General features: G+C 41.6%; 4 protein-coding genes across 8 annotated transcripts; all 4 read left to right on the top strand.

Annotated features, from left to right (window-relative positions):
* Positions 1-14,671: 14,671 nt before the first annotated feature.
* On the top strand, positions 14,672-18,554 carry LOC148054534 (uncharacterized). The gene is made up of 4 exons (XM_087764243.1): positions 14,672-15,429; positions 16,073-16,146; positions 16,877-16,950; positions 18,418-18,554. The coding sequence occupies exons 1-4, from the start codon at positions 15,340-15,342 to the stop codon at positions 18,552-18,554; spliced, it is 375 nt and encodes a 124-aa protein (XP_087620369.1). The 5' UTR covers positions 14,672-15,339.
* Positions 18,555-89,919: 71,365 nt separating this feature from the next.
* Positions 89,920-99,185, top strand: CAV2 (caveolin 2). The gene is made up of 3 exons (XM_087767119.1): positions 89,920-90,152; positions 90,357-90,544; positions 97,650-99,185. Exons 1-3 carry the CDS (start codon positions 90,003-90,005, stop codon positions 97,798-97,800), a joined length of 489 nt encoding a protein of 162 aa, XP_087623245.1. The 5' UTR covers positions 89,920-90,002; the 3' UTR covers positions 97,801-99,185.
* A 7,212-nt stretch (positions 99,186-106,397) lies between these two features.
* Positions 106,398-125,675, top strand: CAV1 (caveolin 1). Its single transcript, XM_087766714.1, has 3 exons — positions 106,398-106,552; positions 107,416-107,580; positions 123,321-125,675. Exons 1-3 carry the CDS (start codon positions 106,523-106,525, stop codon positions 123,660-123,662), a joined length of 537 nt encoding a protein of 178 aa, XP_087622840.1. The 5' UTR covers positions 106,398-106,522; the 3' UTR covers positions 123,663-125,675.
* Positions 125,676-134,876: 9,201 nt separating this feature from the next.
* MET (MET proto-oncogene, receptor tyrosine kinase) lies at positions 134,877-272,227 on the top strand. 5 transcript variants are annotated; one of them, XM_087764060.1, is made up of 25 exons: positions 134,877-135,688; positions 138,953-139,014; positions 145,179-145,268; positions 163,967-164,108; positions 174,072-174,197; positions 200,124-201,338; positions 215,720-215,911; positions 227,557-227,691; positions 229,091-229,264; positions 234,734-234,894; positions 236,089-236,191; positions 236,405-236,541; positions 238,938-239,102; positions 239,975-240,074; positions 248,765-248,983; positions 254,870-255,016; positions 257,323-257,479; positions 258,287-258,427; positions 260,840-261,070; positions 263,489-263,569; positions 264,177-264,358; positions 265,951-266,060; positions 268,489-268,654; positions 269,559-269,695; positions 269,842-272,227. In XM_087764060.1, exons 6-25 carry the CDS (start codon positions 200,139-200,141, stop codon positions 270,050-270,052), a joined length of 4,149 nt encoding a protein of 1,382 aa, XP_087620186.1. In that variant the 5' UTR covers positions 134,877-135,688; positions 138,953-139,014; positions 145,179-145,268; positions 163,967-164,108; positions 174,072-174,197; positions 200,124-200,138; the 3' UTR covers positions 270,053-272,227. The 5 variants fall into 5 exon arrangements, with proteins under 5 accessions (XP_087620186.1, XP_087620187.1, XP_087620188.1 ...); XM_087764061.1 differs by lacking the exons at positions 134,877-135,688; positions 138,953-139,014 and adding an exon at positions 140,005-140,041; XM_087764062.1 differs by lacking the exons at positions 134,877-135,688; positions 138,953-139,014; positions 145,179-145,268 and adding an exon at positions 153,107-154,204.
* Positions 272,228-286,652: the final 14,425 nt, after the last annotated feature.

Below are 286,652 nucleotides of genomic sequence, written 5' to 3'. Positions count from 1 at the left end.
GGGGGGGGGGGGGGGGGGAAATCACAGCTGTGTATTAGCTTTGCTAGATAAACCAAATGTGTGGTTCTTTCTTTTTCTTAAGAATTACGGATCTACAGTGAAACTTGATAGCTAACTTTGTGCCAAACCGTGAATGGAGAGTCTTTGGCCTAAAAAAAAAAAATTAAAAAATCTATGCAAGTCTTATGTTCAGCTCTTTTTTTTAAGTTTTATGGTGTCTGTATTGTAAGACTTACAAATAAAAATTAGTGTTGTTCACTTGAGTTGTCTACTAATTCTGTTCTTGTTGCATCCCCTTTAGGGGAGGTGAAGAGGAGAAGAAATGTTTCCATACTTAGCTTTGGCATTATTTCCCAAAAAACTTAAGGTGTGTACTACTGTAAAGTGCTTACTGTCTTGTGTAATATTGTTGATGACCTTATAGCTGCAAACCAAATGGTCTTGTTCGAACAAATACACCACTTCAAAACTTATACTAAGTTTACTTCTTGTTCACAAACTATGGCCTTAATTATATTTTAAGGCATAACACAGGAAGCTTTGAATTCACAGGTGAGCTAATATGCTGAGAAAATAAAGTGCATTGTGGTCCTTTCAGTACTGCAAAAATAAGACACTGGTGTGAGATACATACTTTGTAGTCTAAATTGAGATGTACAGTTTAGGTCTGTGTTCTGGAAGCCTGTACAGCTTTTCTCGGGGATCCTCAGGATGTATAAAAAGTGTATGTCTTTCAGCTCATACCAATGAGGCTGTATTCTTGCCAGATTTGCAGTTTTTTTAAAAAAAAGAGGAAAACCAGGATGCCTGGGTAAGAGAAGGTATTTCCATTTTTCCATTTAAGTGCTCCTTAATCTGTAGTGGGACATTCTGTGAGAATGCCATTTGAGGGGTGGGATAAGGTCTTATTTAATGATTATCTATAAGGATGGCTTAATAGTGTCTGGCTTTTACTTGTCTTGAGTGCATCTGTCCTCACCCACTTGCTAATGTCCATTCTAAAAGATGCAGCTGATCTTTATAAAGAACTCTTTGTGAAAAGCTGTTGTGCAACTTTCCCTGCCCCTCTCTTGCCACCCCATGTAACAGCTCTGTTTCTCCTTGATGTGATGCCTTGCACTGACGGCAGTCTTACTTTTCACTTTAAATCTTGTTCTATGCAGTTTTATTTATTAAACTTTATTATCACATAACCTTCATTTAAAAGGATGAGCAGGCACTACCTCAGGACTTACTCATTCCATCAAGACAGAATTGCGAAGGAAATTCATGTCAAACCAAACATCTCGATAGTCCATCGTCTTCTGGGACTGGCTTTTTCCATGCCTCTTCTGAAGCATGCTGGCTTGCTGTCTTTAGCCTAGCTCTCTTCTCAAGAAGCTTAATCTTCCGTTGCCTGCTTGCTCCCTTCTGGCTGTCTTCCCTGGAACCTGATGCATCTACGTATTTCTGCTATGGGGTAGCCAAAGTTTAATCTCTGTCCATGCGGTAACTGGAAAGGATCATGTCACAGGAAGGTCAAGTGTAATGTGTAGATGATACAGAGGGGAGAGAAAGATACTGCTCTGTGACTACACAATAGATCAGGAGATGATTAGAAGTGCTAAACAACTCTTGTAATGAGGTAGGAAGGAATTTATGTCCCTGAAGATAATGCTTTTAGTGTTAGCTGAAAGGTATGTCAACATACTGCAGCTTGAATACAAGCATTAAGGAGATTTCGCTCTGTCATTGCCATAATAAAAATATTAGCAGTTAAGTGGGGTTTTTTGTTCTCTTGTATTTTTTGGCTATTTTATCATGGAGGTCCCTTTCGGATCTATTTATCTTAGTAAGCTAAGAATAGAAGCTGGAAGTACATACTTTGCAGATGAAATTTTGAACTCAAAGTATGAAAGTTGAAGTTCTACCCTTAAGCCTTATAAGCGCTTGTTATACCAACATACTCTTCAGAAATAGTTAATTGGCTGCAAGACACAGCCTGAAGAGGCACTTAGCCAACTCTATTTATCATGCCACTGCCAGAGTGACATATTTGATTTTAACTCTTCACGTGTTGAGCACCACATGAAGACAGATTCACAGCAGAAGACATGTTTGGCCTTGTCACTATCGGCATGTGTGAGAAGCAAAAGCCCAAATTTACCTTCAGGATGTAACTTTCTGCTTGTCTTAGCTTTATGTTCTGTGTTTTTGATGTTATGTGGCTACTTGTGACAATGTAGATTGTTAGACTCCAAGTATGAGTTTTTAGAGTAGAGTTGTGTCTTTAGCAACTAGCTATGGAGAGCAAGTACAACTGTGCAGTAGAACAACAACTTTTAAAATAGAGATTAAACAAAAGTGGGGTGTAGCTTAAGCCATTGCAGCGTGGTGAAGAGGAGACTGGCAGTCCAGGAAAGGGTCAACAATTCAACTAGCAGCAGACTGTCCGAGACAGCAGGGGCACAGTGGCTGTCCTGTAAGAACAGGACGAAGGGAGCTAGTATGAGGATGCAGCAGTTCAAGGGCAGGACTTGCTCCAGAAATTTGAGAATTCCTGTATGATATCCTCAGGTCCTGGGTGTGCTGTCCTACCACCTGTGGCGTCTCAGTGGAAAGCCGTCATAAAAATGATCTCCACAAGAGCAGTCCACTGGGTCACTGGGGCAAATGTAGTCTTCTCCTTTCCCAGCCCGAGCAACGCACTGTCGGAGAAGATTCCGGTCTGATTCGCATCAATATATATGAATGGTTTTGTGTGTGGAAAAAGATGTGACAGGCCAACAGAAAATCTTCTGCTAGGCCTCCACACCTCTTCATGTGTCAGGACCATAGAGTCCCCTGTTTTATTCTAGAACTGTCAGGAACCCAGTCCAGCTGCTGGTGTAAGGCTTGCTGCCCACATACCTGCCATACTCCATTGAGCACAAACATCGTGTTCATTATATTTCATATACAAACACAGGGAGGGTGTGTTCACCTTCTGTTGTAACTCTGGATGAGTGACGCATTTGCTTCCAGAAGTGGGAAGTCTGGATGTGAGGTTGCCCTCAAGCATTTCAGCTCCAAATTCTGCCTCACACCTTTTGGGAGAACATCACAACCATTGAGCTGTGGTGTGTCACCTCTGGGCAGGCGCTCTTCACACCAGCTGTTGGAGGTAGGCCACAGCAATTAAGAATGTCGTAGTCAACCTAAGCCACACGAGGCAGCCAATATCTGGTTTTGAATGTTAGCTGAAATTCTCTTACACTATTGAAATTGTATCACTCTGTCATTAGCAGTCCTAGTGAGTAGGATCATGCAGAGCTAGGTTCAGTGATTTTCAGTCTTGCAAATAGCTACTTCCTAATGGTATAAAATAGCTGGAGGCTCTCCACGCTTACAAAGGCTGTAACTGATCATCCACTTTCATGTATCACATTTATTACCCTATTGCTTCCAAGTGCTGAGCCCAAATAAAGCCTATAGCCTAGGACATTCTGAGTCTGTCTTTACTCACTCCTTCAGTAAACAGGTAAATTGCATTTATTAATTAAGTATAAGGCTTAAGAATGGTACTTAATAAAATTAATTGTACTGCCAAAGACGTTCCCAGAAGTAGGTGTTAAATGGAAAACAGATCATCTAAAGATCATTAACAATCCACTAGAAGTGGAGAGAAAAAAATTTAACCAAAGTACTGAAGTGACCATGTTAATTTTTTCCATGTCTTTATTAACAAAACGACGGATAAAGGAACCTCAGGAAACAAAAATCCAAAACCACCTGAGACAGGACTAGGCTCAGATCGTAGATTGCCACCCTGTGTTCACTGCTTAAATCACCAAAAATGAGCCAGGTACTTTTTACCTTGCACTCTGGTGAGAACCTAGGCAGTACCTGCTTCGCTGTGCCCCCACCCGAGCAGCAATGCTCAGTTTTGTGGTTGCTATGAGCAATCACAGCAGAATGCAACAGATCAGAGTTTCCCCCACTGCCTCCCCGCTAAACAAGTGAAAAATGACCCAAATAAGAGGATGTTTCTGCTACAGATTAAGCCCAGCGTTGTTCAGATTTGGCTTCAAGCCTAGCATTGTTGTAGAAAACTTTTGCACCCAGTTGACGAGAAACTAGTCAAGCTTCATATATTCACATAACTTTTCATTTGTTAAAAAAACATAGCGTCACAATAAAATATTAAGAATATTTATCGGTTGCCCAGGATGAGTCGTTTACACTAATCAAGACTTGGTTTTTACGTTCGCAGCAACTGAAACATTCACAGCAGCCACATGACGTTCTTCGGTTACCCAGCAGATGCCGTCTGTGCTACACTGAGCGCATGTCCTGCACCCACAGGGCAAGACCCTGGGAAATACTCGGCAGAAAAAAAGGAGTTTTGAGCTGAAAGAGATGTTCTGAAGGTTTTAAGAAAGGAATAAGCTGAGGAGGGGGCTGTAAGTCCAGGAGGCTGTGCGGGAGCGGAAAACAGCGTGATCATGATTTTGGATAGGAGGAGGAGGCACAGGGGAGGTATTTTAGGATGAACGTGAGTAGAGTGGGAAAAGGGGGGGGCGAGAGTGAAATAAGCCAGAGGACATAATGCTGAATCATGGAGGCACTCTGGAATACTTTTGGCTTACTATGAAAAGGTAGAAAACTTAAGGTGGCGAAGAGCAATTTCTCTAAACAAGGAAAGTTGATGATGCTGTTTAATTGCTATGGGTAGAAAATGGACCATGAGCTTAGGGAACAGCCTGCAATAATCAAGGTTGTGAAATAAGGAGAAGAGGACATCAAGAGGACAGATGGTGAGGAAAAGTTGTTCTTCAGCGGTAATCCGTGCTCCTCATGCCACATGCTTATGATATATTTAAAATCTAATCAGTTACGCCTGTACATTGATTAATAGACATGCCCCATTTACATAAAAAAGCAGAACATTTTTTGTGTGATAATGGGCCGATGTTCTATGCTGAAATCTGGTGTCTGAGGTTAACTTTATGCCACTTCCTAGGAAGTGGATCTGATTCTGAGGAATCAGATCAGGAGTGAAACACAGGGATTGTGATAGAAGGCATTTAAGAAAGTCTGAGTCGATCCCTGTGTTCCCAAACAAGCAGGACACGAATGTCTGTTTAAATTTTCCAAAAGCTAAAGGCATCCAAGCCAAATGTTCATGCAGTGGTAACACTTTATTCCAGCAAAATAATGGCAAGACAATTAAATTTATTTTAACTGCAAATTCAGGGTTTGAGGGCTCTTAACATCACAGAAAAATGTAAATTGAAGAGGCCTCTGGGGGTCGTCTAGTCCAGCCCCCTGCGGGGCAACTTCACGGGCATATCAGGTTGCTCAGGGCCTTGTCCAGCCAAGTTATAGTCACCAACCTGCCTATTCCAACAATGGGTGCAACTTAGTTGTTTGCATCTCATGGCCTGCTCTGGTTCTCACCATCGCACATCACAAAAAGGTACCCAGCAGGTGCTGTTTCTCCCTCTAGCTGAGATCATTGGCTTGTTGTGTCTTCCCTAATTAAGCCCAAAGCCCCCAGTAAAGAGGTGCAGCTTCATCCTGGGACTCAGAACAAGCATTCCCAAGTATTTGAACCAAAGCAGCTTAGCTCCCAGTGGTTTTGTGATTAATTGACAATCTAACTGTATTATATTAAGCTGCAGCAGGAGTTTATCCCTTACAGACTTCAGAGGATCTAATTGGGAAACCATACTTATAAATGTATTTATGACTTCTATCCTTGTCTGAATTTTATTAGGCAGCAGAGACTCCATACAGGCGAGAACTCCAGTCTGAGGTTTTTCTGCTGTTTAATACATAAACTCTGACTAAAGCATTTCCCATGGTTAGAGAATTCATTAGATCTCATTTGCTCATGTGAACGTTCTCTCATCTTTTAGAGGCTGAGCCTCAGCAGAGGCTCAGCATTACCAGACAAAACTTGTTTTGCAAGTTTCCCAAAACTTGTAGGAACTTAATACATGTTAGACCTCCATCCCTCTGCCAAGTCTGGCTGAGGTTACAGGAGAAGAGACTCCCCTGTCTCCCTGTCTTGCTGTCTCTCTCTCTCTCTCACACCACCCCCCCAGAAAATGCATCCACAGATGACTCAGTCTGAAGAGCACTTTAGTGTGGTCTGCACCCATTTCTATCTGACACTAATAAGCTTCAGAAGAGGCTGAAAAATCCATGTTCAGCATTTTCAGCATTTCCTGCTGGTGTGTTTTGGTGGGCTGACTCTCCATTCAGCACCCTGGTTATTTTGGCACCAAGCTTTTCCACATTTCAAATTCCAGGCCTAAAAATGACACGTTCTGACAGCTAAGTTTTAGGTACCTACACCTTTATGTGGTCTCCGGGTGCAAAGAAAAGAGTTAGATTGTGTAGGAGTTTGACTCAATGGAAGCTATTGGGGCTTAACTTGTCTCAGTTGGACACAGATCTTCGTCAAAGAAAACATGGAAAAAACCAACAACATAGCCTTAAAGTTCCAGCTGAAACAAGCTAGGAGGCATTTTTAATGAATAACTTTGAAAGTGTATTCAGGACAGGAATCAGGAATAGTCAGTAAGAATAAAATCAGTAAACAGTTCGTCAGTTCTTAGAAAACATTTTAATGACCTTCCAGAATAAGAAGCCAGAACATTGTGGGCAGAATACAAACAGCATCTCTCTCATTCCAGGAATTCAGTGCACGTTTGTCAGTTTGAAAACTCTCTATAGATATGCATTCAGAAGCTTTTCAGACTGTTTTTGTGGGCTTGCATCTATTCCATCGCGTTTTTCTTTTTTTTTCTTTTCTTTTTTTTTTTAATATGCTGGGGAAATATCTCTAAAACTGAATATTCCTCTACAAATTTCCTATTTACAGCAAATAAATGGACTCTTGGCCCCTTCTAATTTAGCCATAATGCATTGGGAGTATTAATATAAGCTGTTTGGAATCCTTTTTATGTAATACTTTCTTCCTGTCTAAAGGCATACGGAGTCGCCATAGTTTAGTAGCCTGCAGACTATGACTGCAAAGCAGAAACATCTGACATCTAATTCCAGTCCTCTGCTGAATGCACCGGGACATTGTCTGAATTCCTTGGGCATTCTGTTCCTCAGCTAACATCCTATGTAAGATGGGTGTAATAGCAACATCACAGTGATATTTTGAGGCTTGGGTCACTCTAACTCGTGAAGTTTATTGAAACTGTAAACTGTACAACTGGAGGCGTTACCAGGCAAAAGGTCTTAATAGTCTTTTCTGAAATACTTTTCATTTTCTTCATTTTGGCATTCCGATACAAAACTGCCAAACAGAATCTGAGGTTTATATTTATGAAGCCTGTAATCATTCCATGAAGTTCAAGAAATCTGGCAGTGATCTGGACAACTTAGGAGGTAAGAAAAGGTTATCAGCAGGAATGCAGAGCTGCCTTGTATGGTAGTGGAGAGTGGAATCAGTACATATTTTGGTAATACAGCGCAGCTCTTGTCTTTGGGGTGGGCCTTGATTGTGTAGCTCTGCTTGCATCTGAAATGTATGGCAGTGTAAACATTCTTCTAATAACACAGAGGTTCTTTTTAACGTTTGTAAACAGTTCAGCAATTTTGAGAAACGGGGTGGAGCCTGGAGATGGCTAAAGAGAGACGCATTATTCTCATGTGTGTTGAACCCACTGTCCCAAGCCCAGTTCTGCTCTTAATGTAAACCGCTGCCACTTGCCTTCAGGCACATTTGTACAACGTGCATCTGACCAGACTTGGAAGGCACACACTGTTCCAGAGCAGGATGGGGCTGTGCTGCATCCAAACCTGACCCAAATTTTAATACCCTAAACTGAGGATTTGTTTCTGCTTAGCAAGAAAAGGTGCAGTATCGGCTGTATTGTGAGTGGTTTGGAGGGAAGACTGTTTTTTTACTGGAAACTACTTATGGTGGAAGATGTAGAGGGAAAAACAAAATTGTAGGATCAAATTCAGTAACATTTTTGCCAGCTTTGATTATGTCAGAAAAGCAATTTTGTAGTCTGAAGTGTGAAGCCCACAGAGGATAGCAAATTCTGAATTTCAAGCATGCTTATGTTAGTTAATCAGTTCATTAATTAATTAGTTTCATTAGAATTACAGTAATGCGCTGCTGGGGAAAGATAATATTACCACGCTTACTTTCACTGGTAGTTACAAAATTAATGGTTTTCATGCAGGACAAGAACTCCTGAAGTATCATTTGGGGCCTGGCTTTTCTTCCTTTCACTGCTAACCACTTACAGAAAGCCATTACCTTTTCTAATTCTGTGGTCTCATTTTTTTAAATGAGGATGGCAGCACTAATGCTTCTGGAATCTTCTGGAGCCAATTAATCACTTTAAAATAATTTGAAGGTGGAACGTGGTCAATGTTCTACTCCAGGTGGTTGCCTGCATTCTCAACATTCCAGTTTCACTGAACTCAGTATGGAGGTTTTCTTGGCCAGCATTACTCGGCCATTGCACATGGGCCTTGAGGCTCTCATTGTATCCTGCCTCTCAGCTCCTGTGCTCTGAATCTTGGCTCAAGGTGCAGTTTCTTGTATTTCCGAAATAACCTGATGCTGTCACTGCAGGTAACTTTCACTACTTGGTTCAGCCAATTGAACTTGTACACTGAGTTAACTCCAGCTATTCATTTACTTACCATAAGACAACATTTTAAATAAATAAAAAATAAAATAAAATTTTAAAACTCCCAACATCCTTTAATCCAAAATAATCCAAAATGTTCTCATTAAGATTGCCTGATTCTAAGTATTGCTTGCTATTGCAGCACTATTACTGCTAATCATTCAGAGAACATCTATGGGGTGGGAGATCTCATTAGTGCAGGAAGAAGTTGTATCTGCAAGTTCTTCATCTTTCGAATTGATAAGAACAGGTTCCCACTGACAGAAGTCTGTGGGAACGGAATAGGATGTGGAATTTAAGACTCCCATCTCAAAGGAGCCTGCCAGCATTCGTCATACGTGGTGGTACACAGGTCTCGGTCCCATTGGCGGAGGTAATACGAAGAGGGAAGTCTTCGGGAAGGGTACCCTAGAGACTCCTGTAACAGGACAGGAATGAGAAGCCTCTGAGGAATGTCGAAGCATCTCAGGAATGTCAAAGCCCCACCCCATTAGCTACGCCATATCCTTCACTTTTATATTCACAAGGATAGAGCTGTCATCCATAAATGAATCAACAGTAGATCTGAGTAATCTAATCTAGCAAATTATTTTCACAGGATTCTCCACTTCACATAAAGTGGACAAGAAATAGGAAGGTATAATTTTTGTTTAAGCACAGCTCTTTTACACCAAGTCAATGCCATCACCTCTGCTACTGCTAACACTGAGCCCTACAAGAGCAACTGTCAGAAGGGGAGACACAGAAATGAGACCTGGCCAGCTGCACACACCTACCAGTCTGCAGCCAACTTAACTGCCTGACAATTCTCAGGTTTAGGAGGGACTTCCTTCTTCTGGGCTTAAATCAGAAAATGTCTTGGGGGAAGAATTTGCTTTACTAAGGACAAAAGGCCAAAAAGCCCATTTTCCAGGATGTTTGCGTGCAGCTGACAGTTTCTCTCATGTTAAAACAAAGCTTGCTAGATGCTCTTACTATCAGGACTGTGCAGCAGCTTACTTAGAGCATGACATTGAGGCTGTATGCACTGTATGCCTGGAAAAGTAGCATGAGACCATTTGGAGATAAGTGATGATGTAAAGTCTGGCAAATAATAGTAGAGAACTGTGTTCGGAAGAAGCCAAAAGTGGTTTCCTTTGGAAAATGTTGCTTTTGGGTGCCCAAAATGAACTGTCTCTTAGTCCACCAGACTACACTTAGGTGTTGGCTTAGAAGGAGCTATTAGAAGATGGTCAAAACAGAGCAAGGAAAAAACTGTTGAACAGTGTGGATGATGAGGAGACAAGTGCTTTACTTCTGCCTCTGGTCTTTTTTATTTAGCAGCCTAGACATGATCTGACATTAGATTGACTTTATAGCCCCTCAGCAATGTCAGCACAATCACATACAGATGATGGCCTAGTGAAGAGGAAATCTCTGAACTTTTCTGCAAGTTTCTGACGTCATACTTTATATCATCTGTTCTGATATGTAGGCATGGAAGCAAACATCTAAAGATCCGTGTTTCACTCTGATTCAAAGGCACAGATTTATGGCATGCTGTAGTCTGATGGCTCTGGCATCAGAAGGGATGTGAAAATCCAAACCATTGAATTCAGTTTTGAGACTGGACTGTAACCCTCCTACCACAGCAAGAACTTCTTTCTCTCTTGTGCACCATCTTGTGCTCCTCTGCAAGGCCAGAGCTGTATGCAGGGCTCGTTGAGAACAGTATATCACAAACGGGTCCTCTTTGACATGTCCTTTATTACACTTTTGCTACTAATGCCATACCTGAGGTGGTGGAAGGGTCCTGCAGATAACTGCAGCAAGTCTCCTTTGCTCCCACACTTTCATTCAGAACAGTGGTGGTGGCTGTTTGTTAGATATCTGTTTGATTTCAGAGTTCAGCTCTCAGTACCAAAGTGGTCTGTAAAACTGGCAAGTCTGAGAGTTATTAGAAATACTGACACATTTTACCTTAATAAGCATGTCAGGATAAGGTCTCTTCTTTAAACTAATACACAATGCTTTACATCGACAAATAGATCAAGGTGGTAATTTCCCTTCCCCTTTGTGCAAGGAAGTGATACAAGTGTAGAAATTGGTCCATCCCACCTGAAATTTCTTTTCTGCTGGTGCACTTCTCTAGCACACTGACCAGTCAACATCTGCCAACTTAAGCAGATATTTCACTTCCCATCATAGGTGGAAGAGTAAAGATTTAGGCCACTATCTTGGAGAAGACTTTTCTCAGAATAAAGCTATTTGCAGTGGAGCCTCACAAAAAATGTGAGTCACCTTGGATGAGCAGCACTGCCAAACACCTATTGTGGCAACTGGAGTCAGAGAAGCAAATGCAAAGTCCTATTTTATATAGGCTGTAAATAAGTCAGTATGTAGACTTCAAAATCTGAAATGTTTTCTTTCCTTTGTTTTGACTAGATTTGTAATAAGTCAAACAGTATAATGAAAGTCAGAGCAGAGCTGCTTAAGCCAATCTTCTCCTTGGCCTAAAACAACAGTAATGTAGGCAGAAGTATTTTACTCATTCAGGTCATTTTAGAAACTAAACTGGGTGGCTAAGTGAGTCAAAATCTGTTTTTCTGGAAATTTGTCACAAATTCAATGTGTTTGTATTGGCAGGATGATAACGTATTATACTCACCAGGTTCAAAGCCAAGACATAACATTGTTAAGTCACTTCTATTTTATCTTTGTGATATGTACACAAATAGAGCTTAGCCTCTCATACTCAAACTTCAACACAGTTTATGCAGGACACTTATCTAGATTGCTGTGAAATAGTACTGTAAAATATGGTAAATACCATGTGAAAAACACTTTTGTGCTGCTTAGACACAAGACTTCAGTGAAAGCAGGGTTTGCTTGCCAATTTACAGGGGAGTTAAATGGGCTCAAAAAGGTGCTCTGTGTTCTTGCAATATCTTTTTTTTCCATGTGTACTTTATACCTTGCCAGGAAACTACCAGGCATTAATGTTGCAATTAAATAGAAAACTGGGTAACACCAGAGATTACAGGCAGCTAACTCTGATGTTCCCACTAGCGCTCTGAGTGTCTCTTCCCATGGACTGTAAAAGAAATCCGGATTCCTAAACTTGTGTGCCTTGAATTGCATCCACGGTAGATGCTTAAAGTAAGCTCAGTAGATCATTAAGTAAATTTAATAATTGTATGTGAAACCTATTCCCACTTCAGTGTCTGTGCTCTAAACATTCCTGCCTTTTTAAGAAGATCCCCAATGAAAATAACTTTTAAATGCTCAGTATTGAGCCAGATGTGAGATGTGCAAGCTCTTTTTCTACACCTTCACTTCCCTCTGGTAAAGACAGCAGCATAGATGAGTGATAAACAAATCCTTTCAAGTCTGGCCTTCACATTTTGAAGCTGTTACTGCACATTAGAGCAATGATATCGATAGGAAATTCAAGTGCTAAACACCATTAAAGATACAGTGTTTGGTCCTGCAAACTGATGAGCACTCTGGACATGCTCCAGCAAAACGCTTAGAAAGATTTATGGCACTGGTTTTACATTTAAGTATAAGCTTGCTATTAAATGCTTTGCTGTATTGAGTGGAAATAGATAATGGCAAGATAAGGTTTATGTCAACTAATTTCAGCCATTTAAAAGTAAGGTGTCAGACTGAAGCTAATCATCAAAGTGCAGCCTGTTACTAATGAGAGGAGGCAAGCATCTCCAGAGGGTGATTCTATTTCAGACATTTATTTCTGAATGGATTGAATCGTACCCACATGTTCCTCTTCTCACTCTCTCTTGATGGTAGCTCTTTAGCTTAGGCTAGACACCTGACTTACAGAGAGTCAAAGTAATTCAGGTTAATTATTAATTTGTGCAGAATTTGTACTGATTTCACATTTAAGCCACATATTTTACAGATTACATTTAAGACATTAAACCTTATCAGTTCAAAATATTTATATAATTTACATGCAAAGTTAAGGCCTGCATCTCTGTTATCACATGTAAGCAGAAAGAGAAAATAAACGCTATCAGCCTCTTAAACACTTTTTTTTTGTTTATATTACGCAAGGGGTGAAATCACTTGGCCACCAATTGTCAGAGAGGAATAATTTCTTTTCTTCCTATCTATTACTGAATCTGCAGATTGCTGTCACACCCACAGTAATAAAAAAGAAGGTGAAGTTCTCTGATGGAAAGAATTCAGGCAGGGAGAGGTAGCTGCATGTTAGGAGTGGAGCTCTTACCTAGACGTGGAGTCTCAGCTAAAAATGCATTAATGACTTGTTGAGACAGAAAAGCACAGCACTTCAGTTCTAACATAAAAGTATTTCCGCAACCAGTTGATCATAACTGAAGCTCAAGATTCTCAAAAAGGCAGCCACCCAGCATTGTGGAAAACTCTGTATTTGACATTTGCCAAAGATCTCCTTGTGTGGTCCTGAGATCCTCTGAATGCTAGTAAAAATCCTAAAAAAAGTATTAATATCTAGTGTCTTTTTCTCTGGAAGTACACTTGGTACTGGAAGGAAGACACAGAAAGCTCAATCATAAGAAACTAGGATGAGTAAAATGTGGATAGAAGATGTAAAATTTCACTTGGTACATGGCTACGTTTTTAATTTGCATGTAGTATCAATAAAATAAAACTTCTATCATGACCTTGACACAATATATTTTTTAATGTGGTGAAGTACTGAATAAGACACTTTAACAATATGTTCCCACAAGCACAAGTTAGCACATCTTAATTGCCTATCAATCAAATCACAGCGACTGGTAGAGCACATGGTCCTAGCCCATTGCAAACATGCAGTCAAACAGGCAGCTTAACCAATCTTCATGGGTGACTTTTTACAAACCCATTTTACTTTGCATTTGCAACAGGCTAGGAGTGTGCTTGGAGCAGTCAGTCACTACCAGTTAATTGAAAGCCAGTAACATCTTGCAGTCAAGACGGCAAAGGGAATTAGAAATGGGAACCTGAAGAACTGCTGACTCTTTCACCAGTGGATTTTTTGGGGGAAAAAAAGGTAAGATATTCCCATTTATTACATTTCTCTTTTTTAGCTGGCAAATAATTTTATTACAGTGTAAGTATGAGCCACAGTTTGATTAAATTGTGTGAATCCACAAGTCAGTCTGCTGAAGGAATAATTCACACAGTTAGTGAATTAGTTAGTGGTTAGTTACTAGGAAGAGTAACTCCTACCTGAGTAAAAAGGCTCCAGGAAAGCAATTGATTTGCATCCTCCAGCTTTTTTTTAACCATAGACTTCCCTTTGTTGAATCAAGACTGAAAATTGAAGTGCCACCTACCTTTTCTTTCTTGTATTTTCCCTAAACATGGCGATATTTAAGTTTTCATTTGTGGTAAAATTGTGATGATTTTTTTTCACAAATTCGGACTATATTTCTACAAATCATTGAGACTCACACATATTTCTTCTTAATATATGATTACAGTGTGGTTTATTTTGCTTCCAAACTATTTACATTAGCTCCAGATCTTTCTTTTAATCACACAGAAATGTATTTTTTTGAAATAAATCTACTGCTGCACCTTTGTTTTCAAGAGCTCCATTTCTCATCTGATAATTTAGATATCTGATTTGAGCTTGCATGGATACTTAATACTTTCTCATTCAAGACCCTTTGTACATTTTAATTCATTGCTGGATGTCAATTTAAATTGAATTTTTTCATTAGGAAGAAGTGACAAAATTGAAGCATACCCATCAAAAAACCATACTGTACTAATTATAAAAGGTAATGCACTGTCCTGCAGTACAGTTAGCCTGTATAGACACAGAGAGGTCACTGGGATTCCTTGTGACTGCAGGAGTCAGTGTGGGATGTAGGGCTGGGGCATAAGTAACTGTTTGCTTTACCTAGGAAATGGATGTGAAATATTCCTGGGAGGGCTTTCAGGCTCTACCCAGATGAATGTGTTCCATCCTGAAGATGGATAATACTGATAACACACAGATGTTGTTTATTTGTAGAAACCCATTTCTTAGATTTTAGAACTATCAAGGGTATACTGAGGAAAAAAGATTTTCCAGTGTGGTGCAGCCTACCCTTATTAACAAAGCATTTGACCCCTTCCATAAGCTGCAATCCCAACAAGTGACTCACAGACAGTCTAAAGTGGCTAGAACCATGCAGAATTGCTTTATTCAGAGGGCCAAGAGATTCTGAGAAAAGGCATCTCTGGAAACTACTTGGTGTCACAAAAACCACATAGCATCTAAGAGAACTTCCAACAGCTGATGGGTTAGATCTTCAGCTGCGGTCAGTAAGTGTCCCTCATTATGTTATAGCCTTAGGACAGTTGTAGTAGGTTGCATCAAAAACCCATTTAGACCAACATCCTGTCTCCAGCAGCCACCACAAGTCAATGTCTAAGGAAGAGCGTGAGAACAAGGAAAACAGAAGATATTTCACTGAAATCAATCTCACCCTGGAGTCATTTTCAGATAAAATTAAACTAATATTCCTGAGATCAGTACTGGTGGGTTGTTGGGTTTGATTTGGTTTTGATTTGGTAATATTAACTGATTTCTTACCCATGGGCTTGTCCAGTTCCCCCGTAATGCTGTGTAAACTTTCAGCACTCATAGCACCCTGTGGCAAGCAGTTCCCAAGCCAAAGTATTTTGTGAAGAACAATAGTTGTGCTCTTCTTCGTTTCACACCTACCTCTCTTAACCTAGAGACAAGAATATGGACACATATGGCAGTTCATTAAGATTTTTCACAGTGACACTCATTAAGAAAGTACTAAGCTTTGCAGCTGATTCAACTTTTGCACTGGTGAGTGCTGCTTCATTTACACCTGGTGCTGCTTATCTGCCTTCCCAAGGAGCAGCCAGGGTCAATTCCCAGTTCTGCCGTAGGCTGCCTCTGCACTCTCTTGGGCTCTGACCTTATCTGCATAACCAACTGTTGAAAGTGCTGGTAGTTTAATCTCCTTCTGCTGAATTTCTGCATTCTTAATAATAGTTAACTTCCCCCGCTCTTTGCTTATCTTGTATACATGTAGACAGAATGGTTTGTCTGGCAGAGGGTCTGCTTTTTTCTTAGTATTGGTAGTCCCCCAACTACAGAGCAAGCACAAATAAACTTTGAGATTGACTTTAAAATTGTGATGCTTAAAAAATTAAAAAGAAAAAAAAAAAATTTGTCTTCTTTCCATTCTGTGTCTGGTTCTGAACTCTTAAGGTTTTCCTGCACAGTTATGTGAATTAGATTTTCTTTTTTTTTATTAAGCAATACTTGAGACTCTTACATAGCACAAGAAAATGGGGAAAAAAGACTTGAAGAACACCACTAAAAATCTTGACAGCCATAATATAATCATGAATATTACTGACTTCAATTACTGTATCTTTACACAGTGCCTAGCACAACAGGCAACTAATACTGTGTATTATTTTTACTCTCATATTGTTGACAGCTCGTGATCTCAGGAGCATTCTGCTTTCGAGGAAAAGAAAGTGGAAGAACAAAGCGTGCTTGTGTGTCTTGCAGGTAATTTCCTCCTTGGTCTAGTTGTATTCATGGTCATTTTACTTGCAGGAGGTTATCTCATAGCTCACATTATAAAATTCAAGAACACTTGCTTTGGGAGTATTTCAGGTGAAGCCACACTAAAATTGTGATCACAGTGGTGTGTCACGGCATTATTAGGGTCAGAGTAAAGAATTTGGGAACGTGCTTTAAGTACCTTCTTCAAGATACGCACTTCTTTAAGTCTTCTTTTAAGTCAAAAACACTATAGCTTTGAGCATGAATTGGGCTCTATTCAGAGACCCACTGTCTTCAACACAAATGGAATCGATCTTCTTTCAGGTCAAATTATGCATCTCTGAATTCACATCAACAGACGTGGTTTCCATCATTTTATCTTTCCCTTAATAGATAAAGATAGAGGGGTGAAAGATATCTCAGGATATCACTAACTCGCCTTGCACTGAAACCATTCCCCACAGATCATTGTTTATCCTGTCCTTATAGGTCCCAATGAAGAATAACCTGCAGTATCCCTTCATGATTTGATGTAACTCATTGACCATACACTGCTAAGCGTAGCATACTATTTGCTGGAAAACACTCTCAATTTGGTAATTTAATCTTAGTAAGATCTGCTTAATAAAGAAATTGTTCATGGGAGCTTTCATTGTAATGCCTCCATCTCTGCTTAACTGTTTAGGCAGTCATGCTGTATTTATACGTAACACAGACTTTTCCTCATCTCAAGGGTGAAGCCTTTTAATATCCTAGAAAGTGCTGATTTTAAAGACGTGTGGATTACTCTGCAGTGTACCCTTTCAAGTACGTAGCTTGATGGATTAGAGTTTTTCTAATTTTTCTTCCAAACATACTCTTCCTCAACTGAGGCTCCTAGCAAAACAGCACATTTATGACCTTCACAGTGTGGCAGCACAGAAGTGCAGCAAGGAGGACAAGAACCCTTTCCCTCAGGGGTGCAATGTTCAGAGCCCTCAAACCACAACCAGGGAGGCCCGTGGCCTCCCCATGGCAGCTGCACCCCGCATGCAGCCAGCCCACCCTGCTGGGACACGGAGCCCCACTGCAGCTTACCACAGGGGACACTAATGAAAATTTATTGAAAAAAAGCCCTTTTCTTTACGTCACTGTTGGTGATGCTTCAATTCCACATAGCTCAATCTAGCTTAGCTTCGTTGATCACCAAGGTTTTTCACTGCATTTGAAACCTTTTGCTAGCTAAACGCAGAAGGGAAAAACATTTAGAAATAACCAGCTTCGAAAACTATGCAACAAATGCAGCTGTAGCAATGAATAACATTTGTTGGCATTCCCTGAACATATTGCAGATCATTTACAGGTCTCAGCAAAATGCCTACAGAGTGCCAGGACCAGGGAGTGAATTAGTGTGCTTCACGCTGCTGAAGCCATTTTCTTTAAACAAAATACAAAGTTTAGGAACTGCATGAACTTTCCAAATGGCATTTTCCCCTTATCTGGATAAGAAGCAGTAACCAATTAATTATTTCTGGTTAGTTATTCTTAGCTTTTTATAATTTCTCTCAGCTCCACTGTCATTGAGCAATCTCTGCGTGTATTTTAGGTCTGTTACCCAGATTGCTGTCCTTGAGCTCCCTACCACAGTCCCTGCCATCTGATTTTTTTTTTTTCCATAATTTGCATGAGATATGTCTGTAGGCAGGATGTACTCTGTCCAACAGCCAGGCATGTTGCAAAACTCTCTTATTATTTTTGTCCAGCTTAGCAAAATTATTCGAGGAGCTTTTCGTGCCTTACACAGTAAATAGTTATCTAGTATCTGCTGGAAGGGAGCAATTTTTCCCGACTGATTCTAAACAGTATGGACTCTACTTTATTTGTAATAAAATGGTTATTTCTGCTCATGTAAAAGAGTTCTTCAGACCAACTGGAATAACAATGCGACATGCAGCTACAGTCCAAGCAGCCAGCTAACCAGAGTATGAACCTTTATTATAGTTTTGCATTGTTCTGCTAACTGCATGATGCCAAAAAATAATAATAATAAAGAGAAATCCTTTGTTCCCTTTCACTAACCTAGAAGGTCACAAAACAGACAGTTCCTTCTTGATTACACTAAATAAATAAAAGTCTGATTCACAGAGGGGAAACAATCATCTGCCAACTGCCAAACCCTATAAAGGGTAAATCTGCTTTTACTTCGTGAGCCAGATTGATGAGTCACCGAGGCTATGACTAATATCAGCAAGAATTAAAATGTACCCAGTAATATAACCTCCCTTTGTACTACAGGAGGGTTACTCAACGGCAGACCCCGGTCCAACAGGTGCTGCTGGGGAGCAGGGAGCACCCCAGCGTCTGCTCTCCAGAACCACGAGCCCTCTCTATCGCAGCTACTCACATACATTTACTGTATTCACAGGCATTAACTCAGTGTGGGACTTCAATAATTAGGTTCTTCGTTCGGGAAATTAGCCACAATGGAAATAAACACCCCCTCTCCTCCCTCCCCGCTGCTCTGGGTGAGCTGCCTTCAGAACATGCCGTAACCAGAGGTTCCTCCCGGAGCCCTGGTGATGCGCGCTTCAACGATGACGGGAGGCTTTTCAACAGGAAAACCCGGGGAGGCCGGTTCAGAGAAAGCCAGGGGTTTTGAGATAAAGATTAGGGTTTGAATTTGGGTCTTCTTGGGAAATGTACACTCCAAGAGGCTCATGAAAGCTGCATGAAATGAAATGGTCACTTAGTATTTTGAAAACTATGTGAAAAAAATGTGTTACAACAATAAAAAAAAAGGGGGTTGTTTGTTCATTTCCTTTCTTTAAATGTGTGCATTTGCTAGTCCATTACAGTCACTGAGAAAATTCCTGGTGATGGTTCTGGACCAGGTTTTCACCAAATGTACTCATCCCCTAACTGCATATTTTAGTAACTCATCAAAACTATCTAATGCTCTAAGACATTAGTTTTTAAGTACAGTTCTTACCACCACAACCCAACAGAAATTGTCTTTAGAGAGATAAGGAGGATCTTTGTCATTCCTTAATTCAGCAATGCTGTGTTTAATTCCTAGAATTAACTCTCCTGCATCCTCAGCCATGCATGCTCAGGGTCCCTGGATAATACTCAGAAATTACACAGAAGAAGAGTCATCTAAAGTGAACTAAAATGAAATGAGGAAAAAATAACCGTTGCCTATGGATGAAAGTAGTTGTCGATCCACAGATAAGCGTCCATGTTGTCAGCCTGGCAGGTACCTCGCTGCATCTGGGACCCTCTGCAGCATAACTGAGCATGGAGCTGAGCCCTTAATTTTAGGGTTTATTTATTAAAAATAAAAACTAGAACATCACCATATCTCCAGTTACCTGATTAGAAATAATTTTGGTGAGGATGTCCCAGTCAGAAAAAGAAAAAAAGAGAATGACTTTGTACACAAACACTTAATAATGAACAGGGAAGAATGTGAATACCTGCAGACCTTTTTAGATCCTACACGGATCGAAAAAGCAAAACAGCTTCGACTTGTTTCACACTGAAACAGTTGCAGCTGCTACTTAAAACTGGTTAGAGAAGGTACTTCTCTGTTCTCTGCTGCACTGTAATTGAATGCTGTAACCTTTGGAGGCCAAGGCTGCCGGTGCTGAACTGGAAAATAGTATCCTGTGTTTTATGGAATTTTATTTGGTTTTATTTAAAATGCTATAAATTATTCATTTTTCTGATCAAGCAAAGTGTTTACTTTGATTCAAATATTTTAAATTAATTTTATTTTTATTTCCATTTTAAAAATGAATATGTTAAGGATAGCAGGTTTTTTTCATTAAATTTTGTAATTCAGCCTTTGAACAAAAAAAATGTACACAGCTTCATACATTTGCTAAGTTTGGCTTGAGTCATCTTTCTAGAGAACGCAGAAACTCCATATTAAAACTACTTTATATGTTTTTAATGTTTTGGTCTGTAGTGGAATGGAAAACCACAGGGTTACAAAGTAGGTCATTCAGCTTTTTTATTAGAATTGCAACCTTTCACATTCGTTTATTGTCACAACAATGACAATTGGATATGTAATGAAATAGAAAGAAATATGCAGAGAAGTGTAGTAAGATATTTGGCCTATATAGTCACAAAAAGGTAGAGGAAGTTCAGATACCAAAACCACCTGTCTTCCCAGCATTAGTTCGGATATAAATACCTACTTTTTTTCCCTGGTGATTCCATCAGAACAAATTAGTGTATGTCCCTTGGGAAAGCAGGGTTATAAACTGCAGTCATAATGCTGTCTATGAAACCTCTGAATAATACATGTAATTTGTGACTCATATGTCAAGAATCTCAATTCAGTGTGTCTGTCAGCAGTGCTAAATGTTCTAATTTTTTTTAATAAATTAATGAAATGCTATTAATCAGTCATTTAACAGTTATAAAACTCTCAAAAGCACAAAAGCATATATATATATATATATATATATACATAAACCTGCACAAATGGGGGAGGGAAGCCAGTGAACTGGGACTGAGTCTCTGTTTGAAACTCCTTACCTGACCTTGAGCAAGTAGCTAATTTTTCTGCACCTCAATTTTCCAGTTACAATAAGCTCATAATAATTCTCTACCTTGGAGAATTGTTGTGATGATAACCCCATAATTATTTGAGAGGTTTACATATACAATGGTGAAGGGAGCCATAAAAATAAGTAGGCAGATAAAAGTGATTCACTGGCTGAAATAAAACGATGCTAGTTAAATTAATTTCAAATTTCATCTTCTTGGCTGTATATATAGACCTTTGGCATGGGAAATAAACCATGGCTTTATGGCTGAGGAGCTGACCTACAAAGAAATAACTGAAATCTTCTTCTGGTTTCCACTATTTTGTTCTTCTTTCTTTCTATATTTCAACCTCTTGCGCTCAATTTTTCCATGTCTCTTTGGAAATTTCAAAATTGTTTCCACCCCATCCACCCCTCCCAAACTAAATGTCTGGACACAAGTGTGGGCTTGGGTTGCTCAGGGGAGCTCGTTGACAGAGCAGGCTGGAGCATGACAAGGCTGTGAGCCTTTGAAGGAGTAGGGCCGTGCCCCAAACTCAATCAACGGAGACAGGTCTGTGAGAGACAGAGAGACCCAGGGCCTGGCAGAGGGATACGTTTGCAGAGGAAAGATGATCGACACATAGAGGAATCTGACTTGAACTTAGAAAAGACCTAGGAGTGTGAAGAGACAGAACCCAAAATGCCAGTAACAGAGAAAGTTGTGTCCAGTCTTATAACTTTGTGTGAATGGTGGCATACTTTTATGTTATCTAGAGTGAGGAATAAAGTACAGGGTTTAGAAATTTTTAGGCTACTATTTGTTTCAGCTGTTGTAAGCCTCTAAAGAGGTGCACTGTAAACCCAGGTAACACACAAGGCCAGAGGGCTTCAAGCCATATGCATGAATTTGGCACCTGATTACTATTGGGTTTCTGTGGTTGAAAGGCCTCCAGCTTCCACCAAGAAGAAGCAAACTCAAAGCAATGCACACAACCAGTCTCTAAATGAAAAGAGCAGGAGAGCACTGTGGTTCAAGGGAAACCGAAGAGTGAGCTCAGTTTATGAGGCCCAAAGACAAGCAGCGTAAAGGTTAATACAAGCAGCCTGATGGTTTCTTTCCAGCAAGCTTAAGAAGGTTACTGCAAAAGATATAAAAGCAAAAAAAAAAAAAAAAAAAAGGAGCTCTAATTCTGCCAAACAAAATTTAGCAGTCTTCTTTCTGCAGAACTGTAAATTGCATCTCTGTGTATGAGACGTAGCAAAGCCCCAGAAACCTTAATAAAACAGATTGATCAGAGAGGAGAGTTTGGAGTATTGTTCACAATGGAAGTGGTAACAGTATAAAATCTACTGCTAGCAGTGAAATGATTGCTTGATGGTGCATGGTTTTCTCCAAGCCAAGAGAGGTTGTAAAGGTGACAAGCTTTTATGTTCTTCAAGCTTTATGCAGTGCTGGTGGAGAGACCTTGAGAACTACCTTCAAGATGTGCTCTTTGAGAGAGGGCAAGGTGCACAGAGGCAGCAACAGTACTGCTATTGTGGATGTAACAGCCTAAGTCGATGAGCAAAGTGCTGTTTTAGTGTTGCATGATTATCTCCCACAAAGTTACCAGCTCTTCCTACGGTCTGGCCTCACTTAGGAGAAGGATAAAGCCAGCATAAAGCCTTGAAGTTTCTTACTCTTGGTGCTTTTGTTTCTCACTTGCTTTTGAGCAGTATGTTGAGACAAGCTGGTTTAACCCCTTTGGGATGCTTGGCAAATGAAAATAGGACAGAAAGGGAAAAATACAGCGTGGCATATCAGATTCCTGGCTTGAGCAAATGAAATGGAAACAGGGTAACATTAGCTTCCTGAATATGCTCTAGATCACAAAAATGTGACATTGCAATGGAATTGAAAAGAAAGGTAACAAAATAAAGTGTTGTCATATCTTCACTGCAGGCTCCAGCAGCAAAGACGTATGTCCTTAAGGTGTTCTTAAAAAAATTAACTACAAAGAATGTTTTATCAGAAAAGCAGGTTTTTACAAATGTTGCAAAGAACCTAGAGATCAGCATGATGCCAAACTGAATCAAACTACTGATTTATGCAACCATCATATGTGATTAATTTTGTTGTACCATAACAGTAGTGGGATCAGAGTTGAAGTACATTTGGAGTAATAGAACTGTAAATTTAGACAAAGCCAGTGGAAAGGAATACGAAGAATTCAAAGGACAGTCTACATGTGAGGAAACAGGAAAACAAGAAATGTATCTCAGGGGTTTGTTTGAAAGGACACTACCAAAGACCTAACGCTGAAAAAGCAAAGGAGAGAACTGACCACACTGAAAAAAGCAGCAGAGGTTTATGAGCTGAATTTTCCAAGTTCAATACTGTTGTATTATATGGCAGGAAAAAAAAAAATTATTAATAAAGTTCAGATTAGGGCCTGGCACAAAGAGAAGGCAGTGGCACAGAAAGAAAAAGGAAATCATAAGGCAAACAGAAGGAGCAGCAACAGCAGATATGAAATACTACCAATTTGCCTTGAGCAATATGCAAGAGAAGAGAAAGTGCAGCCAATTAAAGCCAACTTTGAATAATATGATGACAATGTCAATTACTAATAGAATAAGATAAGGTTATTTATTACTGTTGTTATTGCTGTTTATTGTTGGGCTGACTCGTGCCAAATGATTTTTCTACTTGATATTGTTTTCCTGCAGATTTGATCCTTAATATAATTTTCAAGCATATGTATCCATCTACAGATTATAACAGCATGGATAAAAAAGCTACTTTACTTATCCAACAATATTTTTTTTTACTATCTGATGGCATCGATCAGATCCTGAGCATATTTCTGCTTTTCACTTTAAGAAGCACCTGTCAGAATGAAAACAAGCTCACAACAAGTGCAAACTACTGCTGGGGGAAGCAGCTTGCTTATAGGCTTCTGCAGGGCAAGCATTAGCATCAGCTGCTGGAGCTGTGTATGTTCAAACACCACGTCTATACAGTAGAAATAGCCAGGATCAGAACGGCAGACAAGGAATGAGAGTGTGGCATGGAGGAAAAGGCCAGAAGAGGCTTCTTTTAGAGCAGCTGTTCTCTGTAAAGAGACAAAGCTGGCCCCTCTTGTTCCTTACTGGCTTCAGGATAACAGGATTTTTCACACATTCTTTGCAACCAAACCAGATTGCCATTGGGAAGTACCTGACTTTCCAAAGGCAGTAACCCAGCAAGATCTCTAAATACTTGTGTCAGCTTTGGAGCAATATAATTTATCGGCCCAAATGCTCCATATGCAAAACATTGTATAAACACATGAGAAGACCATCTACATGTAGTTTATACTCTGCAAGGTCAAGGAACATCTTTTGGCTGTACTATGTGTTTAGTTTTAACAGCATCATGCCAGTCTTGAAGACTAATGTACAGTTTATAAATTCTGTTATGAGTACTCAGCCTCTGCCCACTAGAAACCATGCTCCTATACCAAAATCAGGGAAATGATCTAGAATTTCTGATGAACAGGAATCATGGTTCAACAATTTTGTTTCATTTGTGTAAGCCACTAGTATATGTGCGTGTACCTGCTCCCAAAGAACAGAGGATGTGAGCCTGGAAAAATTATGAATTCATCAGCTCTTCAGCATAAGGGATAAAGACTTCTGTGTTTTAGCTGAAAAAGCCATGGGTTTATTTGCTGATGCTAACCAAGATAAGATTCATATAGGCCTGTCTGACAGAAGTGTTCTCTTTGCAGAGGAGAAAGACTAATCACTGGAGCTGGATTATATATGAAATGCCAGAGCCCTCACCCTCTTATGAAGAGTATTCTGAGGAATGAGCCTTGTCACAAGTGCTTCATAGAAATCCCGCCCAGCTGAAAAATGACACTGGCAATCTTTTGCCACTCTTTGAACAACTTTTCTCTTTATGTGCTTTATTTCAATAACATCTAAATGGGAATAAAACCACAGACAGGCAGTCTGAGGCATACAGTCCCATCCTCATCCCTGCATATTGTGTGGGGAAGAGCAGAATGAGGTGCTGATCAAAAGGAGGCAACATGGACAGTGGAAGAAAATATTCTGCCAGGAAAGGACACTACAATCCCAGCAATAGTTTTTCTTCTTTCCCTTCACCCTCAAGTTATTATTTGATTTTTGGTGAAGGGAGACTTTCACCAGTCTACTGTGTGCTTGCCCAAGTCAGTTCTGTTTCAAAACAACAGCGACTCAAACCCCGACGAATATACATACAAAAGGAAAGTGCAGCAGCTGAGACTACAATTAAAACTTTTATTCGAGGACAAGAAATAAACCAGGCCATCTGAGCTCAACTGCTTTGCCATTTGTTGTAAAACTCAAGCCCAAGTATTTTTCCTACTAGTCCAGCTGGCAGCCTTCACTAACCGTTCCTACACCTTAACTCAGCTGGTGAGTGTGAGGCAGCGACCCAACAAGCAGGAATGCGAGCCCAGCTGAGAAGCTGAGCACTTACCAGAGTACACTGGTAGCCAGGGCTGAACTGAAACCAGGCAGAAAAGGAAAGCTCTTCACCCAACATCATCTTCTAATTTCACCTGATTTACACACCCCTGTGGGAAAAGCTCAACCTGTGAGCCAGCAGAACACCTTAACCACAGTCAACTGGAGAAGCTCTATTTATGTAATAACTGAAAAACACACACAGATATTAGAAAAACCATCAGATCCCTTCATGTATATAATAAGAATGACGGTGGGAATTATGTGGTTGGGGACCACAAGAAGGACTGGAAGAGGAAGAACGGTTGTGTTCTCCTAATCAATGTATGGGTTACAAGCCAGCAGCTGGCAGAGCCAGCCGTGGGATTTGTCAGGGCCTGAGCTGCCGGCAGTGGGACTGCATCATGAGCTGGACCCTTCTGCTCTCTGGCCAGTGGTGGGACGGTGAGAAAGAAAATTCCTTCCAGCTCTGTCTCAGCTGTCAGAAAGAGAGCTCAGAGCCGGTGACCTTCATTCCGGGCACTCATCTCTGACCATGGTTATTTGGCAAATTGTATATTAGTCAGATCAGATCCTCAGCGAGAACCAGCTGCTGCAGTTTCACTGCTGCCACTTGCACCAGCTCGGGATACAGCACTCATTTGCAAAGTACCAGTACATTCAGGATTTTTAATTATCTCCCCAGAAGGAGTTTCAATAGAGTTATAAAAATTCCATGAAATGATGGAAATTAATCTCAAGACCCAGGTGTTATTAGATACTTTTTAGGGAGAGATGTATTGTTTCTCTTCAGGTGCCATAGCATACTATGCCCTCTACTAGATTGCAATATATGTATTAAAATTATAGGGTAGTTCATGGTAGAGAAAAACAATTAAAAGGGACAAGTAGTAACAGCAGCAACTGAATTAGTAAAACCCTAATTGCAGATACCAGGAAAATTTTTAAGAGCTGAAACATCCTAACAGTTAGTGATAGATATCCTGTGTACTCTGGCAACTAAACAGTTTGATTTATTTCCATTTTTCCTTTCTCCACTGGTCTAGCTTTCCCTGATCAATTCAGTTTCATCTTCCCAACTTTTCTCAGCCCTACGCAGCAATTCATTCTGTCAGCACTAATGTATGTTGTTAAACACACATAATGCTATATCTTTTCTGTGAAAACAATCACAAGAAGAGACTATCACATTACCTTTCAATCTTTTTGAGTTGCTTTCATTTGGTGGAGAAACGGAATTACTTTTTCATATTATTTCCCTGTACTCTTAAAATACATGAAATTGCAACTGTTGATTTTCCCTGTGCTCTCTTCTCATTTTCTGTTCCACCACCCCTCCCCATCGCATGAGAGTGAATGATTTCAGGGTCTCATTTTTGCATTCTGCACATCCTTACTCTCTTGCCTGACTTATCCCAACCATATTACAGTTGCACTGCAAGCCCCGTATCAGTTTCCCGGGTGGGTTTCCCTGGAGCTCATACACAGCAGAGTATTTACAAGCAGTGTTCCTTCCCCATAGGGTCTCCGAGTTGCAAACACCTTTCATTTCCTGATACTTCAGTCCTTAGCAGTTTTGACTCCCAGCACTTTCTAAGCACTTCTGGCCTGTTAGAAAGACATCTCACACGTCTCCTATTTGCCTCAGTGCCATCATCGCCTTCCTCAGTCCATCTTGGATATGGGTACACGGCCCTGCTGGCTGAGACTTTGCTTAAACAGAAGGAAGCTTCTTTAGTCCTCCCACACCCAGATTCCTCCCATAGTAAGTCATAGGCATCTCTGGAAAGTCTTTCCACTTCCTGGGCCCAGTCCCTGAGGTCAGGCCCCTTTCTTCCTCAGAAAACGGCTTACAGGGCTCCAGGACACCTCAGGTTTCCATCAGCCCCTTCAGCTCGCTGTGATCAGGACAAAAGACCTGACCGCCTCCTGACTGAGCCTTCCCTGAGCACCTCCTGCCCAAGCCCCACCTTGAGCATGCTGGATGGAGGTGGGAAGGCCAAAGGGACTGCCTCTGGCCTAAGCGGGGCTATAAATCCTGATCACACCAGGGTGACACTATGTTTCTGCTTTGCTTCCAAAAGGAATTGGCTTTTTGAGTGATAAATATTTTCTAAACCTGCGAAAGGGCAAACCCTGCAACATTTCCATGTTCCCATTTTTCATTACAACTCCTCCCCTTTCTGACCACACCCCAGGTGGAGGGAAACAAGAAGGATATTAACAAACAATTTTTCTTAAGCAAAATGCAATTTCTCCTCTTGTCAAAATGAAAGATAATCTGTGTAACTTCAGGGGTTTTAAAGCTTTTCTATCAAAAAAGGTCTTTTTCTTGCATTAGCTAATTCGAGAGATCCTTTAAATAGTCCTCTAGAGACTCTAGTTCCTTTTTATTACAGTTCATCTGTCTTTTATGGCTTTGCTCTCATGAAAGATTAATAGCTGCAAAGGTCAAGGGCTGTTGTGATCATTTAATCTGACCTGCATAGCACAGGCCATCCAATTTTACCCAGTAATTCTTGCACCGAATCCCATAAATTGAAGACAAAAGATCATATATCTTTTAGCAAGAAATGTTTTCTTGATTTAAAGGCAACAAATGATGATAAGCCTGCCCCAGAAATTTCTTCTATGGTTTATTTATCCTGACCTTTTGTGAATTTTCACTAGGGCTGATTAGGATTTTTTCAATGAAATATTTTGCACTGAAGAAATGTGGGTATTATCAAAGGAGTGCAGTCCTTGAGCTTTATCTCACTGTTTCACTTTCAGAAAAGAAAAAAAGTAACAGAAAGTAGCATAGCCCTCAAAGCATTAGACTTTTTTTTCTGGTTTGCTCTGTGGATGTTCCTGTTACTTTGAATATCAGAACAACTGGAGAACTAGCTTCCTAATGGTAAATATGTAAAGCTAGGCAGTGGCAATGCCTCTCATGATGCCTTAGCAGACCAGATATTTTCACACTCACTGAGCTGGGAACCCCATCCTCATCAGGCACATGAGCCCAAATACTGTCAAAACCTTACGATTTCTCTCAGGCCTGTGGTCCTACTTACAAGTGTCACCAAGCCCATTTGTGCCTCCTGGGTTTGGAAATATGGCTTTGGCCCCAGGAAACACATCCGTTGCTTTCAAATAAACCACCCAAAATAAACTAATCTGGCAGAAGGTTATAGGCTCGTAGAGGCAATCTCTCAACTTTCTGGAGAAGTGTTTGATATCCTTCTGTCAACAGATAGAAGGCAAGCCAGAGAGGCCCTGGTGATACACAGTCCGAGCTACACCGATTAGTTTGACCTAGCAAAACAGTGTAACATACAGACACTGAAGTGTTGATATTAGAGTTGTGGTTTTGGATTCCTTTACATCCTTTCCCAACAGATTATCTTTCCCATGGATTGAAATTTAGGTACAGTAGCATGGATTTATCAGAGTGGCTCTGACATGGTTTTCTTCTCTGCTTATAGCATAAACCATAATCTTCTAGATGGAACAGGCTGTCATGGTTTAACCCTAGCCGGCAACTAAGTACCACACAGCTGCTTGCTCACTTCCCCCACCCCAGTCGGATCGGGGAGAGAATTGGAAGGGTGAAATCAGAAAAACTCGTGGGTTGACATAATAACAATTTAATAATTGAAGTAAAATGAAATAGAATAGTAGTAGTAATAATAATATAATACAATAATAATATACAAAGCAAGTGATACACAATATAATTGCTCACCACCCGCCGATCAATGCCCAGCACATCCCCGAGCAGTGATCGCTGCCCCCTGGCCAACTCCCCACAGTGTGTATACTGAGCATGACTCCATATGATATGGAATAGCCCTTTGGCCAGTCTGGGTCAGCTGTCCTGGCTGTGTCCCCTCCCAGCTTGTTGTGCACTGGGCAGAGCATGGGAAGCTGCTAGTTCTTGACTAGTGTAAGCACTACTTAGCAATAACCAAAACATCAGTGTGTTATCAACATTATTCTTATTCTAAATCCAAAACACAGCACTATACCAGCTACTAGGAATAAAAAATCAACTCTACCCCAGCTGAAACCAGGACAGTATCCACCCCTTATTCCATACCATATACGTCATGCCCAGGTCTTACACTTTCCAATACATTCCAATTAATCACTACCACTTTTCCAGTCTTTTGATATATATACACACACACACACACATAGATATAATTTCCTTAGTCTATAGGCTATCCCTCTAAAATGTTTGTTGAGTTCATTTAGTCCATGACTTGAGACAGGCATGAGATCTCTTCGCCCCTCATGAAAACACGGTAAGTGAAAGTACCATAGCAAAAGCATGCACAGCTTAAACACACAGAAAGCAAGCAGATTACAAATTATGACAGTGAGACTGTAAGAGTTCATATAAGCCAATAAATACATTCTTGTTACAGCCACAAACATACCAGGCTTGTTTGTCCTTTTTTGATACTGGTCTCTCTCAAATGACTTCGAGTGGGCATATTCCTATACAACACAGGTGTGAGCAACAAGAAAACTATGTTACTTGGTTTTTAGGCTGGAAGATAGGAGGTGATTTTTGCAGATGGTGATCAAAACTGAACACTAAAATAAATTCTCTGACATGTTGAAAATTATTAGGATAGATCTCTCATTCAGCAGCGGATTTTCCTTTCTGTATCTGATACTCCTAATAACTATTATACTGGGCACGTCTTTCTCACAGAGTGTATTGTTAAATTTGAATAGTAGCTACAAATTCAAGCATTTTCAAGAACTTCCTGTTTTTTGGCAGTTCAGTTTTTTCCCTTTGTAAAATATGTTTTGTGAATTTTTTTATGGTGCTCATTGTCTGAACACTTTAACATCCTATGTGAAAGCAGCAAATGGTTAGAGTTCATGCCCCATTCTAAAAACTTGCAGTTCATGTATGTGTGCTGTGCACCTTGAATCTGTGATACTCTGCTGACAGAGCAAAAGCCTGCTTAGTTGCAAATATGTTCATTGGGAAGTCAGTGTTTGGCTGATGCAAATTCTGAATTCTGAATTCTCAAAGTATCAGTTACAAGGCTACTTCACTCCAGAAGTGCAGTGCCTCAGCACAGGGTCCTGGAGCTGGTTTAGTGATGGTCCTCACGTTGTTGTATGACTCCAGCACCTTCTCTGAACATCGCATCTTACGGACGCATGGTGTTTTGCACAAATACTGACAGAGTAGCCCTGGCACAGAGCTGCAAGACAGCTAGAACAGGGACATAGCCGCAAAGCCTGCTGCTGCCACCACTCTCATTTATTCAGTTTGACTTTGGGGGCTTCTCACATCATTTCCCACAAGCCCGGCACCCTGGCTTTCTGACGTAATCCAAGCACTTGAAGTTGGGAGGTGAAAGTGCTGTTGAAACGTACGTGTTGAAATCACTGCTGTAGTCCATAACACTACAATTACAATTGACTTTCACAAAAAAACTCTAACCATTTGACATATGTATCTTACACATAGATTAGCACAATTTTTTGGCTGATAAGTATTCCTTTGTTGGAATCAGTTTCTAACCTCTGGATCTGTATTACACTTGTCTTGTGTCAGATGATAGCATTTTTGTAAGTGCAAGGGCAAGAGGATATAATCAAATCACCATTTTCTCAGCCTTTCTTCTACAATACTTAAACTTAACCTATACGTAAGGTTTGTACTTGTACTGCTGCATCTTGTGGTGCTAAGCAGCAGGTCTGTCTTAAAGCTCACTGATGCTTCTCTGTGCTGTGACATGGACTGTTTCTCTTTAAGTTCACGTGACATCCTCATTGCAATTGCTGGTACAAAGAAACACTGTTTGAACATTATTTCACTCATTTTAGCTGACTTCTAACACCTTTTCAGATCTGCAGGACTACTTGACACTGGGTTGTTAAACACCTACACACAGAATAACAAGGGTCCATGCAACATTCAATTTGAGAACCTTGGTTGAATCACAGAAACAGTATGAAAAACCTTTCTACTTAAACACAACAGATTTTGTAAAATTATAATTCACCAGAATAATGACCTAAGCCTTTTCAAATATTGAATAAAGACATCCATAAGGAGAAAGGTCATGCTTCTCCTTAAGCCTCTCTGGGTATCCCCTTACATTTTTTCAGTGACTAATTGCATTTATTTGTGAGGGCCTTGCATTTTGGTAACACCACTGAGCATAGCCTGTGTAAGAGCAGCCCGATGTAGCCGCTTGCTATCTGCCTCACGTGCTTCTTCAGTGGGGCTGAATACCTTCAAGGGGCCTGGCCAAACCCAAACTGGCATCCCTCAAACTCCTTCTCTGCCCTGAAAAGGAGGAGGCTGCAGGGAGCCTGCCCAGGAGCTGCTGGAGCAGGACCTCCTCAGCCTGCCTGGGGAGGGACCCTGGAGATCCCTTCCACTGCCATGCCATGCTTCTGCTCTCCGTATATCTGACAACCAGGCAGTTTGGTCAACTGATCTCTGTATCCTCAAGAAGGCATTTAATCTGTTTTGCCCTATTCCTAAATTTTCACTCCATGGTGACACAGGTTATGAATGATACAGCCACTGACTTAAATGATAACCAATCACATCTTCTGTGACATATTGATTTAGGGCTTAGGTTTTCTAGAACTGAAACCAGCAGGAAGATGTGGGTCCCATGGATAATTCATACCCATGACACAGAAGGCTCCTCATAGCAGGTGAGTTCAATCTAATACAAAATTACTTATTTTCTATTTTTTTCCCCGAGAAAAACACTAGCCTTTAAAAATCACTGTGTGTTTTTGCCACATACGAGCATAAACATCTTACTGAAAGACATTCCCAGGTATTAAGATGCCAAACATAACAAGAACCAGCAGAAGAAGGACAGACAAATTCAAACAAAAATATAACTTTAAAGAAAAATCAGGATACATAATTATTTAAACAAATTGTCACAGAAACTGGTGGATTATCAATCTGCTCAGATGCCTTTCTGGAATACGTACTTCAACCAAAGGCAAGTTGTTAGATCAGTTACAAAATAACCAGATGAAACATTTTGGCTTGTGTTATAGAGGAGAAGTAGGGTAATCTGAGGGTCTCTTCTGTCCCAAAAAAACATGTGGGTATATTTTTTTAAAATCTATTTACTCTTTTATTTTCATATTTTGAATTTTTAAACAAAAAGGTGCTTATCCAAAACTTCAGGTACCAGCCATCACTTATAAACAATATTGCACAAGAAATAAATAGAACACCCCACTTAAATGTAACCAAGTAAAAATATAAACTAACATCTCACCTTTTTTGACTTTATGAATAGAGTAATTTATTTGCTTCATGCTTGTGATTCTTAGGATTGGTAATATGGCAGATATATGTGACAAAAAAACATTTTTCTTATCCCCTAACTTTCACACAGTTTTTCCTTTATCGACTGACTTTTGCTTGTTGTAGTAAGTGGCAATTATCTCTTTCCACTTGATTTCTGCAGGTTGCAACTTCAAATAGAAAGGATTCTATCCCCTTGCTGCAGCAGTGGCAGTACAGAAGTAGTAATTTGTTCTCCATCATAGCTTGCCACTGGGAAAGTCAGTCCAAACTGAGTCCTAACAAACTGGAAATGGGTGATTGCTCCTGACATCAGTGCTTCAGTGTTGGCATTTTTTTCTTTAATGTTTGTTTATATCTGGGGAGCCTTAGCTTCCAGAATTACACAGTTTGTCCAGAAAACTCTGAATTCACTTTAAGAGAGTTCCCAGCCACCAGAGAGGTTGGCAACTTGACCTAAAGCCTGAAAATGCCAGGCAGCAAATAAAAAAAACATTGCTTCATTTTTAAGCCGGTCTGATGCTTTTTGCTGCATAACTCACATTTTTCTAACCCCAAGCATGGACAATACCATACATTGTGCTTTCTCATAGGGTCCTGGTTTACGACAATTGCTGATTTTGCATTGGGCTCTTCTCCTCAGTGTCATTTTGACTGCAGAGAGTATGAGTGCTCTTTGAGTGGGGAAAAACATAACGGTTCTGCTCTCTACAGGCAAAAGGTAGATTAAAGAAGCAATAACGAGCAAAGGGTAAATTCTTGCCCTTATATGTCCAGGCTGTTTATGGAGAAGCAAATAGAAAGGCTGAGGCATGTGGCAGGAACCAAGCCCATCCTGGCTTGGAGGAGTGCGTGCCGGAGCCTGCAGCTGGCTCCTCTGCAAAGAGCGTGGTGTGCATCGCTCCCTCTGCAGAGGTGGCTGCGTCGCGGGGGCTGAAGCAGCCCGGTGCCACCCCTTCCAGGACAAGCCTGGCAGAAGCAGGCAGCCGCAGGCACGCTGCCCCTGCTCCTGCTGCACAGCTCCTTGCTGGACACCAGCACAGCAGGGCGGCCACAGAAACAACCTCCCGAAACGTACTTCCTAGAGGTGATTGCCAGGCAGGGGCAGGGGCATGTTTGCCCAGCTGATAATTGCCTTTGCAGGCACAATGTGATTTTATAAACAAGGCACATATCCGTTAGGCTGCTCATGGCAGTGACACATTTCCTATTCCACCCTTCACTGAGCAGAGGGTTTGGGGTTTTTTTTGTATCTGTTACTAATTGGACAGAGATACAGTAAATAAATACCAGCTTGCGACTCAAGCAGTCCTAGCCCTCCTCAATATGCAACAGGAGCCCTGAGCACCTAAATGTCTATCACTCCTCCAACAGTCAGGACAGCCTCTTAGTCATAATGACTAATGGTATCTTTGACCATGGGATTATTTTTTTTCTAATGCATCTGAGCTGTTTATCCCAGGCTAAAACCACCCTGAAGCTGATGAGTGCTACAGTCCGGCTACACGCTGCTAATCCCCCAAGGGGAAGCAGCTCCACGAGTATTTAAGATGATTCCTCTCGCTAACATCTAACACCAGCAACTGAGGTGATTTTAGGGAGCTTTACAATTCTCTCCCCCCGGGACACAGCAGGGACAGCCTGTGCAGGATGAATCAACGCCATACGTCAAGCACTGTTTGTATATGTTTTAGTGTATCCAGGCAAAGTCTTTTAACTTTCCATCCTAGAGCCCGAGCAGTACTTTCCTGAATGTCAGCCAGGAAAATTTTGTAGATTTGGCAGCAGGACTGTGGGAAGCCTGGTTGAAGACCAGCCCAGAGTGCCGGAGCAGAGGCTTTATATAAAGAGAGAGAATCCAAACACCTTCCTTTGTTTCGCGCTACAAACGAATACAAACGGAGCCCTGAGATTGCAATCAGGCCCTATTGTATAAGCACAGGCCTTTCCATTACTCCATTACAGTTTTTTGGCATGTAGAACTTCATTATTTTTCAGCTGGAAAACTAATTAAAATGAATTCTTTCTTATTTATCAGAGTGTTAATGCTTCAGTTCTCGAGTCCTCCGCTGGCTTCCAGCCATTTAATTTTGGTCCCTAGGGCAAAGCCTGCCAAATTAAGATAAAGCCATTACTTAATGTTCTCCTCCTGAGAGAAAACAAGAAGTATTTCCTGTTCTTATTAATTGCATGAAGTCAATTTCCATGGTAAAATTTCGGTATGATCACAGCCTCTGCACCCAACATCCCTCTCTGCCTGTACTCCCTGCTCAGCTGCAGCAGCAGAGGCAGGGAGAGCTGCCGGGCTTCAGCTGGGCTTTCCGCAATGTCCAGAAAATCACAGGGTAAACAGAGGCTTTGCTCAGGTGCTTGGTCTTTGCCATTCGGGAGTCACCCTCTTCAGTACCTCTAAGGTATTTTTGCTTTGAGAGGTGTAATATGTAGTGCTGTGCTTTACCTTCAAGGAGAAGCCCAGGGATCCCGGCCACGCCAGGCAGGTTAGTCAGAGCTGTGGTATGGGCACTGCCCAGTTCAAGCGCATTCAAAGCAGCCAAAATCCGCCTTTTAATTTTTTTTTTTCCCCATCGTGTAGATCACAAAAGTTCATGCACTTGTCAAGCACTGTGTTGATTTAACTGATATCGTTTCTCTGTCCTCCCCAGCTGCGGAGCCTGGTGCAATAGGTAAAAACAGTCCTTCCCATGGCAACACGATTTAATGCCCTTCCATTAAGGGGAATGGGAGGACTCCAGTGAGCAAACCAGCCCACTGAGCCGCAGGTTGGGAAAGCAGCCAGGATGATGCAAAAAGTTTAGAGGGGAAGCAGCAAAACAAACAGAAAGAAAACACAGCGACGTGCCTGCAGTTGTGAGGGGACAAACTGATGGCAGCAGTACCGTGTTTCCCTCCCCGTTTGGTGTCCCTGATAGAAACCTCGCGCCCCTTGGCCACCAGAGCTCTGCCCAGCATTGCTTTGCTCTTCAATGGTCTCTTTATAACATTCTTGCATTTAAACAAAGCTGACTACATTGAAATGCAGCTCAATAGTAGAAGTTCCCCCAAATATTTTCCTAAAGCCAGCTTGTTTAGGGAAAGATCGGGCTAAAGAAGGAGACAGCATGTGGAGTGCTGTTGAACTCTGTTATCTAAGATTTGTTGCCATGTTTAGGACTGAGAGCAAATATTGCAAAATGCCTGTTGACTCCCTGGCAGCGGCACACTGGCCTGGCTGTGCCAGTGCCCGGGGGGGATGAATTTGCTCTGTGACCCCCTCCAGGCTTGGGTTACCCTGCTTCATGGGCCACGCTGGTGTAACCCCTCGCTAGGAGCCAGCAGCAGCTTGCACAAGCGCCAGCACCCCTCTGCTGTGCTGACATGTGCCAGGGCCAGCGCCTTTGTCCCCTGCAGCTCCGGGCTGTGCCGTACAGCCTCCTCCTCCTCCGCTCTGCGACTGAGTCAGAGCGAGCTCCTGCTTCCTGGCAGGGACTGAGCCCTGTCCCACCACTGGTGCCTGGAGAGAGCAGGAAAACACAGCCTCCAGGTGCCCCCAGCCAGGGCCACCCCACACCTGTCCATGCCACCACCCCGGCCACCAGGTCCCCTGATGCTGCAGAAAGGAGAGGAAGCTGGGGAGGAGACAGCCGTTCCCCAGCAGCCCGGACTAGGGCGAGGAGGGAGCTAGAAGCACCCCACTCCTGCGTTACTGGGGCAGGCACAAACAAAAACATCCTTGAGGTCAGATGTTTGGGAAGGAAGCAAAGCACACGGCTCCGCTTCTGCTAGGCTACGCCAGCCAAGGAAGCAGCCGAGCAAGGCGTATGGAGAACAAAACCGATTCGCCAAAGACCTTCACACTGCCCAAGTGAACAGCAATATACCCCTTGTTTACCTTACCTCCCCAAAATCAGTTGTTCTTTGCTGATATTCTTTTGAAGACTGTTGTTCATTAAAAAATAGACATAGGATTTGAAGATGCCCTTTCAACTATTTTAAAACTCCAGAATTTTAGGGGGGAATTACTCTTCTGTATTTCTAGCCTTGTACAGACATTTATTGCACATCCTCAGTTTTTCTAATCTCAGCACAAATCTGCGATGGGTCATCTTGTCCTGCCAAGTATCGCTGAATTCCATATGGCCAAACTGTACTGGGCACATGCATTGTTAAAACAGCAGACAAGGTTATGAAAACTGCAGAAATGCATCCTGATACTAATTGGGATGATTCAATGGATTAAAATGCAGAAGTGAGCAACAGGGAGAGGCTGGAACACATTTTCTGCTAAAGCACTTCAGATAGATAGATTTTTACCATTATGGAAAAAGTTATAATGGCCGGTGCTATGTGACAAACATTACCTAAATCTACATGATTCAAGCACTCCTTTCACTATCCATCCTAGGAACTACTTTAAAAAGTGTTATCTTCTTGAAATGTTTTTCAGGAAGATGTGAATGGCCAGTTTTGCCAATAGCTTAAGCAGATGCACTTTCTGTGCATTTTTAGGCCAATAGGGAGTTTGCTCCCTTTTTATTTTTTCACATGCAAGCTTTAAAAACCCAGCTGTGGCTGTTGCCCCAGATAAGGTCAAGGGAAAATACATGTTCTCCCTATGTTAAAAAAAAATTTTAAAAGACATTTGTTTGGGGAAATTCTTCTGCTTGCTTAGTATGAAGGAGGGACTTGAATTTGGTAGAAGGGTAAGATGTAGGATGTACTTTTTGCAGTCCCTAAGAAAATCGCTAATTCATTGTGTTACAAAGCCCTAAGAAATCCCATTTCCCATGGACAACAGAATTTTATTGGAACTTGGTCTGTAGTTTCTCCACTGACTCTTCACCCTCTCAAGGTTCTCCATGCAACTGTGCTATAAAGGAACCACTCTCACGGGTCTGGATGTGAAAGCTGTGTGCTTTCTGAGATCCCATGGCTTAAATGCTTGGGATGTGAAGACAAGGTAGAAGCAGTGACCTGACCATGGAGAGCTGATAAGTGAAAGAGAAGTAATAAGATAGTTGCACTGCAGCAGGCAGTAGCCAGGAAGAGCACGGGAAAAGAAATGAGGAAAGAGAGAAATGAGGGGGCTGGAGTAGATGACCTTTAAATGTGCCTTCCAACCCAAACTATTCTATGATTCTATGAGCTGTAAGCAAGATGACGCATGAGCCTATTGACCAGGGAAATCATCTGGAGTGGAGAAAATAGGGAAGACCTGATTTCTGGCCCTTACAGTTTGTCACACACTGTTTTGCACAGATTCTTACTTCTTCCCCCACTCCTCACTGTGCAGTAACACAGTTTCAAGAAGAAAGGTAGAAGTGCACTCCTGCCTTCTCTCTTCATGCCCTCATCTCGCATAACAGATGGATTGGCAGTAAGGATGCTCCCCTGGGAGTACTCAGCACAGATATACCGTTAGGTATTTCTCTATACGTAATTACTAATTACTCAGTCGTGAGACAGATGCCAAGCTGTTTTGCATTTGCATAGAAAGCCCATGGGGAACTTTGGAGTAAAATAAATCTTCACTCAGTGATGTTTGGGCATCCAGAGTTTAGGCAGCTGAGCAGGAGAATTTAAAATCCGGTTTCCAATTTACACATATACAGTCAATGTTAGAGCTTTCCTGTAACCCCTCCAAACTTCAGAGTCCTTTAGTTTGTGCTGCTAGCTAATATTTCATTAACTAACTGAGCTGTTTATATGTCATTTCTAGGAAATCATGTCATTTTAAGCCAAGTTGATTAAAGATGTGTATTGCTAACACTGACATTATTTTGCTTCTATTTACAGTTTCGATAAGAGGCAAGCCCTGTTGAACTGCTAAAAAGATGACAGCTTTTCTACCATCAAAATGGCACCTATAGCCACTGTTAAATATATTTCCATAGGTTTTCTACTCTACATGAAGACTAGTGAAAGAAAGGATTGGCAATTTTGCTGAGTATGTCCAAAGTCACTGGGGAATGGGAAAAAAGAGACAGCACCTCTGTTTTGCAGTCTTGGGAAACCTTATAGCCCTGAGACACACAATCTTCAACAGGATCCAGCATTTTATCTTAGGATCAGATTTTCAAATGAATCACTTTTTGTCTGAATTGCTGCTGGCCATAAGGATTAGGAGAATAAAATAAGCTAAGGATATGTCTACACTGCAGGAAGAAGAAATGATGGAAACATGTGCCAGCTTGATCCAGTTTTCATGGACAACCATTCCAGGGATGACATAGCAACCTGGGACGCTGGAAAGTTGTTTAAACATGTTGACATCCGTGTGGCCTTGTATTCTCTGCTGTGGTTAACTGGATTTGGGTTTTCTGTGGAAAGCACAGCTAAAAGCTTTTACACCCAACCTCTATTTCCTCCCTGGTGGGGAAAGGTAAGCTCCTAACATGAACACATGTGGTGTTAAAAGTGGACAACCACACTGTAAATTGTACTACAGGTAAAAAAAAAAAAAACAAACAGATAAAATTAATAGGCAGGTCTGAAGTGCAATATTTATCCAAAGAGGTTAACTTACAGGAAAAGACATCTAAGGTCAAGATGTATGATTTATTGCTGAATAGTTTGTGGCCTACAGAAAAATGCACAGATGAAAAGATAAAGACATAAAATATGGCACTGTCAGGTTCACTTTCTGAATTCATTTTATTCTAGTACTTATTCCCCACAGGTTACAAGTGAGTGGTTTAGAAAATTTAGAAATTATCTGACCACACAAACTCAAGTTTCAAAGAATTTTCTCAAATACGCAGTGTTTTCCCTCATGACACTTCTTTCTTTATATATATCAGATGCGTATTTCTTTTTACTTTATTGTGGGGCACTTGGCGCTCAGCAGGATCTGCACCGGTGGCCCTGCAGTATAATGGCTCCTCTTCACCCACAGAACAACAGCACTGTGAGAGGAAGGTGGGTTTAATGCCCTGCTGGACCTGCCAGTTTGCTCTGTGAGCAGCACAGAGTGGTTCACAGAACGCATGTACTCGGGTGATTGTAATGCTATATGTGTCCCCTTTATAAAACCATGCAGTGCCTGCTTCTTGAATGGTGTGCACAGTTCTAATTTCCTAATCTTAAAAAGGTATAGAAGATTTGGAAAACATGCAGAGAAATGCTACCTGTATGCTCCCAGCTGTAGGGAACAGCTTCTGTATCAGGAATAAGGACAGTTAAATGGACAAGCACTATTCAGCCTGAGAACAGAGAATATTGGTGGAGATTTGATAATAGTCCCTAAAGTCACCAGTGATGGAGAAGATGAATGGAGAAATGCCTCCCTCAGCTCTGAAAATGTTACTGCAGCTACAAGCTTACAGGGGTTTAGGAAGCAACTAGGCAGATCACTGGAAGAAAAGACCACTGCAAGAAAAGGCCACCAAGGGCTGTGGCATACAAAGATGCTGCCTACAGCTATGGAAACCCCTTGGTTGTGATAAGCTGGAAACAGGGAAAACATGCTGGGCAAGTACTGTCACACATTTACCTTGCCCTTACATGCTTCCCTTGGCATCCACTTTGAGCCAGTGGCAGGATACTGGGCTAGGCAGATCTTTCATCAGGCCCGGCAGAACATGTCTTGCGTTCTTACATCCACTTTCTGGAATGGACCAAGTGAATCATGTGCCTTCTGTGTACCACCTGAATAGATTACAACATTCAACAGCCAGCATAATGATCTGAGCTATATTTTAACCAACAGAAGCTGTTGGAAGGTTGGGATGAGCTGTCCTTCTTGGCATCTTCTGTACCTCTCCTGTGTCCTTTGTGCCACTCCTGTAGTTCCTCGGGACAGAGCGTCCTTCCCTGCCCCAGGCCCCTGCTGCAGGCTGGGGGTGCTGGCCAGTTTGAAGGCCAGAAAGACCTATGCCAGATAGAGTGCTGCCATCCGAATGTTTTGGACACCACTGGTGTGTGTACCAGATGGATGGCTGGAGCACAAGATCCAGAAACTCTGCTTCCTAGTGCCCAGGGTAAAATACAACAGAAAGACTGGCTTGCTATCACATAGCTGAACCATTCTTTTTTTTTTTTTTTTTTTTTTTTTAAATTGGAAACAAGTGGTTAAATTCCCACTTACTCCAAGCTGAAAAAAGAGAAGGGGGACAAAAATGTTGTTAGTATTATGTCCAGCTTAACAATCATCTCATAAATATCCCTAATGTCAAAAGGAAGTAAACAAAGTTGGGGCTACTTTAAATAATTTTCAGCAAGAGCCTGCAATGATCTCTTGGTATGCTGGAAAGTTAAGTATGCAGAAATAAGTTGCCCCTTTGAAAGAGCATTTACTTACTAATCCTATGGATTTCAGATCTTTCTGATAAAAGACTTCCAACAGCACATACAGAATATTCAAAAAACATGAAACTAAGATGAAAAGAGACATGTGGGTACTTAATATCTTTAGAAACAAACCCTTTACAAATATCTGAGTAACTGAATGCTTCAAACTGGGGGAGAAACTGGAGAAAATATGGCTTAAAGCATTTTAGTGCCAGAGCTGTCAAAACGCACAACCAATACACTCTGACTTCACATGAAATTCTCCATATTGAGCCCCCAATCGGAAGACTGAGATTACAGACTGAATCAAACCAATGCATTCAAAGGACCCCAAACGTCCAAGCTATCAGAAGAATTCAGATGTGATGCATCTATGAGCTATTGTAGACATAACTACTTGGTCTGGATATACAAATCCAGCAGAAATACTTACCAGACAGGAACTCCTGACCAACAAAATAATTACTTCTTAACAATCCTTTGTTATGAGAAACAATCATAATTTTAGGGCTAAATTCAGTTCCACTTAAAGCCATACAGCCACCTCCCAGGAAATGTTTGTTTTCCCTACATTTAATAAAATGGAGATCCATAAAGTTATTTAAGTCATTCTTCTGAACAGTTTCTTTGGTTATTTTTCAGCCCGGTGTTGAAGAACTTATTTGTGAGCAAGCCTTTTTTCTCTTTGACTTTGACTCATAAGCAATCAAATGTAGACATGCATAATACTTCTCCAATAAATTATTTACAAGCCTTTTTTTTGCCTTGTCAGTCAGTGACTAATGTAATTAGAAAGAACTCCACAGTGTATGCTCACTATCATTCAGGAGTGGCACCATCTTTCATTAGAGTGTATTTGGGTGCTTTTAGTAATTAACCCAGGACTAGATTACGATTGTGCGTGGCACTGGTGAGACGAATGGACACCTGAGATGGGCAGGGAGGTTGGGTAGGATCCATAATGCTATTACAGATAATACTCCAGCGAGCTTGGAAGATACATTGCGTGCAATGTCTCAGTAAAGCAATGTCATTTTAATCACCCTGCCCTGAAGTTGTTTCTTCATCTACAGAGAGTCTGTCAGCATAACCTCCAAATCTCAGCCAGGGGTGACTCTGGTGGGTGCTCGCATTGCCCACAGCCTTAGGGCAGACCCTCCACAACGACATCTGCATTTCAGAGTCCAGCCTGTCCCCACAGTTACTTTGTGCATTTCAAGCACTCCAGAGTATCCTTTCCCTATATAAGGGCATACGAAGCCATATGTGCCATATTTTTTCAACATGCAAGACACATTTTTTTCCTGCTCATTGTATCTTCCAAAGCAAGCCAAGCAGAAAAGTGTGCAGATGATACCCTTTTACTTTACTACCTGGAAGAATGGCAATGTGTTGGCTGTAGGAGCTGGAGCAAGCGTCCAAAGCAATTCAGAGAGCAGGAACTGACAAAAGCTGCAAGCATCTGGGCTCTCTCCAGCTTCTAAACCCAAAGCTGTACCTGCAGCCGCAAGATCTAAATACTTCAGTGGTGAATACATCCTTCTGGAAAATCCCCATTACATAAATGGAAACTAGTACGTAGACACATGCGGAGGTACATACCAGTAGAGGAATGATAAGTATTCATACCTGTATTTGAAAATATTCCTTCTTACATTTTTTCTGGATGCACAGAGCATCAGGGAGCCACAGCTATCACTTTCCCCAGAACAAACCATTTGACAGCTTCTACTGTACATTGCAGTGGTGTGCGTGCAGCTGTTATCGTTGAACCCCGGGTGTTTCCTCAAGACTGATGTTTACCGTAATGTTCGTAGCAAGTATTTCTGCTTATCAAGAATCCTGGAAAAATCCCAGGAGAAAGTGAGCAGTCTTTTTCTGTGTGTGCTCTACATGTTGTTGTGCATTTAAGCTAAATCAGGCAGTTAATAAAAGCATGGAGTGCTGATGAGAAGAAAACCAGACTCTTATAATTTGAATATTATGAATAAAATGAATGACCGTAGAAAACCAAGACATTTAAAAGGGGTCTTTAACCTTAATTGAAATGCCAGGAAGTAGCAGAGAATAGCTGTAGTAACTCTGTTCCTCAGGTTCACCCTGGTGCTGTTTTCTGAATGGTTGATTTAGATATCTACATAGGCAAACAGTGCTGTATGGTTGTTGAATTAAGTATGAGCACACCAAACAAGAGCTTACCATCCCCAAATATGACAAATTAGGCTGCATTATTTTTCTTTAAACACATAATAGTGGACCCTCTGTTAAGCTTATAATTAATGAGTTATATTCATGGATCACCCAGGTGCTATAAAATCGCTCAAAGCTAGTCTCTGTTTGTAAAGCGTAAACACATGATGTTCTGGCACAAGCCATTTTCTCTCCAAACCAACCCAATATTTGCTTGAAAGCCTCCACCAAGGAAAACCTCCTCTCCCTCAGGGCTCCCTGAACAGCTGTGTGCAGGCAGGGGCTGCCCAGGACACTGACTTTCTAGGGAAAGCTCCAGCTGAAAGCTTTCTGTGAAACTAAGGCAGCTTTAAAAGGAAAACTGGGAGGTCCCTTGAAGGGTGATTCCTACCAGCAGCTGCTCCAAACACACCAACGTGGCTTCAGTGAAACTCAGCCGCTGTCCTCACCCCCACAACAGCCCTGGGAGTCCTGACAGCACCCCCACCACCAAGCAGCAGAAACCTGAGCAGCAAAATATAATTACAAATAACCATATGTACTTAAAAGGTAGAGAAAGTATAAAATATAAGAAAAAGCACCTTGAAAATGAATATTTCCCAGTGATGGGCAAAATGATTGCAATGTATGAAGCCCATGAATCATTTTGAGATCTTCAGTCAGATGGATAAAATATTATTATTAGTCCATGTACGTTATTACTACGTTGCATTTGAAATGGCTTTGTAATTTCCTGTCTAATGTTACCCTTAGGTCTCTTCTATATTACTGCTTTCCAATTATCTTTTCTTTTTCTTCTTGAATATATATGTTTTGAATTATTTTTTCATCTGATGTATCAGCCCACAGTTCTCCAGATTGAATCTTGTTATTTTATTTTGTTATTTCCTGTCCACATTTCTACAATTAGGAGTTTATTGCTTTGTAAAGCTGAAAAAAAAGAAAAAATAAAAACAAGAAAAAATACAAAATATCATGTAAGGATGTTTATGTCATGTGTTTGTAGTTATGTCTGAAAACACGTAGTCCTTGCTACAAGCACTTTCTAAAACATCTTAGGGAGATGTCCCAAATTCACTATCATGCACATAGTTTGTCCACTTGGTTTTTTTTTTAAAAAAAAAAAACAAACACATTTTATAATCATATATTGTTGTCTAATCACCCTTTGAATTGCAAGGCATACTCATGCCAAAAGGCAATTGGTAAAATCCAGGTCTGCCAGGCTGAGAGATGGAGAATTCCAAGGTCAATGGTGCTCCAGGAAAATTCTCCAGCTTTGCTGTTTACTCCTTGAAAAATGAAATCACGCCACCTCAGAGCACCACCATAAAGCTATAGAGAGATGAACCCCTCCAAAACCCAGCAGGCAAGGGTGAGAACCCCTCAGGAGGAAGATCAGACAGAGCATCCAGATGTGGAACAGGCAAACATCCCAGGCAGCACCAGCAAGGGGACTGAGGGAGCCCCTTGGCCACCACCTCTCCACATCACCACAAGCAAAACTGCCCCTGAGTGACCACAGAGCTTGACCTGTACTGAAGACTGCAGATTCAGAGCACTGGAGATTTCACTCATTGAGCTTCCCTTAGATGGGGAATATGTGACATTTATTGCATAGAAAAAACAGAAACTTCCTTACTTCTATATGCAGCACCTTTACTCAGACTTCAATGAGGTTATACACAACCAAACCTGATAACAACTCTTATGGGAACTTCTTCACTGCTTGACACATTTAGCATTATCATCATCCTGTGCTCCTTTCCTTCAGTCGTTCTGCAGTCTGAGTTACACTGCTCATCTCAGCAGAAATTTAAATTAGTCTTCCAAAAAATCTTTTCCATTTAACTGGTAGTGACTGAGGGTACAGTCCTAACCTGAACTTTTTTTAATATTTCTATTAGTGAAGAAGAGAAAGCAAACAAACAAAAAAAAGAAAATACCAAAGTCCCCATAAATAAGATTTTTGCTATTTTCTCTGCAGGGTGTATTTTCAGTTGGTTGTTTTTTAAAAATTAAAAAAAAACAACTGTTATAACTTTTATAGGGCTTTAAAAATCTATAATTAGCTTTTCTAAAATGGATGCCATTTGCAGGCAGATGGGTAAATAGTATTTAAAAGCAGAAATTGGATTAAAACTCTTCAGGGGTTATTAAACTGATTCACACTCTGCTGTCTGTGCAAGAGATGACAGGAGCTATATAGTGAATTGCTTTCATGCCTGCTTCTCAGTCATTGTAAGTGAACTGAGGGTGGGATGGGTTATTTACCTTTCTCAGGTTTCTGTTTGCTTTGTTTTCATCAATCCAACAACTTCTGTGTATTCTTTCATTTTCAAAGCCACAGGTTCCCTAATGAAGTGTACTAATTTAGTAGCATCAGAAAGAAGAAGATGTTCTAAAATCTCCAGCTGGCTGTCCTGGGAATCACTGCAGCAGTTTAATAAGCCTCAGTTTTCTCTTATTAATCTAAAATAAGACTTGGCACATGATATTTGCCAGCTGTTGTACATTTACTGGCTTAACTACATTTTTTAATGTCGATGAAGCACCATGAAGGACCCACTTGTAGCCTTATTTGGATTAAACTTTACACCATGCCATATCAGGTATCCTTTTTATTTTCATGTCTATTTGCTTTGTTCACTTATTTTTATTGGACCCAGATATCAGCAGTCCTGTGTTCCTTTAATTAGTACAAATTGTTATATGCCCGGAAATATAAAACTTAGTTCTCCCATGGTGGGAGACATTTTAGAATATTTGCAAGCCAGAATGCTGATGTGAGACTCTCTCTCCACCCTAAAGGAATTGCAAATCCTGTTTGTAATTAATTGTCATATCTCACAAACTATAAAGCCTGCCACACACCGCAGCTCCAGGATTTCTAAGGTGGACATTATTTGGCTTGGCATGGGAAACTTGCAGCTGCACACCAGTCGCATTTTAGCTGCAAACAATTCAACTGCTCAGCTTTACACTAGGTTAAATCTTCACCCCTTTCAGTGAGCTTATATAATGAGACTGCACATTTTCTCTCCCTCAAGTCCCTCACTGAAGAATGACAGTGGCCATCAATCCGCAGCAGCGGTGGCACAGAGAGAAGCTTCTTCCCTGTGCCAGGGCTGGGTGCCTGCTCGCTCCCGGGCTGCAGCGTCTCCGGGCCACAGCCATCGGTTGATGCCGACGTCCTGCTTCTGCCAGGAGAAGCGAGACTTCAGGCCTCGGTCATGTCACTTGCCCTGGCGCTCATCTCCAGAGCGATCCGCAAGAGGAGCTCAGGGCTACGGCATGGTGCTGGCTGCGTCCCTGCCATGTCCCCCAGGGGTGGGTCCTTCCCTGCCAGCAGCTCCCGGGTGCCACACAGCTCCTGCTGGCGCGGTGCAAGGGGAGCCCAGAGTCCCCTTGCCTCACTTCTGCTGGTTCCTCAGAGACAAAGCCACTGCATTTGTGTCCTTCATCATGTTAGAAATGCGTAAGACAGTGAACCCTCAGTGCCCTATAACTGGGAACATATTGATTTCATGCTGTAGAGCAGGAGGAAGAGGCTGATGTTATAGTGTGTGTAGACTCATAAACGCAACAGTCACACAGGTCTAACCAGAAGTACCAAAGCCCACCAAAACTGCAGGTTTTGAGATTCCAGGTTTAGCACTTTAAATGAGACTGTCTCCATTGCTAATGACATGAGCAGAAAAATAAATGCGTTGTTTTAGCTCAGTTCAGATCCCAAACCATCATACCTGTTCACAGAGCAAAGGACTCAGGAGAAGTACAGGATTCAGAGAACATCCTCCAACGTAGCTGTGTCTACAAAAATAAAGTTTAACCAAAACAGACAAGAAAGTAATTGAAATGGTGCTTGGGAAACTTCACCATTCCATATTCTTCTTTTTCACCCTAGGAACTTAAAATTTCATACACAAGACTGTCTTGTGTGAATGCAACTGCAAATATGTTGGTGAAAGTAGTTGTCTTCTCCAGGTCACTGATGAATATTCATTCACAGTGAAAGATCTGCTAAGAAGAACATTGTGCCTTTTTCAGGAAGGTCACACTAGTCAAGGTAAGTGTAACAGCATGTTAGCGTCAAAAAAACCCCATCTTTTTGTCTTGTGGCTGTTACAGAAAATGAACTGTGTCCATATTTATTCCATACTTTTATTGCTGCTCTCAGAGCACAGCAGGAAGAAAATCCATGAGCTGCTGTACCGGTGTGGCCTGGAGGCAAAACCAAGATGATCTGGTCAAAGAGAGGCTCCTTTTCATTCCCATCTAGTAGGTGGGCCTGGCAGAATACAGACAGAAGCTATTCATCTGCTGGTGATCAAGACAAGCCTTGAACAAAATCCTAAGCTTGCTTGCCACTGGCTTTGTGGTAACAATCACAGGGGAAATTCCCAGTTGCTTGCCATCTGAGGGCATCACGATGAAAAAAAATTCCTTTTCACCAGAGATCACTTCTGGTCCCCTCTTCAGATCTTCCCAAGATATTAATTATAGCAATTTAGAATAAGGAATTGTAAATTCTCATCTTCCCTCCTCTGCTGACCAGTAATAGTAGTTCTGTGCCTTTGGTAACCTTTATGAACAAGCAGATAACTTATCTGTGAGAGATTACACTGGTTTGAAGTAGAAACTGCATCTCTAATATGGCAAACCCAAATCTCAGACACTACTTCCCCCTGTGCAAAAAGATTTGCCACTTACATCTGTACCATCGGTATGATAGAATCGATCCAGCCAAACTTTCTTTCAAAGTATTATCCAGCTTTCCCAAGTTACTTCTTTGCATAGTATCCTCCACTTCCAATTAACATAGCCTAAAGGTTTAGGAAATAAGCATTTGTTCTGTATTTGAAAAATTATCATCTCAGTCAAAAAACTCTAATTATTGCCTGTAAACTGATCACAAATTCCCTAACCTTAACTTGCTCGCTTCCCATTCAGACTCTCATTTCTGCTTGCTGGTTTGATGTCCTTGACCTCACAACAAAATTTAAGATAAGGTTTTGAAAAAGAGTAAGAAAATATGAGAAATGCAACCCCCATCTCTGTTCAAACTGGACTGTAAAGCCCTACAAGAAATGTATCGCATGCATTTACTTTTGAAGTTTTGATAGATACCTGCTATAGCTCACCTGAATTGTGCTGTTCTCTATCTGCACTCTGTGAACGAGAAGGTATATATGGTGTGTTCAGGTGACATTTTAGATTATTTGGCACAAACATCTGGCACATCTGCCAACACAGAGAGTGCTGCTGACCACAAAGTCAAGTGTCAGACTTACGCACTATTGATGTAGTAATAGGAAAAAATTTTTCTTCCATGGAAATTGCCATTAAATTTTTTCTTTTGTTTTAACCTTGTTAGAATGTTTTCTTTCCAAGATAATTTTGAATTCTTGCATTATAAATCCAGAGTCTTCTAGTGTTTATAGGAGATGTGGAAGCCATACTCTATAGCATTATAATTAGTGCAAGAATAGCTCAGTATTGGTCATCTGTATGAATATTGATAGATAATAATAATATTCTCAAGTTATTTTATATTGACTTATTTCTAAGGTGAAGGAAGGGATCTAAATCAGTGAAGGAATTTGGGAATGTCTACTGTATTTCCTTGTAGACTGGATTATATAATATCTATACAAAAAACAAAATGGCTGAAAATCTCCATAGATATAGACTGCAATGGCAATAGGAGCCAGCTGTTAGTTTTAAAAGTCCAGACTTCAATATCTCAGTCATTTTGTTTATGCGGCCTGGGAACTGGAGTGCAAAGGAAGATTAAAAGAGTTTTAAAAGCTCTTGGAATTGAAGATGGGCTTGAGAGATGCCTCCTAAACAGAGAGACTGACACAGACAAGCTGTGTGGAGGGAATTCAGTCCTCTGGATGAGGGAAAGGTAAGTGCAGATGAGGAGATATGTGGGCCATCTACTTTTTTAAGGTAAACTTTTACTGAAATGTTTTTGTTCTAAATAGGGCAGAGTTTATGGGTAGAGAGAAGCTATTTAATAAGTAATTTGTTGATTAAGTGCTTTTATATATTCTACTAAAAGATATTCACATGTTTCTTCTACCCTTAGAACATCATGGTCATAGCAACTCTGCAATAAATACTTTCTTTTAAGAAAAGGCAAAACAGTTTTGCAGGGTAGTTGGTCACGCACCTGTGTGATCCCATACCCTGGAGGAGCTGGCACCCTCTGCGCACGGGAGGCACCTTCAAAGGGACAAGGAGGCCTCTGAGCCACACTCAGCTCTCAGACCGCAGGGATCAGGTTGTTCTTTCATTTTAATTAACACCAGATGCTGTTTAAGTAAAGAGAGCATGGCCTCTGTGATTGAAAAGTAATTGTTTTGGAAACTCTTTTCGATTAAAAATGCTACTTTCTTCACTACAGCTAAAGTATATGTTATGGATATATAACTTAAAACAGCACTTAGTAAGTTGCAGTTCATTACAAAAAGCCATTAAAAATAAAACCTATGTCAACCAGAAGCTTTGCATACAGATGAAACGGCAGAGGCTGCGTCTGGGGTTGACTCACAGGCTGGGTCAAACACAAGCGTGTTCGTGTTTACATCTGTCCCACGACACTCGGTCCCACTGCCATGATCAGGACCTGCCTGCTGTCACAGCAGGAGGGATTTTTTGACAAGCAAGCGCTCAGGCAGGGCTCTCCAACTGTCGCTAAAAAGAGCATCGTTAGCAGCCCTGCTAGCAGTTGTTTTACCCGATCCCCTTGCTATCGAGTCCCGTGACATCTGAAAAGGCTGATGAGTGAGCAGGTGGGAATTCCATACGGCAGCCCACCAGTCAGTTGTTATTACTATTGCCAAATCTTATCTCCTTGAAGTTTCCTCTAGGTAATTTAAATGGGAGGCTGCAGAATCTGAAAAACCTCTAAATGACAATTTTCTGAATCAAGGCCTGGAAAAGCATTGACCTTTATCATTGCTTATTCTTGGAAGTGTTTTCCTCCTTGTGTGATCTAAATGTGAAAAATGTAGAACAGAAACTTTGTCATGTTGTCGAAGGCTGGCTGAGAGCTAGGATTTTAAAAGTCCACCAGTGTCTCCTCCTTAAAATGCTCTAGCCTGTGATCCAAGCCCAAGGGCCCAATCTGGTCCACTTCTGGAGAGCTGTACTGGGCAAACACTTCAAACTGACCGCGTTCCTGAAACTGAGGAAGAGTAATCACAGATGGTTTAGGCAGTCTATAAACTAGTCGTCAGATAGCTCACCCTTTATCAGCTGACAAAATGTCCCCTGACAGAGCATTGCTTTGTCCTTGTCTCTCTCCTCTTCCCTTATGTAGCAGTGACAGAATTCAAAGTGCAATCCACAGTCCTTACAGGCAGGACTGCTCTGGGCTGGGTCTCATCTGCCTGTAGAAACAAGTAGGTGGAGGTGCTTTCCTGGATTTACTGGGGCAGAAAAAGAGCAATGAGGAAATCGGTAGATCTGTACTCATTTAGTATTTACAGCACTCACCAGTTGTAAGGAGATGACCTCCTAACCATTTCAGAGGCTGCTCAGTCCACCCTGGACACCTGCCCTGACCTTCCTCCTCCAGCAGAGCTTTTGCCCCATGCTAACCATCATCCAGGTGATTATAAGTCATGGTCTGACACTTGACACAAGCCAGGGCCAGAGATCACCAGAGAAGGCAAAACAAGTTGGGGTAAGGGGAGGAAGAGGATGATGATTTTTTAAAGCAGAACACCTGCCAATGTATTAGAAACATTTTCAGTTTTAGGAGGTTTTCCCTGCCCCCAACTGCTTCTTCCTCCCCTACCCTTCAGTGTCCCCTTTAAGAGTATCAAATGCCAAAGCATTTGGTGTAACCGGGTTCTCATGAGGGGAGAATATTTCTACTGGGTTTTCAAGTCTGTTAGCTGCTCTGCTCACAAGGAAGAGTTAACAGCCTTGGTTTGCACTGCCTCTGCAATTCAAGCAGAACAAACATGAGTTAACAGCTTACAAAAGTCTGGTTTTAGTCTTCTCCTGAACCAGTAGGATTTTGTGATTTGGCTTGGCTGCCTTCCTTTGAAGGACGTGTTACAATGTCTACCTCATCTTCATGCCACCCAAACAAGCCAAATTCCGAGGGGTTCATATTAATTTCTACCATATTTGTGTTAGTATTCTCTTCAACGGATTCCTCCAGATCTTGATAACACTTACTGTACTGTCCCTTGGCCAACTTCAAGAGCATGTCTCCACCTCTCTGTTGGGAAAAGCTTTTCATTCATACACAGGAGCCTCTTTACAATCTATTTCAATGAGCCAGAGAAACAACTGTAAAGGGATGAAAATAGGGGAAAGATTTAGCTTTATATGGCAAGCAAGTGAAAGATAGGGAAGAGGCCAGTGAAAATGCACAGGAACACTGACCTGGCAGTCACATCATGCCACCATGAAGAGACCAAAGCTGAATCTTGAGTCTGGTACCACGATTGTCAAAAAACTCTGAGATCCTGTACTGTGTTTAACTGTTAGTTCTCCTATGTTAGTTAGAAGTTATTTATTTCTTTTTCATGATATTTAGTATTAAAGTAAAAAAACACTGATACTGGTCAAAGTTCAGCAAAAGTGTTGGAGAGAAAAGGGCTGAAATATTTCTTGATAGTGCTGAAACATTTCTATCTGGCTACCAGAGTGAGTATAAGTAGTTACACACTGCAGGGTCTGCCTAGCTCCCTCATTCTCCCCAATACGAAATAGAATCAGGAGATGAAGCTCTGCAGTTTTAGAAAGTGATTTGGATTCTTTTTCAGATAAGGCAAATTCTTCTCTAAACACCTCTGAATATTGTCTCCAATATTCAGCAAACCTAAGCCTGGAGTACTGATGACAACAAATGTTGCAGATTGGGGAATTCTTCAATTCCTGTGTTTTATAAAATGTTTTCTCAGTTTATAAAGAGGATTGTGAAAACTGGTGCTGAACAGTGAGTGTGGGGCAATGGAGGGATGGCGCATGTCTGGCTGTGTCAGCGCTGTGCATGGCAGCACGGGCATTTCAATGCCACCAGCTCACGTGGAACTGTTCCAGTCACCAGGGTACACTGAAAGTACAGGGGTGTAGCCCACTTCAGTTCCTGTTTCCTCTATAAGAGGAAAGAAGTATTGAAGTAAAAGGAGGGCAAAACAGCAAATGATAGACCATATTTGCCAGATCTGAAGAATTTTCTTAATTTACTGTACACATGTGTTTATAATCCACGATTTGGCTGACTTAATGCGCCTTTACTAATAACAGAAATTTTTGTATCCTTAAAACAGTACTTGTTTAACAAAATGCGTGTTCTCATATGCTATTCCTGTTTGCAAAACAAATGAGCAAAGATTAAAAATGTATGAAAAATATAATACACCACTAAAGGGCATCTGCTGTACGTTCTGCCTCTCTTTGTGGTATATTTTTTCAGAAAGCAGGTTTAAAGATGGACAATTTAAGATATTTAATAGCATTCTCTCAGCCACTGAGTTGTGCTTGATACATGTAGTGTAGTATATGCAAATGCACATGAAACCAACACATGAGGCTTTCCACCATCTGCAGTCTGGCTCTGATTTTTTCCATGCTTCCTCAGTTCTGAGAAGGAAACTGGAAAATCTCTGATCTGCTCCATCTGTTTGCTTCATATGGTGCCACATGCCGATCCCTGAAGAGCACAGGCTACAGCACATCAATAAAACTGGCTCAAATTAACTTGAGTGATTTTTGTTAAAAAAAACAAGATAAGCCCTTTTAATTTTTCATTTATCTTCCAGCCCTCTAATAAAACTGGATAGGCTTTTTGTGGTTCCAGCAACCTCGAAAGAAAATGCAGCACAAAGAGAACTTTCATTTACTTGCAACTCATTTTGGCAGCTAACAGTCTTGAAAACCCAGACCGACATGAAGCTCAGACAGCAAAGTAGCCTTCCTTTTTATTCATTCACATGGCAGTTTACAGCCCTAAGGACTGCTTATGATTTGTAGTGTACCCCAAAGAAATCAGAATTTCAGTTGGAGCGGTATCTTCCTAGCACTAAACAAGCACAATATTTTCACCCGTGCTGAGTGAAGGGAGTTAAAGCAAAACCCAACTGTGCTGCTGGTCCCAAGTTGTTCCTGTAGCATCCTGGAAAATGCCTGGGGCCAGCGGCTTGGGGAGGTAGCCTGCCATCAGACCTCAGCCCGCCTGGGAAGGCTTTCTCCAAACCCCTCTGCTTACCTCAGCTGCATCTTACCTGTGCCAGGATCACTCTCACTCAACCAGTCAGCCAGAGACAGTGCTTGGGAGAAGTATTTCAGCGTTACTAAGAGTGCAAGCAAACCAAAGTAATGCAGGAAACTTTCTGGGAGCTTTAAATAGAAAAATATATATTAGACTTGCTCTGATGCTAGAGATTAAAGATTTTGGGGTTTATTTGTTTTTCCTCTCCTACCGTGGCAGGTTTGAAGGAGTGAGGTACATCGCTCTCTGTACTTTGAAGTAGACAGATGTTGCAATTTCTGATAACACCACTTGGAGTCTTTGATATCTCTATTTTTTTATATAACTAAACAGAACGAAAAACAAGTAATTCTGAGCTCTTTAAGGGAAAGAAAATCATCACATTCCCATCTGCTGTCATGGGAGTGTTTACAAGTGTGTGGTTAAAGTGAAGAGTGGTGTTCAGGCGCATTGCTCCTACCGACGGAGCCTCCAGCTACTACAAATGGTACCAGTCATGGTGTAAACACATGCATATGCATTTAGCAAAGGCAAAGACATTACTCTTGAGTAATACTGTGCTTTGAAAAGAAGTGTGTCACAGGCATCACTAATTTTAAAGGAGGAAGGAATTCCAGCCATGTATTTCTTAAAATTACAAGAAAGGATCTATGTTCACAGGTACACATAGACACAGGTACACACGCAAGTGATGAAATGCGGTTGATTCTTCCCTTACTCATTAGTGAACTAAATAACACTGATATACTTGTTCCACAGTCAGAAAGTTCTCATACATTATCTTAACTTATTAATAATCACTTATTAAACCTATTTAATACTTCAAATGAAATGCAACATTGCTTCTTCCTTATTTGACAGACACTTAGGAAGAGCTGGTAGAGAGCAAACAGCCATATATAATAGCTTTTTACTTTATTTTGAGAGAAAACTGTAATTTTACAACAATCAATGCTTAAAATGCCAATAAGTCAAAATATTAAGATGTAATGTGTGATCAGCACTCAGTGCATTAAGGCTCTCAGTAAAGTTTATGCTTTTTATTTCAGTCTACTTCACAGTAATGTTAACCGCACTGTTCCGCTGTCTCATCTAACAGAACTCAGCATCATGCTATTGAGTCTGGATCACTGATTCTGCCAGCATGACTTCTGATTAACACTGGTGTAAAATGAAATCATATTACCTTTTTTTCACTGGTTAGTACGCAAGAGTATATTTTGCTTTCTGGTAAATATTTACTCCTTCTGGAAGCTCATTGTGAAATCTGGCAGCTAACAGCCATTCTTCAGCTGAAAATTTCTTTTTTCTCAGCTCCAAATTCTTTGTGTGATACTATTTCTACTGATTACTTTGCATTTTAAGTTTATCGATGGCAAAGCACCTGAAATGAACTTCCCAAGAAGTCCATTGAGAGAAATCCCGAGAATCTGGTGTGGTGCAGAGAGCGGCAGCTGGAGACGTGCGCAGCAGCTGTGCATTTTGCGTGGGCTCTGCAGTGACACTGGAGGAGCCAGCTGCTGTCGCCACCTTCCCAGTGGAATTTTCTGAGGAAGTCTCCTTTTCAAATAGTTTTGCTAGTCATTGCTGCTAAGGAAAAAAAGCTGGAAGTCAGCACTTATAGATAGACTCTCTCTACCAGAAGAGAGGTTTCAAAGCTATGGACTGAACAGAGAGTTTCCCATCTGGAAAGTAACAAGTTAGAGGAACTAACAGTTGAAATGGCTTATTTAGTCTACTCTAATAAGGGCAAAATACCCCGTTATCTAAAACCCTAAAGAGTTTAGGGAATATTTTACCATTGCTTTTTACTATGAAGTAGGAAGGAAGTAAATTCAGCAGCAGAATCCATGGGCAATATTCTCAAACAAGCACCCTGAAGCAAAAAGCGTATGACTCACCTCTTCTGCTAAAAAAATTTGTCCATCCCTCCTGGGACACCACTACTGATGTTGTTACAGCTGCTTCCGTGTGGCATTGTCTGGACCATTGCTTCTCCTTTTCCTTTATGACTATTGGAATGGTTCTGCTGCATTTGTGGCCAGGCTGAAGTACACGCAAGGAAAAACGTTAGAGCAGTGGAGAGGAGGCATTGCAAACTGTGTCACCCAGCCTGGGGCACCAAGAGGAATCCAGCCAGAGCACTTGGAAAGGCCCCATTCATGTATCTGGGCTGGCAGTGCAAGTGTAGGAAGCCTTCTCTCCAGGAGGAGGCTCCTAGCTCTTTTTGTCCTAACACAGATTTTACCTACACACTAGTTTTGAATCAAGCTCAGCAGGCTCAAAAGAATTTTTCCCAGCCTCTCATGGAGAGATGCTTAAACTACTACATTTACTACCACTTTTCTAGGTAGCAGAGAGTGGAGAAAAAAAGTGGAGAACTTTGCAGCTGGGTTGGAAGGCTACGGGTTGGGAATCAGCAAACTCTCTTGACTTAAACAATACAAGGGAAGAAAGAAATCCACCTTTCTAAGACTTGAAATATTAGTGGGAATTGAATATTAGTGGAAATATTGACAACTTTAGCAACTGTATAAATTGATTTTTTAGATCTTTTTCCACTTTTTTCTTGGGGACATTAGCTGAAGGATTGGTTTCCTGAAATGCAAAGGGATCAGCAGAAGTAAGAACAGGAAGAAGCTTCACTCTCACAGAAAGAAAAAGGTTATTTGATTATTCGTTCAGTATGATTTTGTTTGAAGTAGATAGGAATTAGAAGTATGGGAAATACTCTAAAAATACTATTGAATTATTTTTCCATTATGTTTCCACACGCATTCCAATGATTTCACTGAGTACCTATAAAAACTGCCTGGCAATTTGCAAACTAATTGAAGAGGCTTTGGAACCATGGGGCTACAGATATTTTTTGTCCAGTTGAAGAAGACACACATCAAGTGCTGACTGTTACCAGTGTGAAAGTGATCAAAATAAATATACTGAAATTACGATTATAAAAACCCTTTTCCAGTGTTTTTTCCCTTGGGTTGGCTATGAAAGAAATATACTTTTAGCATGCATAACCAATGATCACAGAAGTGTCTGAAATTGCTTTTTACTTCTGTTCTTTTGACCACCACTTTATTGTGCAGAATCGTACCAAGCCAGCAAATTTAGAAGATGGTTTATTTCATTTAGTTCCTACCAGGAATATTTGTAATACTACAAGTAACCAGTCAGCTCCAGTGGTATAGAAGTAATTCCCTGTTTGCCCACTGCCTGGACATAGAGCATAACTCTTAAGTGGCTATAAACTCCATTAACAAAAAAAGAAAAAAGAAAGGGAAAAAAAAAAAAAGACTTTTTTGGAACAGTTGTATTTGGGACACTGCTAAAAAGAAAAGCTTCAAAGCTCTTAATCATATGTTCAAAAAGACCTTTAGCTCTACGTGGAATACTAATGTTTACTGTTCTTTATGGATTTTCTTGAAGCTGGAAAGAAACGTTGCAGTTGCCTGATCTGGCTCCTGCATAATATGAGCCATAAGATTTAATTTAGCCAGCTCCATAGTGGAGCTGGAAACTATTGTCTGAACTATAACAAATAATTGTGAGATGCAGGTTTAGACTTAAAGCCTTCAAGTGTGGAGAACATATTAGCTAGCACCTTTAGCAAAATCCAGTAGTTCATTAACTGTATGACTTTTTATTTCTGTGGTTGTTTCTTACCTAAATGCAGATTTACAACTGTATACATTGGCATTTCAGTCCATAAAATGAACAGGGTAAAAATGATCAAGATGATATTGAATTTGTTCGTTTTTAGGAAGATAATCGGCACCTTGCGGTACTTGGCGTTGCTCTTCGGTTAGACAGGAATACAGTTCCCATGAACATTTATCAGAATTAAGGCAATAACGCCAAGATCCTCCAGCTGGTGCAAGCCAGCATAGCTCTAGGGGTTTCCTTGGCTTTGCAACCATCAAAAATCCAACGTCTTTTTTCTGGAATTTTCTTATATTCTGAAAGGTAAAACCCTGCTACAATGGCAAAGAAAAACAAAAGATTTTGGAGAAGCAAAGAATGTTAACATTTTTCTTCCTATCTTGTCAAAATGCCTGGATGAAAGGATGTTTCGCAGCTTTAGCTGCAGTTCTTACAAGTTTTACTGCAGTACCAGGAAGGCATACTACAACAAGCTATTAGTGCTTCTGTTCCTACAGCTAGTGCATGCTTTTTGATACTCTTTTCTGAAGTCATTAGTGCATATTGTCTTTCTGCTATTAAAAATATACAGGCTTTCATGAAGGGCAAATGATCAGCCATCTCACTTGGATTTGGATCCAATGTTATGTACTTTCCAGGTACCCTATCATACAGCATGAGAAAACAATGCATTTAGTGGACATACCGCTTTATACATGACAGCATTGATTTGATATAGTCTACAAGATAATAGATCTAATTAAAAGTTTCTGTCCTGTGAGATCAATTGCCACTGCAGGAGAGTGGATAGGACAATCTGAACACAGCCAAGACTTCTTCATTCTGACAGAGCACTTCTGCTCGGATGATCTGGCCTATGACGCTGAGTGCTCGCTCTCTGCAAATCTGAAGCATTAGACCCACAAGTGACCAGCTTGCTAGCTATCTCTTTCTTCTCCTTGGGTGATAGCTGCTGTTATACCCCATCAGCCACAGAATGAGTGACAAAGGGTCATTTCAGACCACCTACGGCAGAGTACCAAACCAATGCAGAAATGATGACCAAATGAAAGATTTAGGAATAGACAGTCTGAACATAGTCCATATATCGAGGTCCAGTACAGACAACATTTAGCAAACTGCTGTTAGATGAGACCCTAAAGCAATCTTTAACGTCACAGCAGAAAAACTAAGAGAAAAAAATATTTCAACTATTAGCAAGGATGAGCAGCATACTAACTAAGAAGTTAGTATTAGATCAAAAATGTCAAGTGCCACAAACTTCTTTGGTTCCTGACACAACTCCACTGACTTCAGCCTAAGACAATAGCTACTCCAAGGACCTAAACTTCATTCCATGGCTTCTTTGAATGACTTGAAAGTATTAGAAGTCATAAATATTTTAGAGGATTGCTTCTAAATTGGGCCTCTGAAAAATAAACAGAGATCAAACTAACAATACTGCTATGCAAGGAGGAGGAGTGCAAAGGGGAAGGTTTCCAATGAGGGCACAAGGCTTTCAAATCACACCTCTGAGTTTGCAAGGGCATGTTAATTGTCACTGTGAGGTTGGATTCCTCACCTTCGGGGTTTGCTTTCTGGCCACTTCAGATTAAAGTAAATTTTTAGCCAAAATCCTGAGTTTGCCTCCTCTTGCAGCTGTGATTCAAATGGAAAGTAGAGAAAAACTGCTAGATTTACTTAGCCTTTGTCCACTAAGATGCTGCACAGCAGTTATTAATACTTTTTAAGATATGCCTTCTGTGAAACGTTGCCAAGGCAAACATATATGGCACACAAATGCAGGTAAATAACTCCATATTTTATCTTGCTGATAATCAAATTAGGAAGGATGTTTAAATAGCAGGTGTACCTAGATCAAATGAAAATTACAGTGGCACTGATGCACAGAAAATTTAGGTTAGATTTACCACTTTTTTATTTGGTCCTTTATTTTCTGTTGTCCTCTAGCTAGAGTGGTGCTGCTTCAGGTTATATGGAGGTCAAGAGATTATAAACCAAATAAATGATCAAATGACTGACCTATTAATTAAACTGAAAAAATCAAGATTAGATATCTTGGGATTTTGTTCATTTTTGATGGTGCTGCTAAGTGATGATTAATTTCTTCCACATTAATTTGTGGAACTCAGGTGACATTAATTGAATGACTGGAAAGGCATTACAATTCCTCCTGCAAAACTGCTTTTTTCTCCTATTTACTGCATAAAAATCTAGGGATACCATAAGAAGTCCCCTGAAGAGAACTGGACAACTTCAATTTAAAAAAATAAAACAGCAGAAGCAAACGTTTACAAATTTAGGAAACAGGTACATAATGTCTGCACGAGTCACTAAAATCCCAGGCAGAGGTTTGGTGGCTTTACTTCGGTTTCAGTCTCCTGCATGGAGAAGGAGATGCTGCTGGTGCAGATTGCCCCCCATGAGCCGCACAGCTTCATGCAGCCTGCTGGTCACTTCCTTGTGGCTGAGAGTGAAAGAACAGATTGCTATAACCAAAACCTCGCTGTTAGCTTCCCATTATTTCCCCTGCTAATTTTTACGTTTGGTTGTAAGCTGAATTTACAGTGTTCTCTGCAGTTCGTGCATTGCTCAAGGTCAGGCGATGGTCTGCTAAAATAAAAAATGTATAACAGCTATAGTTTACTGCAGACAGATTGTTGTCCCCTACCCTTGTCTAGTGTTTGGAAAAGCTTCCAGGCTGATGAGACAAACAAACAAATAGAAACTCAAGTCACATAAGCCCAGTATACAGAAACCTGTGGGTGGAGGCATCTGGAGCATTCAGCTACAAAACAGAGGGAAGGAGGATGGAAAACCATAGCAAGACTGCTTGAAATGGAATGGTGTGAGGAACCCTGGAGAGAAAGGGAGAGACGGAGTGGACAAAGAGCTAGCACCAGGATTTGGCAGTATTAATTCTGGTGTTTCAGACAGCAGCAGTGTTCCAGTGGAGCAGACCAAAGAATATTTTAGATATTTTATACATATATCTATATTTCCTATATTGATAGAGATAATATTTTCTATATTCACAGCATGGATGCACTTTCAGAAAACTATTTGCACTTCACACTTCCAGATGACCAGAGAATCCAGGCAATATCTACCTACTCCAGGATCCCTTCCTAATGGATCCACCTGAGAGTATCATCTAGGGTGCAGACAAATACTGCTGCATTTTCATACTTCCAGCACTGGATCTGAAGAACACAGGCACCTGAGGCAGGAGTTAGGTGGGATTTCACTACCTCAGCCTGCTCAGGTTGTGCTCAGATGGCACTTTGCTTTCTAGACACCCCTGAAGCTCCCTCTTTTACAGCAGAGTGCCTTAGGAGTCACATCCTCCACCGTTCCTACAACAGCTGCAGCCTTCGCATGGCTGAGCATCTCCGTGTGCATTGCAAACACCTGTTTAACTGGTACCCAACCCAGGGAGGGCCTTGGGTTCAACCTGGGGGAGATGTCAAAGCTTCCTATCTCATTCTGACAGCCTTTGAAAACATAAAGGGAAAATGGCTATAGACAGCAATTGGCTGTCTGTACGGAGAGATAGATCACATCTCCAGATGCCATTCAAGATAGCTGACACTCGCCAGTGAAGGTGTTCGTTGCTACAGAGAGGTGAATGATACATGCAATTAGTAATGTTTACTAGTCTGACTGACTCGAGCTTTTTCTGATTTACCATGGTTCTTCTCGTTGGAAAGAGAAAAAAACAAATGAAGAATGAGTGTAAGCAAAAATAGGCTCAGAAAAGAGAAGTTCTGTAAGGCGATCATAGAATAGTTGGGGTTGGAAGGGACCTTTAAAGGTCATCTAGTCCAGCTTCCTTGCAATGAGCAGGAACACCTTCAACTAGATCAGGTTGCTCAGAGCCCTGTCCAACCTGACCTTGATGTGTGATGCGGCACAGTGAGCTCCCACAAGGAGCACGCACAAGGGATAGGCACTCATGCCAAGCCTCAGCCTCGCACACAGGCTTTCCATCCACCGAGCCTGAAACTCAGCCTTTGGCCCTGAGGGAGAGTTTGAGAATGAGGGAGTGCTCCTGCTACCAGCCCTGACGCAGGGAGCAGGAGCTGCTTCCCTTCCCTGGACGGTGGGTGGAAGCACCCAGCTTGGCGGCTGGCTCTCCATGCCACAGACAGAGGGTCTTCTGGGATCAGGGAGAAGAGCAGATATTGCAACTCCTTGGCCTTGCAGCATTCATTTCTATTTATCTCCCTCCTCAGCACGCATGGTGGGGATCCTCCATGAGGACGTGAGGCCTCCAGGTGCCCTACAGAGCTTTGCCAGTCAAACCAGGCTCCCAGAGGCAGCTCAGCAGGCTGGACACCCGAAAGCCAGCCACCACTCAGCAGGACCAGCATGCCAGCTGCAAACAGGAGACAAGATACAATACCCCACTGACAAAAAAAAGGGCAGAAGAGAGAAAAACAGGTGCGGTGAGCTCCGCTTTTGGCCGTGCTCATGCTCAGAGCTAGCTGCTGGCTCCTCGTGATGGCCCAGAGGTGAGGGCACCTGGCACTGCTGTCCCTGGAGGGGAACACCACGATAGTCGGGCCCTTCTGGTAGTGACATCAAAAAGTAGAAAAAAGGAAAAAAAAGGAAAATATCCTGACAGACAAGGGTGAGGAACCCAAGAAGAGGAGAATAGCTTGAGTCTGTAAATAGAATTTTCTGTGGGGAGAGCTTAGAAGTGTAAATAGCTAAAAGGCACTGAGAATTTTAGTTGGGCTTTTTTTTGTGTAAGAGTTGGCATCTCAATAAAGCCATAAACTTCACAGGAGCTCTGTAATGCCCCTGTTTTGCTTATCACTTCTGTTCTGCAGTGTTCGTTCATGCCACTGATCCTCTGAGGGAGCAACACATGAAAGCTTCACTCATCTCTGCATTGCCATTAAGCTTCAAAGGGTTGGCTCTGTGTACAATTTAAAATGACTTTCTGTAGTAAAGTACTGTTATTAGCTCAAGCAAAGGGAACGAACATTCAGAAAAAAAGCAGCCCTATAATGTGTGCTTAGAATCAGCAGGTTAATTTTCCTTTGCATGGATTTTTTTCCCCCAAAATATTTTAGGGATGTTGATGTTTTTACTAAGCTTTTCATTTGAAGTGACTCATAGCTGTGTCTTCCTACAAGAGAAGGGATTCCTATTTGGACTCCCTACAAGGCACTTCTTTTCTATTTACATGTAAACCAGATGCAGGAAGAAATTAGCAGCTTCATTCCAGTAACTGCAAGCAATCCCGGTCCTCTGACATTCACGTTTAGCTGATTTGCAAAGAATTATGCTATGAGCTGTACAAAAGACTTGGGGAAGGGGAAAGCAGTTTGCTTTCCTTCTCCAGAAAAAAAAAAAAAAAAAACCAAACAAAAAAAACCCTGTTGCTTGAGCAAGGGATTATGACTGGAAAACCCAGTGGAAATCCCAGAAACAAAAGCAAACCTGTACTGACTTGTAATGCAACTATGCTAGAGGTATGAGGTATTTCTGATTTTTCTGCTTTGGATACAAAGGAAAAAAAGATGAAGTCAGTCTCCCAGACTTTGATGGGAATGAGCAGCCCTATTAAAGGACCAATTTAAACCTAATAAAAGCCACTGAACTCCATGCACCAGGGTTATACTGTTAACAATCTGGACTAGGAGGTAAACAGAGCATTAATTCAGCATGGAGCTGATTGGCATGCTGTGAGAACAGGGAAATAACCTACAGGGACCAAGAGAGGAAAATGGATGGGAAATCAGACTGAATTTGGAGTAACATGAACTAATACATCCGGGCTAAAATAGCAGAGATGTTTGAAAAGCAACCATGGCGAGCTCCCCCAGCCTGGCTGCAATGGATTTGGCTCAAGGGCAGAAAAACGGGTTAATTCTTTACTAGTCCGGGCCTGGCAGAGGCAGCTACCCCCTCCGAGAGAAGGGCAACTAGGAGTCAGTGGGAGCTCTGGGTGCACAAATCATGTGGAATAATGTAATTCTGCCAAGAGCAGAGGGGGCCATGTGACCGCAGGGCCAGCAGGAGCGAGTCTGCCATACAGAAGCGGGAAGAGCCATCCTTAGCCCACTGCTCCCCTGTCCTGCTAATCTTAGCCTGGAGTCAAGCTTATCTTAAGTTAGTAACTCTGACAGAAGTGAGCTTCTGCACCAGGTAAATGTGCGCATCAGTGTTTCACCCATATGGATATATGGTCTCTCTGCATAAATTATAAATACTGCATACACACACATACAGAGTATTATATAAATACCTAATTAAAAATATACACTGAGTATTATATTGCCATTTCTTGACCATTTTTTCCTCCTTATTCCAACTCCTGAGGGATTGATCGTGATCTCAGTTCCACTGATGCTCATCTGGAGCCAGCAGTTACACCAGTGCAAAATTGGTGTAAATTTACATTAGAATGAAGCTATTATAAACTATTCCCACTGAAATTTGTGTTTATATCTGACAGCCTGCAAGTTTTGCTCAGGAAAACAGTGAAAAGGAAAAAACTCTTCCAAAACAATTTCATTTGAAAAGCCTCCAAGTCATACACTCTAGCACTGTAAACAAGGTTCTCTTATGAAAGTGGATTTAAATGTCTTTCCATGAGATCAACGTCTAATAAATGTGAATTTGCCATTCCGTCTTTCCTTTATGGATGTTATTGTCAGTATAAACATTTATAAGGCAGATATTAAGATCATTTGTTCTGTTTAGGAGCTGAGCCCGAAAGAATGCTGCTTTTAATCTGCAAACCTTTTTACAAGCTCTTAGCCACAAAGATGTTTGCCACAGAGTTTTCCAAATATCCTGGTATAACCAAAACTTGACAGAGACTGTGTCTATATTATGGTGCTTTTTCTTAGATCATTTTCTTAGAAAGCGGTAGGAAAGATAAAGGGACACAAAAGTCCAGCTTGTGTTTATAGTAGTTGACCCGGTATCTGGGAGTGCTTTAGACTTCTTGTATGGCTCCCAAATACCACCTCTGGGTATTTCCCTTCTTTGAAATCAGGATACTACTACTCCCCATTTACCAGGTAAGCTGATGCATGATATGCATTTCTTCCCAGCGGCCTGTCCCATGCAGCAGTAGTACTTCACATGCAGGGGCTTCAGGAGCTGAGCAGACACTGCAGAAGCGATGGAGATGCTCCACAGAAAAAAAATAATGGAAACATGGGGGGGGAAAAAGCAAGAGACTCACGGGACAGAAAAGCAAAACGTTGCTGAGCTGCTGCTGGGAAAAAGTGACCACCAATTTCAAAAATCTCACTGAATTTTTTTAAAAAATATTCTTTCTTGAAAAAATCAAGTTGAACAGCATCTCTATAAAATGCATAATCCTTCAATCTTAAATCTTTACAATACACTTTCTCTTCATTTTGCTAAAGCAAAGCCACACATCAAATCACTCTATCGGGATGATGATATTATCTAATAATACTGTAATTTTCCAGCATTTGGTTATCTCTGGTTTTGGCATTTTAAAATCACACTTTATAAGAAGTGATTTAGATTTTTGGCATTGTTTGGTAAGATCACAAGTGTTCACACCAACAGTGGTCCAGAATAGATCACAGAAAATCAAACAGCAGCAGTTTAAATGTATTTATATGCAAATCATTGATTCGCAGGAGGCAGATGTCAAAAGCAGAGAGAACTGAAGATTCAGTCATGATTTACTTCTCTGTTCTGCCTGTTGTTCCATTCACAGCATTTCAGATAAAAATTAATTTATTAGGTTATTAATAATTAAATTCATGATAATCAATGACAAACAACTGAAAAAAATAGAAGACTACATAAACTAAAGACAAAAATACACTGAGCTGCCAAAGCATGATGCTACCCTGCTGGTAAAAACCCAGATACGACATTTGTTTCATTTTCTGCCACAAATCAGGAAAACAGAAAACTGCATAAAGTTAAGCCATGGAGAAGGAAATGTTTTTAATTACAATAGCACATAGCATTTCATTAGTAAAGAACAGAAAACCAACCACACTTTTTTATGCAAACCATACACAGTCAATCTGCATATTTTTTTGTTTTCGTAATATGAAAAGGAAATGGTAACAAATATCCAAGCTAATACCCTTCCTGTAGCCAAACTATGCCTATTCAGGAACTATGTAATCGGATACAATATAATATCATCATTCATCATCTAAGACATTCAATACCACTTCACCCGTATCACAAGGTCATTTCTTCCAATGGTCATTTAAGAAAACATAGCTTTGTACTCCAAAAATATTTATGCTGGCTTCATCAAAAAAAGTGACTGATTGGAACAGTCCAAAGAGGTCATGGTATCTTGAGGATGCTCAAGTTCCTGACATTTCTCACTGCTGTCCCATGTGAATGTAAGGACTTCACGAAGAATCTTCAGACAGTTATATTTACAATTTCTTCTTCCTCTTCATCAAGGTCAAAGAGATTTGAAGGTGCTCAGGAACTCACAAAAGCAGGATCCTTATTCATAATCTTCTCAGTGCCAGAACAAGTGTCAGCTGGTCTTTGGTCCTGTAAATAGAAAGATCTCCTCATGCTCTCATTAATAAGGGCTGGGAACTACCATTTTTCCTGGCCCTGTGCCTTTCTGAGTCAGAAGGAGCCCCAGGCTCAGCACCTACCTCTGTGGGCCCTGGAGACATATGCTCAAAAGATAACAGACAATATAGACTGACATTGCAAAACACCACCAAATTCTCTGAGTTAAGTTTTCATTATTTATTAAACATAATTTTAAAGTTACAGATGTTTTTCCCCCCTAACCATCTTGAGGTTCCATCCAGGTTTTAAGAGGTACCCTGTTTTTTCAAGATTAACAGTTGACTGTGGGTGATATACAGGGTATACACAATGGATGCAGGACCAATTTATCCCCTCTCTTTGGCTACATGGAGGCAGAGCGAAGTAAAGACTGTACTTGTAGAGACAAGCCCTAAAACCTAAAGCTTGCAGTCCCCAGAGGAGAAAAGTAGGATGCAATCCTCATTTGGGTGGGACAGCACATTTTGAAAGTGATTGCATCAGGAACAGGGGAGCACTTGTCTGCAGAAAAAAATGCCTTACCCTCCTCAAGAACAAAAGGAGGAAATGCCATCAGTCCTTCCTTTGGATGTATTTTGTCAGCATCAAATGGAATTTTGTACAAGTGCATGAATATACCCACATGCATACATGCATAAACACATACAGGCATTTAAGATTAAAGTTGCTGCGTGCTCTGGACTAATCACAATATCACAATACCTCCTGTCCTGCTCCACTCTGATGAGGAAGATGGAACAGAAAGGAAGCAGGACAAGGATGAAGGAAAGAATAGTGATCCCAGCAAAAGACAATCTTTTTCTACTTTATTGCCTCTTCTTTTCTTCAACAGAAGTTTCTGTTGCCTCACTAACTTATGAGAAGTGTGAACCCTTCAGCCCCCTCTGTTTTGGCAGAAGTGTACAAGTGTTTTCTTTCTTGCTTGCCTTAGCACTGCCTTTTAATGGCAGTCCAGAGGCTTATTACATTTCTTATCTCTGAAAAATATTTAATGTTTTTTGACATTCTTGCCAAAAAAAAAACTTAACTCATTAGTCATCTCCTGTTTTCTTATCATGGCTATTATTCGTAACTTTTGCTAATTTGTTAAATGGGCCAAAATGGACATATTCCTTCCACTGACAGTGGTGATGTATTCAGAAGAGCAGGGCCACTGCAGACTTCATTAGTGACACCAAGTCATCCATGTAAATCCAAAATCACAGGTTGTGGTATTGCCCAGAAAAGACATTACTCATTTAGAGCTAACTCTTAGACTCTGATGCCCACTTTCCAAGCTCTTTACATATTCACTCTTCATCAGAGAACAGAAGCCAAGATTCCCTACTCCTAACACAGCACAAGCCACACAGGACCCCTCTTGTCTACCTTTTCTCTGGGTTCATGATTTCTTCATCTGGGCTATCAGTAGTCTATCTGCAATAGGAAGGATGGAGTGTGACCCCTTCCCAGCCTAGCTTAGAGACTGGGAAATGGGAGGGGGCTGGGACTTCCTCAGGATGTGGAGGAAACTGAATCAGATCTTCCACTTCCCAGGCAAGAGCTTTCCCCCCAGGTCATCAGGACAACATGGACACTGCCTTTCCCTCTTCCCTAGGTAGTTTATTGCTATCCCTTGCTGAACCAGGAGTGCTCAGACCACTCCTAGCAAATCAAGCCCTTCCAGAGAGAAGCACTGAACTTATTCATTTAGCCAAAAACTGTGGCCCCATCATGCGTAGCAATGCCATTAAAGGTACCCAAGTAAGCTTTTTGGTCTAAGACAAGCGTCTGTGCACCTACACTGCCCAGGCAGGCATTACGTTAATTGCTCAGGGAAGTCTAGTTCCTTAAATTGGGCTTATAAAGAAACATAGCTGCCTGAATTGTGAGTCTGGCCATTAATCTCTCTGACTTTGTCTATACGGCGTGCAAAAATATGAGCCTGAACACATACTGAAGTCCTGGCTCAGACATGGCTTTAAGGAAACCTTTGGAGAATTCTAGAGGAGAAGATGGGAAACCATGAGCAAGATGCATCTGTAATGTGAATATTAACACATGACCTTTTGCTTTCACTGATCACATCTAGGGTAAGAGCCTCTGCCATGCTCCAGCCTTGCTGCGAGGGTCAGTGAAGAGGCAGTGCCTCCACCATTAATACCAGTAGCTGGTTCACCTTTCACAGAAAGCTAAAAGCAGCCATAAAGTCAGCTCTCTTGTGATCATTTTCTAGAATTTATGTCATTTGGCACTTGCCACAAAGTAAATGCTAATACAGCTTTCTGCGCTTATATGTCTTCTTAATTTCTAATGGTGCATGATAATAGTTTTTCTAAGAAAACAACATTTGTATCAGGAAGTTACACAGTTACATCACTTTGTACATAGGATAATATCATTGCACCGATGTCAAATCTCAGAGAAAGGAGTCAAGAATAAGGTGTTTTATTTATTGACACTAGCTTTTCATTCTTACCTCCTTGCAGGTTTTTATTTGAGATTAAAAGCCAAGATTGGGTGGAAGTTCAGAATGCCCTGGCTCTTCTTAACCTGGGTCTTCTTAACATTCTGGATTAGTAAATATTTTGGGGTGGTACCTGCACTTTTCTTTCTGTCAAATAAAAATAAAACCCCTAAAAACTAAATATCAAATATCCACTTTTTCTTCTCTGAATTTGATGAAACAATGGAAAATATAAAATTTTCCTTGATGGCAAAGATTTTTTTTTTATTCTAGCTCAATACAGCTGCTGAAGAGGTAGTGAATAGGATAAAGTCAATGGGACAACAAGCAGGATGAAAATCTGGAAGCCAGTTTGGCTTCCATTAGCAGTTTCAACTGAATATAAATCTTCTCAGATATTTTTCGATATCATTAGATCATATTTTCTCATGGAAAACTGTTCTTCCAGAAAATTTCAGTCCATTCCTAATCAGAAGAAAATAGACCATAAGTAACTTTTCAATTGTTCCTTAAACAAGACCTGGAAATCTAATTGATAATAAATTTACAATTCCATTAAAAATTAAATAGCAGCTTCTTTGACTGTTTAGCAAAAATCCTGCTGGGGATCCTTGTTATTTTTTAATGACTCAGGGCTTGCAGGACATTATATTTCATAACAAGAAGATGACTTAGTGTAGAGAACATTGACTCATGGTGTTTTATCCTCTTCTGCAGGGTAATAAAACATGTCTTACTGTCTTAGACACAGAGACTTTTCCAAGATAACGTGATAAAGCAAAGGATTTTGCCTATATACCACTGAAGTCACTAGTTTTGTCACTGACTTCACTAAGAGAAGGACTTGAAACAGAATGAGAATGCTTAAATGTAATTCTGTGAAGAACATATATTTAGAAGCCATTTAATTTCCATCAAGTCTTTCCATCCTTATTTCCTTGCCATGCATAGTGCTGTTTAGGCCAACCACCTTTAGAAATCCAGTGAATAGGTGTGAACTATGTGCTATATGCTGAATTTTTAATATCTAAACCAGAATGCACTGTTCCCAAAGAGCAATAAAAATGTCTGCATCCTAAGGGCATTTTTATATTTGCGTTTGGAAAATATTCCTGTCTTTACAGCTGTTACCCAGCCAAAAAACAATGCGTGAGCACAGCCAACAACTTGGAGTGGAAAGGAGCTATTTATTTCCTTGCTATGGCCCAAGGTGTTTTCAGGATTGCTGAATATAGTTTCCTGTTTTTTAGACAGTTCTTAAAAGCGGACCTTTGGGGAAGCAAATTATTCTGAAAGTTGCACTAACTTCAGAGTAATGTCATTGATTTCCCTAAATTAGTCTTGGTTTATGTCACCGTGGCTCGGTTTCTTTTGTATTTTATGAAACACCACAAAGTAACTCAATGCATGTTCAAGTATGGACATATCCATACTGCTGATATCCAACACTGGAAGCAGCTTCAGTTTTATGAAGTCTTTGGAGTGATCATTTGAGATAGAACCAGGTGTCCAAACATATGTCTTTATCTCTTGCATTGCTCTGTTTCATGACAAGAAAGCAGTATTTACTGCCAGGTGTGTGTGCCCCTTTTGCCTTATTGCAGCACAACTTTCAGTAGGCTATTGGCAAGCTCTTGGAAGCCAAGCAATTTATGATAGACTCTTTATTGATAGCCCATTAATTTACTGATAGTCTGTTAGGCACTTCTACGGAGCAGCTTTCTCAAAATATATCTCAACAAATTTAAGGTGTTCTGACACCATGCAGAGCACAAGTCCCTTTGAGCTGAATCAGAGAGAAATTTGAATGTGTTGCCATATCGCAGTGTTTTAAGTAAATTTTTTTCTGCAGGTAAGTACACTGTTTGAAATAATCCGAAATTATTAAGTGATATTTATACTCATAATTGATATTCTGTTCTCTTCAAATGTAACACAGAGTTATTGCATCCCTTTCCCTCTTGTTTGCACGATCATTTTATTACCCTGCAACATGGAAGTGCCCTATTCTGAGGTTTCTGGTGGTGGGGAAAAATAAAATTTGATTTCCATACTAAAGCAGCCCACACACTTACAGGACTACAAACAGACGTTAGATTTTTCAGGTTCTATGCAATTCAGGGCTCAGTATAGCTCCAGCTGGGCACTGGTAAGCCTCTTCTTGATATTTTTCCACACAGCTGGTTCATTTGTGGTATCACATACCTACTGTCAGGCTTGGCTGGTCACAAAGGAAAGATGACATTCTTGCAGACTTGGCACTGTAACTGCAACTTGTATCTAAATTGGATTTTTAATTCTTATGGCATCAATACTGCCCCAAATTCACGTAACTTCAGCAGTAGCATGCCTAATCATTAATAATGACAGTTACAGTAAACACAATCTAAGTATAGTTCAGTAGATTAAATTAAACAAATGATGTTTAATAATGATCAGGTTTAAATCTCACTAGACCCAGGGGAATCCCTGTCCTGTAAGCTTTACCAGTGAATTAGTTTGATTCCTGTGCTTGGGACACTCACTCATGTCTTTTTATCTAGAAAACCATTCACAGAAGTTTGTTTATTCACTGGGTCAACATTTATCTTGGAATGTAAATATTTTAAGACCAAACAGGGACCGCTAATAAGATGTAGTATTTTTAAAAATATGATCCAATGAAAGATGTTCTTGAAAGATGTTGGCTTGCCTCTTTGACTCTTCAGGTTGTGTGAATTCATGCATAATTCAAGTTTTACCTTTCCTGGAGGATTTCCTAGCATTTACAGAATCAGCAAAATTATCAGATTGTAAAGAACTACAGAGTAAAAACTCATCAAATGACAGTGTTTTTAACTATTTTTAATACTCTGTTGCTTCCTTCTGTTAATACTCATTACCCTGTGGACATCTGAGGACAGTGCTGTCCCTTCCACAGGTTCGCTTGTCCTGCTTTCTCAGCTAACTTGTGCAAGCTGAGCATCCACAGCCCTGAGGACCTGAGACTGTCCTTCTAGTGACAGAACCAGAGTCAGAGTGCAAAATGGGACTGATCAAAAGACGATGTTCAGCATTTCTCATGTTCACTGCTTTTCTTAAGAAAAATACAGAAAACTTACATGCATAAACATGGAAATATATATGGGTGGGGAAAGAGTTTACTGTAGTAATTTCCGTATTTAAGAAAAGTGCACAGCGCTGAGGAGCTGAGTGTATAGAACAAGAAAAACTTGAAAAATTCACCATTAAAATGAATTAATAAGGAAATTACTGATTGAACAGCTACTCTGCTTTAGGTGCTAACAGACTGGAAACAATTTTACAGTTATCTATATAAATTTTAACTATTTTCTTTTTCCTTTCAAGCACAGATTTTCTAATCACACAAACTGATGGAGAAATCTGTCTAATCAAGGATGCCACACAACATTTCACAGTACCTGTAGTGAAAAATACATTTCCTCATATGTACTAATAATTGTCATTAATACCCAACATAGATCCCATTGTTTTAGTAATACTGTTTTATTATTATTAACACGCTTAATATGCTGTAATTATATTCTCAAAATATCATCCTAATGATTTCTCATTCCTCTTGCAGTAAAAATGGGTCTCTATTGCTGGACTGATTCTTATGATGTAGAAAACAATTATGTTACTGAAGAAAAAGTAAAAAATCATAAAAAGTGGTGTCATGAATAATAGTAATACCATAACATATTTGTATAAGGGAATGACTGGTTTATTTTTCTTATTATTTTACCAATCTGCAGTTAAAAAAAAAAAATAGTCTACACAATACATATTCTGAGGAAATGATAGAACTTCCTGTTCTCTCACATCTGGAACATTAGCAAGCTCAACCTCCAAAAAAATAGAGGCTAAATAATTTACCACGCTGTTTATTTCAAAGACCTCCTTCCAGAATTAAAGGAAATCTATTTGCATGTTTCTAAAGGCATTGTTCCTTCAGTCTGTGATGTTCATCAGTCAGGTTTGCTGCTTTTGTTTTTGTAATCTAAATAAATATAGTTCAATGGTTTGGAACTCCACGGTTATCCCAGTGGATTCCTCTATATCTATTGTGTAAGGCAGAACTAGGGGAAGCAAAGGATGACTAAGTTTATGAACGTGAGATGATGGAAGCAAGTGGAAATCTCTACATTCTGCTACAATCTGCCACTTTTTAAGACTTGTAAAGCCTAATGATCCAATAGCTTCTGAACCTCTCACAGTTAAGTTCATATTTTCCATTTTCACTGATTATTTCGACAATTTTTTTTTGACTGATTAATTCATTAGATATTGCTAGAAATTTGGTAAAACACCTCTTATTTACTTCTGGTAGGTATGCGTACACAGGCACCTACCAAATAATAACTACTGGGTGTAAATCAACACCTAACTTGCAATAATACATTCAGAAAATCATGGCCTAAGTGAGAAATAAGTGTTGAGGTAAGGGAGAAACAACCACTGAGAAACAGCGGTTGGAGAGTGAAAGCCAAAGGAAATGCAACACAATATGCTGACAGGAGTAAAAATGCAAATGGATTTCATTTTTTTTTCTGATATACTCTACTTTTTAAAAATATTTTTAAGATTGGAAAAGTTCTGCAAAGCAATTACAGCTTAACTAAAGTAAGCTGTACCAAATTCTGTGTAGTCCTTACTTGTCAATGGTTTTCACAATAAAGCAAATATCTGAGAAGATTTGCACCTTGAGCAGAGCTTTACAGGAATTAGATTTTCCATCTTGTGGAAAACTATACAAAATCTGTTTAAAACTGTAAACACAGAATTTTAAAATTTCCTATTATTTCCTATGAATCAGGATGTTTCTATATTTCTTACCAAAATAGCACTAAAATTGATTTATACTTGCTGAATGTCTCCATTTCAGCAAAATATAGAAAAAAGATAATTTGATTGATGTAACCTGGACTGTGGCTCAAAACCACCACCTGTTCTTCTATTGAAATCAAGGCGACTCTGGGCAGGATCACACAATGCACAATGCACTAAGTGCACAATGCAGGACTGAGCCCAAGACTATACAGACAAAACCATGGAAGACAATGCATAACTGAAACCAGCTATAAAACAGCTGGATTTTATTCTAAGCCTGTCCCTTACACTGTCTACAGTCAAGGGAGGGAAATTGGCTCCTAAGGAAGAGAAATTGGCTCCTAAGGGCATTTTAGCCTAACTATAAAACACACATCTAAAATAACTAGCCAAATCACCTTCTGAAGAGCCTCTCCATCTGCTAACTGTAGAAGAACTAGCTTAGGCTAAATGTCTAATAATAATTACAGAATTTCCACTTCTAAGACAGTTAAATTTGGAACAGAGAAATATTTAATTATTATATGTTTTATTATTGACTTGAGATGGTCACAATTTCACCCAATCTTTTTGTATACAATGGCTGTTGATGTTTAAATATGTAGCTGCTGCCACCGGGAGAACCTCAGAGTTTCATAATGCCACTGAAGACCAAATTGTTCCAGGGATCTCCAGAAGATACCTAGAGTTCATTGCCATCCCCACACTATCTCCTGAAAAACATGTCCAGAAGACAAAGTTCATAGATATCTTGGGGAACTCCTTCTCACAATGTTGCCTAACACAACGTTTGTAGTTCATGAGAAGTTTTATTCCCAATTAAAAATATGAAATGTGGTAGCATTTGGCCCCTTTGAACATCATGAATAGCTCAATTAAAATTTGGTCAAAGTCATCATCACAGAGTAGACATTGTATTTCAGCTTATAGAGGAAAGGTTTGGAAGACAAAGGGCAAAGTTCGAATTGTCCTTAAAGCTGTGTAGAAGGCCAGTGCAAAGGGACTGAGGAGAAGGGTGGGACATTTCCATTTCCTTGAGTAAGTCCATGATTTAGCCACTGAACTTTGGACGCTGAGAAGCTATGAGACTTAAAAGCACAAAAGTGGCAGCAGGAATAGTTAAGATGGGAAGTGATTAAGGCATGAACAATGTGAGGCTGGAAAGTAGTGCAACAGGCCATTGGGAAATAACGATTACAGTGTCAGCACTGAACTGCCAAATGTGTTTTCTACTGACTGAAGTGGGACACAGGATTTCTTTGTGGCAAAGTACAGCATTGCTAAAAAATGAAATATTTGTCTCAATCAGTGAATAAAATCTAAATAAAGTGGTGTTGCCTCCCACCTTCTTGATGGACACATTTGTGCTACAGGTGGTCGTGGACAGCAGCTCATCAGTGCTGGCTTAGTCAGCAGCCCATGTTCCTTAAAGTGATTTTCCTAGTGCATGGTGAAGTGTTGCCCAAATGGTGAATACAAAACAAGACAGTGTGTCTTAGCCACATGTTTCAAGAAGAAGAAACATACTGAAAAGTCACTGGCAAATCAACAGAATATTTTTTATAAAAAGGGAATCACTCAAGGGGACCTTTCTCAACACCAAAGTTTGTGCAATCTAAAACTTGGAAAGATATTTTGACTAGACTGAGCAATCTGTTGGCCTTTCAGAGACACGCTCTTGATAAACTCATGTGTACCAAAGGTACTGGAGCTGATTTACTATGAAGCAAGGCAATGTCTGCTCAAGGAATGCCCCAATTTCATGAAGAATGTAAATTCGCTAGTTTTACAGGACCCTGAGAAAGTTATGCAGCCGTCTCACATTGTACAACCCTAAAGCTCTTTCCTATCAAACTATTAAAAACATCTCCATAGATACAAATTAGCATCACAGATGCTAAAATATTGTCAGCATTCAGTCAGTGAAAATGTTCTAGGCAAAATGTTAAGTTAAACATATGCTTATAGGGAATGCTGGAGCTGGGGGAGTCTCCATGTCATAGCTCTCCAGCAGCTCCAAAAGTTGTTTCATGGAGACAGACACACACTCTACAATAAAGGCATTCAGAGAAAGCTTTCTATTTTCTTCTGTAAATGGAACTTATCTTTCATTTTCTCACTAGATCATTTTTAAGCCACCATTCACACTCTGGCATTCACCAGTTCAATATTTTACTTTAATGTTGTCGTCTCAATAAAAATATTCTCAGATGTGGCTACATGCATTCATAGAGAATCTACCACCACTTGAAAATGCTTTCCCATTATTCAGTTGTCTCTAAATAAAAACTTGGCCTGGTAAAAGCAGGTTCTTTAGAATAGATAGCACCACTTAAGCATGGCCATGTCTCTCACGGTAAATCCAGATACTCCATCATAGGATATTTCATGAAGCCATGTACTTTTTCTTCTGACTTCTCACATCACTTTATTACATCAAAATAATAGACAGGGAGCAGTCCCTGGGTTCACTTCAATGCAAAAATCGCAATTCAAGTCACCGCTGTTGTTGCAGCCTATGCAGGAAGGAAACATTTTCACTGTCTGCACCAGCACTGCCTCCCACATAAAGTCCTGTCGCATCCAGCTCACGAGCGTTGTGTCTCACCGGTGGGAGCTGGAAGGGCTTCTGAGCTGCAGGACCCACCAGCCCAGTCCACGCTCGGGAGGGCGCTGGGGCTGCCCTGTCTCCCTCCCCATCACGATCTGGCTCCCATGGGAAAGCAGCCTAGCTAAGCTGGCTGGACAGGGGCTGCAGCACATTCCTGACAGATCCGAGAAATAAGACACATAAACAGGCAGTATAGCCCTTATTCTGTTCTCAGTTACTCAGACATTAAACAACCCCCAGACTTCTATTGTGTAGGGATTGTATCTTGATGGGTAGAAGAACAAAGAAATGTGTCAAAACATACAGGAATATTTCTCCCCACATGTTTGCATTTTTCTGAATGTTAATTAAATAAGCTCAGGTGGCCTTCCCTGCTTGTTTACACTTGAACTTTTCATCAGCTTAATATTCCATAAACCTGACTACACATGCTTTTCATTCACGGATTTTTAAAAATGGGTGCATTTTGTTTCAAGATGCAGATGTTAGTATAATACAGTATTAACAGATCTCTCAGTATGAATAAACAGGAATCTGTGTTTATGCATGATACAGAGAATTGTGTAGGGAGTTCTCCTCATTAAAATGGTAAACTAAGCCCAACTTAATTACAGTCTGAAAGCCAAAGGGAAGCATGTTACTATCTTATCCTGCAGGACACAAGGTAATTTATAAAAAAAGTGGCATGTTAGTGATAACATAAAAAGAAATACAAAATCAAACTAGGCAGTAATATTTGGCATGCTTCATACGTATAGAGATCCTTTTTCATTGCCAGTGATGATTTTCTGGCTTGGCTACTTATAAGAAAAAAAGATAAGTCACTTTTTAAAAGCTATCCTAAAGCACACGCTATTTATCTCCACCATATAATATTGGAAAACAAAATGAAATGTGTACAATATGCTTTTTTACTCTGAGACAGTTTATACAGGTTCCAGATTAATGTTCTGCAATGAAACAGAGAGAAAGCACTGGTAAAGACAATTACATTTTCTTTCTTCTAACAAGGAATTAGGAGCAATAAGCTTTCTCTCTTTCCTTACCTTATGACAAATGGCCGTAGACCAAGATATTAAGAAATTGGGCCAAAAAGAAATCTGGGCACCAGGATGTAAAAGTCATAGCACTGAAGACTCTGCTGATGCTGTGAAAGGCAGCATTTTGGACACATAGTTTGTTTGCTTCATTTTTTTAAATTATTTTTTTTGGAAGGTGGTTCCAAAAGGAGCCGAGCACAGTTTTGTCTCCCTTGTTGTTTAGCAAGACAAATTCACAGCCTCAACAAATCTCCCTGTTAAATTTTTAAGCTAGAAGTACAGTAAGCCGTCCCTGTAAGTGGAAATAATGCATTATATTATTAGACTACGTTTGGCATCTAGCTTCTCCTGCTCCTTTATTCTCACCCAAAAGAAAAATTCTCTGGTTGAGTTAAGCTGATATATCTCCAGCTAAAATATCTGCAATTTGCAAAGTAGATATCCTTGCAGTCAGCATATATTAATAGCTTTGAGACCAGCAGTCTGTGGTGCTGTCTACCTTTGCACAATATCATTGTGGTTAGCAGAACCACTCTATAAATAAGCTTTTTCAGCCTCAGGAGGCTGGAAATTAAAGCCTGCAAATCACAGGGAAGTGCCCTAACCAGCCAACATGGGGGAAGAAGTAGGATATTGCGGTTTTTACTGGCACACAATACAAATAATCTAACTGTTCCCACCTCGATGAGAATTTTTAAAAGACCTAGTTTTATCAAAAGCGTATAAGATGCCAATTTTTCAGCAAAAATGGCTCAGCCAAAGAAAAGCGCCCAGCGTTAACACCGAACCAACACCCAAGAAGCCTATGAAGACCGCAGCGATCAAACCTCACATAAAACAAACTGTAGATGTGGATGGTGTCACACAACCACATGAAAAAAATTACAAACATTTTTACATTCCACAAGATGAAACCGTAACCCCACAGTTAAAAATAAGGATTCCCTTTAAATGAGTGCAGGGAAACCAGGAACCACAACAGCCACCCCTGAGGCTGCCACTCTTTGTTCTGCTGGCAGTGGCTGAACCTTTCTGTTAAGTCCCTGGAGTTAACTCTGATTAATAATAGTGCTGCAGGTTGGCACTTGGCCAGCTCCCATCAAATAATATTCATGTCTCTTTATCTGGTCATAAATTGTTAAACTTGATCTTTTGGCATACCCAAAACAATTACCTGCCTGCCATAAAAGCGTGCAGTGCATTGCTAGACGCATAGAAGAGCTTCTATTATGTTTTCAAACTTGTGCTAGTAGATGGAGTCAGTAGATGGAGAGGCCGCCTTTCCTGAATGAATAGACTGAGTCCTCAATCTTTAATTCTGATCTGGTGAATGGAATTAAAATGCCTAACCAACCACCTGGACAGATGTTAGCATAGTTGTTATCAAACCTGACCTGCTCCCAGAGCTCTTCAAAGACCACCAGTATCCCTTAGCGGTGAGAATGGTTAGTAGCAAGGGAACTGGACTTTGACAGATCACTAATTCCAAAGTTCATCAGCTAAACTATTAACATAGATGGGTACACTTAAGCACATTTTAATGCAAAAATGCTTAGTGTTATTTCTCCTTTCTCTTACTGTCCAAAATCAGAATTCAGGGATCGGTGTTTCTCCTGCACACCAGACCTCGCCCAGCAAGCAACTCGGCTCCAGTTTCTGCTCTAGTTACTGTATGTGTGCCCCTGGTTCTGCTCAGTTCAGATTGCAGAGGGGTGCTGTACAGGAACAGGTCTTCAGTGATGCTAACTGATGTGCTGGCAGAGCTGACATCCTGCTTTGAAAGTTAGTGTGAATATAAGAAACTTTAAACAATTATCTTAACAGCTTATTTTCACCATCAAACTCTTTGACCATTAATAGAGCAACAAATACTGTTTCTGTAGTTAACCTCAATTACTGCATTATACAACTAATAAACCACAAATTTCTTCTTTCACAGGGATTCTTTACGATATGAATTTCTACTTCAGTATCTTTCAAATCCTCCTCACAGAGAAATCAGATCAAATAAGTCTGTCTCAAAAGAACAGGGGTAGGTGCTCTCAGCCTTTCAACCTCTCCATTCCTCAGGCTTTCGAAAGACAGAACCACCCTGATTTCCACCTGCAAAAGGGCAGCCCCAGAATGTAAACAATTTCTTTGTGCTCATTCTCTCTTTGCTTTCCCTGAACTTGGGTTGACATGAAGTATTTGGCTGAGCCATGCACATACTCCAAAGGCCAAGCCCCCTTCCCTCTGCCAGGCATGCTGAGATAAAAACACAGATAAGATTCGTTGTTCCTGTAACTTCTGTACCTGGGAAACATAAAACCTGCGCAGCACTCAGCTTCTTCTAGACACTGTGTGTAAAAGCCACTAGAGCCAGAGCACACAAGAGGCAAAATTCCTCTCCATCCAGATCGTGTTCTATAAATTCCTGCTATACAGGTTATCAGTGGAGATTTGTATCATGTCCAAAGGGAAAAGACAGTGCTGCTTTGGTATCATGCTTTTTGCCTTGCCTGCCTTTCATTTTTACCCCTTCTCTACCACTTCAGCTTGAGTTGTGCCGCTTACCTGCTTTTGCCACAGCATCTGCTTTCTTGCAGTGGCATTTAGCAGCCGTCAGGACATGGATGCCCAGAGCACACATGCTGCCAGGGCTGACAGGGGACAGCAAGTTTATCAGTGGGAAGGATGGCATAGCCAGTACTGTATTCTTCTGATTCTTTATTTGTTAGTCATAGTTTGCAGATGTTACAGGAAAAATAACTTTGCAGCATCTTCAAACATTGCACGCAGTGGAGGTATGTGGCACTTCTCTGCAAACACAGGAATGTTTGGCTAGCTTTCCCCACTGCCCAGCTGACTTGTACAGAGCACTTAGCAAGCAGCAAAAGATTCGGGCTGTTGAGAACATACTAATTGCAAAAACATGCTTCTGTTAATCATGTCAGGCTTCAGCTCTGTTCCTGAATTTTCTTTAGATTTTTGCTCTCCACCCACTCCTTGGTGAGCTCTGGGTAAATGCTCACATTGTCTGTTGTTAATATTTCTTGCCTACATGATGATAGTTGGTTTTTGAACAGTGTCTGAACAAAACCACCTTTGCTGGATGGGTCATGAGATAGGGTGGAATTTATGAGGCATCTTTCACCAGACTATATTGCCTTCAGCTATGTTCTTTCAGAGACACTCTGTAATACTCTGTAAATACATGCTCTTTCATGTCACAGTGATCTGGAAATAATGTCTCTGAATGGAACAAAACAGAAAGAAAAGACATTTTGTCACAGGCCTGTCTTAAAATGGTATCTTTAAAAATATCAGAATAATCTGTATTCTATGTATGACAGGCAAAGGTGAGCCTTTTTTTTTTTCTGACACCTATTAGAGGGACAGTTAGACTGCACGGCCCTTGTGTTGCAATTGCATTCTCATTTGTTTTTAAAGATCCCTCCTGGCCAGCCTCTCAAAGGAGGTCTTCCCAGGCAGACTGAGCATTTGGAGTCAAATACCTCCTGGTCAATCTGCAGAATGCCCGGTGCTAAAGGTTGTGCTGCTGTTTCTAACAGTTCTGGGCAGGTTTATGCTTCTTCCTACACATTCATTGCGAGTAGCAATGGAGTCTTCTGTGTCCCTTTGAGCCTCAGCTTTCCTCTAAGCATTAGGAAAGATCATCACAGGCAACAACACAATGGGGAAACCAGTCATCTCCTTCCTAACAATGGGATGGGCAGGCAGCGAGCTGGGAAAGGAGTGGTGGCTTTTTGACCCTCCCCATACCATTGACCTGATCTATTGCAAATCAAGGACTGGGCAAAATATGTGTCCACTGGAGCAAGAGAAGAACCAGGAAACAACCCAATATGTTGCTCTTTTGTCAGGCTTTGTGGTGATCCCAGAGTTGAGTCCTTACTGTATTTTCAAACTCACTGTGAAGATCCAGGTTGCATCCATCTTATCACACACAACAGGCAGAGTCTATTTAAAACAGCTTTCACATTCCTCATAGCTTTCCCTACCAAGCATGATGAACAGTACTTTTCCTTATTATAAATCAGTTCAAGAAGCAAAAGCTATGCCAATGAGGCAAACTAGGTGACTAAAAAGATTTAATATATTGTTTCTGAGAATTTGGGTACTCATACAGCGTCACCAGGATGTGGACTATAAAATTAATCCAAGAGAAAAGGAGTTTGCCAGAATGTTTTGAATTTTCATGATACAGCTGGAAGTTATGTAAACAGTATTGTGCAGCACACACTAACAGGTTTTTAAATGGCACACTGGGCACGCATAAAGGCAAATGGGTTCCCTGATATGCTTCACAGGATTAATAAACATGAGCCTGACAAAACTGCATCATTTCATTCCCACACAATGAAATAGGAATGACTCACACAAATAATGACAATATAGCACAAAAAGCACAGATGTCTTGCCAGAAGTTATATATAGAGAAAAACAAAGCCCGGGTCTATCAGCTCTCAGTGTTCAGATGATCATACTGGTACTTCCATATTCATGTCAGACGCTCCTCAAAAGCTGTGTTCTCCTGTCTTTTGCTTCTCTTTTACTAACAAATTTGAGGTAAACTAGACAGCCTACAATGAAAAGAGTTAAACAAATCTAAAATACTTGGTTAAGGCACCAAAATAAACCTGGAGCTGCTGAAATGGAAAACAGAATGAGTCATAACCCAAGAAATGCCTCAGGCTTGCCACGCTTTCAGTATAATATGTCAATATTATCTAATAAACTTGATATTCAAAAGTTCAGAGTGCCCAGCATATGTTTTAGATAGTCACCAAAACAAAGTGTAGCTATATATGCACCTTCATTGCCCTTGTACTTTGGGGATGAGAGAGATGCTTCCCAGGTGCTTCCTTAGAAGGGCCCCAGGAACTTTGTCGGAGCATTGCCTGGCCCAGCGTGAGCAGGATTTTTAAGGAACCATAGCTCAGGTCGAGGGAAAACTGCCTCAAAGGGCAGGATGGGGCTAAGTCTCAGGAGTGGCCTAGAATTCCGAGTATTGCCTGGGTTGTTTTACCATATATAGCCTGGATACAGTCATCGAGTACTTTGACATTCAAGTCTCTGATTCTGCCCTTATTCCCAGAGGTTCAGCTGGAAAAACTGGAACTCTGACTTATTTCAGCTGTGGGACTAACAGGTTTCTCACTGGAGGATGGGGGTCTTTACATAGAATTCTTTGTCAAAGAGGAAAAGAAGCAAGCCGTGGAAAAGTGATAAATAGCATCAATGAATGCACATGAACACACACACATAAAAAAATAAACAAAAATTCAGCTATAAATTGAAGCAGCCTACAGAAGATAAAAAGGGCAGACCTTCAGCTGTCATAAACAGAAGCAGTGGAGGCCAAGCATTTATTCTGATTAATCTTAAAGCTATAATGCCTGAGAGAGCCCATACTAAAAAACTAAGTGCATTGTTTGCAATACAAACAAAACAGTTTTGAGCTGTTTTCACAAACACAACAAGACAAAAAGAAGGGAGGTGAAAATCTATCTGTAGATGACCTTACTCTCTGTGTGCCTGCCAGGAATTTTACATGCAGTTATAGCCGTCTAACTATCAGAAAGACCTAGGGAGAAAATGGAAAGAGTCCAGAAAACAGCAAAAATGATCAGAGAGCTGGAGAGACTGATACATACTGAGTGACTAAAATAGAACTGAATTTTTAAGACCTTGGCTCTATGACAATTAAAGAGATACAGCAATCTACAGTTTGAAAGGCATGAATACAAAAAGATAGGGACATTTATGGCAAAAGAGGAAGGGCAACTAAATAAAAAAAGAAAATTCCATGCTGGATTTCCAAAACAGACTGAGTAGTCTCCCAAGCATGGAATGTGTAAAAGATCTGCTAGTCTAGGACTAACTATGTTTTCTTCTCCCAGACCTGTCCACAGTAGGTCTCTGAAAAATTTCTTATTCCTGTTCTTACTAGTTCAGCTCCACAATTCAATGTTCCTTGCTACTAAGACCGCATAGCTGGCATTTTATTCAAAGATCATCTCGCTCTGGTCAAAACAGTTTTGGAGAGCAAACCAATCCCTAACCTAGCCACTGTTCTCTGCGATGTATCCTACCACTGCTGCCACAAGCACAAACATTGAAGGAAATTTTAAGATGCAAGCATCACATACACATAATTTCTTCCAGCATTTGTTGAACTCACTTGGTGCTGCTGACTCATTTAGGCAAGAGTTTCCTTATTCCATCTGGATTTAATAGAAAGCTATGTGACAGAAAGAGAACGTAGCCATGGGAGTGAGTGGCCTGGAGGGAAAAACCCCAGAAGTAGCCAACTGAAGGTTAATCACAGTTTGCTAGACTTTGACTATTGATCGTGTACATCCTGTCTGGAAAGTAACTTTGCACTCTATCTGCTCTGATCTCCTTTCTTTGGGTAAGCTGGACAGAGCAAAACACTGTCATAGATACACATTTGTACTTATAATGTATATATATGTATAAATATTATATATATATGTGTGTCATAATACGTGAACTAGTTGCATGGACACTGCAGTGGCATACTAGAGAAGTCTTACAGAGAGAAGGAATGTAATCCAAGTGCACCTTCAAGAATGGGAACAACTACACTTATTTGACTCAAAATAGTTAGCAAAAATATTAATTGTTCACATGGGCATTTTTCTTCCGTTCTCTCCTGGTCTCTCTTCTCAGTGGAGTTTTCAAAGGAGATATTTTTAAATTGTATGCCTTTTGAAAAAGTATTCTGCAAATTCTACTTTTCGCAAAGCAGCATCCATTTTCATAAAGGAAGGGTTTTACCTCAAAAATTACTGAATTTACCTAAAGATGTCAAGATTCAACCAAGCTATCAGACTACAAAAAGTTAAATAAAGTATACATTAAGAAAAAAACCCCAATAGTGTTTGTGAAGTAAAAGTCAGACCCTTATGAACCCTAAGTGTAGGAATGGACAATGCCTTGGAAAGGAAAAACTCATCACTCTCTATGCAGCTGACCTATATATATTTCTGCCTTTCCAATAAGCCATTCTAAAACTATATGGTGAATAAGAATGGAAAATATTTTTTTCTATATTTTAGCAAAAAAAAAAAGTTATGTTTTTTTCTCCAAAGTTGGATTAATTTATTGCTGAGAATGTCCTAAATTCCTTGGAGACTTCCTGGCTCATCAACATATTGCAAACAGACCAAAAACACATTCTTAGGATAAGTAGTTTATCAGATCGTAAGTATTTTTGTAAAGGAACTGCACAAGAGAATGACCTAATTCAAGCATAACGTGCTCAGTATTCCCCTTCCATATCCAAAGCATGAAAAGAGCAGAAATCTGTGAGAAGATTGAAGAGATTTCAACATAGAAAGTTGTTAAATAGCAAGTTGCAGAAATCATCTGGAAAACTTAGTGGTAGTAAACCCCTGAAGTGTGGTTTAGAAATGCAAACTGAACCATGCTAGTCTAAATCAAGTGATTGTCACATTTCAAGTCAGATTCCAGATGGACAGCTTTCATAAACAAATCTGAGATGTATTTGATCCAGCTGCTGAATGGATAGGAATCTGCATCTTCAGAAAAAACTATCAGGGTTTTTTTTAAATGTCCAAAACACCTAAGCTTGTGGCAGCTATTGAAGAGTTGAAGGGTTTGATTTTCTTTTTTTTTAAAAGTAGTCCATCAATGACAGCACCCTGCTTCACACCCCCAGTCACCACCTGCTTCCCACTGGACATTGGCATCCTGCAAAGCGACACTCCATCAATAGAAATATAAAACAACCATTAGCAGAGTCCTAATTAAACCAGAGCATTTAGCAATCTCCAGAAAACATGGTGTGATCCAAGCTAAAGAGCAGGACCCTCCATCACTGACAGCTAATCACAGAATGTTTGCAACAGAGACCGGCCGAGCACAGTTACTGCTTTTATAATGATTTTCCATCAGAATCTGGTTTAACTGTTGGATGCTCATGGAGAAATCATCTGGTCCTTCCTGCAGATCCCACCAGCACCAGAGCTGTTTGCATATCTCCTCCACAATATCCCTTTTCCTTGTTCATTTCAGTGGGCGAACAGCACAAGCTCTGAAGTTGTGATCAGCATTCAGGTTCTGGTTTCACGCTACACCAGAATTTAATGCCTTTCTTTGCTCTGCTTATATGAAGAAACAGTCATAAACACCTGGGTCACCAGATTTTAACGAGCTACCACCGGTCAGCTGAACAGTAGCAGCTGGCTGTTGGACCATCGTGCTGAGAGGTTAAAGCAGATGGTTTTCTTCCCCAGCTCTGGAAGGCCCAGAGCACAAACAGGCTCAGAGTTGCCATCCAGAGCTGAGCAGCACTCCATACCCTACATCCCTTCCCCAACCTTTTACAACGTGCATCTGGCCCACTCAGCAGGAACCTGTCTTAAATACTTTCTCAAACTCCATTAGGGTTCCTTATAATCTTTAACATGCTCAAGCACACAGGAAATATTGATTATAACAGTCTCTGTACTGCTGTAAACATTGAAGTACATATCACAGGAGCAGTCAGCCCCCAAATCCCAACCTGAGACTTTTTTCACTAGATCATCACTTATTTCAGCACTCAAATCTCGGTCCCATTGACTCATTGTGAGTTTTACCCTGTAACATATGCTGAGACATTAATAACAGCTCTGCTGATACATCCTATAAATTGCAGTGAGAAGCAAAAATTGGAAAAAAAATGAAAACAGATGAAAATGAATTATGAAAACACACTGAAAACATTTCCAGACTTCTACTGATTGAAGAAAAGAAAAAACAAGTATCTAAAAATGTCTGAGCCCAGTCCCTTTGCTATTCCCCACACGCTCCATCTGTTCACAAGGAGCTGTGTTCCCATTGTCAGTATTAAACAGCAAACTCTCTCATCCCCTCACTGGAGACCATTTGAGCACTACCTGGTAAATCATCAAAACAGTAACTCAGGAGACCTCATGGGAGTACTTTCTTTCTTCGTTTCTCATATTAGAAATGAGAGGCTATGCTGAAAGCTACTACAAACATCTCTATTGCCACTAACCTAGCTTGACTAAAAGAGATCCAGAAAATCCAAATATCATTTCTGCAACCAGTTTTTGACCTGAACACATTTATCATGTCATGTCTACTCTGACTCTCTAAGCAGCTTTCACCTTGCCACGTATAAAACCAGTCTTCATAGAAGATTTTGGCTTAAATCCAGCAGCATTGGATATAATTTGGCAAAATAAATATACATGTTTAGCTGTGGCTTACATTTGTTTACATTGATTGATCACTAAAAACAGTGAATTTTACACTCCACAGGGCAGAAAACTACAAGAAAAGCAACTGAGAGCAAGGGAGTTTCCATACACAGAGACAGGACCTAATTATCCTTTTTCACGGAACAAGTCAAGACTCACTCTTTCAGTGGTGACAAATTAGATGCGATGCACCTACTTTTCCCAAAGTTTTTCTTATGCACACTCTTCAAACAAGTAAGTGTATTTAATTTTTTTTTGCTTATACAGATATGGCTACATCAATGCATTGGAGTTTGCAGCTTAAACCTCTCTATATGTGTCAAATCTGAATATTTAATCTGCCCACTGTGAAAATAAGAAAATCTAGGTTCTAATCCATATCTTTAATCTCCAATATGCTTCAGGTTTTGCCTCATTTTAATGCATCTTGCATATCCCTGAATGCCACCCAAATTTCTCAGTTCACTACACCTGCTTCCTTCATATGGATTTACACCCAAGCACGCATTTATCAGAAGGAAAACTGGGAAAAGGGGCTGTAACCTCTCCACTAACGCTGCCTGGTTCACTTCTTGAATTCTCAGCTGTGCTGCGGCCTTGGCCTTCCATGCTTACCGTATGGCCAGGTGAGAACTGCAACCACCATTTCTACACCTCACTCCTAATGTACACAAATATTTAGAGTCTGAGATTTTGTATCCCAGTAGTCCATCTGTGAAATGGTAGTAACAAAAATTCCCCATATACCTCACAGAGATATGAGGATAAAATAAAAGACTCTTCTCACAGCTCCTCTGAAATCATTAAGATTTTCGATACTGATCTTGAAAAGAAAATAACATATTTGAAGTACACATCTGTTAAAATTCCAATAAAATTACAAGAGAAATTAATAGGATTGCTTGTCCTTTATCTCTTTGAAAATGTAAATTGCTATGTATACGATAATCATGATATGATAACTTTAGATCAGGTTAGAAATAATTTATAATAGGGAGAGGGGAATGAGGAAAAGAGCACCCTGAGAATCGAACTCATCCAACAAGCAAAACAGAATAGATGAGGCCCAACTGGCCATTACACATGGTCTTGTTTTGGGGAGCTTTCTCAAATGCAAAGTACAATTGTGAAAGCTTTTGCTAAAAGACATGTAACTGACATCCTTGCCATGGTCATGAAAGACAGTTTCTATCTGTATATAAAGCACTACAATAATCACAGTAATGCTCAAAGCTTAAACAGGAACATCCTTATAAAACAAATGTTGAATTCACTCCGCATTTCTCAATAAAATTACACATTGGTTAGACTCTGAATGTAACCCATTCTTTGCCACTGAGAAACATGAAAGCTTTTTCACTGAGAGCTCTCTTCCAAAAAATCTGAGCTGAGCTGTTTCCCCTTATGCTGCACTTCATGCCTCAGAGGAATTGCGCTGAACATGTAAGACGCATCTTCACAATCCTTCTCCAAATGAGTTCTTAAAACTCCCTTTCCAATAATGTGTATGAAAACACGGTAACAAAACTGAGCTTACTACAGCCTTGTTTGTTTCCTGGAATGCCGCATCTATGTCTGTATCCATTGCTCATCCCAGGGCCTATAATTTTGATTACAAACTCTTTGAGACACTACTTGTTGTTCAATGTTTGTGCGCTCTATACCGCAATCAGCTCTGAGAGGCTATTCTAATTGAAAGAAGTTGTAATAATGAACAATTTCACCCTTCCATTTGTTAAAAATACAGCAGCAAAATGCGTAATGCTTAGAAAATGGAGATACATTATAGCTCCTCGAAAGCTGATGAGAACTTCAAGCACAAGTTTAGCACCAAAGAGAACTACCCCTGGGCCAAAGTGTGGAAACACACACACATACACACACATTTCATGTCACATGATATAATTCTTCGGCTGTTACCTACACAGAGATTTTTAAAAAATATCTGTCCAAAGGATGTTACAGAACTTTAGATAAGACTGGAGAAGATTTCCACCCTGTTTGTGGTCATGGCTATCTACTCTTACTTTTGTCTTTCAAACTGTTCTGTCCAGCCATGCTGTCAGAAAGCTGAGCCTGGCAGCCCTGGGGAGGGAAACTGGAAAAATCTCCCCTGCTGAACACTGTATGTGCCTCCTTGTTTTCTGTACATTTGCCAGAAAAGCCAGGGATCAGAGCTTGACACTGCTCAGGCTTTGCCATCAACCTCACTTGATAATTCATATACAAATCATGTCCAAAATAACTACCAGAGTTATTGAAAACAACATGTTTTAAGCATTTCTTAGCAAACAACTTCCCAAGTCATCTACAGCCTTGAGTTTTTATTGCTTTTAAACAGGCTTTTCATGAAAAATATTATTCTTTCAGGAGCAATTGCATCACCACTTTATTTCAAATCCTCAAATCCTCAGAGATTACAAAGGAAAACTCTTCATTTTCCACAGTGCTGTCTTGACAGACATCAACATTTATCAGCTATTACATTAGCAGACTTCAAAAAAACAGATGGACATTAACAAAAAGTGTTATTTGTTTTTTTATAAAGGGGGCTGATACTGCAAGACCACTCTCCAGTAGCAGACTGTGATTTGGGCGACCTTGCAAGAAGAACCACCCCCTAGCTTTTAGCAAAGCTGGAGCTCAGCAAGCGGAGCTATGGACTCACTGCTCCAGCTGGTTGGTAGAATAAGATGTAGCAGGAGCGGTTGGGAAATGGGTAGAGCTGTTCAAAAGCACCTCCCTGGTTGTGCACATGCGCCCAATCCATGCCTCTAGTGAGGGGGAAGGTTGAAAGTAGCTGACATAAACCAGTGTGCTCTGACTTCAGTAGCCACCGGCTTAGTTTGGGATCCTCTGCTGGTTGCTCCTACCTTGCTTTTCAGCAACACCAAACCCAAATTTCTCTGCCTGACCCAAGCAGCTGCCAGAAGCCATCTGAATGCCTTTGGGCTGCACTCAGCTCCCCATATCTATAGGCTACAAAATAATAGTTGCTGGACAGAAGCACCCTGAAGGGTGGGTCTGAACCTCAAGTCTGTCAATTGGCCTTTTTATTCCTCCCACTCACGGAACAAAGAGGAATTGGGGAGGGTGGAAATGCAGCTCATAAGTATGTCTTGAGTCATCACGCTCGTTCTTTGCTTGCATTTGAACCTGTTGTAAATTCGTATTTGCAGGCTTTTATACTTAATAAGCCACAGCTATGTTGCTGGATCCAAACCATTTACGTGACACCAGTACCACTAAACTCATCAGCGTGGGACAGAAAAGAATCAACACGAGTTACACATAGATGCGAAGCTTTTCTGCAGAAGTTATCCGGTCAAGAACAATGCGATATGGTCCAGAGCATTGTATTAGGTGATTTCCTACCCAAACCTTGCACAGTTATTTTTATATCACTTTCCTGTGAGCTTCTCAAAGATTAAAGTTATTCTTGATTTAAGGCAGTGGTGAAAATTAAAGAAATTTACCAGTACCAGCTTCCTTCTAATTTAACAAGCCTGGATCATTGATTAGTAATGTCACTTCTCTTTCTGACTGTGGTTATTGAATGGAGCAAGAATGTACTCCTGACAGCTCATGAGTTCACGCTGCCTGTCAATATTATCAAATACTTTTAGCAGTCATTATAGCAATTTGCTCACTTTTATACAGATCACTCTTAGGCTTAAAACATGTTCTCAAAAAACCCAGAGGAAATAAGTTGTATGCACTGCAGCTAATATCCAAGGAGGGCACAATAATAGCTCGTAATGATGGATGCATTATTTTACTGCAGCAACAATTAGGCAGTTTAGGGAGTATGAGCCAAGTAAGTAATGTTGAAGCGTAACAGACCGATTGGACATGGGAACCCGGGTGGGCAGTGGCAGAATACCTTTCTTCCCCCCTTCTTTCCCACTTACTCCCTACGGCTGGAAAGAGTGCAGCCGATGTGACCCAACACGGCCTAATGCACAATCGCCTCAACTTTTTTCCTGCTGCCTGTTGTTGCAATGGCACAAACGCTTGCTCCTACAAATTGCAGTCACGCGTGAGGCCGCAGCGAAAGCAGCGCGGGGCCCGCTGGCCGGGGATTTCGGATGAATGGGGAAACCGAACACGGCCGGTGCCGGCAGGCCGCTGGAGGGGAGCCCGGCTGGAAGTCCCGACCCATAGAGCGGCCGCCCAGCCGCGGGGCGGGCGGGCTGCCCGCAGGCGCTCCGGGTCCCTCGCTGCCGCCGGCACCCAGCCCGACGCCCGATGCGGGCAGCTCCCGCCTGCTCCCGGCCCCGGCGGCGGCCCCGGCGGCGGCGCGGCCCGCGGGGCGTGTCCCGGGAAGCCCCGCTCCGCCCCAGCCCGGCGGGGCCGCGGGCGCCGCGGCAGCGGACGGGGCAGGGCAGGGCCGGGCCGGGCCGGGAGCCGGGGAGCGGCGGGCAGCGCCATGGGGCTGGAGAGGGAGAAGGCGGACACCCGCATCTTCATGGACGACGACAACTTCCCGCGGGGCGGCGGCCCCGCGCTCTCGGAGGCGGAGAAGTGCGCGGAGGACGACCTGGACCGCGACCCCCACGGGCTGAACGCCCACCTCCAGGTGCGAGCCGGCCCGCGGCCGTGGGGACCCGGCCCGGCGGGAGCTGCGGCGGGGCGGGCGGGGCCAGGGCCGGGGCCGGGGCTCGGCGGCCGGGCCGGGCCGGGCCGGGCCGGGCCGGGGCCCTCGGCGGGGCGGCGGGCGCGGGGAGCGGCGGCCTCCCCTCGTCCCAGCTCCGGGTAACGGCGGAGCCGCTTCTCGTTCCAGTTGGGGTTCGAGGACGTGATCGCGGAGCCCGAGCTAACCCACTCCTTCGACAAGGTCTGGATCTGCAGCCACGCTCTCTTTGAGCTCAGCAAGTACCTGCTCTACAAGCTGCTGACGCTGGTCCTTGCCATACCGCTGGCCCTGGTCGTGGGGATCGTCTTCGCCGTGCTTAGCTGTCTGCACATCTGGTAAGTGCCTTTTGGTGCTGGTCGGTGTGTGGGCTCTGCAGACAGCTCAGCAGAACTCCGCTGGTAGCGTTAGTGCCTGTCGGTCACACTCTTTACAACCGGTAGTCAGATCACCTTGCATTATCTGCTTTAATTTTAAAGGGAGAGAAATGAAAACAATGTTTTGTCTGTGATTCAGTTCCCTGCCTTGCTTTTACCAGCAGTCTGTCATGTCTGTGTAAGCTCCTTGGGGCAGATAGTCTGTTTTACCATTTGCATGGCACCTACCACAATGCATTCCAGCCTTGGCTGGCTTCTGGAGTAATAACAATGATTGCTTGGGTTTTTTTAAACTGATTGTTAAGTTGTTAAAACCTGTGTATTTGCAAAGAAAGGCCTGGGCAGAAGTATTGCTTATACCTGACACCTTCCAGTATGGTTACCTCTTTCATTTTTTTCCTCACAGACTGAAGAAAGCTTTTGAGGGCCCAGCTCGCTCTTTCTTTGCTACTTGCCACAAAATCTACTGTCACTGTCTTGCATCTGGTACTTGGCCATCTCTAGGTGCAGTGCCCCAAAGCACTTCCACCTGAGCAAAGAACCCCTGCTGAGCTCAGGAAAGCTGCTTCTGGCCGTGGCCCAGGTTCACAGGCAAATACAGTAGCCCTCCATGTCACAGCAAACCTGGTGTGCTTGAAACAGAATACATTGGCAAAATATCGGGGAAGAGTACCTTGAGACCAGAAAGGGAGATGATTGTGGAAAAGGAAGACAGGCAGGGAAAAGAATGAGGCTGAGGAAAGAACTGAGAATCCAGCACGCTGCAGAGGAAGGATGAATGCAGATTATCAACATTATTCCTGCAAACCAGGATTTTCTGTATACATGGGTTTTGGGCAGTCTCATTTGACTTGGGTAGCACTGGAATCATGAAGAAGTTGTTAAGGAAAACAAACTATAAGCCAGAAATTGGGAAACAAACTGAAAGCAATAGGAATACATTGGTTGTCTGAACCTGTGGTTGCAATGTTTTGGGCACAGATTTCAGTTTTCAGAAGTGGAGTGGAAGTTTGGGTTGACAACATTGTCATGAGACTTCAAAAACTGATTAACTTGAATTTTGGAGCATAAAGTTTGCATCATATCTAAAGGAGTTGCAATGTAGTTTAAAGCTGCCCACCTGCTACTCCCCAAATTATGATGAATGTTGTATAGTGTGCCCAGACTTTTACGTCTGTCAGCTGTCACTGCACTGTACTGTAGCATGTTACCACAAAAGGGTTTGGTGGGCATATAGACTTCCAGTCATGGATTAGCTATTGAAGAATTCATTGATGCTCAATTTATTAAGACTCTAATAAGTTTTTGTGCTTCAGAATGATCTTGTATCTGGATTTCACAGCCTGGATATGTAGGCATGAGTTTCACTGAACCAGGACTCAGAGGTCAGTTTCTATTTATCGAAGTAGTCCCTCGTGACTCTCTCAGGAACTTAGGGTTCTCAGTACATCTGAAATAGGACTGTCTGAATGTGGCACTTGATTTTGAAAAGTTTCCCTTGACTTTCTGTGAACACATGTGCTTCCCCAACAACTAATTTTCCTTCCCTGTGTTCATTGTCAATACAGAAGTGATCGTTCATTTTTATCGTCCTTGCACCTGGGGTGGATGTGAAAGAATCACCTAACTTGGTAGCACTATCTGCACCCTCTTGGACCCCATCCAGTGCTTCAGTACAAAGCCAGCACTGTCTCATCTTCCCACAGCCACAAGCTGGATTTGTCCCAACACAAAGGTGGAACACACTGAGACTAATTTAACTTCTCTGCAACTCTCCATGTTCCAGATTTCTTGGGAGTAAGGAGTTCAATGTTTCTGCATTTGAGAGGGTAGCGTAGGAGCAACAGATATCAGAGGCATTAGTCAGTGGAGGCATAGGGACCCTCAACACATGGTACTGGCTCCCATATAGCCCCATTGGGTCTGAAAAAATGGTAACTCCTTGTTTTGTGGGTGAGAGGAGGGGGATTCCATAATAACTCTCTCTTTAGCTGTTGAAACTGCATGGGAAAACCCTGAGCACACCCTCCCACATGGCTGCCTGCAGGAGGGCTGATGAGTCTCTGTGCCTCACTTTCATCATCCATCATGATGATGTTGATCTGTCAACATCAGAGGATCCTGTCAACAACAGGAGCCTTTCCTGAGGCTAAATTTGAAGGTGTTTCAACAACTTTTGGAAGTGCTCAGGCACAAAGCTCTATTGATTGTCACACAGGTTGTTGCAGTTTTGTCCACAAAAGTCTGACTCAGCATCAAGGGCACCTCATGAGTTGCACCCCTCATACCTGATAGTAGGTGTTGTCTTTCACCGGCAAAAAGATTACTAAAGAAGGAAGCAAACACGTGAGACTTCATGGAAAGCAAAAAGAAAGCTGAGTAAGAAGTATGTAATAATACACTTCAATTTTCATTTTTGCCTATAAAGAAGGAATGTATTCTGGTTCTGTTCTCAAACTAGCTGCTTGAGCTAGAGTCCAGTTTTACACTACCTGGTAAAAGATACTGATGGGCTGAAACTGTGCCAGCTGGCAAGTTGATGACCTACATGCAAGCTAGTTCAAGGAAGGCTACTCCGTCACATTTCTTCTCCTTTACTGATGGCTGTCATTCTCACCACAGGTTGCGGAAGTTGTCAAGACTGAGTTTAAACATCTTTCTGTGAATTATCTGAACAAGCTTTTAAACATGTCCTTAGATTAAGGCTGTTAAGGTTATTGATTTTTGAACATGAGCCGCTGGTTTTCCAGGCAGCACATGCAAAATCCTAATCTTTATTTTATATCAGGGACTGATTCTTGTTCCAAGCTGCATCTATGCCACCTCTTGGAAATTAATGCTTGAATCTCATATATGCTTTGTTGTAGTCTTGTCTGAATAGTGTTCTGGTATGTTGTGTATTTATGCTGAGAATCAGTGCTTCGTTTGAGGATCCATAACTTGGGTCTTGGGTCTGAGATGGGCTCTAAAGCACAAGGACTCAGCCAGCTTTATGCTCTTGTCATCAGTAGGTACTTAGAGCTCCTCTTGGCTTCAACTTCCATTCACAGTGCTAAGATGCAGCCAGGGACTTATACACAGAGAAGTAAATTTGGACATGCATCATCTCTTACCTCTTTCTTCACAACTCCATTTACACAACTTACTGCTATCATACTCAACCCCCAAACCATCTCCCAACTGGCTGTCTGAAATGAACAGAAATTACGGTAGAGCTATGCCATGAAGACCCACCTTATAATCTGGTGTTGCCTTGATGCCTCTTCATTCATGTCCAGTATATATCCATTGGTTTCTGAAGAGGAAGTAGGTGGATGTTGTCTTGCTTCCTTTTTGATTTTATCTTTTCCAGTCTATCCAGGTCCTGGGATATATAATGTTTGGTGGTAATGCACTTCATATACTATGTATGGGTCCTGGAAGACTTGGGTGGTTATCTCTTGGCTCACTCATAAATATCCCGAGGGTTAATGGGACTCAACATGAAGCTCTGCAACTGCTAGCTAATATTTAGCCATCCATTCATGATGCTTGCTTGTATTGTAGAGCCACACAAGACTTCTAATTCAAAGTCATGATGTAGTGCATGTGCAAACCTGGAATTAGGTAATTTAACCACTGAGTGGTATAGTATTTGAAAAATAGCATTAAGACATGTCTGAGGTTCCATTTTGAATAACTTCACAGGAGAAGATGTGATTCTTCACTTTGAAGCAGGAATCTGAATTAATAGTGAATCATTCCTCCAAACACATTGCTCAAGTCTGTGAAGTTGAGCTGCTTCCTGAGAAACTGAAAGTGCCCTTATGAGTGAGAATTAAATTGTGCTCTGCCATTTCCAAGAGGCATTTTGTTCTTGACAATGTTCCCTCAGGGATTAGCAGAAAAAAGGTAATGTGCGAAAGGTTGATGGGTATAACTTTGTAGATGTCATGCCTTGAACAGACAGAAGAGAATATAGGATAGGATGGAACAAGCAGGGTAATTTGCTCTTTCCAGTTCAACAGTTCCCAAATGAGGTGATTCCTTCTACTTAGGGAAAGGATGGGTATTTTATGATATATATGCATAGCAATATTCAGTGAGAGGTCATATAGGTAGGTGAAATACCTTGGCTATGCTTCAGCTTAGATACCAAATTCAGCATAGCTTTGATTTTCTTCCCGGTGCTGTACCAAGTGGTAACACTACTAGTATCACTATTGCAGTAAATGTGGATACACTGACTTTACTTCTACTGTTAGACATTACTCAAGCAAGCAGTTACCATCTCTATGAATAGAAGTGCAGACTGGGGTAAGCCCACAGTATAATGAGTAAAGGATGTATATGTTAATGTTTATTTGATAGGTCACAAAAACAAATACATAGCTTCTAACGGCACTTGGTTATTTATTTTTTAAGTGTGCCTGGTCGCTCTGCGGAAGGCACATCACACCCTCTGATGATTTGGAAATGCCGCACAGTAGGATAACATATCCTATACAGAACAGGATGCATACTTATATACATGTAGATACCTATATAGACACACTTACATAATTTAAAAGTTAGAAAATAATTTTTAGTGCTCTCTTGGGTGTAAAGGATTTTCTTCTCTGAGGAAAGGTATTTGAGTAATTGTTGTCTAAGTAGACTGACTTTTATTTTAAAATTGAAAGTTACTTACATTACTTAGCTTTGGTTGCCAGCATGTTTCACATATCCTCCTATGGAGATACCTTACATTGTTTTTCACATGTATTTACCATAAAATTGTATAGCAAATGTTAAAAGATTATAAAACATTGCCAAAACATTTTTTTTTATTTATTGTATTTAAAATTATCAAAAGAGGTTGAGTTCTGGTACTGTGTGAATGACCTCTGCGGCAGTTGCAAGTAGTATGACCACTGCTTTTCCAGCCTTCCCTAATGACATCCTGGTGTTTCACTACATCTTCCCATGAAACTTTTGCATAGTGTGATATTTGTTTAGTTTGTATGTTGCAAGATCCTATCGACAGAGGGTCCAATAGAAATGTAGGCTTTTCTGCTTCTCTGCAATTCAGTTAGATTTAAAAAAAAAAAATGCAGGCCAAATTAATTTTAGTTGACAGCAGAGGAGCAGTGACATAGCCTTTATAAATGAACTGAAATGGAAAAGAGGTGAAGTCAACACAAGCTGAGTAGCCATTTCTGGTGTTTTCCCTGTGTTGCTTGGAGAAAAACCTTTTTTTTTTTTTTTTTTCTTTTTTCTTTGCATTACTGATGTTTATCAGCTGTATTCTAACAGGTGAAGCCCTAATTTTATTCTGTAGAAATTATCTGTTCTATATGCAGTGATACTATAGGTGGTTATAAAACACAGTTTACAGGATTCACTTTAAAACTAGAGACACATTATTCCGGTAACGCTCACAGTTCTATATGGTGTGTATATTACTAGCTGTTTCGGCAGAGACAAAAGAAGAGAAGGTTTTAGAAAAACTATTCTTGTTTAAATCCATCTGGGTTAGCTTAGAGTGCAGCACAGACATACTAGTATATGGCTTGCATCATATGATAAAAGCTGAGAATCCAGTTAGATGAACACTGAAAATAATTCATTTTGACTCTTTACATTTCTAAGCTTTGACTTTTTTTAAATGTGCCAGGGTTTTTTTCTACTTTGTTATTCTGAGCAGTACTCACTGGAAATACACAATATCAATGATGAAATAGTAAATTAAATACTTCCTGTCATTCCAACCAAAGTCAGTGAGAGTTCTGCAGTGGAATTATGTGGATGCAAGACTGTGATCTTAAATTTTGAATGCAACAGCAAACTAGAACAGAGTTTATTATCTTTACCAAGAGAATCTATAGCTTCTTCTCCCTAGTTTAGGAAATAAATGTGTTGTATATGGCACAGAGATTTTTTTAAAACCTTTCTCTAGTGCCATTTCCGTATTACATAAATTATTTATACATTTAATTTGTCTGCACCCAAGTAAGAACATCCAGCTTAGTGAAATGACCAGGGGTTTTGGCCAGTAAACGATTAAGAAAGGAGAATAACTTAAAATAGTGTGGTCAGTTATCATGTATCCACTGGCCCTTGTGAGCTGCCCATATGTGCACTTCTGGCTCGCCTCTGTTCTTAGTATGCTTGCTTAAGCCACCACTAATGACATTGCTTTGGAATTGGGACATATGGAGAGCATCCCCAGATGCTTAGCAGTGCTCAGGAGATGAAAGCACAATACTTTTAAGTATGCACCCTGAGTGAAAGATCTTTCCCATGGCCAGGAGTTTTGACCTCATTCTACATTAGTTTCTCACCCACAAATGAAAAACTTTACAGGATCAGCAAGATCCCATTTTTCTGAGGTTCGGCATGTCTCTGTACAAGAGTAATCCAATGTAGCCAGATATTCCTTTACTGTTTCTGTTTTATTGTAGCAACATGTAACAGCGACGTCAGATTGGTAGGAATGAGACACGAACGGCGATGTGCATGTGTGCCTGTGCGTTTGTGTGTGTGAGAGAGAGATGGGTAAAAGAAACACCCGAAGAGACAGCAGAGCAAGAAGAGATCATAAAGAGCACTGTTCCCAGTCAGTCAAACTGGGGAAGATGGTGTTTCTGTCAAGCCCCAAAGACCCACATTCAGATATGACCACAGCGCAAATGAGGTGGCAGCAGGGTTGCAGCATATCACGTACACCAGCCCTGCCAGCAGCAGGGAGAGAGCAGCAAAAGTTCGCCCCTGTAGAAGGCATCTCCAAAAATTAGCTCAGTATTGCCAATTAGGAAGCAGAGACACAATGAAAAGAAAGCTGGCGTCTCCTGTCCCGTGTTGCCCACAAGTGATGTTGGCCAGAGGACCACATGCATCATGGTGCTTCTGCCTGTGCAGGTGTGAGGCTGTGAGCACCCAAAATTGATGGAGAATGAGTGTAAGAGTGTAAAATCAACTTGTTTAGAGATTTAGAGTTATAAAATCACTTCCTCTTCCATAAGATCTCACACTTGTGTTTGCTTATCCTGATTTCCCCGTGCTATAGCAGCAGCAATCTTCAAATCTTCCATTTTCTCTTTTATAGGATTGTGGTGCCATTCGTGAAAACCTGTCTCATGGTCTTGCCTTCAGTGCAAACCATATGGAAGAGCCTGACAGATGTTTTCGTCGTACCGTTCTTTCAGAGCATAGGCCGATGCTTTGCCATGGTTAATATACGCCTGGACCAAGAGTAAACATCAGGGATGCAACACTGCTGTAATTGTAGCTGGTGTTATATCTCTTTGCTAACCTAACATACAAGCACTTACCATTCATTCCAAACTGTTAAATTAAAATGGCTGGTTTAAGTGGGAACATGCTACTTTTTCTAAAACTCATTTATTATCAGGGAGATCAGTTTAAGAATAAGTAGGCAGTTTTCATAGCTCACTATTTTAACAGCAGAGCGAACACGGAGTATGTTGGCAACACTTTATTTTAATGGTACGTCGATTGCTAGATTACAGGAGAATTCTCGTGAAGGTTTAACAGCCACCACAGTGATAATGATTGGCATTATTACTATAAATATTTAAATAGGCTGTGATACCTTAGGTGAAATGGATCTTTAGGGTTTCCCATTGACTTTACTGCAGTTCTACCAGGGATCATTTTTGGCCCTCACTATGCAGAATGATCAACTCAGACCTTTATTATCAACAGTTAAAATGAATGTGACTCATTGCATAAGCATACAGAGAAAGGAACTGTTGTGTAATTCTCCTATACTGGGGAGGAAAAGCTCCCTGGAAGTTTATCCCTTAAAATAAGGTGTTAGCTAACGACTTGGAACATCAGCTAATCTGTATATTTTATTTAATGAGAGGTTAACTTTGCTGTATATTTTGTACCTTTGTAAATGGCACTTGATCGGTTTTCTTTGAAGCATTATTTCTATAGTATTTGAATTCTAACCAACTTACTAGGCAGCAAGAGTGAGACTGCAAAAAATGACTTCAGATAACTAAAATTTCAGTTTCTAAATTATGTAGATTTTTAAGTGTTGCCGTGCAATTCTAGTATATTCATTATATATGGTTGTGTGTAAAAGCAACTATTATGAGTGTTTTCATAAAAGACTATGCAAGAGTTAGAAATATCTGTTTATGAGAAATGTTTTTATTAAAGATGGGATGTAGTAAACGCAACCCTGCCTATTTCTGTGTATTATCTGTGTGAACATTGTGATATTTAAAACAATAGACACTATGCTGGCACTTTAACTAGGTAGCAAGCTCTTAGAGAAGGCAAGTGAGTGTAATTGGTATCCTTGTCTAATTCTCCTCACCTATTGACTTGACTCTCCATGTTGCTTATTTACTACTTTAAAGCCTAACCTATAAAAAAGCCCTTCTTCCTTCTGTGCCTAATGTGGCTTTGTAAACCAGAATAACAGAACATATGCAGAGGTACATTAAAATTACATTAGCCTTCTGATGGGCTTATGCTGCTCTTTTCTTTAAATACAGGTGATAAGTTGCAATTGTAAAATGTTTGTATGATTTAGAATGTTATTTTCTAAAATGATATCACAGATTTCTTATCAAACAAGAGATATATAATAAAACAATAAAACATCCGCTTTTTCCTATTTTCAACCTAATTTTTTAAGATTTTTCAACTTTTTAAAAAGCTCTTAAAATGCTGAACAGCATAGAATACTATGCAGTTCTTCCAAAATATGGGAGAGGGAAAAGAAATGGATGAGCATCAATACCGTTCCACTATTATCAACTGCATTTAACTTATTTATAGCAGAAAATGATGTATCTCTGTGTGTAATTAAGCCCATACAGAATGATTGCTTTCTCTGAAGCAGGTCTCTCAGTGCAGAATTTTGGCTACATTAAAAAAAAAGCTTAATTCTTTTTACAGGCGCGTGCTTTATTTACAGGTGAGCTGCCGAATTTTCCTTTTCTTGCTTATTGGCCTACAGAAACTAGCTGACACTGTATGTTCTTTGTACATTGAGAACATCTTTGTACGTTAAAAGTAATTTTACCATTTGTGCCATTTAGAGAGGGATTCATGTGGCTTTTCAAAACTGGATCTTAATGATTAGTGCCCATGGAAACTTCTCTGGAGTTTTTTTCTTCTTCCAGAAGTTAGCTCGCTGTTCAGATGTGATCTTCAAGATACCTTTCTTATGTTAAAAATGGGAATATCTCTTTTAAAAATAAAAACTAGTCAGGCTAGGCTTGAATACTTTTGAGAGTTATTTTTCTTTTACAACATCCAAGGATTTGCACAAAGATATTTTCCACAGAAAAACATCCCCTTGATGAATTAATTAAAAAAAAAAAAAAAATCAATCAGTACTAGTCCTTGTGTCTAAAAGGAGCCCTATAAAAGCCTAAGATTTGAGGGAACTCAGGTCTAGATCCCAACTTTGAGAATGAGGCCATTCCCTAAAGAAAAAGGTATCATTTTAGGTCATGCACTCCAGGATATATGCATTCTTAAATAGCTTAATGAAGTCATCCAGCTCTAGCTACCACAGACAATCAAGTAGCATGGTTTGGTTTGTTCTTATTTTGATTTAGTCTTGTCATTAATTAGTTCTTTTCACCATTTCTCTAGCTGTTACAAGATTCAAGTGAGCTTGTAATTAAGTAATTAAAGCTGTTAGTTTCTTAGGTATTTTACAGCAGTATCTTTCTCTGGAACAGCTCTGCTTTTACTATAAGAAAATAGCAAATGGACTGTTAGGCTTAGGGTAAAATATTAGACGCTTGGCAAATACGCTTGCTTCATCCATGAAAGTAGTGGAAGGAAGCATGAATATACACAGACTCTTCAATACTTAGGTGTGAATCTGCCCCGGGCAACTCTGGCTGGCAAGTATTCTCCGGATTTTATGAATTTGACAGTTCTGACAGATATCCCAAAGCTCTGTCACAGCTGATACTGTCAACAGCTTAGAGCGTTGTTGGACAACAGGGACGGAATGGGCACTGGCACTGAACTGTGATCTTCAATGTAGGGGTAGGTTCCTTAAGTTCGTCTCCAATTTGTTTGACACGTGGACAAACGATCCCAGCTGATCCCTTAACAGCAACTTACAAATGAGAATTTAGGCAAGAAGGGAGTCCAGAAACTTAGTCTCATTGTCTGCAACAAATGTAGGAAAATTTACACCTGATTCAGGTCATCTACTTTGATGCATCTTCTTCCCCTCTATGGAATGGGGAAAATGTTATTGCTCTTAACAAGAGTAGACTTTCTATCAGCATGGTAGAGTTATGAGGATAAATAAATTAAAAGTGTGAGATGTTCTGATTCCAACCTGCATTTTGTTACTGCAGACCCTAGATTTATAATCATGAGCTGGAGAGTCAATTCCATCATGCAAAATATTTCAGCATCTTGTTTTTCATGAAGATCACAACTACCATACAGAACTAACCCTGGATTTGTGTTTATGGACTTTTTTCTTTTAATTCACAAAGAAATTTAACCTGCTTCCTTATGAGAGCTATTTGATAAAATCCTTCTAAACTGACACAAGAACTTTTATATTTGTATCTTATCTTTCCCCAACCTACTTGTTGACCATATAAATTGGAATAAATTCTTAACAGAAACTTTGACATATTACTAAATGAGGAGTCTTTTCGCACCTATCCAAAAAACTCACTTAGGCATACACTGACTGAAAAGTTCAGAACATCCCTGCAGCTCTGGGACCTCAGACCACACACTCATATTTAGTGGAAGCCAAAGAATGGTAAGTCCATTATTTTTGCAGGGTGTGATCTTTCCCCCACCTGCAGAGATAAAACTATTGCTGTTAATCTGTATTAACTCTAGTTTAAAAATAAATGGAAAAATAACGTGGGATTTTTTTTTTTTTTTAAAGAAAATGCAAATGGAACAAGGTCAAACACCAGACATGCTACCAGTGTTGTCTGTTAGTACACTGTGCTCGTGAAAATTAGAGCTGAAGACCTCCAGTGAGTATACTGAACCTGCAGTTGTGTTAAAAACTGAGGTACTTTCTTGATGCAGGGATTTACAACTGAGGGGAGAATTAATGAAAGCTAATTTTAGCCTGGTGACACTAATCTTCCTAAGTTTATTGCAACAAAAAGAATATGTCTTCTGTAGAGGCAATTCAGAGGAGCTAAAATAGGTTCTTGCTCTGAATCATCCTCCAGAGAAGACTCTCTGCACTGATTAGTGCAAAATGTTTGGCTTGGCTTGGCTTGGCTTAGCTCCTTTCCTCTGCAACATAAAAAGTTATATTTGCTGCAGAAATTGGGCAGGCCTATGGAAGCAACTAGAGCTTCATGTAAGCAGTGGGGCAGGTTCTTCCCTACACGCTTCTCTCACAACTTGAGGCCAGGCGTGACTGTCACCTGTGTTAGATGTTCAGTTTTGTCTGTTGTCTGGCTTCCCCCTCCAACTGCAAGCAGGAGAAAGAAGGACCCCTTCACAAGGCACTGAATCAGATCCTACTTTAGACACTTAAATGGAGATGAATGTAGAGATTCACAGTTTTATTTCAAACTTCAAGGAAAGCTTTTCTATTTTTCCTACTGCCTCAGTTTAATATGAGCTGCTTTTTCACCCCATGTATGTACCTCACCTTACTTTTTACTTTACACTATCACAGCTATCACAATGCTACAACTATAAGCTAGGATTGGCCATAAAATGCTTAGCAAAGCTTGGTGACAAGAAGTCCCATCCTACATAAGCTTCAAGGAGTGGGTGTTTGAGTCCCATTAATGAGACGTTCTCACAGTCTGATATTTCTATAAGACACCTGAACAGTTAAAATAATATGCTAGAACTGGCAGAATGGTACAGAACAATGTTGACATTGATCGGCATTCATGGTCCAGCTCGGTATTTGTCAAGGAATTTGATATTGAAAAGGGTTGAGAAAAGAATGACTTGATTTGCGCAAGGTCTGGCAGAATTAAAGCTTTCAATCTGTTTGCCTCTCCAGCCAAGATGGTTACAAGCTATCTTGATTGAGACCTACAGGGACTAGCTCTGATAAAAGATGTACACACCTACCGCAGGATTGAGAGTTAGGCATTTAAATCCAAAATTGTAATCCCTGCCCAGATGCCACCCAACCAGGAACATGTCTAAACTCAGAAGGCACCTCCCTTTCGCATAACCTCCCCTCAGTACCTACAGTCCTACTTTGGTCATGCCCAGAACTGCCCTTGTCTGAGCAACTTGGCACCTTACTCGCATCTAAGCCCAGTCAGAATCGCAAAAGAAGGGAAGAGGTTGCCTTGGACCCCTCAAAATACACTTACTGCACATCAGCAGAATAGAGCACTTCCCAAAATACACTTTCCCAGGAGTGAGTCCAAATGCATTAGTGCACCTCAGACAGGCAAAAATTGATTTTGGGTCTCTCAGGTGTTGGATTACTTCTTCTAGCCCTCAGGCTATTGTGAAATGTGTTATGGCAGCAGTGCTTCCATACAAATGGAAATCACTCCTAGCTAGAGGTCGTGACAAAGAAGGAATGCGAGGGGATCTCACCGTCTCTCCTGGTATGACTACTCCTTTGACACAAGGAGCAGGCCAAATAACAAACACATACATGAAAGTGTGGTCCTACATACTGGTGGTGAGGGGCACCCATCTCAGCAGAAAAGTTCTGATCCAGTGACTTATAATTTAAAATACAGAAGTTCTCCAGAGACTGAGGACAGGATGACTACCATGAATCCTCCAGGACTACAAGTCTGTAAATCATGGAATGAGCAAAACATTGGCCTGCATGCTAAACCCATCCCAATGCTTGTTATCACACAGCAAGGTGAGGACAGTAGCATGGCTGATAAAAGCTCACTACCAACAGTTCTGGCAGCTCAGGCTTTCATCCAGCAAAACATCAAAAAATGCACATAAAAGGATGCGCTTAAGCTGTTGAACAGAAGACACTAACAAAAGCAATGATCTGCCTCTCCTAAACCTCAGGTTTTTAAGTGCTCTGCATAAGGGAGGCTGCTTGCGGACAGCCTCTGTTATCTGAAAGCCTCGCTGCTGTTGAAACCATACATAAAGAATACAGTTTCCCAGGGCTGATTCTGATCTTGCTGACATTGGCATATATCAAGAGTATTGCTAATACCATAACTGGAATAATTACACAAGTTTAAAAAAAAAAGGGGAGGGAAGAGAGGAGGAGTGGAGGGAGAGGGAGTGTTTGATACCAGACAAAGACACTCAGTGAGCAGTCATGCACATTCAGTTCAGTTTAATGACTCATTTTCTGACACTTTTTTGAGGAATTTTGTCCAATCCATTTTTTTTTTTTTTGTACTGGCTTCTGGGAAGAAATGTTTTCTACTCATACCAAAACCTTTCCTCTTCTCCAAACGGGAAGAACAGCTCATACCTTGCACAAACTTTGCTCCATGTTTAGAACAAGTTCTCAATTAAGGTAATCCTGAGGTTTGAAAGTTCAGTTAAAGCAAGACTTTGGAGCACAAAAATCTTTTTATAATTATGCATGAAATACCTACAGCTGATATGATGAAGAAGAAAGGCAGTGAGGTCACCAGCCAAAGTAGCATATATTCCTGTTCAACAGCTGGCCTGGGCTACTAAAGACACAGCAAAGCTCAATGAGAAGACAGTTTGGGTGGCATTTCCAAGGCCAGCTTGGGTGTCTACAACCCCTGGCAATTTTAGGCTACCTCTGGAAAATCTATTCACAGTAAAGGAGAGGGGACCATAACCTTTGCACTTTCAGAAGATTCCTGCAAGCCTTTACCGGGGCCTTTCCAGTGGAGCTATACTATTCTTCTGTAGGTAATGGGAGCTCCTTGCAGAACTCCTGCACTCATCCATGCCAGGTATCCGAGTGTTAAGGTCGTGGGCATTTCTCAGACAGCAGTGCTAGAGGCAATGGGCCATGGCTCTATCCCTATCCCTCTCTGCAGATGTAACTTCCTCACTCTTACGACTTGGTAGCACCCATGCCATTTTCTCTGTAGGCTGTCTTCTTGGTATTTAAGCACAAGTGAGCACTTCTGAAGTTCATCAGATGTGATGGTTCATTTCAGCTATATAAGCAGCCTATTCTGGGATTCATCTCATAAAGTTTATAAATTCCGCCAGCTTCCAACATTCTTCTAGCTGCAGTAGTGTTGCATGATTCAGAAATTTCTTTTCAAGGGGACAGTGGTTCCGCAGAAACCACTCCAGGACCAATTCAGCATTTCAAATTAACAAGTATCTCTCTTTTTTTTTTTTTAGTCATCCTTCAGATATGCAGTGATAGTGAAGGATGGGTCAAAATCTTCTGATTGATGTGCAGGACACTGACTAATTGAAAAACTTTCCTAAGTATGAAAACAAAGAACTGTCTTGTGGGTTTTTTTTTTCAGATGGGTTGAAAAATTGCAGAGACTATGTCCTTCAATTCTCCCGTTTGACCCTATGCACACACTGAAGTGCTTGGACAGCCGAAGATATTTTACTGATGGCCTAAGTGAATTATTGCATCAATAAAAAAGTTACTTTTAAAAATTACAACTAACTTGGAAAGTTGGAAAACATCCACCCAAAGCATTTGTTCTAAAGTTTATGAGCAATATAAACTCCTAAAGAAAGTCCACTGCTAACTGATGACCGTATCGGTAATATGTGTCCATATGGACTGCATTTTCAACAGGTGCAGTTATTTACATCTGTGGAGTCTACATCCATCATAGCCAGTGGCTTTTTCGAGGTCATTTGTCTGTTGAATTGCCAAAGCCAAATATACTGCACTTAAGAATTTTCTACTTTTGCTGCTGCAACTCTGTGCTAAATGGCATAACACTAAGGTCACTATTTTTCTGTTCTTATAAATCTTTCACCATGGTCTGATTTCCTAACGGAAAACTGATGTCTGCAAACACAAAAAAAAAAAAAAATAGGGCAAAATATAGCTCATGAAACATGGTGCAGGTTAGGGTTGCAATGGCACTATGCATCTATGTTTATAAACATATCTATAAAGATATCTATAAACATAGATGCACAGTGCCATTGCAACCCTAACCTGAAGCATTTTGAATACAGTGATGAATCCTTACAGCTTTTACACCAACATATGCCCCTGAGCTTACAAAAGACCCTGAGAACAGAGGATGGCAAAACGTCAGTATCCCACCATGCCTCTTGAAAAGTCAGTCTCAGTGGTTAACATGCATGGCAGACATGCATGGGTCAGTCTCCTCCCGGGAAAAATATAGCACAGTTAAAGTGCAGGACTGTTAAATATTTGCATAGTTTTGAAATGAACCAGTTGAGAAAATGTCTTTTTCTTCATCCCAAGGATGTCCAAGTTTCCACAATTGTTCCTGGGGCAGCGATGACTATGTGTAAACTACTGTCAATGCCGGGGGGGGAGGGAGCCCTACAAACGCCTCGCTCGCTCTGGACGTGAAACACAACTAAAGTTTTCCATCTCCTCATTGCTGCCTTGCCCCCCCTTGCCCTCCCTCTTCCTCGCCCCCCCCCCCCCCCCCCCCCGCCCGGGCGGCTCTGCCGCACGCAGGCACCGTGGACCCCGCAGCGCAGCGGCGGGGAGCTGCTGCCGGGGCAGGGAGGGCAGCGCGGAGGGGACCCTGTCCCTGTCGCTGTCCCGGCCCTGTCCTCGCGCGTTGTGGCCCAAGCATCCGGGACCGGGTCCGCCCGCTTCCAGGTTGCCGGGGCAGGGCTGCGTCTCCCTCCCACCCCCGGCGGCTCCCAGCCGCGTTGCGATGTGCCGGGCCCTACCGCGGCTTGTCATCCCAAAGGCAGGGAGCAGCCCCTGGCCGGCGGCCAGCCGTCTCCCTCGCAGCTACCTCCCCCTGGCCGGCCGCTCGGCAGAGCGGGATCCTCCTGCCTCCGGTCCCACAAGTTATAGCGCAGAGAAACCCGCGGCAGAGCCGCCAGCCAGCCCGGGGCAGCATGTCCGGTACCAAATACGTAGACTCGGAGGTAGGACCGCCGAGAACACGGAGCCGGGACGCTGCCCCGCCGCCGAGTACCTGCCGCAGCTCGGCCCCCCGCAGCGCCCCGGCCCGGCAGAGGAGCGGGCAGCGGGGGCGGCTCGGCGGCGGACCCGGCGGCCGGCGGGGAGGGCGGGCAACCGGGCACCTGCGGGCAGGGACAGCGGGGCAGGGGGACGCGGGGTGCGCGTCCGCTGCGGCCGGGACGGGGCCGCGGTGAGGGCGCTGTGGTGGCGGCCGTAGGGTGAGGGAGGGCTACGGAGGGCGCTACGGCGAGGGCGCCGGGGCGAAGGGGGCACGGTGGTGGCGGTGTAGCGAGGGTAGTGTAAGTGAGGACAGTGCGGTGAGGGCGGCGTGCTCCGGTCCGGCGGCGAGGGCAGCGTGGGGAGGGCGGTGTGGGGAGAGCGCAGCGTGGGGAGCCCCGGCCGCTCCCGGCGCTGCCCGCGGGGGCCGCGGCTGCGCCCTCCCCGCGTAGGGGCGGCTGCGCTCCGCCCTGGGGCAACGCGGCGGGGAGCGGGGCCGGGCGCGGGCGGTGCGGTGCGGGGTGTGTGGGGCGCGGGGCCGGGGACGCCTGGCGGCGGGAGCGGGAGCCGGAGGCAGCGCCCTGCCCGGTACCGCGGGGGTGTGGTGTGCGCCCCGCGGCCGCGGTTAAATAGCCGGGGCGAGAGCCGCCCCGCAGCGAGGCTCCCGCCGCTCCGCGCTCCCCGCGGGACCCGGGGCCGCCTCCCCCAGCCCGCCCTCCTGCGCGGCGCTGCCCTGCCCTGCCCTGCCCTGCCTTGCCCTGCCCTGCCCTGCCCTGCCCTCCCCTCCTCGGCTCGGCTCTCCCCTCCCGCCCGCTCTCCCTCTCCGCAGGGCTTTCTGTACACGGCGCCCATCAGGGAGCAGGGTAACATCTACAAGCCCAACAACAAGATAATGGCAGATGAGCTGAGCGAAAAGGCGGTGCACGACGTGCACACCAAAGAGATCGACCTGGTCAACCGGGACCCCAAGCACCTCAACGACGACGTGGTCAAGGTGAGGGGGCCAAGGCGGGATGGGGCGAGGGGTGATGCCAGTCGAGGGCAGCTGCCTGTCCCGCCGCGGCGGGGTACACGGGCACTGCCAGGGCGACAGCAGCCCGCGAACCGCTTCCCTCCATGTGCTGCAAGAGGGGAAGGGCCGGGGCGGGCGGGGGTCGCGATTTATTTATTTATTTATTTTAAAGAAAAGGGAGAGGGTACAGGAGAGAGGCGGGCAGCGGGCCAGGGCAGCCCGCTGGAGCTCCTTGCAGAGGCGGGTCGCGCTGCAGCGCGGCGGGGCTGCATCCCCCCTCGGGCTGCCCGTGCTCTCCCGGGGGCCAGGGCTCTGCGGGGCTCCGTCCCGCCGGGGCGGGGGCTTGCGGCAGCCCTCCGGGGCAAGGGCCGCCCCAGCGCCGGGCTCCTGCAGCTGTGTGCCGGCAGGTCAGCCCTGCAGCCGGGATGTCCCGCCCGGGACCGGGGGAAAATGTTACGTGACCTTATGTTACACCCGCAGAGGGATTTTCCTTCCCTCGGGCACGTATAGAGGCAGGGCGGGGAGGTGGCACCAAAGCAGTGCAGTCTGAGCTAGCTGCGCTGCTGGGCACGGCCTGCGGGACAGATCAGCCTCCCCAAGCCAAGTTGGTGCAAAATCAGAGGTCCTGGTGCTCGTTTTGATTTGTGTCCTTGGTTTGGTTTGTTTTCCTTGGTGGTTTTCCATCCCTCAAGAAATGATAAATGGAAACAAGCTAAGCAAAATCTGACTGTGCCCTTGTCTAGATTTTTTTTTCTTTGGGTTTTTAATTCAGAGTTTGACTGTTTCGACAAATCAGATTTTTGCTTGAAGTCACTTTGGCCAGAAATATCATAGAGATTATATTTGTCTTAGCAGAAAAGTTTTATACTATGCATGTGAAAATTGAGGATGCTGTCATCTGGGCTTGTCAGAACCTAGGAAAAACGGGAGTTGCCCAACTGTAGTGGGTGACTAAGCCACTAACTGGCTTATTTAGTGTCCAGCAGAGTCCAAGTGTGTGCAGTTCACTATGTTTGTTGGTCAGGAAGACCCGTTATTGAAAAAGAGATTGCTTCCAGAGAATCAAAAGGTTAGACTCCGGGTCCTGAATGTATGTCAGTAAAATGCTATGTGCAGACAATATAGCAAGGTCCCAAGTAGCCTCAAATTCCACTGATTTCAACACAATTAGAAGGTGCTGAATAGGACTAGCCATCGTGCTGGATCAACGCTAAGAAGTATCCTTCAGAGCAGGCTATATCTTTAAGGAGCCATTGTCAGCTTTGCGATCTAGAAAGAAAAGGCATAAAGTTTTTATTTGTTTAGAAAAAATCATCTGTATATCTAATGGCACCAGACTTCCATTAAAATGGTTGATGTTATAAAGGAGAGAGCAATTCTTTTTATTTTTCCTACCCATGGAAGAGCAGCTGAGTAGACAGGGAATGCAAGAACTGAAGAATGAGAGTGCATCATGGCTTACTGCGTACATCAACAGAAGAAGTCCCCAAAGCAACCAAACCTTCTGAGGATGAGTCATAGCCCCCAAGCAAGTCGGAATCCGGGTGTCCACAAACTTAGCTAGGGAAAGAAAGATCCTGCTGGGAAAAGAGGGAGACCACTGACGGAAAAAACTCCTAACAGACTTAAAAGAAGCTGAAGCGTACAAAGCCTATCCTGCCCTCTCTGCCTCCCACAGGGGCAATGATTAAGAAAATTTGTTACGTCCAATCATCCAAAAGAAAGTTGAAAAGTAAGAATTATAGGAATGGAAAAACCAAGCTTTTCAGTTTGTTCTTTCGAAATAATTGTGGACCAACACATTCATTGAAAACCAGCAAACAGCCAGAATAGCAGTTCCGCCTCTGTGTCAGCAAGGGAGCTGGTAGTGCACGTAGTCACATCAAGACAGAGGAATGTATCAAAATGAATTTGATGTTAACCAGGCAGGATCCATTTTGCATCATAAAACCAGCAGCATTTGTAAAAACTGTGGGCATAGTAAAGCAACATTTTTCTGTCTTGTAACAAGGATAAATAAGAATTGCTTTGATTTTTGTAAGTATTTCATGGATAGGTCCAACCTGAAAAGTAGAGAGAGGAATTTTGCAACAATTTGAGTTTATTTGGACACTGCTTTCAGGTTCAGCTTGTTAGAAGTAGCCATAAAGTTCAGACCCAGTACCTAAGGGACAGGCTCGAATTGGGGTAAAGATATACAGATTCAGTTACTGCCTTAGCTGTCAGTCTGTAGTCCCCTTATGTTGTGTATCTGCCTTTACTTCAGATGTAAATCATCCAGGCAGAGTGTAAAATACACGCTTGTATTACAGAAGGAGTCCCCAGCCTCAATCAGGTACTGAAAGAGAAAAAAAAATTTTCTGTGGTATTGTAAGCCAGAAGTATGATTCAGGCTTAGCTCAATTTTGTTTAGAGCAGTTGCATTTTTCTAGATTCAGAACCTTCTGCTTTTTACCCAGCGTTTAATGCATTTCTTGCCACTTGACTATGAGGCACAATAGCATGGAAACTGGGGACAAATCAGTCAGCCATGAAATAGAAATGATTAGACAGAGAATGAGGAATCTGCTCTGTAAGCAGCTCTCTAAAAGGCCTCAGTGTTGTGTGCATTCAAATACTTCCCATAGCACATTTTAAAAATAACCCTTGCTTGTGAGAAGCAGGAGACAAGTTCCCTTGACGTGCAACACAAAGCATCTGCACAGCTTCCTCTGCAGCAGATGGATGGTGCAGGCAGCAATAGGGTAGGGATCCAGGCAAGAGGGAGAGACCCAGTCAAGATGCTTTTATAAAAGCTAGACACATGCAGCAGCTTTATACCAAAGTTATCGGTAACCTCGGCTTTGCTTATGGTTTATCTTCACATTAGCTATCAAGTGGAAGCTAAGTGCTGTGAAGTTTCCAGAAAATTGGGGTGAACGACTGGATTTCTGTTTAGAGAGGGATGGAAATGAGGCCTTACCGAACCTGAGGTCCGCAGGCAACGGAGTTGGCAGCTCCGTGCTGGAGGAAGCATGATCTAGTGAAATCACCAGAATTTCCTTCCTGTTCCAATTCCTTCAGCGGGGAGCGGAAAGGAAGGAGTTTCTTCCTCATACGACTGCCCTCGTGTGTCACCTCGGCAGGGGGAGAACATGCAACGGTGGTCCCAAGCCTTGAGACATGGGCTTGTGAAGTTGGCTAGTCACGCAGGAGGCAAGGAGGGAATCTAGCGAGGGAGAAACAGCCTCTGTGCACTTGGGAGCTCTCCGGGAGTCAGTCTGGTGATTATACAGCTATTTTGCCTCACAGTTGTATCTATTTCATACATCCTTCACTGGACAATTCTACTCTTGGACATGCGTCCCACAGTTTTTATTTATATGTGATGAGATGCAACAAACAAGATAGAAAGCCGATCGTTTTTTTTCTCTCATTCATTCCCCAATGATGCAGGATTCACGTGAAGGCGCCTGAAGTTCAGCCTTTGCTCTTCCTGTTTCCCAACACAATATTTGTGTTTTCCAGAGTATGGCTAAATTACAGCCTTCCAACTCTTTGGAGTTCAAAGTTTTTCAAAGTATCTGTGGTCAAGTCTCCACAAAGTTTACTGAATTTGGAAGAAGCAGAGGTGGGAAACAGCGTTCCTGCAGCTTGCACTTCTCAGTACTTCCTTGCCCAGGATGGGCAGCCAACCCTACAAAGTCTACTCCTTTGGGACTAACGAGGACCAAACGCGCAGTCACATCTGCAGCCAGATTACAGTTTTTTCCTATGGTGGTGTGCCAGGAAGAAAGGCTTGTGCCTGGTCTACCATCCAGAACATAATTATTTTTTTGTTTTAAACAAGTGGTGTCTATCTGCTGTTGCGTAAGAGTCCTTTTCTCTCTGGAAAAAAATTCCAGTACTTGGCTACAGATGTAAGGATGCAGAGTTTTTGTACCAAGTTTTAAACAGTTATGTGTTCGTGCCTTCCACTTGAAGCTAATGCAGTTAAAGGCAATTCAGCTCACGGCAAGGAAAAGTCTGGGATTTTTAGTCAGATGTTGACAAATACCGTAACACCCTTACGCAGGCATTAGGGAGGAAAGTATTACTCAGCCATTTTAAAGCCATTTACAGTTTCTGATGCTTTCTAATAAAAAGAGAGATTTTTTTAAAAAGCAGTTTGCCATTTTATTTAAATTTTCACAATTACAGTTCCTCCCTGTTCCGCTGAGCACGGTGTAAGATGCACAGAGATGCACCTCCCATCTCCACACCTGAGAAGCTCCTTGAAGGAAAGCAGGCATCGTCCCCTGCTCTTTCTGGATGGGAGGGCTAAGGCGTTGAGGGCTGTCACTCCGATGTGACAGGAGGAGTCAACCTGGGAGGAACAGGGTTCTGCCCTTGAACACGGTAAAATGAGAGAAAAGCAGAGCTCAGTCAGGTGCTTTTTCTGAAACAAGGAATTAAATGAAATTTAATGCCAATCACCTTTCTTTGTTTTCAGGTATTGTTAAAAGTCCCATGAAAATAGATATATACATTCAAATACGTCAATATAAATATATAAATATATAAATATATAAAATATATAAATATATAAATGTGTGTGTGTTTATGTTCTAATCTAAGCTCGTCATCTGGGCTCTTGCTGTTGGCAGTGATGGAAGTTAGATGCCTCTGGAGGCAGATTCCCATCACGGAGTTTAGGCCTAACCATAGCATGGGACAAGCGGTGCTCTCAAAGTGCGTATTTCTCTCCATTAATGATACACGTAGCTTAGACATGGCACCTTACTTTTACACATCTTCATTTAAAGGAATGAAACTTTCTGTCATATTAATGTCCAGTTGTGGGATTTAGATTTAAAATTCAAGAATATTCAAATGTTTGACTTTGGCTATCCTCATGATACAATTCTGTTTCAAATATTTCTTCCAAGGCTAGTCTAGGAGTGAGAGATTAAAAACTCGAGTCATTGTGAATGCCAGCTTATACAGGGACTGAGCGAGGTCTTAGAGTTCTGAAAAACGGGTTTCTTGCACATTAATTAGGAGTTCCCAGACATGGTATTTCTGAATGTCCATAAGATTACAGATAATGGCATTTGTTCTAATGAAAGCTTCTTTCTCAAAAAAATGTGTTTGCATTTAAGGTCATAGTGTTATTAAAGCCTTATGCACTACCTTTTTGCTTAGCATGATGAACATGACTTATAACTCCATAGGAAAATGTTAATTTGGTGGCCATGGGGACAGAGCCAACGATTCAGCATGGATATTCCTTTTGTTAGAATTTATTGGACATTATCTCAGATTCAGAGGAGACAAATACTTTTTGTTTCTGATAAATGCAACAGAATTCAGATTATACATTAGAAAATTTTGAGAAGAATTTGAATTAATTCTAGAATTTTTAGCCCACTGTATGCATAGAAATACCATCTTCTGTTGCAGAGAGTATGAATGTCTAAAACAAAAAAAAATATTGAAATCCAAAACTTTCTGGAGGGAAGAGGGAAAATGTGTCTAATAGAGTGGTCTGCTCATGAGGTCCCCAGTGAGAATTTGATCTTTGCTGTACTTCAGGCAACAGAGAGAAGAAAATACAAATGAACTTGGATGATTCTGTAAAACTTGTGATCTGTGGAAAACCAAAGAGAGAGATAGTTCTAAACTAAGATAAGTTTATATTTCCCACAGCTCTGAAATACCCTTGTAATAAACAGACAGCCGGATGAAATCTACATTGGCAATTGATTTTTTGAGCTTTTTGATCCAGAACTACCATCTCTCTTTTCTTTTCCAGACAAACAACAGTAATAAAAATCATCTTAGACTAAAAACGATTTGTTATTTTGAAGATGAAAAAGAAGTTATGCCATTTACTTTAATTTGATTTATTGGGAGGCAGGTTTAACTCTGCTAGTCCCTTTATATTTTTCTAGCAGATTTCTTATGAAAATGTCTTTTGATAATTTCAAAACAAACTTTGAATTTCATGCAATATCATTCTCATCAGAAATTATGTCATCAGATTAGCATTCAAAAGGACAAATAGTTTCAGTACCACTATCCCCACTCTAATGAGCACATTAATTGATAAAACTTGCACCCGATTTTATTCAAGGGAGTCAAGGAGCTGTGCTATAGATGTTAGTGGGGCTGTACACGGATGGGGTTTGTCCGTAGTCTTCTATTTATCTGACCCATGTACTTTATTTTCAAATAAATGGGAACTGATAAATTCAGCTTCCTAGATAAGAAGTGAGAAGATACTCTCACAGCTGAAGGTGAAAGCATCACATTCCCTGTCCAGATTCCCATTGTGCTGAATTTATACTCACAGTTTCAGAAAAGCCTGAGAGAGTCTCACAGACGGATTGCAACACTTCCTCTGCCAGCTTTGAAATCCCTTCTAAGAATTCAAACAAATACTATAAAAACAGATTCAGTTCTCCTTCAAGATCAGGTTAATATCTCCTGTAGACCTCAGCCGTAAAGTCTCCTGTCGTTTTATGCAGTCCATGTTCATATATCTCTGTTCGAGTGGAGTTTAAGACAAGACCATAACTGTAGATTAATATCTTAATTTTTATGAAATACTAAAGAAATAGTTACCTCATATTTAAGGATCAGTAACTTAAGATCTTCCATAAGAAAGACAACCTTCCAACAGAAGAAATGCAGAGGCAATTTTTTTTAAAGGAACAGAGAGGCAGCTGGGCATCACTGCACACTCACTGTCAGCAATAAGCATAGTCAGGTAGAAATGAGGGAAAAGGTGAGAACAAGTTATACAGATTTGCTAAAAAGTATGGCAGCAGTTAACAGGAATGTATTTGTGGGTAGTATACCTAGTTAAGAGTCTCCTCTCCTTAGACTCCCTTTACAAATGATAGAAAAAAAGCAGAATTCCAGATCTAACGCACCCTCCAAAGGTGCCTGTCTCTCTCCACGTACTACTAAAGAGTCCAAGGTCACTGTATTTCCATTTCCCATTAGTGCCTAAATTTAGGAGGGATGAAGCTAGAGCAAGTTCTAAAAAGTTATACTTAATAGCAGTTTATTACCTTAATAACAGGTCTGTAAACCTGCATTGAAGGCAATGTAATAATATAACATAAATATAATATATTTATATATATAAAATATAATATAAAAATATAATATAAAAAATGCTTACAGTCTATCTTTACTTTTATTAATGTTTCCGGATTCTGGTTAACTCCAGACCCCACTGGAATCATTAAAAGAATTTCCATTATCTCTAGCGTAGTCAAAACTTCACTCTGGTGTTCATGTTGATGAATCTGCCTCTTTAAACAGACAGACAGACAGACATATGTGGGTGCACATACACACAGACGTATCGGAGTTCTTTGCTAAAATAGCTGTGTCAAACAAGAAACTGTCGAACATGAAACAAATAATAAAATGAAGAAAGCTTCTTAAGAGTTTCTCTTTGGGAAAACTGCAATAATCTCCCATCAGCCCAGTTTCCAAGGAGGAAAACAGCCACTTTATTTTCTGCCTGCTTATTCTGACAGCATCAATGTCTTTTGCAAGGAACTGGCTGACATGATATCCCCACCTGCACAGGAAGTTTAGCTGTGTTTCAGAGGAGTGCAGATGTCTCCTTGAAGCTGCTAGTCTTTCCTTCTGCTGGGCTGTATTGAGACAGGACTGGCAAGTGCTTCAGGAAGAGATGTCTGGAGAATGGCTGGTTGCTACAGTGCTGACCCATTGGCATCAGTCGCATTTTTCTCACGAGTACTTCCGCAGATTTTGATGAGCCTACCCATCTGATAAAGCAAAGCCCATCACCAGGGCTTTTCTGGTACGTAATCAGTAATTCGGTATGGGTAGGCAGTAGGAGGTTGTTCTCTCAGTAATTAGTAGCGATTTTTTTTTTTTTGCTATTTGCATTGATTTTCAGTTTGTGAAATGGTGATCTGCGTTCACAACCTTTTTTCTAATTCATGACAATATTTAAAATTGTTCACAATCCATTTGAATATTTGTTCCTTGTGTGGTAGGGGTCACTCCTGACTGGACTAGTTTTCTTCTCTGGCTAGAAGAGTGTAGTCCTTCAACTCTATTCTCCAACATGAATATCCTTGTTTGTTAAAGCATTGTTTGGTTTTCTGGCATACTTTGTAGTATTCAGGAAAGAGTCACTATTTCCATCAAGAGATATGCCAGCAGAACTCTCTTTTCTTGCCATGTTATGGAAAGCAGGCACAGGGGGACAGGGAATGTAAGGCAAATTCATTGATCAGTTTGAACAAGTAACTGGAGTGGAACAGTTCTCCTTGCTTGTTTAGGATTTTATTCACCTTGGAATTATTTGTTTGTCATTTTTCTGCATTTAGCCAACTTTACACAAAAACTATGCTCCTAGCCATCTGCACTCATGGCATCTCTGGTGTTGTACAAAGGAATGAGTGTTGTGCCTGCTGATCTGGCCAGTCCCCACAACAGCAGGGTGCTCTGAAGACAGAGCAGGTTGACAGGCAGAGCCTAATCTTGCTGTGAGGCAGCCTGAGGAGCCCCTCTATGTGGAGAGACTCTTGGGGTTCCCTTGTTAGATGCTTGCCACCATATCAAGAGTTAAGGTGATTTCTTTTCTTGTGCTGGAACTTACCTCATCTCCGGACACTGCTGGATATTCGTGTTTTGTAGTCACCCACGCTGTAGCCTGAGGCTCATATAAATACTCTGGAATAGAATGAGGTTTGCCTTTATAACACACCTGACAGCACCTAACATTTGCTGTTGAAAACAATGACTAGTGAGGAAGTAGAGTATCTAGGCATCATGAAGCTGTATGTTTTCAGAAACAAAGTACCAGCTTCTCTACATAACTGCAGGTAAATGTTTGCCAGGTGCAGATTACACAGTGCTCATAAAAGGGGGAATGATTTTTTAGAGTAGAAACAAATGAAGACACTGTTCAAGTTCCTGTAATCCCATGCAACTAAGGCGTGGATGTACATCCTCAGGGAGAGCGTTGGACTGCTTTGCAAAGCTGGCAGCCAAGCATCCTCCTGTTCCTCTTTCATGTAGCCTTGCAGCCATGAAGTGCTACCATGTGCTACACCCTACACCTTCAAAACAGTGAAGTCTCCTGGTATCTGGGAGGTGAGGGAAAGCAGGAGAGCAGCTTTACCCCTATGAGTCCCAACCCCTCCCATGTTCTTTCCCTTGGATTCAGTAGAAACAACCTAATATGCTTTTTCATCATTTTCTGATAAACTGTGGTATTGGTCAGGAAGACAAGCACCAGCGGATGTGGAAACGTGATATTTCAATGGGTCGAGGAAACATTTAGATGTTCAGCTGATATCACTGATCTAACAGAATGGTGGTGAGCTTATTGCTTAGGGTTTTTTTGCTTCTGTTGTGATGTCTTTGTTTCCCAAGCACTGTAGCTGTCAATTTTTTAAGTTTCAAATAGTATGTGGAAGTACAAAAACTAATAATGATCTCATATGCTCATGCATTTTCTCATTTTTAATAACATACACCACAGCCTTTCTTGAAGTTAGTTAGTGCTGCACTTGTCCCGAACGTCACCTCCCAAATGTGACTTGTGATCTTTTGTACATTTTCTTCTGATGAATGTTTCTTAAATGACATTGAATGCATTGGGAAATTTTACAAATTGCACTTATCACAACAGAAAAAAAGATCATATCTGCTTTTTTCTATACGTCTGTTTCAGGTCTTGTAGGGATGCAATATAATCTGGTGAAACAATACTCCACTTACAGTCTTGGTATCAGGGAAAAACCTTTTTAAAAACAGCACCGGGTAAGCAATAAAGACAGTTCCCATACTCTGTGCTAAAAATGTAAAGAAAACTAGCTTGTGACTCCTTCATGTATAAATACATAGTCAGACTTGACTATAGCCTGGTCTGGCAGAGCACGTAAGCATATTGACGTCAGTGGAACAGTTCACGTTTTTCAGGTTGTGTGCATATTTAAGTGGTTTGCTTGATTGGAGATATTACTGATCGATCAGGAGAGATCCAGTAAGGATCTGAGCATCTTTTCACTGACTCCAAAAGGTATTGATGGCACTCAGAAATGTAGGCATCCTTAGTGCTTGTTTGGGTTCCTCCTCAGCAGAGTAGCGGTGGTGCCTGTCTATGCGAACTGCATGCTGTGAGCACAGGAGCAGCACACAGCTGCCACACATGAAGATTTGAATAATTATAGTTACAATCATAGAAATGTAGATTAGGTCAAAGCCCCCATAAAATGCTGATGGCCTTAATAATTTTTTCCTGATAGACCCAGCACAGTAATTTTTTCTATGTAATGGATATTACATACCCCAAAGAACAAACTTTTGAGGAGAAGCATGCTGGTAAGTAAGCAATTTGGGGTTGGCATTTAACACACCTTTCCAGCCTGCCAGGTTTTGATACATAGGGACTGAACTTGCAAGGTCAACAGGTCAACTATTTTCATATATAAAGCTTATATTCTTGAGTCAGCTGGGTGGGTTTTTTTTTTAGAAAAAACAGTAACTTCACACTGCTAAGCTTTTTTAATTAATAGGTTTTTTTATTTAAACAGACTTCGAAAAAAGAAGACAAATTCCCCATACCATTTCCTTTTCTTGTAAATAAATCTCTCTTAGAATCAAAGCAGGTTCCTTAATTTCCTGATAAAAGTTTAATAAACATATGGAGAGCAAAAGAAGCTGCAGTAATTCTCATAGCAGAATCAGACAAAAGCTTCAAGCAATGTAAAAACTGGCTTTACCAAACTGAATAGTAGGAAACAAAGAATAGCTGAAGTCAGGAAGTGTATTGTAGGCATGGAACAGGAGTTGATAGTGTTTAATAGCTTTGGCTGAAACAGAAGGCTGTAGTGAGTTATTAGCATCCTTTAGAGGGTCAAAGCAAATTTCCTTTGCTTCTCTCCTTGTCACAAGTGGACGTGCCTGTATTTTTATTAGCTTGGCAAATAACTCGCCGTGACTTCACAGGACACCCTGACAACTCTAGAGGAACAAACTACACACTGAACATGCAATCTACTGAACATGCAATCTACTGAACAAGACCTGTGCCTAACCTAAGCATGCCTTTATGTAGATAAAACAGAGTTCTTCACAGCTCTACGTGCATGTGATGCTTTGGCAAAAGCGGCCTTGAGAACAATACCCTAAAAAAGGTATCTTATCCTTGTAAGCCAGTTAGGTTCATTCCCAGAAATTAAGAGTGTCTTTCTTCCCTAAGGTCATATTTCTGGCCACTTCTCTTTCTCCTGTCAGTCCTATTTTTACTTAGTTCAGTTGGACTCCCATTATCAGTCTGATGACACTCACCGTCACTGAGTGCTGCTGAACTGAAAGCCAGAGGAGAGTAACAGGAGAGACTGACGAGTGAGTAATCCAAGGGATGTAAATGTAACCCATAGCAAGGCAAAATGCATCCAGTCACCTATTCCTCCTGCTGCCTGTGGAGGACTGATCCCCGTGAGTGAAAAACAGGATCTTTCATGGGAGTGGTTCAGTGCAGGAAGAATCTGGGTGATATCTCAGTTCCTGCAGCGTAAGGACTTATCTCTACTGCCTGAACAGTGAAATAAATAGAGCGTTTCCCAGCCAGTGGATCTGTACGTGATCTGTTAGCAGCTGAGAAGCAGAAGAGCCCAGATTACCTCAACTCTTTGCCCATCTTTATTTAGACTGCACACTGCTGCGGGTTAAGTCTGGTTTTGGACAGCACGGCAGATGTTCACGTTCCAGTCGTAGCTGGACTCTCTTGACATGTACATAATTTCATAACATTCTTATGACTTTTAGGGAGATAACATCTTCATTTTAACTCTGTATTCATCTGAGAGTTTTTAGAGTTGCCAGGCTGTTTTTCTGTCTTTTCACTCTCAAGTTCCGTTTGGTATCTCCCTTATTCAAAGTGGAGCAATGTGGAACATGGGACGTGAGGAATAACGAAATGGGAAAGATGTGGTAGTGAGACATCGGCTATGGTTCCTATAGCACAATCTATTCAGCTTCTGTGCATTGGTAGAAACATTCTGAGAGCTGTTAAGATTACGCCAAGAAAGTAACCTCTTTGCAATTGTTGGTGGCATGAATACACCGCTATTATCGTCTCACAGACAGATTGATTCCTGAGTACTTTTAGGACAATTGTGTATGACTTGAGCTGGGAAATCCTGGCCAAAGATATATCATAAATGTTCTAATATTAGCATAATCTCCTGGAATGAGGACAGGGCTGTCCATCTGGAAATGTTATATGGCATGATTCTTCTGTCAGCTCCCCATGGACATCTTGGAGCACACAACAGGCTAAACAATTTAGTTACTGAGAGTCACGATTACAGAAAGTTTACTATTTGACTTGAAAACCAGTGAGTTTACTGGCTTCCATTTTTTCAGTAAAGCATTCATTATAATGAATTATTTTGAAAATAATTAAATTATGGGCCAGTCTTACTATTTATTTTAAAAGTTCTAGAAAATTCACGTTAACCTATGGTTTCTTTTTCCATGCCAAAAATATGTTTTGCTGACAAAAATAGGTCCCACTTAGCTAAATTAAAGATGTAACCATGAAAAGGCTGATGGAGCTCAAAGCAAACTTGCTTTCCTGCTGAGATTTAACATTTCCCTTATCAGCCAGTTGAAAAAAATACCAGATAGACTCCTCCACAACTGAACTGAATAAAAAGACTTTAGGCATGACCCTGAACAGTCCTCAATGCATTGAACTGCTGTATGGTGCCTGTATGCACAGACTGGCTCTGCCAAGGATGACAACATCAGCTGGTGGGAAGCACACAATAAATTGCCAGAAGTTCTAGAATAAGAGGGCTATGCTCAACCATGTAGTCTTTGTATAGTATCATTTTTTGAGAAGCAGCTTTTTTTTTTTTTTCCTGTAATCATTTTGGGTTTTGCCATCATCTGCATATCTTTATGATCTGATTTCAAAGCAAGTGTTAATAATAAGCCAAGAATACCCATTCACTTTGAAAATGAGCTACCATGGGATATGGGCTACAAGGAAAAGCTTGCTTTTGAGTAGCTGCAGAAACAGATAATATAAGCATGCTTGCTTCTGTATTCCAAAAAGAAAATATACTTGCCCCATAGACTCAGGCGTATATTTTTCCAACACATTAGTCAGTTGAATAAGATTGATTTCAGTGAACAATATGCAGATCTTGAAATCTTCTTAATATTTTTTGTGTGCATAGATATAAGTCAATTAGATGTCGTCATCAGGAGATATTATTGACTTCCCAATGTATACATCTACAACCTTTTCTTCTTTCTTTCCTCATCCAGTCCTAAAATCCCATGATTGATACAAGGACATCTGATTGCTTCATTTGGTAAAAAGATCATAATACATCCAGGAAAGTTTCTTGTTCTGTCTTACTAGATTGCAGCTAGCTTTTAATGACTGATTCGTGTAATTATTTTGTGGCCAAGGTACTTCATAAAGCTAATTTTTCGTCAGTTGTTTAGTCCCCAGACATGAACTTTTATATCTAATAACCCCAGAATGAACATAGAGAGCATATTGTTGCCTGTGGTGCCTTTCCTAGAATTAGAGTTATTTCCACCAGAGCTTCAATGTTGTACCCACCAAAATTACAGAGCCCAAATAATTTCCAATTTCCTGTGAACTCAGCAGTGAATGTAGTGTAGTTTCTATGCTGTCTTTAGACACTGATTTCAAGGAAACTGTTTTCTAAGATTTGTACCAAAAATTCATGTGCATGACCTACAAAAGCAGAGGTTCATACCCATAGAACTATTGCAGAAGAGAGCCATGACTCAAACTTTTTTCATTTTCTCTTTTTGTAGCTATTATTTAAAATTATGCTGTTCAGTTTCAGAAAGTCTAAACAGACTTTCAGCTCTGCACATCATTACGGACAAGTGCACAGTGCTGAGGTGTGTTCCTTGGTTTCTGCGGAGACAGAACTTCAACCCAAATGCTACCTTTAGATGTGACGGTGATGATGATGATGATGAATTCCCATCCCAAAGAATCATAGATCACTTTCAGATCACTAGAGCCTAGTTCAGAGTAGCAGATAAAGAGAAGGTTTATAGTTTGTATTATATGATGTCTAGAGAGAAGCAGTGGCAGAGAGTGGTGGTGGCATGGCACAGAGCAGTCAGCGTGATGTTTAGGCCCAGCAATATTTTGAATTAAGCCAGCTAGATGTTAGGCATTCAAGATATTTGATGTCGCAGCTGATTCAGAAATTTCAGAATTATCTTTTTTTCTTGAAGAAACTGGGAAGTCCAGTGGTTTTATACTATTTTTCCCTTTGTAGTCAGCTGGTAACTTCTGTTTGGAGGTGACTGAAGACTGAACAGGAGAGAGGGAGGACTTCTTTCCAATTTCTATGTATATTTTAGATTAAAAGAGGTGATTGTAAGCATTTTCCTACAGTATAAGCAATACTTACACTGAATGTATGTATATTCACCTCCTTCCAGCATGCTAAGGTACTGTTGCCTGAGTTTCTGAGGCTGGCCCATATCATACTTACCCTGCTCCTGTAAATCTTCACTTAGGGCAGCAGCATCATCTCACTTTGGGATCCAGTCCTAGGAATGCAATTTCTTTTTTCCTTTCATCTGATTTAAACAGTCATTTAGTTTCTTGCAGAGGAATAGTGTTGTGATGTTCTTCTTCCTGTTGAATGCAGTTCCTATACAATTGGTTGTGCTAACTAAATTAAATATCCTGTATTGTGGGTTATATCAAACACATGTTTGTGTGACATGGAGCTGAACCATCATCATAATTCTGTTAATTTTCTAATAGAAATGTTATGACAATTAAGCTTCCTGAATAGCTCAGTATTTCAACAGAGAGTGGTAAAATATGCCTGTTGGAACGCACTGCTTCCTTAGGTGACTTTTTGAACGATTTATGAATAGTCAAAACCATGAAGTATGTGGAAGAGTGTGTTGCTTCTAAATATTAATATGTTAGCCTGGCCATGTCTTGCATGAACAGAGTATTATCACATAAACAGGATAGGCTCTCTAATGTGAAGAGCCTCCTTATGTTTAGTAAGATGGAAGAGCTCCCTAACCCTTTCAAACTAAGGAGGAGCTCCACCTGATGCAGATCTAAATCCAGCATTTTATTTTTCAGTCTACTAACAACTACCTATGCCTGTTTCAAAGTATATCTTTAAATAGCTAGCCTCACCATTTATTCACTGTCAAAATTCAGCAATGCTATACAAGGAAAGATGGGATAATTCAGACAAATAAAACACATTTTATTGATGCATGCTTGAGGTGTGTAAAAAGTCAAAGTAGTGACTGCATTTATTGCATTTGTAAAGATGTGAAATGGTTAAGTTAGGCAATGAAAGTGTGACGATTCTGTTCACCTGGTTCGTCCCTTAAGTAGACTTCAAGGGCACTCCAAACCCTTAGGACTGTGGGAGATGAGGAAAATATATTGTGGATGATTCATCTCCATCTAGAAGTTAGATGTCTCATTTTGAGCTAATCACCAAAGCTCCATGACAGTTACTAGAAAAAGATAGTCCCTGAAATGATTCATGGCTTAAATGATGTGTTAAAATGGGTCGCATCATGTTGGGATGTAGGAAGTATGTGCTTCGGTATTTTGTTGCAGGGGACCATTGCTCTCCAGGAAAGCAGTTTCTGGAATCCGCCCTTGATGTGAACGTCTGACTGACCTGACTTTGTGTTCTTTGCTGCAGATCGATTTTGAAGATGTGATTGCTGAGCCAGAGGGAACACACAGCTTTGATGGGATTTGGAAGGCCAGTTTTACCACCTTCACTGTAACGAAATACTGGTTTTATCGTTTACTGTCAGCTATCTTTGGCATCCCTATGGCTCTCATCTGGGGTATCTACTTTGCCATTTTGTCATTCCTGCACATCTGGGCGGTGGTGCCGTGCATAAGGAGCTACCTGATTGAGATCCAGTGCATTAGCCGTGTCTATTCGATCTGCATCCACACGTTCTGCGACCCACTGTTTGAGGCCATAGGCAAAATGTTCAGCAGCATCCGAGCCACAGTACGGAAAGAGATTTGAGGGACATTTCAAGGAGAGCCATCAGCCTAGGAAGGGGGTGGGGGTTTTGTGTTGTTTGGAGTGTTTTGGTGCCAGTTTTGTGTTTCCCAAAGCAACATAGAGCAACTGATGGTGGATATACTGGCCCAAAACAAAGAATCACTTGCTCAGTTTCTTTTTCTACTGTTTATTCTTACTGGACTACTTGCTGCTTTTTTTTTTTTTTTCCCCTTCATTCTGCATTTCAAACTAACCTTAAATGGCTATTCTACCATGCCAGCTGTATATCATTTTGCTGGCTGTTCAATTCAGAGACTGAAGTGTTGTTGGATGCCTTTTTAGCTCACCCTTCATTCCTTGTGAGATAAATCCACAGTGATACTGAAGAACGTCAAAAATGCTTTCCAACACTACAAAGTCATTCATTTTATTGTGGCCAAAGAGCGCAGTGCTATTGCAGCAGAATGAACGTGACCAGCTGGCAGGTTTTAGCAGAATGTTCTTTTCAATTGGATTGTCAGTTGACTGCAGCTATTTACAGTCATGGTCAGATATGGTGCACTACGAATAAATTAGTTAAGTAAACAAATTACTGAACTAATATATGTCCCAAAAATCTAACCCTTTACCAGGTTGGAGACATTGACACGTGAAAGCTTTTCATGTGTATAAAAAGCTTCGGTCAGTGCCTTTCTGTCTCATTCTCTCTTGGAAGTTTGCATCCAGTCGTTTCTCAACCTTTGCTAGGATTGCAGAAGCAACCTGCAGTTGAGAACTAAAACTGGTCATTACGGAAACGTTTTCCTGACTGTGACTTATGACACATCCCTTAGAGAGCATTTAGGTGCTTATCTCATAGGCTTCTTTTTTGCAAAGTATCCATATAAATATGTATCGCAGGTATGCCAGAGATAGCCCTGAGTTACAAGAAAAATGAAGGTGTGCCAAATGCAAGCCACATGAGGCCAAGGACGAGCTGCCCCTGAGAGAACCTTTTCTATCAGCTTTCAAAGCTTCCCTAGCAGCAGAAGTCGGCACGCCACTAGCACGCAGATTATTTTCAGGAGAATTGATGCTTTGCTGAGTCTAAACTAACCCATCATGAGAGATGGTTTAGAAACTTCACATTTGTGGGTTGGTTTGTTCGTTTTTAGCTGAGCTGCAACATCAGGAAGTCTTAAACAGAGGGTGTTGTGTGAAACTACCGTGTTGCAAAGTGCAAGGCTTAGAAAGCAAAGCCTTTGCAACATGTTCTGATGCTGTGACCTGCAGGAGCTTTTTGCCCTCGTGACAGTACTGTGTTCAGAGATGCTCTCTGCATCCTCATACAGTTTGCGTGAAGCATTTGTAAAAATAGTTGTAAGGCTAATCAGCTTTATTGTAAACCAGCCTGGGGCCGGGGCCTGAGCCTGCTCCAGTTGGGATCTCCAGCAAACCAGTTCTTGACCTCAGAGAGTGCAAGATTTGGCCCTTGGGATGAGCATGGAGCTGTCTGGTACACCTACAGCTTTTTTTATTTAGCGCTGATATTTCACATATTGCTTTACTTAACACGGGAGTGCCTTCGGTTCAATTTCTGCCAAAGCATTGAAAACTTTAGGAAATGCTGCATTTTTTAATGGGGGTGGGGGGAGGAGGGAAGAGGGGAGAGGGTGCACAAAGAAATTACAAAGCTATTAACTACTATTGTTTGCATTTAAAACAGACACTGGTATGGATATAGTTTTATGTTTTTCTATGTACATAATGAAGAGTGTACTATTATAGTTTTTTTCAGTATTAAAAACAAATGAGATTGTAAACAAGAAATATTTTATCTTTTTATGAGGAAAATCACTCTGAAGAAAACCTTCTTGATTTACCGTATAAACTGTATCTGAAAGATGTCTGTTCACTTAGAGTTATTAGTCCCTAATCCAAATACATTGCTGATCCAAGACATTTACATTGTTATACGCTTACAGATATAACTGACACTTTTTTTTTAATTCTGCATGTACATTAAAGACTACAATAAAAAGATGCTTAATGGTAGCTCCTGTCTGACTTCTTTTTCCTTGAAAGTCATGTGAACAAATCTCATGTTATTAGGAAGAAAAGCCCAATATTTCTTGATAAATAAACAGAAAACGATGTCATTTGTTTCTCAAGAAAGAACATGGAAAACCATCTCAATTTGTGGTTCAGGATCTGACTCAGGAAAGTTCTTCTCAACAAAAAAATGACATTTTTTCCCCAAGTAAATATTTTCTGCTGCTAAATAAGTAGGCAGTAGGACTAGTGAATACAGCATTGAATAGAGAGCCTAAGCTTGTTTAAATGCTTGGTGTTCCTCAGTTTCCCTACATTTCAAATTAGGATAATGATGTTTACTTGTAGACAGTTTTAATATCCAATAAACAGAATGATATCATAATATCATGAGTAATTTATAGTTCATTTTATGTAAAAGATTTTGGCCATCCAAAATTCAGTCCTGGATTGTCCTGATGATAGCTCTTCAGTTAAAATTGTTTAAAGCTTTCTTTTTCAGTCCAGTGGAAACAGGATTGTTCCTAATAAAAGCTCATTAGCCTAAGCATTTAACGTATGGAAGTAGGGGAATGACAGCTTTTATGCAGCCGTGTATAGACCTAACTTGTGACAGGACGGGTCTTTTCTATGGGGCTGTTGCACAATACCTGTCACACTGTTAAACTAGTACACAAAAGTCCAACAAAACAGGCTGTTACATTTTGGCCAAATCTATTAACCATATTTTAATGTTCAAATGGCAGATACCAGCTTAAGGTAGTCTGTCATATGTTTTCCAATAGCAGAATGGTGTATTTAATGGTAGTTAATAGTCTAATGGTAGAAAACAGTATGTTGAATTGGACTATGTGAGAAAATTTAACATGTTTTAAAAGGTAAAAGGAAGGTTGTAATGTGAAAGTAAAGCAAATGAGCCTTCTGGTATTCAAAAACATCTTGCTTTTGCAAAGAAAGAGCCTGATAGATTCAGACACATCTCTTCATCCTAACCATTTATAATGTCACGTCTCCAAGACTCTTCGTGGAAGAGATGTGCAGATTCCCCCTACGATTGCACTGTCCCTGGCGCTTTGCTGGGCAGTGGTCGCAGGGCTGTGCTGTGGGTGAACCTCATACCCAGGCTCCTGACAGGCTCTCAAAGCAATAACACTCATAATCAATACCACAGTCACGATACACCCTGTAGCAAGATCCAGGTTTGTCTACTAGTCGACTAGACACTAGCTGTTAGACAATGGCATCAGGCAGTCTCCTGTCATGGCTGTAAATGTGGTGTAGACAGTCTTACACTACTAGATACGAAAGTCAGTGTCAAGCTGCCTCAGGACCTGTGGGTTCAGGTGGGCTCAACACCACTTTTTCCTCCTACCAGAAAACTTCCTTGGCTGTCGTTGGTCACTCTTCTCATCCTCTGAGTCACCAGTTCGTAAATTGTGCCATGTAGCTTGAACTGTTTTCCTTTGAATACCCTGAAACAATGTATGGGGGAGCTGGACGCTCCAGTTAGAACCAGCTGGAGCACCCAAGTTTTGAGAAATGAGAGAGTGTGAACTGCTTGGTTGTGTGGTTGATCCCTCTGACTTTGATTGTTTAAGAACAAACTAAATATACAGAATATTTTTTTGAAATATATTAATTGGAATGAAGTTGCAACAAGATATAATGACAAACCATAGGCTTTTATTAGTGATGGAGCATTTCTGTAGTTGCACTCAAGCTACCTTTTGACCCTCTCTTAGGTTAAACTAGAACTGTTCTCTGTTCACTTGTTTGCTTTCATTGCCTTGTCCATCTGCTGCATCCTCCTCCTTTTTTTCCTCATCTCCTGACTAGGGAGAAAGAGGCACAGAATAGAAGTCTTTGCTGAGCTAGCCACTTTTGCTATCTTCATCTGTGTCTTAAAAAACCTTAACTCTTTCACTTTGTGTTATCTGACACTAGGACACCATGTGATACAGGTTATGTTATTTCTATCTTGCTTTCTTCTGTGTAATTTTTCATTAAAATTTCAATTGTATAGTACAACTAGCACATCCTGTCTTCAAGATGCTTTTCTCTATTAAGGCCTTCTGGAGGCACAGTGGTAAAATGCTGTACATTTGATAACTATGACAATATATAAATGCACGCTATTCTCACTAGATTTGTAACTGCTTTTACTAAGAATGGCAAAAGTGGGAAGAGAGAGATTAGACCCAACACAAGCCTGTGTCCTCCCTCACAGTCAAGGCACATTTTAGTGTTATTGAAGACACAATCCACAAAAGGCCCTAGGCTCAATGCCAGTAGGTAATTTGCTTTTGTTCTGAGAACTTGAATTTACATAACTCTGCAGACACCTGAACTTCCTTAGCACATAATTGTCAGTAAAACTCACTCTAAGGGTGCCCAGGTCACACCTACGCGCTGCTGGGACGTACAAATGAAATGTTCCTCTGGCTGCCACCTTCTCCTGCAGGAACTGGAGATGATCATTCAGGGATTGCTAACAAGAGCTAGGAAATGATGCCTCTCTGATTCTTGTAGTCTAGCATCTCACTCCTTGAGATGGAGGAGACTTAAAGTCATCTCACTGCACTCCCAGGTGTAAACTTCAGCTGTTCACTGCTCAGTGTTCTGACTACTAGGGATACAATTTTTATAAGCCCAGTTCTCTTTGTGTGCTGTGCAGGAACTAACCATAGACCCCTAATGTGGCATGATGACTTCCAGGACGTGCCAGGTTGCCTTAAAGGCACTACCTGAGCTTTGTGACACTATTATTGATCTGAAGTCTTCAGAACTCAGATTTTCTCTTCCATCAGGCAGTCATCGGTGCAGAAGGGAATAAAGGCATTATGGTCTCCAGTTCTAGCACTTCTAGAGATAATTCTGTTTTACATCTTGAGAGACTAGGGACCTAGGCTAAAGGTTGTTCTGTTTTCTGCAGAATGACAGGAGCTGTCAGGGGTTGTTTTGGCACCCAGGGTTTAATTTAAATCTAAGGCTGTCATAGCTGCGACCTTCTCGGTTGATCACATCTCTGAACCTTTATCCACGATAGGAGTACCTCTACAGCACATCTAGGCACTGACGATCTTTTGCTGGCTAGCTATTCTGAGCTACAAAATGCTTTACACCAGAGGATCAGCTCAGAGGAACCTTAAAGGACCAAGGGATCTGTAGTTGTGTAACTTTCTGGCAACTATGAGAATATAGGCATTCATCTGTGACTTACTCATCAAAACATTCAGCCTGCCCATCTCCAGCAACTGGAGCTCCAGATGTAGCTTGCCAGATGTACATGTTGCCAGAAATTCTACTGGCAGAAAATCCAAAGTGAAAAAAGTGACATGCAAATAGCTGGTGCTAAGAGAAAAAAAAAAAAAAAAAGTAGTAGTACATCAAAAGGAGCAGCTATATTCTATAGTGAGAACAACGGGATGAGAGAATCTCAGGGGTCTGCCTTGCATACTCAAGGAATGAGGAGAAGCTGTGCACAGCAGGCGCATTTCCATCTAGCAGTGATAGATGGAGACTTTTGGAAGGAAAAAAGGAGAGGGATGACTGTTCATAGCTTTCTTCAGTTCCTACCTGTAACATTTTGCAGGTAAATTCTGAACTGACAGAGAATCCTACAGGAGAGCAAATATGAACAGTGCAGTGACAGGCACCAACAGAGACAGCAGTAAGCAAGGCATTAAAGTACCATCAAGATGGGCAAAGTCCTACTTAAGTGTGGCTTGCCTTGAAGGGAAATGACCATAGGTACGGTCAGATAGAGCTAGCTTTAAATGCACTGACAAGCCACCTCAGAACTTACCTTAGACATGGTATGTAAGACCAGATTTGCACAACAGGAGCTTGGCTGGGCAGAAAACCGGGCCTGGAAGCTGCTTCCCATCCTGGAGCAGCACACTGAGAAGCGGGCTGGGGAATCACCCCGTGCTGCAAGCAGCAGCCAGACTCACACAGGGAAATGCTCTGCATGCAATCCCAAAGCCCAACCCAAATCTGTTGGTGGGCAATACAACACAGCCTGTGTTCCCTGCGATAAGCATATGATGCCTTGCCAGACTACTCATTTTATAGATATGATCTATCTCACTGACAGAAATCCTCCGTTGTAGTCTAGATCCCTTGCAGGACAGTAACTATCCCAATAATAGGAACTGACAACTGAACAGAGCATATGAGTTCTTGTAGGTTTAGGCAAGTGCCTTTGACATTTGTTCATACTTTGTCATCTCCTGACTTTTAATCTTCTGGCTTGTACAGTATTTTATCTCTTTATTTCATGATGTGTAGACTCCGATTCAACTGTTACAGACACCTGTCAATTCAGCTGTCTTCTCTTAGCAAGAGCAGGTGTTGTTACTCCCTATTAGACAATGATTCAACTACATTTGGAAGCAGCTAAAATTCTGCCTGTTTCATCTGTGCTGAGTTTCTGAAATGGTCCGAAGAACCCTGTGAAACAAAGATGCTTAGGGACAGAACCCTGGTGCTGTTTCTGTCAGATTTTAGCAGGACTGGATCTTTGGGTCTGAATTTGAGTGTCTTTGGACCATCATAGTTCAAAAAAAATCCTTTGTGTATCTCTAACAAGCGTCCTTTGAGGAAGTCCACTGAAAATACAGATTTACTCCTCTAGGTTGCAGAATTATCTGTCCAAATACCAGTATTCAGCACAGAGAGGTTAAAGCCAGCACTTCCCAGCTCCTCAGTGGGGTAGGGAAAGCCTTTCTTTTACAGTTCTCCAAAAAACTTGGGCCTCTCCATGTATCAGTTTACTCCTTCCTGGCTGAGAGACTAAAAACTGTCTTGGTTTCAGCTGGGATAGAGTCAATTTTCTTCCTAGTAGCTGGTATAGTGCTGGGTTTTGGATTCAGGATGAGAGTAATGTTGATGACACACTGATGTTTTAGTTGTTGCTAAGTAGTGCTTACACTAGTCAAGGACTTTCCAGCTTCCTCTGCTCTGCCAGGTGCACAAGAAGCTGGGAGGGAGCGCAGCCAGGACAGCTGACCCAGACTGGCCAAAGGGCTATTCCATACCGTATGGCGTCATGGCCAGTATATAAACTGGGGGGAGTTGGCCGGGGCCGTGATTGCTGCTCAGGGACGGGCTGTGCATTGGTCAGCAGGTGGTGAGCAACTGCATTGTGCATCACTTGTTTTGTATTCTTTTCTTTTTTTTTTTTTTTTTTTATCTTCCTCTGCTACCTATTAAACTGTCTTTCTCTAAACCCACAGGTTTTACTTTTTTTTTTCCAGTTCTCTCCCCCATCCCACTGAGGGGGGAGAGGGTGAGCAAGCAGCTGTGTGGTGCTTAGTGGCCAACTGGGGTTAAACCACAACACAGTTGAAATAATCCTGTTGGTGGTTAGTCATCCAAAATAAGAAAAAAAAAATCTCAATTGTCTATGATCTGTTGAATCACAGATTATTGAGGATTGAAACTCAAAGCAACCCTGTTGCTGATGGCAACAAGAACTGGTCTTAAATGCAGAGGGATTCCTCTCAGCACTAGCTAAAGCCTCCAGTTTTAACCCTCACCTTGAGTCCTGGGGACATTGACCCTTGACTCTCTTGACAAGCAATATTTCTCATTTAGAAGATTAAGCCTGTATAGAGACAAGAGAAAGTAAAATAAACTTGGGAAGAATTAACAATGCTGAATGAATCATATATTTACGTTAGCAATGATTAAAGGTGCATGCTGTACCTCTTTGCACTAAATATTTTACTCAGTTTCACAGCCACAACCATGATACTTGCCTCAGCTATTGCCCTTTTGTGGTCACTGCTGTTATTTCAGCTAGCCCTTCTCCCTATTTCACCATCAGTGCTTGCATCACCATGATATCCAGGAATTCCTTCATTCAGACAGACATGTTGCTAGCTCATAGGGATGCTCAGACATACCTCACATGTTTCAAGAGACTTACAGGGAATTCACAGAGCCGTGCTGCTCTGCTCAGCACCTTCAGCTCAAGGTATTTCTTCTCCTTTAAAGCCACCTCTGTATTAGCTCATCACAATGTCTGCAGAAGGTCTACAGCTTGCAGAAGTCTTAATCATAGAATCATACAATCGTTTAGGTTGGAAAAGACCTTTAAGATCATCAGGTCCAACCATTAACCTAGCACTGCCAAGTCCACCACTAAACCATGTCCCCAAGCACCACATCTACAAGTCTTTTAAATACCTCCAGGGATGGGGACTCAACCACTTCCCTGGGCAGCCTCTTCCAGTGCCTGACTTTCAGTGAAGAAATTTTTCCTAATATCCAACCTAAACTTCCCCTGGCACAGCTTGAGGCCATTTCCTCTTGTCCTATCGCTTGTTACTTAAGAGAAGAGACCGACCCCCACCTCGCTACAACCTCCTTTCAGGTAGTTGTAGAGAGCGATAAGGTCTCCCCTCAGCCTCCTTTTCTCCAGGCTAAACAACCCCAGCTCCCTCAGCCACTCCTCATAACACTTGTGCTCCAGACCCTTCACCAGCTTTGTTGCCCTCCTCTGGACACGCTCCAGCACCTCAGTGTCTTTCTTGTAGTGAGGGGCCCAAAACTGAACACAGTACTCGAGGTGCGGCCTCACCAGTGCTGAGTACAGGGGGACTATCACCTCCCTGGTCCTGCTGGCCACACTATTTCTGATACAAGCCAGGATGCCATTGGCCCTCTTGGCCACCTGGGCACACTACTGGCTCAAGTTCAGCTGGCTGTCGACCAGCACCCCCAGGTCCTTTTCCACTGGGCAGCTCTCCAGCCCCTCTTCCCCAAGCCTGTAGCATTGCATGGGGTTGTTGTGACCCAAGTGCAGGATCCGGCACTCATCCTTGTTGAACCTCATACAGTTGGCCTTGGCCCATTGATCCAGCCTGTCCAGATCCCTCTGTAGGGCCTTCGTACCCTCCAGCAGATCAATGCTCTGGCCCAATTTGGTGTCATCTGCAAACTTACTGAGGGTGCACTCAATCCCCTCAAACAGATCATTGATAAAGATATTGAACAGGACTGGCTCCAATACTGAGCCCTGGGGAGCACCACTTGTGACCAGCTGCCAACTGGGTTTAACTCCATTCACCACAACTCTTTGGGCCTGGCCATTCAGCCAATTTTTTACTCAGCGAAGCATACACCCATCCAAGCTATGAGCAGCCAGTTTCTCCAGGAGAATACTGTGGGAAACAGTGTCAAAGGCTTTACTGAAGTCCAGGTAGACAACATCCACAGCCTTTCCCTCATCCACCAAGTGGGTCACCTTGTCATAGAAGGAGACCAGGTTAGTGAAGCAGGACCTTCCATTCATGAACCCATGCTGGCTGGGCCTGATCCCCTGATTGTCCCACACATGCCACATGATGACATTCAAGATGATCTGCTCCATGACCTTCCCCGGCACCGAGGTCAGGCTGACAGGCCTGTAGTTCCCTGGATCCTCCTTTCAACCCTTCTCGTAGATGAGTGTCATGTTAGCTAACTTCCAGTCAGCTGGGACATCCCTGGTTGAACAGGACTTCTGGTAGATGATGGAAAGTGTCTTGGCAAGCTCCTCCGCCAGCTCCCTCAGTATCCTCAGGTGGATCCCTTCTGGACCCATAGACTTGTGGGCATCTAGGTGGAGTAGCAGGTCACTAACTGTTACCTCTTGGATTATCGGGGCTTTATTCTGCTTCCCATCCCCATCTCCATCTCCCAGCTCAGGGGGCTGAATACCCTGAGGATAACTAGTCTGACTATTAAAGACTGAGGCAAAAGAGGCACTAAATGAAAGTCTTTGCCCTGTTTCTGTTCTGATCTCTGTTCTACTCTGCCTCCATTTCAGCATGAGCTTCCAGCAGTTATGTAGATGATTCTGGGTAGAAAGCTTATGCAAATAAAATCACTCTGCCCTTCTCCCTGTTCAATAGTATTTCATAACCTTCTCCTAAGTGGAACTTATATTCTTTTTTGTCTGTTTACAAACACCAGCTAGAAGCAAAAAGCCTTTATTCCTATAAGAAAACCACATGGAAAGTGGCTAAAAACTACTAGCTAACCATTTTGTTGCTCTCTGTTGAGCCCTAGTACTACGTTTCCAAATGCCCATCAGATAACGACCAAAGTCATCAGATAATACCAATGTATGAGATCCAGTTCTTTCAGTATAGGATGGTACTTGCCATGAACACTGAGTATATCAAATGCAAATTTTAAATTGTTCCCCAAAACTAAGCTGTCCTGCTGGGTTACCAAACACTGCTATTGATGAAAGTCCAGTAAGAAATTACACTTTTATCTTAAGAGGTAACAGTTTATCTGTCAACCAAAGATATGTGGGTAGCTGCAGTCCAGATGAGCAGCCATGCTGATCCCTTTTCATGGCACATGCTATCAAATTTCAGTATGTATAAACACCAAATGATTTTCTGAGGCAGAACATAAGTCCCTCAGGAGCTTTACAGTCAGTGACTTAATTCTGCATAAAGAATGTAACAGGTGCAAATAGTTGGCATAAGGCATGCTTGAATATTTCTAAAGACAGTTCAATAGTCTTGGAAAAGGGCATGAAATTGAATAGTTCTCACAAAACAAGTTGTCTGTTTCCAGAATAAATATTGGTACGCACAACAGAAGTAAAAATGCTTTCATATTGCCCTGCAGAAATGTCTATCCCACATCTCCTCAAAAGACTGGTTCTCATACTAAAGAAATGAGCTGGAGGATTTTTTAGTTCTTACCTCTTCCAACAGTGATACCATTGTTCCAGTAATTTCTGTGTTGTGTGGACCTAGGACTGAAACTGGAACCACTGCTGCCATACAAACACTTCCATAGCCAGAAAGTAGTGATGCGATCACGGTGAATCCAACGTGAATTTAAACTCTGTACTCTGTGGTTCTCTAGTGTGTGGCATTTCTCAGGGCAATAAGCTCCGTTTATCTAAATAAAGTTAGGCTGATGTATTTTGCATCTTTTACTGGCAACTTATTTGCAGTTACACATGGAAAAATGCAGAAAAGAATAAGTGTAATCTAAAAAGTTTGACTGAAAAATTTGTGTAAGATATTTCTAGTTCAAGGCTGCTAATTCACAGCTATTGTATAAAAATCTTGGATTTGGTTTCTAACAGAAATATTGCAGCAAGCCACAAAGTCACATGGAGGTTGTACAGTGCAAGAGTAAATTATCAGCTAACAAAATATCTCCTGACCAAAGTGATAATCCAGCCTGACCATAAGTCTGTCTTAATCAAGTATGGTCTCATACAATTTGCTGGGAATACTTATGCATTTGACACTACGTAAAAGCCTTGCTGAAAATGGGCCTGATTCATAGAAATCTTTGATCACGGTGCCATTACCATTCTGTAATGAATTCTGCATGGAGGTTGAAGGTGGAAACTAGGACCAGAGCAAATGTCACCTCTCTGCTGGTGGATGCCTTGAGGTTTGTGTCTCCAGGCAGCACGGAATACCTTTGAGATGAATGGAGAACACACAGCCCCAAGTATGAGATCAGGCCCCTTACTACTCCCACACAGCTCTATAACGTGCCTGAGGAGGAGACGAGGGCTCCCCAGGAGAGCTGATGGGAAGGGAGCCAGCGCCTCGCCGAGAGCTGTGCCGCTGTGTCAGAGCAGTGCACGGCTGATAGACCCCGGTAATTTGCACTCACCACTGCTCTTCCACAGCCACATGTGTTGACCGGTTCCAAGCAGGGGCTGAACACCCTCACAGGATCCTAAAAATGCCTCTGGCTCACTGATTAACCTCCATGGTGAAATGTAGTATAATTTAGGATGTATTTTTCTGGCTCCCATGACATCAGAACCCTTTTACTGTTGTATATAATTATAAAAATGTCCCTCTGACTTCTTGTTGCTGAAAATACATGAGCGGTTTTGTTTTCAAAAAAACAACATGTTCTCTCCCTCTTGTTTTTCTATTTTTGGCAGGTTCTACCACGAAAACTGTGGCGATTACTACAGCTGAAAGATGGAGTAAGGCTTAAGATGACATCCTCTAGCATGGAGCTTTATAAAGGTATCTAGACTTTAGCTTCCCTCCTGGGATTAATCCTGTGTCTTTTTTACTTATATAGTACTCCCAAGCAGAAGATGAAACATACTACTTGTTTGTAACTGGTGCTGTCTAAGATCTTACTAGCTTTAACCACAGAGTAAACTGTCACTGTAGAGAGAGATGTACAGCAGCAGAAGGGGAGTAGGCACTGAAATACACCATGCAGGAGCCTGAGTAATGGGCAAAAAATGGGAGTGTAACCCTATGACCATATTTAGTTTCCACATGTGAATCTTGGCTGGCTGAAACCTACCCCGAATGCCAGCAAAGCCTGAGAAGCTGGAAATCTTTCGCTCTGTGCATACAAGCGGAGTCATGACTCACGCAGAAAAGAAACAGTTTTCTTTTGCAAGAGGAACATTTTTCCTTATTGACCAGGGAGACATCCCAAAATAGCTTTGCTCTCTGAGTGATTCTGTCAATTCACGGCAACGCTGTGGAGGTATGAAAACCAAAGAAGCATTTACAGCTCCAGGAATTTGCTAATAAGAAGTAGAAATCTCTGTTTAAAGACAGCCAGTCAAATTCACTATATATGTCAACTCCTTGAAGACAATGAATTAAACCCAGGGTAACTCGGACTATTCAATAAATTCCAAATGTCAGCCAAAGAAATGAAATGAAGGACCAAATAAATATTAATGCAAGATATTTAAAATGTCTTGCAATTTAATCTCTTTGAGTGGGGAGCTCAGTGTATAATCTCATTTGCTCTGGGCTTTATTTCTGATGCGATGCATTTTCAGAATCAAAAGTGAAGAAGCATTAAACTTCTGTGAACGATAGAGCTCCCTCCATCGCAAAAGGGTGATGTTTCTTGGAAAGGAAGGACACTTCAGAGAACCCCAGATTGTTGGAGTTTGTTTCCACCAAAGCTGTTGGAATTTTCCGAGTTACTTCAATGGAAACTGAAGTAAGCCAAGGAAAATCCCACCCCATAGTGAGGGAGAACATCGTTAAAAGGTATTAGTAATCAAAGCAAGGCAAACAGGACTTATTTTAATGGTTGCTTTTTTTCTTCCCCTGATTTGCTCCAGTGACCCTTTTCGTCTAACATTTATGAATGACACTGATCTAAACCAGGTGAAAATGAGGCCCTCATCAACCAGAACGAGCCCACCAAGCCTAACACATCCCCCAGCGTGTTCACCTCGCTGCCATCTCCTTTCCCTACGGCACTGCGGTTTGCCCAGGAAAGCGGCAGCAGCAGCACCCCGGGGGCAGCGGTTCTCCTGAAAACACCCCTTTGTTTTTCCTTTAAATCCACGGCAACACACGATACGCAACATTTTATTTTTATGCTTAACGAGGGGGGAATTTCCACTCGGAAAACGCCCTAAAGCCCGAGCCTTGCAAAGCCCCCGCCGTGCGCGGAGCCGGCGCGGGGCTGGGGCGGCGGCGGCATCCCCGTGCCGAGGCTGCCACCTCCTGGCTGCTCCTGCCGCCGCCTCCACCGCCGCCTCTCGCTAATAACGGCGAGAAAACGCCCCTTTGGAGCTCAAAAAGGGAAATTAGCTTGGTCTTGCTTAAGCCCATCATTTATTTATCAAAACACCCCGATGCACATCTAGCAACAAGACTCTACTATGCTCCCCCTGACTTACAGGAGGGTTAAGGATGCATTTAAAATTATGCACCAGCTTACGTGATGTCTGGGATAAAAATGCTTCAGTGACTAGAGGCAATATTCTAATATGAGAAAACAAGTCCCAATATGAGAAATCAAAACAAACAGACTGTAACTCACCGGCTCCAGGAACCAACTTTGTAAAAGCACGTTAGTGAAGTTACTTCTACCTACATTTCATCTGGTGAAACAAGTGTTTGTCGACCACTTTATCAGTGGAAATGTACCCTCTGCTTTCATTCTAATAGAAGTGTTTCAAAAAGTCATCTATTACTGTAAGTGTGGAGGGGAGAGTAATTGAATAAAACCCTCCCTTGAGGACAGCAAAGATGGATCCAGAAGAAGTCTGCTTTGACTGAAATCAGCACCAGGCTTTTCACACCAGGACAGTGCAGTCAAAAAGAAAACAGGGAAAGCACAAAATGAGAGAAGCAGACCTCCCACCTGCTAATCATTGACAGCAGAGGGATCAAGCCAGAGCAAGCTTGAAAAGAGATTTTTTTCTTTTTTTCTGCCTGTCTTCCCTGGAAATTTTGGCTGGGATTGAGCTGAGCCAGAGGCTCCAGAAGTGCCAGGTAGTGCCGTGGTAATGGCAATGCACCAGGTGAACACACGTTAGTCCTGTGCTGTGCTTACCAGTGCAGCACAAAGCAGCCACCCTTGTGAGTCCGATGGAGTAGATAAAATACATTCCCCAAGGGAGATGATAGTTTTGCCTGTAACCGCTATTTTTTGAAAGAATATGTGATCCTCTAAGGGAACCAGAGTGTTCTGAGAAGCCCCGTCCTCTGTCTCAGAAGCAGTGGTGCTGCCAGCGGGCAAGCTTAGGCAGCACCACGGTTACTCGAGTTTTAGAAGAGTAACAGGCAGGATAACACCAAGCTTGAGTTGCTGCTGGTTAACATCTGGCTGTTTCGTGCTGCTTCCAATATCACGAAGCAGCCCTAGGCCTCAACTCGCCGGCTGGGTTAAATCAAGCAGGCAGATTCTCTGTTTTCAGAGCCACACTAGGCATCAGGAACAGATTGGTGACTCTGGCACAATGTCTATTAATAAATAAAAGCATCAGGCTTTGCATTTGAATAGGCCCTTTTCTTTGGCAGATCTCAAAGTAATTTCTGAAGAAGGGCAAACATTATTATCTCCATTATGGGGCTAGGTTATATGACAAGCTCACAGTCGGGGACTGGGCGAGATCTTGGCTCTACAATAAGCAACAGCTGCTCTTCTTGGTTAAATGCCACACACCAGCAGTCCCGAAAGTTGTCAGGTCCTGGCCAAGCACACAAAGCCCCTTAGCCAGATGGGCAAGAGCAAGCTCTGGAAAACTGGTCCCATTATGCAGTCGGTTCTTGAAGTAACTAAAACTTCACAGAAGACTTGTCCAGAATCACAAATAAGCAGCAATAGTTTCTAACACGACCTGCCTTTTATTAAGTTCCTCTTGCTTCCTCATACTCAGTTTTGAAATAGTCTTCACTTTTCCTTAGGCAGGGATCCAAACTTACCTGCTGCAGGGAAGAAATACTCTTTTTTATTTGAAAATGTCCTGTTGGGGAAAGTTTTGAACCTGTTTCCATTTTGTGGGTTTGCTACAGGCTTTTGGATACTTCGACAGCTCTTGAAAACATGGCATCCTTGCAGAAAGACTACCCTGCAGGTACCGTGCTTCACATGCATGCTTCGTATGTAAATACCATATATAAACATCATAGCTGATGTTTTAGGTATTGGGTCACATTATATGTTAAACGAAGGACTTCTATCACAGTAATTTCTGATTCTTAGTCCAGATGTCAAGCCGGCATCTCTGCGAGAACCCTTTGCAAAATATAAATAAAATGTATTTCTAGTTAATAGTTCATTAAATTACTTTGACACGTACACATTAACTTGGCCTTTTAGCTAGTGAGCCAGAGCAATGCAAACTATGGTTTGCAAACCACAGCACAGGATAATTATGTACCTTTACGTAAGCTGTTCTGCGCATTCGTTAGCAAAGAGAAGAAAGCTGCTTCCCGGCACAGGGGCAGTTCAGAAGTTAGGCGCACACGACACAAACACGTACACACAATGAAAACAGGCTCCTGCCGTTGGACACTGGCATTCGTTACCATCTGACAGCTGCTCTGAACCAGATGGGAAACAGCCTTTCCAGCTCTGTTCTAAGCCACATCCCAACACCAGCATCACCGCAGACTCCCAGGCTGGCATCTCAACCGAAAGGCAGTGGAGCAAGTGGGCAAAGGAGCCAAATCCTCCCCCGCTGCCAGTGCCATCCCTCCAGGAAAGGACTGAGGCATATTTGGTGTGGAGGGGAGAAACAGGGAGCAGTGGGCTTTCAGATGCTGCACTTGGAAAGCTATGACCACATTCATTCTGTACACAGGGAACGTCTGGGTCCAGTGTTGACAATTTGGCAGCAACTGAAAGCTGTCGAGTTAGCTCAGACGTGATAAATGGAAGAAAATAAAAGTAACATGCCATCACCAAAAGCAGTAGTTCCCAACCCATGAGTCAAGCCTTCTTAGTGAGACATGACAGCATTAAAGATATAGAAGAGAGAGCAGAGGTACTGCTGAAACTGAAGAACAGAAGAGAGAGAATTGTTAAGTTCATTATATTTCTTCATTCTCTTTTGCACTCCCAGGTTCAAATCCCAGAGAAAAAGAACATGCTGTTTGGTGGTAAGGAAATATAGTGCTATAGATCTCCAAAGGCAGGGACCCAGAGGAGTCATGGGTCGTGGGGTGATGGAAGAGAGGAGGAATAGAGAGGATAATGAAAAGCTACAGATATGAGGCATGCCTAAGACAGATTGGCTATTGCTGCCCTAAAAAAAAAAGTATTAATCCAAAGCATTTCCATATTTAGAATAGTAAAATCAACCAAATCCAAAGCATTCTTATCAAAACACGGAGCTGGATTCAGCTCCACCCAAAGTCCAGTGAAATTCTCACAAACAAACAAACAAAAAAATTCACAGCCCTTAAAAATAAACATTGGCAGTTATTTCCCCCAAATTGTATCATTCTGGTACCCTACACAAGGATAAACTGTAAGTTCATCATATGTAAAAAATCCAGCTTAAACAGAGAAGTTTAGAACTTAGTAAGAGTTCACTTCCATAAATTTTTATGTATATCAGCAACTTGATACTCATAAAAAACCTTTCTGTTCTATAAATGTGTGCTTCCCCAGATTCATCAAGTTACTGATTGTCTCAAGCGTATCAAAGCCAAACAAGGGAAAGCTCATCTCATTCCCTTTTGTTCAAATTTGAGTATCCTATTCGACTTCCAAGACTTTTTTGGTGAGGGTAAAACCTGTTCCACTGGATAATAAACATCTTGTAGTTTTGCTTAGTCCAAATCTGTGTCTGGTTTATGTCTCAATAGCTACAAAATGGCCAAAAGGCACCAGGTTTTGCCTTGGATTTCTATCTTTCCTTACAAAAATACTGTGGGGGAAATCATCAAAAATGGGGTATTAACTGTTCATTGCCTGGACCCTATTGTTTTTACTCAGCATCTTCATACTCCTTTGGGGATAGCTGCTTTAAATTCCATGTCCGGCTTACCAGTGCTGTAGCACTGGTGTCCTGTTCATCTGCTCAGCAGTTCCAGCACAATACAAATGTTAGCTGTTGGCCTTGCCCCTGAAATCAGATGATTTTGTCATTTGCAAGATAATCATCATTCACCTGTAAGATCAGACGCAAGCCCATAAATTCAAGGGGATTGTATTTCATTGGCTTTGGGGTTAGTCTTGTGTCCACAGTTCCTCTATTGAACCTTCCCTCCAGGATCTGTGCTATTAAATGCCTGTGCTGTTTATAGTCCACGTATTCTAGTCCACTCCCTTTAATGCGTTTCATCCAGTGTGGGCCATGTCTAGACTTGAAAAACCTGCTTGCAAGGAAAACTGTGGTCATGGAACATATAAAGAGAAAGACTGCTTGGTTCAGTTCAGCTATTTTTGCTTTTCTGGAGTCCCAGGACTCACCTCCTCAAATAAAGAGGTGAGTAAAGCTCTCCTCCTATGTTAGCAAAGCAAAAGCCAGCAAGCTTCAGTGGCCTACTACAAACCTTAGACAGCTGTCCTCCCAACTGCTTTAGGCATCTATCGTAGGATGGGATTTCTACAGAGGGAGTCTCTAGACCTGTATTTTTTTCACTGACTACAGAAAGAGCTCAGATGATGAGCTTGGACTAGCCTGACTTTACAATGGCCAACAACAGGTGAGATGGATCCCACTCACTGGATCCAGAGATGTTCTTCAGTGCACTGGGAGCATGACATTGCTCCCAATCCGAGTAGAGAGTTCAGTCAGGCAAAACACTTTTTTTTTCTTTCATAATGGTGGAGCATCATCTCGAATTCATTTCAGAAAATAGACACCTAAAATAAATGTTCTCCACTGGGAAGCAGTGCTGCCTTCCTTACATAATGTATGATTCAAATGGCAGGCTGCTGAGAAGTATTAGCATGCAGATAGGGACATACTGCATGCAGAAGAACAAACCACAACATTAGCTCATCTTCATGTAACACAGACAGGAACATACTGCACATATATGAAGAGATGAATATGTTAACCTGCTTGCATGCACACAGACATACACACATCTTGTTTGTACAAAGACAAATTATATTACCCTCAATATGCAAACAAATACACACAAACTTGACATGCAGCCCAGACAGGAATGAACAATTAATATAAATGGCCTGAATGCATACTCATACACACAGAACACACATATAAAAATAATAATCTATAATTTTTTTAAATGCTAATAATTAAAAAAAACTGTACTCAGACACAGAAAATAGCCAGTGCAATTTTCTGTTCCCTGGTGACCGATGTGGCGACAGTTTGGGTCCCAGCAGGTGGAATTAGAAAGGGGAAATCAGCAAATGGCATAGGAAAATGCACTTGTCGAAGGTATCCCTTTGATGTGTATCAGGCAAAATGAGACATGACAGCCATGCACTGACCGAAAACCTTGGGAGGCTTCTTCTGCCTCAGAAGTCGTAAGAGCAAAAAGGGTGCTGGAATGGCAGCCCTGGCAGGGTGGAGGCACCAAGCAAGCCTCCCTGGGCCGCAGCCGGGTCACGGAGCTTGCGACAAGTATGAAAATTATTACTTACACCACGGGAACTGTCAGGTACAGGGACTAGAGACATCAAGTATCAGGCAGAAAAACAAAATCAAAAAATCATTAGCCATCATAATACTCCCACAACCTCTGGAGCAGGTGCAGGTGTTGGGTCCCTCCGCACCGTTCCCCACTGCTTGGGGGAGCTCGGATCTCACAGCCCAGGCAGGGCAGGGGCGGAGGTGATAAAATCAGAAAGCGAAGCTGTGCACAACAATCTCTGCTGCCAATTGACTTTCCCCTGGAAAATACGCATGCGCGGGGAGGTGCAGACAGCAGAGCTGCCGTGCTCTCCAGAAGGATGCTCGCCCTGGGGCGATACTGCTGCAGGGAACGCAGTGGGGTCCCTGAGGGGGGGTTGTCGCCAAAGCTGCAGGAAAAGACCACGTTGGTCTGAGAAGATGAGTGACCACAGTAAGCTGTATTTGTGCAAAATGATTGTATTCAAAAGTTAGATGTGGAGAAAGTGCTGCGAGCCAGCATTAATTGAACTATTTGAGGGTGGTGAAACACTGGAATGGGTTGCCCAGAGAGGTGGCAGATGCCCCATCCCTGGAAACATTCAAGGTCAGGTTGGACAGGGCTCTGAGCAACCTGATCTAGTTGTAGATGTCCCTGCTCATTGCAGGGTGGTTGGACTAGATGACCTTTAAAGGTCCCTTCCAACCCATACCATTCTATGATTCTATATGAAAAAACACCTGGATCCCACAAAATAACTGTGAATGGAATTTCTAGGCCCAGAACAAGGAAGACTTAAGGGGATTTATCAAGGAAAAGTGGCAGATGTTTGTGGACTGAAAAGCAATGGAGAGGTAATATTTTCCACATCAATAATAAAGACCTTTTACTCTGTGCTTTTACCTGAGCAGATCAATAAAGGTTACTAATGTTCGGGATAAAGCAATATATTCTAGCCTAAGTTCACTGTTCAAAATGCCAAGAGTTTAGGCAGAGAGCCAGGTTTAATAAAAATGAAATAGAAGCCATGGTTTGACTAAATCATTCTTTTGGATTTCTAGACAACATTATAAAGTGTTAGTGGCTACAGTAAAGAGCACGTCGAGGGCATGATTCACGGCTGTTTTACTCCAGTTGTACACTGGCTGAACATCCCTGGACTCAATAAACACCACAGTGAATCAGACATGAAAGCTGTCGAGAGAAAGGAAACACAAAATGCAATTATCTTTATCATTAATCTGACTATTATCATAGTACACAGATCCTGAAATCGCGATGAAGGATCTTTGTGTCAGGCACTGCTACCAGTCTTGAGATTTGATTGTGATTTTTGTTTTCCTTGCCGTTCTTCCTTAAGCTCCCTGGTCCTCCAGTCATATGATTAAATAAAAACTGGTGGTTTTGTGGTGGTGGCGTTTTTTGAAAGGGACTCTCTGGCCCTCATAGGGCTGCTGGCAAAACTTGAACAATAAAGTGCAGAACTGCAAGAGACAAACAAAAGAAACCATGGGTTTATTGTCACTGTTTTCAAATGCTTCTAATTTTAAGCTACTGTAATTCTGGAAGGCCTTGATACATCATTTTGTAGAGCCTGGAGTGCTCACTGACCTGGCATGTATGTGGTCAAGATTTAATATTTCAGAGTTAGGTCTCGCCTGTTAGGCTCCGAAACAGTTAAAGTTAAGGGAGCATGACCTAAATAAAGGTAACAGAGGTCAACATGGAAAATAACACGACAAACCAGTGGCACAGACCTACCTTGATAATTTAAAACCTCACTTTGCCGGATTTATTGCTGAGGCCATTAACTGCTATGCCCAACTACAAAAACTAATGAGACCATTAAGGGGAAAACTAAGGAAAGACAGAGACAACTTCACTTCTTTTGTAACTTACTGCTTGTAACTAGATTGTTAAATTGTTAACATTGCCATTTAGCACACATTTACTGGATTTAGGTAATCTCCTTGCCTGGACTTTGGAGCTATTAATACAATGTAATGGGGGGATCTCCTAGTGAACACAGCAGATAGCTCAGTCTACTGGGAAGAAATAAGAGCCTGATTCTCTTGATAAGAATCATGCTAAAGGCCATGACTCCCTTATTGAAAGACATTCCAGGAAACGTTTGGCTAATTAAATTCAGATCAGTGAGCTATCAACAGACAGTTTTGGAAGTTGCTTGTTGTTAAGCATAAAAGACATTTGACAAATAGTTGTCATCAGCACTGATTCATGATGCAGTCCGCAGCTTGCAACCAGCCCTTTTGCTCATATCATCCTCATCTTCCCAAGGTATAAGACATTCTGTAGTATCCTGAAACAGTTCAATTGTAGTTTCCAGGATGGGTTCATGCTTAGAGGCTTTTCACTGATGCTGTCTATAAGAGGTCTGCTTGGGACACCAGCAGCCCGGGGCCCTGAAGACTGAACGGAGATGCTGCAGGTGCTTTAAGAGCCTGGTGATCCTAAAAAGACTTGCAAAATGAGTGCCACAGAGGGTAAACCCTGACCTAATGTTGATTCTGATCTTGAAGTTTTTCTTCTAATCGTTACGTTCAGTTACACCACCAGAGATCTGTTCAGTGCAAACACTGTACACTCAGCGCACACATTTTTAGGTGTGCGTGAATCAGGGCATCGGTATTCTCACACGAGGCTAGATATCAGTTTAAATGTCTTCTTATATATTTTTCAGATTAATTTTAAAGCCAATCTTCAGTCCAAAGCTGTGCCTGTATGCTTCAGATGAGATTCATTTTGGACTCACTGGCAGCAAAAAGTGACAGTAAGTAGTTCTGCACTGGGTTTGCTCTTTTGTTAATTAGTTAGCAGTGAGGTTTGGAAATGTTACAGTGGAGCTTCCAAATCATCAGGTATGTAATGACTCTTTTCAACTAAGCAAAAATGGGGGCTTGTGCTATGAAGATATAATCATCACAGAAGAACTTAAAAATGTGGATGTTGAAGGGTGAAGGAGCAGGCATGGACCTGTGGTAAGCCTTCTCTAGCATATCCAAGTGTGCATGCTTGTTCAGAAGACTGCAATTTAGATGGCTCACCAGTGTAACCAGCAGCGTATGATAGCACTGGGTGATGCTGGAAGCTGCACAGCTCTGTGTTCCTCCATGCAGCTAAATCCATCAGTGCTATTCTGGTTATACAATGTGTCTAATAAAAACAAAATCTTACCTGTACGATTTTAACGCCACATGGAACAGGCCTGTTCCTTCAGCAAGGCGGTCCTGAGCTTGCTGGCAGGACCAGCCAGGAAAACTTCCTCCATGAGCTTATGGATTGCCAACAGGAAAGCTATTAGAATAGAAGTAATATCACTTGGTGGCTTTCCATGTTTGAGACGAGCAAAGATCCCTGACCTTTTTGAGTATACCAGTGAGAAAGATCTAGCATCTTCTAGCAGTGAATGCATCTACCAGACACATTCACACCACGGCTCCAACTTTTTGAAGAAGTGAGTCCCAAATCCCTGTATCCTCTATAGCGTATAGGGACAATAACAATGAAAAGGCCAGGCTCTGTCAGACACTCAGAAGACATCTTCCCCAGATCTTCTCTACAGTGAGCTTTTTATTTTTGGTCCTTGAGCTGCAGAAAAGATAAGAGGTGACAGGAGCGGCTGTCACTTTCGGTTGACAGTGCTTTGCCAGGTCAGCGCCTTGCAGCTCACGGGGGAGCGCTTAGGCTCTGCGGTGCCGTGGGCAAAGTCGAGGCCCTTCGCTGTCTCATTCCATCTCTTCAGTAGAGCAGGGTTCAGCTGCTCTGGTGGAGATTTTGCTGCATCTGGATCACCATTCACATACTTTTAAGGGTACTTCCACCTCCAGGTGCCAGTGGGAACTGTAGACCTCCTGTAGCCAAAAGGAGTATGTTTCATTACAATTGGGCCATGGCTGTGTTACAAGGGTCAACGTGATCATAGTTTCTGGGACATGCACATCATATTTTTAACTTCTCTTATACACAACCCAGTGTTGTTTTGCTGTTGATACAGTTGGCAGACCTTCAAAAAGTGTTGTGCAAAATGGAAAGCTTGCAAGAAAAATTTCTTTCCATGTTCACGGGGCTTGCAAAGGAACAGTGTGCTTCTGTGTTTCATTAAAAGTCAAAGGTCCCAAAAGTCATCCATGTAGCTGGGAGAAGCCTCATGTACTTTAGAGACAAGAGCAGGAGAACTTTTGAAAAGGGCTACTCTGTGAGTTACTTGCCAGCTGTATCCCCATGGCTGACTGAGGAGGAGCGGGCTGTTTGATCGTTAACGCTCCACAGTTTGTAAGTTTGTAGATGTTCCTTACAGTCAGTTACCTTCTCCTGGTCATTGTAGTAGAGATTCGCAGCCTTCAATCTCTCCAGAAAAAAGGTATTTCTAGGCCAGCTCTGGCCCACATTTTTAAATTTCATAGCATTCAATAGGTCAATAGCAAAGAAAGTGGCCTCTTTAGGATCTCAATACTTCTCATAAGGCAACAACGTCAATGTTACTTATTACCTTCAGAATTCTTGAAAGCTATTTCAGAGTAACAGGTAATGGACTTGAACATTAAGTTATAAAAACTATAGTTTTTCAGCAGTGCTCCACATATGGACTCCTGGCAAATGTAGTCTTCATTCTGGACAGGGTAAGCTCACTTCCAGTGGATATCAAGTACCTATGTTTAAAACCTATTTTTTATCTGTCAAGCATGTATACCTTGTGGCTGTACGGTAACCCTGTAAATCTGGGCCTGCTTGCCTTCTTAAAGAGCCAAATATTTTTTTTTTCCCGAGCAATTAATAAAGCAAAGATCACTCAGCAGTCAAGATGTTCTTTCTGCTACACAATATCCTCTGCTACCTTGCTGATCATCTCCTTCCTACTGCAAAAACTGATTATGTGGAGTTGAGGAAAATCCATAGTGAAACGTTACATCTAAACAGGAGCCTTGGAGCTCCTAAATTAGGTGCCTGTGATCGCAGGCTGTCTTTCCGAGGCACCCTGCCAGGGGGAGAAAGGCTCCACTGGAGGACAATGCAATACACCCAAGCTGACCTTTCCTTCTGAACCGCTGGGTACATTACCTGCACCCAACACAGCCTCCTCAAAAAAAGTGTTTTTAAGAAAGGGGGTTCAAAGTCAAATAGCCTCAAGAATCACCAGCAGGATTCAGTATTCCAGTTGCTATTGTATTTTTTTCCATTGGAAGCAGAGTTTCAGATAACTCAAAATATTCTGCTGCAACTTTTTAATTGCATTGGAATTGTAAATTAAAAAGCTAGCTGCAAATTAATTTCTGCAGCATTGAAACAATTCACTGTTATCATTTTAGCTTTTCTGCTTCATATAACATTCATTCCCAAATGTTTCACTATGATCAGTTAACTAAAAATATAGGAATTCCTACAGAGCAGGACTTCCCTTTTCCAGCCTGTTTTAGAGCAGGCTCCAAAAATGTGTAGGATAGAGAGGAAACCTTTGCACAGATCCCTCTCTCCAGAAGGCACTTCTTCAGGGAACCTTGTGTAAACAAAGCTAACATCTATTAGGCAGTCCCAGGACTGAAAATGGAGAAAAAAGACCTGGACGCCAGTATGTATTAGTATGATTTATGTATTTATGAAATCCTGGTTGCCATAATTCCACCAACTTTGGCTGGAGCAGGTTTAAACTTTATCTGAGCGTATGCAGTCTGAACCTCATGCCCAGCTTTGGAGAACTGAGCATCCTCCACGAGGCGCCAAGCACTGCCCTCAGGGATCCTTTTCAAGAGAAGTTGAGGGTATTCTGGAAAAAACACTTGGATCTGTCTGGAAGAAACTTCACCTTTCAAAATGCAGGTATTTCTTTGGAAAACTTAAGTAATGCAGCAAATCTTTTAAATCTCCATGATTCAGAAGAGAACAAACTCTAGCTCCTCTCTGTGTCTGTGCATTTTCACTGCCTTTTGTAGGAGTTATTGTGTATTACGGCGCATTTGCCACGCTGCACCGTGCCCTCACGTCTTCGCTGGAGACACACCGCTGTCTGGTGTCCCATGCTCCCCCCGTCCCAGTCGAGCCACCCGGAGATGCTATGGGAGGTGGGAATAAGGCCTGATGCTAAATGCTTCTGGTCAACACCTGGCTCATGCAGATGCATCTGACCCATTTCAGGAGTCGCTGGAAATAGGCAATAACCCTCTTAACTGAGGCTGAAAAGAGAAGAAAATCCAGGTTTTTTTGTTAGGAAAGGTTTATATCACGGGGGTGGGGAGGGTGGCTTACAAATGAATGGCTGCTCTCTCAGAAATTATTAAATTATTGTGGAAAGCTGCTGGCAGCGCTGTGTACTGAGATGGATAAAAATCAGAGTCAGAGCTGGGATGTGTCATAAAGAATTTAATTACAAAATCGCTGACTATCAGTGTCAGAATTTTGATTGGCTTGTCAATGTAAAAATTGATGTTATTGCTGTAGAATTAATGCTGTTTTAATTAGAAATAATGCTTTAATTAAAAATTATGATAAATTTCTCATTGTAAAGCTGCCATGATTGTTATACTCCATCAAAATATTTGTATTTGAAAGTGAATAATATTATAATAATACCAGGTTTTTACCTTTTATCAGTAAATCTCATTAGTGTGACCCACTATGAATAGGATTATCTTACAAAAGCATTTGAAAGTGTTTATGGAACATTAATGAGTTCTGTCCATAGCCCTCAGGGGGGAGAAACGTGCTTTTACAACAATTTAACAGTTGGATAAACTAAGGCAGGTGGTTTATGCAAATTATTAGAGGTCAACAGAGAAAAACAGCACCTCTTGCATCCCGAATGGTCTTGTGCTCAACGAACAGCTTCCGCACTCTTTCTGCGTATATTTATTTTATTTAATTACAGTTTAAAATACTCTTCTAAAAGGCTGCTGCCATAGCTGCAGGCAAGGTAGGATCTGGAAAAATATGCAATAATACCCCAATTAAATATTAATACATTAAAACAGGCAAAATACGAGGCAGGCATCAGGTTGCTGTAGAAGTCCATCTTCGGAACCACTGAAGCTGGGACATAGGTTGTAAAGTGGAAAGATGAATTAGCTGGTGATAAAAGAAACTTCAGTTCCACATCCACCTCCTTATTTCATCCCATAGTCCTCCTTTTGTTGTTGTATAAAAAAAAAAATCACCATATTAATGGAAAAGAATAGTCTGTCACCTGAGCTTAAATGGGAGTGGGTTAGCGATAATCTGCTGCCCAATCTATTGCATCTGGAATCTGATTATACATCAGAGCCACAGGCAGTTATCCCATTTCGCTGTTGTACAACAATATGGGTAGAAAGGCTTTTCAGATTATTATTTTTTTAATAAATAGGAAGAGGCAGAGTGTGTGAATGCCTATGTATTTATCTAACTGGAAGAAACCCTCCCCGAGGAGCAGCTCATCAGAGCACTGTCACTCATGGCAGGGATGTGAAGGGGCTGCGGTGGGGGAATCGCACGGGGTCCTCTGCTGAGCGGCACCACTGATCCTCCTGTTTTTTCTGAGAGCATCCCTGTGCCTGGCAGCTTGTTTAATGGTTTGTAAAACCACCCTGACAGAAATGTAAAGTCTCTTCTGATCTGTAAATGAAGTTATATCTCCGGAGCCACTATTTAAGCTGAGCTAACAAGCCACGTTGCTATCGGCCGGTTTGTAAAACTGTTGAAGAGCCGTTTGACAAGCAGGAGTGATGACATTTCTGAAAGATTGTCACAACATTAGTTATTTAATACTGTACTGAAGTCAAAGACACTTGCCTGCGCGGGGACATGTTTCTATCACAGATCCAGCATACTAAATACTGAGTACTGGCTGGATTACTAGCAGCTGAAAGTAAGAATTAATTTATACTTTGGGCACTTAAGTAGGAGTCTAGTAAGAAAATCTTGCTGATATTTTGTTGAATATTCAATTGTAGATGTTAAGCCTAGAACATAACCAGCAAGCGATTAAAAAGACAAATACTGTTCAATTATAGTCTCAGTAGTTATGTTTTCTGGTTATTTTTAAGTCTACCTTAGGAGTAAAGATACATGTCATGATTTTTAAAACACAGTTCAATTAAGAATAAATTGATTACTTTTAATCTTCAAGAAGCTTTAGGTAATTGTTTGGAGAAGATGAAATAAACATGTAAAATACCTAGAGGTTTGCAATCACTGCAGTCGTCTTCTCTGGGAAGCAAGAATCAACATTCATATCTGTTGGACAGAACAGACTAATAAATGAAAACCATATGAAAGGTGCATTTGTTCTCCAAACTGTGTCTGCACAGCAGATATGTTTTTTATTCGGAAGGTGCCGTGGTCCATTTAGTATATGGATTCCTGCTTATTTTCTAATCACAATACACTTTTACTACTCTTCACTCCATGTGGTGCTGCAGAACCATTATAGGCACCTATGGGGTCACCCAGCTGCATCTGCTCCTGGTCATGCAGGAGCTGCAGCATTGCCAGACAGGTTACACAGTCAGAATCCATGAGTCAGGGAGAAGCAAACTTCACTTGCCCATGCAGGCGAAACACCGCTAGGTCTTTAAAAACATAGCATCTTTGAACTTGAGATTGGTCACGTCCCAAAGAGTTAGCAAACATGGGAGCTTGTGGTGGTGCATTCCCCCCGCCCCTTTTCTTCATCCGAAAGCTGCAGTTCGGATACTCACATTTGAGAGTAGGACTGCCAGTTTGGTTATCTCCCCTCAGTCAATTTGAGCTCTTTGAATCAAAGGTAGATCTTACACGATACAGTCATGTATAACAAAGGAAGCCAGACTGACTGCGTGATAGGTAAACTAACAGGTTTACCTATCAAATTAGCAATCAAAATTAATATTGTAGAAGAGCAGCCTCCAGAAATACCCTGAAGGCATGGCAGGATTATTTTTTTCCTGGGCACAATACAATTACATAATACCACTATAAGACAGACAATTGTTGTATTAAAATTATCCTCGCAGCTGTAGATTTGCTACAGTAGCTTTATTAAGGCAATCAGAAAATAATACACCAAGTCATCTTGAAAGCCCATAGCCCAATTTCGCCATGGCTTTCATCCCATTGACATCAAAGGAGTCAGTCAGTGAATCGTGTTTGCTCCATCAGTCTCACAGGAGAAGGAGAAGGGAGAGACAAAAGACATAAGGTATCTTGCAAGACACAATAGTTTGTTTTCAGGATAAAATCAACTAACATGCCTAAATCCCATCAATTTTCTGTGAATTCGCTGTTCCTCAGCGCTTGTTACTTTTAAAGTAATACAAAAGTCCTTAATTGGCCTGAAACTCTGAAAATTTCATGCTTGACTTCCGCTAACCAAAGAACACCTTTTTTGCTGCTGTGTGGTTAAAAGGTGTGGGGGTAATGGACGTAGAAAGAAATGAACACAGAGAAGCTAGGAAATGAGAATACCTCACCAAGCAGTTCAGCTGACATGAAAAACACAAGTTTAACAGAGATCATAAATGCATAAAGCATTTTAGACAAAGCCATAAGGCCCAGCAAATCATTTTATTATAGGTGGAAAATCTTTGATTCCCACAAAGAAAGCAAAGATAGTAGTGAGCATACCATAAACCAATGGATTTTAAATCCACATTTTGGGTAGAAGAAACTTCTCCCCAACTTGTTCTTTTTAGCATCGCAAAACCTGGCTGAGGTAGACCATTGCAATAAAAAGAGGAGAAAAATCCTCAGAGGTGAACTCAGGCAATTCAGAGACCTGTGACAAAGTGCACAAAAGCGTGAGAAAGCCCCACTTGTGCAAAGAGCAATGTGAGGGACCTGAAGAGCTGGCTGAAACGGGGAGAGGAAGGTGTCTGGGAATGTAGCATCAGGACCTGCTGCTGCAATAAGGCAGCCAAAACAGCCCTGCAGGTTCCGAGTTAAAAAGGCAATATATTTATTTTTAAAAAACCTAAGACCATATAGCAAGAATGAGAACAGAGATGGGAAAACAGATGACATTCAAGAGGCAGTCATGCCAAGCCTTAACAAAATAGTACCCAAGCAAGTTAAAAAAAATTTCCCATGCAAGACCTTCTGGTCCAAATACATTGAAAATGAGCCTGAAATTGTTTGAAAGCAGTTGTGGGTAATGTAAAATGCTCAGTATTTTCAGGCAGTAAAGTGCTTATCCTACAGGTTCATTACATAGCAGAAGAGTTCGAACACCCAAGTGGAGGTGGTCAGTTTGTGTTTCCCAGTTTCCATTGTGTTCAGTACTCTGTGTGCATATCTCAGGTGCAGCCATTTGTAATTTCATCAAGCGTAAATCTTACAAACCTTCTTCTGGTGTGGCACAGACCAGCTCTCTGACAGAATTAGCATTATCCCTTAAGAAAGGAAACTACTTAATGATATGCAAACTCTTTATCACACTGTTTTCTGACAAGTTTTCAGCTAAATTAACTTCTTGGTGAGAACTAGACCTTTACTGGACAAAATTTCAGGTTTTTCAAAAAACGGATTACCAGAAATCTAAATTAGCTTTTTTCTTCTTTTTTCCTTAAATCAGATTACCAGAAATCTAAATCATCTTTTTCTTTTTTTTTTTTTTTTTCTCCTCAAAAAACCCAAAACATTTCAGGATTGTCCCTGTGGTGGTTCATGAAAGCTGTAGCTGTCTTCAGTCCCCTCTGTTGCCCATGTTTTGTAGCTGGACTAGATATCATGTAACGAGTCCTCCAGCCAGGAACTCATACAGCAGGTCAAGGGAGGAGCAGTTTGTTTAAGAAGCCCACACAGCTGAAGGCTTTGGAGTATGAAGCATGCAGACTACTGCTCCCAAGAGATGCTTGAGGTATCAAAACAAAACCATTTTCAACTGAAAACATGAGCTTCATTTTTCATCATAAGGCATAATTTTCATTAAGAAAAATAATTTCTGAGCAGCTCCAAAAACAACAGTCCAGTGGCATACACAGTTCAAAGGCTTATTAAAACTGAAGTGGGGAGTTTGCATGTTATGAAATTGGGGCACGGCCAAGATATTCTCGGAAAAAAAGAACCAGGGGACTTTTGCTAATCATTAACAGTCACGGATGCCAGTAATAACACCTCATCCAAAACCTGTTACCTCCAAAGTCCTGCACCTCCCCAAGACCCTGTGAAGGAGGCAATCAGGAAAGATTCAGGAAAATGTAGCAACTAATAAACACCTATTTTTGCCAAAGGTGAGCAAAACTCCTTTCTTTTGCCAACAAGCAAATAATGCAACATGCGTATGTCTTTCTCCGTCTTTATTAAGATGGAACGCTCTTTCCTACATTTGATTGCTGATCTTATTAGAAATACTGAATCAACAGACAAGATGCATATCAGCAAGAAAAGCATCTTACATTTTCAGTACAAACTGAATCAACTTCCCCAAGTGCATGTTTCAAAACCCAACCGAGTGTGGCACAGCAAGTCAAAGTACTTTAAGATTACTAAAAAGCTCTTGTTCCCTCAACATCAGGCAGCTGGGGTTGTTTACCACTCTGGGATTTACTGGCAGCTGTGAACTTGTAAAGGCTCTCAGAAAGTGGGCACTATCTTAAGGTCATATTGCGGCATCTTAAAGTTTTTCCATAAAAATATTTGCTGCCCAATGGCTCTAACAGTCAGGACCTTTCTTTTCTCTCAATGATTTTTCAGCACTCTCAGAGACTATGTGAGAGGCACGATAAAAGGAAACGGCACGGCCCTGAAGAGCATCACCAGAAGGTGGGTGACGGTCTTGAGAGCAAATACACTGAGCTAGCTCCAGCCCCACAGGCTGGCACCCTGCCTGAGTGCTGCCTTCGGCAGAGGGGTGCGAAGGACAGGCGACCGGGACGGACAGGCAGCCACGAAGCAGCTGTGGAGTCTGTCTGTAATTGCTACAACAGTCCTAATGTTTCAGCAGCCCTGGGATGGAGAAAGGTTGACTGAGGTACATTAAGGAAGGGTTAGATAACAAAGAGACTGGCTTGCCAAGAGTAGAAGCCCAATCTGAAAAGGGAAGCCTATAATAGCTGGTCAAATCTATATAATAGGTCAAAAATCTGCAGGGAAAATCCTCCATTAAAGGATTATATAGTTGCAGAGCTGTCTAAAACAGGGGAATATTTGAGCCTTCCTACATAGGTATTCACTACAAACTTCCTATTACTTTTTCTAGGCCCATTCAAACTTTCAAGACAGATTCTTTACAGAAGTATTGTACTTACAAAAAAACAGAAAAGTAAAAATCAAATGAGAAAAAGTGCGAAAAAAAAGGTTAGAATGATCAATGGTTCATTTCCAAGCTGTCTAGTGTTGGCTGACTAGCATTTTTTTAAGCAGAATTTATAAAGAGATTAATATATTTATAGTTCATACTGCTTAGCTCTATCTTTCTATATTCGTTCTGCCTTGGACTGTAAAAGATCTATTGGAGTTAGACTCCTTTCCTAAAAATTTTATATCTTCACTGATTTACATTTCCAGTGTTCCTTCAGGTAAGAGAAAGTACTAAAATACAACCCTCTCTTCCCCAAAAGCTACATTTGAAAGTATATCTGCACACTATTCCCTAAATCCCTCTTGTAAATGTTCAGCCCTTTAATTTAATTATTTGCTGATAGATGAGAAAAACATCAAACCTCGCACTGTTTTTGAATTCATAAACTAGTGTTTGGCCTCTGCTTACGCTGTGAGATTAAGAGGCTTGCAGACAAGCATAAGGACATTGAGCCTCATGTCATGCTTTCCATCCACGGATGGATGCTTTCCATACATATCCCTGCCTATTAGTTTCACTCAAAGCACCTGTGCTTAGGGCAACCCATGAATAAGCTCTGGCCATAGACTTGCCCAGGGAGCCCGACCTCCCCCATGCTCATCTGTTCAGGTCACCCAAAAGGGCACCAGTACCAAGGCGGTGACCAGACCCAAGCTTTCGTCCCCAGGTGTATGCTGAATATCCATCTGAGCCCACAGCAAAGCACATACCTGCTCATAAACAATGCAGAGGCTGGGCTTGAGCAAGAGCTTGAAACTAAAATAGCAGATTAGACACATCAATGGTGCTTCTTCTACACACGGCTGCAGCAGTGTATTGCATGTCACTTGTCCACGCCCATAATTATTTCCTCAGGGAAGAGCAGGACTCTGTAAAATTCACTTTATTTGCAAATGTATACAAAGAAGATCAGTCAGGCACAGTAGAGAAAAGTATTACTTGGATGCAAACTGTGCTGCTTGTATCTGCCTATGACAACAATAAAAAATACACCACTTAGGTGAAACTGCTGACTCCCTAGTCTTTTGGTATTAAAATATAATATTGATATTGACTTTAGATCTTGCCTGATTTACTTTAATTTGAGCCAGGCCTCTACAGAAACCTGTTGCCTGGGTAACAAATGCTGCGTACCATAATAAGGCAAATTGCTGTTGAAATAAATAGTAATTATGGCCCTGGTTTCAAAAGTATTATCTTTCTCTTTAACTATCCTTGGGTAAGGCTATAAGCACTGGCTTTGTTCATTCGTATCATCTCATTGTGCGGCAGCTGGGGGAAAGAGGCACACACTCTCGCCTCCCCGTCCTCCCTCTGCTCCCCTAGAAGCTCTGATTGTGTACGTATAGATATTTTCAAACAGCATTTATTTCCTCAAGGGTGCATCAATACAAAGTGTAAAATTCCCATCAGGAAAGAGCAGGGGTTGACATTATTCCTGTTCAGCATCTGTTACAAGAATTGCTTACAGATGAGCACCGTAAGTGAGCCTTGGCTTACCTGAGGGCTCACAGCCTTTGCCATGCACCCTGCAGAGTCCTGCCCTGACCCGGGGCCTTGCGTACCCGTTCACATCCATCAGGCACAGGATTTGTTCAGCATATATGGCTCTTCTTCTAATAGTTCGGTGATTCGCAGACAAGTATGAGCTTGAAGGAATGAATAACAATGTCATGCCTAACATTCATACGTTTGTATTCATAAAGTATTTGCACTGAAAAAACAAATGTGGAAGGGAATTTTCATGGCTGCTTTCACTTTTTCCCTTCTTCATCAGTTTTTGGTTGAGTGTGGTGGTCTCGGCTCTCATAGTGTACCATGACCAGCCAAAGTCTGGCTGCCCCGTGGGTGCCCTGGGTGGGGCCACGAGGGAGCACCGACTGTGGGGAGCACTTGTTCACATGCCACCTGGGGCTCTTGCCGCACGCAGCCCCACTGCAGCATACAGCCCAGCCAAAGTCCCACATCCCCCCTTTCTCCATAGCAATCAGGCCCCACAGCAAGAAAAAATACTGCCAAGCAGATATGTAAGGAGTAAACTGCAGTGAGACCACACAAGAGACTTTGTAACTCCATCACACGTGGGAGCCATCAGCCAACATATCGGCGGGAAAAGGGTATACAACCTCCCTGCTTGGACCTGTTGCCCACACCGTGGAAGAAGGATACTCAGGTTGTCACTCCACACAGCAGTTCCTCTGCAATCCACAGATGGGAACAGATGCCCCCCATGTTTCCCTCTGCAGGGAGTGGGGTGCAGAAGACAAACTTATTCGGCTGTAGAAGATATGTAGAGTGACAGCAAGTCGATCCCTAGGTATACTTTCTACTGACACCAGATTTAATGGGTTGTAATGAACTAAAAAAGCTAAGCTGCAGCCCTCCCAAGCTGGTAGACCTCCACCTGGAGTGGTGGCACTGTCTTTAAAACATTCTTTACTGTAATGATTTTCTTGTGATTTCCCTGATGTTTCTACCTCTGTCATATGTTTGCTTCCCAGAGCTTTCAGGCATTCTGCCTGATAAGCTACCATAGATCCCAGTTTAATAATATTGGTGTGACAGCAGCCAGGGAAGTGAGAGGATATGAATAAAATAAGTGTTCAAAATGCCACTTTGCTCGGGAAGATGTCTTCTTTCCATTAGGAGAAGCTAAGTGCTGGGGTGAGGGCGGAGTTGGCTTCGGGCAGAAGGGGTAAGGCCAGTCCTCCTCTTCACTTCTCCTCCAGTCTTGGAAGGAGCTGCAGCCCATGGGGACATCCCTGCATAATCGCATCCTCTCATCAGGTTTTTCCAACATGGCTCAGATTTGGTCACGGCTCCTTTCAAATGGGGCCTGGAGTCCGTTGTGGGTATCCTTATATGCCTGTTCCTGGTAAGCTTTGAACACCTCTTTGGAAATTCAATAGGAGTTTTGAAAGTAAACTGAGCTGAAGCAGAGGCAGTCGTTGTGGTGTAAGCTCTGGGACACTGCCCAGGCAATGGGTGCTTAGTCAGGCTTTAAAAGCTCCATGCTGAGAATAAAAGGATCAGCCATGGAAAGTGAATTTTCACCTACTTTGGCTACTTTTTGAGACTTCCAAAAATGTGCAGAGCATGGATTCATTGCCCTGTTGAGAAAGAATGACATTTTCTGGAGCCATCAGCCCAGCTTATTTAATGAGCCCTGAAACCACTTTAAAAGTGCCTGTGTGTTCATGCATGCCTGTATGTACTGGAGGGCAGGGAGGCAGAGGGAATCAGAGACACTATCAGAAAACATGATCTGTTCTTTACAGAGTTTGACACACACAATCTTATCTAATTATTCAGAACATTTAACATCACCTAACTCCAGATAAAAATCTCTTTCCTCCTCCCCTGCCCCCTCTTTTCTGAAACTTAATACACAGAAACTAATATGGAACAAAACCGTCTCATTGAGCTTTAAGATGTAAGACGACAACTCGTGACCTTTGCCATTGATTGCCAGCCAAGTTACATATGTCTCAGAGTCTCAGCGGGCCACCATTTGTCACCGCGCTGACAGTGAAATACGGCTCAGCCTATTGTTCTGCAGTAGTAACCTCAGCCCCGGGCCGGTGGCGATGGGGGCAGTTTGCAGGACGTTGCGCTGTGTTCCCCAGGAGACCTTGTTGTGCTGTGTACCCGTGGGGTTTGGGAGAGGCCACAGCCATCGGGGCGATGAGAGAGCTATTCCTTGGAAGAGCTTTGGAAACCAGGAGTGCCAGCATTGCCAGCCCAGAAAGGGTAAACAAACGTCATGTTTCGGGAAAAATCATTATAGCTTGGACAAAAAAAAAAAAAAAAAAAAGAAAAAAAAAGCCTTCCTCACCAGCACAGTGTATTTCTGCAGTAAGCTGCTGTTTGTGAATCCTGTGCTCTCCAAACTGGGGGTTGCCGAGTCCCTTCTATGCACACTTCATTTAGCCAAAGGAAAGAAATTCTGAATCAGACTGTTTGCTTGAGTGTAGCTGCTCTCCCACTGTGCTGGCCAAATTTCCCTTGTAGGCTTAGAAAAATAGCTAAAGGCCAAGCAGGCTGTCAGACAGCTATTTTTTATCATTTGGTGCCCACAATTGAACAGGTACAATTGCGAGGACGCTTTGCGTTTTGTGAAACAGGCATGCACACAGTCCAAGCAACTGGGTGCTTAATCTGACTTCTGCTGCGTGGGAAAGCTCTTTGCCTCCAATTACTATCTTCACAACAGGGACTGAGTTTCCTAACTGACTCCTGAAGTCCCAAATTAACATCCTTCAAACCTCCATTTAACATTAGATATACACATAGAAAACCTCCCGCCTTTCTACATTTCTGCAGATGAGTATACCAGAAGCACCCACATTTTGGCAACACTGAACTGTTTGAGCACACTTCTTTCATTTAAATCCTAGTAGCACTGCTCCATACCTAGCACTACAATACTGTGGTCTTTGCCCATCCTTTGAGAACTGACTTGATAACTAGAAATGCATTTAATCCTGTAGAAACCATGCTGTGATGAAGATGCTGGTATCCTAGGTAATGTTCTGATTAAGTACCTACTTGCACCTATTTGGGATGGCAGAGGTGCTTTCCTGTCAACAGAAGTAAAACTGCAGGAAAGCCATATGCAGACAGCTCAATGGTCCAGTGCCACCAGTATTCTCCCCAGCAGTGGCAGCCTCTGGCCTTCCAACTCTATCAACTGGACTGCTGGGTCATCTAAATAAAGGCGCTCTCAGTTCTTCCCATCTGAGGATGCTTCTGATCACATGCATAAAATATCCAGAGGAGGCAGAGACTCCCTCTCCTACAGCATATATGAAAGCTCTAACTGCTGATCTTACAATGCTAAATATTTATGGGGTGCCAAACAGAAGCAAAAGCACAAGAGAGAACAGCCAGAAACACCTTGGAAATGGGAGGCCTGGAATCCCATCCCACCAGGCAGTGGAAAGATCTGAGTGCTGATCACCCTCACCTCAGGTGAGTCCCCAGACTGCCAAGCTACCAAACAGAAAGAGAAGGAAACCTCTCCAGATTGGTTACGAGAAGTGAGATGGGGGGACCCCAGCTCCTAACTTAGCCAAGGTTTCCAGGCTCCCAGCCCACAGGGTAGTACCCTGGAAGTGGTACCTTCCTATCTTTTAGCATCCTGGGCTGCCAAGTTTATCTCACATGCGATTCTGTATTTAAAAACTTACAAGTGCATACGCTTTGGTAAAAGAATAAAAGCCTTAATTCTAAGTGCAAATATTTGTACTTCTGCTTCTAAGCACTATGGTATTTGACACTGCTCAAATTAAAGCCCCAAATGTTAATCCGAGGCTCAAGTAGCAGCAGCATGAATACAAGCTTTCTTCTTTGTTTTCCCAGTGACCTTAACCATTCTCTCTAGAAACAAAAATTCTTCCCCAGGATGCCTCCACGATTTCTGGCTCGTCAAAGGAGTATTGCTGTGATAAATCCAGTAGGAACTCTCTTGTCACATGTAAAAAGACTGACCATTTCTCTTTCTTGTGTTTAGCCATATATCATTGCAAAGTAAGGAGGAAGGGAGTTTGGTGGGTTTTCTTCTATTTTGGTCATTGGTCTTTTACTAGGGAAAAAAACATAATTATTGATTATGCTGGGTTTTGTTATTCATGTTAGTATTTCCAAACTCTAAAAGATAGCGTAATTAGATTAGTGACCCTAAGAGAGGATTCAAATAATTTAACAGTAGAGTAGCAATCAGAAGAACATAATAAAGGCTGTACCATGTCAGATGGATAAGTCCACCCAGCCCAGTACTCTATCTGACAGCAAGCTAACCTCAGAGGCCTATGAAAGGGTATTAACACAGGGTCAGCACCCAGTAATACCCCCTCAGCATCCAACAACTTGCAGATGCTGAGCTTCAGTTTGCATATCATAGACCTTGGTGGGTTTTTCTTCCGTGGGTTTTTCAGGAGAGAAAAGTCATGCGTAAGACAGGAAAATACACTGGGGAAATGAGATAAATATCAGAACTCTGCTAAAGTCAATAGACTTATATTTGAATAAAGTAGAGAAAAAAATAAAGGTACATTTTAAAATAGACTGGATAGGCAGAAGAAATTGTCTTGACTGGAATCAACAGGAATATGTCATGGTATTGTTTTATCCATCTTCAAGCCGACTCCCAGCTTCAGAATGTAAACTCTAAGTACACTATAGTTTTCCTACATACTATTGAACAGCTGCACTCTTCCATTTGATTTCATTTCAGCACGTGAGGTGTTTTTATCACACAAATAGCAAGTTCTATAGCAGTACAGTTTGCATTTTCATTTTATTTGAAATCAAGCTGATACCTCTTGAATATAATGGACGTCCTACAAAAAATAAATAATACTGTCATTCATGTGCATTTTAGGTAGATGTTACAGTAGCAAAGTCAAACCATTTCAAAGACGGTAGCCAACTGACTTCTGCCTCCCCTATGCACAGAGATGCACTGGTGGTGTGTAACACCTCTAACCAGGTGTGCTGGCCACTTCTGAAGAGCAGGTGTGATGGCCCCACCATCTGCACCCTCCGTTCCCTGCTCCCAGAAAACAGGGAAGCACTGAGCGTGCGTGGCTTGTAACTCAGCCTTGGGTGCATTGCAGAAGTTCAGAGGAGCAGGCAAGAAGCCTGGCAGCCAGGGATGGGACAATCTGAAAAGTGGCTCTAGAGTACTGGCTTGGTCCCTGCCAGCTCCTGTGCCAGGAGTCTCTGCAGGATTATCTACAATCCATCTCCTGATGATACAATCGATTATTGTCTTTCTTACTCTTTCTCTTGAGAATCATCCAAAGCAGAGGTATACCAGCAAGAACAGAGATCATGTTATGATGGATATGACACAGAGATGTATATTTTTACTGTCACAGTGCAAAACCAAACTGTGCTGTCCTCCTAAAACTCCTGGTATATGCATGTGATCAGGCTAAAAAACCATCCTGAGAGAGGTGAATATGTGAATTCTGAATGTCTTGGGGATTCTATAATCACAGGAGACGTTTCTACTATACTCACTGTGAGTGTTTCCAGTCCTGAGAGATGTTTCCAAGATAGTTTTAGCTTAGTTATGATGAGTACTGACAACAACAGAGCTAAGGAGGCATGGACTATAACAGGTCAAAATAGTTAAGGTTCCTGGCAATTTCAGTTCATAATGAAGCTCATTACAAGAAGGGCAGTTCCTTCTTGCCGAGAACACTGATCATTAAGTTGTGTTGTGTAAAACATGAAGAAGAAGTTCAGTCCTGGGTATAACCGTCCATCAACTGCTGTCTTCCAAAACCATTTCAAGAGTCTTAGCCCAGTTTCAAGTGTACACATTCGGATCACAGAAACACTGTCACACCTTGTACCTTCGCACATCTCCCTTGAGTAATTCCAGATGGGCCATCCTTTTGCTCTGAGACATAGCTCCTCTGTCAGAGCACCGCAGTTCATCGGTGCAACAGCATTAGGGAGAATGTAATTATGTTCTTCAGAAAGGAGAAATTCATACTTACAGTGACATTGCTTCAGGGAGTAAAATTTTAAACAACCCCTCCCTGTTTCAAGACTATAAATAACTCAAATCTCTAAACTTTTTATGCTATGACTGCCTGAAATAATATGTGTTCATCTCCCATATTTCTCAAAGTAACAAGAGCAATGTTTCTGTGAAAAGCAAGACAGGATAGCCAGTAGCAGACAAAGTCTTATCCATGAACTTCATCACATCCTTACAGCTGAAACATAATCAGAACTTCAGCTATACAGAAAGCCAACAAATAATAATGGCAGGGTTAGATTATGTGCCTATATAACATAAGAGGTTCTCTAGTCTTCACAGTCAAACAAAGCCAGATTACTTAAGCAGCCATCTACTGAATACCATTCCCTTCATCAGGAAAAAAAAGTGTGTATAAATATATATATTTATATATTTACACTAAGCATAAAGGTAATTTCAAATAAAGAGACATTGGCATGTAAACGTGCTGATGACAATCCCTCTAGTCCCAAACTGTGTCTTACACTACCCTCTATGAACCTTTTTATGGGATACCTGTTCACAGGTCTCTTGGCACTGTTTCAGAGGAACTCAGAAAAAAAGAGGTTCTTTTTAAACTGGGATGTCTTTCCTGTGATAAAGAAAAGATTGGATTCAGTGTGAGTATAATGGTGGCCCTTCATGCAGGTGCCTTGAAGGAGAAGACCTGCAGATAGTTCTGTCCCTTGACATTGTAGATTATAGACCAGTTCCAACTCATACTGCATAATTTTATTCTGCGTATGTTTTCCTGCGTTTTCTGGAGCACAAGTTAGAATGTATCATGGAAGGTGTCAGTTATAAATGCATAATTATTACCTGGAACTTCTTTCTAAAAGAGAACATCAAAATGGCAAGATCAGACTTGAGATGACAGTAATCACTCCTGTTCTTAAACTGTAATGTTTATTTCAAGTAATAAAAAATCAACTAATATTCAGGCTAATTAAAAAATGAGCAGTGATAAGCTCAAGGTACCCATCATTATAATATTTGCATCATCCTTGCAGAAAACAATACTCTTTTCAGGAAATCAGGAAAGTTTACTTGGGAGACAGTGTATTTTCCTCCAGAAAACAGTTATTTCTATACAAAAAGGTCAGTCACAAAAAATTGCTAAACCATTCTTCAAAACTCACTTTTAAAAAAGATTCTATTTATTCACATTTACAATCTTTCCTTTCTAAAATGAAGTATTGCAAAGTATAAGAAAAAACATGAAGCTGACTTCCATGAAGCAAGATGATGAAATCTCATTCTAACACCCTTCCAAAATCATTTCCAGTTCTTGGATTTCTCCAAAATACTGTTTAAAGCCCAGTTGTCTATCAGGAAAAATTTTATTAAACTCTGCAACAAGCTAGTTTTATGATCGTCTGATCACATAAGTCCTCACTGCTTTTATCAAAAACATTGTGCCTCTTCAAATAGTTAATTACAGTTGTAAGATTCAAAATGTTCTCACAGTTATTACAGTTTGGTTTGGCTTTCACTTTTGCCTGTGGTATTTCATTTATTTTCTTAGTTTCTTTCTGTATTTTTGCCCTGTAAGGTTCTTTCTGGAATTTATGTTGTCATCTTGCCTCCAAACAGACTTTTATAGCGTCTTTCCACTCTCTGAAGTATTACGGTAGTTTCTTCAGTTTATGTGAAGCATTGCATTAACCAGTGTGTTTCTGTCCTGCAGTGCTGGGAGTCAGCCTTGAGCCAAGAGCCACTGCCCTCAGGAGAAGTTAGCCCCACAAAGACTTTTATTTATCGTGAAGCCCTGCCTTGCAGCCCAGCCGCGCAGCCTCTAAGTGCCCTGGACCAAACCTGCTCCTCGACAGGTAAGGCGTGCCCCTGGGGAAAGGTAATGAAGGCAAAGAGCTGGAGCCTTCTGAGGACGTTGCTAGTGGTACCTCACTTCATCCTGCCTCTGAACTCAGCCACGCCAGAGCAGATGTCCACACATCCACTCACAGAGCTGCCGGGAAGTAAATACGTACTGGTTCTGAAAAATGCCAAAGGAAAGATGAAGCTGCAAGGCAGCTACGTACAATGTCTGATATCTGCTCTCTGAGAATCATTGCTGACTTATCTTTTAATTTACACCTTTCTGCATTGTACCTTTTTTTAAGACTTTGAGTTATGACCGTCCTTCCACTCCCAGACTTTACCCTTCGAGTGAGGAGTGCAGTTATGAGCTGACTCCAGCTCTCTTGAGGAGAATAATGTGACCAGCTAGGTTATGTCTCAAGTTTCCCGTTAGGTTTCTCATTTGCTGCAGTCTTGTCCCTTTACAAGTAAGTTTGTTTTCCATTTGAGTATTAGTCCACAATGGCTCTCAGGATGGGAATCACCTAGCATCAACACTAACTTTCTAAGAAGTCAGCTCTACAGTTGTTGTCTGGGCTGCTGAGGGCATGCTAAAAGTGAAGTCTAAAGTAGGCAGAATGGTTGCTCTCCAGATGGATCCATCTCTCTTCATTGACTACAGACAGGATTTGACTAGTTTACATTACTTACCAGGCTTTCACACTCTCAAAATTAGGTGCGGTGAATCTCATTTTCAGCAATTAGAGGAGCTTGAGCTTTATGTTTTGAATTCTGAGGTGATGAGCTCTGTGAAAAGCATCTCATCAACGAAATCCAGGGACCTATGTCAGCTTAACAGCTCTGGTGGGTATCAACAGGAGGCAGATCCAAACACTTGGTTTCTTCCGAACCCACTGCTCTGTTCAGAGGTGTTGACCAGCACCTTTTGTCTTTACTCCAGGTTTTAATCCAAGCATGCTCTGGGCAATCTTCTCACTATAACTATTTCAAATACCAAGCACAGGAAGGATAATAATTGCAGCATTTTCAAAAGGTTAGTAAAAATCCTCACCAAAACAGCTTGTGAAGACACAGCAGTATAAACAAAAGCTCTTATTCAAATTTTAACCCTAAAGTCCACCTACACACACAAACAAAAAACTTTACCCTCCTTTGGATGTACCTTGAGAGCAAGTAAATTATCCCACTGCAGACTACAGTTAGACCTATATTTTTGTTAACCTGGTATTTTGCAGTGAGGATGTTGACTAACTCAGTTGAAAGCTGATAGCCTGCCAGTACTTTCCCATAATTTCCCTTGAGGGATAAACAGATTCTCCCCAAATTGACTGAGAAAGCACAAGGGCTAGGAATTACGCAGCCAGATACATGCAATAAATTGTAAAAACAAGGAAGAAACAATTGTACACATGTGGGTGTGCAGTTCACACCCAGCTTGCATTACTTTGGCTTCTGAGACCCGAGTGACAAACTCTCCAGCTAACTTTGAATGAAAACATACTGTAAAAAAACCCTATATATTCTCAAAATCTGAAACATTATATTATTATTAAGGAAAGTTTATTGGTTCTGAAAAGATTTGCTTTCATAGGCTTCTGGGACTGTCATGAAAACATGGTAGAACTAGAAAAGATTTGAATACAGTGGCAAGGTTGATGTTCAAAAAAGAGACTAAATTGATCGGGATTTGCCAGCCTGGAAAAGGGACAACAAGGGGAAAATGTAAGAGGTACAGAAAAGTGAAAGCATCACAGAGAAAAAAATGTAAGGAAAAATTATCCAGTATTTCTAAATATACAGGAATCAGAAGAAATCAAACAAAATGACAAGGCAGAGGGGTTAAAACAGGCAGGGGGAAGTGTTGGGTTTTTTTTCCCGCACAGATTCTAGTTAAACAGTGGAGCTCATTGGCAGAAGACAGTGAAGGCCAGAAGTATATACAAGTACAAAACATGATACGAAAAATGGATGGAAAAAATGTCCATCAAGAACAATGAAACAAAAGCCTGAGGAATCGGCAGCTGGCTCAGGAAGTCCTCCAGCCACAGAGTGTTGGAAACTGGGCAGGAAAGCTAGAGAACGTACGTTTGCCTTGTCTTATGCTTCTTCCCCAAACATGTGCTGTGGGTGACTGTCAGAAGTTTGATGGGTTTTTTGCACCTTTGTCCTGATCCAATATAGCAATTTTTATATACTTAGGTAGTCAGTGTCTCTCCCTGGACCTCTCCTTCTTTGCTATGGTTATAAATACTTTCTGAAGTTTCCCAGTATAACCATACCTTCAAAGTGCATTTTGTCAAAGCTGGTGAATTTTCTAATATTTCCCAGGTCCATTCTTCTCAAGTTATCTATCGGGCCTTTGTCTCCACAAATTCACTAACTTTGTCATATTGAGGATTCTGATCTATATTTCTCGATACGAGCTTTGGGATATAATGAGACTTCCTCTTCGCATGTGTTCTTTCTTAAACCTAATCAAAACAAAATGAATATTTTTTTGTGAGAGAAATAGGAAAAATATATTTAGTTATATTCTTGCCAATATTAAACAATCAAACTGCAGTAATGAGTAAGCATGTTATGAATACCAAGTAAGGCAAAAGCAATGATTAAAACAAATAAACAGAAAACTCCTTTCAGCAATTTGAGGACCATATTTCATGCAATGCATTTTTTTAACTAGCCAGCAGAAGTGTGAGTATGAGTAAGATGCAAGAGCTAAAACCAAAACAATAAGACAGTGTTCAGACTTACAGAAGAAGGAAGTATGAGCAACTTAAAAAGCAACTGAGAACTGGTAAATAGAGAAAATAATAAATGCAAATAAATCACAGCTGCAGAGGGAATTACAGAAAGTTAAATGTTTGATGATGTGAAATCTAAGTAGTTTAATTCTAAGTGTTAATTATTTCAAGTGCCTTTTGCAGCATGCTGAGTCTAGTGAAACAGTATGAATCACTGTCTAGCCTTAAATATGAACCATAATGGAGTTTATTTCAGTGATGGTGTCTGTTTTCCCATTTTTGTACTAAAGCAGTCTTCACGCATTGTTTATTTAAGGGGTTTAAGGCCCTTCCCCGAGCTTCTGCTTAGTCTTTCCACAGCACAACAGCTCTTCTTTCACAAATGTCTTCATAGCTGACTTTTAAATATGCAGAAGTGCTATTTTTCATTCCCCTAAAGGGAAGAGCTGTCTTGATACAAATATTGATATCACTGGTTTATTACAGCTGCCAATAGTTTGGTCTCAGAACGGATTCATGTTGCACATCAAGCTGCAGCAATGTTTTACAAGAAGCTCTGCTTCAGATAGTGGCTCCCACGCATATGGGATTTGGGCATCCTGGTGCTGTTCTTGGTAAACTCAAAAAGCAAAAACAGCACTGAAGTTGCCATAATATGTTTTTTTTTTCCTTGTGCCTTTATTCATTAGGCAGTCACTGATGATGTGCTGAAGGAATGGTTCAGATCCTTCAGAAAAAAAGAGATTTTTTTGGGTCTCTCTGGACCCAATAGAATAGAGCACTTCTCAGTCCACGTTATTTATAGACCAGAATACCAGAGGTGAAAGGAAACCTCAGATGCATATACCCCAGACTTTCTCAGAGGTGAATTATGAAATTCAGTTTAGATTACAATGAACAATTACACATGGACTAGTCTTTTATTCCTCATATTAGCAGCCTTCAACAATTTTAGAAGAATTAAATCCCAGGCACAATTTGCAAGAATCACTACATCTCAATGTAGCATTAGCTTTTGTGGATGCTATAGAGGAACTAAGTGGCAAGTTTAGACTAATATTGCTTTTAAAGCACTCCTTATGTGAGGATATGCCTCATAACAGAAAGGAACCGTTAGGAATTTCACTTAAGCAGTTGCTTACATAAATCATAGTATGATGCTCGTCTGTATTATTAGAAGCTTAAATGTTTACAAAAATATGGATTCTATATTTCAAAATTCCGTGGGTAAGAAATAAGCTATTATTTGGCCGTGAAGTGTGACACACGTTTATGCCACTATGTAAATAGTGATGGTAAAATATGATCTAGATGTTATCTCAGAATCCACGAGGTGGCAGTGTCATAGCTTTCTTAGTGTCGCACCCTGAAACATGAATTTTCTTTTAAAATACCTAAATTTCATTGTGATATTTATCACCCTAGTTTTGAAAAATTTGGGGAAGTATTTGAGACATCTCCTTCACTTCCAAAACCTGACAATGAAAAATTATTTTCCCAAGAAAAGGCATAAACTGTGGTGTAAAGATGAGGAGCCGGCTTCCCGTCAGGCATCTGTCATGTTCCTGGGTGTTCAGTGCTGGGGTGCCTGTGGAGGCTTGTGAAGGATGCTAATTCAGACGTGATCATATCCTACAGAGAAATCAGAACATCACACCCTGAAATCAGCAGTCCTCAAAAACTACTTTCATTTACAGCAGTAAAAGTAAGATAAAAAAATTAATGGCAATTTCTCCCTATTTCAGATTTATTTAGAAAGCCTTGACTTTGTTATTTAGCAAAGATACTGAATGTTGGGCCTATGTTAGCTTATGTCAGATCTCTTTAATAAAAAGCTCCTTATTTAGCAAGTGGAATACAAAATATGTCCCTATGTTCATGAAAATATATCTTCATTATATTTTTAAAACCACTAAGAAGGCAGAACTACTAAGAATATCTAAAGGGGGAGATATCCTTGTCCTATTCTAGTCTTCCCCAGGAAACATAACATCCCTATCGCAAATGAAGGAAAAGGTCATGAAGAATTTAACAAGTGGTTTCATTTGAATTCCCTGGCTGCCGTTGCCTTCGCACCCGCTCTAAGGCTGCTTGCGGGCTGTTTTGCTCTGTCCCGAGGGCTGGGGTTGTGGGCATTGCCCTGGCTGTTGGCTCTGTGCCACGGTGGAGCTGGGTGGCCCACATAGAGTTGTCGTCACATTGAGAAGATTAATGCAATTGTATAGATCACATCAATCAGGATCTGTTGGATTCCCAGGAGGATGATTAATTAATGTAGTCTTATTCAAATACGGTATATCAATCCCAAACTTTTCTCTGTCCAGTGTGAGCTTTCCTCCCTTACTCTAGCAAGTTCTTCAATAAACACCAGGGATGTGAGGCCATGAACATGCAAATGGTGGTGTTCTCAGATGAGCCAGTGCTGGGATTTCCTAGCCACCTCTTGGAGCAAGAGCTGCACTTTCGGCTAGCTCGACCTGCCAGCTCCTTCCAAAACGACCAGCTAGGCTCCATGGCATCCACGGTCCTCCTCTTGAAAACTCACGTCTGTGATTGTATCTCTTCCTTTTCTCCTGACCACTCCTCAGTGTGATCTTCTCCTCTTTCTTTTTCCAGTTCTCCACATGGCTCTCCCTCTTAATCCCCTTCTCTGGTCTCTCTCCCAGGGTAATCTCGCCCACACGTAACATCTCAGCCACGGTCCCAGCTCTATTACCGTTCCAGACTAGACCTCAGCTTGGTGATGAAGGCACCCACCTGGAGGTGCCCACTTGCAGGTGTCTGCCTGTGAGGTGGGTGCTCAGACCACACTGCGTGGAGGTGTCAGCCAGTTCAGGAAACATTCAGACATCTAAAATGAGTCTCATCATCTGCAAGACATACTTCATCCCTCTGTTCCAGTCAGCCTTTCAGCTTCTCTGTGGACATCTCCCATCTCCAGCAGCTTAGGTTAAACCTGGTTAAGACACAGCTTTCAGCCTTCCTCGGTCACCTGTGTCCTGCTGCAAGCCCAAGGCATGCCACCACCACGTGCCCTGCCCAGGGTCAGCCTCGCCTCGGACCTGCCTCCAGATGCTCACACCTGGCCTGTCTCTAAATCACAGGTTCAGTCCGAGTGAGACCTCTGGAGCCTTTCCAACCCATCCACAGGTATTCAGAGCAGCGGCACTCAGCTCTAAGACTGGGCAGGGGTATCAGGACAGGTAGAACTCACTCTGAACCCCTGCAAAAGGCAGGGAGGCTGCTTCCCATCCAGGAAGGAGGCACATGAGGTTTACACTCAAGCCAGTGAAAAAACATCAAAGTTTGATTAGGAAATCCCTTACTGGAATCTTCCAAATTTAAAAATGGCAACCTGCTCCACGTAAAGTAAATGTTGATCAGACTATTGGAACTGCCAGGAAATGAACAGAAGAGAAACAAGGTGGTGCGTGAACCAAAATCTCTGCTGTCTCTTGGTGTCCATTTAAGAACTATCTCCAAAACTAATGTGGCAGAAGTAGATCAACAGTCCAAGTGTATCTCATTAGCCATGCTTTTAATGAAACTTTAATGAAACTGTTAATTATCACAACTAGTGAAATTATCCCTGTATAAGGGTTAGTTTTTTATGTTTTCATCTGTGGATTTTGTCTGCTTTCTCCCTCAAAACAAAAATGGCCTGCTGCAAAATCTCTGGAATAACACTGGAGATTACAAAATTTAGCTGGAATATTTCCATTGAGACTTCATCTAAATTAATTGGTTTTGAAACTTCCATCTATTGCGTTTGTCTCGGTGCTTCCTTGGTAGCATGCAGGCAAAAAGGCCGGGTTCTTCTTGTCTGACTGCTGATCTTTAACTGAGACCCAGATAAGAAGCATTAGATGTCCTACATCTTGCATGTAGTGCATGAAGAAAAATAAAGTGATTCACATTCTAGATGTACTGAGTTACATTCTCAGACGTTTTTCTCTGTGCTGCCGTTTTCTCTAAAAGGAGACCAGGCTGACAAGATCCCCAGCTTGGGCATCTCAAAAGGCATGTGAAGTGAGCTGGGTCTTGCCCAGGTGAGGGGAGAGGCTGGGAGCTGGGGAGAACCCACTCCTAACATAGAGGTCACCCCATGGCAGGGTGATGGGGCTGGAGACCTTCCTTTCCTTCCTGAAAAGGAGCAGCCTTTCTTTTTTATCTCCAGCCACACCTCCACCCCAGCCACTCCCCTGACATGTTTGGGTTGAGATTAGGCCTCTTCCCTGATTAATGCCAATAGGATGTGTGCAATGAGACACATCGCAGCCTTCGAAGATAATGTTAACAGTTATTACATCATTACTGTCATTAAAGGGCACTAACGCATAGCAGCAAAATGTTCGCAATACATTTTAGCTCTGAGAAAAGCATTAAAAACTACTTTAAGACATAAAAGAAAGATCTGTCTAGGCTTGCACATTCAGAGGAAATTGAAAACCCCCAACAAATGGCCAATCTTCCTGCATTGCTTTCAGTGTAACTTCTGAGAGTTTCGCAGAACTGGTCCTTTATTTCTCAGGGGACTGAGAGGATAGGCTGAAGTGACCTGGATGCTTCAAAGTGGCCAACTGACCTCACAAGCTGACTTGCCCAAGAAGACCGAGGTGACCTCCTTCATCTGGTGACCAGGATGCTCAAGAGAGACGATCCAAATAACTCTGTTTTCTTCCCTGTTTCTCAAGAAATGGCTGCATACAAAAATCCCTGGATTTCACAAACAGTTATGTGAGCAGCTGGCTGTGCAAATAAGTTACTAATGTATAGATTAACAACACAACACTGGCAAAAGGAATATTTTCAGAATTAGCTTCATAACTCAAGGTCCCAATTTCAAAGCTGCTTTTTAAATTTTATTTTCACATGAGGCTTACCTCCCTGACCTATTTAAGCATCAAAAAAATGTTTCCTTTAGGATTTTTGGACCTTCAGAAAGATAATTCTATATTAGACCTACTTTCCTCCCTCTGCTTCTCTAGAGGTTTCCTTCCTGTCTTACCTTAGACAAGAGAGTGGTTTTCTCTGTTCCTCAGTCCCTTGTCAGTAAAATGAAGCTAATAGCACTTCTCAGCAGTGGTTTTTGGGGAGGATTAAGACAGCAGGTGTTTGAGATGTTCTTCAGTACATTAACATGGGAGACAGCTATAAGGGGGAAGAGCGTTGTAAGAAAGAAGAAAGAAAGGGTAAAATCTTAGTTGGGAGTCAAACTTTGGGAGCTAACGTGGGAGTCAATCAGAGCTGGATTTGTCCTGATGGTAATTGCAGCTTTTATAGGATCATTTAAATTGTCTGTCAAATGAAAATATTTCTGTATAATGAGCATGCTATTAAAAACACCCCTGCCAAACCGAGGGCAGACACAGTCACCATATCTATGAGGGACTGGCACAGATGTGCAGCTACCACCGAGCCAGGTAAAGAGCAGTGCACGACGCCTGAGCCTTCCCTGGCCCTCTGCAAATGGGCTGGGCAGGTAGGCAGGGTAAGTACCGTGATTTAATTTGGAAAAAACCATCACCTTCCAGTTTCTCACTTCTGATGTACTCATTATATGTCTAAATCTCCTGAACTGGATTGGTTTTGCCCTACTGTTCCCCTCTTTCCTGCTGCCCAGTTCTTGGTGGGGTGCTTTCGTTCCTTCTTAGAGATAAAACTAAACCTATGAAAGAGACCAAAATCAGGAAGGTGTTCTTACAAAACCCACATTTTAACTTTGAATTTCGCCTTTGTTAAAAAACTCTCAGAGAGCAGATAGAAGAAAGTGAAACATAAAATTACAGTGCTGAAGTAATCACTTTTGGTTTGGCTCAGTATTACCTAGAAACTCCTTGTTTCATTTGATTTGAAAATGTTCCCAAACTCAAAGTTAAACTTTAAACTCACCTGAGTCCTTGCTCGCATGTTAAACATGCCTTCTCTCTGGATGTTATGCAGCAGTGTTACTAGCTCCCAAATGAATATAAACGGTAAAATTTTAATAATAGCACAAGGACGCTCTGAGTTTTACTTTTTTTTTTTTGTGAAGAAACATATTGCTATCAGTATAGATGTATTGTTAAGGGCACAAATATTTCCTGGCTACACATTATGGGTGTGCTCCTGCCTAATTTAAAATAATGGGATTTTAACGTTGACTTCATTCTCCATAGTATTAGATTCATAATCAGCACATGCGTCTAATTAAATTATGAAAGTTATTGAAAGGAATAATCTCCTATCAAGATTCTTATGAGTTGGGCTGTATCCTAAACCAGCCTTATGAAATACAGCTTTTGGCAAATACGATATGCTTACATCATTACAGAATCAACAATGTTATTCTAAAGTTAAGTTAAAAATGCAGATTCTTTAATGATAATGAACCAGATCCAGGCCTGACTTAAAATAAATTGGCTTGATCACAGAATACATTTCTTTATCTTTAAAAATCTATCAGAATAGGTATTGTACACAAAATGCAACATATTCTAAACCACATCTGGGAAATAGCTCATATTAAATGGCATTAAGTAAAAAGCCACCATGAGTTTTTAGAACTGTGTTCTTCTTCTTCATGGGCATGTAGAAGACAAATCTGATACACTCATATATGCATAAAGGACCAGGGTTTCCAGATCAACAAATAATTCTGTGTATAAGCCCTTAGAGGTGGTGAAAAGGTGATGATGAAACCTAGACACAGTTCTCCAAAACTAAGCATGCCAGGCAAATTCCCACTATAAACTACATCAGTCTGAGGTTTTTCCAAAGACCTCCACTTTGGTAGTTACAGAGAGCTAAGATCCAAGCTCCCAAGTCTGCAAACACTTATATATGCAATTGATCTCATTACCAAACATGTTCTGTAATGCCTCCCCTTTCCTCCACTTGACGCCTCGTCAACATTATGCCAAGGAAATATAGGTCGATACAGGATCTATTTTCTCCTATATTCCCTGGTGTTTTATGGAAGTTTTACAATGATAATTTCTGGCTTTAAAGCTCCTTCCTCTCTCTCACACATTGAAAAAATTATTGAGGAAAAATCTTTGAGTTAACCTGATAACAAAGTGTTATAAATGCAAGAAGTAAGCAGAAAATAAAGGGATTTTTTTTTCTCAAATCTCTCTCCATTTCCCTCTGAGATAGTGCTTACAGCAGCATTACCTTAGGCAGTAGCATTCTGAGATGCTTTCAGACAAAGGAGAAATCTGAAGGCAACAGTTCTCTTTCAACTTGCAGGAGCTCACCAACGGTAATACTTGTGCAAATGGCACACTGCGGAGCTCCGGCGTGACCTACAACGATGAGCACAACTGCAAAAAACAGGCTGCAAATGCCCGTGGCACTCGGCATCGCCAGACTCAGGTATGTGCTCTAGGCATCCAATTAGCCCTGGTGAAGCTTATGTCCTTCAAAAGGAGGCTGAATCAGGACTGTGTTTGTTCACGTGTGCTCACGCATGTGTTCGTACAGTCACATCTTTCCCCTGCTCACCAGGTGCACACATAGCTGGGGGCAGGATTTGTCCCTGTGCTTTTAAATAGGCAGATTTTCTATTTCCAATGATCTGGCTGCTTTGTAAACACAACCAGCACACTGAAGGGAAAAAAAAGGCTGCACCTGAGTCACGGGAACTGGACTGAAAAGAGCCTTATGGAAACTTTCTAACAGTTGGTCCAAAGATAATCTTGCAACACTGGAAATACCATATTCAGAGTGATTTTACTACAAGACAAATGCAACAAGGGGGGCAAATGTATTTAAAATGTGCTGAAAAGAATGTCAAGAAACAGTTATACTTATCAGACCATTTTAAGACAACTAAATGTGCAATACCAGTGAACATATATATATAATACGCAGCAAATTCTTCACTTGGTAAATATCTGACTTTTAAATATCATCAGGTTCGTTTCCAGTTATACAAACAAATCTACTGTGCCAAAGTGGCACGTATATGATATTGGGGTTGGTTTTTGCCACTGTGCTTTGCCTGAAGCCATTCACAATGAGCTAGAAAAGTCCTCTACAGTGTGTGCTGGAAAGCCTTTGCTTCTGTTGTGTGAGCTCAGTGAATGCACCGAGGGCTACTGCGCTTCTATCCATTTCAGGGATGTGAGCATAAAATCATGAAGACCATTGAGCTTTCCATCCCTGAAATGATTTCTTGGTTTTGTATGTTCAGGGCTACTTATTCAGGGATTTAACATATTTCAACACCATTAGGAAGGGAGGCAAGGCAAAGGTGGGGAGCAGTGCTGCAATCCACCCCATCTGCTCTCAGTTCCCCTGCTGCTTTCCGGAGGGCGAGGTGCGTCCTCAGTTTAAACTAACGTAAATCTCGGCTGCTGCAAGACCACCCTCCTCCTTGGTCTCTGACCTCATCCTTTTGCAGGCACTAGCACTCATGTTACTGCATAGCAGATGGATTTGAAGAGCTGATCTGTCCGTAAACTAATCTTTTGATTTGTTCTTTTGAGTGATTAATTTTTGCTGGATTCCTGAACTTGATGTACTAGCTTCCCACATGGTCACCAAGGCGCTGGGGCTGGCACAACAAGGGCATAGACCCACGGCAATCCAGACTTCAGATGCATGAACCCCATCCATATTTTCCTCTGTTCTCAAGCAATCCAGTTAGTTGATGCCTGCACCGTTCAGATTTTGGAATCGCTCAGTTGTGGTGTTCAGTTACAACCAGAAAGACAATTAAGGAGGAAAACTCCATCAACTTAAACAAAGGACTTCCTTTTGCTCCGTCAATAAATAGAGAAAAGAAATCACCTGTGATCCGCAGCGCAATGAGTAACCGAAACATCTTCGGTTACAATCTGTGTTTCCGTACAAATGGAGAGCTGCCCAGGGTAGCTCAGTGGTTAGAGATTAGGATTTCTAGCTGGGGACTTCTATTTCTGGCTTTGCCAGGGACTTTTGCAACCTTCAGCCACAGGCTGAAATTTCTTCTAGTGCCATTGTTGACCCTCTTACAAACAAATGGAAAGTACTTATTTAGCTTGCAGAATCTATGGGCTTAGTTAATAAATGCCTACATAATTAATAAATGGCTATAAAGAGCAGTGATGATCAAATCTTTGGAGCCTACAGTTCTAAGTATCGGTTGTGATATTCAGCCTGGTTTCCAGAGAGGCAGAACAACCGTCACGGGCATGTTTTCTCCAGAGCCCAATTCCCCAGTCAACACCGTCTGTCCCTGCCCACCGTGTGCTTTTCGAGCCCAGGGAAGACAGCAGTGAAAGACAGATTTTGTCAGATGACTTGAAGGCACAAAGTAGTCACAGGGAACTGTGCCTCAGGCACAACCCCTTCCCTGAGCTGCCCCTGGCATTTGCAGCCAGACTGCTTTCCAGTAAACAAGGACCTACAGGAATTACAGTTACACATTACCCCAGCAGGCCGTTGCACTGATATTTGGATCACTGGTCTGTAAGGCAGTTGGGTTGAGTGGAGTCATCTAAGGCTCTTTTTTTGTACATCACTTGCCAGGGAGACTCAGACTGAGCTACTGGCAGTCCACGTTGCAGGATACTGCGGCAGGATGGTACCTGATACTCACCACTGCTAAGCTCAGATCTACAGATCTTTGTCTCCCATGTTCTTAAGCATTAAATTAATTCCTTTCCACTCTTTTGCTCCTTGTGAAATCATTTACTCATGAGTAAGCCCCGCTAAGTCAGAAGTCTCTGGAGTCTCACAATGACGTTTGCATTTGCTCCCAATGGTGTGAATGACTGTGGCAGAGAACAAAGAGCAAATCTACTGATGGCATCATATAGCTGTGGTCCCATATAGTATAGCGTGGTCCTACAGAAATGCACAGAAGACCCATTTTTGATTCTGCGAGTTTAAAAAAGTGGTTAGATCCAGATTCACAGAGATACTTAAATTTCTTCTCCTTATTGAAATTAAATAGGAGTTGGGTACCCAGGTGAATCTGGTCTTTGGACTCCATTTTGCTACCTGTAGTTATGATAAAGCATTTCTTAGGCTCTGAACAGAAGTCACAATCAAGCCCATAGGACTGAACTGGGCCCCTCAGTGTGTTGGGGGTGCGCTACTGCCAACACACAGAAATATGAATTATCCTGTGTTTTCATTCCTCACCTTTATGTTTGAAAGTTCAACTTAAACATAGCCTTGCAACTCATTTTTCTAACTCTGTGTTTGTATTCTTGGACAAGTGATAGTGTTTGCTCATCAGCTCCCTATCTTGAAACACGTCAGGGCTGGGAAGCACGTGCCAGTCCTCTCCCCAGTGCGTTCCAGTTCTCCTGCTGAATAGATCACCCCAACAGACTCTCCTTTACACATTTGAATTGTTTTTTCCAGTGCCATCAGCTTTCTAAAATGTGCCACACCGTCATACTTATGCTAGATGCCTTAACAGAGTGCAGAGGACCAACTCCTTTTGGACAGGAGAGAGAAGAGAGGAAAAGTCATAAGAAAAACAGGATGATAAATATGAAGGTTGTAGTTTCTTTTTCACCAGTTCCTGCACCTTAAAGGAGCTTCAAGCCTCTGAGAAGCTGTTCATGGTGCATACACATCATTGCAAGTACAGTGAAGGGAGTATCCAAGGATTATCAAAGTCCCGCTGCAGTGTAGTTGCCTCATACGGCTAACCTAAAATAACATGGCATCGGCATGGTCAAAATGGAAAGGAAACATCTGTTTCTCCTTTTTATGTTAGTGACAATCCATTTGTTAGCTTTAGAATAGCACAGGCTGTCCCACTGATAACAGCTCGGGCGCTGGCTGTTCAGCCCAGGCAGGTGCACGGGGAAGCGAGGAGCAGACTGAGAACAGATAACACATGGGGCTGTCCTTAAGAGGATGAACAGCGGACTGAAATCTTTTTCTTACCACTTTACTTCAAAACTAATGAGGAAGATTCTTCCAAATCTGGTGTAACTGTATGGATGCACACTGATTAACCGATCACTAACTGAAGCCCGGTGAGTAGCACGATCTAACTGTAATCACGCTTTTCCCTCTAGGGGCTGGCACTGTGTGCGTTGCTTCTCAATCTTCCTTTTCTAACGACTGCTGAGTATTAATTGAAGTAAAGGTCATTGAAATAAACGGACAGATTTTCAGGGACTTCAAACAAATGAGATCGGATCAGTCAGAACATCTGTATTGCTGGTTAGTTTTTAGCAATTTCTTCTTTCAGGAACCAGGAGAAGAGGCTGGTTTTATTTTCACTTGGCGTAATTTTTAGCGTGTTGCTAACATACATGAAATGAAGAGGCAATAAGTGTAACCTCACCTGTAGCCATCGTACACTTTTCTTATTGAAACGGGCTGTCTTTTTTGCGATCTGTTGCCAGTAAAAGATACTGCAGAGTATGAATTTCACAAGTTAAACACATAAAAGGTTACACGCTGCCTCGATCACACATTTGTCTTTGCGAAGAATTGGTTTATAGCTAGGTTAGATGTCTTCATCACTAGTGCCAAAAAGCCTATAGGAAAGAGGAGACATAAACAAATTGCAAAAGTGCTGCTGATGCAGATTAGTGGAAGGCTGGCTGGCTGCTGTTGAAAAGCATTTTGTTCTGATGTACAGCTTTGTCTATATACACATCACGGTGACATCCCAGGCCTAAACCAAATACATGCAACACTTTATTTAATTTTCCTTTCAAAATGTTTTGATGTAAGGTCTGACATTTTTCCCATGCTTAATCATGAAACTGGGCAATGTTTCTTACAGTTCCTTGTACTTTACTCATGCAAAACATTCATTGGTTTAAATGGTATGATTAAGGGGAGCAGAGTTGGGGCCAAAAAAGGAAGCATGCAACAGGAAAATAGATGTCTCCAATAACTTCCATTGGAATATGGAGCCTTTCACTTAAAATCTGGTTTAAATCAGTAGCTGCTGAAACCCATTACCACAAAAAAAGACGGGTCCTCTGGTGCAGGCCCCGCTGTTGAGACTTGCAGTCTCTCAGCAGCTCCCCAAGCGCACGTGGCATTGCTCAGTGACTCAGTTTCTCAGCACCTCTGAAAGATGATGACACCATCTGCCTTGCAATCCTTGTGAGGGAGAAACCCCAACCCGTGCCGTTTAGTACCCCGTAAGAAGCCCATATGGGGGGAGATAACTGTTTGATGGTCTGTATGAGTTGAGGTCGTTTACTCTGAAATACACGTGGACAGACGTTCAGAGCACAGCCAGCGCTGACAGTACGACAGGAGCAATACGGGCTGAATTTGTTCGCTGCTACACAGCCTGTGGCGTCGGGGGAGAAGCCTGGAGGTGCCCAAGTCTCACCCTCTCAGGGTAGGGCTTCAGCGTCGCTCAGGCGCAGACACCTGAGGGTGCCCAGCGGCGCGCAGGGAGGCCGTGCCCGCACGCCGCCGGGGCCCGCTCGGCCTGAAGACGCGCGGGTGCAGGATAAGGGCCACCGAGAGCGGCCGCGGCGGGTCCCTTCGTGGCTTTGCCCCTCTGGGGAGCGACAGCCATGCCTCCTGCCCCCGGGCTGGGGGAGCCTGGCCGGGAGGGATGGGGGGGAAGGAGGGACAGAGGGAGGGGAGAAGGAGAGAGGGAGGGAGGGAAGGAGGCGCCCCCTCTCTCCTTCCCCCCGCCGCGCACCCGGGCTCCTGCGATGTGGTGAGTCACAGGCAGGTCAGGACCGCGCCGGAGGGGCGGAGGGAGCCGAGGGGACCGGCTGATTTACCGCTGGGAGCCGCCACCAGCGCGGCGGAGGCGCCGGAGGGAAGGGCGCGCAGAGCCGCCCCGCAGCCCAGGTGCCGGGCGGGAGGCCCCTGCCCGCCGGGGCGCGCAGCCCCCGCCGCCCCAGGTAGGGACGGCAGCGCGGGGCCGGGGCGGCGGCGGCGGGGGGGGGCTGCGGGGCGGGAGACAGCGGGCGGCGCGGCGCGGCGCGGGGTCGCGGAGGTGCGCCGAGCTGCGCCCCGCTCCGCCCCGCCCCGCCCGGGCTGGGCCGGGCTGTGCCGGCTGCCGGGGCGAGGACCGCGGAGCCAGCCCGCCGGGGTGCAGCGCTCGCCCCTGCGGCGGCGGTGCCGGCGCGCAGCCCGCTCCGGTAAGCACCGGCAACCGCGGGGAGGACGGGGCGAGCCGGGGGACGCGGGCTGAGGCAGGAGCGCGGGAGGGGGGGGGGGGGGGAGGACGGGGAGCGGCCCGGGTGCTGCGCCGCGCCCCGCCCGGGAACTTCGCGGGAACGCGGCCCCCGGGGCCGCCGCTGCCCTCCCCGGGGCCGGCAGCCTTCGCGCCGGGCGGGCGCCGCGGGGGCAGGTGAAGGGAGGACGCCGGCGAAGTCGCAGCGGCGGGCAGGGCAGAGCAGGGCGGTCGGCGCTCCCCGGGCTGCGGTCCGCTGGGGTGCGCTGCGGAGCGCAGCCCGGGGAGCGCCGGCCGCGCAGGCTGAGGGCGCTTCCCGCTCGGCGGCGGCGGCGGCTGCTGGCGGCGGGGCTGGCCGCAAGCGCGACGGCCGAGTCGCAACTCGGAAACGGTGGCTCCGAGGTGTGGGGTCTTGTGGTGGTCGGTGCGGCCGCCTTCCGTGAGGCTGAGGTCTCGGGGGGAAGCCTGTAGGATTCCCCAAGTTGGGGATTTGTACTTCACGGTTGTACAGCCTTCACAGTCTGCCTCGCTCTCATATTGCGGTTTGGGCTTTTTTTTTTTTTCTTCCATTTTTCAAAAGCAGGTTTTGCTTCAAATGGTAAATAATTCTCACCATTCCACCACTGTTCCGTGTCAGCATTAAATTAGGTGGTCTTTGGCTTTTAAACACTAAATGCAGTCCTTAGAAATTGGAAGTTTTGCACATACCTCTTAAAATAGGGATTAATAATCGAGTAATAGTGATGTTTAGCAAACTGTGCGTTTGTAACCCGTAGGAGGTTATTCAAGCTGCAGTGCATGCTTTTTCCAAAGAACCTATGCCATGTGCAGTAGTTCAACTTGCTTTCATCCTACAGGTGCTTTTTGCATTGTCCACCAGCAAAAAGAGCGTGGTGTCTTTTTTTTTAATGAGATCTGAGAGGTTTGGATTCATAATCAGGCAAGATAGAGTGTCTCACATGTTTCTCTAAGAGCTGGTTAAATGTTTACAGATCATACACTGCGAGAGCAAAAAGCTAGCCTTTGGCAGGAGCTGCATGTTGAAAACAAAGTAAGTTAGGGAATGACTGTATCGCTTGTTCTTTGTGTGCCCTAACCCTTCTTCTGCACTGTATGATTCTTTTTCTGACTGTCTTCTAATACAAACTGAATCATTTGGAAAAAGGAATATTTTGTAAAGCATTCATCCCTCTATTTACAGAAAAGAGAGTCAGCTGCTTTGCCTTTTTGGTGGAGAGGGAATGAATTGTCTTTCTTTATTATCCTATAGGGCTTTTTTTTTCCTTTTCTTTTCTTCTTTTTCTTTTTTCTCGGAAGGATAACCACTGCATAGCAGTTCCTTACCGGTAAACTAAATTGCACATGTTGTGGTTGGAGAGTGGTTTGTGGAGGTGTCCTTTGCTGAGGGGAGGTGGCAGTGCAGCCTATAGATGGACGGGAGCACCCTGAGTCAGGGCAGACCAGCCAGAAAGCCACAACTCAGCAGAGGTTCAATGAACAGCTCATGAATGCAAAGCTGAGTGGTAAATGTTGTCCTCCCAGGACTGCCTTTCCCATCCTGGTTTTCCTGCATTTATAGTTTTCTGGTACCTTAGCTGATGACCTGTAACCTCCTCCTGCTGGTCCAGTGCAACTGAAGGGGCCAACCCACCTTCTCTCATTCTTCTATGATCTGCAAGTGACTGCTCTGTATTTTTCAACTCAGAGGAGAAATTCAAAGCCTGCTGCTTCCCAAATCTGGCTTCCAGGACTCCAGAGAGTAACTGGCACAGCTGGCTGCAGTGCAAGAGTAGCAGCCTTGCCTTCACAGCCGCAAAGGGAACCTGATGCCGGCAACATGCTGCGCTGGGGTAGCCAGAGAGCCTGAGCTGCAGCCGTGGGGGTCCCAGACCTCTGGGTGTTGCGCTTTGTACCATGATTGCTTTGTGGTGGTGATGCGTCTAGACTTTATTCACTTCAGGCAGAAAACAGAGAGAGGCTCTGCATCTCCATGTGTGTTTGTGGCATATCTAGCGTAAGGGAAATCCTGCTTAGGCTTTCTCAGCACTACAGAAACACACATCATTTCTTGAATGAGAAGGCGATAGAGTAGCTGAATAGCGTTCTCTGAAATTACAGCAACCCGAAACCCAGAAGGGAGTCACAGGATCCGTTGGGTGCAAAAGAGAAGGAACGGATTGCAGTGTGACACTTCAAACAAACCTTCCTGAGATTTTGGGTGGCAACCACACCTTTGTGGCTGGTTTCTGTGAAACCCTTGTGTCCAGGCTTCCCACCTCCCTGTTGCTGCCTCGCTGGCTGGCCTTCGAGCCAGTGACACAATTTCGTGTTTCATCAGGCTGTTACCCTCAGCTGAGCCATCAACCTGTGCATCTTGTCCACTGTGGCCGCAGCCTGTGATTTTTGCCTCCCACGCAAAGTTTGTAGCTGGTAATTAAACCCATGCAACGCACCGCTGACGGTCACGCCACGTGGCCCTGAGCAGCACGCCGTCACCGAGGAGGCAGGACCACGGCTCCGCGGAGGGCCCCACAGATGGCACCTCTTTGCCTGTCCCTCCCCGTGCAGCCAAGCCAGGAAGGTTTCTGTTGTTGTAAAAATGTTGCGTTTTTCTTGGCAATGGTTTTAACAAATCTATATCTCATGCATAGCGACTGATGAGAGCATGTTAGCAGAAGCCATTTTTAAATCAGTTTCCTGACCCAGGGGAAATGTAGTATAGACAGGGCCTTCAGGAAACGAATAATTAGGTGACCTTTTTCCCCCCAGAATATCAGGTCTGTTTTATGTAGAGCTGTTTGAAGTCACACAAATTCTCATTACTCTCTAAATCTCTAACCTTGCCTTGTTTAAGATACCTTTTAGGAAATCAAATCAGTGTTTCAATCTAATTTCCAAAGGCATTCAAACACATGCTATGTGTGCTAACTTGTTTCCTCTAGCATTAACAAATCCAGCAAATTGCCAAGCTATTTGCCTTCAGGAAAACTATGATGTTGTACAAGAAGATAAAGTCTCTTTTTCCTCCCATTTTAAACATTAGAAAAATAAAGGAGAGGTAAAGTTATCAGACCAAATTGGTCTAGGATGTAACTCCTTTGAAGGAAACAGTGCTCTTGAGTAGATTGCCATTTTTTTTTGATCCATTCTGAGACTCTTCAGTCACGCTGTGATCTTTTCCAGTCACTTGATGTGGCTGGGTGGTGACCGAGTCCCCTTGGCTCAGAGGGACCTTCCTTGAATTAGTTGTGATTGAGTACACCAAATATTAGAGTGGAAAATGGAAGTGGAGATAAGGAATTTGAGGGGTTTATAACCCTCAAATTTTAAGGGTTTTATAACCCTCCTATTTTAAGGAGAGGCTGTGTGCATAACCCAGGCGCAGGGTGCACGCGGTGCAAACAGGGAGGCGGTGGATGCCCTCAAACCCCTCTCCTCCGCCTCTCTCCTGGGCACACCAGTCTGCAGGGAAGCAAATGCCTCGGAGCATTTAATTTTTCAAGCAGGTGTCACTAACAGAAGAGTTTCTGTCATGCCGAGGAGTTTAATAAGCTCAAAATACTTAAACAAAATGCTTTTTTTTGCGCATCCTACAGCTCCATGATAGTCTGCTTGTCCCAAGAAAATGAACGTGCAATTTTCCTTTTGTATGGAAGGCAGTGGAAGGGATCTTGTTTGAATTCATGATAAATTTGGTTGCAAATGCATGCGAAAGGAAAATTGCCGAATGCTTTCAGAAGATTTTCATTTTGCTCAAGTGTTCACACCACGGCCATCACCATGGTATTTGATAGCTATCCATTTTGTTGTGTACATTACAGCTTTAACCTCTCTTTGAAGGGTCACATTGGCATATCTTTTTTTCCTGTAGTCACAGAGAAATAACAATTTCTATATAAGTTGCTTTCCTCTACCGTAGCTCCTTCATTTTGACGTTTATCCAACTAAACAGTATCAGAATCTTTTTGACATGTCCTGGTATAATTTCTGTGAAGGATCAGTGACCTAGCTTGATAAATTTAAAAAATCAGCAATATAACTAAATATGTGACATTTATTGAAATTCATTCTTTGCCATGGAGCTACTTTCTTTCAAAAATATTGAGAATAGTAAGGGATTGCAGCTGCAATTTGATTAAATCTACAGTTGTTACCATTTGCCTTCTGAAAATTGATTCTCTCCCCTCCCCGTCCCCCAGCTTGACATGTTTATTGATTAAAAACTCCACGTTGGCCTAAGCCAGCATATATTTGTTAGTGTTTGTGTGCTTCCCATGCAAGTTCGGACAGGCTTTTGACCGTGGAAGCCAACTCTACTCCTAAGCTATTGGAAATGGTAAGGTTCCTTAGCAATTGTTTTAAACTATATGATGACACATCTTTGAACCCCATTGTACGAAGGAAAAATACCTTCTGACTGGAGAGAGATTTCCTGTTTATGTGTGTGTTTGCTGGAATTAAGCCTTCCCCTGTGTGTTGGCTGAGTATTTTTTTTTTTTTTGTAATCCAAAATGGCAACGTGGCAAGTCACCTCCAGAGTTTATTTTTTGGACAGGATACGGGTCTTTTATTTTCAAAATAGCATGGTTCTAGAGTTGATGATGAAGCATAGGGGCCTCTCAGTTACACTTCTGCAAGCAGAGTCAGTTAATTGAGGTGGCACAGTTATAAAGACAACTACATTTAGGCAATAAGTAATTAACTTTTATTGACAATTTTATACAATGTGAGTTGTTCACTTCCCACACAGGAAGTTTTTGGCTTCAGGCAGATGTTCTTTCAGCATAAGGATATGAAATTTGCCAAATGTATAATTTATTTTATAAAATGGCTAGAATCATAGCTTGGGTTGTGACTGAAGAGAGTCTCGTAAAATCTTCTGATTGTCGTTATAGAGCGAAGAGTAGCCCAACAGGTGGCCTCCAGGCAAGAGCCCAACTGCAGGAGGATTGCATGCGGTACCTGAAGGGATTTCAGCTGTGTAGACATGGGCAGGTGACCAGAAACTAAAGCATATATAACACTCCTGCCTCTTGCTATCTGGGGTGCCTACGTTTGTGACCTTGTAGCGTGCCTCTGCACCCTACGTGCCATAGCCAAAGCCCCTTCAGAGGGGAGAGTTGTTGTTACGAGACTCAAAAAGGCATTTTGCCTATAACAGTACCGAGGCTGGACCACCCTGAATTTAGGCAGTAAAGTTATAGTTATTTATTAAATACAGTGTTGAGGTTTCTGGTTTGCTTCAAATGATGCTCATTTTAAACAACTGTCTGGGACTGGGAGAAATCTGGACTAATGGACTGATTACGCTGAGCATTTGTTGGGGCCAGGAGCCACATGGCCCCAGTGTGGGATGTCCGTGTCCCAGCCCCCGCTGTGCCAGCTGCTGCCCCTGCCCACATCTGGCAGAACGTTGCCCCCAGCTGAATTCCAGTCCCTCTATCACCCACCATAATGGCTCAAACCTGCAACACATGTGGGTCTTAAGCAACTTGCTTTTTATATCTCCTTTTGTGGTTGTGCTACTTGCCTGGTAGGAACCATGAGCAAGACTGTGGCCTCATGGTCGTCCCTGGGACTTTTGCCACTGACTCTTCATGGACACTGGGTTTTGCTCTGCCTTTGTGTGTGTTTACACAGTATTTGCAAAATGGATTTCCTGTCCTTCAATTTTAATAGAAGATTGAGGTATCTTTTTCCACATGAAATTTTTCTCATTAATATTTGCACAAATGGATAATTCTTGCAGGCACTATTTATTTTTGTCTAAATTTTGTGGAAACAAAAATCCTTTCCAAGCATGTCTAATAAGCAGATGAAAACAATTAGCAGCTACAGTTAGAATTTCAAACTTACTTATTTTCCCCTTATTTTAGGAGATATTATTTCTTTTGTTTCTTTGTTTATTTTTTTAGTTTGTTTGACCTGGATGCTGAACCTCACCTTTCATTTACATTGTTTTTTCCATACTGAAACTGTTCTAGCTAGCATGGTTTCAAGCTCAGTAGAGGTCTGTTGTGCCGTGTGAATGCCTAGAGACATAGATGGGTTTTTTTACTGTTTTGTCTTTAGCTTTATCATAAATAAGGATACTTTTTGGATTGGTTGGCCCAAACTAAATCATCGAAATTTCAGGACCATTAGAGATATTTATTAAGACATTGGGGTTTGCTTACCCCTCCCTCCCCCCCACAATGATCCTATGAGGATAAAGGTAGCATGTTCCCAAGTAAACCCCAGCCTTTGAGAAAATTCCCAGATCTGTGAGTTGTCCCAAATGCATGACTAGAAAAGAACATGTTTTGCTCTGTAAAACTGAAATAACTTCGCAAGCTTCATCTGTCTTCAGATATATGCTGGGGTAGGCTTGGATTTCTCTCTATCTTGAAGACTGTTATACAGCCAAAATTGTATTAGGATTTCTGTTATGGGAATTATATATCCTTTTATCTGTTATTATATATCCCCATATCTTTTATGGGTATTATTATATCATTTCATGTGTCGTCATGACATGTGTCGTCTTATCCAAAAATACCAGGTTCTATTGGTTAGGTTCTATTGGTTATCCTGAGAAAGCAGGATAAAGCAGAGAGAGGCAGCTTTACTAAAGACAATGAAAGGTGTTGGTAGTTGAATTCATGTCAAAAGTTGATTAATTCCTCTTTCCTAATGCCATTGAAAATGTTAAATTAATTACTGGAGTTATATTCGGTTTTCCTGTCTACTTCTAGGAAGTGGGTACTAATTTTAAATGTTATATATTACTGTCCTGCAAAACCTTTGCTTAAACTCTTTAGATTTATTGCTTTTGCTCTTTGGATTAGAGGCTAATATTTTTCCGGGGGAAAAATGTTTCTTGTTAATACTCGGTATTTGATATCATTCTTACAAATGCCCAAAGCTGCAGTAAAAAAATACAATCGCAATATTAATAATGCTTTAAAAAGTAGATGGAATGCAAACAGTATTGGACTCCAGTGAAGCAGTGAGCCAATGTGAAGCTCCCTATGTGATTAAACACTTCTGCATCAGAGAATATAATCCAAATTTCACCCTGAAAAATGTGTTTACCATCCATTCAAATCAGCGGAAAATGTTGTACGTGTTTGAGGATGCAGTTTAGCCCACGGTAGCTGATTGAAAACTTCATCTTAACTGCTGTTTAACCCTTCTGCTGAAGAAAAACTCTGGCATCCACTTTGCTGTTGCCTTCCCGTACGTGTTCAAGGATGGAGTGCTGCATGATAATGAGTTTTATCCTTGTTTGTGTTTGAAGCGCTTCCAAATAGTAAATGGGGGTGTTCCCTCAGCCGGGATGTAGGTGCCTTTAGTTAAACTCAGTGTGTCTGGATACAAGTAAATTCCATCACCTTCAGTGGAAACCATGCAAGTGCTGAGAACAGGCAGAGGACCCACACTTGTACTATGGCTTTATTTCTATCCTTTGCTCTGTTTTCCCCAGTTCCTAGTATTTAGTGTTTATTAAGTGTATTGCAGTCAGAATCTGAAATTCCCAAATGTCTGTTTCTCCCGGTATTGCAAACACTGGCCTTACATATGAATCACCAGAGAACATGGCACGGTGGCAACATTTCACCGTGTCCTTTTGCCTTCTCAGAGGATTAAGTAGCTCCTTGTCTGGGGACATCCTCTCCTGTGACATTCTCCAGATCTTGCCAGTTCTTCACCATGGCTTGTCAGTCAGATTTCCACAATGGGAAGATCCTATTGAATCTACCAAATATGGGAACCCTGCTATAAGTTTTTGAACTATCCTATGAAATTTAATATCAGTTCTGTTCATGCTTCACAACGGCAATATGTTAAAACCCCGTTACATTTTATCTTCCATTAAATCCCATAGAATTCAGCTACTCTTCTTTGTATCAGATTCCATTGGATTTTTGTCCTTATTATCCCAACCTTATGTATACAAAAGAGATAGATTGCAAGGCATGTCCATTTGTGAGAAAGGGATGATTGCCTCCCTCTCCTGGTTATATTCAGAAAGACCTGACCAACAACAGTTATCTTTTTTGTCTGGATAACTATGGCAGGCTACATGAGAGGAGGAGCTCTGAATGCAGAGCGTCCTAACAAAAGGTGGGAGAGATGAGGGCCAGCCAGGAGGTAGGTAAAGTCAGCACAGAGTACATGAAATCACAAAAATCGTTAGTGACCTGTTGTGGTTTAACCCCAGCCAGCAACTAAGCACCACGCAGCCGCTCGCTCACTCCCCCCCGGTGGGATGGGGGAGAGAATCGGAAGAGTAAAAGTGAGAAAACTCATGGGTTGAGATAAAGACAGTTTTAATAGGTAAAGCAAAAGCCGCGCACGCAAGCAAAGCAAAGCAAGGAATTCATTCACTACTTCCCATCGGCAGGCAGGTGTTCAGCCATCCTCAGGAAAGCAGGGCTCTATCACGCGTAACGGTTACTTGGGAAGACAAACGCCATCACTCCAAACGTCCCCCCCTTCCTTCTTCTTCCCCCAGCTTTATATACTGGCCATGATGTCATATGGTATGGAATAGCCCTTTGGCCAGTCTGGGTCAGCTGTCCTGGCCATGCCCCCTCCCAGCTTCTTGTGCACCTGGCAGAGCATGGGAAGCTGGAAAGTCCTTGACTGGTGTAAACTCTATTCAGCAACAACCAAAACATCAGTGTGTCATCAACATTATTCTCATCCTAAATCCAAAACACAGCACTATACCAGCTACTAAGAAGAAAATTAACTCTATCCCGGCTGAAACCAGGACACCTCCTAATTGCAGAACTGAATCCCATGTTTTTTCTGGAGGGCTAAAAAGGGAGAACACCATGCATGGTCATTATCAGTCAGGAGGACTGTTTGCCAGTTCTCTGGAGTCTTCTTTCCTTCTGAAAACACATTTACAAAAATAAGTATGTGTTTGTTCTTCTTCAGATGTAAGCTGCCATGATAAAATCAGCTTGGGGAGAGCTCAGAGACATCTTTGCTGCTTCCTGAAAATTGCTGCATGTTTTCTTTTGTTTGTTTTCAAATTGAGAGGTTTTCATATAACATGCTTTGAAAGAACTCCTTTTATGCAAATAATACCACATTTCTCTCGTAAACTAAACACAGGCTGGGCCAACCTCTGCCTGCAGATAAGCACGCGTGGCTTCCAAAGTTCCCCTGACTGCAGCGGGAGGGCTTCTTGCTTATCTGAGGAGAGTACGCGCCTGAAATCCCTGCAGGGCACAAAAATAAGGTAACAACCAGTGAATTGTTTTCACAGTACAAAAAGCCTTTCAGGAAGCAGCAAGGAGCCATAAGAGGTGGCTAAAGGATAAGTACGTACCCCTTTCCCTTCTGGAAAAGGCAAATCTGAAGGTAGGTTATTTACCAAGACCTCCATTGCATGCTATTAATAGGGGTAAAATCCTGTCAGTCAAATATTTGACTAGGCAGGGTTTATAGGGATTTCAAAGACATATGAAAAGATAATGCCTGTGTCCATTAGCTAGTTACTTGGAAATGCAATGTAGGTTAATTCAGTCTTTCTTTAAAGAGTAATGATTATCTTCATTAACAATATATAAGATTTTTAAAGATGTACTCTTCTGCACCTATCATCCCTGTTAAGTTATGCCTTCTACATCTCAGTATTTACCCTGTATCATCTATTGCTCATTTTAAATGAGGGAATATTGAGATTCTGTCATGTCAACAGATCTTCTGCCTTTCAGGCTGTTTTAAGCACCCCGTTTTCTAGTCCTTAGTCAGCTCAACTATCACAGGAATCGATGAGAATATTGTTTGCATAAAGAGTGCAGAGTCAACTCTTGGAAAAGGTGGTGGCTTCGCAGTAAAGGAATGTAACTTATCCTGACAAACCTTAGGCCTGAAACCAGGCTTTTGTGTGAAAATCCAGATGTGTAAGAATTTAGATTTCTCCCATTATCACTCCCAACAGCTGTATCTTGTTCAAATTTAAATTGCTCAAGTGAGTAATTATTAATCACAAGAGTAGTCCATTTTTTATTTGAACATGACATACATGGTGTTAATAAGCAATACAATATAATTTGAATATTTTAAGTAGGAGCAGGGATGTAAAAGAAAATGTTCTTGGTAAGTGACAGTGACCTTTGCTCAGTGCATGAAGTATTTAATTCAGTGCTATCAACTACTTAACAAAACCTCATGCTCAGGAGCAATTGTTGAAATATAAAGTCCTAAATTAAAAACATACATTAACTGACATTTCCAATTTTACCACTGCCATTTTATTTTCCTTTTTGATAAGCAGACCAAGCTTAAAATTATGGGTAAGATCCAGAGAGGCTACTTTGGCATCTAAAACAGGGTTTAGAGTGAAATCGGGGCATAAGTCCAAGAAAGGGATCCAGAAAGCTAACACTCGCTGGCCACAAAGCTCTCAGGTGCTTAGATTAACCATGCCTGCACTTCGTGCTGAATATGCCCTGGATCTCACCTGAGCTTCAGCTCTGCAGGAGAAGAAATCACGTGGAGCAGTAAGAGGCCCTCGGTCCTGGCCGGGTTACAGCTCCCAGCTAAGCTCGTTTGCAGTCCCCAGACAGGATGGAGCCAGGCACCACAGACGGGTCCTGCTGCTGACAGGCAGCCTCCAGTCCCAGGGTAAATCCCGGCTCTTCTTCCTGGCCCGCTCAGCTCTGAAGCATAAGGACTGCTTTGCCTAGGGGGATTCACATCCACACCTTCCACTGTCTGCATCTTCCCACTGGGACAGGAGGAGGAGAGCGAGGAACGGCCTTCAGGGTGGGATGCTGGATCTCTCACGGCAGAAGGGCAGGGGACAGGCAGGGGCTGCCTGCGCCCAGGGGAGAGCAGGTGGCAGAGAGGGGCAGAGCCAAGCCCTAGTCCCAGATTTAGACCTTTGGCCAACCTGTTCATGCAGGGATGAAGACCATGGTTGTAAATCAACTCCTTTATGGTAGGCACCATCCTACAGCTCAACCTTGCTGTGCTGTGCCTGTTGTGAACACCGGGACTAAGCCCTTCATATTTTGGAGGTGTTTTGTAAGAATGAGCTAATTTATCCTCATGTCACCCCTGTGAGAAAGGTAAATACTCTCTGAAGTTTGGAAACAGCCTCTTTGCTTATCTCACGAACTCCTTGAATCTGTCTCCAGATTCCCAAAGGAGACATTCCGGGATCTGAACAAGTCCAAAACCTGGTACCAGACCCTGTATAAACAAGAACCCTGAGAGCAGCGGTTGCACATTTAAGTTTCCCAGGTCTCCCCAAAATGAGGGATGAGGAAAGGCTGAAAGAAAGTAAATGAAGCAGCTGAAAAATCTGTTCAGGAAAAAAAACCAAAAAGACCTCATTAGCATGAAAAAACTCAGACCACTCAGCCATCCCTGAACACCTTCTTCAAACTATTGAGCTTTTCAGCATCTTCTGAAGGTCAGCACGGTATTTCAGAATAAAAGCTGTGGCTGACAGACCCTCGCTGAGGGACATTTGCCAAAAAACAGGAGCTGAGGCTGCTCCAGATCAGCCACTCTGCTGATTGCAGCTGCGACACTGTTGCCTCTGGTGAGAGACGGGATGTCAGATAGGCTGGTCCCAGGCCATTTCGGGATTTATGAACACCAATACCGTAAAGTCCTTGGAAGCAGATCATGAATCACAGGTTCACAGCAAGGCAGCAGTCATGCCAATGAGCCATCATTAACTCAGTTTCTAAACTGAGTGAAAGTAGGGCATCAGTTAAAGTGCATTGCAATAACGTAAACTTGCAGTGACGAAAGTGAGGTCAGCATTAAAAAGAAAAGGTCATAACCCCCTAACCAAACACAGATGGGAAATGAACGCTATCCTTGACATTGCTCCTGTTTGATTATCAAAAAAGCTGCTATGAAGCTAAGTAGACCATCAGGTTATTAACTTTGGTACCAGATAAAGGATGTGTTCTGCTAAGCTAAGACATAAATATAGACTTCATTACTTTCACTAGGTGGTTTACAAGCACAGCCAATTCAGTTTTCTCTGTAGCCATTCTGAGGGTCTGCGTCACATTTTTTTCATGGGGCAAAGACCACTGAGTTAGTTTTGCCTGGAGGCAGTTTGTGTTGGGCAGGGCTAGTTATCTCACATACAACGTTACACGATCATGGTTATACTGCTTGTGGAGCCAGCTTGGGCATGGAAGGAGTGCACTCTACTTTCCAACACTAAATATAATACATGTGGACAAATCACAGTATCGACAGGCTGTGCCAGGCTAGACTGCTTCAGCAGCCTCACAAAAGCTCCTAGATGCAAGGGGTGGGCTTGGAGGCATCCTAAAGGCCTCTGTGCAGTGCAGACACAGGTCCACAAGCAGAGCTTTTTCCTGGTTTCTCCTGTACCTGATAAGCCACCCCCAGCAGGCTGAGTAAAGGAGAGCTGGCAGTCTCATTACAGCCCTTGGGCAAGCTCTCTGAATCTGGGGGCCCAGCTCACTCTTACAGATGTGCTGGTCTCGCTGGGACCCTGCACAAAGTTTGGCTGTGACACCTCGACTTGGTGAGCTGTGTATCAAGCAAGGCGTCAGCAACTTATTGGAAATCCTTGACCCTAGGTTTTGTCACTAATTTGCCTTGTGGCTCTCGGAGACACATTGACTGAGAAGGGTGAAGTCATGGCACCCAGTGGCATGCTTTATGTGTGCCCGTGGAGCAGAAAAGCCGCTGCCTGACACTGTCCTGCCAGCTCTTTCAGAGAAAAGAACAGAGCCAGCACAATTCCTTTTGCTTGGTATCCTAGGTATTTGTACACACCTTGGAGGAATTCAGGGACTTGCTGGGTTTAGTTGCTGTTATTATTATACTTACTATATTTACTATGACATCAAAAGGAAACTGAATAATTTGGTGTGCATGTAGATCCTTTGGTACAGTTTTCATATAATATACTTCATCATCACTATCTATTGATGTACAGAACATTTTTTTTCCTTAGAGATGGATGTTTGGCTATGAAGGGTTATTGTCTCAGGGACTCCTAAGACCCATTAGCACCAATTGACAATTAAACTGCAGGAAATGCCCTGCATCAAGATCATTCATAATTGCTGTTAGAACATTTAGATCAAATCTGTATGCTGTCTTGGTTACTCATGGCTATCTGCCTTTTAATCTTTTTCATTTTATGACCTATGCCATTCCTTTAATTATCACAGTATGGAAGGCTGTTAGCTTTACAAGACAGGAAAGGCTTCCAAAATCTGCTCTGCATTTCAATACAAGAATTCAGGTAGATAGATGTTATAACCATAAAGCATAAAGTAGAAAATCTAGGTAAGTGCTGAGAGTAGTTAAGGGAATCGAGCTAAAACTGTGCTTGCAGCCAGGTTTGCCAACTTGGCTCTTTAAGAAAGGAGGAACTGCATTCCAAGGAAATTACACTGTCCCCATTCTGTACAGACAACCACAAAATGCTCAGACTCATGCAAAGAGCTGATCAACGGGATCAACTCAGAAATACAAGAAAACTGCTTTCTCCTAATGTAAGGTGTTTTTATGCACACCAAAAAGGACTTGCATCTTTACCTGAACTTGTCTGACTTCCTTGGTGAACCAGGGCACATGTCTGCATTTATCTCAACTGTCTAGAGTCAAAGGTCTTGGCTTTGCATATGCGGTGAAAATACATTAAGAGATGAATTAGTCTGTCCAAACATGTGAAAAATTGGGTGTGAAACCCAAATATCTCCATATTCACTCACCTGAAACAGAAGACCAACCTTACCCTGTGTTATTGGTCATGACACGTACAATAAGAAGCACAACATGTTATTCAACCCCACACAGAGCTCCTTTTCTACTTGGGCTGAACACTTGGACTGAATAAGATGTTCACATGTCAGTTGTCAGGCTGAATTATTTACTGTAGATACCAAGCTTAAGTCTGTGCTAGAACTGGATTTATTTTATTGCCAGTGTAGTGGTAAAGAGCCACAATAGCATCACAGGTATTTTCTTACTGAAGCTCCACAATTGCTGACTTGCATTTCAGATGAACGGAGTGGATCAATAGTGTTGTGTTGTGTTCAAAGTTTACTTTCTATTTTCTTGCTATTGCCAAGCAATATAATTAAAAACATCCCCCCATCTTTATGCATCCAGATGTGGAAAGCTCTCCTCCGGTATTTAAAGATCCAAATCCATCTGGAAATATAAGCATAAACAAACAACGAGGGACCTACCTTATTGTGGATATTTCCTCCCCATTTTTCAATTATTCTTTGTATATTTTGAACTTCTTTTCTAGTTCCTGTTCTTTACAGAACTGATTCCTCAGCCTTTAGAATGAGTACCACTTCCTCACATGAGAAATTTCCCTGAATCCCAACAAATGCTGTATACCACCTTTTAAATTAGTGGTTTTGAGCAAGGTATAGCTCTTGATCGGCTCCACTCATTTGTAATATACGAGTGAGTGAGTGCTGTGGTTTGTTATGAAAGAATCTGTAGTGCTATTGTAGCCCATCACAACAAAAAATGATTAAATAAATCTGGTTGTGCTACAGACCCAAGACATGAGTTGGCTTTAGAATGTTAAGATCTGAAGCAGATTTCAAAGAAAATGCTCTACACTTTATTGCACTGCAGGACACCTACAAAAAATAATGCTAAATGAGTAGAAGGATAACATTTTCTCCACTGCAAAGGATAGATTAATGTTCTTTTTTTTAATGCCTGTTAAAAATAAACCTGGCAGACAACGAAAATGCTTCTATTGATAGCTGCTGTGAATTACAATGGTATATTGGACCCAGTAATGGACCATGTATATTAAAGAGTATATTTTATGCAGAGAGAATTTATATTCTTTCTTTTATTTGAATATTGTAAGAAAAGGCTTACAGATCAGTTGAACATGCTAATGAAAGCAATTTCTTCTGACACACACGACTGCACTGGAGATGTAGAGGATTTAGTTAAAGGTAGATCCTCCAGCAATTGCCTAGGCTGTGCCCTGCCCACCAGTTCTTCACCGTCAGTCATCTGCATGCACACACACCTCCTGGGAGTACCACAGAAACCGCCCAGCTCTGTTATGAATGAATTTATGACCTAAATCACCACTACTAAGTCCTGTGACTCTATACACTGGGAAGATGCATCATGTAAGCATATATATCACGCTGCAGGAAAGTTATATTCCCATCCTAGTCAGGATGAGTAACCTAGAGTTAAAATAGCACTGAAGACAAGGGAACATGGATTTTAACTCAGCCATTTGAAGTCAACTCAGGGATCATTTGTATCTTTGCTGCTGACTGACTTTCTCAAATTTCCATGTTCTCTCTGTTATTTTAACTCAAGGTAGCTAATTCAGGTTAGCAATTCTGACTTAAGAACATTTTTAATCCGTGGACATAGAAAATAGGTTAACCTCAATAAGTGTTTTACATATAACCAGTCTTGTCTACGATGCAATCGGTTATTTGAAAGGTCTGATGAACACATCCGCTGTGAGCTTAGTCTGTTGAAGCTGATGCCAGTGCTGTGACAGATTTGCAACAACAGATTAAAGTTGAGTGGATAGAGCTGTTATCATCTCCCCCTCTCAGTTGCCCTGTCCTGTTAAATGATGCTGCTCTCTCCATGGCAGGGCATCTGATCCACAGGGAACCAGGTCCTGAACTGGCACGGATTTTGGTCCAGGATAGTAAAGCAAACTGAACTCTCTGGAGCAGTAATCACTGTGGTTATCCTCTATAAATTTGCCACCACAAGTCTGTCAGAGCCCATAGTAACAAGATGTACTATCCCACTGGAAAAAATATAAAACTGTGCTATCAAATAGTTCCTTAAAGAAGGGAAAAGGCTACAATAGAGTCTGTGAAATATGAATTAACATGGCTCTGCTGGTACCTAGCCAGAAATGACCTGAGGACTAAATGAGTGATGTGCAGGACCCTGTCATTTCCTTTTCTGTAATAAAGCAAGGGAAAATGAGATGCACCAACCAACCGACAAAACGCTTGCTCTCATGTCAGCGTGTTGTCTTAGCTTGTGCAGATCCATGGAGTGCTTTGTGATCAGAGTTAAATGGGACCCGAGCTGTTGAAATGAGGGCTAGGAAAACAAGCATGACTGTGTTTTCTGGCTTCCTTGCATATGACAGCTTGAACATTATTCCACAATAAGGCCAGGCCTGACTTGTCAGTACGGTGGCAAACAGCGTGAAGAAGAGACATGATGTTCAATGTTTACAAATTATCACCCAGGCCATAATTAGGGAGAATGAAACTTGTAGGAAGGAGGTTGCCATTGATGGTACACAAACACTCAAGACCAAGCCTGGTGGGAAGCATCAGCCATAGCACTTGAGGTTGCCAGGCACACTAAAATGACACATCATTACTAGCCACTTGCAACAGCTGACCAAAATCCATTTTCTGATCAGTTATACAAGCTAGTGTCTGCTGAGGGATAGAAAAATGAGCACATCATGACACAGGCTTTGAAAATATTTCTTACAAAAGAAATCATCCATCCACAGCTATTGCTTGCTGATAGTTATCACAGGCCAAAGCTTGCAACTCTTCTGTAGGCACATGAAAGACACTGACACACAAGTCACGGGAAGGTCACAGAAGAATGAACAGCATCCATCATTCAAACCAAGTAGAGAAACAAAGGGATTACTTGTTTTCCTTTTGCAACTGATAGGCAGCAACTAGTTCTTTGACCTGTATTCAGAAAGTATATCTACAGCCTAAGTATGTTGGTTCTAATTCAGCAGAACTCTTTAAGTGCTTAAGTTCAACTGAAATTACATTTGAGTATATGATAAGGAGAACTGGGACTATTGGACCTCTGAAGATAGGTGGGACTGAATTTTTAATTCTCCAGCGTTTTTGTGCTTCTTCAGGATGTATTCAAGTGAAATGTGTTTGCAATGACCTGGTCTGGAGGTTACAAAAAAGCAACTCTGTGCTGCAGGCTGCAGCAGTGAAATGGAGAAAGACCCTGGGTGAAATACAGGTAAAAAAGAGGCACCAAACATCATGGAGTCTCACTGAGGAACAGTGGAGTGTGTGTGATGTGAGGACTGTGAAAAAACAAATGCCTAAAAAAAGGAGTTCCACACTGTACTCTTCACATAACTCCTGTGTCCTTCCTAAGCTATAAATGTCTCACAGTAGAGCACGTATCTTCTGATTTCAGGCACCTTGAAGAAAGATACACAGTGTGCTGGAGACATGCATTGTGGGGAACCATCTTCCCTCGAGCTGCCTGTAAATCTCAGCCTGAGCTTCCCATAGGTGGGAATCAGCAGATTTCTCCCTGGGAGGATGCTTGAAACACCTCGAAATCATACAAAGGAAGACACAAAGATGGAGCTCAGTTATGAGAGCAAAGATGACTTGGTTTTCATTTGTTGCTCCTATTTTCCTTTCTGTAGTGGTGAAATATAGTCCCTATTATTCCTGGCATCCTTTGCATTGCACTGAATCCTGCCCTTGCTCTCGCTGTTAAGCTCTTTGCTTTGGAGCTCATTTACTAAAGGATCTAAGGAGGAATTTTCTGTCTCCAGAGCACAGATTTAAACCAGTGCTGTTTCACCAACTGCATGTAGGCAGAGTAGCCTATCTGAGGATACTGGCCTCACATCCCAAGATGTGGTTTGAGGGAAAGAATAAGTCAGACAGTATTTATGGCTCTAAATCCCTCTGTAGTGCACACTGGTATTTACTGTTGAAGAGCTAGGGATCCTCTTTTTCAGACACTGGAAGAATGGAGAGGATTGTAAACTGAAGACTGAGGGGCATACTGGGTGGGAGATCTATTTGGGAGCAGGTTAAAATATGAACATAGCACAGAATGTACTGCAACGTAGGTGCCTGTCAAGTAACCTGGCATCTTTTTTCCTGTATTGGTGGTCGATCATCTTCATCCTCATCTAACTGTTGTCCCACTTATTGTTTTCTCTCTCCACTGCAGTGCCACCTCTGTGATGTGGGTTTAAACTTGTTGTGGTGAACAATATACCTGCCTCCACGTTGTGTCAGAAATGGAGCGCTTTTGGAATTTTCTGCTTAATCTAGTATTTGTTAGAACATGTTGGCTCGTCAGAAGTGAATCTGCAGGAATGTATCAGTTTTAGCAGTTTCTTGGGTGGAAGTGCTGGCTGAAAGGAGGCAGTCAGACCAGGCTCCCACTCCTCCCATTGCGGGGACCAGCAAGGCAGGGACGTGAACAGGGTTGTTCTTGGATCGGGTGTGACTTCTGGGTGTTTCACAGAAACTTTGAAAGCTCTTGGTTTCATCCCAGCGCAGAGCAGGAAAAATTCTGTAATAGCAAGAAGTTTCAGAGGATGAGGAAACAGTTTCCTGCCCCACACAGTATAGAAGTCAGCACTCTGTGCACTGGGGCTATTTTCTAATTATAGCAATATCCCCGCTCTTTTTTCTTCTCTTTTTCTTTTAAACTTAAATCCATGTTTGATTTGTTTCCAGGATTTTGTTATCACTAATTAATATCAGATGATGTTGTTGATTTGAAGAAAGATCTTCATTTCTCAATACCAGAAGTGTGACTTGTTCTTACCAGCTAATACTTGCAAATAGCCTGTGTTTCTGATTTTTATCCCCAGCTCTCGTTCACGATTCTTATCAGGTAGCAGGGAAGGAGAACAATTCTTTGTTTCCAAAACCTATTATTTTGTGTAATTAATGAGGTAAGCCACAGAAAGGGTTCAGTAGATGCTGAAATAAAATGTCACAAGGAATGCAGGAGAATTATTGATGGATTGTTTTAACCAATCTAGTGAAAACACTGAATTTATACACAGCTGAAACAGTTCTGGTCTATAGTCATCTTTCCATTTTGCGTAAAGTCTTAATGAAATAAAAAGTCAATACTGAGCTCCTGGTTCCTATTATTAGTTTGTCATTTTCAAGGTTGTCTATTTAAAATCCTTTCAGTGGTCATAAGCATTTCTCTATTAGCAACAATTGCTTAACTATAGCCAAACTATAAGTATTTTCCCAAAATACGTGATCATATTGCTGCTAGAATGCATAATTGTTTTCTCCATGAAGAAGCTAAATTTGGCCTAATAACTGTGTCATGACATTAACAGAAAATGTCTGGTGTGACAGGGCATAGCATGGACACTGCACCGAAACGCTCATAACCACAGTTCATTTAATTGATCTTCTGAGGGGGTGAAATATCACACTAGTCATCTGCCTTTGGTTTTTCAAGCCACATCAAACAATTGTGTGGAGACGTAAAAAAAAGAAAAGTGCTAGGTTTTTTGATTTCATCAGTTAATGGCTGTAGGTCACTTGATACCCCTTTGTTTACAATACAGTGATATGCCTGTATCTTGTAAAGGTTCACCAGAGTGACTTACTGCTGTGGTACAGGGCCTAAAATAAAACTTGCACATGCCAAGAACCACATGATGCATAAAATATTCTAACAATATATTACAAAAACTTTGTCAACGCTAGGGAAAATCACTGTTCCAAGAAGTAGAGCTGGCTGAAAAAATCATTCTTTTTTCTAACCTGGAGCCTTATGAAAGACAATGATTTGGGGAGCTGGAGGGAGAGAGAGAGGGGTTTCTTCCTTTGGTCTGGTGGAGAAAAGTCTTTTCCTTGGTTACTCAAAAATGTCAACAGAATAAAAGAGAAACCCACTTCCAGCTCAAATCTTCACATTATTTCATGTCTTTCCTATTTCTCATTTTCGAGCAGCTGTGCTAAGAACCAGCTCAGCCCCTTGAGGAACTTGCCAAATATCTTAAATCCACACACTGAAGTGCTACAACTGCTTTGCCTGCAGTTGTGTCCTGAGCAGACTTGCTTTCAGCTACTTGTGCACCATCTTCTTCTAAACTGTATCAGTCAGCTGGTTTAATGCCAGTGTAGAAGTCGTCATCTCTCTTCTGCTGCTGTACAACACACCAAGGGGTCTTGCAAAATTCATCAGAAGAAAATCCTTCTGTGAATTTTCTGAAAGCAGTGAAATGGGTACCCACGAAGAACAGTAATCGTAGCAGTGTCTAGCACAAGACTGTTAATGACACTAGGCAAGGTTACAACGCTTCTTAAACTGAAATAGTTCAGCTAGTACATGCAGCCTAGAAACGGATTTCCGTTAACTGATAAAGTGATGTTTTAGTACATGAAATATAACCACTCTTTCCTTTAAATATATTTCGACAGATTAAATCTCTGACAATGAAGCCTTTTACTGCATATCCTTCTGGGTTTATCGTATTCCTGTTTGCCTTGCTGCCGCGGAGCCATGGACAATGCAAAGAAGCAGCTAAAAAATCAGAGATGAATTTGAGTGTAAAATACGATCTTCCTAACTTCATTGCAGAAACACTGATTCAGAATGTAGTTTTATACAAGCATCATGTTTATATTGGAGCAGTCAACAAGATTTATGTACTAAATGAAACTCTCCAGAACATTTCTGTGTACAAGACCGGGCCCATTTTGGAGAACCCTGACTGCGCGCCATGCGAAGACTGCAAAGATAAAGCCAATTTATCTAACAGCGTATGGAAGGATAATATCAACATGGCACTGCTCTTAGAAACTTATTATGATGATCAGCTCATCAGCTGTGGTAGTGTGTCCGGAGGCGTCTGCTACCGTCACATCATTCACCCTGACAACCCTGCTGACATCGAAAGCGAGGTGCACTGCATGTATTCACCCCGGGTGGACGGAGAAGCCGATAATTGTCCTGACTGTGTTGTAAGCACTTTAGGAACCAAAGTTTTGGTGACCGAAAAGGACAGGTTTGTCAACTTCTTTGTGGGAAATACTGTGACATCTACATTTCAGCCTCCTCATGTGCTGCATTCAATATCTGTCAGAAGGTTAAAAGAAACACAGGATGGTTTTGAATTTCTCACAGATCAGTCTTACATAGATATCCTCCCTCAGTTCCGTGACTCGTATCCCATTAGGTATGTCCATGCCTTTGAAAATGATCACTTTGTCTATTTTCTGACTGTCCAGAGAGAATCTCTCGACTCCCAGGCTTTTCACACTAGAATTATCCGCTTCTGCACTTTAGACTCAGAGATGCGTTCTTACATGGAAATGCCTCTTGAGTGTATTTTCACCGAAAAGCGGAGGAAGAGGTCCATCCGAAAGGAGGTATTCAACATTTTGCAAGCTGCTTATGTAAGCAAGCCAGGTGCAGCTCTAGCCCATGAAATGGGCCTTGGGTTGAACGATGATATTCTCTACGGCGTTTTTGCACAAAGCAAGCCAGACTCTTCTGAACCAACCAACAGATCTGCTGTCTGCGCCGTCTCCGTGCGAACCATCAACGAGTTCTTCAACAAGATTGTCGACAAGCAGAATATGAAATGTCTCCAGCACTTTTACGGGAAAGAGAGCAAATACTGCTTGAATAGGGTAAGTGACAATTAATTTGTTACATTTTGGGACTCTCGTTCTTTCTTTGCCTGCTTCATTGCCAGGTAGCCATCCCCTCAGTTTCAGTTACAAAATATAAGTCCCTGATCATTTCAGATTACTTAGCATTGCTGATGATTCATCTGTGTAAGGATTAGTTCCTGTAAACTGAGTAAGAAAATCACTGAGGTCCTTATGGTGCTAAAAATGTGTTAGTGGAACTGGGGAAAAAATCCTTTTTTTTTGTTTAATTTGTAAGTAATTGTTTTTCTTGAGAGACTGTGATGGAGATAAATGGAACATTTAGGCAGTTACTTATTTTAATGTCTCAAAAAAGTATTCATCAACTTTAGTATCCATATGCACTGAGGAGTCCCTGAAAATATCACTCATATTTTAAACTATGTTAATGCTGAATCACTGCCCTTCTTGGAAAAAAATGAAAGAGCTGGTTTGGAACATGCCATGAAGAGCCAGATTGTAATACAATTACTCATGCTTGATACATAAACGGTCCCACTGAAACCAGTTTTCTTAATGAAGAAGTGCCTGTGAAAAGTGTATCTGAATGAGGATACTGGTAGTCTGGGATGGGAGGGTTGCCTCTCTGTACACCACACGTTCAGGTAGTTGCTGCTTTCCAACCATTTGAAATACTGTATGTGAAGGAAGCATAGAAGTTATTTCTTCCCTTCTGGCCAGTGTCTGTGCCAGTGTCAGTTCTCATAAAGGAATACAGAATCTGGGAATCGGGTACTTTTAACATTTATTTTGAAACGTGAAACATTAGAGCTTTCAGTTGTACCTGCTTATGCAGCAGGGCCTTAAATGTCCTCTCTGGGGTCTTTCTGTTCTCAAATATAAGAAAATTGGAGCTCAGAGGTGGCACACTGTCCTCTTCCAGAGGGCAGGGCAAGAGCTGTTATGATGGGGCTCTGCTCAGCCTCGTGAGCCGGGATGAGGCCTGTGTCAGGATGGAGCAACAGCTCGACCTGCATTTGGGGCTGGATGGGATCCATCATGCCCCGTTGTGGGGATGGCTCCTGGTGAGAGTGGGAACCACAGGCCTTCATCACCCCTATACCACCAGGGTCTTCCTCAGCACAGCTGCCCAGCACAGGAACTGGATGACCTTTGGAGGTCCCTTCCAACCCAAACCATTCTATGATTCTATGACATCAGGACACGGGGCAGTGGCACATGCCCCGTTGGAGCGGGGAGCCTCTTGCATGAAAGGGCTGCTCTTCACTGCCAGGGGTGAGACAGAGTGGTGTGGGGAGAAGCATCTGTTACAGAGCTGCTGTGGCTTCTCCCCAGTAGTGGGAATGTGCTCAGGGGTGGGGTCCGTCCCAGTCTCATCACAACAGCCTCAGCTTTCGGGCAATGACTGCTTATCGCAGGCTCCAGGTGTTCAACACAGATGTAGGCATTGCCGGTGGATGCTGATACAGCAACCACAACAGACGTAGCATTTTATTCCCTTTTTTTGGGGGAAAGGCAATTTTCAGGAGCTAAAAGCAAGTTAGCAAACATTCAGCACAGTAACTTCTTATCTTTCTTCACTGTGTTATTGCCGTCCTAATTTTTCATTTCAGGTCTTAATATCCTTTTTTTTTTTTCCATTTTTCAGTTCATTTTTAACATTGAACATTGTTCTCTGAAAGTACTTTTTTTCCTTATACCTGGGGTATTTTATTTGTGAGTTACTGTCGTCAAAGCTCGTGGCCTTTAACTTATCTCATTCTGTACTTGCCTATACGTCCGTTTCATAAGGTGATCTTTTCATAACAAAGTATGCCATTAAAATATTGACAGAATAATTTGCCACTTTTCACATGCTGGGAAGTACTCTCCTGTTTCAAAAGCTTTTCCAGAGTCTGCTGCTGCTTTGCATATCAGAACTGAATGTCTTATACTGCAGACAGTTTATTATAGTTGCCCGTTTTCAAGAAATGTCATCAGAACTCTGATTTTTGCTACATTAAATTGATAAAGGGAAAAATGTTTCTGTGATTTCTTGTGGTTCCTTTAAATGGCATAAAGGCAGTCAGAAATTTTTGTCCTGATTGTTTGCTTAACACTGAAATATCAAGACTGTCAAGCTTTGCCATTCCATTTCCTTTGCTTTATTCCAGAGGGCTCATTAAGACTCCAATAAAAAGTGTCCTGTGAGTTTTTTCAGGTTTCAATTGGCCAAAAAGATTGGCAAGAATCTGCCAAGCATCCTTTGTACACCTCTTTTTCTCAGGTGTGTAAAATAGACCTGCAAGGTGGGAAGGTGAAGGAAAGGAAGGAGCAGGCAGAAGAAGGAAAGCACAGTATTTCTTATGCTTGTGTCAGGAATGTCAAATCTGGTCTTCCTTGATTTTGCTGGAGATAAAATAATAATTAAAAAAAGAGTCCCAGACCCCTCAACTCTTCTTAGGCCCTTTTTTGTACATTATAAAAACGTACATGAGGGCATAACCCATTTTTCCCTTTTTGTAAGTCACCTTCAACTTAAAAGAAAGCTTTTATAAACTGTAAGAGTTTGTCACAGTTTATTTTGGCAAAATTCAAAACTTGCTTTTTGCAATGTAGCCAAGATGATCTTTCTCTTTGATGTTAAGAAAATGAAACCACAGACCACTGATGCAAGTGAAAGGCACTGACCACTGTGAGATTAAGTCATAGGACAGTGAAAACAGTACAGCAGTAAATATGGTATACCACTAACTTCAACATTAAAAAGAAAAATGAGCCTTTAGCTATGTTTGCAAGGGAGTGCTATCTGATAATTTACAGTTAGGGTCTGATTGATGAAGGCCATTTCATGTTATCAAAAAAAGTCCCACAAGACAATTGTACATAATTCTGCTGGACTTTGGGTAGTCCATCTTTTTAAGTGGCTGTCCCTCGGGACTGTTTAGTCTGAGGCTGCTAAAGGTAGAATTAGACCAAAATAAACCCGAATAAAGCATCCAAAACACTTCCTCAACTTGTTCTTCTCAGATTTTCAGCATTTAAAAAAAAACAAACTTCAACTCATCTTGATGTGGTTGACAAAATTTGTTAGTTTTTAGCCTTGTTTCCTAAAAGAATGAAGTTTATGTGGTCATGCTATTGTATGCCTGTCTTTCTGTTAGGTGTCCTGACAACCCCAACAATCAGAAATCTTAAAGATGTGAATCCAGGTGTGAATCCAGAGACAGATCCAATATATGCTCAGGCTGTGAAAACCAATGAAGTCCAAGAAGCCCCTTTATAAACATCAGAAAGACTCACAGGGACCAAAGCAGGTATTGCTCACCCATGGGAAAAGTCTCCGTCAGAGCTTAGTTGGACAGCAAAGTCAACCAACCACAAGATATAAATCCAGACACAACTGTGCTTCACTTATTCCAGTGCTCATGGAAAACTTTATAAAATCAGAATAAAACATTTCCAGTTGTGTTTAAGTGAAATACATAAGAAGCCAAAACCTGGACTCACTGAAGTCAGGGTTAGGAAAAGTGAATCTGATGGCACGTCTGATTGATATCAGGCGTACCTCCGTGGAGCTGTGACCAGGTAGCACTTGCTAATAATCTCCTTCAGCGAAGCGCTGGCTGTCACTTCAATGAGAGCAAGGAGGAAACAGAACTGGCTTTGGATTAAAAGAAGACTTTGGGGTCACAGTAAAGGGGTTTTATCGCCCAGGTCAGGACAAGGACATCTGAGAGGTAGCTGGTGTGGGGGGTTTTGAATCACTGTTGAGGAATCTCCTTACCCACAATGAAGAGAAAACTGGATGTAGGCTTTTAGCAGAGTTTATTTGGTCACAGTTAGTCATGATCAGCCCTGGTGTGGTACTCCTCAAAGCAGAGGAGTACTTAGATGAGGAGACAAATGCTGCTTACTTCATTTGCAGACATGGTCCAGTAGTGTGCACCTCTATCATGGATTAAAGGTGATTTGCCAAGTGAGGAAGATGGGTTGAGTTTAGCCTTGACAATCTGAACTATACATTTCAATTGTCATTAGTTAGATCATGATCTTATGGGCTTTGTTTAACCTTTCTGCACCTCTGATGTGCTAAAGAATTGTGAGCTCAATTCTCCTGATACTTCAGTCAATGGCCTCAAGTTGCACCAGGGCAGGTTTAGGTTGGATATTAGGAAAAATTTCTTCACTGAAAGGGTGGTCAGGCACTGGAACAGGCTGCCCAGGGAAGTGGTTGAGTCCCCATCCCTGGAGGTATTTAAAAGACGGGTAGATGTAGTGCTTAGGGACATGGTTTAGTGGTGGACTTGGTAGTGCTGGGTAAATGGTTGGACTCGGTGATCTTAAGGGTCTTTTCCAACCTAAACGATTCTGTGATTCCATGACTTCCATGGAAAAGCACCTCTAAAAATTAAATCCAAATTTCAAACTGTAAAGTTCCTGTGGTTTTGGTTCTTCTATAGGTAAGTTCAGGTGAAATCCTAAAGTAATCCATTCACCTTACAGGAAAAGAGAAACCACAGACAGGCTTTTGCCACCATGTTCCCAACAAGTGTCCTAAAGCAAGACAAACTAGTTACCATTCCCTGCAAATGAAAGGCACAAACAGTTGGAAGAACGTGAAATGAAAACAGAAGATCACCAAAACAAAAGATAAAGTGACAGTAAAATAAACACATGCTGATGCTTCTTTATTACCATTACACACATGATAGATGAGTAAAATTGGGTTATGCTTATATTGTAATGGAAGAAAATAATTGCTGCCTTCTATCAGGAAACCGCAAAGGCACTTATTGATCTGTCATCCTAAGGGTATGTCTAGGAATATTTAATAAAATAAACAGAGACAAATAACTCTTTTGAGGCCCTGTAACCGTAATATCCCACACCATTTGGCTTAAAATTTTTGGCGGGTTTAAAAATAACACTATGTCTCTCTGATTAGGAAGGGTTGATGTGGCTTATTTAGATAATCTCACAGCATGGAGAAAATGTTTTTTTTATATTGCAAGTAGAATGTGCTTGAATGTTTTCCCTAAAAGTCAGGCACCAGAATCTGTTGGATTGGTTCAGTGATTTATTCCTCTGGTAATGCTATATCACATGGCATACAGCCCTCTGCCTGGCACAAAGCCTGCTCCCATCCGTACAGATTTTGTATGAGCTTCTCTATGGGTTCTGATGTCTCAGAAGAATAAGCGAAGAGGAACTGGGTGATGGGCAATGTGCACTGACACCCGTTAAAACAGGCTTAAACTGCAGTAGTAAGGTGACAGGCTGCCTCCACGTTCCTGTTCTGCGCTCACTGCCTGTCTACTGAAAGCCCGGGTGGTACCCCGAGGGTCCCCGTTGTGCCCTGCACAATACAGTGCAAGGCAGGGTGTGCTCACCACCCAGCTCCCCTCCACCATTAGGTACATGGCCATCTACCCACCTGGCCATGCAAGACCTGACTGGGGCAAATAGCATGGCCTAAGGGATTGCAGGAAGAGTCTGAACTCCAGTTAAGCTGCATATGAGGGAGGCCTGGGTGTGGGTACGGGTACAGGCAGAGATATGGGTATGAGTGTGTAGGGAGTATAGTATGAGCATAGGTTTGGGTATGGGTATGGGTATGGTTATCTCAGGCTGGGCCAGATTCAGCAGAGGTGTAACTATAGAGGTAAGGGCTGTTTGGTCCCTGGGACTGGCCACGTGGACACCGTCCCAAGGGAGTTGCCAAGGAAAAGGCAAGGCAAGGAAAAAGGCAGGTTGGGGACTTTCTTTGGAAAGTACCACACCGCCCTGAGTGATAGATATCTTTGCAGACTCTTCTGAGCCCCAGAAGCTATGGGGCCTGGAGGCTGACCTGTTAGTCCCTGAGTGCTGCAAACTACAGAGGGTTTCCTTCTGATCTCCTGGTAGAGGCCTTTCTCTGCCTCCCAGTGCTGCTGCTTGGTGTTTTATCATCATCTCGATGAAAGCTGGATTTCTCTGTGAAAAAGTGGTATCCATTAAACTACCATTTTCTGCAAAGGGCACTGCTTTATCAGCCAGAGTTACTAATAATGTTCCATTTCCAGACTTTTTAATCAAATTCTTCCACTGAAGGCAGGGTTCCCTATGGGTTATTAGTGTGGAAGAGTGACTGCTGCTTTTCTCTGGAGTTGCACACAAATAATTTCAGGCAGAAAGTAATTTTTTTTTTTTCTTAACATGGATATCTAGATTCTCTGGTCATGTGTTTTTTATGTCTCGGAGTTTCAGAAGGCCCTTGAATAACACTAAAGACTAGAACTGGATGCAGAATAATTTTCTTATCCTTTGTAACTTTGCAAATTTGAAAACCTTTACAGTCCCACAAGAAGAGATGTCTAAAATGTAGACTAGCCAGTATGCAGCATTAAGGACACTCACTAGACATGTGTAATATTCAGAACTAAGCTTCTTTTCCTGTGTTCAGACCAAATTCTAAGGCTCCTTTGCCCCAGATTAAGTTCCTGTCTAGTCTGCTGATGGCTATTCTGCAATGGGACTGTGTCAGCCCCTCCTGAAAAAGCTGCTTGGATTTCTTTATAAACAATTCCATGTTCCAGAGAAAGAGAAGCTGATTCTGCAGTGCACTGCATGCAGATCTAAGTCCTGGATTCATCCCACCTGGCTTTGGTAGGTAGTTGAGACATTAAGTAAGCAATGAATTTTCCTCAGGTTCTGCTGCCAAACGATGGAGAGACACATAAATCCTGACAAAGCAGACATCTGCCTTTCAGCTCACTCAGCACCAACCTTACCTCAGCAGTTTCTCTACTTACTCTACTTGATCTGACTCAGGACCACATACTGCCATCATTATTGCTCACTAAAGCAACAGTAGGTAATTATTATCCAGGAGAGTGTTGCATTACTCGAACTTTCTATGTGGCATGTGGGTTTCTGATCTCAGACAGCTTTTGCATCAGAGTGGAATTACTCCTCCTTTCCAAACATACAAGTAAAACCAGAATCAAATCCCACAGTAAATAAAAAAAAAAGATACTGCTAAGGAAGAAGATCCATGGCATAAATGGTTCAGAAAGCAAGTGTAGGTCACAAAGAAATATTACGTGCACTATCTGTGGTGTGGGTGAAAACAATGAAATGTTAGAGGAGGAATGATCGTGGGGGAAAGGATAATGAGAACTTCATTTTCTTAAGGCAGATGTTACCCTGCTTTTATATACAGCCTGTGGAAATGAGGGCAAATTGCATGATTTTCTCCTACTTTCTGGACTCCTTTCTATCCCACACATCTCTTGCACCACTGTTTTGGCTAGACATGCAGTTGTTGTGCAATGTTATCTTGGAATAAGAGTCTCCACACTCAGCATTATCTTAGGATAACTGGTCTACTTGGAATTCACAGCTTTTCTTTTTCATCACAGCTTCCATGTAAATAAGGACTTCTATGAAAAATGCACCTGATGTACACTACGAATGTACAGCAAAACTGTTTTTATCAACACAGCATCTCCAATGCATTATTTCATTTCTTCAAAAGATGTAATTAGTCAACACCTCTCCATGATAATCTGTATACTGAGTTAAATGTTAAATTAATATAAGGGAAATCAGCAAAATACAAAGATTACTTAGGTCCATTTTATCTGCTGAATCAATAGGATTTACTTAGTGCTAATGCACTAACCAGATTATGAGAACTAATGCAGCACTGTTCAATGACAAAAGCAAATAACTCTTTGAATGATCTTGACAATAGAACATGTAGTCATCTTAATTTGTATTAACTAATTACATTTAACATGGATGTCTTTTTACCTATTACCTTAAGTGGAGCACCAGTACAGCAGCTTCCTTCCCCGCTCTTATTTTAGCAGTGAAGTAGACCGAAGCAACAAGTATTAAGAGCTAGTGGGACAGTACTATGTAAAATTTTACATCAGTGGAGTTCTTTAAAAAATTTCTCGTTCTCTAGGGGTCATAAAAATTTGTGTAATCTTTCCATTGACTTCAGTGAGTTCTTGATCAAGTCCTTGAAGTTGAAAGTGTAGCTTAAAGGTAGTTAATCCGTCAGTAATTCCGTCTAAATTATTCCTTATTTTGCAACATGTAGTATTTTGAAGGGTTTGTTTCCTGTGTAACTCCGACCATCTCCAGGCAGTGGCAACACATAGTAGTGGCCGCTGTGTAGTTAGGATTGCTTGCTTGTTTCCCTCTTAAAGGACTGTTTCCAGTTGCTTGCTTTTTCAAGTCTCCTACTTCAGAGTTGAGATTTGAAAAGTTTATTCTCAGAAAGGGAACATACTTTTCCTGTATTCTATAAAAAAAATCTTTAAATTGCTTTCAGATACATGAGGAGTTTTGGGAAGAGGAGGAAGGAAGAAGAGGGAAACAATCCCTTGTTTAAAACAAAAAGAGGAAAAAACTCTTTTACCTTTTAGAGTAAAGCTTCAGTGCCTCAGCAGAAGTTCTTAGAAACAGGAGAACGCAGTCCCCTGCCCCGGGCGTGTTCAGTTCTCCGTGAAGGCTGGACTGAGTTCACAGCACCTACACCCTCGAGGAGTCTTTCACTGGTCAAGAAGAAACCAGAATCACGGTGGATCTGCTTCTATGGCAGTTGTTTAGCACACAAATTTGTGTCCGCTGGCAAAATTGAGCTGTTCCATTTATTATTTTTTTCCCTTCCTTAGGATTACAAGAAGTGCTCAGTAACAGTGCCTGGTGCTACTGTGCAGAAATCTGTTTTACAAAGCACATAGCATTTTGAATACTGTATTTTCAAATACTTTTCTCTTGTGATGTGACTTCTGAGTGATTTGTGTTCCACTTCTTCCCAAGAACATGGAGTTCTTGGGAAGAACGAGTTAGGTGTTTGACAAAACAGGGCTTGAAGAAGAAAGAGAAATTCGGCATACCTAGTAGCTATCATGGCCACATTAACATGGAAATTAGCTGTCTTTCTGTGCTGTGAGAGCAGCAGGTGGGGTGCACACTGCGTATCCCCAGCAGACTGCTCTCACCTAGCTTCCGTGTGGTCTCTATGGCAAATAATAGCTGATTCATCCATTTGGGATACTTCTTTCTGAGGACTTACTGACCCTATCGGTACGAATCTGTGCAATAGTTCAATACGAAAGACTCAATCTCTTAATTGATAATATTTGATAAAGGAAGTGAAATGGGACAATATGAATGTAATGCAATCTTGGTGCCAATAAGGAACATGGTGCATTTGGCCTGCTATTGAACAGTACCTATGAGTAGTACTGATGTGTGGCCGTTCCTGTGTAGTTTCCCACAATTGCTTCTCTTGGAAATGCAGCAGCAAGTTTTGGGAGCTCACAGTGCAGTTATGCTGACCCAGCGGGTGAGGAGTCTCACTGTGGACTTGCAGTTGATCATGTTGGCAAAAGCCAACATGCTACATCCAAAGAATTTCTGTTTCTCATGTTCCTCAATTCTGGCTGGCTTCTCTTCTGCCTGTTGGACAGTGCTGGAGTTTGTTCACAAGAGATTCTTTTCTGGTCAGTTACTTCCAAAAAATAAATGTGTCCATATTTTTTCCATGTATCATCCTTGAATGTGCTCATAACTGTGAAGAATTCAGACACCCTGTGACAGTTATGTATAGTGAGAACAATAAATATGACTATGACTTTTTAGAATAGCTAGTAGTAAAATTTTGTCCATTTCACAAACTTTCTGTCTTGCAAATTGCAGAGGAAAAAAATATTCCTTTGTGATAGCATAATAGAAAGCTATTTATATATTTCTCCTCTTCTCCATTACACTTTATTGACTCTGACCAGCTATGGCATGGAACCACGTGGGAGAGGAGAAAGGAGACAGTCCCTTTGCCAAGGGAACTGACAGAAGAAGGCATGAAGTGAACAGAGTCTGTAAATGTGCCAGAAGGCAGAAAGTTTGTCCTGGTTATTTCTTTTGCCTCCCCATTTTGTCAAAGAGCTGTAAGTACATGGATCTTAGTAGTCATCTCTAACTGAGTCCAGAATTAAAAAGACCGGTATGTGACAGCTGGGAAGATATATGAGGTTTATGAAATGTAAGGAGTAATTCCTTTCAAGATAACAATGATAGACAGGCCAAATTTATAATGTCCTTCACTTTTATTTACATGGACTGGGAAACAGACAATACAGGTTCTAACTCCAGCCCTCTAACAGACCTCCAACATGGTGCTGATCAAGTCACTCATCCTCTTCAGGCAGCACCCTGGCTTCACAGAGTTACTGGGGCCAGAATTTCACTTCTTGTATTTCACATGGAGAGAAGCAGTGATCAAATGCACTTGTCACCTGAAAAGAAATACTGCAAACTACCCAGAAAATTCAAACGTAGTACAGAACAGCAAAACAGCGTTGGCTAAAAATACACGAGAAAATTTAGAGAGGAAAATCTGGTCAGGTTCTTTTGTGCTCCTCACAGTTACTCTTCCTGTTCAGAGTCTGCTGTTCACGTAAATTCTTCATCATTATGTGCTTGATTCCAGTAGGACACACTCCTGAAAATGGCAGTTTTATTACTCATCTTAATTCACTGACCTCCACAACAGAAGAGATAAGCAACTCATACACCGTCTCTGTTTTTAATTGGCGTGGGAATCAATTTGTTATGTAGAATCATCTATTCATTCACTCTGCAGCAGTTTCTTTGGAAAAGGATTTTTGCCATTTCCAGATATCAGGATCCAGCTCATTTAGCAGTAGCTCATTTCCTCCTGCTCCATGTTGTGCCACAGAAATGCTCAAAGGAGAAATGTTGTTGGCGTTTGTGGGTGCCCACTTCTCTTGAGGGAGACTCCCAGGCTCCATAGCAGAAAACAAAAGTTCATACTTAGGAATTTGATTCCTGACAGCCAACAAGTTAAAAGTCGTATAAACAAACCAGCAGGAAATAAGACTCCTGCTTATTCCTACTTTCATTTGAGTTCGCCTTCATAACTGTAGTATTTTACAATTGACACTAGGAAATTTTACCTAGTTAGTTTCAGACCATTTCTCCAATTTGTCAAATTAAATTTTAATTTTAATGATTTCCTCCAAATCGCTCACAAGACAGTATTAGATGTTCTGCAGTGATTAAGTCATTAATTTCTAGTTTATTCAAGACATTAAGTGTAATATCAAGACATTACACATAATATCATTTTCTAATTGAGCACTGCACTTAACTATGAAGAACAGGTTTTGGTCAGCTCTAGAAGGATGAGCCTGGAGGAGTGTTTCTCCAAACTGCAGCTGCTGCAAATAGTAGAAAAGCTCCCAAAAAGTCTTCAGTTAAAATTTTGATTTTTTTTTTTTTCCTGAATCTAGCTATTCAGACTAGAGACTAGACTATATGATTGGTTCTGACACTGACCTAACTGAGTCTTTTTTTGAGATTTTAATTAGTGGCTTTAAAATTTCCTCCCCGCTTTGCACTTTTGACTTCAAATGTGCAGCTCTGTCCAAAATATTATTTTTATGCTCACTGAATGTGATATATAAATCATCAGTTAACTGCCAAACAGCGACAGCTCCTGATAGCCCAGCTCAGTGATGTCGAGAGACTTTTTTGGCGCGTTCATCTTCTGTGGACCGAATCCAGGGTAAATTCTGAAACACTACAACTTCCCTTATGAACAAACAAGATAGCGTTGGTTATCTCCTACCCTTCTGGACATGGCCGAAAGGCAGGGCTTGCCCACACCTCATTGCATTCCAGTGCACACCTACAGCAGCTTCACAAAGCCCTTGCTGTGAATCACACCCGCAGTTGGCACCTCTCTCTCGTCCTACAATAGAAGCGATATAGCCCAACCCAAGCACTTACCCGCTCTCTAATCGTCCATTTCAATAGTTGTGTGATTTGTCACTGGAACTTGGCATAATATGCAGAGTGCATCATCTGACATCAGTTATTTTTCCACATTGACAGCCAAATGGATACTTATGTGTATGCTGAGAGAGAGGGAGGGAGGGAGAGATTCAGGCTTCAAAGAGTTAATTTAAAGCAGCTTCTTTGCTGAAGTTTTCTGTGTTATCAATCTTCCTTTAGTTTTCTAAGTAGCCTTTTAATCTCTGCATTTCTACTCAAAGATCAAAGCCTTCCTATTTCTTAAACAGCTAATCTTACATTATGGTTAATCCATGAAGCGCCAGGTTTTGAGAGCGCCATATGTGGAACGGTCTGCAGGTTCTTGGGCAGATACCCAAAATTACGACATCTCTGAGGAAGGCTGAGCTGACTTTGTGGCTGAACTGACTTCGGGGAAGCTAGGAAAGGTGCTGGGACAAGCGGGAAAATCTAGCCACTTGTTAAAAAGAGCTTGAACAGGGTTTCCTGAGGTGTGTCAGGATGTTCAAATTGTGTTAAGATGACTACATAGGAGGAAGTACCTTTTTAAGGTTAGCATAGAAACGTCTCTCCCCAGAGTCGTTTGCTCATGGCAAAAAAGGAGTTACAGCAAAGAGCAGAGATCCCAAGTTGGGGGAGGGTAAACTCAGAAATCTGCCTTATTTCAAAAAGCATGAAAACTGTACATCTTTCTGCACTTGAACTATTCATACTCATTGTATGAGTAATCTTTGCACAGATGTTTCAGAAATACTTTTAGACTGGATAGGATATGAATGCAAAAGAATAAAGCTTTTAGCTTGTTTGGTGGCCAAAGTAAAGAAAAGCTAAATTTGTCCCTTGTTGATCACTCAAAAATACTTAAAGTATATTCAATGAATGTTCAGTGTGCCTAGTGCAAAGTATTAGTTCAGTTCCTGCTGAGCAAAACACACCATACTTTAACAGTTAATACCAAAACTAACCACTTCAGCGTGTGGATAACCAAACAGTTAAGTCACTGCTCTATCAGATCTAATCTGGAAGCCTTCTTTCTGTATCATTAGGCAGTGCACAGAGATTTCAGTTGCTCTGGTTTGGTCTTAATGCAGGTTTTTGCCTAAATGATACAGTAAATTGACAGTGCACCGGAGAAAAGCTGGCACCCCAGCTGACTGCAGCTCCTAGGGATCATAGAAAACTTCACCCGCCAGTGCTGTTGCTGTGCACAGTTCAGAAACGTTACAATTCAACAGCAAAGGACTGAGCTATTAGGTTGAACGTTTTGTTAATAGCATTTTCAATGTCTTGGTTTTTCTCCAGAATTTGCCAGAGTTAAGCCAGCAAGAAATTCTTGTTCATTGCTTGCTTTCTCATAGTACTTTGATTATAGGTAGTAGAAGGAAAACAGTATGAATCAAGAGTGTAAGAAAATAAAATTTTACTCCTACTTGTTCTTTAAGGGTATGATCCAGATCTATTGAATTTAGTGGAAAGACTAGTGGAAAGATTTAGTTGTAACAACAACAAATCAATAAAAAATTTAGGAAAAACGAAGCTCTATTGATTTCAACAGAGGAACCACCATTAGATCCTTTATAATCTCTCTGCATGTTTATTCATAAAGTATGTCACAGGGGGAACATGCTAGATGACTTCCAAATTTAAACTGGTTAGAGATCCTTTAGGGGGTTCCTAGTTATTATCTGTACGATCTCGCCAAAACAGATGATGTAGTATCAATAGTAATGGAATTATCAGTTAATAGATTACTATTGAATTGTCGGGACAGTAGGTTATATTCTTCTCTGGAGATAACTTCAAGTGTATTGTTCAAGAATTTTTCCAATGAAAATTAAAAACATGTAATCTCTATTCCCAAACTGAAAGAGAAAATCTGCAAATGCAGCAACTATTATAATACACTCAAGACATATAGAGATTGGACAAAATAGTGCATGATCCATAGAAGATCAATACAATAGCCTAAGTAATTATAAAAAGCTGGCTTTCCCATGGTTTCATTTAGATATACAATCAGAAACATATTTTTCCTGGCTTATCTCCCTTTTCTCTTTCTCCGTCTTTTTCTCCCCTTTTCTCTCTTATCACTGGAAAAGGTGTTGAAAAGAGAATAGAAAGAGAAGAATACTGAAAATTGTTATTTTAATGCAAAAAAAAAAGGTTAAAAAAATTGCGGTGTTTTTAGACAATCATTTTCTAGGAATCACTGTTTTAGAAGCAGGTGTGTCGCTGGCCAGGCTCTGCAGTCAAGGAATTCTGAGACACTTGGAGAACCAGCATTACGGAAGTCACTAAGAGAAAGGATACCTTGATATATGTGCTTATACACGTATCATCTGGTTAAATAAAGACCCTATGTCTTATTCCCAACAGACAGGATAAAAAAAAGTTAAAAGAATCATTCCCATAACATTAAGAAGTCGTTGCCTTCCTCATGGAACATCATAACTGATGAAGCAATTAAGTTTGAAACATTTTAAAATACTTCTGGTCAAATGCATTTGTGCTAAATGACTTCACTCTGACAAAGATCTATTCCTACTCGTAAAGACAGTATTCATCTGTACTTCATTTTCTAACAGGCTTTTTCAAGAAATGCTTCATACTGCAGAGCACAAGATGATGAATATCGCTTAGAAGTTACGACTCCTTTGCAGAGGGTTGACTTGTTCATGGGCCAATTCAACAGTGTCCTGTTAACTTCAATATCTGTCTTCACCAAAGGGAACCTTACCGTTGCTAATCTGGGAACTTCAGAGGGCCGCTTCATGCAGGTAAATATTACTATGACACCTTCACAATAAAAAAACCTACTGGAGTTTAGCAGGATGGTGAAAAGTGAGGAACAGTATTATCCCAGTTTAACAGAGCATTAGAAAATTGAAATTGCTGAGTAAAATAGAGCCTCTGGAATATAAACAAAGTGCCTAATAGAGCATTCAGCAGTTTAAGTGTTTACATGGGCTTTGTGGTTTGGAGAAATGGTTTTGGAGCAGATTCCACCATGATCTCCACTTAGTCCTGCTGGTTCAGTTCACAGAGCAGTTTTGGTCCGTACAAACTAGATTTCTTTCAAAGGAAACTAAACTGAAAGCTCTGTCTTGGATACACTTCAAATATGCTCCAACCCCAGCTGGGGCAGAAAGGTCCAAAACACTGATTGATTCTTCAAACAGCTTCAGATATATGCTTCGTATGGTCATTTGGTCTAGAGGATCAGATTAAACCTAGTTCAAAGTAAAATGCCAAGACAGTTTGTAGTGTAAAAGCAGGAGCCTTGGCATTAGTTGTTTCTATATACTGATGTACTCCTCTGGCACCAAATTACTTGCTAGTGTACCCATAGCCTATGACTCACAGCTCTAGAATTGAGATTAGCTCCTCCACCACCTACTTTCAAGTCTCTCTCAGTGCCTCTTAGATTTTCGGGCTCTTGCTCACTCTCTTCTCACTCGGTTCTTTTGGACAGCAATTCTTCCTGTCGTAAAGCAGGTTTTCCATAATAAGTGGTCGATCACCCTCCTGAGAAGTCTGTCTCCCATTACAGTACATGACTTCTTTATAGGTGACTAATGAAATAAATCTAACCCATAGGGCCAACAATCTTTTAAAAACTTGGCAGTCAAAATTAAACATCAGAAGACAAAATACTTTGAAAGCACCAAGGGCTTCCTCTATTCACCCATGGTATTTCAAGCACTGTTGTCCTGCAGTGACCACCTTGGAGAGTTTGGCTTCTCCAGCTGCCACAGGGTCCAGCCTGGATGTGCATCTCAGCCTGGATCCCTCTTGCACCCAAGGACCTGTGTCCTTTTACTCTGCCAGTGTTATTTGTCTTCTAGTGGGCTTCCTGAAGTATTGGCAGTCTTTGGCCCTTCTTGCTCTGTAGGCTGCAGAAAGTCGTCAAAGTTGTTCCCCATCCATCATTAACTGAAACCTGATGAGATTTGCCATCATGAGTTGCTGTGCCCTTCCAGCTTTACCATTTCCCAAAACCTTCATTAGAAAACACTTGGGCACTTGCACCTTTTCAGAAAAATCTTTGTGTGGTGTAAGTCATGAGATAAGATTAACTAACAAGCCTTCCCTTTCTTCTCTATAGTAAGTATATATAGTAAGTAGGGTTACATGTTGTCCCCAGTATTTGTTAACCCACTACTGGCACCCTTTTTGGACAAAGGGAACCCTATACCTCCACTTCTGTCTTGTGCACAGACTGGACACAGAACCTGCCCCATAATGCAAAATCCGTAATGCTTCTACAGGGAGGGAGTTCAAAGTGATTTACCACAAAGGACAGATGAAAAACTGGGGAAAGTTATGGTTCTCTTTCCCCCTAAAAGATAGGAATTTAACAAAATGTTCAATGACAAACCTGCCAGTTTTATCTGAACTTCCCACGATGACCTTGGTAACTTTAAGCTGCAGTTTTGTCTTCAGTGCAGGAAAGGCAAATGCTAAGAGTGACGCATTGAGCACAGGAGCAACCTACGCTCTGTTCTTAAATGTAGATACTGGGTCACACAGCGAACATGAGCGATTTGTTTAACCTTTCTGAAGCCATTTCCTTATCTACAAAATACAGTTAATAACAACTACTGTCTTTACTCGGTGCATTTCTTCTGAGCTGTCACAAAGCTTTTAGGGAGCTTTGGTGGAAAGCACAAGGCAGCATTATTTTTATTTGTAACATTCTTTAAATTATTCATTCAAGTCCTGCACCACACACTTCATTCAGACGTTTGCCCAGCTCAAGGAACAATTAAAATATTTCCAGAATACATTTCCCATTCTAGGTTCAGTTATGGATCAAAAGAAAGGCTATTGTGTAAACTGCACATTGCCATTAGCAGAAATATTCTCATCATTGAATTAGATTGGCTTGAGCTACAGGGGGAAGTCAGAATTGGGCTCATATTGTAATAAGCAGGAGCTTTTTCTTTGAGGGTTTGGTGCAACCAGCAGGAGAATAAGCATACTGACTACCTTTAATGATGCTACCTCCAAATAAAAAGGTTAGTATTTGTTTTGCCTTTAAACATTCTTGAAAGGGATACTAGGTCTGTAGGATACAGAAGACACAGCTTTTTTTCAGAATTTAATGTTCACTTATATTAAATCTTTTTTTTTTCACTAATAGTTATCTAGGAAGTGCTTTCAAACCTGTTCATTAGCAAATGCCCAACTAAAGCAGATTTGCAGTGTTTCTATGGAAATATAGCTATTAACTGCAATGAGATGGAGATCATTAAAAATTGAGCTATTAAACGACCATTACTGAAGTAAAATGGGTTAAAAAAAAATCAGGATAATCTAACAATGACTTAATTTATCAAACAGATATCTCCAAACACTTCCCCCCATTTTTTAGCAAAGAAATGTGATGATGTTCTTTTTCGTTTCATTCACAAATCTACTGGAACATATTGCAGAGAATCCTCAGTTTTTCACTTATTATGCACCTCACTTTTGCACAATCATTTGCACTCGTATTTTTAGCTCTTTGTACATGCAAATATTGAATTTTCCTGTGCAATCCTCTTGTAATTTGTAGGTATTCAGAGTTGACTACATCCCTTCAGAGGTAGGTATGCTTTCAGAGAAAATTAGTTACAAAGATTCTACCTATCAGGGAACCCGTTTTAGAACTGGTTATGTTGTATTAATATCTTGCGAACATATTTTCATGCCAACTATTTAAAAGCAAAAAAAAAAAATTCATATATAGGTTTCTAAAATTAGAAAATCAGCTCAGCCCTTCCAGTGAATCCCGTTCATCTTGTATCCTCTTTGAAATACCAAACCTTACCATATTTAGACAATTTAGTTTGTGACATAAATTTCAGCACTAGCAGTCATCCATGAGATTAAAAGAAATAGTAGTACAGTACCTCTGTCTCTGACGACTGCACCCTGAAGTGCCGAAATATGAAACAGCTTGGTGAAAGTAATGAACATTTAATTCACATTTTTGCTGTATTAATTTAGGGTTTCCTTTAATTGTTATGAAACATTTTGTGGGGAAAAAAATGTTTAAAACATAGTGATCATGCCACCTAAATTGAATTGAAGCTCCAAGGCTGCTCTGTGGAAGCCAGTAGGTGCAGCAGCAAGCTACTGATAGTCAACTTGAAAGAAATTTGTTTGAAAATGTTTCTCATATTCTCCCATTATACTTGCTAATACTTGATCAGCAGCCAGCCATTTGTTTCTCCTTCTTTTCTCTCTTTCCTTTTTCTTGCTGTCTTTCATCTCCTTTTGCACTTTATTCTGCTCATCACTTTCTGCCTCCCTACTGACACGTCATCTCTGACTCTGTTTCCGTCTCCATCCATTTTTCTCTCTTTACCACACAACTATAGCACAGCATTGCTGCAAAAGTCAACAGAAGGTTTAACATGTAGTTTCTGAGAACAAAGTTTTTCCTTCTGTAGATGATGGCTACTTGATTCTGGAGTTTTGATGTATTTGGAGATGTATCACATTGAATAGTTCCTATCTTTACAAGTGGTTCCATTGAAACTTACAGCATTACCCATCAAAACTGTGCTAATGATGCAACTCAGAATTTAGCCTGTATTTTGCTGTAAAAAAAAGACATCTGAGGAGCCAGTAATATCCAGAATGCAAAAGCAGGTATGTTTTATCCAACCAAGGAACAGTCACCTGTTGTTTTCTGCTTGTGCTTTTAGTTCAATTAAATAGAATTATTCATTTAAACAGCTCTGGAAAGTACTAATACTGAAAAAGAAATACAGCCTTCTTCACTAAATGTTTATTGTTTTCAGCCAAAATCTAAAACTAAAATCAAATCAATCTGGATGGTCCAAATACAGAAGATTCATGAGTTCTTTTAAGGAGGATAATTGGGGCCAGGAGGTGAATTCCAAAGCTCTCCTGGAGAGTAATTGCAGCCCATTGACATACTGAGCATGTTTTGGCTGCATCAGAAATGTTAAATCTGTATTTGGCCATGAATAGGTTGGAGTTTGTAGTTTACCAAATATTGTGGAGTTTCTGTTACAAAACAGAGCAGTAATAATTTTTCTAAGACAGCTGACATGCATGAGACGGAAAAGAAAAATGGTTTTACTTCCTTCCTAAGCTGGAGCCTGACAACAAGCTTTTTTTCCCCCCCTTCTTTTTTTTCTGTTGAGAAGTTGCAGCTGTTTCGGCCTTTCTTATTGTGCTTGTTTTCAGAGTGTGACTGGGAACACAGGCTAAAAGTACAGCTGTTGGGTGCAAAGTGAATCAGGTATTTCACAGTGGTTATTTGATTAGAAAACAGCACCCAGTCACACTGCTGTAGTTGGGGAATCAGATTTTCAGCTGGTACAAAGCAGCCTTACTCTGCTCAAGCCAAAGGAGCTATGCTGAGAATACGACTCACAACTGGAAAAGACACGTTCATTACCAGCCAGTATTTTGGGAAATTATAGTTTGTCAAAAAAAAAAAAACAAAAAAACCCACAATATATTGAGATAAAGTATCTTCTAGTTTTGCTCAGTTCCAAGGTGATTTTTTTTTTTTTTTTTTTCTGCCTGGAGCTTGGTATTATTTCAGAGAGTGGCTTTTGAGTGATGAAGAAAAGAGCAAAGTTCTTCAGGAAGGGGAAATCTTTCTGATAGCTCTGGGGAGAGTGGGATATGGGAAAGTTTTACAAGATTTATTCTGAAAAGCTCACATTTGGTCTGGACATAATGAACAAGAGACCAATGCCTTTGACGTATGCAGAGGCTGGTTTTTAGCGTAACGCTATGTTTGGAAGCAGGATACTGCCTATGCTCCCTACGCTTGAAGCTGGCCTCGCCGAGGTAAAGCCCAAGCAAATGCACTGCTTATTGGTGACTTTGAGGAAGAGAAGGATAGAGAAGTTTTCACTGTATGTTTTACAGCTACTAGGGGCAACCACTCTCTTTAGATGCAATTTTGGCAGCAGGGCCATCTCATCCTTCCGACTATAGCAGTGAAACTCAGTGCACAGTGGGGTAGCACTGGGCTGCATGCGGAGTGAGGAGCTCCCCTATGTGCCCTCTCTTCTTCACGGGGCAGTAGGACATCCATCCTGTTGCTCCTGGAGGTAAGGAAAGGGTCTTCCCATGGGTATACATACACCCTGAGATGCAGTCAGCTACATGCTGGCTGCAGTCCTGTCCAAGCTAGCTGGACATGAGCCAGCTCTAGCTGAGAAGCCAAGCATTCGCAAAACATGGTCATGCACTGTCGTGTCTGAACAGATTCTGGACTGAAAATGGCTTAGGGCACAAGAACCAAAGCATGATGGCACAGCTGATAGGCCTTGTCAGAGTACAGCACATCACACAACAGGCTATTCACCCTCCTCGGGGCCTCTCTGCACTTGTTATACACGAAACAGTACAGAATAATAATAAGCCTTATTCTAGGGACCCGTTACATCCCAGTATTTTTAACCATTTTTTTAGCTCAGAAAGGATGTATGGGGTCAGAATAAAGGTTGAAGGAGCACAGTCTCCTATCTCTGGCAGGGGCTAAGATGGATAAGGGAGAGGTATTAGGCAAGTGAAAGCACACAGGGATAGTTCTCCCAGTACCCTCCTGCTTCTGGCACTCAGTGGCCCACAGATTCCCTGGAAATTGCACCCATATCTGTTGTTTAATAGTCCTTGATGAACTTCTTTCCCATCAATTTTGCTAATTGTTTTTTGAAATTATTTGTTGCTTTGTCCTCTACAGTACGCTGTGACAATGACTTCCATAATTTAATTCTGCTTTGAGTGATGAAGAGCTTCCTTTGGCGTTTCCTTAACCTGCTGCCTTATCATTTCATTTGGTGCCCCTGATTCTGTCTGATCAGGAACAGGGACTGGGCTCGCACAAATCAATGGTTTGGGAAATTTTCACACGCTGAGCACAAACCTGTTGTCTTTCGCGCCCAAGTAGACAGAACAGTCGGTAGTCACACTCATTTCCCAGGAATACTTATGATTAAAAACAAACACCACCACCACCAAACTTTAACACAGACATCTCATTTCCCTGAAAAGAGAGAAATTAGCATGTGCCATAGCTGCTTTCATAGATTACATGCCAGGGAACATAATGCATACTACAGAAATTAGTATAGACAAAAATAATCACATCTGCTTTTTATTTGTAACTGCAGTCAAGGCTTGGAAAAATTTGTCCCAGAATTCAGCAAGAAGAGAGCCAAGTCTTCAGCATTGCTCTCCTCTTGCAAACAGCAAAGTGGCAAGGCCTCACCTCTCCAGGAATCGAGGCTCAAAGCCATGGTGCCTGTCAGCAAAACGAGTTGACGCAGAGCAAGGAAGTACAGAGCTTTGCATCTTTCAGTGTGGTCATTTGAATCCATTTTATACCACAGCATACTGGAAGCCATTTCCACCTTTGAACTGATGAAACATCTTTTGATCTAGTTCCTGTCCCACTAGACAAATATAGTCGTCACAAAACCCAGCAGCGCAAGTGTCAAGCCATGTTGGAAGCAAGCGCAAGGAGGTCAAGAAATACACGAGCGCGGACCTTAAACCTTACAGAGCCAGAAGGAGGAAAGAGTGATGGGATGCCCATGGAGTTATTGCAAAGGCTGTCCTCAGTGCCCGCTGCTGTCCTGCCTCAGTGGTCCAGCAATTCTCCTGGATTTTCAATACTGGCAGTCTGACCTATTTAAACCTAAATGCAAACTATGCACACCTGCGTTTGTAGGAATGCAAATAGTTGCTGTCTTTCCCACTTCATCATTTTCAAACCAACAGAAAACTGTGGCAAACTCTAGATAAGTAACATTTTCACATCTATAGCTCAACTTTTAATAGTTTTATAATAGCAGTTCTTTCTGTGGTAAAGAATGTATCTTGGTGCTCCCAGAAAAAATATCAAATATTGCATAATGCAAAATCCATATAGTCAAATTAAAATTAACACCTGGTGCCAAATAACTGTTTTGAGAGCACACATGTTTTAATATTCAGTTTGAGTAGAAAAGCTTACACCCTTCAGAGGAGATCCATTATACTCTCCATGGATTAGAATGATATACAGCACTTAGAGAGCTACATATGTGCCTTTTGCAAGGCTACACTGCATATCCCAGAGCATTGGAGGCGTTACACAACAAAGTTAACCCTGAGCCTATCTCTGGTGGGTAATGGCCTACACCTGCCAGACATCTAGGGAAAAAATAACAATATGATACTTAGATGGGATTGCTTTTAGAAGGCTTCTCATTTTTGCAGAAGATATTTCAACATGCAGACAGTAACATTTGTAATTCAATCCTGCTGACTAGCAGAACTGAGCATCAGAATTATTTTTAAAAGAAGCTGTTGCATGCTGTTTTTCAACTCAAGTTATTACAGGCTTAATTTGCCATATTATGCATAAACGAACCTAGAGTCAAGTCTTCTTACTTAACATTAATACTAGCTGATGGCAATGAAAGAATATTTAAATGAATTATTTTAATGGTCATGGACCTAAGTGATCACTGACTTCCGGTATGAAGGATATATTAATTAATATATTCATTAACTAATTAACTGTTGGCTGTTGTCTTCATGGAAGTATTTTGAGCTATGTTGAAACACCACATACTTTTTTGGTTTTCTCTTAAATAGAGGGACATAAATATTGTGTTTGCTTTGAGAAGGATGTCTGGGGTTGTAGCTACTGATAATGAATGTGATTCTTGGAGGGGTTATTTGTAAGAACATCAGAAGAGCCACATGGGTTTAAACGAAGGGTCCATCTAGTTCAGTGCTCTGTCTCCAGCAGTGGTGACAAGTGGATGCCTGGGGACCCAGGCAACATATGTAATACCTTCTGCTTCAAGCCTCCAACTATTTTCCATTCTGGGGATTTCCTGAGCTATTGAGTTTTGTCTGTTTAGCTCTTTCCATGTACATGTGGAGTTTCCCTTTGAATGTGTATTCCTCTTGCATTGACATCCTTCAGCAAGGAGTCCCATAGATCATCAGGTATTGCTAGGAAATCTTACTCTTTTGTTTGCTTTGAGTCTGACTCTCGCTTTTGTCTTTTTATGGTGTTTAGTACTTTTATTAGAAGAGAGTAAATGGTCGGTCTCTACCCACTCATGATTCTGTATGTCTTTTGCATAGCGTTTCCATACCTACCCTACTCAGTTGTTCATTACAGCCTTTTTATCATCTTTGTTACCCTTCTCTGAATCTTTTCCCATTTTAACATACTCTTTGTCATGAGGCATCCAGAACTGTACAGAGAATTCAAGGTTCAGGCAAGCCATGAGTTTGTATGACATCAGGATGTTTTCTGATTTGTTCTCTAATCTTTTTCTAGTAATTCCTAAGTTTTTGTTCAAGGTTTTTTTTTTTTTTTTTTTGACTGCTACTGAGCAGTGAGATGATGTTTTCATGGAACTATCTATCATATACAACTTCAAATTCATCTTCTTTGTTGTATTTCACCTGCCATTTTATTGCCTTGACATGCTGTCTTGTAAAGTCCTTCTGCCATCCTTCATAGTCTGTCCTCATCCTTATCACCTTGAATGCCTTCAGATCATCAGAAAACTTTGTCACTGGACTGCTCAACCACTTTTCCAACTCATTTATGGGTATGTTCAACAGTATAGATCCCAGCACAGACAACCTTGCAGAACACCTGTGGTGTCTCCTCGCTATTGCAAGGACTGACCATTTACTGCTAACATCTGTTTGTTCTCTTTTAGTCAATTATTTATCTGTGCAAGACCTTCCCTCTCTCCTAACTGCAGGCACGTAGATATACTTTCATTTCTCGTATGCTCTGGAGAAATGCTTCATTATTAAATGAATTATTAAAATGTAAAAAAAAAACCAACACCACCCCCCCAAAAAAAAAAAAACAAAACCCAAACTAGCACTTCATAGCCTTTGTAAAGATAAATCCTTCTGTAGTACTGAACCATTTCCATGGTAGAAGCAGCCCCTGTATGGTGGTGTATCCACGGTAGATTATAGCCACAGTGTATGCATACCAGCCCAGTTCCAAGCAATAAAAATCAGAGGTTTCTGAGAGCGACACTGGAGTCCTAAGTAGCCTCTTCTTCCTGCTGTAGAAGCTGTCTTCAAATTGCCTTTTTCTTCAGGATTATGTTGGATAAGGGTAAGATAGAATTTCAAGGACTGGGCTGGTGCGTGCAAAAACTGGACAGTTATATGAACCAAAAAGAGCATTTTTGCATCTAGTATCTGTTACAGCAGCACCATAGGCTGGTAGATTACTTCCAAGCAAACTCCAAACTTTTATTCCATAGTCCCAAATGAATTAGGAAGTGTAATTTGAGCTCCCTGTGTGTCATGAGGTCAAAGTCTATTCATTTGGGCTTTGAGCAGGTGATTTGACTATCAGCCTCAGTCGGTGTTTAAAGTACCGAATAATTTTTCCAAGATCGTAGAGATGGGATCTAAATTTTCTTGTATTGCTCTGGGGTTGCAACGCAGATGTGTTTAAAGGGTTAACACTGTGGCTCAATCAGAAAGAATGCTTGGCAATAAGAGGAAGCCTGGATTAATGATAGAAAAGAATTCTTAGCATTTTATAGCAGTGGGTATTCGAGATGAGACATGGCTAATGATCAACTAAAAAGGTATTTGCAGCTGTGGTGCTACCTCTCCCCATAATGCCAACATTAATCAAGCTTTTTCATGCAGCTTTGCCGTCCATTCTATTTTTCATTGTCCTGAATATAAAAACAGAGCTCATGCCCTAATACACTGAGTCAGAGACCATACTTCTGTGTCACCGAAAATGATCAGACCTTATTGATTTCTAAAAGCTGCACTTTCTGTGCTGTGAAACAAACCCATAGCAAAATCTTTAACAAAGCCAGTTTCATTTTAAAGAAAAAAAAGCCTCTTGTAACCCCAAACTGTAAATACCTCTGGGATGTGAAGCACTTATCACCATGAATTAACTGCTCATGTATTTTATTTAAGTCTTGAATTACACCAAAATGTCAGCTGTAATTACAGCATCTCTAAGTCTAGTTTTGGAGTCAACCATCTTGTTGAAAGACCTTGGCAGTGCGAAAAGCCAGTGAAATCGTGTAAGTCAATGTCCTAGCTGTTCTGATGCTGCCTTCGGAGTCAGAAGAAAAGCTTCATTATAGTGAAAAATCAAACATTTGACATACAAGTTATTTCCAGAATGGCTTCAATCTTTTTAGATAATGAACCCCATTGAATCTCAACTTCTAGGCAAATGTTGATTATCTAAATTCCTTAAGTAAACTACATGTGATGCAGCTTTTGAAACATGAACATGATCTTCCCTCATGTAAACAATCCTCTGCCTTTGTTGCCTGATGCTATCACACTTGGGTGCACATCCTTCTGGATTGCAGGCCCAAGCCTATAAAATCTCGCTATCGAATATCCACCCCAATCTGCAGATGCTTTATGCCTGTGCTTAACAGCCATGACTCATCCCATTAAAGTCAACAAAGTTACAGTAGTAAAGTTAAGCGTGTGTTTGCAGGAATAGGCCCAAATTCTCAGAAGTATTTAGGTAACTCAAGATGCAGAGAGATGACTAGTGGGGGAATTTCATACTGGTGTGACTAATCTCCCTAAGATCTCCTGAAATCAATAGAGAGAGAGAGGGCTCTTGCAAAGGGGCTTCAGGACAACTAAATTAGGCTCCTGTTTTGGAACATCTTCCAGAGAAGCCTCCAGCTCTCCCTGTCGTTTAAGAGGTGCTTTGAGTGGTCTGTCCTGGACACCTGGCTCCTGCAGAAATCAGCAGGAGCCAGATCTCGAGCTGCCCGGCCACAACTTGCAAAGAGCCTGCCTGTAGCAATAGCCACCTCGCCAGCTCTGGGAATCGAGGTCCATGTACCTGTAGCTCTGTAGAGCTGCTCACAGCGCAACCTGCCCCTGCCATAGTTTTGCACTCTGATAGCCCCACATGCATCAAGAGCAGATACTATTGACGCAGGGTAAAGTTTACTTTACAAGCTGAAGGACCAAAGTGAAAATAAATGGAAATGTCTTTGACTTTCGAAGGCCTGGAGTTTTAAGATTCTTTTAAATAGACGCTGTAGATAAAATTCTTCTTTCTTAAACGTACAGGGCTGATTAAATGACCCATCTTCATTTTTTATGGTTGATTTATAAATACCTGAAATTAAAGGACTAGAAAACATGCAATGACTCCTTCATATTTTAATAAATACGATGTTTTTGAGGCTCCTCCAACAGCCATGATTTTGCTGTGTTAAATAAAGCAGATTTTATAGCGCTTTAATCAGATCATGATGGAACATTATGCAAAATATTATGCAATGTAATGCAAAGTAATTAATGCAAGCAGAGAAGTGGTAGGAATGTGAGACTGCTGAGCAGCATGCATTTGTGTCACACGCTGCCTGCTGATTTTCCCAATTTCTTTCTTTCTTAGATAGTGGTTTCCCGTTCAGAACCCACAGCTCCACATGTCAGCTTTCAGCTAGACTCCCACCCCGTCTCTCCCCAAGTTGTTGTCGAGAATTCATTAGCAGATGATGGCTATACCCTGGTAGTGACTGGGAAAAAGGTGAGTGGTTCATAATCTAATCCTTCTGTGCACTGTATAAACCTGCCGTCAGAGCAGCAACTTTCAGTAAGAGCAACTATTCACACTGCTGCTTTATGCTCTGCATCCTCCCAGCCTTGCCATTCCCTTGGGAACATTGGAGGGGCAAGTTTCCTCCAAGATTTTTTTTCCCTACTTAACAAACTGACAGCCTAATATTGAGAAATGTTTAAATAATGTAAGAGCTGTGATATAAACCAACAAAAGCCAGGAAATGCAGATTTTAAGGCTGAAACCCTGTCCTTAATTCAAGTGCTTGCAAAGAAAAAACACACAATGACTTAAGGAAAGAATGGTGCTCACAGTTTCCTGGCTTTTGTTGGTTTGTGTCATAACATTATAACTTTTTAAGGAGGGGTGTGTGTGCAAGAGTTACGTAGGTGTGTTCAAAATCGGGAGTCAGTGTTCATAGCAAGGTTTGAAGATTGCTTTAGCATATAGTCTACAAAGGGTTAATAAAAGATGAAGAGCTGTCATAAATATGCTATTGTCATAAGTAGATATGCATTGTAGAATGGGTTTAAAACATCAGCAGATAATATTACAGATAATCCTAAACCATAATCGTAAGCAATAATTTGACCCTTTGAGTTCTATAAGAATTTACAGAAATACATCAGCCATTAGTAAAGATGGTTATTAATCATTTACTAGAAATGTATAAGATATTTATAAGAGTAATCTTCAATAAAATGTCCAAAATAAGTTTAAGGAAGGTACCGAAGTGTAAAGAAGTATGATGTGCTTATATAGTAATGTAATTACAGACTCATTTTAATATTTTGACTAAAAATAATTATTTTGTATTTAGAATGACTATTAACATAACTATCCTGATATTTTAAATAATATAAATTTTAATTCATATTTCACGTACGGTATAGGTTTTTTGATGATAGGTGTTAAAAAACAAGTACATGGGCAGTCACCTGCTGTGTGTCACAGATATTAATACAGCCTTGCCAAAGTTGAAATAGCCATCATGCCCATTTTTACAAATGTATGAACTAAGACATACTGAGATACACTGTTTTTTCCAAGAACTAGTGCAGAATTGGGAAGAGCACACTGCTGTTTTCTTTTTCCATCAGCAAAAAACGCTATCTTGCTGTAAACACCAGATGCTGGTAGTAACTGTATATAACATTAAGATGCCTTTAGGGTTTCTCCCAAGCGAATTTAAAATCATGTCAATTAAATTACTTATAAGATCCTATAATTACTGAGCTAAAGAGAAGTCGAACCGCAGCTTGCACATCTGAAATCTGAGTAGCACCACAGCGCATTGCATAAATAGACTCTCCTTGCCGCTTAGCGTACGTATTAAAAGGATCTGTGCATCATGTCTTTCCATCGACAGATAACGAAGATCCCGCTGAAGGGGCCAGGCTGCCATCACTTCAGGTCCTGCAGCCAGTGCCTGCTGGCACCTTCCTTCATGCAGTGTGGCTGGTGCAGCCAGCAGTGCCTCAGGTCTCCCGAGTGCCCTGGCAGCACCTGGACCCAGGAGACCTGCTTGCCTAGGGTTTATGAGGTAAAACGGTGGATTTCTCCTATTTATCTCTGAGGGAAGAACGTGGTCTGCGCTCTGCGGACATTATCTGTTTATTTTTATGCAATAGTGATAAATGAAGTGTCTGCTCTCCTCAACTTCCCCTTAGCCTCAGTGTCCATAAAGCCTCTGGCTGGATGCACATACTCTTCCTGAATGCTGAGGGCTCAGGTGCTCACGGTGGACAGGTCTGTCTGGTCGTCCTGGGGGGTGAACAACATGGGTCTGAGCCAGCCTGGCAGGGGTCTGACAGGAAAGGCCAGTCACAAAAAGGGAGCACCCTTCCTCAGACCCCTCTCAAAGGGAGGAGGTGGAGGAAAGCACTTCCCATCCACAGCTGCCACAGCCTGACCCAACGTAGGAGGTTTCCAGCCCCCGCTCCTCATCTGTCCCCATGCTGGCTCCAGTGTTGGAGAAAAGGGTGGTGTTTCCCTGTGGGGAAAAGTCCCTGTCTCCCCTACCTAAGCTCTGCGACAGAGCTGTCAACCAAAACACCACCCTGGGGGAGATGTTCTTTCCTCACGTCCCTCCCTGGCTCCTTGTTCCCATGGGTCCACTCGCCGCCGAGGGGGACGAGCCTGTAGCTGCACCCCTCCCGGGGACGGGGACAGCCGGAGGCTGCTGCCAGCCGGCCAGAGCCCACCAAGGGCGTGCGAGAATGAATCCGCACAGGCGAGCAGAGACCCGCGCTGGCGCGTTCCTGTCGGTTAGCTACGGTTAACGCGGGATTCAGACTGGCCGGCTGTACGTGTAGCCGAATCATCCCGTGTGAAGTGCGGCATAGCTGTGAAGGCAGAGGTTTATAGCGCAGTTAACGGACTAGAAAACTGAGGGAAGGACAAGCACAAAACTTTCTGGTATCGCTTACACCCATTTACTTTTGTTAGTGCATTTAAACTACACCGTGTAGTTGAAAATACATTTTCTTTTAAGGGCATTCAGCTTATAAACGGAGATGAAAACTTGACATGCTAAACTCTCAGAGAGAAAGGGAGACAAAAGGGTTTTATAAATTAATAATGTATTTCTTTCAACCAGGCAGATGATTTCACGTACAACAACTTTTTAAAGAGTAGACAGGCAGAACTGCTAATAACCCAGAAACAGATCTAGAAGCACACGTTTACAAGGGGTTTTTTTCTTTTCCATGTTCACCTTCCAGATACAAAATTTAGGACTAACAGAGGCAAAATTCAATGAACAAACAATGAAGCACTATAGGAATCAAACCCAAAATGGATGGAGGGAGGGGCGGGTGTTTGCCTTGCCTTCTATTGCCATTTACCTTTGGGCAAAGGAGATGTAAAAAAATTGCTAACACAGAATGTGAATAGTTTACTTTCCCTTTATACAAGAACACTTTTATTTCAAAAAAGGCTGTACTAGGTGATCAAATAGTCCTTTCTGACCTTAGTTTGTATGAGACTATCAATCACCAGTTCAAAGGGATACATTGAGAATTAGTCCTGATACATTTTTATATACCTCTGCAGGACCAAGCTACTCACACCCATACCGCACAACTTGTTTTGTCTTTCCTAGAGCTCAAGCACAAGTAACATCCCTTAATATTTTTTCTTGGCAAAACTTTACAGCAGTGGCTGTATATTGCCACGTCTCCAAAAAGATTTATAAGGCTCTGAACTTCTTAGTTTCTGATTTTCGGAGGTGCTGAGCTCTCTTTAATTTCAATTATGAGCATGTGCAGTCAGCAGTTTTAAGAAGCAATCACCTGGAGCCCGTGCAGAGATGCTTAGACCGAGAGGTGCGTCCCCAAGGCCACCTCTGCAGTCCCCGTGAAGTCGCAGGGAGGACTCATGCAGGGGAGCACGCCTTGGACATGGGGCAGTGGGGGCAGGCATGGGGCCAGCCGGGTGCTCCCCTTCCCCATGTGGCTCAGCCCTGCCTGCTCAGCACAAGCCCAGTCCGCCCCTGGTAATGAATATGGATCTGTGGCACTGATGGATCTTAAAGTGAATCTCGAATTTCAGCGTGCCCACGTTGGTAGAAGTTGCTTCTAGAAGGCTTGTAAGGAAAAAAATGCAGCTGAATACTTAAATCCCTTTGGATAGCTAGCTGTTAAGACAGATTTCATGCTCTACTGGACCATGACATTTAACATTATTACTGAAAAAAATATAAAACAGATTATTCATCATCTTCTGATCTGTCTTTAAACCCATATGCATAAAATATGAGAAACAAGCTTGTTTTGTTCCTAACAAACAGAGGATGACCTGCTTTGCATGGTATCTGAAATTCAGTCTGATCCCCTCCTAATATTTTGCAGCTTTCAGAAGGACAGATTGCTTGAGATATGTCATACGATCGCTTTAACCTGAGGGGAACACAGAGCTTCTCCAAGGGTCTGGTCCAATGGACATTACCTAAATCTTCAACAAAGTTTTCCCAGGTTATTACACAGAGTGGTGCACAATGGAAAAAAAAAAAAAACAAACCAAAAAAAAAAGAGATTTTGCCCTCATGAGGGACGGCAGAGAAGAAACCCAACATTTTCCCAAGGAATCCTGCAGATCCTTCATGTGTCTGCCCTGCTTTAAGCACTTTCCATTGGAGCCGTGGGTGGCAGGCAGCAGCCCTGCAGCCCAGCCGTGCAGGGAGCGCGGAGCTCCAGCTCTGCCCCGGCGTCCCCCCTGCCACGGACGGTGCAGCAGGGCTGGCACCGGGACACGTCCCCGCCACAGCCCCGCTCCCGCCCTGCGCCTCAGCGCCGTGCCCCACTCCCGTCCACCGCCTCTGCCAGCAACGAGGCATGTTTCGTCAGCCTGGACACGCGGTGCTCGAGGAAAGCCAGGGGGCTTGAGGGAGTCTCCTCAGGGATCGCTTGGTGCTGGAACAAATTGCAGGCATCTGCATGCGGCGTTCAGGTCAAGCTGAAAGGTGAATGGCGTAAAAGAAGAAATAAATTGGTCTCCCTTTTGATTCTTTGTTGTGGTTAAAAACCTGACATGGTTTGTTGTGTTTTTAAAGTGAGTCATTTTAGCTGGCTTTTGTCTCAGAAGTATCAAGAACATCAGTCCTTCTGCTGCCTGTTTAGGTTGGAGGTTTTGCTGGAAATTTCACATGTGGCCTGTACATGTTCTTGCCTCTTAATTAAAATGAATGGGCCGTTGAAACTTTGATAAATAAGATACTTTCTTCCAACAATTTGTAAAGTACGTGAGTGGATATTAGCATAATGGCTGTCAGCATAAACAAAAGTAAAACACAATGCTTTAAATTTTTCCAAAAAGAAAAAGAAAAGTTAACTTTCTCTTAACCCAAAGCCCAGAGAGCATCAGGGACAAGCAGAATGGCAGGCCTTGCAGCAGGACTTGCTCCATGTTATCAGTGGAGTTCCCTTGCTGTAGAGAACTTTTGAATCCTGAATTTCATAGTGTTTATAACTGATTTGGGTTCTGCTTACTTTCTGTTACTACCTGTGCGATGTAAGCACACAGAAGATGCCTATGTATACCTCAGTTCAAAGTCCAGGAGGTTCACTATTCATTCCTGTCGACTCTTCCAAGAACAAGTCTGGGAAACCACATTTGACTTTCAGAGGTCGCATCGTACAGAGCAAATGGAACAAATACAAAGACATGAATAAAAACACACTGGGGCAATTTCTGCAGAACTTAAATACAAACGTTTAAGATTCAGTTTATTTTTCGCTGTGTACTTAGAGGTCTTGCCTCCTAAATTTGCTGGCAGAATGTAGTAAATACTTCTACTCTCCTTCAATTAAGGCACATGGGCTGCTATCACAAGCCTTTTTTGGCAGATAAGATCACTCAAAACCAGTTAAGTGCCTTCTGGCTTTATTCTGTGTGGTTTTGTAAAGCCTGATTTTAACACCCTTATTTTGCAAACTTATGGATTACATTTCAAACTCTTCAAATGCCACATGTTAATGCATTATTGTTCAAAACATCAAGACATCCTGTACCCCCACAGAGCAATTTCAGTTTCTGCTAGGATTTTGTTACTCCAAAAATAGATAGTGTGCTAAGATATTAAGTAGAGTGGAAAACTAGGATCTGAAGTCAATCCAGATTTCGAAGGAAAAAAAAAAAGAAATAAGGGAAAGTTAAACTTTGGAATAGCACAGAGTCCACGGGACACGGTACTGCTCCATGCTCTTGGCTGCAGTGTTCTGTGTCAGGGGGCTGTGCAAGCATCGCTCGTTTTTTATGGGATTTGTGCAAAAGTACTGTTCCTGCATAGGTTCTTTGCTCATTGAGAGCTGATTCAAATCTCATTAAAATAGGAAAGATTCCTACTGGCTTCAGTGCATTTTAGATCAGGCTCTTTGTCTGGTTTCTAATGGGGGCAGTAAATTTCCCCATATAGAATATATGGTATAATTCTTTTGAAGTATTCTTCAGCTGCCTTTCTATCTACAATAGTTCATTTGTGAGAGTCTTGAAGTGTAGCTACAAGAGAGTTGAAAAGAAATGTGCTGTCTTACTGGATTTCCAGATGAAATAATAGCCAAGTATCTCTCAAACACTTTCCTTTCAGCTTGAAAATGAAGTTGGGTCCTTTGAAAGGCACAGCTGTATTGCATTTTAGGGGCAAAATTACTATCAATAAAGCATTAAGTTTAAGACATTTAGGCACTATGACCACAAATATAAATTCAGTCTTTCATTCTCTGTTGTTTGTCCAGTGGTACTGGTATGTTTGCAAAATTATGCAGTATTGTTAAAAGTCCTCATAAACCCTGAACCAATGTCTTTTTGATTTTTTTTTTTTTTTTTACTGGCAGTACTGACCAGTACTTTTACTGAGTTTTGTAAGATTTCTATAGTGTTCCTACATTTTTCCCACCATTGTTATATTTTACAGGACAATTTACAATATACAGAAAAAAAAGCATTTCCTTTGTAGATTGTCTCTGTGTTTCTGAGGTGTAGTTTATTTTTAACTCGGAATTAGAGGTGACCAAATGTAAAAGATTTAAGGAAAGAATAGCAGAAGTCACGTTAACTTCATCACAGCCACCATGATATCAGATTTTGGTGTCTTTGAAGCTACTTCACTATGAACCTGACTTTCATCAAGCTGACAAAAAATGGTCATTTTGGGGCTCTTTTGTGTTCAGCATTCAGCTTCTAAGAAAATAAGTACATTGTATGTTTAACATGCCAGAAATAAGATGTGAAAGACAAGAACGGCAGGATTTAAAAGACTATTACAATGCACAGCTTGTTCAGTGCCCCTAAACACTATCCTTCAAAGCTTTCTAGTGTAGGTTTTGTTATTTATTGCTACTGTCAAAGAAAGCTCATAATGTGACAAATGAAAGGTGAAGAACAATTAAGATGAATGGTAGGACATAGTCTACCAGAAGAAATGCTTTTCTAAAATTATTCCTTTGCACATTCTTTAACTCCATTTGAAGTTCAAGAAAACCTGATGTAACTAACACAATATTTTTTTTAACAGATTCTCCCAAGCAGCGCTCCCTTAGAAGGTGGGACAAAACTGACACTGTGTGGATGGGACTTTGGATTCAGCAAAAATAATAGATTTGAATTAAAAAATACAGTAGTCCATATCGGAGGACAAATTTGTGCTCTGGAAGCAAAATCTAGCAATAAAAACAAGTAAGAAACCTAAAATAGGAATTTCCTTTTATACAGATGTTCTTCATGTGGTATGGAATTTTTTACGATTTAAACATCTAGTCTATAAGTGTTGTCTCCGATTCTTAAATTTCAAAGAGGAAACAATCCCTTGGTTTGATAAGCTGCCCAAGAAAAACGTGGTCGAAATGGAGATCCAATAAATCTAGTTAATGCCGATAGCTCCTGCGGCAGGTTTTTCTGGTTTGTCTGTGAAATGCTGTTCAACATCTGTGGGAGCTGGCAAGAACAAAACTATTCAAAGGTTTGAAAAGGGGGCAGGTTCCTTTGCCAGGATCCTGCTGGGCTCAGTTATGTCACCTCTGTCTTCCTAATCTGTGAAGCTGCTGGAGAGAAATGTGAGAAGATGCAGGTATTTCGTCATCCAGAGGTTTATGACCCTCAGCTGCACCTCTCCTCCTCCTCCTCAGAAATAAGTATTTGAGACAGTGGGATAATGGCTTAAGACAGAGGTTATTCCGGTTGTTATCTTGAAGAAATAGGAAGTTCAATGAATATCCTCTCTCGGTTCAAAGCATATGAGTGACTGTCTACTACCAAAGCAATGTGCAAATCATGTCGTGGCTTCCCTATTCGTATATATAGCAGCAAAAAGATCACCCTCCAGAAGTACTGAGCATTCTCCTAACTGCTATTCTGAACAGTCTTAATGCAAACAAAATAATTTAAGGAGACTAGTTCATATATGAGACTGTGTAAATGTAATGTAATACATTGACACATGCTGCCACAAAAGTTCAAGTTTAATTTTTGGTAATACTTAAATTTATACAACAAACTTGTGTATATGATGCATTTTTTCTAATCCTGTTGTCTGCCAAAATTTGACACTAAAGGAAAATTCCAAAAAGCAACTCAGCCATTGAATGGGAGGTATTTGTTTTCTCTAGCATGCTTCTTTTTTTCTGAAATTTATTTGATATGCTAAAATTATTTTCTCTGGCCCAGTATAAACACCACAGTGTTTGTATTTAGTATTAAAGAAGATGACCACAGTTTTTAGCTGTTATTTCTGAAATGTTCCTGACGCACACAGGTCAATGATTTGTTTAGTGTAGATCCTCCATTACTATGAGTTTGAAGTGGTTCTATTTTAATACAAAAAATCAAGCCAGAAAAAAAATGTAATCCCGTCTTTTTCCTTGTTTTTCAAAGGCTAGAATGCACAGTTCCTGCTGCAAAAAATCCAAGTTTTAATATATCCAGTAGTGTTTCTGTTGGACATGGCAAAACACTATTCAATACGTTTTCATACGTGGTAAGCACTATGATTAAAACTTTATTGTCAAAGTTAGCTTCAGTATTAACTGGAAGGAGATTCCTCATAAGTCCAGTCCAGTACGATAATTCTATATTCCTGTTTGCTTTATTATTACTTCATGGAAATGCTAATAACTATTATAAGATTCTTTGTCTTCACATTTTGAAAAAAATGTAAGAATCCACTGTTCTTATTTTTACCTCCCCTCAGAATCCTGTAATAACAAGTATCTCTCCCACCTATGGCCCCAAATCTGGAGGAACATTGCTAACTGTAGCTGGAAAATACCTAAACAGTGGAAAATCCAGAAGGATTTTTGTTGGTGAGAAACCATGCACCTTGAAAAGGTAATGTACTTACTAAAAAGTGATGCCTTTAATCTTGAAATGGCTTGATTAAAATGTCTTGGAGTAAAAAAAAAACAACTGTGCATTGGTCTCCTCTCCCCGTGTTACATATCGGAGAATTGATACTGCAATAAGCATGCAGTTCTGGATTGCATCCTGAGTTCAGGATGTCTGAAAGTTTCCCAGAAGGGACGACAGTTCCTAGAAGACTTGTTTATTCTGTAATGCCTTCGTTAACCTCATTAAAAGGTTGCATAGAGAAGTAGCAGATCAGCTTCTAATGCACTAGAAACTGCCCATTTCCCTTCATTTTTGTCAGCCCGACTCCCACCCACTTAGCCCTCTCTCTTGTATTAGCGAGAGCTGCTGTTCATGCAGCAGCTCCCAGTGAGCGCCCAGTGGGCGCAGGTTACCATTTCCTACTGGTTTGTTCAGTGGAAACCTGACCAGTCTGGGACTGTGTATCCTGTGCAGAGGAGGAGCTATTTCTGCGGTACTGTCAGTGAACAGCCTCCAAACCAGAAGCAGCATCAGTTTGGGACTTCTCCTGGTATATGTAAACTTGTTTTGAGGATTAAGCCAGAATTTCATGTGGCTCTGTACTGGATCCAGTAGGAGCTCAGTCAAGAATCTTTGACATGCTTTGTGTGGAAATGCCTTCAATCCCAGCTGAATATAAATGTTAAATACTGAGCACAGATTCTCTGCTGTGGGCAGACAAGCGTTCTGAATTTGGTAGCCTTTCTACCATGGTGCAAATCCTACTTGGTCCTGTTTTCAGGTGCAGCAGGGTGGCTCCAGAATTGTCACCTCTGCGGCCAGGGGCAGAACCTGGCCCACTGTGCTCCAGGAACAGGTCATCCAGCAATTCCTCTAAATTTTGAGTCTCTCCTAATGATTATGTAAAGTTGTAGTGGTGAAACATCACACTTGTGGAGAACGTGGGAAAGCAATAGCCTATTAGTTAACGTCAGGCTCAAAGTCAGGAGAGCTAAATTTTATTCTTTGCTGCTAAATGATTTATTGTATGCTCTTGATCAAGTCACCCAAGTCTGACTAAATCAAGAAAGGGATTTAGGTATTCAAGTCTGATATTTAATCACTACCAAGATCTTCAGCACTTTTTTCAGTGGCTACTTAATAGTTTAGGGTGGCATTTACTGTTGTCATCATCTTAGCTGGTCAACTAATAGACAAATATATAAACCTTTTGGGAATGATTCATCTGATCCATGTGAGACATCTGCTGCGGGAGTGAGCTGACAGCCAGCTCAGGGGCAGACACCTGCTGTGGTCAGATGGACCTCTAGGTATCGAACTGTAGCTAGGGCTTATCCAGTAAGCATCCCCAGCACCCCTCTTTCTCACCGGCCGAGTTGTCTGGAGGCTTCCACACGAGTCTTAGCCAGATTCTCAGGGCAGGTATTTCTCTGTCAAAAGTGGCAGCTTTCCCCAGTTCTGAGGGCAGCTAGATCAAGGGTTTATTTTTTACTTTAGAAGATGATAAAAAGCTTCCAGATACATATGAACAAATCACTAACCCCTACAGCACACAGTGAACCCCACCTTCCTGGAAAGCTTCAGAAGTGGCAGTAAATGCCCCTTTTGTCTAATCTGGAGACAATCTCTCACATCCTTTGAGAATAGCCTCACTTGGAGAGCTCCTGGATGTGTTGTTACCCTTGCCTGTGATGTGCCCTGCTCCCTGCAGCCACACTTCATGTGCTTCAAGCTACAGCATCCTTCAACCCTCCACTGCCTGCTCACCCACTGAGCTCGGTGTAGGAGGAGGACTTCCAGGGCCAAGCATGAGAGAGCAAGGGAAAGGTGAATATCCCAGAGGCTCTGCTGCTGTGCTGAATTCAGCCAGCTCCTCCTGAATTTTCACCTTCTCCTCCATTCTCCTTGCCCTCTGCCTGCCCCTCAGCAGCGCCTGGAGTCAGCAGGTGCCCCCAGGGCAGGAGATCTCTGACATGGTGGTACATCCCCTGCCAGCACCTTTTCTTGAGGTTTCTAACACAGGGCAAATCCTGTGGATTGGAAAGAGAAAGATGTTATCCCTTGGTTACAGCAGAACAAGTCCTTCTCCTTAAAGCTGGAGCATGCTGTCATTTTCCAGGCTGGAAGCTGCCTTTGCAGGGTGCAGGGGCTGACGTGGCTGTCAGGCAAGGTGCAAGTCAACAAAATCAAGATGAATCTTGAGCCTAAGCAGTGGTGTTGCTGTTTCTACTTCACGCCCTGCTTGTTTGTTGCAATATGGTCATCCAGTGTGGTAATCAATGACGTTTTTTTACAAGCAGATCCTTAGGCGGGCTTGGGGCTCACTAAAGGACAGTGTTTTAAACCAAATACATGTTTTATAATGCTGACAAGCAAGTCTTTTTCTGTCCTTCCAGCATATCAGTGAGCAGTGCGGAGTGCTACACTCCGGCACAACGAATTCCCCAGGAATATCGTGTGAGGGTGGGAATTGACGAAGCCATTCGAGATGCAAGCGGTCATTTCACATACAGAGAAGACCCCGTTGTTTTAAAAATTCATCCGGCCAAATCTTTTCTTAGGTGAGTAAAAGTTTCTTATAGAAATAAGAAAAGTAATGAGTGAAAGACGAATGGCTACGCTGCGCAGCAATCTATCAAAAGAAATTGCATTTTTATCTCTATCTGCCATGCCAATTGCTTCTATTATGGTGCAGTTGCAGAGGGCAGATCATTTCCTTTCAGAGGTGAAGGAGAAGGGGGAAGGGCATCTCTTTTCCTTATGTGATTTAACTCCTAGCTGCTGCTGAGCGTACCTGTGATGTCCTGCTGAGATACCTACTGTACAGCTAAGTGTGTCCCTTATACTGTGTCTGGACATTACACTGATTAGTGAGGAAAATCATTTAATGTGACAAGTCAGCGGTACTCAGGAGAGCAAATGGATTTTAAAATAGTCTAAATCCAGCGCTACATAAATATTATGAATATATATGTATGGCAGTATGTGTGTGTTTTTAAGTGACATATTTATGGTCTCAGTAGCTGTAATCCAAGCCATCTGCCTTTGCCAAAAAAATGTCAGCAGTAAAAAAGGCATCTTTTTCAGCACCACTGAAAGCAGTAAGTTAAGTAAGTTACCAAATGCTAAGTACAAGTATACACCCTCCTTTAAAATGTACACATTTGTTTTATATCCTGGCATACCACAATTTTAAAAATTATTTTTCTTTTCCTGTATTTGATTAGTTGTTATAGCAAGTGTAAAATCTATTTCCCAGAAAAATAATCTCACTGCTCAGAGCTATGTATTTGCATTCACCCATATATCCCTAATTCTGGTTTTATGTTGTCATTGAGTCTAAAATATAATTTGTAATTAAAATTATCATAGCAGATGCATCATTATCCTACTCATCTTTTTTTTTTTTTATTTTATTTTTAATTTTTCCTAGTGGTGGAAGTACAATCACAGCTCAGGGAATCAACTTGAACTCAGTGTGCTTTCCTCAGATGGTGATTACTGTACCTAAACTGGGAATGAACTTCTCTGTGGTGAGTCAGTCTTGGAGAAGACAATCTGTTATCTTGTCATCCTCGTGTGGTGAATGGCACAGAATTTTCAGTCAAAATACTTTGATTTTTGCCTTGGAACTTTGGGGCTTCCACTGACATTTTGGTGCTTGCTGCACAGACTGTTTCCACTGCATAGGCAAAACTCAACAACAAATTTGAAATAAAGCTGGGGGTAGAACAACAGTTTCCAAAGAAATAAGGCCTTTACAGTATCTGATAACGAGATTTTTATATTGCAATTTAACAATGCAAATTCAGTGACTAAACACAGAACAATGCAATACAGGTATGTCAGATTACATGGCAAGTTCAAGTGCTACTGTGATAGGTAGGAAATATGTGCAAAGGGTGACTGTGGATATAAAAGGAAAATGGAACAAGCATCAAAGAAAGAGGAAAAGTGAATATGTAAAATCAAAAGTAAGTATAGTTTTGAAGAATTTCTGATTGCCGGATTACCTGTTGGGACAAATCTTTCCTAACTTATCAAAGTTCAGCAACTAAGTTTTAAGAGAGGTTTGGGCTTTTGCAGTTGGGTACCTCTGCATGATCAGAGGGTCAGTCAGGGATCTGAGCCTTCTTTTGTTGCCTGAGTTGATAATACACAGTGTCTAAATCTAAATAAGGTGTTCAGATATGACCATGCGATGTACTTTAATTTTTATAAAGCAAAGATGACATTTATTGGCTAGTTGTTCTGGAACTGTTTCCTATAAGCTTTTGCTTACACATTTGTCTTGCACCTCCAACATTTTCTTATTCTGTAAGGTCTGTTTAGCCTAACTGAAGCTAAATTGACCTACGCTCTTTATGACATGCTACGTTACTGCTCATATTCTCAGCTTATTTCTAATGATCATCATACACTATGTCCTGTATTGAATTCTAAGTATTAGACCTACGTTTCCTCAAAGCACTTTAAACGGTATGTCTGCAAATTTGCAGTCTTTTATAGCTTCAAGGTCATAATATTCTTCATGATCCTAATTTGTATAATATTATGAGTGTCAGGACCTGAATTTCAGCTGGATGTAATCGTGGCTTGTAATTTAATGGGTTCAGATTTTAATCTGAAAATCAGTGCCCCCACAATGAAACACGGTGTTCAATGTTATCAAAAAGACACTTTACCCATGAGTCAGAAAGCAAAACATTTCAGTGAAATCAACCAAAGTCAAAATTTATTAGGTTTTGAGTAACGTGAGCATGATTATTTCTAAGTACAAAAGTTTTCCAAAGATCATTACTGAAATCAGCTCTTTAGATTTTCCTTTGTGTGGATTTGAGCAGTCTTTCTTTTGAAGATTATTCACTTGCTTTCTCTGTTCCCTTGTGAGAATATGCAATATTGCTTCTCTTCAGGCCCCGATTTCTGCATACCTTGCTTGTCAAATATTTGGGACTTCCTCAGAATTTGAACAGATTTGAAAGGACCTGAAGTTTTAAAGAACTAAATCCACTGTCCAAAAGTGACTGGCAACTCCAGGCAATGAACACTGTAGAGCTTACTCTCTCCCCCAAATATTGGGGAGCAGCCTTTCCTTTGAGCAGTGGTTTGCTGCCATCCTGCCTTTTAACCTGCTATTGAAAAGCGACATGGACATAGACAGTCAGAATTATGTCCCTTATTCTTTGTCTTTTCATACCTTGCAGTGTGCGTGATATTTGCCAACACACAAGAAGAGGCAGGTCTGACCCTCCTTTTCCGTAAGGGTATCTGTCCCCTACCACTGCTGATCTCTAAGAATCTGCCCCAGTGTAAAAGCAGCTGTACACAAGTTCATTCTCCCTGCACAAAGGGTGGAATATAACCTCAAACGGATTATAATCCAGAGTGTTTTATACTGCTCAAGTAATATATTTTGCTCTATTGAAATTAAAGGCTTCTGGCACTCAGTGGCTTTCCCTGCCTCTGTGGCAGCCCAACTCTGCTTGCCATTTGTTCTGCCACTAGTCTTTACCTCGAGCTTATTTCTCAAGGAAGGATATTAGTTCTCGGGAAGAAGGGGAAGATTTATAAGTGGCAAAACAAGATTGCACGGTGTAACTGAGGACATTGCTGGCAGAGGATGCCTATGGCTGCAGCCTGCCCCATCCTGCGCTGGAGATTCTGGGCCCTATGCATGAGCAATATGCCAAAAAAACAAATTTTCATCCAGTCATTATAAAAATAAACAACGATGAGGAACTATTTCCAGCAGGGATCCAGAGCACTGCAATGACCAGTTATCTCATTTATAAAGGAGAAAACAGATTATGGTCCTGAATAGACCAAACGCAGACAAACAGTATAATACAAAGCAAAATGATCAAGAAGTCCTGTAGGTGAGGTTATATATCTTTTTGCTTCCTTAGTTTGGGAGAGGAGAGCTAACTGAGTCACTTTTTTAAATTGTTATTAAGGCCCTTTTTCTTTCCAGTTTTCTCTCACCAGCCTCCTCCAAGAAGCTGCTTTTGTCAGCATTCAGAAACTCTGGCTCTTGGGAAAACCAAAGCCAGCACTGAAACACATCCCAAAGCATCAAAGGAAAGTACAGCTGGGAGGGACCACAAAGACCTAGCCTGGCCCGCTTCCCTGCGGCAGGAGCAAATGTACGCAGACCATTGCCTGACGGATATTTGTCTAGGCTGTTATTAAAGCTCCTTGTGAAAGAAATTTCACAACCTTGCTTAAACAAGCTTTGGAGAGAGCTGCTCTACCTGCTTACCTAGTGGTTTGGAAAGACTTCTTTCTAATAATTAACCCAAATCCTCGCTGCTAATTAGCTGTCTTCTTGTTTAACCCTCAGTGGACACAAACAACAGAGTACTAGTCTCTCCTGCTAATTTTACATATTTGCACTACATTATGACTCAGCCTTTCTCTTTTCCAGTTAAAACAAACCAAACCGCTCCAAATTCTCCTGATAAGTGTTGTTTCCTAGAGCTCTGCTCCTTCTTTCTGCCACCTCCCAGACCCTCTCCCATTTGCCTAAAACTGGTGATGCCAAGTTTAAAAGAGGTCTCACCTTTTCTTGTCAGCTCTCTGTCCACAGACTCTTAATTCACTCCCTGAGGCTTAATTGTGGCCTAGAGCCCTGATGGAGTCGCAGTGTGAGTGGAGGGTCACTTTTGTAAGCAGCAGGAGCTTTTGGGGATGCTCTGCATCCCAAAGCCTCGGGGAGCAGAGCCAGCTGATGCGTCCTGGGGTATTTGCTCTTCTCTGCCTATTTCTTTCCATCCCGGTGGAAGAGATGAGCAGTACAACTGGTAAAAGAGTTTTTCTGGAACAACTCCCCAAAAGAAATGCAGTTTCACTGAAACTGAAAAGTTTTGGGGGCAATATGCCAGCCCCTGATAGAAGAATCATTTAAGTTGAGCTTTTCAGCTTTCATGTTTGAAGTTCAGTATTTCTGAAACTTTTTCAGGCAAAAATGCCTTGCTTCAACTTTATCATTTTCATTTCATAGTTATTTAAATTTCCTTAAAATTATTCAATACTGTGTTCACACTAGTTGTGTTTATATTACATTCTATGTTAACACTATCAAAATAATACATTTTGCCTTCTTTGAATTTGGTATTTCAACGAGCGAAAAAAATGTTCTAGAGTTATCGAACCATATGTTTCAATACTTGCAATGTGTTTCTTTTTAATTTCTATTTCATGTGTTCTTTTGACCATTTGTTCTGACTAGGAACAAAAAATATGAATTCAGGCAGTGCTGCATAAATTCCTGACAGCTCTAGATAATGCATAAGGATACACAAAACCTCTCACTTCTGCTCGCACGCAATTCCTGTGTGAGGTGCACGAGGAGGGAAGCAGCTCATTCATTCCTTTCACCTTGCCTTGTACCTGTAAAAAAGCTTTGCACAGTTTGGAATGGCGCTTGATCAGGAGCCTGTTTACAAAATAAGTGTCTTCTAACCTCTGCTATAAGTCGTGCTAGATGATTCTTCTGCTTCTGAAGCACTTGAGGCCAATATTTTCTCTTAGAAAACCTGTACTTTCCATTGATTCCACAATAGTGAACAAGTGGTCATTCGGGGATCCTTTGTTGTAGCATTTTTAATATTCCATTCATTAACTAATTTGGATACCTATTCCCACTGCTTAATCTCTTCTAACCATGAATGTCCCAAGATATGCAAGTTTGCAAAATTAGGGAGAAGCATCTTTTAATGCATGACTTTCAACAAGTGACCCTGTTAGCTATGCAAGATCATCTCTTTCCACAGACTTTTAATTATCGTCTCTTCAGTAAGTAGATCTTCAGCATTTCTTAATTGCTCCCTGCTAGATGCCATTTCCTGCTGTATTACAGGAAAATTTTAAAATACCCTAAAGTTCCTCCAGTGTTTACAAGTCCATGAACAATCCATACTCATAATACTCATCAAAATTCCTAGAATTCACCTGCGAGTGTGTACCTTAGGTTTATTAAATAATGATAAAAGAAATTCCCTGGAAACTCTGGCTGGTGAGAGTGTGATTATTTGAAGATATTCCTGACTACCTGTCCGAAGACACTCAGAGTTGGAGCCTCTCTCTGTGTTGACTCTGTGGCATAAAGCTACCACAGAAGCCCAGCAAAGAGTTTCCCTCATGACCTTTCTTTCTGTGCCGATCTGTATCTCACGCACATCTCCTGGCAAAGAAAGAGTGCAGCAGGGGGATGTCAGGGAAAGGCTCACGCTGTGAAATCACCGGAGTGCCAGGGATGTGGTGCTAGCAGGTAAATTGACCATCCCAAGCTCAGGGAGGAATTTAGACTCGCAGTCAGTATTGGTCATGCGGTGCGAAGGGCTGGCGCTCAGACCCAGGAGCAAGAGAGGTTTTACTCTACCTTCTGGTCCAATGATCTGATAGACTGGAAGTATCGCCTCCCATGCCTTCATCCAGGAAGACAACTAGAATAAAAATGCTACCGATCCATTAGGGCCATTCATTGCACTACCTGAAATGGCAGCAAAAGCCAGTGAGTTCCCTGAAAAATCTTCAAGCTACCCTGCTTGAGTGTTACTGCTCAATTTCTCACCTGCACAGGAAAGCATTCTGAATAGGCTTTCCTCAAGTCGGACCTGAATTCTCATCTCTTTCTATTGAGAAATCATCCTTTGGCAAAGACAGTTGGAGAGTCTCCCGGTCCGTCTTTAACCTCATTCATTTTTCATTCCTCACTGGAACTCCAAAAGTTTACTTTTTATGAAAGGACAAATTGGCTCTTTTCTCCCTTCTGACTGCTACAGATCCTGTAATACACATCCAGCTGCCCCTCTCTTATCTGGGTCAGCTGCTGGGAGACCTCTGGAGCTCAGAGATCCTCCCTCATACTTTTCCTGTTGTTCTATCAGATGAAAAAAAATTGAATTGGGCACCGAAGTTCAGATTCTGTAGGTCAGGTTTGAATTAATTGCCTCAAGGGTCATATTTTACAAATGAAACAAGAATACATACCTTTAAGTGATGAGTCATATGCATTGTGCAATGGATTATTATTCCCTTCGGGGTATAGTATTTACTTATGCTTGTGAAATGCTCCATAGTTTTTACATCTTTTCTTCCTTATTGTATTCAGATGTGGATTATAGTCGCAAAAAGAATGTAGGCTTAGCTTTTAAAGTGAATGTACTTTAAAGCCTAATGAAATAAAAGTTAAAGGTGCTGGGTGATAGGCAGTATCTTAATTGAGAAGGCAATAGATTGAATTAGAGATTTTTTCTTATAGATCCTCAATCCAATATTTCTTGAAACTAAACCGTCATATTCTTCAATTGCTAAAACCAATTTCAAGGTAAAAATGTCATGTCAAATCATGTACCAATAAGGGCATCGCAAATAAGATTTTTCTTGACCTTACCAATCAGTCACATTGCATCCCCTCCAAAGAGTATTATTAGATTTTTATCATTTTCTGAAAGCTTCTTCTTCAGAGACCAGCCTGATAAAGTAAAGTATCTGATTCTAATAGATAGCCACAAACAAAGTTATGAATACCACTGCTATTCATTTAAGGGACATCACTACTCTACAGTAGATAAAAAGTCTAATGAATTTACATTAATCAAATAAATATAATGATTACCTGGGACATACTTGGGTTTATAATTACATATATTTTAGTAATGCCTTTTTAGAATCGACAAAATATGATAGATATCTTTACGAATATTCATATGTCATGGAAAAGTATGGCTTGATCATACATTATACTAATGATGCATCTTATAATTACCATACTGATTCAAATGAATTTCTAGGTCCATGTGATATAACAAAGCCTGAGATACGGTAAATGGTGTATAAGGTATTCAAAAGAGGAAGAACAGTCTAATACCGTAAGCAAATGGAGTGAAATTCTGCCTTGTCTTGTGTCCCACAGATTACCTTGTTGTCGTGGGGGATGCACAAATATTTCTGAATTTGTGCTGGGAATGTAAATGGACTGCTAGTTACATGGGTGCAAGTCCCATTAGCATCACTGAGAGCTGCACCAAGTTATTTAACTGAGTGCCGAACTCACAGCTCACAGACATGTAGCCCTTGTAGTAGAGCTCTAAAACTCTAGTGCTCAGTTTCAGAGCCTTGAAAATGTTTCCCTTGGCAGATTCAAGATTTCACAGTATTATGCACAGAAACATGAATTGCTGTGGTGATAAGAAAAAGTGCTGATTTGCAGATAGCTAATTTAATCCCACTTTTCAAGCTAATGTGAGTATATAACTGATATAGCTTGAATGGTTATGTTACTGATTTGAAACAGCAAAATTACATTGCATTAATTTAGCATATTAGAGAGAAATGTAAACTAATTTCACAGCTCCTTCAGGCAGCATTTTATAATGAGAACAAATTTAATTTGAAAAACAAAACAAAAAAATACATATTTTTTGGCCTTCTCTAGATGTGTAAAGGCGTTCAACAGCACTGTTGGTTTTCCAGGGAAATTTCTTGCAGAACAAATGTAAGATTTATGATGACTAGGAGCTAAGCCCCATTCTTACCAGTCCACATGTCAGCTACTCTATTGATTAAAAAAAAAAAAAAGTGTAATCTCTGCTGTCAGGGCACAGCGTACAGGGAACTACTTACAGAAAGTTTATAGAGTTGGAAGAGAAATACTTCTGTGGAGCTGAAGCAACTCTGTGCCAGAAGTCCTTCAACCATATCCACGGTAGGCAGCATGAAAGGGAGGCACAGTGAAGGGAGTACACGATACAGTCACAAACAAGCCACTCTGCGGTTTGCGTGATGCTGCCCAGCACTCACCATGCCTCCTATCAATGCTTGTAGATGTGCTGTTGACATTATAATCAAATTAGTCATGTAGAAACCTTCAGAGTCAAGAGAGAGAAGTTGACCCTTTTAGAGCACCGTTAATCTAATTAAAGCTGTTGTCTAAAGTGGATCAGATGAATCCCACTCTAGGTAAGCCTGTTTCCCTCTGTTGACTATAAAGGCAGGTTAGACAACTAACTCCAACGCAGGTGTCTGGATGCAGGCTGGATGAATCCCATCTGCAAGGATTTATATTATCCCGGCAAACTGCCTAAACTCAGCTTCAGATCAGGCTGCCTGCAAATCCCGTCCTTGCTTGCAACCCAGCAATCCTTTCAGGAAGGACCTGGGTCCATCTTATCTGTCTCACGAGTCCTGTGTCAAGGCGGTATGGGATAGAAGGAAGCACCCTGGCCAGACAGTTCACACTGGATCGCACCCCTACAGCACAAAGCATGCTCTGGCAGGTCTTCTGGAGCGTAGAAGACGAGCAGCTTTCCCTGGGGAAGCACCTCCAGAGCAGGCCCTCACGAGGAATTATGGCAGAGTGAGGGGCAAGCGTGGCTTCATGCCTGGTGTCAGGCAGCTCCTGCATTGCAGTGAGGGGCAAACATCTCATCCCCGCCAGTCCAAGGAGACACAGCGTGAAGCACGTCCCACGGTCAACACTCCCAGGAGGGACTTGCATGGCACCTGTGTACCTAAGCACCTAATGCCACACGTCTGGGGCCTTACACATACATTTTTAGAAAGACGATACACTTTGCTGAGCTTTTGTGGCCCAGAATCCCATAGGGCTTTGGCTTTAAAGTGCTTTCTCACAGCATCTGTAGTGCCCTTCTGGAAACATAGCGGCTTAGCTACGCTGTGGGTAAGTGGTGCTTTACTTTTGTTTTCCACTATTTCAGTCAGATTCATTGGCCCTATTTTTACCTTATCCTCTGGTGCCTTGCTATTGCTTTGGTAGCGTAAAAAGAAGAGAAATCCATGTGGCAGTTGGTCTGGCATAGGTTGGATAAACTGAATTGTGGCTGCTTTGTGTCCCAGTACAGCTCAGTACATGAGGATAGCCTCCTGATGTTCCTTGGCTTTGGAAATCATTTTCCATTAATTATCTGCAAAATATTTACTTTAAAAGTGCTGTGAACAATCAGGCCAGGAAGCTTGTTTACTTGAACATTTCCTCAACAAGAGTGCAAACACCATTGACATGAAGTTTTTATACTTTTCTCCCAGCTCTAAATAAACGTTGTGTAGCACTGATCAGGATTTTGCTTTGGTTAAAGAAGAACAAGACCTCTGGTGTTTATTTTTTCAATATATGTGTATTGTTAAAGAACAGTTACATTCATTGGTGACTTCCTATGCACGTACTTACTCCAATAACCTCTTTCTTTCTTTCTTATAGGCGTGTAGCCACCGCTCTAGCTCAGAGATAATCTGCTGTACAACTCCTTCACTGAAAGCCTTCAATCTTCAACCACCCTTTGTAACCAAAGTGTTCTTTATTTTTGATGGTGTCAGCTCTTTGTACTTTGATTTTGATTATGTAAATAATCCTGTATTTAAGCATTTTGAAAAGCCAGTGCTGATCTCAAGAGGCAACCAAAACGTTCTGGAAATTAAGGTAAGAAACGTTGAAATAAATTTGTCAATTATTCGCAAGCGTGCATCAGCAGCATAGCGTGGAACAGACATTTTGATGAAATAAAGGAAGCCCCAAGGTAGCAAGGGCAGAGAGAGCAGTGTGTTCAGTGCTGCCTTCACCCGGGCCCCCAGCTGTCACAACTTAAAAGATGCAGAGCTGAAAACAAAGATATACCAAGGTGGTTGTTGGCATCAGGTGAGGTGGGAGAGGGGCTTTGCTCATCCTCGTGGGAGGACCACGCTGCGTCAGCTTCCAGTTGCAATGAGCTGCGTCACCAGTTCAGGATTAAACATGGCCAGCAGCCCAGAACCTGAAGTGCGTGGTCTGCGCGTGGGTCCTGGCTCTTACTGTCACGTGGGTTTGTGTCCTTCCTCACAAAAGACGTGGAGTTGCTGTTAGAAGGTGGCCTAGCAGCTTTGGCTCTCTAGAGCTGAGGAAAGCTCTGGCCTGTGCACAAAGTCACCCATGAGGATCAGTCACTGCTGTAGCCTAAATATTTACGGATCCATGAAAAATGCAAAGTTGATGCTGAGTGCCTGTTAAAAGAGCTCTGAGAATAGCCTACACAGCGCTGAGAAACATCTCTTAGGAATTCGGGGCCCTCGCAGGCACAGGCTGCTCTCTACTAGAGCGCTGCAGAGAAAGTTAAATCCATTTTGGGAGAGCCTGGTTTCTTGAAAACTAGTGCTTTTCTGAGTTAGAGTGTCAAACAGTAACAGTATAAATACCGGTATTTCTAATTTACAATGAATGTTAATGAACATTTATTATTATGCACATGTAATTTATATATATTTATATAGAATATGTATAATTGATATAGAATATAATCTATAAAAAAAGCTTTACAGAAGAGAATCATCCTTAATGCTGGTATCATCTCTTTGTCTAGCTGCTCCATACCTCTGTAAGCCAAAACTCTTTTCCCCTATGACAGCCATGAAACCTGGAAGCCCTGAGGTCTTTGACTCCAAGATGGTCCAGTGGGCCAGCTCCTGAGCTGCAGGAGATCAGAGGGAGTTACCTCAGAGCCTCTGTCAGCCATGCTGGGTTCCAGTCAAACTCAGAATATTGATCTGTCTCCACAAAGTGTTTTGGGAAAATTCCAAAGAATAATCGTTCTGATTTTTATTTTTTTGTTTAGTGTTTCTATGTGGAACTTGTGGCCATACACCTCACCCCTTCCTCAATGCAAAACAATTCTCCTGTTCAGTTATGGAGAAATGCTAGAAAGAGTTCTGGCGTGCGGGTCAACGGAGAGCTGGGAATATATATCTGCTGCATGGCTCAGTGCCTCTGTGCAGTGACAGCAGTGTTTTCTAGTATTTTCCAGGTCATGCATATCAACCAATTGGAAAGAAGGCTAAGCTGAGAAGAATCATAGAATAACTTAGATTGGAACCTCTGGAGGTCTTTGTAGTCTAACCCCCTTGCTCAAAACAGGGCTAAGTTTAAAATTAGGTCAGGTTGCCTATGGTCTTGTCTGGATGGGTTTTGAAAATCTCCAAGAATGGAGATTTTACAGCTTTAAAAAGCCCACCTCCACTAGCCCTGCATTGTGCATCCTGTGCTTCAGCTCCCTTCCTAGCTCAGTGGCCCTTTGCTGTACTTCATCCAGTTTGTCAGTATCTCTCTTGTTCTGTGGGGTTCAAAACTTGACACAGTTCTCCAGGTGTGGCCTCACAAGTGCTGAGCAGAGGAGAACGATCACCTTCAGTCTACTGGCTTTGCTGCTGCTAAAGTATGTGCTGAGCCTTCATCACTACAATGGCACGCTGCTGTCTCATTTCACCTTGTGGTCCAGTATATCAGCCATTTTCCTAGATTTGATGCCAACTGAAAGCGCAAGGACAGTGCATCTTGTCCCTTTGTCCAGGTTGTCGATAAAGATTTCAAGCAGTATTGGTCCCAGTATTAGCCATTGACGAATGCCGCTTGTTAGACTTCTAAGATTTGAGCTGATGGCCAGTCAGTTTTTCACCCACGTTATAGTCCATCCGTCCAGTCCATATCATCCCAATTTGCTAGGAGAGATTGTGTTGCAAACCTTGCTAAAATCGAGGTAAACATTGTCCAGTGCTCTCCCTTCATCTACAGAGCCAGCTATCTCTTCAGAGAAGGCAATCAGGCTGCTCGGGCAAAATCCACTCTTGGGAAACCTGTGCTGGTTGTTCCCAATCACGTTCTTGTTCTTCCTCTGCCTGGAAATGCTTCCATGAGGACTTGCTCTATAATCTTCCCAGAGACTGAGGGTTAAAAATTAGTTGGTTTTTTAACTCTCTTCTTTATTTTACTCTTGAACCTTTTATTCTCCCTGAAGGAGAAGTCCCTAGTGCTGTTTATCGCTGGGGAGAAGCCATTCAGATGAGAAAGGCTGGCTGATGACTGTCCCACTGACAACTGACCAAAGTCACAATTTTGTAGTATTGATGTCACCTGTAGTCAAGGCACCCAAGGCAGATGTCTACCTAAGCCTAACGCTCTGGTTATTTCCTGGCAACCAACTGGAGAATAACATTAGTGAAAGCTGGTCTCCTAGAACAAAGCATGAACAAGCACCAATGTAACATCTTCCTCTAAATAGAATTAGTTATAGTGGGATGCTTCTATCAAAACACTGAGGCGACTTTCAGAAATTATAGTCAGGAGCCAAAAGATCATTACAAGCCATATTGGCAACACTTTTTCCCTCACCCCGTACCCGCATTCAAAAATACACACACACAAGTTTACATGCCTCATGGTCATATTTTGTGCAGTAATTAAGCAAGCTCAGCATGAAATTAAATGGCAGCTTGCTTCAGTGCACAGTCTGTTCTACCAGACCAAAGTTCTTTTATCTTTTTCTTAATTAGTTTCAGAGGGGCGGAGGGAGCTTTTATCACAAGTTTTTCAATCAAACTAATCTAGTGTGACATATTTGGCTTTCATCAAATGACAGTGGGTACCGATTGAAAGGTTCTGTTTGGTTTGCCCTGATGACCATAAGATGTTTTTGTAAGAAAATGTTACACACAAGAAAACATTAAGTCTTCTATCTAAAACACAGTCCGGGCACTGTGTGCCACGAATGCCAGCCCTTCTTGTCTTCAGTGCCAGCCCTTTTGTCTTCCACACTACCGAGCCTCTCGAGGTCCCACATCATCACTGTCTTCCTCTGCGAAGGATGTGGCTCTTTGAAGTTTCTCAGTGCCCACCATGCCCCAGTTGGAGGGGTCATGGCAGAGTGGCTTGAGGCACTTCTCTCCTTCAACACCATGAAGACCCCACTTCAGGAGTGCTCCCGTCTCCTGCCAACACAGGAAGCTCTCAGATCAGGAGAAATTCTGGTGTTTCACTGTTGGGGACGACCGAAGACCTGAGTCTGCTCAAGAGGACAGAGTGTACTTGCTGCCTCCCACAGGAGCCACTGACCCAGACCTGCAAGCTGGCTTGCTGACAGCCCTGTGTGTCCTAGCTGTGGAAAAACAAAACAAAACACAAAACAAAACAAAACAAATAAATAAGGAAAGAAACAGCTTCTTACCTCAGTCTGCCCAGAGACCTGGCCTGGTCTGGGGCTGTGCTTGTGCACCAACCTGGTGCATGCTTCCAGAGGCGGCCTGGGAAGGGGCCGCTGGGTGACTAAGTTGTATTTATAAATATACATCTTCCACTACAGAAGTAAGTAGCACATTTGTCATTTCATGTTACACATCACATCCAAGATTTTGGCTGTCCTCTGGCACATCTGCCCTAAAACTAAGAGTACAACAAGACTTACTAAATTGTCTATTCTTAAGGCAGTACAACACATTCTTTACGAGACGATCTCAAGGAACTCTTCCTGTGTTTATACAGGTCACTCTATTTTCAGTCTTCTTCCACATCGCATAGAAAATTATGTTTCTCTCAATGTCTGGTCCGAGAGAGTGCAATATGGAAACCCTGGTATTTCTGAACAAGCTGAAGTGGAAGCTCTGCAGCTGCACTAACTCTTCATTCTTCCCAAGTCAACTCGCTCTGCTTAGAAACCTCAAAAATTCTTCTGACACCAATCTCAAAATTTCCACGCCTTGGTTTGTGGTCCTTCTACTGCTTCTAGACCTTCACCCAAATTATTCCCATCTCTCTAAAGTTGTGAGGCAGCTGGTCTATCAGATTGGCTTGCAACAGCTACTCAGTCCAGTAACTAGCTTGTCCCGCTTGCATGCAAGGGCATTGCTCAGTAAGAAGGGGGTAATATGCATTTTAAAATAGAAAATATTGTTTCCCAGTTCTCCGAGGGGTCAGTTTCCTCCTTTTCTTAAAATCATAGGCAAATTCTGTGGTCCTTAGAAGAGCCAAACCACTGCTGAAAGAGTTTTGGAACTCTCAATATATTGAGATACTATACTGAATATATTTGAAACTATAATATACTAAAGGTAATATAATGGTAATGGTTATAAGTAAAAACTACTATCTTCATTATAACTGGCTAAAGACCACCTTAGGATACGTCAGTATGATTTTTTTTTCCTTTGGGTAAGTATCAGTTTTGGTGGACAAAAAATTCTAAGATTTGGTGTAGAAGAAAAAGAGAGGCCACTCACCCACACTCTCCAGGATAGTACATTTATCCTGGAGACAGAAGACCCACATTCAAGTCTTTTGAGGTACATCATTCAAAGGACAGATTTGAACATGAATGGCTCACAATCTGCAGCAAGCCTCCATACTAATAAGCAATAAACGCTGAATATTTACTTAATTAACACCAAACAGAATGGCTCCAAGTAGACAAAAGATAGACTGCAAAATTGACTTTTTTGGCCAGCAATTAAAAAGCACTCACCTGAGGTGTGGCTTTGCCAGTCAAATGAGGATGTTAAACTGACTCTCCTGTATTTTTATTAACATTTTCCCAGGGCTTAGTCCGATTCTGCAGCAGACCCAAAACATATTCCAATGTAAGATTTTTTTGCCCTTCAGAATGGGATTCTTGTTTTCTTTCCAGTGTATCAGGCCTCGTAGCAGTGTCAGCCATGACGCCTTCCTCCCTTCTCGTGAGAAACTCCCAGATCCAGCCCACATAAACAGCCTGTATTAGTGTTACTCCCCGTCCTCCCTTCTCCTCTTTTACTCCCACTTAATATGCCTGTTCTTTCATCTTATCTTAAGCTGGGCTGTACACGGGGTGCAGCAGCTTCTTAAATACTGATGCCCTCCTGAGCACAAAAGATCCTGCCTGAACCTGGCCTCTGGACACTACTGTCATGATACCAGAAGGAATAATATTTCATCCAAGTCTGGGATGTGAAAGCAGGTTTTCTGAGTAGGGAGTGCACTTTTCATGCTGTCATCTTTACCAGGGTTTGTTCCTCTTTGGTCTGTGGAACGTGATTTTAACAGATTTATGCATTTTTATGATTATAATTAATTAGTTCTTTTTGAAAGCTTCACTCCTGCTACTATAACCACTTGCAAAACAAAATGTTTGAGATGCCTTTAGTTTGTGGATAATATAATGCCAGTTTTGTATAAACAACAGGGTCACATAATGCTTCCTTTCTTGTGCAAATTATGCAAAAATCTGAATAGGACCAACAGAATTTATCCCTCAGACATTTACATTTTTAGAAGTCTGTATGGACTGTGTGAGTATTAGTGACAGCAGATTTTATCCATAAACTTTATCATCCCCCTCTGGCCTGTCTGTCCAACTCCCATTTACATGAAAAAAAAAGATAAATGCATATTGACAGGGAAATGTAAATTTGCATTAGTCTTTTATTTGACAATTGTTTTTCCATTAAAAACATATTCCAAGGTAATAAAAGGACTTCTCCTTAACTTTTATGAGATGGTTATGTAATATGACATTGATTTTTTTTTTTTTCCAAGGGAAATTATATTGATTCAGAAGCTGTTAAAGGAGAGGTGCTAAAAGTTGGAAATAAAAGCTGCGAAAACCTCCTTCTGCAGTCGGAATCAATTCTGTGTACGGTTCCCAGTGATCTCCTGAAATCCAACAGCGAGCTAAATATAGAGGTGAGGCAGCCACACCACACATGAGATATTAATGCCATTTTTATTATCATTCCCAATGTCACTGTTGAACCTAAAAACTTTAAATTTAAGCCTAAGCCTGTGTTTACAGAGATATCTCCATCCCTGTTTGTTTGGGATGGAAATTCAGATCATATTGACTATTGTAAAAGAAATATTATCATCATTGTTGTTATTACCTGTTTGTACAGAGACTTTCTGGAGCCTTAGGCACAAAGCAGGACGTAAACTAAGCACAGAAATAAGACTATAGTTATTAATCGAAACACAAGAGGAAACATATGGGGAAGAATGGGAAGCTATAATGGAGTAGGTTTACTTTGGAGCTCACAAGTCCTTTTTTCAGCAAAAAATTCTGCTGCAGTCAATAGGATCAGATCCTTTCTGAAAGAATTTTTTATCTGCTTTTTATAATTTCCTTTCAATTCTTTTCGTAAGATGCAGACACTTAGGACAAATGTTTGAGTTCTAAAATTATTGTTCTAAAGGTGGTCTCACTAGAGTCATTCAGAGTGCTACTGCAAATTTAAAATGCAGACAGTTTTGACCTAGGACGAGAGGAAACGGCCTCAAGCTGCGCCAGGGGAAGTTTAGGTTGGATATTAGGAAAAACTTCTTCACCAAAAGGGTGGTCAGGCATTGGAACAGGCTGCCCAGGGAAGTGGTTGAGTCTCCATCCCTGGAAGTATTTAAAGGACAGATAGACGTGGTGCTCAAGGACATGGTATAGTGATGGACTTGGCAGTGATAGGTTAACGGTTGAACTCGATGATCTTAAGGGTCTTTTCCAACCCTAGCGATTCTATGATTCTATGATTCTATGACCTACTGATTCATAGAATAAGACACAAATCTTTCAGTATCTTTGTAATTTTTTTAAATATAAAGAAAGGAAAATCACAGTGGAAGGGAATTACCTTTAAGCTATGAAATTTGATGATTGTGGACTGATTGACTGAAAACAGTGGAAACTTTGCCAGTCATGTAAGTGTTACTAGGATCGAAGTCTATGCAAGCTCTTTGGAGCAGGGACCATCTATTTTTTCTATGTCTTTACAGCATTCATCTCAATAGGATCCTGGGCTGGGACTGGTATTCCTATGTGCCACTGCAATCTAAGTAAATAGTAATAACTAATTTGCTTTAATACAGTAAATACTAGTTTATTTTAGTATTAATTTACTTTGAAAAGTAAAAATTAAATTTCTTGAATGTATCAGGCAAACTATAAAATTAGTTGCAGCTCTCCCTTTGGCAAATCTGTTTCCCCGACCTGTAAATGCCCAGTTTCATATAATACTTGTGAGTATGTTGCATTCTGTACCTGTTTGTATTTTTACACATGCGACTGGGACTGGCGCTACATTCAATCTGCTCTACTGTGTGGTATTTCCTTAACCTCTAAGAAACAGATATGCATGACATGTATTTCCTACGTAGAAAAGAACACAACATAAAGGGGTTAAATAAGGTTTCTGCTTGTTTACTGACAAGGAGCCTCAGAAATTGCAGTCTGCCCAGCGAATAAGAAAATTTGCTCTTTTGACGGGCAAATCCATCATTACAGTACCCAGAGGAATGAATTCCACAGGAGGAAGAGAAAAGATGGCCAAATGCTTTCCAACTGACTGAGCTAGTGCTGTGTGACCTAAAACAGTTTTGCCCTGTTAGCTGCTTGGTGTTCGTTTGGTTGTTGATTTTTGGGGTTGTTTTTTTGTTTTGTTTTGTTTCTTTAAACTGTCGACAAGCTAGAAGCTGGCAAGGGACAGGCTCACGTGACCTTGGGAACTAAAATGCAGGCACGCTGTCAACAGAGAGAGAGTTTGATGTTACAGCGTATTTATGCCAGAAGGACACACGTTAAAGACATTTGGGCTAATTTTTTTTTAACATGCAACTCAGCCTATATATCCATAGGCCCATACATTTCTCTGCCCCAGTTGAGTAAAAGTATGAATTTAGCATTTTGAATTAACATCTGGTAGCAGTGAGACCCTATTACCCAGAGCGTGTGTGTGAGTATGTGCCATGTGTCTGGTGTAGCACATACATAGCTGTCTCACTACCAGAGCTCTTGAAGGCACGTAATGAATCATAGAAATGTAGATCTGCTTTCGTGTACACCAGTATAATAATTTCTCCACTCCCAGTGTCTTATCGCAGTACAGTATGACAAAATCAAGATTTAATACATATGGGACATATCAGCTTATACTTTAGTACTAATAATCTACTTCTTACTTGTCTTTTGAAATCATTGCACTATTTTTTTTCTTTGTTTTTTTTAGTGGAAGCAAGAAGTTTTGTCAACAGTTATCGGAAAAGTGCTGATCCGGCAAGATCAGAATTTCACAGGACTAATTGCTGGAGTTGTTTCACCATCAGTTTTAATTTTTATCTTTTTGGTGTTTTTCCTCTGGAGAAGGAAGAAGAAACAAATTAAAGGTACATCATAGTCAATTCCATCAAATAATTCCGTTTTTATATCTTCGGTTTTAAAAACTGACATCAATTTATGCTTTGCTTAACTGCCATGCAATGTCCTGTTGTAACCTGTCAGCAGAGGTTTCACAATCAAGTCCAATGTTTAGTTGTATTTCAGCCCTTGGCTCTTGCCTCAGGTGGGTGAAGGGCCACACTATGCCTAAGGGAGAAGGATTTCAGAGGAACTCTGAGCTATTAGGAAAACTTAGTAACTTCTCTTCCCCAGTCAGCCTTGGAAGAAGGGACGAGTAAATGACATGTGCGGAATCACGAGTACTTCAGCATCATCCAGTTGCCTTGTAGTCCTCCAGGCTGTGCCTAAGTTGTGCAAGACACAGAGGGGTGCAGCATCCAAGTCCCCTGTTCACCCAAATCAGGAACTTGGTCAGAGTGTGCCTCCTCTCTGGCCCCTGTGTCTGGGTTTCCTTCCAGTGGGAACTACCGCACTACGCAAGGAGGGAGGAGGAGGGGAGCTAGTATATAACCAGGTCTTGTTCTGATGTAGTATCACAATCAGATCATGAAGCTGGCCTCAGAGGCTTCGAAGCTCTCTTGGATCTTCCAGTTTGGCCAAGAGTGGGGCTTTAACACAAGGTACAGCAAGTTTTGTGCTGTACAAAGTTCAGGTCCTGCACGTGTCTGCCTCAGCAACAACCCAACCTTCTTCCCAGCGGAGCAGAACATCTAAACTTAAATAAATACCTAAATGAATGTTGACACACAGTAAACATGAGGGTTTTCTAATATTTCTTTCTCCTCCATCTTCAGATCTGGGAAGCGACCTAGTGCGCTACGATGGCAGAGTGCACACTCCTCACCTGGACAGGCTGGTCAGCGCGAGGAGTGTAAGTCCAACGACAGAAATGGTTTCAAGTGAATCTGTAGACTACAGGTCAACTTTTCTAGAAGGTACACCTCTATTATGAATCTGTACAGATTATATTTTATACATCTTGCTTTTCATATGTCTTCAGATGATAGCTATTTTGATCAAGATCTTAATTTCAGTTTCTCATCTGGTTTGTCTGTGTCTGCATTGTTTGGGACTTCGGTGTGTTCGCAGGCTTTCTGTTTGAACTGAGCTTCTCAGGTGCTTCCCAAGATTAAGGTGCAAAGGATTTTTACTTTTACTCGGGTTGGAGGAATATATAAAATACTATAAGTAAAAACTCTCTGTAAGTATGGTCCACAATTTATTAAGAGCTAGTGGATTTAATGATTTTGTGTTATCATGAGGTTCATCACACCACGAGCAAATCCAGTCTAAAAAAAGTGATTTTAAGGATAGCATTGAGTGGCTGTAGGTTTAGTGTGTCTCAGTGACTTCATAGAGTCATTATAAAGCAGTTCTGTCAGCCCAACATGGGACATGGGGTTTTGTAAACTGGTATTTTTTTGTCTGTTCATGCCCCTCCTATAAAATGGCACATTGTGTGACATAGAAATGTTGATTTTAAAAATTAAGCTAAAGGGATGTGAAAACTGTGGCAATCTGAGTGGAGGTCCATGTGCTCTGAGATGCCAGTCTCAGAAAACATGCTGTTCCTTTTCACGCCTGTGGGCATGAAGGAAGAATAATGCTGTGCTGAATACATTTTTGTGCTTTGTAACACCGTTTTAGAGTGGGTATTCTCCAGAAGAGCACTCTGCTGCACTTGTCATACCACTTTAGGCTGAACATGTCCTTTAAGACATGTGGAGACCATGTTCTGTGATTACCATTAAAGTCTTTAACTTTTAGGAGTTATCATATTATAATATTTGAGATATCACAGATATTTTTTAGTCTTGGTATAGGCATAGTCTTGTACTATTTCAGGTGCTGCCGTATGCAACTCAATAGAAATCACTCCAAATCCTTATTCCGCTTTTGTAATCCCCAGTCATGGAGCTGTTTGAGAGCCAGGCCCGTTCCCAGCTTCCTTTATGATTCTTTAATTGCTGCCACCAGCTCGCACAGGAAATTTCTTGATTGAAAGATTCCCAAAGGAAAAGGAAAGCCTGTGCTACTGGTTAGAAGGGAAAGTGGTACACGAGACAAAACTATGCAAAGTTCCTTGGTGGAAGGTAAATCTGCAGTGGTCCTGGGGCCACCATGCACTGGCAAAGCACAGCAGAGAGCGCACCCAAGAAGGAGATGCGTTCACATAATGTTCCTGTAGGAATGTTCATGTCAATTACTGTCAAAGAATAAAATTACAGGAACATTGGAAAACATGCAGATTTACATGTAGCAGCTGTAAAAATTATTTTGCAGCCATGGCTAGAGTATTTTACTGTGATTATTAAGTAGGTATTTGCCCTTGGTGACATAAACATGGCTTTGTTAATATAAGAGTTTGTATTTTTGCTTCTAGATAGAGCAGCACTGAGTTTGTCTCAGTACCTAGAGTGATAACAGCCCTATATGAAAACTTCCCAGGTTTTATACATAAATATGTCTGTACAACACCTTTTACTCTCTGTGATATCTATAATTTATGTTGTTAAACTTATTCCCTTTTTTTCTTTTTGACCCTGGGCTAAATTCTGCTCATTGACTCCACTAGAATCATTCCAGACCGAAACTGGTGTAAATTAAACTTAGTTCCTTGATTCTGTTACACACAATGCTAGAAAAAACCTGTTAAACAAAAGCAATTTAAAATACCTGAACAAGATACTGTTGACAAAAATAATTTTCTCAATTAAATACTCCTTGCTTGACTGAAGCATTTTAATTTCTGCTATTTTAAATCAGTTGGCTCATGTTATTTTCATGAGTAGCACCAACTGTATTATCTTCAGCAGTTACAGGATATGAATCACCTCTAGGCATTTCCCTGGTTGAATATTTACCATTGGATAAATATAGCTAGTCACCAGCAGTTTGGAAACCTTCATGAAATGTAAAGTTCCCTACCAAATTAGAACATGACAATAATAAAAGGTTTCATGTTTTTAATTGTTCACTACTTCCTTCTCCCATATCGTTGTCATTTTTTCATTTTACTCTTGTTACTCCCAATTACTAGAAATGCTGTAACCTACACTTGGCAAGAAGTGACAAGGCTTTATTCCATTCCCTCAGAAAAGTGGAAGTTTTGCCATTTACTTTCATAAAAGTAGAGCTGAGACAAGCATAAGTTTCTAGTGACATGATTTTCCTGGATTTTGGCAGATCAGCAATGCATATTTTCATTTTCCCTTTGTGACCAAAACTTCTGCAAAGCCAAGCCACTTCCAAACTGATAAACTCAAACCCTTGCTCACCAGTGAAATAAAGCTCTTCAGTTTCCAAGAAGTCTGAAAGGATTATAATAGTTTCTGTTTATCTTGCAGATCAGTTTCCAGGCATGTCTCAGAACGGATCGTGCAGACCTGCCCAGTATCCTCACTCTGACCTCTCCCCAATTCTGTCCAGCGGGGACTCGGATTTAGCCAGTCCACTTCTCCAAACTAATGTCCACATTGACATCAGCGCCTTAAACCCCGACCTGGTCAAAGAAGTGCAGCATGTAGTTATTGGTGCTGACAGCCTGATTGTGCACTTCAGCGAAGTAATAGGAAGAGGTGGGTACCGCGGCTCTTACCTCGCAAACTGCAGTTCTTTTTGCACACCCATTTGTTATAAACCATTCTGAATAAGACGTCTACACCAAGGTTTTTCAAGCTTTTTACCTCTTACAGCACTGCATCCCATGCACCAAGTCAAGGGGAGAACCAACGGGTTCTCCTTCGAAGTCAGATGAAGGGTTGTGCATTTGATCAGTCGGAGAAGACACCAGAGGGAGGAAGGAGTCTGCCAATTAGTGGGGCTCCTTCGAACTCAGAGACTTGCTGGCTTCCCCTCAGCTGCCTCACTCTCACGCCTTTCCAGGCTACGGAAAAGCTCAGCCAGGGCTTCTGATCCATGAGGCTGTGGTGCGAGAGTGAGGCTGCTGCAGAATATTGCACGAGCCTAAGGCACACACCTAAGTGGCAGGGGATGCCCAGGGAGTGACGCCAGCGACCTTAAACTCTGAGCCTGAGAGCTGGCAAGATGACTGCACCACACTGAAACCTCCTGCAGTCACCAGTGCATTCAGTAAAAGTCCCCCTGGGCCTGGTGAAATGCACACAGCCCTTTTTCCTCTGCAAGTTTCCCCCAGCTCTGTGGAATTCACTGTTTGTTTCCTCCTGCCAAAGGCTCTCCGTTCCCCCTCATTCCTCTCTCATCCCAGCTGCAGTAATGAGTAGCTCCTGATTCACTTCCCCTTATTTTTGTCCCTGATATAGCAAGTCCTGTATTTTTCTGAATTTCTCCCATCACTCCTATTCCTCTACATCTCCGTAAGCAGGTTCCCTCCTTCTTTCATAGTCAAAGCCAGTATTTCTGTTAGGGGCATTTATTAAACTCTGTACTATTGAGTACCTATTAGTAACCCAAGTAGAAACTGGATTTTCAGTACTTCTACAGATCATGCATGAGAGGTCTCTTGTTGAGTATCAGAATACTGATAAAAATTTGGCTATAAGTGATATTCCTAATGCCTCTTCTGCAGGAAAATAGCCACAAATCAAACAAACAGTCTGTTTCCCTTCCATGTATTACACTTCATCATCCCCAAAGCAAGGGTGGGCCTTTTTCCTTTCTTTCTTGTTTCAGAAAAGGCCAAGTGGTTCCCCATTTTTTAAATGTTGAAAAATACCAGGAATGACACCGATATAATTAACCTTTTTTAATTTTCTCCTCCATAACTAGAAATGGGCCCAACCCAAAAATATTTCAGACACACCCAATCCAAGCTTTAGGATTTGTGCCCAGGCTCCAAACAATCTGTGGTCTGATGGGATTTTAGTTGCTTTTGTAAAACAAACTTTGTATTAATTTTACCCCAAGCCAAAATCAAAGCCAACTGGGCTCTCACCAGCACTTATGACTGGAACCTAGTAGAATTAATCAGATAGTCTTGTTCTCTGCAGAACTCACACTTGACAAAAAAACTATTTTGCTTTCTAACTGCAAATATTAATATTTTAAAAGCGTCCAGTAAATAGTTCATCTGTGAAGGAAAGCCACCATTACATGTACATAATTTGATTTGGATAAATTTATGCACGTGCCTGGAGCTCAAAGTTCTCTTTGTGTCCCAAATAGGTCAATCTGACTTCTCATAGTAGGTTTCCCCGCTCTGCAGACTACCCCATTTTCTTCACAGGAAAGCACAGGATCAGGAAGGATTTCTGTGTCGCTGGCAGTTTATTTCACTGCTTAGACCATCAGCAAGAAGGCCAATTTCGCTCCTCACCTTTTAGTGATATTTTGCACCAGCAGCTAGGCCATAGCAGAGACCATAGACTGCCTCCTAGTGATGTGGTCAGTCTGTGATCGGTAGAGTGACTCCCAAACCTTTCATGGCCAATACATCACTTTTAACACTCAACATTTTCCATGGAATAGCAAGATGTGAGAGACTGTAAGCCCACAGTGACCCTCCTTATGCAACTTTCCACTGAAGATGCATCAAGGCTATACGTTCCTATGGACCACTTAGAATGGGCTTGCAGACCATTGGGAAATACCAATGCAGTGGTCACATCAGCTCCTTCTAATTGCTCCCCTGTGCCTTCCAATGCCCTCCTTTGACATACATCTAACAGGAGAGCATGGCGGGAATGGGCTGACATGGGTGTTGTGTGCATAGTCATTACAAGAATATGAAGCAGTTGTGGCACCAGCCTTGTCATTATTTATACTCTCCATCTAGGTCAAGAAATATCAATTATGCTGCAAATAGAGTTTTCATTTTATGTAATGATGCTTTTATGTAATGATGCTTTTATGTAATGATCGTTTTATGTGTTAGTTATGAAGTATACATTACAAGTGTTGGGAATTGGACAGAAATGGAGTGTGATCACTTTCTTAAATCATAATTGCAACCCAGTGGAAAATACCAGAAAGCCAATTTTACTTATTAAAGCTAATCTTGCTCATTTTTTACACAGGACATTTTGGGTGTGTGTACCATGGGACGTTGCTGGATAACGATGGCAGGAAAATTCATTGTGCTGTGAAGTCACTCAATAGTGAGTTACATGTTCAATAGTGAGACATTACCATAATTCCAAAGATAAGCAGGGTGAACTAATTAATTACAGTGAAGTGTACTTTCACAAATAGAGATTCTTAGTTGCAGCTGGATCAGATTTATCTCTGGAGCAATTCCAATGTCTTTAGATTACCACGAGGCACAGGCATATATATGTGCATCAAATGAAATGCCCATGTATTTCCTCTACAAAGAAAATGACAGAGGAAAATGAGGGAAAGGCAGTGGCAATTTTTATTCTACAGACTACTGAAGACTTGGGTTTGGAAGTTAAATTGCTAAAGAGCGGGCAAAGCTGCTGGAAAAAGAGGAAGAAACTATAACAACATTTATTAAAGGCTTTACTCAAGTATTGTTATTCAATTCTAAATAATTCATAATAAGAAAAGGAGAAACGGAATTAAAATCACCAACAAACTGTATTTAATAATTGTAAGAAAACTGATGCACGTAACCTAGTCGTAATGTGGGAGGTGGGGGTCATGTTTGTAGCTTCTCATTATCACTTTGTTGTGCCATGACATGCTGTACAGAAATGAACTGGGTTTCTTTTAATTATTTCATTTTATTACTGGATTTCTCAGGGATTACAGACCTGGAAGAAGTAGCTCAGTTTCTGAAAGAAGGAATAATCATGAAAGATTTCACTCATCCCAATGTTCTGTCGCTCCTGGGAATCTGTTTGCCCAATGAAGGCTCCCCCTTAGTCGTTCTTCCATACATGAAACACGGAGATCTTCGAAACTTCATTAGGAATGAGACTCATGTAAGTACATGGTGAGGTCTACAAAATGGTAATGCAAGTCTAGCCACGCCCTGCTCCAACACCACAGGTTATAAGCTCTGATAATTACATTACGTCTATAACTTGCTGCTGTTACTACACCTTAACCTTTAGCACTTGCTTAGGCTGGCACCAAGCCCAACCACAGTGCTGCCACTCCTTCCCTTCCCCCTCAAATTCCTCTCTAGAATGTTTCCCAGAAATTATCAGCAATAAGTATTTCTCATTTCCCATCCGTAAGCCTCTTTATAAACAAATGTGTTTATGAGATCTAAGTCAAGGGGCCCAACCATCTGCTGGTTTAAACTGGCATATTTCTGTTGACTTCAGCACAGCTGTGCCAGTCGTCACCATCTGCTCTTCCAACTTCTAGGTAAGGGATCTTCATGTCCAGCTAGGGACTAGCTAACACAGTCCCGTTATTATCAATATTTTTTCTTCTTATCTTAAGAGAGAAAACCAGCAATTGTTATACAAACTATGAGTTCTCTCTTATCAGAAATTTTCAACATTTCACTGAAAGACTGCAGATTTCTCAAATGTGCCTCACTGCTTTCTCTCAAGTGTGAGACCACAGGTCTTGCCTCAGGTAGCTTAAGCCCACTTTATACTGTAGTATTTCACCCATTTCACAGTGCTAGGACAATATAAAGTGACTTCTGAGCCTATGGGATTTCACCCCTACCTCTATAGCAATCAACAATAGCCAGTAAAGTTTAAAAAAAAAAATGCATCTTGAAAAATTGTTGGGGGAGTTAAGCTTTCTGAGGTAGGGACCTCTTCCCTTTTGAGCTTCTTTCATTCTACAAGCACCAGGGACCTTGTCTGTGAATAGTGCAGTGGTCCTTCCTGAAATAAATAGAACACCACCACAGTTGAACAGGATTGTTCCACAGAAGAAAATAATGTGGAGCAATGGCAACAACACAAAAATCTATCGGACCATACTATTACATAACAAGTCATGCTGTTGGATAAAAGAATTACAGGTTTATGTTTATATTTGTTTCTATAGTCAACATTTTCAGTAAGGTCTCACCTTGTAGACCAGCACAAAGAGTTACCAATCTTTGTGGAAAATCTTCCTCTGGTAACTGCTAAGGTCTTGTTTGCCTTTTCCATGGCATCATATTGATGATAGCTTGCACCTATTTTGCCCCAAATAGGACGCTCGCCTTTCTTGGTTGTTTCCAGCTGATGAGCTCCAAGTTCATAGTTAGCACCTTTTACGGAGTTACAAGCTATTACTCTAAGTTCACAAATGTGAATTTTCTGTATCAGCTGTGATGTTGAGATTTCAGCATACTGTTCCGCTTCCCAGCCCATGTTATGCTGCTCATGCTGCAAACTCCACTCTTCTGGAGTCTGTCAGGTTTTTTTGATTTCTTAAATTGTATTGCCTCACTGGAGGTAAGAACTTGACCTAAACTTACGCCAGTTTTACTACAAGCACGAACCTGTCTTAATCATTGTGGTGGCAAGATAGGTGTGTCAAAAACCGAGAGTCACAGCAAAAAACATTCTGCTCCTTGGGCTTCTGCATTCATTGTATCACAAATGTTTGTATTTTACAGAACCCAACAGTAAAAGATTTAATTGGATTTGGCCTTCAGGTCGCAAAAGGGATGAAATACCTTGCAAGCAAAAAGTTTGTCCATAGAGACTTGGCAGCAAGAAACTGTATGTAAGTACAAACATCTAATTCCAGCCACGCTATCACACTCTCTTGTGTAAGACAGTGAGATGAGGTAAATGAAAGTTTCCAGGATTCTAATTTTTTAGTCAAAATAGAGTGTTTTTTCATTGTTCCATAATTATACTGATGTTTGTCTTGCATACTGATGAGCTACTCAGCTTGCTAAGGGCTCACTTCTTACACATAAGCTTTTTTTGAGTGTGGGAAATAAGAAAAGCTGAGGTGAAAGTGTAGCCTCTCAAAATCATTGGTTAGAGCATTTAAAAGGCATCTCCTAAGGGAAGTTAAACTGCTGTTGTCTCAACTTGCTGTGCTTCCACCCAGCCTCTTCAGAAGCAGCACGTCTGCTGCCGCACCTAGCAGGAGGGAGAGGAACACAGGGGAACTTTGTGAGAAAAACAGGAACACAAAGAAACACCAGTGAGACTTATTGACAGTAATCTTTCATTACATGAGTATGAGCTTACTTTGGCTCAATTGCACACACAAATTAACATTAGAAAATCAGAGCATGCAAAGAATCTTACTAGTGTCTAGGTAGCCAAACAGTTCAGTTCACACAAAGACTAACTGATACAGGAGCTGCTGATACTATTATGATTCATCACCTATGTTGTGAATTAATGAGGTACAAAATTAACCACATTCCCCAGTGGCCGTGTGCAATCCAGCATTCAGAAGCACAGCCCCTGCCACAACAGCGATGTCCATCAGAAAGGAAACCAGGATGCAGATACAGTCCCTGTGGACTCTTGACTCTATTCCACTATCCTGGAAGAGGTGCAGGAAGCTGCTGTGGCATAAACTGTCCCCTGTTGACCCATCAAAGTTCCCTCCTAGTCCCTTCATTGGTATTGATATAGTTATTACATCAGTAAATACAGCAGATGGTTGTGTGCCATTCAGAGGGACTTTAATAGACCAGAGAGTTGTCCAGACAGAAACCTCATAAATTCAAGACAGGGGAATGCCACGTGTAGAGGCTGAGAGAGACGGGATTGTTTAGCCTGGAGAAGCCTCAGGGGGGATCTTATCCATGTGTATAAATACCTGATATGGTGGAGTAAAGAAGATGAAGCCAGATTCTTTTTAGTGGTGCCGAGGGACAGGCCAAGAGGCAGTGGGCAGAAATTGAAATAGAGAAAATTGCATTTAAGGATAGGAAGAAATGCTTTTATTGTAAGGATGACTGAACATTGTTGGTCTCTTCTCCCAGTGTTGGTCTCTTCTCCCAAGCAGCAAGTGATAGGACAAGAGGAAACGGCCTCAAGCTGCGCCAGAGGAAGTTTAGATTGGATATTAGGAAAAACTTCTTCACTGAAAGGGTAGTCAGGCACTGGAACAGGCTGCCCAGGGCAGTGGTTGAGTCTCCATCCCTGGAGGTATTTAAAAGACAGGTAGACGTGGTGCTTAAGGACATGGTTTAGTGGTGGACTTGGCAGTGCTGAGTAAACGGTTGGACTCGATGATCTTAAGGGTCTTTTCCAACCTTAACGATTCTATGATTCTATGAACACTGGCACAGGTTGCCCAGAGAGGTTGTGGAGTCTCCATCCTTGCAGATATTCAAAACCCAACTGGTCATGGTCCTGGGCAGCCTGCAGTAGCCGACCCTGCTTTGAGCAGGAGAGGTGGTGGTGAACTAGATGATCTTCAGAGGTCCCTTCCAACCTCACCCATTTTGTGATTGTGTGATTCTGCAAAGAAGCCCAGAAGCAGGTGTTTGCTGTGGCTAGGTCTGCACATATAATGAAGGATAGGCTTAAGCATGCCAACACCCATGCTCTATGTGTTTTCTGACAATGATACTGCTTATCAGCACAAACACCAAACTTAGGGGGAGCAAAGCTAGGGAGATCTTCTGATATGGCTGAGCTGTAACTCCAGAACTTTCCTTATGCCACCATTCTTTCCCAGTACAGACACCAAACACATCCTTAGTTACAGGACTACATTATTACATATGGGCAGTCACTGAGATAATGATGGGTCCTTCCTTATCAAAATTGAGAGAGAATAGGAAAGGCGATGCCTTGACTTGGAAATAAAAAAGAGAGGTTTCTAAGCATACGGAAGAAGAAACAGCTGTGGAAGAAATGATGTAGCACTCAATCAGGATGTATAGGCTACTAGCAAAAATCTTTTTGTATAGAGCAATTGTTTTAGAAGAACTGTAATTCAAATTATATTATCAAAACAATATCAGTAATTTTCTGAGTTCATTCACTGTGTTAAATGGGTGTCAAATATGCTTTGCTGCACTTTTTTTTCACTGTTACATTACTTAATAGATCCAAGATAAAGTACTGCCTTCTAAAAGTCATGGTCTTAAAAATGCAAGTCACTCATTATAATCCACCATCGCTGTAAATCTCGCCTGCTCAGTTGCAGATAATACCTTTTGTCATTTCTCTAGGTTGGATGAAAAATTCACTGTCAAGGTTGCTGATTTTGGTCTTGCTAGAGATGTCTATGATAAAGAATACTACAGTGTGCACAATAAAACAGGAGCTAAACTGCCAGTGAAATGGATGGCTTTAGAAAGTTTACAAACTCAGAAGTTCACAACAAAGTCAGATGTGGTAATGTACAAACATATTTGCATCACCTATTAATTTCTCTTATATTGCCTGAGGCATCTCTCTAGTATTTAATGAATGGACTAACTCCAACCCAAAACTTATATTTGAATCTAACTTTAGTTCACGTAAGAATAAGAGACTGTTTCTACATCCAGAAAGGGCATTTGTCCCAATCACAAAGCAACAAGATGTTGACCTGATGATCTGTTACTGCTCAGGAAAGAATTAGGAGTTTAATCCCACTCCAAGGGAAACTAAGGACATTCCAAGAACCCAAGTTGGAGCTGAACCCGCCTATAGGAGGGGCTCTGGAAAGCTTGACAAAACAGGTTAACTTTGACACTAGTAAAATTTAATAGTTCTCAAAAGACTTTATTTGCTTTATAAAGACTTACTGACTGCCTACAGCAATCTCAAGTATTACCTGGCCATTTATGAAGAAAAAATTACAAGATTAAGTCATTAGTTGGCTGGATCACTTTGTCTTTTAGCTCTCCTTTCAATCCAGATTCAAATTAGCCTGTGATGCATAGATTTTTCACCACGTATATTCTCTTCAGTATGTATTTACACAGGGTTAGTCAGATCATCAGCTCATGTAAATTGGCAGAGCTCCATTAACCTCAAAAGAGGTCTGCCAATTTATACTAGCTAAGTAGCAGGCCTGTAGGCTTTTTTTTTCTTTCATTTACTTAGCTGAGTTCCTCTGACTCTAATTTAAGTGGCTCCTCAAGTTCCTACAGCATTTATTAGCCCACTTAAAAGAAAGCTGAATGCAGTAAAATAACTTTTCAGAGGGAAAATCCATGCATTTGAATGCTTAAATCTGTCAAACCATCTTCTAAAACTGGAATGTAAAGCCCTCCAACCCTATTGCTTATTATTTATGTCTTTGTTTTCTTAGTGGTCCTTTGGTGTGTTGTTATGGGAACTTATGACAAGAGGGGCACCACCTTATCCTGATGTAAATTCTTTTGATATAACTGTTTACTTATTACAAGGACGAAGGCTGCTACAACCTGAATACTGCCCGGACCCACTGTAAGTAAATAGTTTGCAAAGCCTTCTGCAAATGCTGCTCATTCTGATATTATAGTAAGTGAGACTGTGGGAGGAACGAGTTTTGGGTTTTTTTTTTCCTTTTTACGTGATTTCATAATTGAACACTTCTTTTATTTGAATGGCAGGTATGAAGTCATGCTGAAGTGCTGGCATCCAAAACCTGAGATGCGTCCAGCATTTTCTGAACTTGTTTCAAAAATATCAACAATCTTCTCCACTTTTATTGGGGAACACTACGTTCATGTCAATGCTACTTATGTCAACGTGAAGTGCATTGCTCCCTATCCTTCTCTTTTATCATCACAAGACAACACAGACATGGATGTTGACACATGACGGGTATGTCTGAAATAGAGGAAAACTCGTTCTTAGTTGTATGAACAAAAAGCAAAACATTTTGTCCACTAGTTTTTACTGCCCGGTCTTTGTGAGAACACTGTTGCACATGTTTATGTTGTTGCCCAAGTTGCACTAGTACAAGGACATGATATCATACTGTTTAAGGCTATGGGATTCTATAAACCATCACAGTAATTTCCAAGTATTTGGACAACTGCATCAGTTTACCAAATGGAAACGTTGTGTGCTACCACCCAGAGCTAGTTCCCACTAGCTCCCATTAATGTGTGCTCAGACCCAAGAACAAAGATTCATCATTAATGCCATGAAGGAGAAAGTAGAATACCAATCAGTACGGCTGGAAGGACTGTTACTGTTGCATGTACTTTAGGATAATGAGCAGCGCAGAAATGGTTTTCACACAAAAGGCTAAGACAAACAATGAGAGTTATGAGAGTTTAAAATGTGTTTTCCTCCCGCACAGTCCAAACTTTGGATTTTTGCACCTTATCAACAAGGTTTCTTAGAGCATAGACAGCCAGGCGAGCGAGCCTCATGGTAAATGTCTCAACAGAAATCAACATCAAAAAACGGTGTGCAGTAAAGTAAGTATGTCAGCCTTGCCAGTCCTCTGGTGTAGTCAGACGGTACATAAAATGAAGGGAAAAATCATCTCACTTAAAGCATTCCTAGCGTCAGCTTTATTCCAACATTCAACCACTTCTTTGACTAACAGCCTATATCGACAGATCTTGTGCTGAAAAATGCAGCGCCTCCATTTCTTTCAATAAAGAATTAACCGCTCTCTGCAAATAAAAACTTGAAGGCATCCCTATTAAATGCCAGGCTAATCCCTGGGATGTAGTAATATGGGCTGCATTATTCTAGAGGAAGAGGAGACAGGCAGGCAGGCTGGCAGCCTTATGGAGCTGCTGTCTGGTGAATCACAGGGCGAGCAGCTGAAGCTCTGCCACCGACCCTTGGGTGGAGCTGCCACCAAAGGTGAGTAAAGAGCGGAGGCACTGCAGCCAGCCCTGACCTAAAAAGACACTGCCATAGCGGGAATGTTGATAACTTCTTCATGCCAGCCCTAAAGAGCTGAGAAGACCGATCAAAAGAAGAAACAGCTTTAGGCCCCCCCTAGCCTCTTCTTGGATCACACAACCCAGTGAATTACGATACCTACTTTTATTTCTAAATTATGACCAGAAAAACAATTTTGTAAAGAGAGTGTAAATAAAACTTTCATTCATTAGAGAAGAGTACTATAGCTTTAGGGCAAGCATCACATGTCATTTCTGTTCCTGTGGAATTCTGTGCATACTACTGTATAGCTTGTTTAGTATAGGATAGAACTGGGTTTGTTGGTGTAAACACATAAAGTATTCTATTTTTATATTAAAAAAAATTTATTTTTAATGACATTTACAAAGTTTGGTTAGGCCACAAAATACTGCACTGTGAACATTTCAGAAAATGTATGTCAACGTACATGATTCATAAATTGTAGCAACCTTTAAAAAATACTGCGTAAATACTAAAAAGGAAAAGAACTGACTGTAAACACACTCCACCTTAAATATAGTATCTCCGTTGCTGCAAGCCAACCATTTTAAGATCTTCAAAGAGAGGTAGTGCAGATAAAGAACTGATATAAGGGAGACACATTGTTCTTGGGAGACAGTGTTATAACTGAAAGATTTATAATGAGGGCAGAGTGTGTAGGCAAACTATGAGCAGATAATATTGTATTGTGTTTCATCACCACTTTCATTTCAGAAACGAACTTTCATGTCTGCTGAGAGCAATACTAATTGTAGATTGCTCAAGGACAAAAGGCTTTGCTGCAGGCAAAAAAAAAATCATCTCTATGGTTGTTAAAACAGCTAAGTAAGTTTATGACACACAGATTTGGAGAAGATACTCCAAAACTTGTACATACATGCTTGAGGAACGCTGCAATGTGAAACAGAGGACATTTTTACTATTTATGAACTTTTGCTTAATAAAGTTAATGTTGTGTCTGGGACACCTGTAAGAATACGTGATTCTGATAAAAATTTGATGTTAGTAAGTTCATATATCTGAAAAAGACCTGAATGGTACTTATGTTTATAGTTGTTGTTATGACCTAATAAACATGTTATTAAAATGAATTATTGTACTACTTTACACTCCGAGTGCAGTAATTACTGTTAACATTTGACTGTTAAGCTGATAGAAGTCTGTATGCTTTTTCTGACTACCATGGGGAGAGCGACCTGTGGAACTGTGTGAGCGAGAGGAAACAACTCAGAAACGTAAAAATATGGAGAGTGCACCAATAAATCAAACATGCGGTTCATCAGCCTCCGACCCATTAATAGATCAGAGAAACATGCAGAATATTTGTCGTGACCAACTATGGCATCGTCTGTTTGAACAGGAAGCCTCTTGCCTAACCACCAGCTGCACCCATGCAGAGCCTTAAAATTCTTCATGCACGTAGAGTTGGGGGTGACATTTGAAGCTCAGAATTTGGGCATCGTAAAGAGTAGCTGCTTGCCCCAACAAGGATGCCAGCACTTGCGCTTAGCATCCAAGCTCCCTAATCAGTCATGATCCACAAGAAACTTCAGGCACCTGAACCTGCATCCCTCATGGTCACCCATCACGCATAAAGCATCTCTGCGAGGTGCTTTGTATCTGTGACACCTGGAGAGAGAAGGCATTGCAGTCCCCAGGGGTCTTGGTTCTCCTGGGGAAACAGGAACCAGCTCTGCTCTTCTCCCATGCTTTGCCTCCCAGTTACATGAGATGCCTCCCACTCATTTCACAAGTTCACTTCTGTGAAATGTATTTTAAGCAGGTACCCCACAAACACTGCAACATGCACTGTCCGTGCCACTCTTAAGCCAGATGATGCTACAAGCTCGTTTCTCCAGCAGCTTACCTCAGGAGGACATCTTATACTTGACTCACTCAGAAATATTTTAATGCACAAAGTCTCAGCTGATTAAAACCAGCATTTATACGCTCTTGTAATTTCCAAATATCAAGCACACCAACATCAAAACACATTTTCTCCAGACACGTTTACTTAACAGAAAATGTGTATGCTCAGTTTCAGCTCAAAGTGTATTTTGGGGAAAAAAAGCATTGAAAATAGCAGCTAAGGATGAAAACATTCTTCTGTTGTGTCACAAGCCCAATCCAGCTAAAAGGTCTGATGTTTTTTATTCTAGTTATTTAAATCTAATGGATTTTCCAATATATTTTCAGGATTTCCTGAAAAGTCAGTAAAAAAATCTCCAAGGTTTTACCACAGTCCACGATTAATACCAGGGTCTTCAAGCTAAACGAGCGTAACACACAGCCACATGATGGTCTGAACTTGAATACCAGATTTGTAACACATTCCTCTGATTACTTTTCATCATTTCTAAGGGATGCTCTATATTGCCTTTTCGAAAGGGTCAACACAATCACAAGCTTCCCATGCTCCGTTTTTCATCCTAGTAACTTTGTTTATACCAGGTACGCACTGCAGCAGATCTTCAGCTGACTTTTACACTGGCAGCCTTCCCCCCGCATGAATAGTAACAGTGGACATGGCCCGTGGTCAAAACGATGCGTAACAGATACCCTACCCAAAAGCCAAGAGATTAAAAAAATAGGGAGGGCTATCCTCGCCCCCCTGAAATTTTCCTGTTGATTTCACGCAAACTTTTTTTGGTGCACTATTGACTCAACCATTTTAAATAATTTCCCTATATTAAGGAAAAATTTTAATACATCCAACAATACTAAAGGTTTCTAAAAATCAAGGAAAACGGTACACTGTGCCATTGAGTTGCTAAGGCTTTGCATATTGCTAATTTTCTGTCTCTGGTGTTAAACTCCATCATGAAGAAGGGACCTACGTGCCTCATGTAAATAAATGAAGAGGAAAGGTACATTGCAATTTTTGTTACAGTGGCAGAAGCAGTACAGGTGAGCAACCACAAAAGGGCATCAAAATAATTTTAAACCAAAACATGAAACTCTCCCTTCAGAAATTTCATTTCTGGAATTCAGCCGTAACGCTGTACCACAGGAAAAGGTCATAGCAGATAAATTAAATACAAATCCTAATGGGTTCTTTACTCACTAACCAAAACATCTATTCCTGAGATATTCCAGTTTCCATTATTTTTAACAAATAGGTCATGAACTGAGTATTCCGAGCATTGAAGAAAAACACAGAAAAATCTCAGGATTTTGCCAGACTGATTAGCTAAAACGTTTACAAGAACTTGTGATCTCACAGGCAGCAGGGAGAATTCAGAGCAACTTGACTGCCTCAGCAGACACCAGCCCGGAGATCAGCCTCTCGCCCTGGAACTGGAACGCGTGCTCTGACATTAAACCTGAATGTGCCTTTTGAAATCCCCATCCACATGCTAACGCTCAAGGTAGAATCGCTTCCCATGAGGATGCCGAAAGACTTTTTCTGATTAAGGTGAAGCACTTGTAGCCACTCCACGACGTCCTGGGTTTCTGTTTTGTAAGGAACACTGCTTCCCTGGCTGGTGTTACTATGAACTTCAGTGCTTTCCTTTCCAGAGCCAGCAGCCTTCTCACAACACACCGTGCCTGGGGAGAGACCCTCAGCCGAGGGTAAACCCCTGCCAGGGTCAGCCCGGGGAAACCTTCCCGGCTGAAGGGCAATCAGGTGCAGTCCAGCCAACTCTGATGTTTTTTATTCTAGTTATTTAAATCTAATGGATTTTCCAATATATTTTCAGGATTTCCTGAAAAGTCAGTAAAAAAATCTCCAAGGTTTTACCACAGTCCACGATTAATACCAGGGTCTTCAAGCTAAACGAGCGTAACACACCGCCACACAGGAGACTCTGACGTGCAGACCACGCTGGGCTTTTCGTTTTTCAGTTGTTAGCTTATTTGGGGTTAGAAGGAAGAGGAGAGGCACGTTCAGATTTCTTCTCCCCCTGCTGTCACCTCGTCCCTTCCTCCCCGGGTCTGGAGTTGGCATGGGAAGCCCCGGGGCAGCACTTTCACCTTTTGGGTCTGCAGCCCTACCAGGCTCCCACGTTCAACAAAGGAGCATGGTTGTAGTTAGGGATTTAAGCGAATACAGCAAGAAGCTGTAGGCCCGGCTTGGTAGGATTTATTTGCACAATCGAAGGTAGAACACCAAAGAAGGGTGATTTATTTAATCTGCTTTCCATGAGCTTTTCTCTTTCAGTGGTAAGTACTTTGCCACAGCCTAGCGCCATTAGGCGGTTTGTTACTATCATCTGCTGAATGTCTTCTCACATTCATTACGACAATTTAACAGGGGAGTCATCCTCGCTCGGGCCTCTGAGGCCCTGTGCGTTTCTACAAACACCATGTATTAACACTTGCCAGAGTTCTAATTACCAAGTGCACGTTGAGCCCCTCTCTGGTATAAATGACAGCTGAATATTCTCCTTTAGGATGTGAAAAGTGCTATTGCCAAAAACTTTAGGGTGCATGACCAAACATGGACACCTCAGCTGCCATGAGGTTGCAGCTCACTGGGGCTGTTGGCATAACTGTGCAAGTGCGAAAAAACCCAAAACAAACACTAAAAATACAGTCAGAGCTTCAATGAGCAAGGAAAAAAAGCACTGCAGACAACAGTGGCATATTCTCTTTTGTGCGGGTCAGAAAAAAATAAAGACAATTTAAGAAAGACAGCGGAGCTGCAGCCTGTTGGAGATCACGGAGCAGAACTGAGGGCAAGCGCATGCAATGACATGACAACGTGTATGCCGTAGTCAGCAGGTCGGACGTAACAAGCAACGAGCCACATCCAACCCCAATTGTATGCTAATGGTTTTCTTTCTTGAAAAGCTCTTCCTTAGAAGAGGCTACTGCTACAGGAAGGACAACCAGCCTCAGAAGTTAAAAACACTGTCATCATGTAACTTTTGCATTTTGTAGAGAAATGTAATTATCGGAATAGCTTCTTAATTCATTTTCAGTTACGGGAAATATATCTATTGAAATCAGCTTGCCTATTACATTACCAGCCCTGCCTATGTAATATACCTGCCACCTGGACACAAGAGCCGTAACAGCATTCAAAGTATTTCCCTCTGAGGCCAACAGCTCAAGAATCGTAAAAACATGCCAGCATTGCTTCTGTCTTCCCTGCACCTCTGAAGCACCGAACTGTGGCAGCTATTGGCAGAACTTTTGAGCAGCAGCTGTGAATCAGCTGGGAAGAAGGTAAAAGTTTGTCAGGCCCATGCCAGTCCCCGTGAACGTTGAATCATAGAATCATAGAACTGTTAAGGTTGGAAAAGACCCTTAAGATCATTAAGTCCAACTGTTAACCTAACACTGCCAAGTCCACCACTAAACCATGTCCTCGAGCACCACGTCCACCCGTCTTTTAAATACCTCCAGGGATGGAGACTCAACCACTTCCCTGGGCAGCCTGGTCCAATGCCTGACTGCACCCTTTCGGTGACTGTCACTGAAGTGATGAAAACAAACTCGCCTCGTTGACAAGTGTAAACCTGGGCTGCTGTATGAAATGCAGGTAAATAAAGGGCATCTATGCCAGGACTAGTTCTACTTCTTTTTGTGAATATTAAGTTTACTCAAAAATATCCTGGAAAAATACTTGTACATCTGCAACAACAATGATAAAATATATTTGCTAGGTATCTTGATGTTAATTTATAGCAGCAGGATTTTCTTAAGACCATCACAAAAATACAAAGTAAATTATTTTAAAATATGTTTAAGTCTATGTCAGATGTCTAGGAGAGTGAAAGTCTTCAAAATATATCTGCCAGCCTATTTGGATAAATGAAGGCTCTTCTATCAGCCATTCTGGACATCTTGAAATAGGTTTTGTTTCTTTTCAAAGCTGAGTTGGTTGGGGAGGAGTCCATGAGAACTGATTTTGGATTATTTGGCAGAAACTAGAGTTCTCTGCAGTACTTGAGGGTTCTTCTGTCCACCAGAACTGATTTACCAAACACTTGGTCTTTTTTCTTGTCTCTGGTATCTTCACACTACCAGAAAGCATCACGATATGGAGGTTCTGTGGGCAAATATCTACCCAATGTTATTTTCTGCAAACAATCCTGAATAGGAAGATAATGTCTGGATGGTGATGATCAATACAAACAAATCCTTATTTCTGCGCTGAACAAATCGTTATCAACACAGCACTTTTCCCATGCACCCCCTTCCAAAGTCCCCATAGTATTTACCACAACTGCATTAAAATTTATGTAGTCCTATTATTTTACTGCATAAAACCTTGAATGGTGTTAAAATAGTAACTTCATTGCAGGGAAATTGGTGGCCATGAAGGTTAACAGCCCATCCTGAAAGCCAGTAACAAATGTCCTTCCTTAATGAAATGCTTGTTTTAGATCATATTTGTTATACTGTACTTATGCATTAGTCTGCCAAGCAGATATTATAAAACAGACTCATTCATAAAGTACAACATACGGGAGCAACCCTCTGGTATTTTCAACCTGAATTCAGACTAACAAGGTCTCATTTCAGTGAAAACTAAAAAAACCAAACCCACTTCCTTCACCACCTGAATGAGAACACAGAAACTTTGTCCATCGTTCATACGTTCAGCCACAATCAGGAAATTAGAGACTGCAATGGGATCAAAGGATTTTACTGCTCAAGGTACCCAACACTACTTTCTACAAGTTTAATATCACTCCTCCCCACCCCCCCTTACTTAGTTATATCCTACTTCTAACAGCTAGGTCAAATTTTATGAGGAGCATTTCTGAAAGCTGGAAGAGCTTTCTCTGGAAAGAAGCCATCTGTTTGAAGCATTCAGCTCCTTCAAGATCTGAAATGCTTCCCAGTGTTTTTTCACTTCCCAGATGTATTGCAAGCTCCAAATATCTAAGTGTAAAGTGACAGACTTGCAGAGTTGCAAGGGAACTTCTATTTAGTGGCAAAGCATAGCTGAGAGGTAAGCTGTGTCAGTCAGATACAGGGATCTGAACGAGGAACGCTGCTGCTTTGGTTTATCTATGTTTTGCAATGCCAGTGTTGTATTTTTCATGTACGTGAAATGTATCCACAACTTCAGATGCTTATGTTGTGCAGTGGGTTTTCTGTAGATACAGATTGAATACATAATACATCCTCCCACGGAGCCAAGCTACACTAGAGAATATGAGAGATCTTCCTCAGTCTACAATAATTTATACTTCAAGATAAGGGAAAACTGATAAAAGGCTGTTGAAAGAGAGGCAAATCCATCCTACCTCTGTGATCAGCTGAGATAACATCAGTACATTGTCCAACACGAAGGTATTATCCAGTAACAGGGACCACAGCACACAGCTCAAAAATCAATCACTCTGAGGAGGACTGGTTAAGGACATTAATACCAAAATTACTCCTGATTAGGAAATACTGAAACATTGGGAGAATTCCCTAACAGAAATGTCATCATAAACCCCTCCTTGTTTCCTTTCTTGATCCTTCTAATCAAACACTCTTTAAACAGCTAATGACAGTTTCAGCCTGCTATGATAATGCCTAGCGCCAAGGCCTGAGGAGGAAAGCTGACCAGAGAATGAGCAGAAAGAACCAATTTTGGAGATAAGAGTTTCTCTTTGCAACTCTGCTAAGAAGTGTAATGAATAGCACCTCCCAGTTTGGACAGAGTGCTTTTCATCAATAAATTTCAAAGCACTTGCACAGACACATAGGGCTGGAAGAAATGTCAGGAGATCATTTGGTCCATCCCATGTCACTAAGATAGTGTGAATGCACCTAAGCTGCCTTGGCAAACGTTTGTCTAAAGTTTTCCTTAAAAAAAAAAAAACTGTACAAGCTACAAGGATTTCAGGGCTTCATTATTTGTATAGCGCTAAAGTTCTCCTAGATTGCTTTTCTAAGTCTTCCCCTTCACCCGCCTTCTTTTTTGCCCCAATACTGGCTACTTAGCCAACAAATGGCTGTCACGTTATTTACAGAAAAACTTTAAGCAAAGATGTCCCATCTTAATTTCATCTTTTCTAAGCTAAAAAGTTTTTTTTGACCCTTACTCATATCCTTTGTTTTCTAAACGCTGTAACTTTCTTCTTGCTGGTTCTTCCCAGTTTATCCACATTTCTTAAGCGTGGTGCCAAGGATGAACTCAGTACTCTCAAAATGTACTACTTTCTAGAGTGATTAGGTCAGCAGCTCTGCTGCTCATGGCTAAAGAAAGCCACCAGTGATATAATCCAGGTTGTCTGGAAAAGCTAGGTACTACAGCACATTACATGCTTGGTGGTTTTCTCCACAAACAGATGTAGATTGAGAACTATGGCTCTAGGTGCTAACAAGGCAAATTAGTAACTTGCTTGCGGATCTTTCTGGTTATACAAGTTAGATGGGTCTGCAGTGCTCTCAGTCCTCTCTTTTTAAAGTATATATCCTACGTTTGTCTCGGGACAATGTCCCTTCCCTAACTAATTCTTTTGTGATTACCTTAGCTGAACCATTGCAGTCAGGAAAGCTGCCTCACCAGGAGGACAGCTTTCACCCAAAGAGCTACGGCAAAGCCAGCAGCAGGAACTCAAGTTAGTTGGAACTCTCCATATATTTGAATGTATGTGTATTCTGCTGTTTTACACTTACTTTGTCTCTATTTTAACTAATTTTGATCAGTTAACTTTGAACAACTTGCATAATCCAGCCAGGCAGTGCCAGAGAACTAGAGATCTCTGGCTTCTAAATACAGCGCTGTAAATCAAAGAACGTCTTGAGCACTTATTCATGAGACAGGCCACGCAGAAACCAGGCCAAACCCAGCGAAGCAGAGCAATGCTAAGAGCACAAAAGAGACATTGTTTGCGGTGTAACGGGAAGTTATGGTATTTGGAAAGATGGAAACATCTGACTCCAGTAGGTAAGGGAGGAGGTGCGCTGAGGCTCCGTGTTTGCAATGTTATACTAACACCAGCGCCAGTCTCTCCTTCATGTCAAACCTGACGCATGGAAAAATGCCCGGGGGGCCCAGGAGGTGCCTCTTTCTAACAAGTGCTCTCTGAGGCCACTTGCCGAGCCAGAGAGCTCCGTCACAACTGCAGCTGGTGGGCGAGGGATGCAGAGGTGTCCCCCTCAAACTGGTGAGAGAAGAAGGTATTTCTTCTGCAGTGCTTACCCACTCACTGGTAATGACTCATACTGTACAAAGACGGGCACGGCAGTAAAAACTCATGAATGGACTCATTGAACATCAGCTCCCTCTACTGTAAATACATTAGTATACACTACTTTGCCACCCCAGCACCTCCCAAAATGGTCATTTTTGATAAAAGTAGTACTCAAGCACTGTGACTAAGATCACTGGAAAAATGCGAACTGCAGAACTGACAGACAGAAAGACAGCATGGATTTTTCTCTTCAGTTCTTGTGGTTATGATAATTGGGTTTTCAATCTTCTTGAATGCTGCAAGTATCCTTCTCTAGTTTGTCTCAAAACTAGAATAAATTTCATGATCTTAATCTAATATCTTACAAACAACTGTAGACTACAGTCTACAGAGCAGTCTGCTGCAGTAACTGCAGGCTTGCCTTTATTACTCACAATATTCATTTCTGACAGAAAATGTAATGGCGTGGACCCTAACCTCTGCTGATCATTATCCTCCTTATGATGTTTTGTCTTCCTGAAAAGGTTAAAAATCTGACAAGTCTAAATAGCTGATGGCTGTGCCCATCCATACTGAGAGCTATTCTTGGTTCCAGCAGAAATCAGAGACGTTTGCAACACAGCTCAGTAACACAGTCCCATTAACTGATAAGATTTACTCAAAAGTATGACTCAAAAGGACAGAAATTGTTGTTCAGTCCAGACTGAATTCAATTAATAGTTTAAGCCCAAAAAATACGAGAGGCTGTTTTTTTTCAGAGAAAGGGAAATATTTTTTGTTTTGAAATTGACGTTATTTTTTAATGTTAGACTAAGTAAAAGTTTAATTTCAGATTAAACCAGTGCTCATGGTTTTACTTGGCATGAAATCCAATTAAATGATCAAAGTATCAAAAGTCAGCCAAGAGATCAAGGAAGATGAGGACAGCAGCGAGGCTCTGAGACTTGCCCAAGAATGGATAGCCAGAGCCTGTAGTGAAATTTTAATGTAATGGAAAGCACAGACGCTAGATGAGAAAGAACTCAGACCCCTGGAGAAGTGATCAATAACCTATCCATGAAAATGGCCCATTTATCGATTGTAAAAAAGGAGCAGGAAGAAGATGTTAAAGTCATAAGACAGGGACGGAGAGCCGAGTGTTGAGATTCTAATTTGTTTGAATGTTGAAGAACAGAGGCAAGGAAGAAGATGAAAGAAAGGATGAAAATATGATCAAGAAAGGTCAGCTCAGAGGACAAGGAAGCATCAAGGGGATGAGCTGAAAGCACTGGAAGTATTGAGCTAGCAAGTATCTCCAAGGAAGGAACCTGAGAGACGGCTAGAGCTGCCCTAGACAGCAGGAGAAAGGGAAGGGAGGCCAGGACACCAGTGTGCCCCACACACACGGGTTGGAGAGACTGCAGAATCCCCCAGCTTCTTACAGTATCCTATATGCTGCTGTACGGAGGGCCACATCTCATCCTTAGCTGTGGGCCCTCCAGAGTCCCTGAAGACAGATAATGAGAGAAAAGGGATGAAAAGCAGAAAGTGAATTTGATCAACTCAGTGTTGACTTTGTACCATCCCTTTGACAGGAACAGAATAGTGAAAGCAAATAAAGCTGCTTTGAAATAGGAATTGACAGGACAAAATACAGCAAGTACATGAGAGGAACTTTATCAGAATTATGCCGCAACTCATTAATCTGTATCACAGTAATAATGTTACTTTAAAGTTAGCACCAGTCTTTCAAAGCAGAAGGTCTCCTAGATCTCTAGCAACTCACTGCAAACCCTTTACAGCTAATCAGTATCATTGCTTCAGAAGAAATTAAACTGTCTCCACCCAGTAACTCTACTGGCATTTGATCTACAATTGGCTTGAAGTTAAAAATTAATTACCCTTCCAACATATTGATTACATGACTATAAACATAAAAGCAGCAGCCCAGAACAATGTACACTGACCCTCTGTTGAAACAGCATGTTTGTTTTCAAAAGGGAGCTAATTAAGACAAGTTCCCTAGAAGAGGCAGGCAGCAGTAAAACTAAAACCAACAGTGCCATCTAGTGCACCGCGCTCTCCAGAGGGCACCGCACGGAATCACTCGCATCCTTCTCTTTCCTAAGGCTAACGAAAAAAGACTGATAAATTGCTGTCACACTCCATGTGCCTGAAGTCCCAAGTCTTACCATCGGGCAATACATGACTTCCAGACGAAGAAAGTCTTACATCATGTTTACATTTGTACAATTAATAAAACTATAAAGATAAATCTACTTGATGAAGAGATTTAACTACTAACTGAATTAACCGAAATAAAGAAAAGTTCTACATTGACAGTAATTCTCAGGTTTCCAAACGGTTCTGTTTCAAAACAGCTACACTGGAACATCTCTTTATTGTCTTTAGATGGTATCTTTGTAATAGGCGCTAAAATACATTCAATAAAAATCGCTGGGTATCTTTCATGGCTTTTTTATTAGATGTATATGTATACACACCAGTGAGTAAAAATAGAAAGCAAAAAAGGACAGTACCATTTTATTTTTTGTAGTGTAGTATCCATTCAGGATCTGCTAAATATACCCCTTGCTAATGGACACTGATCATTTTTATCAGAAAAATGTAAGCCCTTAACTTTTTTTGCCCATATGTGACTGACGAAGCATGTAGGGCTTGCTTCTAAACTCACTTCCCTAGAAGAGCTGGGGTCCAACCCACATGAGGAGCCCTCGCAGAAGTCACGATTCTGCAGAATTGCTCTCACATTTTGTTGCCACCCAATTCTATGCTTCTCTCTGGCTGCTTTAATGTCCTCTATTATTAAATGTTCCCTTTTAGGAACACCGAATACTGACTTGGCTTCCTTTTCCCAAAACCCTGTAGAGTCCTCCCACTGCCTCTAGCATCATACTTGGCCCTCTACACTAGATTAATGTACATTCATTGTTAGCTCTTAACATAGATTGCCTTAAACGACAAAAGGGAGCCTAAAGTAGAGGCTGTATATCCTGCAGCAGGAAAAGATTACAATCTCTATGACAATTGCCTCAGATTCCTTTCTACCCCAAGGACTCATATTTCACCAGGGTTTTTTGCACCCATAGCCTGGTATCACTAATCTTTAATCCATACGAAATAGTGTCAGGCACGTCTCAGGTGACATTGGGCACAGAGATGTGTGCAGCACGCACAGAAGTCAAGCATGCATCCTTCACATTTTGCAGCTTAGTCAAGATGAAATTCCTCTCTGTCTTCATCAGCTCCTCCCCTGACATCAGGGGAACTAGTCCATCGACGCCCACTGAAACCGCTTCACTATTTGTTTTGGTTTCCCTTTTGTTTTGTTTTGCTTGGCTAACAGAAATTCACGTAAATGTTAAAACATAAAACAAAACCCTCGGCACCTCTTAGTCCTCTCCCCTCCACCTTGCGCCACGGGCAGGAGCAGGCCCTCGCCACCGTCCCTCCCAGCCTCGGCCATTTGCAGGGCTGGTCGCCAGCAGGTGACCCTACCAGGTCCTCCACCACACACACGACAAAACCCCAACTTTGCCAAGTTTAGAGGGCTGCAGCAGACTTTTATGACTAGATGGAGGGTTTATTAACAGCCCATTTGAAAAATCCTTCCCTGGAATATAGCCCACGACGAGGGGCAGGCTGTATTGCACGGAAACTGTGAAGGGCAATAAGCTGTAAGGAAAAAACATGACATGAGATCTGCTTCCCTCTCCTCCCCACCCTCCCATTTTCCCACTCCTTTCCTAGGTCTTCCCTTTCTTCCCTGACTCACAGGAGAAGTCCCAGCACACAAGGCAGGGAGCGATGGTGGCAGCAGCAACCTGAGGTGACTCAGAGCGAAGAAAAGACTGTGACTAAAAGGAATGTAAGGCCAAACCCAGAAACAAGCAGGTAGCAATGAAGAGGTAAAAACTACCAGAAATAAATGCATACAGGTCCAACCATCACGTGCTACACAAGGGAACACCCAGAAAACAACATCCAGCGCTGTGCGAGGACACAGGTCACACGAGGAAGCTGGACTCAGTTACAGCAGGTCTACAAATAAGTTCAATGAGATTTAGAAACAGCTTTTCATGTCACCATGTCAGCAAGCCTTCTGTATACCTTCTGTATCTGGATAACCCTCTTCTGTTTGTATCTCTTTGGCACCTCATCCTACTCATCACAACAGGGATGAGACTCCTTCTTTTGCTGTATGTCCTGATCCGACATGAGAGACTAAACCCAGAAGTTCAAAATCTTCTGGTGAGGAAGGAAGCGGAGCACAGTGTTTGCACTAACTTTCCACAGATTGCAAAAGCCCGAGCTTACCATCTGGAAAGAAAGTACATGAGGCTTTCTGTCAGACTAATGATCCGTATCAGTCAGGGAGATCATTATAACAGCAGCAACAGGAATTAAAACAGGCACAGATAGATACATAGCAAACGCAATTCTCTAAAAATCAGAAAACTGGCTAAAGCACATGTGGAATAAAACTTTGTTCCCCTTCCAGGATCAAAAGCATTTTCTTTGGTTCAAAATAGTCCATCTAGATATTGAAATTCTTTCATGAGTTACTGATTACTACCAAAATACAGTTCTGGTTTTAATTTTTTCACTCCCAATTATTTCTTACGAAATGCTTGCTGAAGGGCCACAAAGAGGAAAATGGCAGCATTTTTTTCAGAGTAAACATAATGTTTTATTCCTCTGTGTATCTCCTGAACATGGAGAAATGAAAGAAGTATAATCTGACCTTTAATCTTCGTGTTACTTTTGTTCTGAGTTGTTCTTCTTAACCAAAAGATGACTTCTTGGGGCGGGGGGGAGCATTAACAGAGGGATTTATTTCCTCTAGTTTTGCATTATTTTGTCAGTTGTCTTTCATGCCAGTCGAGGGAGAATTTGACCAACTATCCCTATATCCCAATTTACTGCAAAAAAAAAGCCATCTTTTTCCCTTTTTACAAACTTCTCAGGAATAGACAGAATTATTAACCTAACCAAAATCCCACTCCCACAGAGATAATCGATAGTGGAAATGCTTGGGGGCGGGGCAGGAATTCTTCCTTGTAAACCATTGAATAAAGGGGTGTCGATATGAAGCCTATGAAGCTCACAGCTGAGTACAAAACAAGCATGAAATACAATGGATAACTCCTGCAGTGAGCTTTGTTATGCTTCTGATATTAATTTTGCTCATTGCAACAGATTTCTGTACCATTATATAACCCAAGTAAGTGTAAAATTGAGGCCTCAAAATAAGAAAATGTTTGGGTTTTTTTTTAAGTCAAACAAGATAAATGCTATTTTGAGGCACTGTATAGACATGTAAAACTTGGCATTCCCTCCCACAGACACACTGCCCATTTGTCTGCAACCTCCTCCTTTGATTCCTGATCATTTAATCTTATCTGAAAAGGCCCATGGTCATCATCAACTTCAGAATCCAGGTGGGTGAAATCTTGGCTCTCTTGTAGTCAGAGAGAGACCTACTAATTTCTAGAGCACCAGAAAACTGAGAACAATGCAATTATTACAGTCATATATAGGACTACTTTTGCTAAAGGAGAATGGCAAGACAAATTCCTCAGTTTCTTTTACATCTAAGGTGGTTTCACTGCATCCCTGTGCAGAGATAAGAAATGACAGATCTCCCAACGAAGCAGATCTTGGGCTCTAAGGCCACAGGTAAGTTCTGCAGGACAGGGTTTACATGACTGCTACAGGCAAATTGCACCACCATCTCTGCCAGTCTTCCATTAAACAGTGCAGAATAATAAAAATAATAATAAAAACCCCCACCACCACCAACAAAAACCTCTTTTAATAGATTAATGTGATTTTTATCAATACACAACATGGCAACTGCTTCAAAAGTAGATGACTGAAGTTATGTTCCCACGTCAACATTAGGACACTGTCCTAATTTTCCCATGTATTTAGCAGCATTCAGGACTTTTACTGAGGTCAGAAGCAAGTGTACTCAAGTACTAACTTTGTGTATCATTCAGGGGGCAAACGATCGAGAATAAAATTACACTGCTTTTCTTCAAAATCCTAACTCCTCTTCCTACTATTTCTTCTAATATGTGACACAAGATCAAAAACTAAGGACCCACACCACTGTTAAGCAGCATGAAGTACCACTGTCTCTGAGGCATTTTTCTCTACACAGGCACAGAAATTCTCAGCCACATCTGCTTGCATGGTTTACCTTTATTGGGATTTTATCTTCATAAGACATGCAGTTCTACAGAGTGTAAAAGCAAAAGGAATTTGGACTCCTCCAGTAAATCTCAACTTCATTAAACAAATCAGCACATCTGCCATTTCCTGTTGAAGAACAAAATTGCCAAACAATGCCTTCTTTAAAATGAAAGTAAATAAATCCAGCTAGAAGACTACACTTTCCCTTTTCAGAAAGGAATAACTAAAAATATAAACAGGAACCA

The sequence above is a fragment of the Nipponia nippon genome, unplaced genomic scaffold (genome assembly GCF_047370975.1).
Source record: "Nipponia nippon isolate SJK-2023a ecotype South Korea unplaced genomic scaffold, ASM4737097v1 scaffold_3, whole genome shotgun sequence".
Lineage (NCBI taxonomy): Eukaryota > Metazoa > Chordata > Aves > Pelecaniformes > Threskiornithidae > Nipponia > Nipponia nippon.
Note: the sequence above shows the minus strand (reverse complement) of the source record. Positions and strands in the feature narration are given on the sequence as shown.

Coding starts and splice junctions, on each gene's coding strand:
- CAV2 (XM_087767119.1), top strand. CDS start 90,003: ATGGGGCTGGAGAGGGAGAAGGCGGACACCCGCATCTTCATGGACGAC. Junction 90,153..90,356: donor GGCTGAACGCCCACCTCCAG/GTGCGAGCCGGC, acceptor TTCTCGTTCCAG/TTGGGGTTCGAGGACGTGAT. Junction 90,545..97,649: donor CTTAGCTGTCTGCACATCTG/GTAAGTGCCTTT, acceptor TCTCTTTTATAG/GATTGTGGTGCCATTCGTGA.
- LOC148054534 (XM_087764243.1), top strand. CDS start 15,340: ATGGACACATATGGCAGTTCATTAAGATTTTTCACAGTGACACTCATT. Junction 15,430..16,072: donor CTGATTCAACTTTTGCACTG/GTGAGTGCTGCT, acceptor TATTGTTGACAG/CTCGTGATCTCAGGAGCATT. Junction 16,147..16,876: donor CGTGCTTGTGTGTCTTGCAG/GTAATTTCCTCC, acceptor CCTCATCTCAAG/GGTGAAGCCTTTTAATATCC.
- CAV1 (XM_087766714.1), top strand. CDS start 106,523: ATGTCCGGTACCAAATACGTAGACTCGGAG. Junction 106,553..107,415: donor CCAAATACGTAGACTCGGAG/GTAGGACCGCCG, acceptor CCCTCTCCGCAG/GGCTTTCTGTACACGGCGCC. Junction 107,581..123,320: donor TCAACGACGACGTGGTCAAG/GTGAGGGGGCCA, acceptor TCTTTGCTGCAG/ATCGATTTTGAAGATGTGAT.
- MET (XM_087764060.1), top strand. CDS start 200,139: ATGAAGCCTTTTACTGCATATCCTTCTGGGTTTATCGTATTCCTGTTT. Junction 227,692..229,090: donor TGGTAGTGACTGGGAAAAAG/GTGAGTGGTTCA, acceptor TTCCATCGACAG/ATAACGAAGATCCCGCTGAA. Junction 240,075..248,764: donor TGGGAATGAACTTCTCTGTG/GTGAGTCAGTCT, acceptor TCTTTCTTATAG/GCGTGTAGCCACCGCTCTAG.